The 280330-nt window shown below is 36.7% G+C and overlaps 3 protein-coding genes across 7 annotated transcripts; 2 read left to right on the top strand and 1 right to left on the bottom strand.

The window, feature by feature from the left end:
- The first annotated feature begins 22760 nt into the window (after positions 1-22760).
- Positions 22761-27909, top strand: LOC145670026 (coiled-coil-helix-coiled-coil-helix domain-containing protein 7). Its single transcript, XM_081738371.1, has 2 exons — positions 22761-22888; positions 27680-27909. The coding sequence occupies exons 1-2, from the start codon at positions 22814-22816 to the stop codon at positions 27797-27799; spliced, it is 195 nt and encodes a 64-aa protein (XP_081594497.1). The 5' UTR covers positions 22761-22813; the 3' UTR covers positions 27800-27909.
- A 23796-nt stretch (positions 27910-51705) lies between these two features.
- Positions 51706-183136, bottom strand: LOC145670018 (ethanolaminephosphotransferase 1-like). Of its 2 annotated transcripts, none has more exons than XM_081738363.1 (8): positions 182788-183136; positions 110399-110467; positions 97317-97509; positions 91384-91646; positions 84391-84548; positions 66273-66453; positions 63843-64028; positions 51706-58543 (listed from the first exon to the last, which is right to left on the bottom strand). In XM_081738363.1, exons 1-8 carry the CDS (start codon positions 182839-182841, stop codon positions 58481-58483), a joined length of 1167 nt encoding a protein of 388 aa, XP_081594489.1. In that variant the 5' UTR covers positions 182842-183136; the 3' UTR covers positions 51706-58480. The 2 variants fall into 2 exon arrangements, with proteins under 2 accessions (XP_081594489.1, XP_081594495.1); XM_081738369.1 differs by having other exon boundaries at positions 110399-110462.
- Positions 183137-200539: 17403 nt separating this feature from the next.
- LOC145670000 (sister chromatid cohesion protein DCC1) lies at positions 200540-249396 on the top strand. 4 transcript variants are annotated; one of them, XM_081738351.1, is made up of 8 exons: positions 200540-200688; positions 207157-207330; positions 211059-211224; positions 221764-221983; positions 227258-227458; positions 234655-234780; positions 238313-238490; positions 249147-249396. In XM_081738351.1, exons 1-8 carry the CDS (start codon positions 200678-200680, stop codon positions 249250-249252), a joined length of 1182 nt encoding a protein of 393 aa, XP_081594477.1. In that variant the 5' UTR covers positions 200540-200677; the 3' UTR covers positions 249253-249396. The 4 variants fall into 4 exon arrangements, with proteins under 4 accessions (XP_081594477.1, XP_081594473.1, XP_081594482.1 ...); XM_081738347.1 differs by having other exon boundaries at positions 200687-200809; XM_081738356.1 differs by lacking the exon at positions 200540-200688 and adding an exon at positions 200759-200871.
- Positions 249397-280330: the final 30934 nt, after the last annotated feature.

Here is a 280330-nt window from a genome sequence, read left to right as displayed (position 1 = left end):
TTTGATGAGGTGTTATTACCCTATATAGTTATATGGGCGTATACAGGGGTCCATTACCTTTCATAACATATGGGTATATTAATGCACCCCTTTAAATTTTTGGGAGGGGTACCTTGGCCCACCCCTTAAATTTTGGAAATTGCCCAATTTCAACATTGGGTATTATAGTATAGGACCCTAATATGTATTAGGTTAAATTTGGGCGGTCCACCTCATTCCCTTTTAGGGGTACAAAATTGCCAAAATATAAACGTAAGCAATACGTTATACCACGTGTTTGGTTTTTGGTCGATTTTATCCCCTTTGATGAGGTGTTATTATCCTATATAGTTATATGGTCATGTATAGGGTCCATTACCTTTCATAAGATATGGGTATATTTGTGCACTCCTTTAAAAATTTGGGAGGGGTACTTTGGCCCACCCCTTAAATTTTGGAAATTGCCCAATTTAAACATTTGGTATTATAGTACCGGATCCTAACATGTATTATGATAAATTTGGGTGGTCCACCTCGTTCCCTTCTAGGGGTACAAAATTGTCAAAATATAAACGTAAGCAATACGTTATACCATGTGTTTGGTTTTTGGTCGATTTTATCCCCTTTGATGAGGTGTTATTATCCTATATAGTTATATGGGCGTATACAGGGGTCCATTACCTTTCATAAGACATGGGTATATTAATGCACCCCTTGAAAAATTTGGGAGGGGTACTTTGGCCCACCCCTTAAATTTTGGAAATTGCCCAATTTAAACATTTGGTATTATAGTACCGGATCCTAACATGTATTATGATAAATTTGGGTGGTCCACCTCGTTCCCTTCTAGGGGTACAAAATTGTCAAAATATAAACGTAAGCAATACGTTATACCATGTGTTTGGTTTTTGGTCGATTTTATCCCCTTTGATGAGGTGTTATTATCCTATATAGTTATATGGGCGTATACAGGGGTCCATTACCTTTCATAAGACATGGGTATATTAATGCACCCCTTGAAAAATTTGGGAGGGGTACCTTGGCTCACCCCTTAAATTTTGGAAATTGCCCAATTTAAACATTTGGTATTATAGTACTGGACCCTAACATGTATTATGATAAATTTGGGTGGTCCACCTCGTTCCCTTCTAGGGGTACAAAATTGTCAAAATATAAACGTAAGCATTACGTTATACCACGTGTTTGGTTTTTGGTCGATTTTATCCCCTTTGATGAGGTGTTATTATCCTATATAGTTATATGGGCGTATACAGGGGTCCATTACCTTTCATAAGACATGGGTATATTAATGCACCCCTTGAAAAATTTGGGAGGGGTACCTTGGCCCACCCCTTAAATTTTGGAAATTGCCCAATTTAAACATTTGGTATTATAGTACCGGATCCTAACATGTATTATGATAAATTTGGATGGTCCACCTCGTTTCCTTCTAGGGGTACAAAATTGTCAAAATATAAACGTAAGCATTACGTTGTACCACGTGTTTGGTCTTTTGGCCCAATTTATCCTCTTGGATGAGGGGCTATTACCTTATATGGTTATATGGTTATGTATAGGGGTCTATTCCCTATCATAAGACATAGGTACATTTGTGCACTCCTTTAAAAATTTGGGAGGGGTACTTTGGCCCACCCCTTAAATTTTAGAAATTGCTCATTTTATATATTTGGTATTATAGTACTGGACCCTAACATGTATTATGATAAATTTGGGTGGTCCACCTCGTTCCCTTTTAGGGGTACAAATTGCCAAAATATAAACGTAAGCAATACGTTGTACCACGTGTTTGGTATTTTGGCCCAATTTATTTCCTTGGATGAAGTCCTATTACCTTATATGGTTATGTATAGGGGTCTATTCCCTATCATAAGACAAAGGCACATTTGTGCACCCCTTTAAAAATTTGGGAGGGGTACTTTGGCCCACCCCTTATCTTATGATAGGAAATGAACCTATATACATGACCATATAACGATATAAGGTAATAGAACCTCCTCAAGCATTTGGTATCATAGTACAGGTCTCCAATATGTACCACTATAAATTTGGATGGTCCACATCGTTCCCTTTTCATAGGTAAAGAACTACCAAAAATCAAATTTCGGAGGTTATTGACCTCTATTTAGCATGTTATATGGATATGTACAGAGGTTTATTACCTTTATATGTTTATGTTCCCTTTTAAATTTGGGAATTATCAAATAACAAAATTCGGTAAACGTTTTCTAAGCCCCATTGTAGATGTTGATGTTCCTCTTATGGCCAAATATTCAAAATTTAAATGTTATTGACCGGCTTTATTATTGAATAAGTACAGGATTTATTACTTTTTCATAAGACACAGGTGTATTTGTGTACCAATCTTAAATTTTGGCAAATTTTTCAAGGGGTGCATTAATATTCCCATGTCTTATGAAAGGTAATGGACCCCTGTATACGCCCGGGTATATTGATGCACCCCGGGAGGGGTACTTTGGCCCACCTCTTTATTTTGGAAATTGCCCAATTTAAACATTTGGTATAATAGTATAAGACCCTAATATATATTATGATAAATTTGGGTGGTCCATCTCGTTCTCTTTCATGGGTACGAAATTGCCAAATTTTAGTACAACCACGTGTTTCGTTTTCACCTAATTTATTCCCTTGGATGAGGTCCTATTACCTAATATGATTATATGGTCATGTATAGGGGTCCATTTTCTATCATAAGACATAGGTACATTGATGCACCCCGGGAGGGGTACCATAGCCAATCCCTTAAATTTTGGAATTTTTTTAATTTAAGCATTCGCTATCATAGTACATGACCTCAATATGTATCATGATAAATTTGGGTGGTCCACCTTGTTCCCTTTCATGAGTAAAAAAATGCCAAAATATAAACATAAGCAATATGTTGTATCACGTGTTTGGTTTTTGGCCCAATTTATCCCGTTTGATGCGGTTCTATTACCGTATATGGTCATATGGTCATGTATATAGGTTCATTTCTTATCATAAGACATGAGTACATTGATGCACCCTTTAAAAATTTGGGAGGGGTATCTTGACTCATCCACTCAGTTTTAGAAATTGTTTTAATATAAGCATTTGGTATCTTCGTACAGGTCTTCAATATGTACCACTATAAATTTGGATGGTCCACATCGTTCCCTTTCATGGGTAAAGAACTACCAAAAATCAAATTTCGGAGGTTATTGACCCCTATTTAGCACGTTATATGGTTTATTACCTTTATATGTTTATGTTCTCTTTTAAATTTGGGAACTATAAAATAACATAATTTGGTAAACGTTTTCTAGGACCCATTGGTGTTCCTCTTATGGCCAAATATTCAAAATTTAAAGGTTATTGAACGGCTTTATTATTGAATAACTACAGGATTTATTACTTTTTCATAAGACACAGGTGTATTTGTGTACCAATCTTAAATTTCGGGAGGGGTGCATTTCTTATTGTCATATCAATAATTGGTAATTGTTCTTAAAATTGGATAGTATTTCATTCATTGGGTAAATCATTATGATCACGTGATCAGTTATTGACCTATGATGGGATTAGGAGTCCAGGACATTGGTACATTTAAACTTTGTAGGATAATTTGAGAATGCGTCATTGGTATTGATTATTACAGCCAAATATAAACGTAAGCAATACGATGTACCACGTGATTGACCTTGATGAGGTAGTGTACAGGGATACATAGCTAACCTTATTGAATCTTATGACTCATAGTCTTAAGGGAATACATGCTACAACACTGGCAAAGTTATTGTTGATGTAATTTGATTGGTTGATCACTATCTTTCGTGCAATCTGATTGGCTGATCACTATCTTTCGTGCAATCTGATTGGCTGATCACTATCTTTCGTGCAATCTGATTGGTTGCTGATTTTCAAATCTTTGCTGCATTCAGTTTTAAGTTTTGTTTAACATTTAAAAATCTTGGTTTCGTTCAACATTTTGGACTCACTGATAAATATGATCAAAACCGTTTATTTGTTAATCGAATAGTTAAAAACCGGATAAAGTTTGACGGTTAACCGTGAAACGTAAAATTTTTTTAGTTTGAAATTTTTTGTTTGAATTTTTTTGTTTCAGAATTTTGTTTGAAATTTGTTTCAAAATTTTTTTTTGAAAATTTTTTTGTTTGAAATTTTTTGTTGCAAAATTTTGTTTGAAATTTTTTTGTTTAAAATTTTTTGTTCGAAATTTTTGTTTTGAAATTTTTCGTTTCCAAATTTTTTTGTTTAAAATTTTTTTGTTTCGATTTTTTTTTCGTTTCAAAATTTTGTTTGAATTTTTCGTTTCCAAATTTTTTCGTTTCAAAAATTTTGTTTCAAAGTTTGGTTTGACATTTTTAAAAGTTTGTGCACTCATTAGTAAAGAACCGGAACTGTTTAGAGCAAAAACCTCTGGCAACATTGTGGTGCAATAGTACACGTCAGAACATGATAATGCAACGTCATCAGTTTTGCATCATCGTTCGAGTTAGTATTCATGATAACGTCATCATGGCTACTTGTCTGCAGTTTCTAAACACACGTGATGTGATGAAATCATTTACCAAGATTACTGATTTACAACAGAATGTACCTTATAGAATCTTAGCTAGCCAAATGATCCCTACAAAGTTTGGATTAAGAATCGTAGTGAAGCTTGAAAATGATAAGAATATAATTTTACCAGCAAGATATTTACCCATGGAAGCATCAAAACAAGAAGAACTGCTGCGTTTCTTAAATACTGGATCTGTATCTTTATGTTACAAAGGATTCTTGGGTCGAAGTCATCAATTTGAATTTAGTACACAGCCAGATTCGTCAGCAAAATCATGAATTCAAACGTCAGCACATCAGACATAGTTGTATGAATTTGGTTGGTCAGCATGACGTCAGCAACTGTGATGAAACCATAAATTCAAACGTCAGCACATTCCTTACCAATGACGTCAGCAATAACTATAAACCAGCAAATACAGTGTCATCCCACGAAATCATTTGAGCAAGTGCTTTTCAGGAGGAAAGATGTGTACTTCTAACGATAAAGAGTTCATCTTCGCAAGCTATTATCCAATAAACAAAACATGTGATGATTGGTATCAGTGCTAGAACATTTGAACCTGTGATTCGATTGGGCAAAGCAGAACAATTTGGTGTACAACTGACCTGTGAAGAATGGCACGAATCGACCAAATGAACGATGAGCTAAATGTGACCATAGTCAAATCGTTAGGCTCAAATCATGAAGTGGTGCTGCGTACAGTCCTCGAAGAGAAGATGGTGCTGTTACGTAAAAAGAGTACATTTCATGTCCCTCGCAACATGGTGTATCTAACACAAAAGGAATGGAACAAATTCATCAGCGTATTTCAGTGTGTGAAACATGCAGTGGAAGTGTGCAACAAAACTAGTATATTCCTGAAAAAGTACTATTTATGCATATTGTACAACATGTATCTAGATATTGTGATGGTTGTCAACATCGTTCGTGGGTGCATACCTGTATTGATAAACAGTTTATTTGTGATCAAATGGACATTGAGTTTCCACCAATTGATATCGCATTAGACCTTAAAAGACTTCAATTGGAATTAAAATTATATGCTAAAGACAAACTAGTGCAAGAAGTTCAAAATACATTGTATCGACAATATCCAGATCATATATCTGGTATGGATGTATGTGGAGTGTAATAAAATGATCCATTTCAATGATTTGTGTTTTTTCATTTCAAGTACAACCCCAGGTTCTGACGTGTACTATTGCACCACAATGTTGCCAGAGGTTTTTGCTCTAAACAGTTCCGGTTCTTTACTAATGAGTGCACAAACTTTTAAAAATGTCAAACCAAACTTTGAAACAAAATTTTTGAAACGAAAAAATTTGGAAACGAAAAATTCAAACAAAATTTTGAAACGAAAAAAAATCGAAACAAAAAAATTTTAAACAAAAAAATTTGGAAACGAAAAATTTCAAAACAAAAATTTCGAACAAAAAATTTTAAACAAAAAAATTTCAAACAAAATTTTGCAACAAAAAATTTCAAACAAAAAAATTTTCAAACAAAAAATTTTGAAACAAATTTCAAACAAAATTCTGAAACAAAAAAATTCAAACAAAAAATTTCAAACTAAAAAAATTTTACGTTTCACGGTTAACCGTCAAACTTTATCCGGTTTTTAACTATTCGATTAACAAATAAACGGTTTTGATCATATTTATCAGTGAGTCCAAAATGTTGAACGAAACCAAGATTTTTAAATGTTAAACAAAACTTAAAACTGAATGCAGCAAAGATTTGAAAATCAGCAACCAATCAGATTGCACGAAAGATAGTGATCAGCCAATCAGATTGCACGAAAGATAGTGATCAGCCAATCAGATTGCACGAAAGATAGTGATCAACCAATCAAATTACATCAACAATAACTTTGCCAGTGTTGTAGCATGTATTCCCTTAAGACTATGAGTCATAAGATTCAATAAGGTTAGCTATGTATCCCTGTACACTACCTCATCAAGGTCAATCACGTGGTACATCGTATTGCTTACGTTTATATTTGGCTGTAATAATCAATACCAATGACGCATTCTCAAATTATCCTACAAAGTTTAAATGTACCAATGTCCTGGACTCCTAATCCCATCATAGGTCAATAACTGATCACGTGATCATAATGATTTACCCAATGAATGAAATACTATCCAATTTTAAGAACAATTACCAATTATTGATATGACAATAAGAAATGCACCCCTCCCGAAATTTAAGATTGGTACACAAATACACCTGTGTCTTATGAAAAAGTAATAAATCCTGTAGTTATTCAATAATAAAGCCGTTCAATAACCTTTAAATTTTGAATATTTGGCCATAAGAGGAACACCAATGGGTCCTAGAAAACGTTTACCAAATTATGTTATTTTATAGTTCCCAAATTTAAAAGAGAACATAAACATATAAAGGTAATAAACCATATAACGTGCTAAATAGGGGTCAATAACCTCCGAAATTTGATTTTTGGTAGTTCTTTACCCATGAAAGGGAACGATGTGGACCATCCAAATTTATAGTGGTACATATTGAAGACCTGTACGAAGATACCAAATGCTTATATTAAAACAATTTCTAAAACTGAGTGGATGAGTCAAGATACCCCTCCCAAATTTTTAAAGGGTGCATCAATGTACTCATGTCTTATGATAGGAAATGAACCTATATACATGACCATATGACCATATACGGTAATAGAACCGCATCAAACGGGATAAATTGGGCCAAAAACCAAACACGTGATACAACATATTGCTTATGTTTATATTTTGGCATTTTTTTACTCATGAAAGGGAACAAGGTGGACCACCCAAATTTATCATGATACATATTGAGGTCATGTACTATGATAGCGAATGCTTAAATTAAAAAAATTCCAAAATTTAAGGGATTGGCTATGGTACCCCTCCCGGGGTGCATCAATGTACCTATGTCTTATGATAGAAAATGGACCCCTATACATGACCATATAATCATATTAGGTAATAGGACCTCATCCAAGGGAATAAATTAGGTGAAAACGAAACACGTGGTTGTACTAAAATTTGGCAATTTCGTACCCATGAAAGGGAACGAGATGGACCACCCAAATTTATCATAATATATATTAGGGTCTTATACTATTATACCAAATGTTTAAATTGGGCAATTTCCAAAATAAAGAGGTGGGCCAAAGTACCCCTCCCGGGGTGCATCAATATACCCGGGCGTATACAGGGGTCCATTACCTTTCATAAGACATGGGAATATTAATGCACCCCTTGAAAAATTTGCCAAAATTTAAGATTGGTACACAAATACACCTGTGTCTTATGAAAAAGTAATAAATCCTGTACTTATTCAATAATAAAGCCGGTCAATAACATTTAAATTTTGAATATTTGGCCATAAGAGGAACATCAACATCTACAATGGGGCTTAGAAAACGTTTACCGAATTTTGTTATTTGATAATTCCCAAATTTAAAAGGGAACATAAACATATAAAGGTAATAAACCTCTGTACATATCCATATAACATGCTAAATAGATGTCAATAACCTCCGAAATTTGATTTTTGGTAGTTCTTTACCTATGAAAAGGGAACGATGTGGACCATCCAAATTTATAGTGGTACATATTGGAGACCTGTACTATGATACCAAATGCTTGAGGAGGTTCTATTACCTTATATCGTTATATGGTCATGTATATAGGTTCATTTCCTATCATAAGATAAGGGGTGGGCCAAAGTACCCCTCCCAAATTTTTAAAGGGGTGCACAAATGTGCCTTTGTCTTATGATAGGGAATAGACCCCTATACATAACCATATAAGGTAATAGGACTTCATCCAAGGAAATAAATTGGGCCAAAATACCAAACACGTGGTACAACGTATTGCTTACGTTTATATTTTGGCAATTTGTACCCCTAAAAGGGAACGAGGTGGACCACCCAAATTTATCATAATACATGTTAGGGTCCAGTACTATAATACCAAATATATAAAATGAGCAATTTCTAAAATTTAAGGGGTGGGCCAAAGTACCCCTCCCAAATTTTTAAAGGAGTGCACAAATGTACACCTTGTCTCAAAAAGGTTGAGCGCATTCTTTATTGGTGTTTTGAGGCAAAAATTTTCAAAGTCCAGCTTCGGGTATCTTCGGGAAAAAGTAAGCCAGGTTCGAACCTCCAAGCCAGCCTTTGCAAAAGGGTAAAAGTTTGCAGATGTGTTTTTCTTCTTTTAAATATAATAAGACTTGTTACCAAGTGTTTAAAAAAGCAACATTGATTGAAATACTAAATGATACAATATTTCGAAACGTTTTTATTAATGTGAGCACATGCTTGTTTGTCATTTAGCTCTCTATACGTAATGGAACATTTAAATACGTTAAAGAATCTTTCCATATGTAAAAGAATGCTCAAAATGAAGAAATAGAACATAATTATCGCCTGAGTACTAAAATAAAACTCAAAGTAGAACAGAAACTGCGTTTGTAATGGATATGAATGTCATAATTATCATGAGATCCGTTATACATCGCTAGAAGCTTAGTTCTAGAAGTCCTTGTGTTAGCTCATTGGTAAGCTGTCGGCTTTCAAATCATACGGTTGAGAGTTCGATTCTCGTCTGGGCCAATACTTTTTTTTTAAATTATATTTTCCGCAATGCATGAAAAATTATATAAAATAATTACATTAAAATACATAAGTTGTTTATATATAACATAATAATTGCAGAACATAGTAAGTATTATGTTTAAAATATAACATCTGAGATAATTTTCACAGTAGGTCGGTATTATATATGATAATGTTAAATACAAGTTAGGAAAATCGTTTAATAGCAATAAATAAGTTATGTAGTGTATTTATTTGCAGCTATTTGTCATACAGATTTAACTTCTCAATATTCTCATTACAGTATGTTATTTATATTCGTGAAATACAGTATATTCCTACGGATATAGAAAGTGTATAAACAGAGTATCCAAAGTCGTATCCTGCTTCAAGACACAAGTTTTCCCGATCCCCTTAACGTCACGGGAAGAAACACAAATTCTCTTTAGAACGGAATGTCGTTACTTAGAGTCTCATTCGAATACGTTGAATATGCTTTTGTGTATTCATCTCTCTCTCTCTCTCTCTCTCTCTCTCTCTCTCTCTCTCTCTCTCTCTCTCTCTCTTTCGCTTTGTTTATGTGTGTGTGTGTGTTGCGGAATATCCCAAGTTGAATACAACATTTGCAAAGTATATGAGCATCATTGTCATCGAATACCAGAAATTGAAAGTCGTGTTTCTTCAGGTTGGGTTTGCGTGTTCATGTTAGTTCACTGGTAGAGTACGGACTTGCCACTGAAGAGGTATTGAGTTCAAAGCCTACAGCTAATTATCATTCTTTTGTTAGTAGGATTGCACAGAAATCGGATACAAGGAGTGGTTTACTTCTAGAAATATTTTCAGAAGCGTTTAGGTAGCCTTGAAAAGGGCTTTTTTCGCGAGTTAAGGGGGGGGGCATTAATATTGTGTCCAAGACCCTTCTGAATTTATTACACGCCCCATTCTTCTGGGCATGGAATCTATTACATGGGTGACAAATCTATCTCCTTCCCCTACCTCCAGCCATGCTTCGGAAACAAGATGCCACAGGTCATCCTGAGTTCTTGGTGGATCTGCCTCAGGCCAACTTTCCCTTAGAGTACGCTTCACTTCTGCCCACATATTTTCCATGAGATTGAGGTCTGCTCCACGAGGCGGCCAGTCGATTAAATCAATCTCAGGGTGCCCTGCGAACCATTCATGAACCACATGGGAAGTATGTATTGGCGACTGGTATTGCTGGAACTGAATTACACCATCAGGCTGAAATACTCGTACAGATGGCACCATGATATTACTGATAATGTCTAAGTACTGAGCATTGTCCAGATGTCCTTCAATTCTATGAAGCTGTCCTGCTCCGCGACTGGAAATCCAACCCCAACATAAAATAGATACATGGCCACTGCGATTGCAAGCAGCCACATATCCATGGTCATATCGGGTGCCTCTCGGACGATACACAAAACGGCGTCCCTCCTTTGATGTTGTGAATATGGATTCATCTGAGAAAACTACGTTTTCCCAATTGAGACCCACATTCGCCTGTGCAAACGCGAGACGGTAAATTTTGTGGTCGTCTGAGAGTTTTTCTTTCACGGCAGCAACACGGCCACGTAACCCAGCATGACGAAGCCTTCGCAGAGCTGTATGCTTACTACCAGGAAAGAGAGAAGCTTCCCTTAGCTGTCCAGACGTCCTTAGTGGGTCTAACCGGGCTTCGTTTACTAATCTCGCATCTTGGGCTTCGGTTGACACATGCGGACGACCAGGAGATCGTAAATTACCAGTCTGACCTGTAACACCATATTTCCGAATCCATCGCCTTCCTGTAGAGGCCGGGACACCTACTCGCCTGCTAGCTGCAGTTGCAGAATAACCTTCCAACTCCCATAAAGTAATTACTGCTGTACGTCTATCCATAGTTACTAATGTTCTGAGCTGTGAGAAGGAAGCATAAGGTAAAAGCTAGTACCTGGCGTGTGATTGGTTACTTGCACGACACGCCTATTGTGGGGAACAGCGTTGCCAGATCTAGCATAATGATGCTAGATCTAGCATAATTTGCATGTCTCTAGCATCTAGCATCTTGCTTTTAGCATCCTGCCCAAATCTAGCACAATTTCAGCAAGTTATCAAAAAGCCGTAAAACCTGGAGATGAGAAAGAAGTTGGTCGTGGGAAGAAAAAGAACGGCAGAAATGTATCCTCTTCCATTGATTCATACACTCGGTAAACCATACAGGCAGTCTTATTTTCCGAAGTAAGTTCGGAACGGCTTTGGGCTTTTTTTTTTGTGGCTCCACCCAGGGTTTTCTAATCCTTTAACTCCGAGGCATGGGCGGAGCTATGGGGGCCATTCTCCCCCCAACTTTTCGGCAACTTCACCATCTTTATTTCTGACTTCATGATCATATTTATTCCTGAAATGACAGCTCCGAGACCGACCAAAAATCTGCCCCCCCCCCCCCAGCAGATGATTCCCAACTCCGCTTATGCTGCGAAGTAATTTTCTTTCAAAATATGTAAAGAAAAACTTTGCATTCATTTATACGATATATACGCCATTGAGTCTGACAACGACTGCAGTAATTTAGTTGAGTTAAAATTTTGGTGCGTGAAGTATTGAGTTCTATCCATGCATTCTTGCTCTCTGTGTATTTTAAGTTACGTTATCGTATCTCAACTTCCTTTTTTTAAAACTCCTGAATTAGTAATTATGAGGATCTAGCATAATTTGACCGAATCTAGCATAAGTTCGATCAGGTTTTGGAATAATTCCGAGCTGTGAGTCTGGCAACGCTGGTGGCGAACGACTTGATCAACGACTCGCGAAAGAAATCTGAAAATGGTGCGCCGTAATAATAATATTAAAAACAGTTTTTATAAAGAAATATTAATACATACGAAAAGCTGTTTAAAGAATGAATTGTTATACTGACTTTACACGTATAAAAACATATACCATATACCAAACAGATTGAGCGATATGATGATAGCTGTTTTGAGACGAACACTTTCGAAGTCCAACTTCGGGTATCTTCGGAAAACAGTAAACTAAAGCTGTTGGTTCGAACCTCCAAAGCCAACCTTAGTAATCGGGAAAAGATGTACAGATATGTTTTTCCTTCTGTTAAATATAATAAGACATGTTGAAATGGTATTAAGTGTAGAAAAAAGTAACATTGATTGAAATACTTAATGATACAATATTTCGAGACTATGTATTCACACTCTCGTTTCGTCATTGTGATTTCCATACGGAAAAGAGCATTTACGTATGAGCTCAGTTATATTTCAGAAGCAGATTCCGAAAAGCGGTCATGTTAGCTCAGTGGTACACCACCGAGTGTTTAAATCGTGAGTTCGATACCCGTTCAGGTGAGATTATTTTATGATATTCTACTTTCCTCAATGCATGAAAATTATGTAAAATAGTTACATTACAATTCATCAGTTGTATATATATTTTCATACCATCACTTGTATATATGAGTTGAATATATATATTCATATCATTTCACGACATAAGTAATTCTTATCTTTAAAATATAACATCTGAGGTATTCACAGAACGTCGGTGTGTTATGTGTGAATATTGAATACAAATTTAAAAAATCGTGTAATAGCAATAAATAAGTTATGTAATGTATTTATTTGCAGCTACTTTCATCGCAGATAACTTCTCAATATTCGCATTACAGCATTTAGGTCGAGCATATCGAAAATCGGATCGTGGTTCAAGACAAAAAAAAACTAGCTAGCCCCAAACTGTCACGTAAGAAATTCACGAATCGCAAAAGTAAAGTGAAGAGATTGAGAGCGGTAATTCCTTAATCGCTCTCTCTCAACTCTCTCTTATCTGCATTTATACATATAAAAGTGTATGTATGTATGTTCCATCATAACTCATGTGTGCCTAGAGCAGGGTTTCTCAACCTGGGAGTCGCGGCCCCTAGGGGATCGCGAAGATAGGCGGAAGAGATAAATATAGTTAGAATCTAATACCAGAAATTATTTTTAAATATTATTTTTAATTTTGTTCTGATAGGCATACTTTTATTTTTTATACACACTGTAAAGAACAATAAAAAATAAGTCTACTGAACATTTTCAAAGGGTGTAGAATTCGTGTTACTATTCGGTTCAAAGTATCTTGTCGTCGCGAATTCTGTCGAGAAATTTGAAGCTTAAAATATACAAAACGATAATCATGCCTGTTGTTCTGTATGGTTGCGAAACATGGTCACTTACTCTGAGGGAAGAACATAGACTGAAAGTATTTGAGAACAAGATCCTTAGACGAATATTCGGACCCAAGAGGAACGGGAATGGGGAATGGCGGAAACTTCATAACGAGGAACTACATAATTTATACGGTTACCCAACATTGTTAGGGTCGTCAAGTCTAGGAGGGCAGGTCATGTAGCTAGAATGGAAGAAAGTAGAAACGCTTTCAAAGTCTTGACAGGAAGACCAAACGGAAAACGACCATTAGGAAGACCTAGGCGCAGATGGGAGTAGAATATTAAGATGGATCTCGCTGAGATAAGAATACAAATTAGAAACTGGATCCAATTGGCTAAGGATAGAAGTCAGTGTAGAGCTTTTGTGAACGCGGCATTGAACCTCCGGGTTCCATAGGCCATAGAGTTAGTTAGTTAGTAGAGTTGTTTAAAAATGAATTTAAATCAAAGAGGTATGATATAAAACTAATGAGAACTGTATATAGAAATACTAGAAAAATACACATGAAACAAAACCTGCACATTGAAATACAATTAAAATTAAAACCTAATGAGATACCTAAGCATGGTGTAATTTCACTAGTGCAGCAATGCCCGGTTCAATCTTCATGACGAACATTATCAAGCCATTTTCAACTGATAAGCGATTTCTTATCTTTGTTTTAATGTTTACCATAAAAAAAACACTTTCGCACAAGTACGATATAGCAAATGGAATTATTACTTTTAAAGCAGCAATCACCAGACCAGGATATTCTTCTCTCCTCATCAGGCAGAACTTGTCCAAGTCTTCGTTACAGAAAACCAGTTGCAAAGACTTGTCGCATGATCATTCTATTATTTGGTCAAGAAGTTGTGGGCTTAGATCGGATACGTTAATGGCCTCTTCAATGAAGGAGTTTAACATCCATCTTGAACCATCACCTTCGTCGTTGGGAATATAGATATTACAGTTACTGTATCCACTGTCAGTGCCGGACGCCTAAAAAAGGGGCCACACATTTCGGAGGAAGTGTGTTACTCATGTTAGGAAAGTGCATGTGCACATGTGTAAAATAGAAGGAAAACGTAATAAAATGTGCTCAAAATTAAGGAAAGGTAGGGTTTATTTTGAAAATGTTATTGAGCTTCGTGCCAACCATGGTGGCGCTTCGTAGCTAGTCTGTCGACGTCACTCATATATACGGTGACATCGTACTATACTCTCGCCCCGGGCAATGATTTTCCATGGCACTGTTCACTATAAACCAAAAAAATGGATTCTACTATTATAGAAGTAGGTATGTTAAAAATCCCACACAAGCTTATTATAAAACAAATTATAAAAGGGTCGCTGGCAAGAGCGTGTGATAAAAGGGGATCGTGATAGGAATTAGATTGAGAACCACTGGCCTAGAGTAATTTTAACCACATTTCTTATAGTTTCAAAAAGAGTGCTGTCGGGTTACCTATGGTGAATGGGAGGGGGATACATATAAAAGATTGCTAGAAAATGATCGATATTAGATTCATAGTTTTCGGGGTCGCTTAGATAAATAGTGAGACTTTCAATTTCGCTTAACTCCGATTAAGCTCTCATTAGTAGGGATGGGCACGAACGACTTTTCTTTGAAACTCGACTCGACTCGAAACAGACATCTTTGAGGTCTACTCTTGGACTCGGCGCGAAAAATATCTTCCAACTCGACTCGGATTAGAGTCAAGTCGAACCAAAACGAGCCAAATCCTGTGTGTAGTCCTACCTAGACAATACATAGACAATAATTATTCTATCATCAATTATACTACTGTTACTACAAATAATAATAATAATAATAATAATAATAATAATAATAATAATAATAATAATAATAATAATAATTATTATTATTATTATTATTATTATTATTATTATTATTATTATTATTATGACAACACCGTGTACAAACATGAACGATAGATGGTTAATAAAGGAATACTAAAAGCTAGTTGACTGCCGACGTCGGTAGTCATGAAGTCTACAAGGCAAGGACATCGTTCATTACCCTAAGCTGTAAGCGTCGGTGGAGTACAGATGGTCAACTATTAACCTCTCGCCAGAAATTGGTGGCCCCGCAGCGACGATCCGTGATGGCCCAAGTTCAATTTTGAAAACTTTACTACCAGCGGCAGAGACGCGATGAAACGCCAACGAACCACAAAAATTACTCTCCCAAAATATGTTAAAATGCCTATATGTGTGATTTGTTTATATTTAGGTGAATCAAAAAAACACAAAACAAATACGCCGGGGTGGACGCGAACTATCAATATTACGATTACTAGGCACGTGTTCTTCTGACTTCCCCACGGAAACGATTATAAAAAGCTTGGTTGTTGAAGGATAAATCATTGACGTCTTAATTTAGCCAATCAGACAAACCCCTACATCTCGAGTTCTAGGAGGTGATACCGTGAACCGTTTCAGATTTATTGCTTTCTGGTAAAGTACTATCCATGCGCAAAATTTGAGCATAATAGCCGACATGCATCTTCGGTGCCTCTTATCTTTAGTACAATTTTAACCAGAGATGGTGTGGGTCAATGAAAATTTGATCCACGACCCACCATGACCCACTATCACCCACCACCCAAATGACCCATTGGCCCACTCTGACCCATCAACCATCGTGATCCACTCTGACCCACCACCAACTATGAACCACTCTGAACCATTGCGACCAACTCCGACCCACCAAAACCCATCGACATCAACTCTGACCGATGACCCACGTCCTCCTCTCCATTGACTAAAGAGATTACACTTGTAATAAAACAAGACTGTGAAATTATCACTTATCGGAGTTTGAATTTCTACCGTCATTGGCTCAAGCACCTCTTTGTTACAATACTGGTGGGTCTGACCTTTACGATATATAATGGCAAAGTGTTTCTCATTTTCCGAATTAAAATGAATTTAAATTTATCATATGTAATTATTTCTTTGTTGCCTTACAGACACATTCAGTAGAAAATAGGGTGAAATTTAAAAGTTTCGAATCAAGGAAAAGTAGACCAACGTAAAAAAAAAAAAAAAAAAAATTGAAAATGCCCATGTAATTACGTTTAGAATACAAATTTTATGGCCATTTTCTCTAACTTTATGGCTTGATTGCCTTATGCTCGGAACGCTCCATATATTAAACACCAGCTTCAGCAATTATAAATAGAAAGCAGTGGTTATAAAATTCAAAAAGAACTTTAGTTTGCATTACTCAATTTTTTTCTCAACTAATATCAATCGTTTTCGATTATTTTTACAAATCAACCCACTATTAATTTCCACTATATAGAAAAGGCACCCCCGTCCCCCCGCTCATAAAAGACAATTTTAAAAAATGCCAGGGCATATTCTCTTTATTTTTAATAAAGAGTTGTATGCTGAATTTCAGCTCTCAGTTGAACGGCTTGTGAGATACCAAATTTTTCGCAAAAATTCGGACTTCAACTCCCCCTAAGGATATGTATTATAATGAAAGTGACACGCGTATGATAACTTCCCAGTTGGGATTGGAGCCTGATTATATACCAAACGTCAATTCATTTGACTTTGCAATTTGACCGTGATGATTACGCAGACATAGTTACTTTCAATTTTTTATGATACATATCCTTATTTCATATGTTACAGATGATTCAAAAATATTTTTTCAAGCAGTTAGCTCCTCTAGAATCTCACAGGCTGCATCCCAAAATCCAACTCCTACTATCCTGTGACAATCCAAAAGTGACTGAACTTTTTTTATTAGGAACAAATGACAAAAGAAAAATGGAGATCTTGAAAGTAAAATGTAGAAAAGCTCGGTGCCGCCAATAACTGCATATTTCTCCGCCCCTTCATTCCGAACTTAAAAATAAAACTTAATTCGAATATGGTTAATTACTGAATTTATTACAGTTAAATTCCACTCACTACATGCTATAGCTACAACTATGTAACAAAAATAACAACTGTGAAACATGTTCTGAATTACTATTACATTTCTTACTCAATTATTAAACATATTAGAATAGTAAAAGAGGATTGTTCGTGAAATAGTATATTTGCTCATGATTTTTAACTTTTTCATACGGAAAAAATTAAAATATTATTCAAGTTTTAAAATTTGCACTCTGCAAATATGTTGCCCTCTAGGCAATGGGACTAATGTGGACTAATGGGAAATGCTACACTGTTAGCGGCGCTGAAAACTTACGATTCGATTCTAATATCGGTTGATTTCGATATCTTTATGTCGCTACGTAACCACCCTGGGTGCTAATGGGAGCTTAATTGGACTTGAATTGAAAGTAGAGCTATTCACCTAAGCGACCACGAAACTATGGATTCGATACTAATATCGAACCGTTTCTAGCATTTTTGATATGTATCCCGACAGTACTCTTTTTCCAGACTGTAAGAAATATAGTTAAAATTGCTCTAGATATATTAGAATTATGTTGAAACACACACATAAATCCACTTTTATATTCTGTATAAATAGAGAGTGAGCGAGCGAGCGAGCGAGAGAGAGGCGACTCAAGGCATCACCACTTCCACATTGCAAAAGCATATATCAGGAATTGAATTGGAAATCTATGTAAAGACTTTCTGCTGTGGCATGCTTCATAAGCACAATTCCAGTCTGCTCACGTGACCATTGGGGTTCATGAATTTTTTTTGCGAGCGTTCCGACTTTGGATTCTCTGTTTATACCCTCTGTTTATGCATCGAATAACTTTTCAAGAACATAAATGACATTCTGTATTATGAATGTTGAGAATTACTCTCTATATGACAAATAGCTGCAAATAAATACACTACATGATTTATTTATTGCTATTGAACGAGTTTCTTAACTTGTATTTACATCCTCATATATAATACCGACCTACTGTGAAAATTATCTCAGATGTTATATTTTAAACATAATAATTACTATGTTCTGCAATTATTATGTTATATATAAACAACTTATGTATTTTAATGTAATTATTTTATATAATTTTTCATGCATTGCGGAAAATGCAATTTTAAAAAAAGTATTGGCCCAGACGAGAATCGAACTCTCAACCATATGATTTGAAATCCGACAGCTTACCAATGAGCTAACACAAGGACTTCTAAAACTAAGCTTCTAGCAACGTATAACGGATCTCAAGATGATTATGACATTCATATCCATTACAAACGCAGTTTCTGTTCTACTTTGAGTTTTATTTTAGTACTCAGGCGATAATTATGTTCTATTTCTTAATTTTGAGCATTCTTTTACATATGGAAAGATTCTTTAACGTATTTAAATGTTCCATTACGTATAGAGAGCTAAATGACAAACAAGCATGTGCTCACATTAATAAAAACGTTTCGAAATATTGTATCATTTAGTATTTCAATCAATGTTGCTTTTTTAAACACTTGGTAACAAGTCTTATTATATTTAAAAGAAGAAAAACACATCTGCAAACTTTTACCCTTTTGCAAAGGCTGGCTTGGAGGTTCGAACCTGGCTTACTTTTTCCCGAAGATACCCGAAGCTGGACTTTGAAAATTTTTGCCTCAAAACACCAATAAAGAATGCGCTCAACCTTTTTGAGACAAGGTGTACATATGTTATGAGGAATGAGAAGGAGATTTATGCTCATATACGAATGGTGCGCTGTGTAGAGAGCGCAGGTTCAGCTAGTAGATAAATATATTTTTTATTTCTGGTCTTAACCGGCAACTTGGTAGGAGTAAATCACTATAAAAAAAATGTTACATTTTCTAACTTATGACTGAAAGTTGATTTGTGAAGTTCCCTATCATAGGCGAGTTGGTCTACAAAGTCTCCTTTTTAGTCTGTGAACTCTCCTTTTGTGCTTCATTTGGTCTACCAAGTAGCTATTTTCAATGCCATTAGACGCTCCGATGCCTGTTCTTTCGAAATGAAAGAAATGTTACAATTTTGCTCATTTCTGTTAATATTAGGTTAGGTATTTTCAGTTAACACTTATCTTCATCTAAACTATTGATCCATTCGTTTAAACATAAACCGATTCGAAATATAGTTGAAATTTCGTATATGACTCTATTTCATTTTAGATTGGATTGATGGATATGGTTAACAAAGTTTGGAAAAATTACGCAAATTTACTACCTCATAAAGGAAGACTAAAGTGTAATTCATTGATGCAGATGACGTAACTCTAACTGAAGTAAAAAGATAGAAATAAACACGAAGAGTCAATAACCGCAAATAATGGCTGTTCGTGCAAATTCGCCACGTCTTTTACTCGCCCGCCTTCACTCATTGATTCCTACAGTTTTCGTTAGATCACGAAAGAAATACTTCAGTGCATACACACCTATTAAAGAGACAGAATCACCTACAAAGAAACTATAAAGGCATATGTATAGGGGAGTAGTATAGTCAGTCACTTCTGATTTCAAAATACTTTAATGGCCACGAAAACCCAATCACAAAACTATTAGAGGGAATAAACCTGTACAATAAATTGCCATACCAATATAAGAAATTGACTAATGTTTGTAAATACAGGATCGAGAAAATCTAGGTAAGAATATCAATGTATGCATAATTCAATAATAATTATATAAGAAGTGAAGAGAAAAAAAATGTGTCACACCAAATCCAGTATAGGTGCATGAATGGAATTTAATTTTACGTCTCACGTTATGCCCTTTAGGCAGTGTTGCTATTCTAATTTTTTAACAACCGGTTCTCTCTCAATAGAGAGAGAGACATATTAGATTAGATTAGAGTAGATGGATATAACTCTCTTAGAAAAAATAGGTACAGAAAAACAAATATTTTACCGAATACCACAAGTGACAAGTAGAGGGACCTACACAGCATCCGAATACAAGGTGGTATGTCGAAATTAGGTAGCACTGCAAATATCTTGGAAAGAACTTATTCAAGATAGATGCTTGTCAAAAAGTATTGAAAAGATCTTAATTCAGGAATGGATCAACAATTGTTGGTAATGGTATATATGCGTTTCAAATATAAATAATCGTTACCACTACACTCATGTGACCCCAGTTCTCATTCTTGATATTTGACCGTTGAGAGTAAGAAATAAATGCTTATAACGTATTCTGAGAAACCTTCTTAAAACAATGACACTTACAATAAAATTTAATGATCTTGGATATAACAAGGTAAAATTTACCGTCATGTCTAGGTATAACTAACGGTTCTGCAAACTGGAAATATTTTAACAACCGGTTCTAGGGAACCGGCTGAATAGCACCACTGCCTTTAAGCTAAAGAAGGCGATCAATAAAAGTGAATGTTGTGAAATTATTTCTTTTGTTCTCTTGCCGAGAATCGAACCGGGACCGCGTGCACCAAAAGTGCATACACACTAGCCACTAAGCCAACGGGAAGGGCTTTCACTAGGTTTAAATCCAATCATATAAAGAGGGTGAAAAATGCATGGCTCGGCTTCCGGCTTATCGTGTTTTAAATAACTTTTCAAGTTAAACAGATATCAGAACTCCTCCGTGTCAATGTGATTTTCGTATGCGGCTTCAGCACTGGAGATTCTTGTTCGAATCACGATCAGAGCTTCTCTGGTTCGAATCTCGTATTAAACTGCAGGTCAACTTCTCACATAACCTCGGTGCTGAAAGGGGGACTAAATTCTAATGCAGCGGAAAATCGAACAGGTATCAGTTTTAAAAGTTCCTTCGTGACCCACGGAGAATTAGCGTTGTCAGGTCTTACTATTTTTCCACGAGTGTACGATTTTATGGCACTCTGTACATTATACGGTTTTATTTCTTTCGTAACACTATTTATTCCGTTTTTTTTAATAAATCGAAGAAATGATAATCCTAAACACACTTCTTCTTCTTCTTCTTCTTCTTCTTCTTCTTCTTCTTATTATTATTATTATTATTATTATTATTATTATTATTATTATTATTATTATTATTATTATTATTACCATTGTCCAGATAGATCCAAACATATGCACTTACAGAATTTGTCAAAATGTCGTAGGTGTGAATTTTTAAGTATCTTTGGAGGGCAATATCCAACCCTCTCCAATCTGTTTTTCTTGCCACGGCGGCTGAAAAGAGCATGCTTCAAGCTTTAGAAGCCATATAATTTAATTTTAGAGGTTTGGAAGGTCATCATGAACAAAATGTAAAGCATTACAAGAATGTTCTATAATAGTATAGAATGTACAGCGGTGGACACTTCTAAATGGTACACCTTAGCCGTAAATCTCCATATGGCTGTACCATTTAGAAGTGTCCACCGCTGTACAAGAAGCGTTTTAGAATATGCTAGAGCTAGAACATTCTATAATATTCTAAGACATTCCATAATGTTGTAGAAGGTGCATTCTAGAAGAATGCGTTCCTCTTGTTTATTTTCAGTTTTTTAAGACTAGAATGAAAAATGTTTTACAACATTTTAGAAATATATTAGAGCATAACTATTAAATAGAACAAAAATAGAACATATTAAATACGACAATATTTGTTTTGTTTCTTTTCCTTTATTAAATATAAGATTAAATATTCCATGTAAATTAAAGGCAGTCCACAGTCCCGTTCCATCTTTCTTTGTAGTTTTCTAGAAAGTACAATACTGCTTAATAAACTAACCAATATTTGAAAATTATCTTAATTCTTGCCCAGTTCGTGAAAGTCCTTGACGTCATAATTGATAAGAAGATTATTCTTTAACATTAAGGAATATATCTACAGGGTGGCCCATGATTATGTATATGATGTTTGACTTACTAGTATTTGTAATTTTGGATAAAAAAAATTCAATATGACAACAGTGTGCCAGACAGGATGGTGGGGCTGAACGAAACTTTCCGAACCGCTGGATCGGTTGACGTGGTTCTGTGGAGTGGCCACCTCGATCTCCCGATTTAACCTACCTGAATTTTTTCTTATGGGGTGTTTTAAAGGACGAAGTGTATCAACATCACATACGGAGTTTGGATGAACTACAGGAAGTTATCACAGAAGAGTTCCACAGGATACCAATACGGGTCCGTCAGACTGCTTCTGACAATGTTGCTCTTCGTCTCCAGGCATGTATTGACTTCGATGGTGCATTGGTGGACCATGCCATGGAGAACATATATTAAAATTCTTGTAAGGAAAAGTATGAGAGTAGTGTGTTTATGTTCAAGTTATGTTAGTAGTTTCATTACCACAGTCTTTGAAACGTCATATAATGATGGCACCCTTGTATATTAAAAACTTTTTCACTAAAGAGTTTTCTTGTAAAACTTAAATAATTACGCAGAAAAAAACAAATCAGTATTATTTTTTGACTTCGTAATTTTTTTAAATGTGAACAGATTGATGGTGGGATAGCCTTAATTTTTAAAAGTCTATTAATAAATAAATTTCTTTTTATAGGAGCATAACATTTCTAATAGATGTATGAGTGAGAACAACTATGACGGAGATAAATGCAAAGCAGCGTTTGAGAACTACAATCAATGCAAAGCATTTTGGGTAAGAAAATGATTTCTGATAATAGTACGGTAATGCTAGTAATAATGACAATAGATAAAAGTGCCGAATTGAAAGGTTGTAGGGAATAGCATAGATACACAGAAAATGATTTTAAAAAATATATCTCTCGTTTATTTAAAAAAAAAAAAAAAAAAAAAACCTTTTGATATATGAGAAATCAGAGAAATATTAATTGGTGTAAAATGAAATGAAATCTTTGAGTTTTACGTCCCACGGTTATGCCGGTTAGGCTAAATGAGACGGTGATTATGAGAAATGAATGAAATGGTGGAATGAAGAAAGTGGGAGGAAACGGGAGAACCCATGCACACGGTGTTTGTCCACCACAAAGTTCACTTGGCGGGAGCAGGGTTTGAACCCGGGACCCCATGCACCAGAGGTGAACGCTCTACCACTGAGCCACCGCGGCCCCCAAATATTAAGTGTATACAAGTGACTATATACAAGATGCTTCAAAACAACACCGACAACATTTGGGAGGTGATTCCGGACACCAAGATAAGACAAAAAGTATAGACCAACCTTGGTGCACAAATGCTTCCTTTAGAATTTATAGGCAACTCCACATGAGAAAATTAACTTTAAAGGTCCATAGCTCCAAAACTATGTGATCTAACGTAGTCGGATCCATACTTCACTTAGGAACTAGTATGTGCCCTATCTAAATATCTCATGTTTCAGAATCCTAAGGTACTCCCGCAACAGTTTTTATAGAGGTAGTTGGTCAGTACTTCAAACTACAGTATATGCCCGTAACCAAACTCCCTTTATAAAAATTGTTGCGTGAGTACCTTAAAATTCCGAAACATGTAATTTTGGATAGCGCACATATTAGTTCCTAAGTGAAGTCTTGACCCAACTACGGTAGGTCCCATAGTTTTGGACCTATGGACCTTTAAAGTTTATTTTTTGATGTTTTCGGCAGCCTATAACTCCCAAAGGAAGCATTTGTGCACCCAGGTTGGTCTATACTTTTTGTCTTATTTTGGTGTCAGGAATCACCTTCCAATGGTTGTCGATGTTGTTTTGAAACACTCTATATATAAATCATACATTTACACGTTGGCAGTGTGTAGAACAGTTTTAAAATAATTATTACTAGATTAACGAGAAATCAAACTTGCATTTTTCGCTTGTTGACGAATCCTATAGCAGCTAGCACCGGCGGAGTGTGTGTGGAGAGTGGCACGGTGACTCAGTGGTAGAGCGCTTAGCTGTGGTGCACGGTGTCCTTGGTTCGATCCGCGGCCAAGTAAGCTTTGGGGTACTCCAATTGTCATCCCACCAACTCTTCCATCATCATTGACTTTCCGTAATCATGGTCTCCCTTAGCTTAAAGGGGATGGATAATCGTTGGACGTTATATTGAAAGATTTCATTTCATTTCATTTTTTTTTTCCAGCTAGCACCACTTTCATTTTTCTACTTGTTTTCTCTATAGTTTCAATAAAACTAACTAGTTTCTGGCAAGTAATACACTTTGTAGATGCAGTTCACTGTTTTATGGATAATGTGAGCGAAAAGTTCTATTTTGGTTTAAACGTGCAGTGAAGGTGAACAGAATGTATATTTCAATAAAGGGAATACCCGGTACTTTCTACGCATTCAAATTACTCGTATCCCTAGTTTTAATATTCAGCCAATTCTTCCAAACCAGTTCCTTAATTTCCAGCATTTCTTATCACTGTTTGAACCTCAGGGGTAAAGAGCTGCCGACTGTTTTGCTGGTCCCAGACCCCTACATTTGCACAACTGGGCGAGAATCTTCCTTCCTGCGGAACACTCAGATAAGACAAGGGATAGGTGGGCTTCATTTACTGCCAGCGTGTGGGGACGAGAATAAATGTTGAAAGTAAATGGTAGTAGATGAAGAGTCGTATTTGTTTTCATCCTTTGGTGGACACATCAGAAAATATTGTACGTATACAGATTCTGCATTTAAATCTTGCATACAGTATTTGATACTTAACTTAAATAAGAAAACAGATGACATGTTTTTCAGAACTCTTGATTTAGATGTGTGCATATGTATAAAGTATTCGTTTCTAATAAGAAATAAGCTGTAATCCACTTGAAGACCATTCAAAAGGTAATGGTTATAGGGCCGCGGTGGCTCAGTGGTAGAGCGTTCACCTCTGTTGCTTGTGGTCCCGGGTTCGATCCCAGCCCCCGCCAAGTGAACTTTGTGGTGGACAAACACCGTGTGCGTGGGATTTCTCGGGGTTCTCCCGTTTCCTCCCACTTTCTTCATTCCATCATTTCATTCATTTCTCATAATCAGCGTCTCCTTTAGCCTAACCGGCATAACCGTGGGACGTAAAACTCAAAGATTTCATTTCATTTTTTTAAAAAGGTAATGGGTGTCCCATAAAGAATGCAACTTTAGAAATGCCCACCATTTTTGTTCTAGTAAGTTGGCAGCACTGAACGTTACGCGATTTTCATTTATTGTTTTTGTGGTTAGTAGCCACGGAACGCCAAATAGCATGATCATCAGGGCCCGGATCTTGTTGACAAGTCAACCTTTTTCTGCTACGCGTAGGACAAGGCAAGTTCAAATAAAAACGTTATCCATCAACTATAGGTTCTAAAAATATAGTTTTTTAGGGTCAACTTTTGGTCACTTTTTGCCATTTTGAAATTTCAGGTCATTTTTTAATATTTTAAGGTAACTTTTAGGTCACTTATGGCCTTTTTATTCTTTTTCTTCTACATAAGGAAATCTTTAAATAAATACAGTTTACGAATGTGAAAAAGACGAAGTTGAATAATCTCTTTTCTTGCTTCCTGACTATTGGGGTGGAAAAACTGCATTCTTAACAAGCTAATGAAAACTAAGCTGTAGCTGGTTAACAAAAGGTGGGGGTTGGTAGGTGGCCAAACAGATAGTTTTGGGTTGTTGACCACAAAGGATGTGATCACGTGAATAACTAAAAATGGATTAGAAGGCGTACAAGGATTTTGAACAGGTTTCTATCTATTATTTTCATGTAATCTACACTTGCGAATTTTTATTGTTTAAGAGTGCTTCCTAGTTTCAACTCAGGAGTGAATTGACGCTTTCAGTACGTACAATGCCGTACAATGGAGTGATCAATGGACTGCAACTACGTGAAACAATACTTTTTGAATATGAGTGACAAATGTTAATTAAAAATCCAATGGATATTAAAAAATGTCAATGTTTAACGAAATAAAGGTTTAAGAAAACGCAAGTTTTAAGGTCAATTTTTGTGATTTTTAGGGTCATTTTACAGGAATTTTAGTGTCATTTTATAGGTCACTTTTTAGAAAATTTTAGGTCAACAACATCCGGGCCCTGATGATCATCATCTGTTTCCTGTACTGGTCGAAATGGAGCGGAGGTTTTAATAAACACTTACAGAGACATGGGTTTAGAAGTAAACGAAGAGAAAACTAAATACATGGAAATTCGCCGGGACCGTAATACTGCAAATTATGGATGCGTTAAAATATCAAATAATGCTTTTGATAAAATGGTACTTTCAGATATCTAGGATCAATATTAAGAAATCAAAATCTTATCTATGAAGAAATTAAATATCGACTGAAAACAGGGAATTCGTGTTATTATTCAGTTCAAAATCTTTTGTCTTCGCGAAATCTGTGGAAGAATTTGAAGGACATAAAACGATAATCATACTTGTGCTGTATGGTTGCGAATCATGGTCACTTTCTGTGAGGGAAAAACGCAAATTGAAAGTATTTAAAAATAAAATCTTGAGGCGAATATTCGGACCCAAGAGCAACAGGAATGGGGAATGGCGGAAACTGTATAATGAGGAACTGCATAATTTATTAAACGTTAGGGTCATCAAGTCTAGGAGACTCAGGTGGGCAGGTAATGTAGCCAGAATGGAAGAAAGTAGGAACACTGTCAAAATTTTAACTGGAAATCCAATCTGAAAACTACCATTAAGAAGATCTGGGTGCAGATGGATCTCGTAGAAATAGGAGTACAAAGTAGAAACTGAATTCAGTTGGCTGTGGACAAAAATTAATGGAAAGCTTTTGTGAACACGGGATTGGACCTTCGAGTTCCATAAGCCGTAGAGTTAGTTTGCTAATTTCCTGCGTTTTCTCCTTCTCTATATGATGAAGTATTTAGCGAGAGAGGTCATAATGTATGTTTGTAGTGTTGTGATTGTTTTTGCTACCTTCTGGTAATTCATTGTGTTTCTCGTCAGGCTTTCTTTGTTTGTAAGAGCACTAACAGTAGCCATTGATAAATAACTTTTACTGTTCTAGTGTTTCCACTTCACGTATTTACAACTTGAAGAAATCTTCGTAGAATATGTGAAACATCCTTGATGGGGCTGAGACATAATTTTGGTATACGTTGTTTTAAGCTTTCACGACAAGAATTCAATATTGCTCTCTCTGGTTTTCAGGTGATAAATTTTGTGTATTTTAGGTATTTAACCGACGATCGTTTCGCTGGTCCTACCACCAGCCTCCTCAGGGTCAGTGTGATGACTAACCCTGAGGAATATAGTGATAGAACCAGCGAATCGATCGTCTGTTGAATACTTAAAATACACAACATTTATCACCTGAAAACCAGAGAGAGCAGTTTTGATATAGTCTGTCATATGGCTACCTGCGTGATTGAATTCCTATGACTTTTCGACTGCGTGAAGTGATAATGCAGAACACTCATCTCCACTATCAGTATCATTCTTGATATGATTTTAATTTCTGCTGACATGTTTCTGAAAAATGCATAGAACTTTGTTTCTTTCATTACAGAATAAAATTCGTTCAGACAGAAGAGCAAAAGGTATACGGCCTCATTTACCGTTACCTGAAGACCGGGAAAGCATTAAACAAGAATATCTAGAAAAGCTAAGAAGAGGCGAACGTCTGTGATTAACCACTCTTTAGTTGTATACATCTTGTCATTACGATGAATACCTTAGGTATATGTATTGATATAATGTACATACTAGACATCAAGGTTTAATAAATTATTTCGTGTATGTTTTATTTTATTTTATTTTATTATTTTTTATTTATTTTTTTAACCATGTTCTTATGGCTTCACGTTTTCATTGAAATACAACAGAGTTAGAGAAACAGAGAAAATATTCAAATTAGTACTGTAGAGTTACAAGAGACTGATATATTACTTGTGCGATATTATTTCGAAAAGAATGAAAAAATGTAGTATAATTTTTGATAGCCTGCAGATATCACTTTTCTTTTTGGATCAAAAGATCTAATATATTTCAATCAAAAATTTTCTTGTAGACCTTTTATCTGGAGAACTAATATTGTGTAGCCAAACGCAAACTATCACTTAACTCAGTATGATGTGCTTATTCCATAGAAAACATGGAAATTCTATTTAGAGATTGTTGAAAAATTTTGTGGCGCCTGATCCAAAACCTAATTTGTGGCCAAGATCGCAATCTTTTGATGCATTTTTTGGGATCATTCCTAAAATCCTTGTTCATTAAAGGAAACTGCATTGAAATATTTGAGAAATACAGTGTTTTTATCGGAATTAATCCTGACCTTCCGCTTGCTATTCGAATACTGTGAGGGGCCGCGGTGGCTCAGTGGTAGAGAGTTCACCTCTGGTGCTTGGGGTCCCGGGTTCGATCCCAGCCCTCGCCAAGTGAACTTTGTGGTGGACAAAAACCGTGTGCGTGGGTTTTCTCGGGGTTCTCCCGTTTCCTCCCACTTTCTTCATTCCACCATTTCATTCATTACTCATCATCACCGTCTCCTTTAGCCTAACCGGCATAACTGTGGGACGTAAAACTCAAAGATTTTCGAATACTGTGCCAATTGAACAAGACGCGACCTGACTGCTTTTCTGTTTCTGATACTCTGTTCAAACTCGTGACTAACTTAGCGTTTGCCGGTAATTGAAAGATGGTAGTTAGATTTTCCGTAATTTCATTGCTTTTTCAATATAAGGTGTGTACCAGAAGTATGTGCCGTTTTACAAGTACAGTAGATTCCCGAGTATGCGGCCTTGTTTTCTTTTATCGTAATTAAATGAGGGAAGCAAGATGCATTGGCGTGGCAAGGCGTGTACTGTAAAATCAGTTTGAGTCAATTTTCTTAAGAATTAGGTCTACGATTTATGTTTAATGTTTTGTTTATGTTTCCTGCATTTAAGTTAGGCATTACAAAATTTATGTTAAAATATGAAAAATTTACATATACTGTACTTATTCTTTAACTTACTTTTTCTCTAATAAATTCTTGAAACGTGCAGTGTAGTACATAAACATTTATAAACTATTGTGCTGCCAAAATGTCTTGAGCCGTGGCAAAAATCCGAACTAAAGCTCACACCCTCACACACCCACGCGTTGAACCAATAAGGGTTCAGCTGTTGCTAAGCGAGAGAAAGCGAGTGGAATTCCTTCAGCCAAGGCGATAGCAGCGCTTGCAACAGAAGACTAGGGATCAAGTCAATGTGGTATATTTATACCAGCACAGAGCCAAATAAGAAGTAAGAAAATACGTACTGTATTATAACAGTGAGTTTTGGTATAAAAACTTTGTCTTCTGGTATTGGTGGAGCAAAGAAATGAGTTCATAGAACTCCTGCCTATCCGGGTTTTTGTATCCGTCTTGCCCTTCCGCCACTTAAGGCCAGATACTTGGGAGGGAGTCTATGTAGTTCAAAAACTAATAAGAGTAGTTTTGTTGAAGCGAAGCGTTTCACTCTTCATTCCACTATCACTCTTTTAAGACTTATCCGATTTGGATGAAACTTGGTATGTGCCTTCCTCTCATTTGCAGAAATAACCCTATTGTTTAGGGTTATAATCCGTCCAATATAAGGGGATAAAAAGAGGTAAAAAATCCACCTTGTGTTACAAGTTTACACATGTACACTGTATATGTAAGACAATTTTCTAATATTATAAACCACGTAAAAAATTTCGATTATGACAGATATTTTCTTTATGACTTTGGGAATATCCTCTGAGCTCAGAAGTCCACCAAGAATGAAAGTGTGAAGTCATTCCCCACGAAATGTGTTTTAAAATGTTCGATTTTGACGTAATTTATCACACATTTCCATCGAGGCTTCCAAGTTATCCCCTGCAGGGAGCTAGGAACAGTAATGAGTAATGATGTGTCCCTCTCCCCACCCGTTTTCTTTTAGTTTCACGATAAATTTTCCAAAATTTATTCTTGGTAGAATATGATGTACAAAGTCTTGTTCAAAAAAAAAAAAAAAAAAAAAAAGGTCACCCACGTCTCCTTGAAATGCCATGTACTCTTACCAAGAGCTCAAATTAAATGAAACAAATATGGAAGTTCTCCGGACGTTTAAGATCTTTGTTTAGAGACAAAGTATTAGAATTTCTTATGTACGGTTGTCAGAATATGATCTTTTAAAATAAGGATGGTGGCCAGATCTTTTAAAAGAGACTATTTTTCCGTAATTCCCAGTGTTTGGAATTAAATTACGCGAGAATTCAATTTAAGAATGAGCTATTAATTCAGTCTCCTCATGTGGAATGGATTATTTCCCCCTCCTCCATTAAAAAAAAAAAGTTTTGTAATATTCAGCACGTCGTCATATTGATAAGCATCAACATGTGCTTTTTATTTATAAACAGACCACGTGCCCTTCCGTTAGAAGTTGCCACATGAAGCAGACGACAGGAATCATCGGCATCATTTGGTCATGTGGTGGACCACCACAACTCAGAAGAAGGTATAAAATTCCAAGCATCACCACAACCAACATCAATTTCAACTGGTTTACTCACCTCTCCTAGCTAGCCTGAAATTTTGAGAGATTCTAACGTAACCCAAGCCTCCTAGCTTGCCTGGAGCTATGAGGCCTCCTGCCTACTCTGCTTGCCTGGAACATTGTGGGAACTTAACCGCTCTCCTAGCTTGCGTGTAGCTTTTAGAATTTTTTTAACCACAACTGCTCAGCTTGCGTGGAGCTCCCCGCTCCGTGTAATATGAAGTCACTCAATACGGAGCTGAAATCAGTAAAGAATAGTCTTGGTAATACTCTTTCTTTTCTTTTTTTTTTTTTTTATATATATATTGTAATATTCCATGTGAAGTTGTTTGTAAACAAATACACGCATCAAGTGTTTATAAACACCACCACGTGTTTCATTAAGAGGAACTTCCACCAGGAGGACCTGCAATCACCTGCAGACGACGTTTAGTCCCTCCCACGGAGCAGAAGACGAAATCGAAGCAGAAGCGCCACCGCCACCCAAGGGACGCTATAAATTGGGCAGAAGAATCCAGCTCAGTACCAGTTTTCTGGTGACCCTCCTACTGTCTGCTTCGGGACTTTAGGAGTAACCTATCCCAGGGCCTCTATTCTGCTACGGGACTACGCCTATCCTTTCTCCTGGCTTTGCCTGCTTTGGGGCTCTGACTGGGAATCCAAACCTCAGCCACTTTGCCTGCTTCGGGGCTCTGTTGGAGATCCTGTCTGCGACCTTACGGTCAAAGACTACCTTTTACTTACCCTTTTAAAGTAGAGAACAAATTGTATAGTATTTTGTACAAATACTCTTATAGTGGATTTTTATAATAAAAACTGGTAGTGGGAGTCGATTCCGGACACTCTTTTTATTAACTGCTCTACCTCTTCCTTATATGAGACGAAATTACACAAAGTTTTACAATATATATATATATACCACGATAGCTTATATAAAACTCATTTGATTTTCATGCATTGTTATGTACATTTCGTTTGACTCTCTTTCGTAATCTCCTGTGGTTGCGATTAGAATTAGTCAAAAATAAGTGGTGAATTTAGCCCTATAATGTAATATGGACCACTCCACCTCAGAAAAAATATCATCCGAGATATGTTTCGTAAAAATGTTAGATTTTCATGGAATATGGCGTATATTTTGTGAGCCTTCACATCATTCCTCCCTCCTCCTCCCATCGGTTTTAAAGATACATGTTCTATGATAACATTCGTTAATATTACCTGATTTTAACTTAACCCACAAAAACCCAAACATTGTTCAAGTAAGAATTTTTGAACAAAACTTTCATGGTTCACTAAATGAGGGTCTTAGATAACAGAAATGTCCAAAAAAGTGTTTTTGAATGAATTGGAAACCCAAAGTGACACCTGTGACTCAGCGAGGAACAAACGTAGTTTACAACTTTAATTTAGTACATGAACAATTACTATTTTACCAGAGTAATTATTGACCCTATTAGATACAGGAAAAGTAAATTATTAGGGAGTTAAATATTTACTTATCATAGGAATAAATAAAATATATCCGGAAGCTGAAAGGCGCTCGAGAACTCCATGAGCCACTGACAAGAAAAGTTAAATAAAATTGCTAAAACCTGAAGAAAAGAAACGAAACAAAGCTTGCTACAAAGGTTTATGTGTAGCTTATAAAGTACAATGGGTATTTGTGTAAAACGTTTGAAACTAACTTTATAAGGTCAACAGGAAATCAATGTGACATCTGTGATACACTGGGGATTTGTGGGTTAATATGATGTTTGTATTTATTGAGGTTTTCACATAATCCCCAGTCTTACAGTTGAAGTTAATCAAATATCAAGACTCAAGACTAACTTCTATCCAACCCCATCCCTTTAACCGTACTCCCACTCTTCCGAAGATTTAAATAAACATTCTGTGATAGCTTTCGTAAAATATAAAATTTGGGTTGAAATTAGTAAGAGGGAGGATCGTTCACTTGAAGAATGCACATCATTAGTATAATTACATATTAATTAACTTTAGATTTGAAGGCTTAACTGTGCAAAATGTCTAGCTTCTAATTATGATCGACTTCAGTATACCTATTCATGGGAGAACGAGGTGGCTTCGTGGTAGAGCATTCACCTCTGGTACCTGGGGTCCTTCGTTCGATCCCAACTTGTGCCAAGTGAACTTTGTGGTGGACGAACACCGTCTGCTTCGGTTTTCTCGGGGTTCTCCCTTTTTCTTTATTCCTCCGTTTCATTCATTTCTCATCATCACCGTATCCTTTAGCCTACTCGGCATAAACGTGGGACGTAAAACTTAAGATTTCATTTAATTTTTTTCAATATATTCACTTGTGAAAGAAAACCTTCTTTGATAGTGTTCTGAAGTGACGGATTTTACCGTAGAGGTGCCTAATAAAGATTTTCTCTACGTGTTGTGAAAAAGGTATCGAATTCATCGTCAATTGAAGGATTTTTTATGGGGAGACAACCCTTCTGACTATAATGTGCAGAAAGGGGTGCATGAATTTACGGCTAGAGGGGGAAGACTCAACTGAAGGTCTGCCAAGGTCCTTAAACCCAATTTGTGCAACCAGTTCATTACTTTTGTTGAGGCCCTGGTCATGAAGGATAAAAACTAACCTTTGAGGATATCTGTAACTTTATCAGGATTTTCTCATTGCATCGTGTAAAGAATTATTGATTGACTACTTGAATTTGTCAAGGTCGATTCAAGTGAGGTCCCTCGACCGTTAGATAATCTCCCGGATAAGAACATCGAGTGGGTTCTTATGCATTCTGCTACCAAGAACTACGAGGGACGTTCTGAAAGTAAGTTTCGTCATTTGTTTTTAACGAGAAGACAGTACGCCGGGTGATACAAACAATCGCCATAAGAAACCAAACCTATTGCTTGTTCAACGACGGAAGTTGGAGGTGGCATGACGCATGTGCAGAGCGCTGAAGAAAGAATAGCAGCAGAGCGGTGTGCCCGAGGTTATTCGAGTACAAATCACGATTGTAGACAGACGTGTGCTGACAACGTGGCCACGTGGAAGTGGGTGCTGTTATCCGGTATGAATGGGCACGTGGAACTAGTGTGTCCGTCATCCATGAACACCTGCAGACCATATGGTATGTTGAAGAGGTCGTGTCTCGTCAGATGGTTGGTCACTGGTGTTGCATGTTCAGTGAACGAAGGCAGAATGTAAAGGATGAAGGTCGAAGTGGGCGTCCTTCCACATCCACAAATGAAAACATCATTGCTAGAGTACAGGACATGGTGTTAGCGGATAGGCGCATAACGGTATCAGATGTGGTGTCCATACTGCGTATTGGTCGTGTTCAGGGCCATTAAATACTCCCTGATATGTTAGGTTACCGAAAAGTGTCTGCACGATGGGTACCGAGAAACCTGATCTCGAACTACAAGAGTGCACGAATGGGAATCAGCCCCGATTCTTGAAGTGGTACGCGCGAGAGGGAATTGAGTTTCTGCTCAGAATCATCATAAAAGATGAGACATGGGTGCAACATTTTATCCCAGAAACCAAGGCCACCTCAATGACGTGGAAGCATCCCAGTTCACCGATGAGGAAAAAAATTGAAATATCACCCTCCGCAGGTAAGGTTATGGCCACAGTGTTCTGGGACGCGAAAGGTGTGATTCTCCTTGATTTCCTCCCATAAAAAACCATCAATGTGGCACGCTAATGTGACACGCTCACCAAACTCAGGTCCGCTATTCGAGGAAATAGACCAAGGCTCTTAAGTAAAGATGTTGTGCTCTTGAATGAGAACGCAAAACCCACAGAGCAAGGCTCACACAGATCAGATCATCGCTTCGGATGGGAGATTGGATCACCCTGCCTACAGCTCCAATCTTGCCCCGTCGAACTTTTATCTGTTCCCTGCGTTAAAAGACGCACTCTCTGAACGTCACTTCCAAAACAATGATGAGGTGGAGCAGGCTGTGCGACAATTCCTTGCATCGTAGGGCACCAAGTTTTACCAGAGTGGTATCTTCAAACTGATTGCATACTATGACAAATGTTTCAATGTCGGTGGCGACTATGTCGAAAAATAGTGCGAGATGTATGATTCATGATGCCATGGTGTATTTGTATTTGGCAATAAAATGTCCGTGTGAAAATCGAAGTAGCTCAACTAGTAGAGCGTTGGCTTCGCATTCGGGAGGTCGTGGGTTCGATTCCCTTTGCGACCACCCTGACTGGAACTTTCCAGGGTTTTCTTCAGTACTACCAGCCGGGCCAGTATAAAATGGCCTCTGAGCTGTATCTCGTGGTTGTTAAATAAATAAATAAATGACGAAAGGGCGAATGTCTTTCGTATCTCCCAATGACTTCTGTCCTTCAAAACTGAAGAATTCATTGCGAGGCACATATTTTCTGTCCAGAAGTGACATATTCCAATATCTAAAACACACATCTCAAAATGGCTTCCCAGATGCTTTTGAAAGGTGGATCGACAGACTGGGACGATATGTGCTTCACATACTGGACGCAGATTACATTGAAAAGTGACAGAAAGGTTTCGCCTAAATATTGAACGTGACTGGAGTCATATGCAGACGAAACGTACTTATGGTACGCACTTTGTATTTATGTGCAAACCAGCGTTTTTATATTTTACATTTTGCTTAGCAAACAGCTAATGCAAATTTCAATTGCACAGCATTTTGTAAGTTTTGTACTGGATTTATTTACGGTAGTTATTATTATTGCTATTGTGTGTTGTATTCTTTTACGTGAACATGGAATAATAAAAACGAACCATTTTGTGCATCACAAACAAGCGTGATAATGAAAAGCAAAGTACAGAAAAAGTAGTGACAAATAGTAGTATTTTTAAAAAAGTACTAATTTTGACCATCTACATACAGATTGTCTGAGCTGGTAGTTGATTTTCAATTTGTTCTATGGAGCTTTTTGCTAAATGCAGAATCAGTCGTGTCGTCAAGAAACAGGATTGAAATTACGCAATCCATTAAATGAAACTCATTTTTACAAATTAAAAAAAAAAAAAAAAAAAATAATTTCAGTCATTTCCTAAATCATACAGAAGTTAAGTGCTACTCGGACCGTTTTTTTAAAAATCTTTTCAAACTTAACACTGTTGTTCTCCATTTCAAGTGAAAACAGAAGTAGACTGGGAACTAGCACGAAACTTCCCGTGTCAGAAGTATAAAAAGATTTTCATCTATCCAGCAGAAAGCACACAAACAAAAGAAAAATATCTTATTAGTCAGACGGGAAGCTTTAACCAATCACACGTGACCTTTTACCCCCAATTCTGCAAAAATTTACGTTATAAGGTTTGTAGCATTGGATGCAGAAATTGTTGATCATTACAGTAACGAGTTAAAAAAAAAAAAAGAAAAAAAACGGAGGCATCTATGAATAAGGCACGTCCCTTCTCTTTTCCGTATTTGACAAAATTTTACATCAGATACATGGACCAAATCTACACTGGCATATTAAATGTTTTTGCAGTGATGAAATAATATAAATAAGTGAAAGAAATAGGAAGTTCAAAAATAAAATGAAAGTCGGGTGTTTGTCTTGTGATTCGTTGCAATTGTGATTTAATAACCTCTTCAATAATACGACATATAGAAAATTACTTGCTTAATGTTAGGAGTCATGGTGAGCAACTCAGGCAACAATTAAAAAAAAGTACCAGGAAGACGGTACTACATTCGGAAAGCCGACAAAGCGAGTTAGGATGTCAGCTTTTGCATTTGATGGAGTTAAGAGTTAAATGTACCAGAGCATGTGTTCAAGAAGTGAAACTTACGAATGGAATACTGGTAATTGGATAGACGAGATTCTTAGCCATGATGAAGAAACTAGTTCTTCCTCAAATTTTTAAATTTTCTCTAATTCCAATTCCATTATTATTGTTGCACATAGACGGATCGCTGCATAAAGCTGACAAGTATCAATTACTTCATTTTCTGAAGAAGAAAGTTAGACCTGCAACTTCCAGAACAACAAATGTCGTAATTATCGATGGCATAATTTTTCTTTGCCCCCTACCACAAAATCCTCCACCAACGTGCGGGAAAATTTCAACGGCTATACTTACTCGTCTTTGTACCTTTGGTCAGAAAAAATGATGTAAAGTTTCACACGCATCATCACCCTTCAAACAAACATTGTGAAAGACTTTACCGAAAGGAACAAACAAACAGGACAGGAACATAACTGAAGGCGTGCTTTGAATGGAAGCAAAAATCGTAGGCACCCGTATGAGCTTGAACTTCTTAATATACTGTACGATTTAGATCGGCATTTTTCCCTAAAACAGATTACAAGAATCTTATCTGCTTAAGGCATACGAAAAACGTAGGTAAATTTGCAAGGTAGCTCTCAAAATTGGAACAATTTGACTTTGCAGTAATTCATGCTTCAGGTTTGTCAAATATAGAGGCCACTCTGGAGTTTCTCGTTCACCCCGAGATATTTCTAACGAACAGAAAAACGAAGAGGATCCGCGTGTATTTTCTATTAATACACCCGAATATAACATGTTAGATGACGAACCGACTCTTTAGAAAGCTGATTTCAATCGCTGTTTGATGCTTTTTATCGCTGTTTCCGCAATGTCTTTGCACATTTATAAATCAAATCTTAGCACATAGTTCTTTGGACAAATTATTTACGAAGCAAGACCTTCTGTCAGTTACGAATGCTTTAAAAATTCTACACTACTAAAATTCAAAACTACATTTTCATAAGCAAAGAACTCAAGAACTGATTGTGAAACAGGTTGCAGCATCAACAGCAATAAGGGATTTATGTCTCAATATACACCCTGTTTCAAAACAAATATACGTATTTCGAATGCATGTATTTATTAAACTTTAAGACATACTATTATGAAATTTTACACACATATTTACGAACCTCTCAAGTTCAAATTACAGTTATTCAAAGTTCAAATTACAGATGTTCAATATGTCTTCCATCAGCGACACGAATAATATCACATCGATACTCAAACTCCTCCCATACTCGGGCAAGCATGTCCTGCGTCACTGATGTTATGGCAGTACGGATCCGGTTCTTCAACTCTTCCAGGTTCTGTGGAAGTGGTGGTACATAAACGTTGTCTTTAACGAAACCCCACAGGAAGAAGTCACAGGGTTCCAAGTCCGGTGACCGCGGAGGCCAGCTGAGAATGCTAAGTCGCCAGCTCCTTGACGACCAATCCAACGGTTCGGTAGAGTCTCATTCAGATATTCACGCACTTGGCGACTCCAGTGAGGGGAGGCCCTGTCTTGTTGAAAAATGAAGTTGTCTTCGTGCAGCCTCGGAAACAACCAGTTTTGTACCATAGCGAGATACTGCTGATTGTTAACCGTGTTTCCATTAAAGAAGAATGGGCCGTAAACAGATGATCGGGATATCGCACAAAACACATTGACTTTGAGCGAATCTCGTACATGTTCAATGACTGCATGTGGGTCCTGTAGATCCCAAATTCGAACATTTTGTTTGTTTACCTGACTACTAACACGGAAAGTCGCTTCATCACTGAACACGATGAGTTGTGCAAAAGTGTTATCATTGTCAATAGCATCCAGAATCTCGTTACAAAATGCCACACGTTAGCGTTTGTCATCAGGATGCAGAGCTTGTAACAGCTGTAACTTGTACGGCTTCTCAAAACACGCCAAATTATTGTTGTCGGCACTTGTAACTCCTAACTGGCACTACGAGTTGATTTTGAAGGACTACGAGTTGAGTTTCTGAAGCATTGATTTTGGAAAGCAGTTTGAATTCGTGCAACATTTTCTTCAGGAACACGAGGGCGGCCAGGACTCTTTCCTTTACATACACATCCTGTATCTACAAACTGTCGATACCATCTGCGAATGTTCCACCCATTCGGAGGATTACTTTGGTACCTCAACTTGAAACGTCTTTGAACTGTAATCACGGAATTGCACTTCGCAAACTCGAGAACACAAAATGATTTCTGCTGCGGAGTAGCCATTTTAAACATATGACGGTTACCAAGCAAAACAGAAGACAACTGACATCTAGCGGCTATTAATATAAACTTGACTATGTATTCGTTTCTCCAATAGCCGAGCCGAGGCGCAGCGATCGATAGTTTGGACAAAATAATTCTTCGTAATACGTATATTCTTTTTGAAACAGGGTGTATTACTAGGTGAATACACACTACCCATATCGACGAATAAACAATAAAATGAAGGAACTTGGGGATATGTTTGCAATATTACATATGTAGAGCGTGGTCTATTGTTGTATACTTGACAAGTAACGCACTCGTTACACCTTTGATAGATGTATTGCTTCATGTTAGGAAAATAAACAGATTTTTTAAAAATGTCATGTCTTAGAAAAATCTCCATGATTTGAACCAAGAGCCGATGTATAGGTAGCATCAAAAACTTTATAACATAGTGAAATAGAAACAGCAACTAAGAATTTCATTCCACGAGGTACTTTTTGTTCTATCTTAATAGAAAAATAAAATGCTTGACGTTCAATTTTTGAGTTCCTTTCTTCTTTGTTCTCTAACCAGGCAAAAGTCTCTCTCTGTAAAAAAGATCTTTTAGTTGTTGTTCTCTAAAATGCAATTCTTTACATATAAGAATTGCGAAGTATTTTTTGTAGACAGGTTTCGAACCCATGCCAAAATGAACCGTGGTTCACAGTTCCGTGACGCTCTCCACTATATCAAGAACGCTTGACTGATTCTTCTGCGTTTGTTTCTGCTGTTGTTCTGTTGGCAGTGCCCGCTTAGCCTTGAATCTGGCATCATGAAATATTCCAGTTGTTGACTTTATATCTCTTTTTTAAAAAATCATACTTTATGATTGTTTTCTACATGACATTGTATATTTACTTAGTTTGGCACCAATGCCCAGATGATCTCTTTCTATTAAGGAATATGCATGTTGCTTCATAACAGAATGAAGGGAAAATCTATTTTCCTTGTAAGGAGACTCAAGGCACGTAAGGGTTTAGGTTCAACTTTTTGGACTTAGTCTTTGGAAGACAATCTAGGTTTTTGTGAACAAAAGTGTACTAAGTATTATTCATGAGTATTAATCAGTATTTTATGTAAATGATAAATAATAATTAAAGCAACATTGCTTCTCAGTGCCACTTATTTCACCTGTTTTACTTTACCCCACTAATAACGTAATTGGTCGAAGGAAAGTATTAACGCTATATTAATTTGAATCTCTTCAATATTTCTCAAAAATCAAACTTCGAGATATATATTTTCTTTTTAATCAGTATTTCTTCATATGTACTAGGAACGTAGTTATCTAAGGAAGTATATCTTGAGGTTTCATTTTTGAGGAGTATTGAGGACATTCAAATTAGTGTAGTGAATAAGACAGGTGAGAATGGAAAGCAGTGTTTCTTTAATTCAGCTTTATAAGATACCAGTTAACGCTCATGAAAAAGAATATTAGGTACAAAGAAAATTTTATGAAGGACACCCGGAAGTAAGAAAGGTAACTGTTAGGAAGATGATCAATGGGATGTAGTTCTATAATCAACGTTAGTTTTCCAAGAGAAATCAATGCATATGTCGGGGCTCCTTTACTGATTCACTGAACTACGCACTGTGGCATCATTAGCAACATTCTATAGAACTCTAATAGCGCCCAAGATCGAATATTGCTCTCCCATATGGGCCATGGCCGCAAGTATACAGCTCTCTAGACTTTATTGTAATTTTATTTCTTTATTGTAATAGTACGCTTTCGTGTTCCCGCACTTCGAATATTAGCTAAGGAGGAACTCTAGCGACATCTTAATATCCAGACTCCGCAAGTACGCAGATGTGTAAATCTAACCTGAAATTTCTTCATAAGATAGTTAATGGGAACTTGAGATGGGAAACCCTTCTTCAAGAACTATCCTTACGTGTCCCTTCTAGCAAAACCGGAATACCCACCTATTTCATTTGCCTGCCTAGGTTGCCAATTATACAGAGGTCTTGTCTTCTCATGTCTTCTTCACCGTAACTGGTGTTAATTGAACTGAAGATCTAGATGCACCCATGGAATATTGTGCAACAAATGTGCTTACTGCTTGATGTTATTATTATTTTATTTGGAATGATTGACTTAATTTTTTTTCCTGAACTTTTGTTTTTTTTTTAAAAAAGTTAATTCCTGTATGCTGTTGGAATTGAATCATAGCTTGGATAGCCTTCCAATTGTTAGATCCGAGAATACATTTATATGAGAAAGGGGAGTAACCCAGATGAAGATATAATTGATGCAGTAGAGTTGGTCTTGTATTCTGATAGGATTCACATTCGAATAATATGTGATTTAAGGTACCAATCCCCTTGTCGCACCAACAATGGTATGTCAACTTTTTCCTGATTTGGTATAATTTTGTAGGAATCAAAGCAGTGCTAAATATGAGTCGGTAATAAATTATAACTTCTCTTCTTGACCATAATATTAGGTTTTTTAAATTATCATAATTATTAATCCTACTAATTTCCCAGTAAATTATAATTTTCCAGCTTTTGAGTCAGTATTAGGTAGCCACTTATGAGATTCTTCTGTGATATATTTGGTTATCAGATATTTGAAAGTAATTGAAGCCAACTTAATATTTGAGATCTTTCCTTCTTTACAAGCTCGTTTAGCAGCTCAGTCAATAATATTAAGGTTATTATCTATGTCTTCGTGGGCCTTCCTGAAGATGAATGTTATCTTGAATTTATTTGTGACCATGGTTGAATATAAAAATTTAATGTTTAAAATTGTCCACGATGTACATTTATTCCAGTGGGTGGCTTGTAGAGATTGTAACACACTTCGAGAATCTGTGCATATGGCCGAGTTTTTTATGTTGTTTCTTTTGATGTAAAGTAACGCTTGAGGTATTGCGAATGCTTCTCCTTCGTATATGGATGTGAACGTTGGTAATTTAAATTTTTCCAAGATTTTTTGTTCAGGAATATAGAAAGCCGCTCCAACATGTAAATTCGGATATTTTGATGCGTCCGTGTAAACTAATGGAGTATCCTTATCTATGGAATTCAAAATATTTTTCCAAACATTTTTATATATAGATTTTCTTAAGTCTGGATGATGAACTTTTCAGAAGTTAGGAATTTTGGGTGTTATTATAGTTAAGTTAGTCTGATAATTCCAAACATAACAACTGATAGATGGTACCTTTTGAATGTGACTGCCTATGGTTTTTAAATTACAATATGCTTGAAAAAACCAGGGTGTTTTCTTTTTGTAAGGAATATTCCTTTTACTCAAAAGAATGTCTAGGTCGTGGAGTTTTGCAATTATTGGTGAACATGATTTGCCCATTGCATTTAAAATAAAGTGAAGTGCTTTTTCCATTATAAGTAAATGCAATGGTGTACAACCAATTTCGTTGAGTAAGGCCTGTTTTGGGCAAAATGAAGGTTGCGCAAATATCAACTTTGCCAAAGAGTAAATATTTTGTTCCAATTTGTTCTGAGAATGATTAAACGTCATGAAGATAATGCCATAAAACACCTTTGCTAGAAATCCTTGTTTTAAAATCGTTACCAGAGAAGAAGGGTTTATTCCCCACTTTTTGGATGATAAACATCTAAACAACTTATGATATTTCGTAGCTTCTTCTTGCAGGTGTGTAATATGGTTTACCCAAGTTAGTTTTTTGTCCAATATTACGCCAAGATATTTAAAAGAGTTTACTGAATTAATTCTTGTTTGGTGAATTTGTAAATTATATTGGTTGTAGCTTCTCTTTCTATTGAATATTACAAATTTAGTTTTATTCCAATTGAGATCGAAACCATTTTGGGTCTTCCAAGTATTTATTAATGATAAGTATTGTTCCAGCGTAGATATGCTTTCATTTATATTCTTGGATTGCAGGGTTACTAGTATGTCATCTGCAAAACTTATTATTTGACAGGGTGACCAATCTTTAACCATTAAATCTAAAATGTAAATATTAAATAAAATGGGACTAAGCTTACTACCTTGAAGTAGTCTCAGAGACGTTTCTCGAGGAGGGGAGTAGGTGTTTTTGATTTTAATAAATATTTTCCTGTTGATTAGTGAGTTATGAATAATCCTGATCATTTTTCCGGGAATCTTTATGTGGTGTAACTTCTGTATTAATATATCTAAATTCACATTATCGTATGCACCTTGTATGTCTAGAGAAACTGCTAGGAGATGTTGTCTTGAATAAAAAGATTTGTAGATACCTATGATGAAAAGAGACAGAGCATCAAACATTGAATAATTCTTCCTGAATCCTGTTATGTTGGGCGGAAACATTTTATTGTGTTCTAGATACCATATAAGTCGATTCAGGATTAGATTCTCAAAAATTTTCAAAGAGCACGTTAATAGTGCGATTGGTCGAAAGTTGTTAGATTGTTCCGTAGGGTTGGGTTTCGGAATAGGAATTATTAAAATTTTCTTTCATTGTGAAGGTATGGATCCAGAGTTCCAGATATTGTTATAATAATTCAATAGGATCTGTAAGCCTGAAGTAGGTAGGTGTCTATAATGATTAAAACTTATTCCATCAATTCCTGGTGTTGTGTTTTTCTTTATATTGTTGTGTACTAACTGTAATTCCTGTAAGGAAAAGTCTTTATCTAACATGGAATTAGTATTACCAAATAAATAGTTCGTAAGTTGTAATCTATCATTATTAAGAGTACATGGAGTAAGTTTCATATGAAATTTTTCATACCATAATCTGTCAAAAACTGATAAAGAGTTGTTGGCTTCAGTTTGATTGTACTTAAATTGCTTCCAAAATTTCCAAATTTTGTATGAATTAGTTCTGTCAGTCAGTGAATTACAAAACTCTTGCCAATGCTGGCGTTTGGTGTTGTTTATTATTAATTTGGAATACGCCTTTTGTTCTTGATATTTTCTAAAATTATCTAAGGATTTAGTATTGATGAAATTTTTGAACTACGAAATGCATTTATTAATATTTTTTTGACACTCTACACTCCACCACACAGGTTTCAAATGATGTTGACGGTGATTAGTCTTTTTATTATCTTGAAGTTTACTTTTATTTATATGCTTTTCTACTAGAGTTGCTGATGTTGCAGATTTCTTTATTAACTTGAATATTTTCGAATCCGTCCTGAGGTTCAGACAATTATCCTGAATTGTTTTATTATAGGCAGTCCAATTAATCGCTTGCGATACATGCTGTAATTTGGAGTTAAAAGTTAACGTATTATCTGAAGTGGAAGAAGTACAATACCTAGTTTTATGGGTTCTGAAAATAATCGGAAAATGGTCACTATGACATGGATGATGATACGTGGTCCATTCTGTCTCTATGTAGTGAGTAACTCTTGACAAAGTTAAATCAGGTGCACTGAACGAATTATACTGAACTCTTGTGGGAAAGCCATTGTTTAAGAAAGTAAAAGGAGATTTGTTTAATATATTAAGAAAGAGACGACCAGCCGAATCAGTTCTATTTGCTCCCCAAATTTTATGACATATATTAAAATCTCCGCCAATGTAATCTATTTGAGGGTGGTTGAGGAGTAAGGCTTCCCAGAAAGATACATCTACCTTAACTTTTGGAGAAATATATATATTAACCAATTTTATATCATTGAGTTGTATTCCCATATACTGGATGTGGCTATGATGAGGAGGTAAAATTAAATTAAATGGTTGATAAGACAAGGGATTTTGAATTCCAATAGTGATCCCTCCATGAGAGTCTTGTCTGATATGGTTAAGACTCCTATAGCCTGTAATTTGTAAAGGAATTCGCGGGTTACACCAAGTTTCTTGAAGAAGAATAAGGTCAGGTTGAAATATATTAATCAAAAATTTTAAATGATGGATTTTTCCATAAATACTTTGTGGATTCCACTGTAAGATGGTTAACTGTCTATCATTGGCAATTTTCATGAAGATAATGTTAAGTATTTGAGCGAAAATGATTAGACAATAACTATTTTTTTTTTTTTTTTTTTGAAAAATCATGCGTAATGAAAAACATTTTTTATCTAAGAGAAGAAATTTCTTTCATGAATGTGATGAGTTTTGTGTTGTCGAGTTTAGAATCATACTTATTTGGAGTAATGTCTGGAATATCTTTGGGAACCGTTGCGTGACAGTATTTAGTTGTGCTGAATTAGTTCGTAAAAATTCATTTAAGTCAACGTCTTGTTCAGAAAATTGTGTATCATCTAGAAGAGTAGAACGTTTTGATTTGTTATGTACACTGTTACTAAATGAAGAAAGTTGAGTTGTTTCCTTATTAAAATTAGTAGTGCTAGCCATTTCCTGTTTTTGATTAGACGTACGACTGAATGGTCTTCTTGCTGACAAAAAATCTGGTTCCTTGCTTGTGGATGAAAATAAACTTTCTTTTCTAATAGGACGTGATTTCTGCAACCAAGATTTAGAAAAACATGCTTGTTCTGTAATTGTATTTAATTCAGTATTTGTTGACTGTTTCCTAACTGTGGGTTTTTTTTTTAAAAAATTCCCGATGACTCTGTTTGTATAAGTATTTTCGTTAAAATTTTCCGTGTCTTCTCTGGTGGGCTACTTGTAATGTTCTCCCTGGATTTGTCTGACGATTTCGAAAAGTTCCTAGAGACAACAGTTGAATATGTATAAAAATTGGTACCTGAATCTACTGATGTATTAAGAGACTTATTTGAACGTCCGGGAAGATTTTGGGCCGGCCCTACTTGTGGAAAATTTTGAATGAAAGGTAGTGGTCGTTTAATTATTAAATTGGCTTCATTGAAGGATAGTTTCTCCTTCGCCATTAAAGTCATAATTTGTTATTGTTGTACACTTTCTGGACATTGATTAAAGTCCGCTCTATGATTGTTACCATAGTTAACGCATTTGGTGGGGTTTGTACAAGTGTCTGGAGAATGTAATTGACCACATTTTACACAAGTTAGTTTTTTGGAATGACAATTAGTCCTCCTGTGTCCATACCTATAACATTCCATGATGCATTGTTTGGTGGTGGGTATATAAAGCTGAACATCTCTTTTTAAATAATACAACTTGACTTCGTTAGGATGATGGTAGAAGTAGGTTGTAAGACATCATGATTATCCTTTCTATGGATACGTCTTACTGAAGTTACAGGAATGTCACTTTGTATATCGGTTAGTAAATCATCCGTAGAGATGTCGGTGTCTATACCATAAATTACCCCTGTTGAATATAATACATGATTGGGGATAAATGCCTCCCATTTATTTGTAGTTAGTATGGGATGAGTGAGAAAATTGTTTGCTTCGGCTCCAGATCGGAACTTGACTTTGATCAAGTTGCGTCCTATTTTGTCAATTACTTCTATGCCAGGTATTTCTGCATAGTAATTTGTCGACTTATTGACATTATATGTCGTTTACCCAATTCTTCTAAATTGGAACGAATGAAAACAATATAAGGAGCTAAGTGGTGATCCTTATATTTATTTATTCCTACTTGCATAGCATTAGTGTGAGGATTTGTTATGTGTTTGTCGTTATCGATTGATGATTGGGTTTCTGGCAAAGAATTCATACTAGTTTGTAAAGTTTCTTTCTCCTTAGGATTACAGGTATTTACATTTGTAGATTCAATTTCTATTGTGGAACAATCTGAAGTTTTTGATACATCTAAAGACTCTGTGTTGGAAGTTTCCATCATGGCGCCTTTAAATTCCATATACTAGTACATGCATACAATCAAGATTTATGTCACACATTTTAAACGTTGTTTTTATAGCTACTGAAGATAAAAATTGATAATGAAGAGAGATATTTACTAAGCACCTGAATGAAATAGTATTTCGCACTTTGAAAGAATTAAAATTGATCTCACCTATCTGGTACAGTAATCCTAATTTAATAGTTCAAGAATGTTCTAATAACGTTGATCACTACACTCTGCACTAGACGAATGTATTGTCTGTGATTTACGTTATACTTCACTCCACAGTTTTATGCTTACAATGAATCAATAATTCTTATTACACATAACACACGCTGTAATAATTCTGTTCGAAATTGCTTCAAATGTTACTATGTATTTCCAATCTTCGCTATGCCACTTTCACTACATTCCGCCATTCTCCGACCCCTTAGCGTTTTTTCTACCTACAGAGCTCTCTTTTTCACAGAATATCTATTATAATCATCTAAAGCGTTTTTCACAGTCCTTTGCACCTTTCAAAAACAAACCGCGTAACTTGAGGTTGTATCACTGCGCACACGACTATTTGCTGATTGGTGAAGAGGAAATTGTTTCGTCTGTTTCCCGCAATATTTCTGCTGCAGCACGTGCATGTATTTCTGCTACTGCGATGTGCATTACTCGTCTCAATCTCACACCATTGCCGTGATATAGGGCAAAATACCCAATACTATATAACCCCCCCTCCTTTAAGAGCAACTGAACATTATTTTTCTCCAAACTGTAATTATAGATGAAATTACAATGACCTATGTCAAATTATCAACTGAACGATAAAGATTTGGCGCTGGTATGTAACAGCAAGCATATTTATCATTATGGGAGATTATTTCTGTTTCATCTATTACCTAAATCATTAAGCATATCCATGAAAAACAGATGGTACTTTTCCCCCTTTAGTTCAATTTATTGATGTGCTTTCTTAGCATGCGAATGTACAAATACTAACTTCAGTACTACAAAGTAAGTAAATAAATATTCTATGAGAGCATGAAAATTAGCTATTATAGGTCTTAATTTTCTTCAAGTGAATTGAACAACGTTGATATCGTTTGATAAAGTATTTGCTTTTATTCTGCACTTACGGGTTTGCCTTGTTTATGTTTAGCAGAATAACTCGGAGCAGCAGGTAATCTGCTGGCTTCCTTGGGCGACATCTTTAAATTGTGGCGCGCACTTCTTGTGTTTTGTCATTTGTTGTAACAGTTTTCCCTTACAAATTCAATTTTGGTTCAAGATTTCGATCCCATATAGATACATACTTTGAGTCGAAACCTAAATGTTCTTACTGTGCCTTAACAATACATAAATTACCATAATACATTGTATTTGTTGTGTACTATTTGCTCATGGAAGAATAAACTGTTATTAGTCTCATTTTCAATATTGCTAACTCATAGTTATTTTTCAGTTTTTCACAAAGAATGGTTGTCAAACAGTTGTGTCATTTCATGAAAATGGGCTAAGAAAATGAAAAAGAGAAATCAAGTGAACTCGCTGTTCTTATTGAAGATAATAAGTTCCTTATAGTATTTCAGACCTTTGACCTTTCATTAGAGATGAGTTAATTAAAAAAAAGAGAGAGAGAGAGAGAGAGGATAGAGAGAAGTTAAAAAGGAAAAAAACCTGTTTTAGTGATTCACTACGAAGTAATATGAGGCTATTTTTTTCAGTTATAATTTGTATATCGCCTTTTTAAAATGCGATCAGAATAAATGACCATTTAAAAGATGCAAAAACCGAATATTCGGTGCCAGAAATGAAATAGTGTACAAAGGAATCTTCAACATTTAAGAATTTTTATAATATTGGATAGGAATGTTCATAACTTTTGAGTCTTATTTTTTTTCTGTCTGCAGTGAAATTAAGAGGAGGTACTATGTGCATGTTAAATAATGTGTCCTTATTCCTATGTAGAATTTAAAAAGTTTCTTGGAATTTGTTGAATAAGATGTCGATAGAATCTTCATACTCTCATGACTGATATTAATTTAAGGCGTAACTTTTCTGTTAGATATCAAATGAAGGGATAAGACACAAGGATTCAAAATATACTTTATAGGTATTTTATTACATATAGCAAAGGAAATAAAATAATAAATTCTCTATTCAATAAATAAGTAAACTCAGTAGTTTTGAAGTTCTTGCAGAATGAACAATTGCTTGTTCCAAACACTCGCTCACCTATAATGGAAACGTACAAGGAGCTCAATTTTGAAATGAAATGAAATGAAATTTTTCGAGTTTTACGTCCAACGATTATGCAGGCTAGGCTAAAGGAGACAGTGATGGTGAAAACATGAATGAAATGTCGGAATGAAGAAAGTGGGAGGAAACTGAAGGACCCAGAGGAAACCCACGCACACGGTGTCTGTCTACCACAAGGTTCACTTGGCTCGAACTGGGATCGAACCAGGAACCCCATGTGCCAGAGGTGAACGCTCTACCACTGAGCCACTGCGACCGCCCAAGAGCTCAATTTTGAGTTGAGTTGATTTTGAGTTTAACGTCCCGTTCAGCAGCGAGGCTATATGAGACGTGGACCTACTGATTAACGTGCATTCCGAACCACATGAGCTTCCGCCGGGAATCGAACCCGGGCCTCTCACGCCAAAGACGCGTACGCTAACCGCTTAGCAACGGAGGGGCTCGAGCTCAATTTTGAATAGAAGTCGTGAGTACAACTGCACATGTTTCTAGATCTGATAATTAACTCCTTTGTGGCTATATGATCCGCGTACTCGTCGTCGGGCGGGAGACCCGCGTTCGATTTCCGGAGGAAGTTCATGTAGTTCGGATCACTCGTTCGGCTGTAGGTCCAAATCTTATAGAACCTTGTTGTTGAAGGGGACTATAAACTTTAATCCATCCATCCAACCATAGGTCTGCTAGTAGGAACACTAAGTCATCATGTAATAGTGGCTCTGAATCCTAACATTTTAGGTAGATTCTCAGTTAGAGGGAGAGTTAGAGAGAGGGATTGTATCATAAGGGACGTCCTAGAGGGTATGGTGGCGGGAAAGAGAGGGAGGGGGCGAAAGAGACTACAATTAATGGATGATATTAAAACAGAAAGATCATACGCGAAGACGAAAAGGTTAGCGGAGGATCGTGGAGCATGGAAGCTTCTTAGCTGCTGCAAGTGACCTGCCAATAAAGGCAGAATACCTATGATGATGATCAGTTAGAGGAAACGTTAGGAGTGGAGATAGTAAGTTTTAGTTGTAATTTACACTGGTAGAAGAAATTCAACGTTCTGCCCTTCTTCCTCCTGATGCGTGTATGCGTTTATATAGTAGTTCAAAGATTCAGGAGAGCAGCGCGTACGCCACTGCAAACGAGAGAAAATGGTTCCTGATTCTCTTATCACAAGCCCATGCCATTTTATTTTTAATCTCATTGTTCCCCCCCCCCCTTCAGTTTGTTTATTCATTTCTTAGCACAAAATTGCATATAACATTTTTTGTTTACTTAGTTGGTAACATTTGTGCACTGCAGTGTGCATTGTTTACAAGGAGTGCAAAGCTTCGTGAAAATCAGATTAGCAACTGATGTAGACATTTTTGTTATAATTGTTGGTATATATATATATATATATATATATATATATATACATTGCTTGTTATATATATATATTGCTTGTTAAGATTTCCTTGTGAAAAATGGCAAAATTATGCTGTATTTGGAAATTTGTTCAATAAATAAATAAGACAATTTTCTTTTAACCCGAAACGTTTATTTTGTTTTAATAAAGAAATTATCTTCTCGAGCCAAAACTAAGATATAATTCTACACTGCAACCTTTCTCTGCAGCAGTTTGAATAGCTTAGCTTTCACTACACTAAATTCATTTAAAGTTTCACTGGTATTCAACGAACTTGTCTGACAAGCCGTGTATGTTTTTTGTCCTTCAGAAACAGAGAAACGACCCTCGTATATAACACGACTAATTGTACAGTCAACAATAAAAGTTCTTTCAGTTTGATGAAATTAGTTTCGTAAATAACTTCAGAATGGAAGAACACAATTTGAGTAGTTTTCAGTAGATTAAATGGGGGCGCGGTGGCTCAGTGGTAGAGCGTTCACTTCCGGTGCTTGGGGTCCCTGGTTCGATCCCAGCTCGCGCCGTGCGGACTTTGTGGTGGACACACACCGTGCTAGTGGATTTTCTCGGGGTTCTCCCACTTTCTTCATTCCACAATTTTCATTCATTTCTCATAATCACCGTCTTTAGCCTAACTGGCATAATCGTGGGACGTAAAACTCAAATATTTCATTTCATTTTTCAGTAAATTAAATAGAATGTAATTTTCTGTACGTTCAAGCTAGAGCACCATTATTCCCAAAATAAATTTTACCAAACGAAAAGAACTTTTGTCGCAAACTGTATCCATTGACATCAGCAGCACACAAACTTTAGTGGGGAGGCGCAGACTACCAAGGACACTGGTATATGGAACACCCTCAGGAATGAGGGGATCGGGTCCGCTCCCGAAAAGTGTAGAAAAGAATAGTCTTCATACATTGCATTTTTGACTTAAAAAGCAAACAAAAACTTAAGTTTTTGTTTTATTTTTACCTTTTATACTTTTTTAAAAATGTATTTTTAAAAAATACGTTTTGAGTTCGTTTATTCAAGCAGTAAAATTCTACCTTGTTTTACAATTTTACCTAAATGACACGAAATGTATGTCAAAAATAAAATAATGATAAAGTGGAGTGGTAGTGTGAAGTGGATACTCAGAAACTATAAAGTTTTGAAAAATAAGTTTTAGGCGTACAAGCCCTCAGCTAATGTAAATGAGACTCAACAATATATAGCTAAAAAATTAGTTGAAAATTATTACTATTATTATTATTATTATTACCTAAACTAAACTCTCTCTGCTGCTCGCTATCTAAACAAAAATAGTTCGTTACTTTATAGTTTACTCCACCTTCATCTTCATAGGGCCAAAAATTGACTGCCTTTTTCACAATTGGAAACAAATTAACTGCCTTTTTTCACAACTGGAAACAAACTTTTGCCCTACTTTTTTTTTTTCATATCCATTTTGTCTAACACTGTTTTGTGAACATATCAAACTGCTACATGGTTGCACCTCTTTTCGGTCATAGTTGACCTAAGTTACTTGAAATATGGGTGACGAAAACCGTTTCACAAATATTGGATGGGACACGTCCCCGGTGTGACTGACGCCCATGACTGTAACAGATAAGGTATACTCAATCTGGAATGAATATGCAGGTCTGCCAGTCAACTTTTGGCAAAGCACGCACACAGACACACAAAAAGGAAAGAAAAAAGAAAGAAAAACCGCCATTTGTAATTATTTAAGGTGATTTATTTAACTTAAAGGAACAGAATTTTTCATTGTGGACTCAGAGATGTTGCAACAGTGATTACAAAATGAAAAAAGAAGTGCCATTCGCAGGGTATATAAAAAAAAATCATCCTTAAAAATAAATCACAAAAGGACAAAGGATTTTTACAAACTACCCTTTCTGCAAGCAATATTTTATCTACAATAACAATAAAAAGATCAAAAACAAAATTTACATATAAAGATATAATACATACAAAATTAAAGCATGCATAAATAAACCAATAAAATGTAATGAGCAAGCATTTTATTTTGATAATTATGTCATCCTTAATATTGCAAAAGGTGATTCTGCGCTTCCGTTCGTTTTGGGCTGTAATGAACAGAACCAAATGCTCAATAAAATATTCTGGAAAAATATTCGTAAAGCATTACTAGTAAGTAATAATAATAAATATTCTTTTTCTGAGAAACAAAATATTAAATATACAATCACTGGAACAAAATAAAACTTTACGGGATTATATCACTATTGCATTTATGCTCGTATATTTTACATTCCTTTTCACTGTAAGAAACTTACATTTTTCACTTTTATTCCTTCTGTCACGAAGTTAGGATTTAGTATATCCATAATACATACTTTCACTAAATGCACTATAGAGATTTCTTTTTTAAAAACTAGCACCTACTTGTAAAAATAAAGTAGCTTAAATGAGCGACCTAAGTATCCGTATATATATAAATATTATCTAGAAAGTCTGTTTAACTGGTTAGTTCCACAAACATGTGAAATTCCCATAATTCGAATCTGTTGTTATTAAACTGTTACATTCCGAGATATAGCTTTCTACAGCAATAATGAATAACTGTTTTGGTGGAAGATTTTGAAAACTACAAAGAATGGCTGCAAGCTAGCAATACACCGTGATATTTAGTCGATTTGTTGATATGAGAAAATGTACTTTTATACTGAAACGGAAGAGAGATATTCCAATTTAGCTTCAAGTTTCCTCAACTTCCGTTGCTTTGTGTACAAACGAACTTTTTATTAAACAGTCAAGAGACAAAGCACCATTTAGACAGACGAAATAAAGAAATGCCAGTGTACGCGGATGAAATTAATATAAAAGGTAAGATTTCATGGTAGTTTTAAATAGAAATAAACTCAATAGAGAGATTTAGCTTTCAACCTTTGGACAGTTCATCAACTGAGTCTAAAGAGAAATAGAAGAAAAAAGTTAGGATGTGAGTCAGTGTCTGCAATGTTTCTTTCCATAGTACAGTAGTCTCTCGAAAGCTCGGCCTACAGAAAAAACAGTACTGTACTTGTATGTATTTGGTTGCTTGAGAATACAACAGAGAATAAACTGCTCAATTACCCTTAAACAAAGGAAAAGTACGTACTTTATGAAGGTACAGAGCCTTTACTATAAACGAACATGATAATTAATGAATACACACTGTACAGTAATTACCTGTTAAGACAAGACTTCAGAAAAATACCTGGCAATGACCTTGAACGGGTCTGCGTGTGGGTTTTTTTCGTCCTGCCATGGTGTGGCCAAGTTATCCGGACAGCTGGGTTATCAAGTGCCGGGTTTTATAGACTTTACTGTATTATTTTTTTTTTCTTACACTCTGTTGATGAACTGTTCCAGGTACTGAAGTTGTCTCCACTGCCTTGACTGTTTTATTTATTTATTTATTTATTTCAAAACTTTTTATTCTGATAAAACGATACATTCACTCTTGAGACCCAAATCTCCCTATATATTGTTCCAAATCATAATAAACAAATAATGACATCTTGTGAAATGTGATTGTTAACAAAATGGCGGACTAGATTCAGCCTTTAACTTGTGAAGCAAGACTCCATCTCTATTTTTAGCTAAGAACATGGAGAAAAAGAATCCGTAAAATGAGAATTAAAAAAAAAAAAAAAAAAATACCCACATTTCAATAAGAAATGAACAATTACCCCTACATGCAAATCATCAGGTTAAAGCAAGATGAACACTCGGTCTAAAAAGTGTACAAGCTTTTCAAGACCAGCCGTCATGAATGAGGTTTTCCTCATTTAGACTAGACAAATGCCGGGATGGTACCTAACATATGGGTCCCAGCCCGCTTCGTTCCTTCCTTTTCCTCCGATAGTATGATCGCCGAGGGACGTCGTATCTCATACATGACGGACTAATATGGCCATAGATGCCGAAAGCCCAGAAATTTAATTCCTAAATCTTAAAAGATGGAGAAAAGAAAAGAAATCACGTCTGTGATTTACAATTTTCAAGTGTCATTTCAAATCACTCTCTCTCTCTCTTTAACTCAAACTACAAAAACACAAATCAGGATTTTGAGAACAGCCTGGAACTTCGGAAGTACTACAAATTTTCTTGGATGATTACAGTTGAGAAATAGCTTGATCTTGTTACGATATCAGAACATTATTATTACTATTGTTTTCACATACCGCGTCTATAACTTTACTACTTTCGTATGATACAGCACAACACGGAACCATTATATTTTTCTTATGCTACCACATTTTTCGATTTAATTTTATTATGCATAGCGTTCCACCTTAAAAAGGCAAAATAAGGAACGTAATCTAAGGTTTTCTTTAATGTTTTCTTTCAAGCGCTTCTATCACATACCTGTAAACTATATTTCTAGTAGTCGAGATGTTGCAGTTCGTTTTACCACCCATAAACCAACATAGCCATTTTAGTATTTTATTTCTCCGCATATTTTTTTTTCTCCCGTATAATGACTTCTATCAACCACATTCTTTGACCTAATATTTCACTTATGGTGATTCAGATAGCTTCAAGGCTGCTTGATTGTCTTTGGTTTAAGTCAAACAGTCCAACCAAAACCTGAAAATGTAAGAAATATGATAGAAACTAATCCTATGTGCTCTCTAACCCTCGATGTATCCAAATGTTCAAAAGGATTTGTGTTTCAATATCAAGAAAAAACAGAAAAAAAGGAATGGTGCTGCACATACATCAGGGAATAAGAATACAAAATATGTACTAAAAAATAATATTTAAAAATCACCCGTGGATTACCAAAATAGTTGAGCGACATTGAACAGTAGGACTGACGCTGTTAAACCCCTGTTGCGTTCCAGGTGTCATTTTCCTATTTGCGTGCTGTAATACCGGTTTCATTTACTGTTAAAAGATCGTCACATAGGGCATAGTTAATCTGCACTCATAAGGAGAGCATTCACATTACTGATTGATAAAAAAATTGCACTGTGGAACATTCGGACTGAAAAGGGAAATTCTGATGTTCTGAAGGGATTTTATACTGCTTCAAGTTGGCAACACTGATCGGAGATCGAAGACAAAGTTTTTCCTTTTCCGATCTTGAAGTTGCTAATTGTTTATAGTCAAAACAAACACGTGTGTGTTGTAATTGAATGCTTCCTTAGGCCTGCCATCTACTGACAACACATTTTTTGTCTTTTGTCAGTAAAGTGCTGTCACCTAAGGAGAAATAGTAGAACTAAGTCTTGCCTTGACTTGTATCCACTAACAAATTTCAGCATCTCCAGGATTAATACGACATTTAACAAGGAATACATTTTCATGACATCCACATGGAAGTTACTGGAACGCACGGGGTTAATACTGGAAGTATAGTGCTTGACTTAACACGTTACTGTCCTGTGAAATAAGGATGTAAATACTATAAGCACGACGATCCACCGATTGATAGTGACGGTAGTGAACATCGAAACTTTTCCGAATAGATTAAATATATTAATACACTAAGGTAAGCACTGTATTTACATTACAAATTATAATTTTCTTTCATTATCGTATATAGTTTCGTGTTTTCTTTTTAAATATCTTTCACATCTTTATGTACAACCTTGTTCACGAAACCCGGCCACCCAGCACGCTTTGAAAATACCTTCCCTCTTACCTACAGTTGGAATCAAATCGAAAAAGTCTGGATTTTCTTTGGCCAATAAGATCTCTATTTAGAGTCAATGTATTAGGATTTCCTATGTACAGTTGTCAGAATATAGTTTTGTAAACAAAGTGAGGTGATTTTAACATTCCGTTCAGCAGCGAGGTTATATGAGACGTGGACTACTGATTTAACGTGGAGTCCGAACCACCAGGCCCATATCTACAGGCGGCCAAGCCCCCATAAATTTTTACTGCCCCTTAAAATTTTCGTACAACTGAACTATATGGTTGGATTGCCCCTCCCTAACTTCTACCAGACCCCCTACATTTTGGGGCTGGTTACAGATCTGCAAACTACATGAGCTCTCGCTGGGAATAGAACCTGGATCTCTCTCGCCATTTTGTAAACGGAGGGGGGGGGGGGTTCAACAACACACATATGCTTCCTTCCTTTACTTTTAATGTTTTAGTTGTAACCATTTCTTTTTGACAATGAAACTCAAAACGTTTCGAAAATATGGATCATTTTGAACAGAATGGGGTCGAGAGCATAAAGGCTAATTCATCTTATATATTGGTTGTGATCGGCTTCATTAAGTAAAATTTAATAGGCTATTTAGATCGTAAATAGGCTAATGAGAGGAAAAGAATCTTCCTCGTAATTTTAGAGGAGTTAGAGGGTACTTAACATTTTACATTTTAACATTCTCTTATTAGTACACTTGTAAACAATACTAATTTTACGATTTACTTATATTAATGTAAAAATATTTCTACCTACTTTACATTTTTTAACTAAGTTCATATTTTATCAACTGATTTGGAAAAGGAGAGAAAATATACGTGCACATGTATGACAATATTGTCACTAGGAAACTCGCACAGTATGTACATTGTACAATCAAAAATAAATGGTATACATTTCACTGACTCAATGTAGAAAAAAAAATAATTAATATTTATCTAGTGGCTGTCTTTTCTTTCCAATTCACTGCATTACACTGTATTTTAAATGGTGACAATTTATTTTTTTTTTAAATACAGTTCAAGCCCGTTATTACTTTTTCCATCTTCATGCTGATTTGCAACTCATTCAATTTTTGGTCCCCCTTTACAAATGTTTAGTACTTATTCACGAGTAGCCATCAAATGAAACTGTTCTTGTTAAATTTACATAGCATACAAACTGTCTTTTTTTTTCTCTTTCTATATTTTAATGCATTGTCTCATTTGAGTCTTGGAATTCTTATATTAAAAACCAAAGTCGTACCTTAACTATAAATAATGAACAAAAGTACCTATTTTCATAATTAGGATCATCTTTTACATACACACAAATTTAAGTGACAAACACACATCTACCTATACAAGTAATAATAAAAACAGCACCGTAATAAACATTTACAGGGTTATTATTTATATATATTTCGCACATTTAATTGTCATGTACGGGATCTTACTTTTAAATATTTACAGTAATTGCTAGCTACCTACGATCTCTGTAGTGTGCTATCCACTTATTCAGATCTTTTATTATTATAATAATAACTGGCTTTTCTTTTGTTTTCGAAAAAAAAAAAAAAAAAAAAAAAAGGAATATAACTGTTATAATAACTTATGCTGACGCTTGAACCACTGTACAACAATACAAAGTTTCAACATGATCGTTAAAATTATTTATTTATTTTTACATTCCAACACTCAAAATAATGACTACAAAAATATTCTATACAATAGTCAACACGTAATTTTTTTTTCTATTGTAGTAGAGTACCTACAACGACGTTCACACAACTTCTCATCACCGATAAAGGATGGCTTTTGATTAACATGACTTTTATTTTTTTCCCTTTTTAGTATCTCATGTTTACATATCAAAGAATGGAATTCTCATGCAAAATCCTTACACACTATCTCTGAAACTACCAGTTTTACTCATGGCACTTAAACCAAATACGCTATTTTCATGGCACTTCGCCTGCATTCTGTCCTGCCATCTAGAATTAGTATTTGGAATGACTGAAAAAAATTTGTCAAAATTATGCAACTTCTAATAGAGATTAAAAATAATGAAAAAAAAAAAGTACAAAAAAAGCTACGCATAAATTATATAAAAGTTAAGAGTAACGATTTGTGGAAGATACTAGTCTTACATCAGGGAGAAAATAATTCCTGAGAACAAAATTCTCAGTAAGCACATATGATCGATCCATCGTGTATGCAAAATGGCTAACGCTTTGTTTCCGTCATAGCAAACACCACCCGTGTTAGACGTCCGAGGGACAACACATAATAACCAAGAGAACCAAAATAAGGATGCGTACTGTACAAAACAGGCACCTAAAGAGATATATGGATATAAATACCACCATAGATATCCTTTTCAAACCCATAATAACATGCAGTTAGTATTAACTAGTACTAGCGCTAACAGAATGTACACTGCTCGCGAAAATCTATAATCCCTTACCAAGCAGAAGGCTCCCTCCCTACTCTTTTTTATGCCCTATTTTCCATCTCATGCGGTTTCCCATAGAATACCCTAGATAATAGCATAATGAAGAAAAAAAGAAAAAAAATAGGAAATGAGATTCGTAACTAAAACAACTACAACTATGCTCCGATCTTCTACTGCTCCTACTGAGAGAAACGAAAAGAAAGGTGCTCCATAATACGTCCACATTCTCCATCTTCAAATGTTCTAGGCAGTGTCATCCTGTGAGGTTTCGATATGGTATTGCAAAATGTAGAACTTGATGACCGGTGCAGTCTGTGCTACAGTGTCATCCTACTTTGGCACTTCTCCACGTTCTCTTGATTAGCATGTGTTGTCGGCAAGTAGTCATTCTTGATTCGACTTGATCTGGAAGCAGCTGATTTTGAAGTGCCTGCACATTTGCCTAACCTGAAAAATGGACCAAATATGCACAATTAGCAAATGTTTTATTACCATGCAACAGTATAAATACTAAAAAATAAATAACAAGATTCTTTGATAAAAATTTAATCAGATATGGAGAAAAAAGAACTACGAGGAAAGAAAGAATAAAGAACCAGTGTCACGTGTACAGTGCGGAAGGAGTTTGGTTTATATGACGTAATATTTTCTCAATTACCGTATTTGCGTGAATATAGGTAGCGTGCGAATATAGGCCGCATCTGAACTTTTGACACGAGATGATAGAAAAAAGTAAATCTCGAATATAAAATGTACTTCTAAATGTACAAGAAAGTTCAATTAGACAGTACTTTGAGTTGCACCTCTCTTCCTCCCTTTCTTCAACTCCAGCATAATAAGGGTGACTTAACACCAACAGGACAGGCTTTGTGTATTGGGAGGTCTGGTGACGTGACTAATTTAAGCGACAATGTAAGGAAAGTTGATTTATTCGAGAAAAGTTGATCATTTGGTTTCTGAGTGACGATCGGAAAGGAGCACGCTAGTTACAAAGCAGAATTTAAAATTTCAACTTATCAGCTGTGCAAAGGAACACAGAAAGAGAGAGGCTGGATGCAGATTTGATGTTAATGAAAAGAACGTTCGCCGGCAGTATGCAAGTGAAGAGAAACTCTTAAATAGTTTGAAAAGTTGGTGTTCATTTCGCGGGCAAATTGCAAATATCCAGATGTAGAAAAGGACTTGCTTGATTTTGTAGTTTAAAACAGGAAATGTGGATATGCCATTACGACTGAAATAATTCAAATTGAAGGCTGAAAAACTAATACGTGTACATGTCATTTTGAAACTGACGATTTATGATCTGAGGGAGAAAAATCTCGATTATAGGCCGAACCATGATTTTTCAAGTCAAAATTTAGGGGAAAAAAGTGCGGCCTATATTCGCGCAAATACGGTAATATTGAATTTAGAATTGATAGAAATAAACTATTTCTGGTTTCAGTAGAGATCAAAGTGAAGGCTGCAGGAAACCGCTTCTCGCTATCTGTTACCGTCTCGCTTGGGGGCGCGGTGGCTCAGTGGTAGAGCGTTCACCTCTGGTGCTTGGGGTCCCGGGTTCGATCCCAACCCCCGCCAAGTGAACTTTGTGGTGGACAAACACCGTGCTCGTGGGGTTTTCTCGGGGTTCTCCCGTTTCCTCCCACTTTCTTCATTCCACCATTTCACTCATCTCTCATCATCACCGTCTCCTTTAGCCTAACCGGCATAACCGTGGGACGTAAAACTTCAAGATTTCATTTTCATTTTTTTACTGTCTCGCTTTTACTGTATTAGTCATCAACAGGTCGATTTGTGCCGGAAATGGTCGATTTGTGCCACTTCCGGTATCAAAAAGAGCTCGGTTCCCAACTTTGGATCCTCTCCATCATTATCAAAATTAGTGTTGATCCATCAAGTACTTCTGGACACTTTTTTTTTTGTTTGTTTCCCCGGTTGGACATACGGACAGGTAAATACGAGTCGTGTCCGGAAAGTAAGTAACGTTTTGAAAAAAAAAAAAAAAGTTTTGTTCAAGCCAAATGCATTTTATTTTTCGACGGAGTTTCCACCAATGTTCAAACAGCTGTCAGAGCTGATGACCATCTTGTCCAAACCTTCATCAACGAAACATCCAACCAATGTCCGGCAAGTACGCACCATTTCATTTGAACGCACGGCAGCACTAGTGTTCGCGCTCCGCGCTACTTTCATTGATTTCGTTCATTGTCTCTTCACTGACGCCAGTACGGTTGAGTTGTCACGAGTGTACTGTGTCTTGTGATCGTTTACAATGTTCAAAACCACTGCTGAACCCGCCGAATGGAGATTCGTTCTGTCATCCGGTTTTTCAATGCAAGAAACGTTAATTCGGCCGAAATTCATCATGCGCCATCTGACTACCACTTGTTTCTGCACATGAAGCAGGAGCTCGGCGATAAGCGCCTTGAAAACACAAAAAACGCTGTGGAGTTATGGTTGTTTTCACTGATGGGATGTTTCTTTGAAGAAGGTTTGGACAATTTGTCATCCGCTGTGACAAGTGTTTGACCATTGGTGGAAACATGTAAAACAGTTTAAAGTGTGCTCTTTCATGTACAAATAAATTTGTCTTGAACAAACGTGTTTTAACATTTTTTTTTCAACATGGTACTAACTTTCCGGACACGGCTCGTATATAAAGGAGTTTTGATAAACCAAACTTCTTACAATGGTTGTGAAGAGTTCAGTGGCACCGATATGAAGTTCTGAACAAATAAAATAAAAATGATATAGTTAGATAACACAAAACAAAAAGTATATAAGAAAATTACAGTTTTCTCTCTTTTCCTTCCATTCTCTATCTGATGAAGCGATTAGGAAATTGCTTTTAATGTGTCATTATGTTATGATTGTAAGCTGCTCTTTGATACCACTATCCAAACCACTTGGCGTGACAGCCCTTTCTGGGCCTCAGCCGCTCCAACGCCATCTATTACCGACCGGTTGAACTACGTCCAGTCTAGCGACGAGCTGCGTCGCCCAGTGTACCAGGAGCTTTCTAGATCTAGTAGCCTCACGTCTTTTATTCACGTGACTCCCGAATTTGCCTCACGACACTGGGACGCCGAAAATTGGGAATCGAACCCGGGACCACGTCCAACGCTCTAATCACTAGACCACGGTCTCCCCTGCTTTTAGAAACACAAAATATATTTTATTCACCTGTGCGAACGTTCGATATCCCCGAAACCTTATATTTCAAGTAATATGCGTGTCATAATTAGGAAAATACTAACAAAAGATACAATCTGCTAGTAAACAGTGTATTTGTTGAATACACAGTACATACATACATAATATTTTTCTAGCACAATAAAAACTGTTTATTATTGGGAATGAATGATATATTTTTCAGTGTCATAAACGTTTTTTGTTTGTTTCTCTTCTGTTTTCTCGAAAACTACGCATGAGAATGACCCTCAAAAGCATGTTATTTTGTTCAGCTTGATGTATTATCTTTAAATATTTTAGTGTTACGAGTTTATCTCATTAACCATAGTATGTACTACCGTATACTTGGTGAAATGGTCAGCACATTGACTCTGCTCGTCATTATTTCTCTCTTTCCAGATTGGAGTTCGGCACCTCTTCTAGATGCTCTCTCGCGGCTAAGGATAGCGTACGTGTCTTTGACGCGGGTAACCGGGTTCGATTCACGACGAGAGCTCATCTGATTCGGACTCATATTACGCTGTAGGTCCACGTCTTATATCAAATCAAAAGCACTTCTTGAAGTACCTCATGAGTTATCTCACAATACTAGCTCTACACTGAAAATTTCACACCCAGCAGGAATCGAACCGGAGACAATGTCCATCAAAAGCATCGTGTCACCACGGTTGCCAGACGTCCTGCTTTGCAGGAGTAAAACTGACATCTTTTGTAAGTAAGCCGGATGCATTTTGTCGTTTTATAGATTGAAAATAACTCGTATTAAAAACAACTGAGGATGTTAACATGAATGAATTCTGTGAAGTATATTGTTTGACTAAAGAATCAATGTCATCTGAGAAGCTAAAGCAAGTTACATCAGACGAAGAAATGGGAAGTGTAAACTCATTTTTAAGGAATGAGGTTCTACAAACTTCAAAAAGCACAAACTAATAATCTCCTTAATTTTTTTCATATTCAATTACAATGCTCAATGGGGAAGAGGTATCTTCAAAATTACACTGAATGTTCACTGAATTACGACCACCTACCTAATACTTTGTTGGTCCATTTTTTTTGCTCAGAGGACGGCCTGGACACGGAGTGATATGGATGGTATGTTTTCACGCCATCACCATATATTCCTGATAGCATCTCACAACGAGCCCATAGATGTTGGTGCAAAGAGATCGTTCCGCAATATCCCCCAAATGCTCTATAGGATTAAGATCCGATGACTTAGGGGGCCAATTCATACGCTGTTGCTCCGTGGAATGTTCTTTAAAGCAAGCAAGTAGAGTTCTGTCTTGGTGGCACCGTGCATTGTCGTCCTGGAAAATGCCGTCTTCGTGTGGGTAGAAGTGTTGTGTTGTAAGGTGTACGTGATTCTCTAACACCTGCAGGTATACACCGGATGTCTTGCTGTGGTCCATACACACCAACGGTTCCAGTTCAAGCCAACAGAAGCATCCCCAAACCATAAAGCCGCCTTCACCTGCCTATACAATACGCACCATACACGAGCGATTCATTAGTTTCGCGCTGTGCGCCACATATGCACACGCCCGTCCGAGAGGAGTAACACAAACCGTGATTTATCGGACTAACACACCCTTTTCCAATCATCCAAGGTCTAATTAGCGTGTTCCTGTGCCCAAGCGCGACGCAATAGGCGGTGACGAGTCGAAAGGAGAGGGTGACAAGTGTGTAGTCTGCTGTGAAACTTCATGCGTGCCAGTGTACGCCGTATAGTTGCGTGGGATACGAGTGTTGTGCATGCACTATTGTATTGGTCACGTAACTGCCGGAAACTGATGGTTCGCTTGGCTCTCACGAGCTATTTGACGCGACGTTTGCCCCACGTTTTGAACTTCCGTATGCCTCTGTAGTTCCATCTCTTCTTGTACACCTTCACTACACAGAAAAGGACGCATTCGACAAGTACTACCATCGGGTTGGTCATGTAAACAGCTCGGCTGCTCGCCACACGTTTTGTGTGGAGGGGTGGTCGCAATTTAGTGAGCATTCAGTGTAAAATATCCATAGATAAATGCTAGAAATAGACTCCATGTTGATAAAGTGAAAGTAGAACTTCAAATCTGTACAAATCATTGTGATAATGAAGTATAGTAAGTTATTACGTAACAAGACTCTAATCGAAGCAGCTGAAGTGTTAGGAACTACCACCTAAACCTGTAAAATTTCTCTCTGTATTATTTTTCTTTTTTTTCTTTCTTTTTTTAAAAAAAAAAAAAAGTTGATAATGAAATCACTTTAAAAAAGAAACCATAGGTAATCGCGGAACATTTTAATAATAAACGGAGAAAGTGTCGATTTGATTTCAGAAATCTGGGAACCCTACGTGTAACCATTCTCTGAGTGAGAGCATATCTTAGGTTATGTTCCGTTCCTTAAAGGAACGAAATCTTAAAAATTTGACCTACATTGTTTTTGTTTTGCTTCAGGGAACGTAAGACACCAGACTAATAAGTATTTTACTTCAAATCCATGATACAATATCATCAAATAATGAATACACTTAATTTATAAACAGAAACAAAAATCGCATACTTACAACGCATGTACCATAATGTATGTGAGCAACGGTGGCAACGAATGTCATAATGTACAACATACTCCATTCCACAGTTCCAATGTAATCAATGGAAAGGATGAGAATCACGATCAGAGCCACGGGGGCCATTAACCAATTAACTGCATCACATCGAGTGTTGCTCATCTGGGAGACTATCAGACGGCACTAGAACAGCAACACAGTAACAATTACACAAACAAACTCAAAATATTATATTAGTAAGGATTCAAACACACCCTTACGTAAAGATTTCACACCTAACCGTTTACACATTATTATACAAAAAAATGTGCGCGTGTAGCCATACCTTAAGCTTTAATTTCTTGCAAAATATAAGGCTTATACAAATTAAAATAGCAATTCCAATACAATACTCGCCCGAATGAACGAACGAAAGTTTGCAAAGCTTTAGAATGTAGCCACCCAGATCGCTTTGAATTACACAAGTTTGCACCATGAATATGTTCAATTGTTTTTGGTGTCCGCATAGCCTTTCTCTTTCTTTCTGGATGGCGATTAGAAGCAAATGCTGTTAATTTAAAAAAACTCACCCACTTTGCAATGATACGATCATCTGACTGGGTACATTCCTATGACGTCCTACGTTGAAATATTACCTAGATGTAGCAACTATAGAATAGTTACTCTTGAAATTCTTCCACCAAAATAATGAAAAATCAATGATATATTGACACACAATTCTTTGAAAATATATCTTAACTAATTCTTAACTAAAACAAACGAAAAAAAAAAAAAATCCACTAAATTTTGAATAAAGTGCATATTCCTTCCATAGATAGATAGCTAGTCCCATTTAATACCACTGTGTAATTGATAATTTTAATTTTTCTCTTCTTTCTTCAACTTTAGGAAATAAATGTAGTATGTTACAGCTAAGTCGACCCTTACTTTTGTAATAGATTGTTCTTCCTACTGAACTGAAAATTACAGAGTTTGAAGTGCTTACGATTGTTATCATACGAGTAATTAACTCAATATCAATATTCAATGTTACAGAAAAACATACGAACCAGATAACAGCTACTTATATTTGGTAGCTAGTAATATTAGTAACTTATGAAATAGGCTTCTGTGCTATGTAATCACTAGACAACAATTGAGAAGTTTGATGTAATAAGGACGTAAGCTAGTTTACGCCCTTTTTGCATCAAACGCATTTGTGGCTTTTGCCATGCTTGTTTAGCCTTCTGGTAACATTTCAATTCAATATCGGAATAAAATGCTGCATATTACATTGTTTTAAGTAAGAAAAAATCGCTACTTAGATTTTCAACATTTTTTTTTTTTTTTTTTTTTAACTGCATGTTTCAGACTTACGCCCTTATTGCATTACACTCCTCAATTATTATTATAACAAGCTCTAACTAGCGGGTATCAGTAGATATTGCTTTCCAGTATTCACTATATAATGAAGAATAGTTTTGGTTAATTTTCTAGCTCTGTTTGATTTAATATTTTTCGCGACTTCAAAATAATTATACACGACTATTTAACTTTCTAAAAGTACAATATAGTAAAGGCAAATTCATCTCAAATCTCCGTATTGTCAATTACTATATTCCATAAAACTAAAAGTAAACATTCCTAGCGCAACAGCTATTTGGGGCAACAATCTAACCAATCGGCTTGTGGCACTCATGGCTTTGATGTGATGTGCGGTCAGCACCCCTTGCCGTTAATGCTGGCTTTCTCTTCTTGACCACAGTTTGCTATTTCTTTCATGCAGGTCCCCAACTGCCCTCACGACGTTGGGTAAACTCCACAATGTCAACACCATCTGGTGAGTAGAACCGCAACTCCTTGGGTCAAACCTGCCACTGCTTGTTTTTGCAGATCTCAAAAGAAGCGATATTCCAGTCCGGCTAGCCGTTAGCACTGAATCCTATATTTCAGTTGAGCTCCTTCGTGGCTAAGCTGTTAGCGTACGCGCCTTTGGCGTGGGAGAGACGGGTTCGATTCCCGGCGGGAGCTCATGTGGTTCGGATTCCACGTTAATCAGTAGGTCCACATCTCGTATAGCCTCGCTGCTGAACGGGACGTTAAACTGAAAACCAATTCAACTCAACTCTATATTTCAGTTATAATTGTCAGCCATGTTCACGGAGTGAAGTTTGCAATTAAAAAGTGGATATAAAAATCGAAGCAGAAAATAAGAATTATATTCAATTTACAAAGAATGCCAAAATATAGAGAAGACTGAAGCTATAATTAATAACAATATTTACTTTTTAACCTCAACATTTTATTTGCGATCAAGGCTGGTGATGACTATAGCCGAGGCACAGAATTTCAATTGACAGCACGGAAGATTTCGTCATCTGTTTACCTTTACGATTATGCATCCTAAGTAAGCCTTAAAAAGATATATGAGAGACGCAATGTACTTACACATATATTTGAAAATATTGTTCCCATCATAAAATAAAGACATCGTGGCTCGTAGGTAACTACATCTATTGGAGAATAAATTATCCATACTGTACACAATGTAAAGAAAATAAATACAGGCACTAATGGTCTAACAGCTTCACAAAACGGCCTCATCTTGCCGCTTTTATCTCTATACGATCTGCAACAAAAAACAGAGGATGCTATCATTAGGAAAAAGTTATGCAACATTTGCTCTAAAATATTTGAAGAATTACACACCATGTAAATTTACTATATAAAAGGAATAACAAACTTTCAGCACTTTCTATAAACCATATAACATAAAAACAACAGTGCTACCGCTGCCAAAATACCTATATAATAAAACACAACCAACAAATCTTTACCAGTTTTCTAGTTTCCTCTCTATACCGGTACACTTACAATAAAATCAAAAAGGCATCTACCTTACTCCAGAATCTTAACTTGCAACAAAGCTAACAATTCCTAAACTTTACCTCTTTTTGCTACTTGCAGTAGAGAAGCGAAAAAATCCTAACCACAACCCAGCATAGGCTTGTAGCAAAGCCTTAACAGAAACCTTAACCCCCTCTACTTGTAATAGAGTAAAGTATGTCCTGCAATCCCTCACGTAGCATGCTACTAAAAATTCCTTCCCAAAACCGTCAGGTCAAAAAACACCTATATTTACCCAAAACCTTATATTAAGAAAGTATATATTAATATTTATAAATACTTTGTAATCTATTTAAAACTATTTAAATAAACCAATAATAAAAATAAAACTACAACAAACAGAATTTTATAATATGAAGTAAAATTGTATTATCACCGTACTTCTGTTGTACGAAAAAATTTCAACCCTTAAGTTGCAATGGCTAAATGACAGCTAAAGTTATTACAACCAATGGAAACAACTTGGCGCAATGATACTTAAAAACACAAGTTATTTACGGCAACTTTTTAAATTTGCATGATTTCTAGCCACTAGATCGACCATTATTACTTTATATTTACATATTCATCACACGCAATTCGCTTTAATTTCGTAACTTTTTCGAAGCGTTTTATCATTCTGTAGCAAATTACTGAAATCGAACCCTGAATCTGTACTTTTCAGCAGACAGCGTGCAAGAAACCAAAACAAAATCACAATTTTGGACTTTTTTCTTGTTTTTTTGTAATCCTCATTCCTGTTGAAAAAAACAGCTTCTTCGTAGCTATATCATTAACGTACGCGTGGGAGACTCGGGTTTGATTCCCGGCGGAAGCTCATGTAGTTGGGATCCCACGTTAAGCTGTAGGTCTACGTCTCACACAGCCTCGCTGCTGCAAGAGACACTAAATTCACATCAAATTCAATTCAACGTGTTCAAAAACAATCTAGATCAGTTTGAGTTAGCCAAAAGATAGAAGTAAGTAGGGTGGGGACACTTGGCGCTGTTTTTTTTCCTACTGCGCATGCGCAAACCCTCGACGCTGATTGGCTGGCGCAGGTCACGTGACCCCGCCACGCCCCTTGACGCTGATTGGCTGGCCACGCCCCCTTGACGCTGATTGGTCGGTGCAGGCCACGCCCCTTAACGGCGATTGGTCACGCTCTTTTATGACCGCCATTTTAGGAGTACCGCGCTGATTGGTCGGCGCCGGGCCCCACCCACTGGACTCACGTACCGCGCACATGCCACATTGCGGTAGAGAATACGAACACATAGCATAGCAGATAATACATAAGATTCATTCCCTTTTATGAGCACTTTACGAACACATAACATAGCACATATTACACAGAGACTCGTTCCCTTTTATGAGCACTCCATTTTTGAGACCAATTTTTGACCTACTGCGCATATGCGCAGAAACATAAAATAAGACATAACACCCCCGTTCTCATTTACGAGCACTTTATAGCAACATAATAGAGCAGAGAATAAAAAAATAACAACACACACACACACACACACACACACACACAGCAGACCGCAGACTGTTCCGGTTCAGGGACAAATTACGGCTATGCGCAGAAACATAAAATAAGACATAACACCCCCGTTCTCTTTTACGAGCACTTTATAGCAACATAATAGAGCAGAGAATAAAAAAATAACAACACACACACACTCACTTGATTGCTTATGCGCAGTAAAATTAAATTTCCAATTAATTACACATTGCAGAAAAATTACACTAGACTACAGACTGTTCCAGTTGCAGTGCTGGTTCCGGTTCAATAGAGCAGACTACGTGCAACAAGCAGGTCATAAAAGACTATGACCTATTTTTCATCTCCTAAATAACATAGTATACACACACACTTGGTTGCGTATACCAAATCCGATTTAGTACAAATAACACGCATGCGCAGAAACATTTACATTTCCGGATCGAGCATGCTGGTAAAGAATACCACACTTATTTCTACCAGGGTCTTATAGTTTATGTGGGATACGCCCTTTCTATGACAATTTTAACCGATTTGGATGAAACTCGGTATATGAGGGTTTTCGAACATGCTGATTACGAATATCATACTTATTTTTACCTGGGTCTTATGGTTCATGTGGGATACGCCCTTTCTATGATAATTTTAACCGATTTGGATGAAACTCGGCATATGGGGGTTTTCGACCATGCTGAGTACGAATATCATACTTATTTTTAACTGGGTCCTATAGTTTTTGTGGCATACGCCCTTTCTATGACAATTTTATCCAATTTGGATGAAACTCGGCATATGTGGGTTTTCGGACATGCTGATTACCAATACCACACCTACTTTTACCTGGGTCTTATAGTTTATGAGGGATACGTCGTTTGTATGACACTTAAAACCTAATAACTTAAAAACGGATCCACATATTGAGGTCGGGTTTCCACATTTAGTAACTGGTCATCAACTACTACAAGTTCCAAAATAATGATCATCGAGGTCAAAGGTCAACATACTTAAAACCTAATAACACGAAAACGGAGCCATATATTGAGATGCTGTTTCCAAATCTAGTAATCGGTCATCAGGTACTACAAGTTCCAAAATAATGACCATCGAGGTCAAAGGTCAGCATACTTAAAACCTAATCACTCGAAAACGGCACCACATATTGAGATGGTGTTTCCAAATATAGTAATTGGTCATCAGGTACTACATGCTCCAAAATAATGACCATCGAGGTCAAAGGTCAACATACTTAAAACCTAATCACTCGAAAACGGAACCACATATTGAGGTGGTGTTTCCACATTTAGTAATTGGTCATCAGGTACTACAAGTTCCAAAATAATGACCATTGAGGTCAAAGGTCAACATACTTAAAACCTAATAACACGAAAACGGAGCCATATATTGAGATGCTGTTTCCAAATCTAGTAATCGGTCATCAGGTACTACAAGTTCCAAAATAATGACCATCGAGGTCAAAGGTCAGCATACTTAAAACCTAATCACTCGAAAACGGATCCACATATTGAGGTCGGGTTTCCAAATAAAGTAATTGGTCATCAGGTACTACAAGTTCCAAAATAATGACCATCGAGGTCAAAGGTCAACATACTTAGAACCTAATCACTCGAAAACGGACCCACATATTGAGATGGTGTTTCCAAATCTAGTAACTGGTCATCAGGTACTACAAGTTCCAAAATAATGACCATCGATGTCAAAGGTCAACATACTTAAAACCTAATAACACGAAAACTGAGCCACATATTGAGATGGTGTTTCCAAATCTAGTAATCGGTCATCAGGTACTACAAGTTCCAAAATAATGACCATCGAGGTCAAAGGTCAACATACTTAAAACCTAATCACTCGAAAACGTCACCACATATTGAGATGGTGTTTCCAAATATAGTAATTGGTCATCAGGTACTACAAGTTCCAAAATAATGACCATCGAGGTCAAAGGTCAACATACTTAGAACCTAATCACTCGAAAACAGACCCACATATTTGTATCTAGCAAAATAAGAAAAAGAAGTGAAGAACGAATAAAATTTGGATGGACTATTTTTCTTATGTACCAACAAAAAATAGAGCACCGGCGACAAAAAAGAAACCGAAGGAGGAATAAATTTGGGTGACCTAACCAGTTTTGTACTAAGCAGAAAAAAGCGAAGAAGGTAAAATTTAAATAGCTCAGTATTTATGTACATTTTTGTACTACTAAAATAAACGAAGGAATAAATTTGGGTTGTTCTACAGAAGAAAACGGGGAAGGGCCATTTTATTTAATTTTGTAGTACTCAAAATATACAAAGATATAAATCTGTGTGACCCATCCAGTTTTGTACTAAGCAGAAAATTTGTTGGCTTTTTAGAAAGACCATTTTATCTTTTTGTGCTCTACAAATAAACGGAGGAAAAGCAAAGAGAGACCATTTTATGTGCCTTTTGTAACGAAGAAATAAATTTGAAGGAGGTTCATTTTAACTAATTCTGCTGCGAGTAGATCGCTTAGTACATAGTAAAAAAATAAAACAATATGGTATTATTGCGACTTTCATTTTCGAATACATACGAATTAGGCCACTATGGCAAAAAATTCTACTCTCTCCTTATGCTTATTTGGAGCAGACTTAAGAGGACCAAGCATTAGAAACCCGCTAGTAGGGCGTCGATTCAGTAATCAATATTGGAGTATACCTTTTATAAACAAACAAGCTTCTTACCCCCACTCCAGAAATTAGAAAACAAATTCTTTCTTCTACGCTCTTCGGCACGCATTTTAGACCAAGGGCAGCAAGACACTATATTAAATAACACTTCTGCTGGATAGAAATTCGATTCTCTCGATCTTCTGCTTTACTCGGAAATTATCCACATCTTAGAATTTATCAGGTTACATCTAGTAAAAGAAAACGAATAGATAATTTTGAGACAGTTCCATATGGGTAAATACAGTATTAGTAGAAACGATAGTTTTTAATTAAGTAGAGATAAGGAGAGAGTGAAAAAAAATGGAAAATTAAATTTTAAATCATTATTATTATTATTTTAGAGGTCAAAAGGAAGAATAAATGAATTTGAGTGGCATATGTACGGAATTTAGTTTTGTAAAGGGCAAAAAAATTTGAATGGAATATTTTATTTTGTACCAGCTGGGAATTTAGTGTTGTACCATTGTATCAATTTAAGTATTTTGTACTATTTAGTACCACCGAGAAGGTGTAGAATATTTAGTTTTGTACCAAGCAGAAATTTGTTGGCTTCTTTATTTTGTATTAACGACTAAAACCTTTAACACATACTTGGTTGTGTGCATTACAATGGCCGAAGTTTTTCATTTCCCTGTGGTACAACGTAATGGTCGCCCCGCTTATTCTAGGTCTACAGTTAGATATTTTCGATTGGATAATGGTATAAAGCCACGTTTTGTTGAGCACAATGCCCACTATAACGATGTGGTAGACAATTATTTGATGGATAGATATTTGTTTAATAGTCGCTATAACAAATGGTATATGGTAGAATTTGTTAAGCATTTATCGCAGGTAGATATTAAGATAGACTTTTTGTCGTTGGTTACTCGTTTAACTGCACACAGTTCTCTTTTCCAATCAGCTACCTTTTTTGCCATGAAAACTAAGGGTAATAGTTATACTGTGACAGCTTTCTTTCGCTATGGGGGAACGCAGGACACTTTGGATGAGTTATTAAAGTTTTGGAATCATGTGTGCGAGTTCAGGCCAAGTATCCAGATTGCAGATTTACTTGGTTGCTTTACACGATGTGGTAAAACTGGCCTTTTTGCGGTATATCCTGATACCTATCTGTTGGACCTCGCGGTATTTGGAAACTTGGTGAAAAAGAATAACAAATGGTTTTTCTCACAATAAAGCTATACATACAGAATAATCCATTATGGCAAAAAAATACTACTTTCTCCTTATGCTTAGTTGGAGTAGACTTCGATAACAAGAACGATACATTGTGTAAGAATTTCCAATTAATAGCGGTATTGCACTGTACTTATAATAGTCTGTAATAGTGCAGTTTATTGTAGTCTACCAGCAATAATGATCTCTAAGAGAGTTATTAGGTAAAGATAACAATTACACCGTCATTCGATCGAACACATTTATACGATCCAATTTCTCAGATTTAAACAAAGAAAGACCATATTCTGCTACTCAAACAAACGAAGGAATAAGCTCTGAATTTCTATACCTTTTTGTGCTATTCAAATAAACGAAGAAATAAACCTATTCACTTTTATACCACCTTTTAGTTTTGTACCAACCGCAAAAAAGGGAAGAAGGACCATTATAACAAGCTCACTATTTTTATACCATTTAGTATTACTGTAATAAATTTTGGAGGTCTATTTTGATTTTTGTAACAACCAGAAGAAAAGTGAAGATGATACATTTTATACCTTTGTGACGGGTTAAAAAAAACGAGTGGTTCATTTAGTTGTGGTGCTACATTTTGTATATTTTTGTGGAATCCAGAGAACAATTTAAATTGCCTCTCCCGTCACTATATGGGTATTGACGTGTGTTTAGCGAATTAGGTTTACAAAATACTAACGGCGACGCTAAAGTCCAAAGTTTCCCGGTCACTAACTAAATATTTGAGCATGAGATTTAACAAACCGGAGTTGTGTCATAATTCAATTATAACTTAATCCATAGCAATTAGCGTACTAATGAAGGACGACGAATCATAACAGCATGCATGACCATTTTTGATCAGAGTGGTGATAGAGGAAAAAAGCAGAAGGAATCAGCTCATCAAGGAATACAAAAGTTTCATGTTCCACACCATCTATAAAGAGTGCGAAATTAATCATTCTGTTGCTGCAGATATTTAAGCAGCGTTACGAATGCGTTACCTAACACTTGTATTGCAAAGGTACTACCTATTGCTCAACGATTCAATTATTTTTTAAACTATCTTTCCTCGTCTAAGTCTAAAAAGACAAATATATGTTTTAGCATTTATGTATTTTATTATAATGGAATATAAGATTATGGAGTATATTTGGAAATAATAGAACATACATCATGACGTTATATTAACGAATTATTTTGCATTGCCTTGAAACATATTATTAAACACGGAGAATGCATAGAATGCTTGTATTGTAGATATATAAAATTATTTATTTGATTTGTTTTTTGCTGAAGAGCAGAAAAATGACTAGCATGGAAATTGCTTATGTTTCACCTAGAGAAAAAGAAATTCAGCGTGAAAACGAGAAACCAATACTGTTAATCCAGCCGTCTGACCCCGATTTGCCAGATGAATTATGTGATAAAGTGAGAATCATATATCCAACACAAGAAATAAAAGAAGTGTATTATTTTAGACGCTATAATAGATATAATGATGAAATACTCCCGGAAAGTGATGATGACAGTGTTTCAAATATTACCTGTTTTGAACTGGAAGCTAATGAGTGCGAGTGTACTAGTGAAAGTATTAGTCATACATGTGTTATACAATTATTTAATGAGTATACACCAAATTCAGTATTATTATGTGAAGCATGTTCTAAACATGATGAGAATGAAAAAGATCACAACTGTTTGCTGCAGCATGATTACGAATTATTGCAAAAGGTGTGGACGATCTTAATTAAACGTGAAATGAGAGAAAAAATCTATAAACTTTATATAAAGAAGCATTTTAAAGGTTGTAATATTAAGAACACTTATACTTTGGAGAAAAAATTTAATCTGGTATATGAATACATTACAGAGTGTGATTATTATATCAACAAAATAGTAGAAATGTTTTTAGAAAAAAGATAAACAATTATTTAATTCTGTAAATGAACACTGAGCCCACTGTAGCATATGTATTTGATTGTGTAAGAATAGAACATTTTAGGGCTAAAAGTACAAAGGGTTATTGAGAATTGAACTGTTAAATGGATCAATTTGTACTATTGTAGATAACTAACATTGGACACTGGCAACCGGATTGTCAGTGAAAGTAGTATATTGTTTTCTTTAAAAGAAATAAAGAAACTGATCTGGGTGACACAAAAATATACAAAATGTAGCACCACAACTAAATGAACCACTCGTTTTTTTAACCCGTCACAAAGGTATAAAATGTATCATCTTCACTTTTCTTCTGGTTGTTACAAAAATCAAAATAGACCTCCAAAATTTATTACAGTAATACTAAATGGTATAAAAATAGTGAGCTTGTTATAATGGTCCTTCTTCCCTTTTTTGCGGTTGGTACAAAACTAAAAGGTGGTATAAAAGTGAATAGGTTTATTTCTTCGTTTATTTGAATAGCACAAAAAGGTATAGAAATTCAGAGCTTATTCCTTCGTTTGTTTGAGTAGCAGAATATGGTCTTTCTTTGTTTAAATCTGAGAAATTGGATCGTATAAATGTGTTCGATCGAATGACGGTGTAATTGTTATCTTTACCTAATAACTCTCTTAGAGATCATTATTGCTGGTAGACTACAATAAACTGCACTATTACAGACTATTATAAGTACAGTGCAATACCGCTATTAATTGGAAATTCTTACACAATGTATCGTTCTTGTTATCGAAGTCTACTCCAACTAAGCATAAGGAGAAAGTAGTATTTTTTTGCCATAATGGATTATTCTGTATGTATAGCTTTATTGTGAGAAAAACCATTTGTTATTCTTTTTCACCAAGTTTCCAAATACCGCGAGGTCCAACAGATAGGTATCAGGATATACCGCAAAAAGGCCAGTTTTACCACATCGTGTAAAGCAACCAAGTAAATCTGCAATCTGGATACTTGGCCTGAACTCGCACACATGATTCCAAAACTTTAATAACTCATCCAAAGTGTCCTGCGTTCCCCCATAGCGAAAGAAAGCTGTCACAGTATAACTATTACCCTTAGTTTTCATGGCAAAAAAGGTAGCTGATTGGAAAAGAGAACTGTGTGCAGTTAAACGAGTAACCAACGACAAAAAGTCTATCTTAATATCTACCTGCGATAAATGCTTAACAAATTCTACCATATACCATTTGTTATAGCGACTATTAAACAAATATCTATCCATCAAATAATTGTCTACCACATCGTTATAGTGGGCATTGTGCTCAACAAAACGTGGCTTTATACCATTATCCAATCGAAAATATCTAACTGTAGACCTAGAATAAGCGGGGCGACCATTACGTTGTACCACAGGGAAATGAAAAACTTCGGCCATTGTAATGCACACAACCAAGTATGTGTTAAAGGTTTTAGTCGTTAATACAAAATAAAGAAGCCAACAAATTTCTGCTTGGTACAAAACTAAATATTCTACACCTTCTCGGTGGTACTAAATAGTACAAAATACTTAAATTGATACAATGGTACAACACTAAATTCCCAGCTGGTACAAAATAAAATATTCCATTCAAATTTTTTTGCCCTTTACAAAACTAAATTCCGTACATATGCCACTCAAATTCATTTATTCTTCCTTTTGACCTCTAAAATAATAATAATAATGATTTAAAATTTAATTTTCCATTTTTTTTCACTCTCTCCTTATCTCTACTTAATTAAAAACTATCGTTTCTACTAATACTGTATTTACCCATATGGAACTGTCTCAAAATTATCTATTCGTTTTCTTTTACTAGATGTAACCTGATAAATTCTAAGATGTGGATAATTTCCGAGTAAAGCAGAAGATCGAGAGAATCGAATTTCTATCCAGCAGAAGTGTTATTTAATATAGTGTCTTGCTGCCCTTGGTCTAAAATGCGTGCCGAAGAGCGTAGAAGAAAGAATTTGTTTTCTAATTTCTGGAGTGGGGGTAAGAAGCTTGTTTGTTTATAAAAGGTATACTCCAATATTGATTACTGAATCGACGCCCTACTAGCGGGTTTCTAATGCTTGGTCCTCTTAAGTCTGCTCCAAATAAGCATAAGGAGAGAGTAGAATTTTTTGCCATAGTGGCCTAATTCGTATGTATTCGAAAATGAAAGTCGCAATAATACCATATTGTTTTATTTTTTTACTATGTACTAAGCGATCTACTCGCAGCAGAATTAGTTAAAATGAACCTCCTTCAAATTTATTTCTTCGTTACAAAAGGCACATAAAATGGTCTCTCTTTGCTTTTCCTCCGTTTATTTGTAGAGCACAAAAAGATAAAATGGTCTTTCTAAAAAGCCAACAAATTTTCTGCTTAGTACAAAACTGGATGGGTCACACAGATTTATATCTTTGTATATTTTGAGTACTACAAAATTAAATAAAATGGCCCTTCCCCGTTTTCTTCTGTAGAACACCCAAATTTATTCCTTCGTTTATTTTAGTAGTACAAAAATGTACATAAATACTGAGCTATTTAAATTTTACCTTCTTCGCTTTTTTCTGCTTAGTACAAAACTGGTTAGGTCACCCAAATTTATTCCTCCTTCGGTTTCTTTTTTGTCGCCGGTGCTCTATTTTTTGTTGGTACATAAGAAAAATAGTCCATCCAAATTTTATTCGTTCTTCACTTCTTTTTCTTATTTTGCTAGATACAAATATGTGGGTCTGTTTTCGAGTGATTAGGTTCTAAGTATGTTGACCTTTGACCTCGATGGTCATTATTTTGGAACTTGTAGTACCTGATGACCGATTACTAGATTTGGAAACACCATCTCAATATGTGGCTCAGTTTTCGTGTTATTAGGTTTTAAGTATGTTGACCTTTGACATCGATGGTCATTATTTTGGAACTTGTAGTACCTGATGACCAGTTACTAGATTTGGAAACTCCATCTCAATATGTGGGTCCGTTTTCGAGTGATTAGGTTCTAAGTATGTTGACCTTTGACATCGATGGTCATTATTTTGGAACTTGTAGTACCTGATGACCAGTTACTAGATTTGGAAACACCATCTCAATATGTGGGTCCGTTTTCGAGTGATTAGGTTCTAAGTATGTTGACCTTTGACCTCGATGGTCATTATTTTGGAACTTGTAGTACCTGATGACCAATTACTTTATTTGGAAACCCGACCTCAATATGTGGATCCGTTTTCGAGTGATTAGGTTTTAAGTATGCTGACCTTTGACCTCGATGGTCATTATTTTGGAACTTGTAGTACCTGATGACCGATTACTAGATTTGGAAACACCATCTCAATATGTGGCTCAGTTTTCGTGTTATTAGGTTTTAAGTATGTTGACCTTTGACATCGATGGTCATTATTTTGGAACTTGTAGTACCTGATGACCAGTTACTAGATTTGGAAACTCCATCTCAATATGTGGGTCCGTTTTCGAGTGATTAGGTTCTAAGTATGTTGACCTTTGACATCGATGGTCATTATTTTGGAACTTGTAGTACCTGATGACCAGTTACTAGATTTGGAAACACCATCTCAATATGTGGGTCCGTTTTCGAGTGATTAGGTTCTAAGTATGTTGACCTTTGACCTCGATGGTCATTATTTTGGAACTTGTAGTACCTGATGACCAATTACTTTATTTGGAAACCCGACCTCAATATGTGGATCCGTTTTCGAGTGATTAGGTTTTAAGTATGCTGACCTTTGACCTCGATGGTCATTATTTTGGAACTTGTAGTACCTGATGACCGATTACTAGATTTGGAAACAGCATCTCAATATATGGCTCCGTTTTCGTGTTATTAGGTTTTAAGTATGTTGACCTTTGACCTCAATGGTCATTATTTTGGAACTTGTAGTACCTGATGACCAATTACTAAATGTGGAAACACCACCTCAATATGTGGTTCCGTTTTCGAGTGATTAGGTTTTAAGTATGTTGACCTTTGACCTCGATGGTCATTATTTTGGAACTTGTAGTACCTGATGACCGATTACTAGATTTGGAAACAGCATCTCAATATATGGCTCCGTTTTCGTGTTATTAGGTTTTAAGTATGTTGACCTTTGACCTCGATGATCATTTTGGAACTTGTAGTAGTTGATGACCAGTTACTAAATGTGGAAACCCGACCTCAATATGTGGATCCGTTTTTGAGTTATTAGGTTTTAAGTGTCATACAAACGACGTATCCCTCATAAACTATAAGACCCAGGTAAAAGTAGGTGTGGTATTGGTAATCAGCATGTCCGAAAACCCACATATGCCGAGTTTCATCCAAATTGGATAAAATTGTCATAGAAAGGGCGTATGCCACAAAAACTATAGGACCCAGTTAAAAATAAGTATGATATTCGTAATCAGCATGTTCGAAAACCCTCATATACCGAGTTTCATCCAAATCGGTTAAAATTGTCATAGAAAGGGCGTATCCCACACAAACTATAAGACCCTGGTAGAAATAAGTGTGGTATTCTTTACCAGCATGCTCGATCCGGAAATGTAAATGTTTCTGCGCATGCGTGTTATTTGTACTAAATCGGATTTGGTATACGCAACCAAGTGTGTGTGTATACTATGTTATTTAGGAGATGAAAAATAGGTCATAGTCTTTTATGACCTGCTTGTTGCACGTAGTCTGTTCTATTGAACCGGAACCAGCACTGCAACTGGAACAGTCTGTAGTCTAGTGTAATTTTTCTGCAATGTGTAATTAATTGGAAATTTAATTTTACTGCGCATAAACAATCAAGTGAGTGTGTGTGTGTTGTAATTTTTTTATTCTCTGCTCTATTATGTTGCTATAAAGTGCTCGTAAAAGAGAACGGGGGTGTTATGTCTTATTTTATGTTTCTGCGCATAGCCGTAATTTGTCCCTGAACCGGAACAGTCTGCGGTCTGCTGTGTGTGTGTGTGTGTGTGTGTTGTTAATTTTTTATTCTCTGCTCTATTATGTTGCTATAAAGTGCTCGTAAATGAGAACGGGGGTGTTATGTCTTATTTTATGTTTCTGCGCATATGCGCAGTAGGTCAAAAATTGGTCTCAAAAATGGAGTGCTCATAAAAGGGAACGAGTCTCTGTGTAATATGTGCTATGTTATGTGTTCGTAAAGTGCTCATAAAAGGGAATGAATCTTATGTATTATCTGCTATGCTATGTGTTCGTATTCTCTACCGCAATGTGGCATGTGCGCGGTACGTGAGTCCAGTGGGTGGGGCCCGGCGCCGACCAATCAGCGCGGTACTCCTAAAATGGCGGTCATAAAAGAGCGTGACCAATCGCCGTTAAGGGGCGTGGCCTGCACCGACCAATCAGCGTCAAGGGGGCGTGGCCAGCCAATCAGCGTCAAGGGGCGTGGCCTGCACCGTCCAATCAGCGTCAAGGGGGCGTGGCCAGCCAATCAGCGTCAAGGGGCATGGCGGGGTCACGTGACCTGCGCCAGCCAATCAGCGTCTTGGGTTTGCGCATGCGCAGTAGGAAAAAAAACAGCGCCAAGTGTCCCCACCCTACTGAAGTAATTCTCAAATATTTCACAAATATACAAATCAGGGTGTCTACTGAGTTTCAATTTCAAAATTCCAGTATATTCAGTATAACTATCAGCAAAATTCCATTACCTAATACTTTTTGTTTTTTTGAATAATCACACTCTTGATGATTTCACGTTTGTAATAGTTTTACCATGAAATGAATATTTTATTTTTAATAACTTTAGTTAGCCTTGGTTTCTTTGAAATACAAATGATTAAGCATATGTAGCTGCTCATGAAAGCACTGAAATCAGCAAGCAATGTGCCACATCCATATACCAAGCATTAAAACTGGCCCTCAGTTTCCCATCATTGGGCATACTTTTACTGACTAGTTTGCAACCTGTATACTGTATTTGAAGTATTGCATCTAAAATAATGCATCCATTGTTATTATATGTGAGGTATTGATAAAAGAAAAAAAGGAAGAAAGAAAAAAAAACTGAAAACATTATTAGTAGGAAGGGGGAAGTTAATGACTATCTGCAATCCCAAAAGAGATGGCGTCACCTCTTAACGTCGGATCATTAGGGAAAATCACAATTTATTTCAGTAACTGTACTGTATTACGTAAGTATTGTTGTTCTATAAAATCACTTTTTTTTCATGATCTGAAGCTCAATTTCACCACTTTCTTTTGACCGACAACCTCAATTCATGACTTTCATGGCCTGTAGACACCCTGCTCGGAGGCCTGATACAGTGAGTCCGGAGCATTATTTGTATTATATAAATGTATTATTATTTTATATTATAACTTGTATAAATAATTGTGTATTATTCTATTCTAGTTATAATGCAAGATTGTTATTACGCTGGACTTTTGGAGTTCAAAAATACAGGGTAGATTATAAAGAATATTATTTGTATATTTTCATAATTTTTCCAGTATGTGGATCAAAATTCCAGTATATTTCCAGTATTTCCTGTATCAAGATTAAATTCCAGTATAATTCCAGTATTTCAAGTATTTCCAGTACCAGTAGACACCCTGCAAACTTACCAGTCTTGAGCAGTAAATATTCTGAGGAAGTATACAATGATTTGTCAGTCTCAAAATAGGTTTAAATTAAAGTTTTTATTTTGGAATTTCTCGTTTTCTCAGCACGTGTTAGTGAGCGTTTTCTACTGTAGCCTGCTAGTTGTGATCGTTACAGCTAAACGGATGCGTCACTAAGAGCAAGTCAAATATGGAAACATCGAACAGCATTATACGGCTCTCCAAGTGTTACAAATCTAAACAGGGAACAAAACGGCATGAAACATATGCGAGACATTCGGTAGAGATGTAATAACTCTGTTGGCAGTACAACCGTGATTTAACGAATTGAAAAACGTTGCTGAATCCTTTGAGGACACAATACGTGGGGACGTTCGTAAGTCACCAACAACGACGCACTCAAGACGATATTTAGGGCGAAGACATTGAACCATCGGATTACAATAAGTTCCATTCGTGAAACAACCGTATGGATGACGGTTCGGAACCCTCGACAACGCAACCCACGTACTGCACAATTTCTTTGGTTCACATTTCGCTAAGTGTTACCACCGTAAGATTTAGAGTCCGCCTGAGCGCTGGAAATAGGTTATTGCTGCTCATAGAGAATATTTCTGATTTTGAAGCACGTCTCACTTCATGTTATCGCCTCTCTGCCTGCCTGCCTCTGCCTCTCTCTCTCTCTCTCTCTCTCTCGGGTCAAAATTTGACACAACTTTTTGGGTACCTAATCAATATTGTCTTTCTTTAGTACCAAAATCCGACCGAATCGCCTTTCTCTTTGTGAAGCCAAAATGCAACAAAATATCTAGGGTACATAATCAATATCGCCTTTCTCTTTGTAGGGTCAAAATTCGACAGAACCTTTTGGATACATAAATAATCAATATCGTCTTTCTCTTTGTACGATCAAAATCCGTTAGAATTTTTTGGTACGTAATCAATATCGCCTTTCTCCTTGAAGAGTGATAGCTGACAGAACTTTTTTGATACCTAATCAATATCGCCTTTATTTTTCAAGGATGCAATACCAACAGAACTTTCTGAACACCTAATCATTGAAATATTAAATTCCCTCACACGAAACTCTGAAGAGCTTAAATCGAGCAACCGGTGATCTGAAATTGGACTGTTAATATTGCTTTTCTTAACCGGAATCCGCTACTTTTCTTTAAAGTGAAGTGAAGTGAAGTGAAATGAAATGAAATCTTTCAGTTCAACGTTCCACTATTATGTTCTTTAGGCTGAGGGAGACTATAATTAAGGCAAGTGAATGATGGTGGAAGAATTGGTGAAATGACAAAATGGGAGGAAACGGCAGTACCCCGAGAAAACCACAGACACGATGTTGTCTGCCACGAACTTATCTGGACAGGGATCGAACCACGGACTCCAGGTTCAAGGTCAGAGGTAAGAGTTTTACCACTGAGCCACCGTGCCCCCTCCTCTTTTCTTTAAGGTAGCTCCCCAATTATCCTACACACACTAATAAGTAAGTGAAAGTACAGTAATAAAGTTGTCTGGTCTCCCCCATCGGTTACCCTTCTACGTATGGACAGACCTAGTCCACTGCTTGATTTCGATGATCTCGTCAGAACATTTTACTGACGAAATAAATATCTATACTATGTTGTGTGATAAAATTTCTTTCTTCTGAAAATAAAAGTCAAACTTCAATCGCTAAGGCATGCATTTCTGACAACAGCTGTTGTTATAAGTGTATGCCGGCTGCTGCCTTTATTAGCTGATTGAGGTTTGGAAGGTGCTGCTCTCTACGAACTAACGTTGTGGTGTGCTTTGCTTCCGCTCGTTAGTTGGTTGCGAAAGGTCGGAATGTACTACATATATTTTCTGAATGTAGTTCATCATCATAATAGGGCATATTTTTGGAAAATAGTTATTCAAAATTATGTGTTGAAAAGTGCTGCGATATACTTTGTGAGATTTCAGTGTAACATGTAAAATATAAATAAAGAAAAAAAAATGTATTCTGTACATGGAAAATTTAGTTCAAGTAAATTTGACAAGTTATTTCACTTGAACGAATTGGACACTAATAATTGGTTGTTTGCAGTACTATTGGCATGTATATATTCTTATCTTATTTGCATGAACATTGAAGAATGCTTTGAAATTGGGCAAGTATTTATTTTAATTTAGAACATGCTGTAATAGACTCATATTGCCCGTTAATGAAATATTTGTCAACATTTGTTAATTGATTCAGAGTAATTACGTAGTTGTATTCTGTTATTTGACGCTGAAATTACTTCATTTCAACTTTGTTACTATTGACTACAATTCGGTATTGAATAAATTTTGTTGTTTTCATTTAGTTGAAAGTTACATGTTTAAATGTGAATTTATCCTTTTGAGAAATGGTATATTCAGGTTCGAATCGGTTTCTTTATAACGAATTTGCTCCACCAGAAATAAAGTCTCCTTAAGAGGTAATCCTTACGTCAAGACTGATCAATTTCTTCGTAAGTTACAAAATTTACATTAAAATTCGTTCGGAAATTATTAAAAAGGAATATCTGTCAAGGGAGGAATCAACTGTAATTTTCTTTTATTATACAAATTTAAATGTGGTATTTGTCCATCCATGTATGATTTCACACAATAAATAAGATTATTAAAACTACAGAGTCCACCAGAAAAATGTATACACCCTTTGTCATCCTGCATCAGGATGCTGGCTTTGACAATTGTTCTGAAACTAAAGTATGTTATAATACGGTTTTTCACCAACAGATGTCGGCATTGTCAATTATTTTCAGTTAAAATTGTTGTAGTACGGTTTTTCACCAACAGATGTTGGCATTGTCAATTATTTTCAGTTAAAATTGTTGTAGTACGGTTTTTCACCAACAGATGTCGGCATTGTCAATTATTTTCAGTTAAAATTGTTGTAGTACGGTTTTTCACCAACAGATGTCGGCATTGTCAATTATTTTGTTAAAATTGTTGTAGTACGGTTTTTCGCTCAATAGATGTCGGTACTGTCAGCACGGTTAGTGAGATGAGAAAATGGCAGGAGCATGCTTGGCGTTCGAGCAGCTTAGGTACACTCATGTCCAAAATGATTGTCGCATATCTATAACTGTCTTCTTGTAAGAATATAATTTGATAATGATTTTGCAGGGTACTTTTAATACTGATACTATGTGTATAATCGGGAAATGTATACTTGTGGTAAATTTCATAGGAAAAGAATTATAAATACGAAAATTAGAATGAGTAAAACAAAATGTTGATAAATGGACAGGTTTCATTGTTCTTATTTACTGTTCTTTTAACATGAAATTTGCCACATACATGTCTTTGCAGATTATACACATACTAACATTATAAGAAATACCGGGCGAATTCGTTATCAAATTATATTCCTACAACAACATATTTATAGACATGCGACAATAATTTTGGACATGAGTGTACATTTTGAAGTGTTTGGGAATGCCATCGAAGTGCTGCGTCATTGGAGAGGGGAGTTTGGTACTCAACCACCAACCTGATAAAACACTTCAAAACATACTTACGTTGCTTGAAGGTCAAGCGTGTTCCTGCCATTTTATTATCTCACTAGCCGCTCTGACAGTACCGACATCTGTTGGGTGAAAAACCGTACTACAACCTACTTAAATTTCAGAATAATTGTCAATGCCAGTATCCTGATGCAGGATGACAAACAGTATACATTTTTCTGTATTATAGTGACTATTTGAGGAATAATAATACATTTATATAAACATATTTTTTTCTTATTAACTAATTTTCGCCAACAGACTCACTTGTAAACATTCCACATTGACATTGGTAAATTGGATAAAACAGCACAAACATAGAAGAGCAACTCGAACATCTGCCCTGACGATAAGGATCCAAAGAGGTAAAACTTCCACGCCTCATGTCCCCATATATAAGTGATCGAAAACACTATAGTTGTTGCCTGTGAAAGAAATAGAAACATCTGTACATACACATCAATCCACATTTTAAAAGCAAAAACTTATTAAATTCAATCCAAATGGGATCACTTTGTCTAAAAACTATAAACCTGAGAGGAGGAAGAGTCTAAGTGATCTATCTATTTATTTTAACCAACAAAAGCACCCTTCTTTTCAAAATGAAATGAAATCATTCAGTTTAACGTCCCACAATTATGCCTGTTAGGGTTGGCTAGAAGACCGAAACGTCACGTGTAAATGTGTTTTTATATTAAATAAGTGCAGCCTTGTTTAGCAGTGTGTTTATTTTTCTGATTTTATTCGCAAGACGTTGACTATGATTGTGTGTCACTGAGAATGAGAGGAAACGAGAGTACCCTGAGAAAACCTATCGACACAATCTTGTCCACCACAAACTTACTTGGTCGGAGATCGAAAAATGAAATATTTTTTTACGTCCCACGGTTATTCCGGTTAGGCTAAAGGAGACTGTGATTATGAAAGATGAGTGAAATGAAGAAAGTGGGAGGAAACGGGAGAACCCCGAGAAAACCCATGAGCACGGTGTTTGTCCACCACGAAGTCCACACGGCGCGAGCTGGGATCGAACCAGAGACCCCAAGCAGCGGAGGTGAACGCTCTACCACTGGGCCACCGTGCCCTTTATTGGCGGGGATCGAACCAGGACCCCGTGTACTAGAGGTAGGCACACTACCACTGAGCCACCATGCCCTTGTTTTCGAGTATGATAATCTTTGGTTATCAGTCTCTCGATTGGTTTAACGCAGCTTTCCACATTTTCCTACAACCACAATCGCAATGTTCCTCTGCATATCTTTCCTTCTGTCATTCTCCCCATTGCCAGCAACCCTCTTTTTGAGTACATATAATATAAATTTATCATTATTAGAAAAAATAAATACCGTATTTACGCGAATCTAAGACGCCCTCAAATGTAAGAGCCTTGGCAAATATATATATATATATATATATATATATATATATATATATATATATGCATTCATTGATTTTAAACAATGGAAAAAAAAGACTAATAAACATGGGAAAATAAATAATGTTAGGGAAATTGAAAAATTCAATGGTGTTCATATTTAACGTCAAATAACAATGAAATATATTTAAGTTTTATTCCAAACAATGATTCAACAATGTATAATGGAATCTCAACAATGTTCTCGATTGCCGACATTTGCAGAAATAATAGAATGTATATATTGTCAATTGCGAAAAATCAAAATTAAAATGTATCAATTAAAAAAAAAAAAAACTTAATGCTGGAATTTACGGTATATTCATGTGCATCTGCTGGTACTTGTTTTTTTTTTTTCTAATGTAATTACGGTACAACATTTGCTTGCGTCAGTTGTATAGCAATCCATTATCGGTATCATATTATACCTGTGTATATATATATATACACACACACACACACACACACAAAATAATTATTCAAAGTTGTTTCCTTTCTTCTGTTTTGCGCTCTCACTCGCAAAAACAACACTGACACGTTACTGCTAATCGTCTGTTTAATCATCGGGATCAGTATCTTCCTTCTAACGGAATTAGCAATTTTTGGCAAAATTCCATCTAATTTGGCTTTTGCCAAAAATTGCTCAAATCGAACACTCACCTTGATTTTGGAGGCAAAAAAAAATCTAAAAAAAAAAAAGTCTTAGAATCGCGTAAATGCGGTAGATAAAATAAAAGAAACAGTTATTAACATTTTGCTAGTTATCAAAGAGTAAAAAGGAAAAAAATGTATAACTAGTCCGAAATTCGAACCTGGGTCTCCAGGTTACCGTGCCGATGCTTCAACCACTACGCTACCCAGTCCGCTAAAGAGAAGTTGATGTGACATTAAAATTAGTTCTCTTTCCCTTATATATATATATATATCTATATCTATATATCTATCTATCTATCTATATATATATATATATATATATATATATATATTGGGGGGGGAGGGGTTAGACTACTAGTTCTCAGATCCACAGCGAAAAATTAAGACTACACAACAACAATAAAGTTTTCATAAAGAAAATATCTATTGAAATACACTTTAACAAAAATAATTTTAAGTTAAAATATATATTTAGAAAAAAGTTAACACTTCTCGGGAACATTGAAAGTTAAGGTCTCCAATATAATTATTATACTTCTAAAGCCTATGGCTTAAAAATAAACATGACGATGATACAAAAGCATTCTTTACAACCTATAAACATGACTTACGATCCAGGTTCATATTATTCCCTGGGACTACAACTCTACACACTACGCTCATATTTCATATGCGAGTAATACTAATCGCCCTAATTACTGGAATGACTATTTTCGTTGCGCGTATGTATTACAGGAAATCTACCTTATGCTGTCTCTATTTAGCCTACAGCAATTCCTGATCTCTAAGACTCATATTTCACATTAATACAGTATTAGCAAAATGCTCGTTCTTCGCACGAGAAGATGTCTTTTGGAAAAATACACACTTCCCTACATCTTTTATTACTTGGTCTGTATACCTCAAAGATATACAGTATATACATATCCTGTTTTCAAAGTACTTGTTGATGCAATTTCGATGCCACTGGGGTTGTGTAAACGCTCATCCTTATTCTTAGGGCCACTTTTCGTAAAATTACATTTTATCGTCAATTTGGGGTACATAAGAAATAATAATAATAATAATAATAATAATAATAATAATAATAATAGGACAAATGAAATAAAGTACTGTTTAAGAAAGAAAGACTAAAAATATATAACAAGCACCGAACAGCAAGGCTTTAATCTGCGAAGAAAGATAATTCTTGTAGGCTATCCTATTCAACACAATAAATGAGATATACTAAGAGGCGTTGAGTTCAAGCATAGTGGGGATATACTACACAGAATCTAAATGCTTCCGAAGTATTATCATACAATCTCAAAGACACCGTCCAGTGTACTACACGGAGAACAACATACAAAGAAGCTGTTTTTCAGAGTTTCGGTAACAAAATATTACGGGAAATTTATATGCTAATAAGAGAAAGCAACACAATGGAGAAAAAGTAATAAATTTATTTGCCACAAACATCTTTAACGAGACAGTAGACTCACATTGTTTGGGCACGTAGTATGAATACTCGAAAAGAAAAAAGAAAAGAAAGAAATAGAAAAAGATATATAAACAAGAATTTTAGGAACGATAAAAAAAAATCAATCAAAAGATTGCGATCTTGGCCAATAATTAGTTTTCCGATCAGAGGCCACAAAATTTTTGAACGGCCGCTAAATCGAGTTTTCGTATTTTCTACGGAATAAGCACACCATACTGAGTTAAGAGATAGTTTGGGTTTGGCTACACTATATGTAGTTCTCCAGATATAGGGTCTACAAGAAAATTTTTGATTGACATATATTGCATCTTTTGATCCAAAAATTAAAAAAAATGAAATGAAATCTTAGAGTTTTACGTCCCACGGTTATGCCGGTTAGGCTAAAGGAGACGGTGATGATGAGTAATGAATGAAATGGTGGAATAAAGAAAGTGGGAGAACCCCGAGAAAACCCACGCACACAGTGTTTGCCCACCACAAAGTTCACTTGGCGGGGGCTGAGATCGAACCCGGGACCCCAAGCACCAGAGATGAACGCTTTACCACTGAGCCACCGCGGCCCCTGCTCCAAAAATAAGTAAGACCCAATTCACCTACGAGAAGATAGATAGACAGCGTTTAAAAAAAAAAAAAAAAAAAAAAAAAAAAAAAAAAAAAACGAATTTACGTTTGAGGACTTAAAAGAAGTGGACAGAACAGAGTGGAGAACAATTGTATTCGAAGCAAATGATCTTCAAAGGAATATGAGAAGTATAAAGGATTACAGAAGACATTAAGTAATCCTCTCTTACTGCCAATCTACGTACGGCCTAAATGTCAGAGAACTATAAAAAGATTAAACTAGCTGCAATATGAGATTTTGAATTAATTAGGAAAAGTTCGCACGAACTGTTTTAATTATGAGAAATTTTCTTGCTTATTATGTAACTACTACGTATTTTACCTTTCACGGTATGCAAATACCGAAGGAAATCACACTCGCATATAAAAATAAAATCAAATCATCGTTTTCACCAAGTAAATTATTACTTAAATAATACTCTAGTTTTTCCCATTAATTAAGACAGGATATGTTTTACAAGGTCAAGGAAAATATACACAAATGCATCTCCTTTGAACTTGACTTTTTCATAAAATGATGCGTAAAATAAATTGTGCGGTGGTTGCGAGTGATCCTGGAACACGTGCTCACTCAGTGTGTGACCGGTCTATTTGAATGCATAGACAGCTTTTACCAAGCAGACAGCTAGGAAATCTACTGGAGGCAAAGCTCCTCGAAAGCAGCTTGCCACCAAAGCTGCAAGAAAGAGTGCTCCAGCTACCGGTGGAGTGAAAAATCCCCATCGTTACAGGCCTGGTACTGTGGCTTTCCGAGAAATTCGTCGTTACCAGAAGAGTACTGAATTGTTCAACCGAAAGCTGCCCTTCCAACGACTCGTCCGAGAAATTGAACAAGATTTCAAGACAGATCTTCGCTTCCAAAGCTCAGCTGTTATGGCTTTACAGGAGGCAAGTGAAGCTTATCCTGTAGGGTTTTTCGAAGACACCAACTTGTGTGCTATTCACGCAAAGGAAGTCACAATCATGCCTAAGGACATCCAGCTTGCACGCCGTATAAATGGGGAACGTGCTTAAGTTTGAAGTTCTCGTATTTAGTTAAAAAATGGATTTCCGCCACACCTCAATGGAGTAAAAGTGAGCGCAATATTGCTTTTCATCTGTTTACTCTTTTGGTGTGCGGCCAGCTTTAACCATTTAGTCTTTTAGCAACGGGAGGAGGGAGGTTCTTCGTGTCCACTAACTTAAAATGGCAAATTTATGAGATACACTAACGCTCAATTCGCACCACGTTAGGTATATGCTTTAGTTAAACATGTTGAGCAATAACTTATTTTTTTCACAATTTTAAAGAAACGATTAGAAGATTTACAAAAAACACTGTGGTGGGCACAAAGTACACTCCCGTTGATAGTGAGAGATACATCTTGAATGTTCTCTTGCGTTACAGTGAAGTTTTATTCTTCTTCATGCCGGTTAAGAATTCCACAATAAAGAGTTGATTTTCTTTTTTTCTTTTCTTTTTTGTATGATCATAATTCCTCTGATACCGATAGTACCTACAACAGTGGCGTATGCTGGTTTGAAGACATAGGCTACCACTGATCTTGTATATTATTATTATTATTATTAATAATAATAATAATAATAATAATAATAATAATCATCATCATCATCATCAAAATATGCATAACAATGAACAAAAAGTGGTTGATGTGTTTTGTTTGAACTTTTGCTTTGAGACTATTAATATTTTCCACAGTAAATGAAATACCATCATACATTTGTGCAGTTAACTACTCATGGATTGCATTCGTAAAATGTTAATTTTTATCAATGTCACTTCCTTCAGGAGTCGCCTCTGTTACTGAAGTTGGTTGTCATTCTGCACCAATCTTCGCAAAACTTCTGAGTATAGCAACGTAACGCAAAAATGCAGACAGTTATTATAATTATTATGTCCATTATCGCTACCTAAATCGCAAATTTAGCGTTGTGTTAACGCAAACGATTACGGTATATGCCCGGTTATCCCATACAATATTTTTCGTTCATCAATTTGCATCACGAAATATGTATAGTGATTTTGCTATTTGGTCTTAAGTTCATTAGTGTATTGAGTTTACCCTTACAAAAACGTTCTATAATCAATTTACTTTGTAACAAAAATAAAAATTAATAATTTTCTTCGTAGCATTTCATTTTCCCGCTAGATATTACTCACAATGTTCACCAGAGTAATAGAAGTTAACACATTCTCCAATCTACACCTGTCTACGGATCTCATTTCGTAACGGTTGGCGCAAAATCAGCAAATTGAACTCAATGCAAATAACGCTATAAGTAATTATAACTACAATAACAAGAATCGCAAAGTAAAACACAAATTTTGCATTGCATTGAAGCAAAGCGCTATGAAATGATGCTCCGAAATTCTCAGATATGCCCCAAAATGGCTGCTACGTCACTGTTCTTAACTTCAATTTACTCGCTCCGCCTACAGAAACCGCTCCACGGAGAGATAACCTGCTTCGTTGCCATCCCGTGCCTCGCTAGTATACTGTTACGGGGGAATCTACGTGGGCGCGCAAGCAGTTATAAATTTCTCTTTGCTGTCAGACGACTGCGTTTTCTCAGGAGTCGTCAAACCATCAGTATTTACGAAAGCGAGAGAGATTGCGTTATAAGCGTTAACGGCTGCCTTAGTACGTATTCATGTTTGCGAAAATATAGAGAATCTAGTACCACGAAAAGAAGAAGATAAACTGCAAACGTGTTATTTTTAATTAATTTATACGTGTTATATTAACTATCTTTATTAATGTTGCAGGGCTACCCCCGGTAGCCTCGGTTGCCCATAAAATATGCCCGACCTATAACTATCTTTGCTATTTCTGAGAGTTATGTATGTTACTATTTAATTCTACACAACGAACACTATATATCGTGTTTGCTGTTGAAATTCGCTTACCATCAGCTGACTCATTGATAATAAAATTCTACCTTTGGCCACAACAACCGTATTTTTAGTCTACGGAATTTCTAAATGACTGGCAAATTTTGCTACAATGAAGAATTCACGCCATACAGCGACCAGTACCAAAGTAACTTCTCCTACAGTATAATATATTTACAATGTTATAAATATACTTACAATCATAGAGGCATCGTAACCCCAAGGTAAAAAGAGAATTCCAGTGTTGTATTTCTCCCAATGAGAAATATAAAAGTTTAGAAATACATTCCATAAACAAAAATACATTCTCATGGTTGATATACTAAAGTCTGCTCTTCCGAACGCTGAGTACATGCACATAGGAATCAAAACGGCTGTCCACGAATCCAAGCCATGATCAAATAATTCTCCTAAAGGACCACTTGTCTGCGTTCTTCTAGCTTGCTTGCCATCTATACCATCTGCAGACAATAAGGAAATAGCCATTTAATACGTACAAGGAACTTGTATACACATACTTAAGATATTAGGTAAAGTAACCTATTTAAAGAAATAATTGACTCATTTTATACTATTTCAAACGTGGTACTATGACTCTACCTTGTTTATTTTGCCTTAACAATTTACCTTAACAGTTTCAGTCAGTTATACTGCGATCGCTCTCAGTAAGTGAAGTCACTGTTATGAAGATCGAATCACTTTATGAAAACATCTTATACTTAAGGTTAAAGGGTAAGAACATTTAATAGATCTCTTGATAAAATTGTTTTCAAAGATTTCTTGATGAAGGACTGGAGATTTTATTAATATCTTAAAAACTCGAACTGTGTAATTCTCACTTAAGTAAAATTCCTTCTTGTCTTGAAGAAAATTTTACACATGTACAGAAAATTAAAGAAATAATTAGTATTTTCGCAGAAACTATTTTATACAGTAAAAATCAATCCCGATTTTCTATTTTACATTAACAACTGTGCGTGCACTATTTTGAACTTTCGTAATTGAATAAAACTTCCAGTTAGGTTGTAATGGATAAAATAGTTTGTAATGCTGTTAATTATACTGAATTATTAACTCTTTCTGTAATTTTGTGTAGATGTTGTATGTTATGCATAAAATTACCTCCAAGAAAAGAATAAATATTACTAAGTAAGATTCACACAGAGTTCGTACAATAGGCGGTCCAAATATTCATTCGTAAATTTCAGTTGTACGAATGAACAATTGAAATACAGTATTTTTACAATCTACACAGGTCAAATCACTGATTATAAAGACATACACAATTTAAGAGATGACCGTTGAATCTTCAGTGTTTGTTAAGTCCTACTCTTAAGGCATGTTGTCACGCTACATGAATCTTGTAGGTCATAAAAAAAAAAAAAAAAAAAAAAAAAATCTTTAAACCCTACCATATTTCTCGATGTAAACCTAGTCTTGAAAGGGCCATACAACATTTTTTTTTCCATCTTGCAAGGAGATGAACCATGTGCAACTTTCTGGGTCGTCTTGCTTGCTACCTACTATCGCCCTCCCGCTGACATAAACGAAAAAACAGTTTCGCCACTTCTGAAACAACGAGTTCTTTTGGACAAGGAGGGAAAGTGCGCCAAAATACACGTTTTTAATGAGGTTCACTATTTGTCCACTAGAGTGCAGTGCTGCATAGGTGGAGATATCTTTCTTGCTTTCAAGAAGTTGTAATATGTAAACAGTAAACAAAAAGACAGGGTTGCAAGTTTTTTTTTTTATGACAGCTACAAGATTCATGTAAAATGGAAACATGGTCTTAAATAACTTGCCATAAAGTAAAATTTACTTGCGGCTATCAACTAACAATTGCCGATATTTAGTTCTTATTAATAAAGATATTTATAGTAACGTCTAGGGAGCGGAAGTAAATGAAATGTCATCTTTTTTTCTGGTATCGTGGATACAAGCCCATAAAATATGCGTAATATTAAAGTTCGTTGTGAAACAAAAAAATATAATTTTAGTGTGCTTTATATATATATATATATATATATATATATATATATATATATATATATAGCCAATTTTCAGCTTTGTCTTTTTTTAATTTTAGGTAATTTTTTTCTCAGGTTTCGTTGATTTTTCGTCATATTTAGTGTTTTGGTAATTTTTCATTATTATTATTATTATTATTATTATTATTATTATTATTATTATTATTATATGTAATCCTTGATTACTGGAATACTGTTTGGATTTCTAGAGGAGGTCGGTTGTACTGAGTATTATTTTTATGAACTTATATCCTACTACCACTATTCAGATATATATTTATAGCATTGATTGTAAGTAGCGTTAATAGATCACACATCCTTTCTATATTCAGTGTGGTATCACGAAACCACTACAATTAATATTGAGAGAACCGATATGTGTGTTTTCAAACCAATATACTACTTTCACATTTAGATATCCAGAATGACAATTTTGGCATAAGAAATTATGTTTGTACAGTTAAATATTTTTCTGTATTGATAGGTTTATTTATTTGTGCAATTTACTTAATCTATGAAAATTCAGGATATATAGGAAGAGATATTCATTTCTGATCCTTATGAATCTTGGTAAAAAACAAAAAAAAAAAAAAAATAATAATAATAATAATAATAATAATAATAATAATAATAATAATAATAATAATAAAAATAAGAGTATCAGCAGCACAATCTAATGGAGCTTCTCTCTTTGCACATTAATTTCATAGTAGTTCATAACGATGTTCGCCAACAAGGAATATACCAGATACCCATAGTCAATCCATCTTGTTCACAAATCTTGTCTTCTCTTCAAATTTAACGATCTGCTTTTACACAAATTTCCAAAATTTGTGTAATATAACTTAAAATGAAGTTTCAAGCCGCTTTTTAGTTCAGAAAAATATTAACTGGTTACTTGGATTACTTCGTAGACCAAAACTCTCATTTTGCAGTAAATAAAATTTTCGCCTGATTAAACGTAGTACTAGAGTAGAAGAAAAAAAATGAAATGAAATGAAATCTATGAGTTTTACGTCCAACGGTTATGCCGGTTAGGTTAAAGGAGACGGTGATGATGAGTAATGAATGAAATGGTGGAATGAAGAAAGTGGGAGGAAACGGGAGAACCCCGAGAAAACCCACGCACACGATGTTTTAGAGTAGAAGAATATATAAGTAATCGAAAAGAGTAAAATCTAGTCATATGGTTTGTCAAAACATTCATTTACAAATAATTAAGACATTAATATTTCGCAGAAGTTTACTTTCCTACTGGGAAGAAATGCATTTGCCTCTTTCTACACCCGTACAATAAATCCATAATTCGATGCGGATAATGGTAACTTGGACAATGATGGGACATGGGACAACACTTTAAGTAGATTTGTAAACAATTAAATCTTAATTTTGAATTAAAATGGTAGCCGCAAGCAAATTTTACATTTTTGACAACCATAGGAGTAACGAACACAGAAAACATATGAATACAAAGTACTTAAATATTGCGTTCGTGATCAGCGAAGTATTCTACGAGGGACAACCAAAAACTAAGGTTACAAGACCGATATTTCTGGAGTTTCGTCTATTGTAGAGGGATGAGGAGTGTCCGGTAATTTAAATATATGGAGTAAACAACTGTGCAGATTTTCAGACACCCTACGGCGTTAGTTGTAGGAAAACAAATGACGACTCATTTGGAAAACTGGTTTCGCAAATAAGTCCGCTCAGTTATTCAATTTCTGTAGGTGAAACATTTAACTGCAGCTGAAATTCATCGGCAGCTAGTAGAGGTTTACAGAGAGACTGTAATGTATCGTTAGCATGTCGCAGAATGGTGATATGCTGACGATCACGGAAGATAGGAGGATCACGTTACGACATCTGATGGCAGGATTGGGAATGTCTTTGGAAACGTTCGTCACATCGTGCATGAGGCCGTCGCGTCGCTTCGCTTCAGACGAGGAAGTGAAACACTTCGTGACAACGTGGCTGAACACGCAAACACAGGATATTTACCAGGAGGGAATCTTCAAACTCATCTTACGATGTGACAAGTGCCTCAACGATATTAAGACTGTACGAAAAATAACTTAATGGCTGTATTGCTTGTATGAAATAATATATACTTATTTTACTGCAGGTTTGTAACCTTACTTTCTGATCGTTCCTCGTATGCAAATAGTAAACGTACTGTGTATCAGTTCATTCAAAGAACTGTTGTACTTTACGTAGTTCATTTTGACGGCAGAAAACGATTCGTATGAAGAAACAGTGTTGTGCTGCACATATTCCTACTAAGAGAATTGTTAGTTTTAGTGTAACAAGTATAACTTGTGCAACATTAAAGCTAACTAAGGTTTGCTGTTTTCTTAACTACGAATTAAACAAGCTCTTTTATAATTTTATGTTGGGCTGGCAACATTGTTAAACTGGTTCTATTGCAGTGTGTCAAACAATGTCACCCCGTTCATATTTGCTTGGTACAAAATTTCATAGTTTTGTTTCTTAGTCGAAAAGTTACAAAGAGTGTATCAAGATAAATCGTCCACCCTATAACATCCACGCACATATATATACACTGATCGCAAGTTGAATTAGAGACAACCACTTAATACCGTGTAGCACCACCTTTCGCTCTGATAAAGGCGGCTCTCCGCCGCGGCATGAACTCCACTTGGCGCCTGAAATGATGATGTGGCATCTCAATCCATATCTGCTCCAAAGTCGCCCACAGAGCCCGCAGGTTGGTCGGAAGAGGTCCACAGCCCAACAGGTCGTTCCAGATGTGTTCGATGGGACTGAGGTCCGGTGACCGTAATGGCCAAGGAAGTGTTGCCAGATTAGAAGAGTGCTCATCAAATCAGTCTGCTGCCATGCTAGGCCAGTGGGCCGGCGCATTATCTTGGTGAATGATGAGGCCATCATTCGGATATTGCAGCCAAACAAATGACAGGACATGATCATCCAGAAGATCGCGGTAGCATTCACCTGTGAGAGACCGTGTTACACGTGTTAGGGAACCCATTTCAGTCCACGTAAACATGCTCCAGATGAGAATACCACGACCACCGGCCTGCTCAGTTTCCTGCTGGCACGATTACGTCATGCGGTTGGCGACGTACCCGTATCCATCCATCGGCATGTATCACTGTCAAACGTGACTTATCTGTCCAGATAACCTTTTTCTTTTTTAACATTTCCACGATCTAGTAGTAGTGATCCTTTGCCCATGCTAGACGTTGTTTCCTGTGTTGTGCGGTAAGAAGGCGTACTCGTGTGGGCTGATGGCTTCTGTACCCAATGGTGTGTAGGTGTTTGTGAATTGTGTGGTTGCTAACACGGCATTGTCCTGCATTGAACTTCTCCGCGATTTGACGCACTGTGGCCCGTCTTATCGGCTGTTACGATGCGGGCCAGCCGGCGCCTATCCCTGTCGTTGACACGTCCCTGACTGTGGCAGTTTGCCCGTGCGGGTGCGGTTTTACCGGAGGCTATGTACTCACACCCTTGACACAGAGTGTATCGTGTCCTTTCAAAATCCGCGTGCCGCAGCCACTTTCGAAATCGAGCCACCCAGTCGTCTGGTCCCTACGATTTGACTACAGTCAAATGCACTCAGGTCCTTCGTCTTGGCCATCACACACTGACTAACACGGATACCGAGAGAGGAAGCACACGGCAGCAGTACACGCTCAGTGCGTTTCATTCTTATGAACTGATGGAGCCTCTGCAGGGCGGTTTCTGCAACTGTCCTGCTCTCTCTAATTCAACTGGTGATCAGTGTATAACACTTCCATCAGCTTTGAAGAAGGTACAGATTATATGCCCTTGAGCTACAAAAATCATACTTTTAAAAGTCATTTTAAACAACCTTTATAAATGTGTATAGAAATTTAAATATAGCTTAATTGATAAATTCAAACTTAAGTTAATAAAAGCAACAAAGACATTTATAAGCATGTGAATATAAGTACAGGTATTAGCAGTGCGAAAAAAGGAAACTAGTTTATACTAAACATATGAAAGTTAGTAACAACCACAGTGAACAATTATAGTAAAGCAACATAGCACAAACACAACACTGGTGATTTTCTCAAAACAACAAAAGCAATTAGAACTGACCTAAAGTATACGCTAGAAAGATGTTAATAGCTGCTACCGCCCACACCCATCGTGGAATTGGAGGAAATTCAGGGTAATCATCACTTGAGGCATAAAAATTGTAGTCATAATAGGCGAAAAGAATATAATTTGCCACAGTGAAAAGAAAGCCCGCAAAAGTAAGTACATTCGGTGCCACCCATTTTGGACAATACTGAAAAAGAAGAAAAAAATATTGTTAATAACAAACATATTACCTCCTCCATTAGACAAATACACATGGTACACCCGTCAGCGTTTAATTGTAGATGAGTGAATATGAATAGTTCAATAAATGTTTTCAAAAAAACTCCCAAAAAACTAATATCTGCTATCATCTGAACAGTTCTTTACGAATATCAAATAAATACCTTTATACATTTCTTAGGACGTAACATTAATAATATTCGTCATTAATATTAAGGGTGATTAATAATTCTTTTGACATCTACATAATTACAACACACTAAAAGTACTTCTTTGATATTTCACTTTGAACTTTGAATTTTGAACTTTGATACTCAAGTAGGGTTACGTGCGTTTATTATATATTAATGCTGCATATAGCAAAACGATACAATCATTTTGATACATAGTAAAACAAAATGCAGTATTTGTGTATCTATTCCATAATAACAAAATTACTAGATGAGACGATGGGGCAATGCCCACTCAAAGAACCTTAATGCCGTACTATGACCATGGTATGACGCATTTAGAAAATGAAATGAAATCTCTCGGTTTAACGTCCCACAATTACACCCTTCGGGCTAAGGGAGATGATGATTAAGACAAGTGAATGATAATGGAAGAATTGATGGAATAAGAATGTGCGAGGAAACGCGAGTACCCCAAGAAAACCCACGGACACGATGTTATGACGCATTTCGAATCACTAAAAACAATGCATGGGATTAAAAATCTGATTTTTTAAAAAAGTTTTTATTTTGAAAAACTGCTTATAAAGTATCTCATCTAATGAAAAATATCTTCCAGTTTAACGTATCAACGATTATGCCCTTTAGGTTAAGGGAGGCGGGTGACTAAGGCATTATACCCTTTAGACTAAGGGAGACGGGTGATTAAGGCATTATACCCTTTAGACTAAGGGAGGCGGGTGACTAAGGCATTATACCCTTTAGACTAAGGGAGACGGGTGATTAAGGCATTATACCCTTTAGACTAAGGGAGACGGGTGACTAAGGCATTATACCCTTTAGACTAAGGGAGACGGGTGACTAAGGCATTATACCCTTTAGACTAAGGGAGACGGGTGACTAAGGCATTATACCCTTTAGACTAAGGGAGACGGGTGACTAAGGCATTATACCCTTTAGACTAAGGGAGACGGGTGACTAAGGCATTATACCCTTTAGACTAAGGGAGACGGGTGACTAAGGCATTATACCCTTTAGACTAAGGGAGACGGGTGATTAAGGCATTATACCCTTTAGACTAAGGGAGACGGGTGATTAAGGCATTATACCCTTTAGACTAAGGGAGACGGGTGACTAAGGCATTATACCCTTTAGACTAAGGGAGACGGGTAACGAAGACATTATACTCTTTAGGCTAAGGGAGACGGGTGACTAAGGCATTATACCCTTTAGACTAAGGCAAATGAATGTGGGAGGAAATGAGTATACCCCAAGAAAACCCACGAACACGATAATGTCCACCACAAACTTACTTGGTCAGGGTTCTAATCAGGCACCCCATGCACCAGAGGTAAGCACTTCATCTAACGACTTACATGATTTTCAATAAATTATAAAATCAGAATGGCGTTTACAACATGCAACATTGCTTATTATAATGTAATGGCAAGAGTTTGTTCCAATTACAAATGCCAAAAGCTATTGCTACCTTTTCAATAATGTTATAAGCAAGAGAAAGCAGTAATCATTGTCAACATTCTCACAAATACGTCATTTTAAGCAGTACAGCAAACTCTATTCCTGCTTTTTGTCGTTTCCGGAACGGCATGAAATATCAGGTTGTTGCAAACGGCAAAGGTGTAGCCAGAAATACTCCATTAGAAGGAACGTGTCACAAGTATTATTATTATTATTATTCTGCTTCGTAAAATACATGTTCACTTCTTTCTCTGACACTGTTCCTCTCCATAAGCATGTCTTTCTCACTCCTTTATGTCCAGGTTCTAAGTACAAGATCGCGGTATTCTGTCTCTCCATTATTTATCCATGTTATTGGAGTGCATCAGTTTCATTGTAGCTTTCCTCCTTTACATAAAAAATAACAAAATATTTGGACTTTTAACCTTCCCCTACACATACACTTGGGGCGTAGTGTGTGACAGTACTTCCCTCTGGGGAAACCCTGGAATTCTACTATTACAATCCAAGATCTCACCCCGTCTACCGTGCAACGTAATTATGGTGCGGTGCTTCAAACAATCGTTTATACTTTCTCTTCCAGCTTCATTCGCTTTCCACGAATAGATGAACATTCAGATTGTTAGAAATGGCATACGACTATTTTTTTTTTTTTTAAACAGAAATTCCTCTTGTCTACTTGCCCTCCCTGGATTATACTCTACATCAGTGTTTCCCAATATGTGGTCCCCGGACCCCCAGCAGGTCGTGAGTGATTTAAAGGAATCCACGGAGCATTTTATTTTGATTAAAACTTTATCTAACCATGTTCCTCATACCTGGCATATTTGTAATGTACATTACCTAGATTTCAACTTATTAAGAAGAATATGTCAGTTTACTACACATTTCAAATTTGCATGTTAAATGAGAACGTACAATATATCCAAATTTACGTGGCATATACAGCCGTAATAACGCACGTGAGACAAACACGAGAATGCACAAAGTACATTCGTGTCTAATAATATGATCACGATACGACGGATATGATCGAACAAAGTTACAAGGGATTGAAAATCTTACTGTTTTCAAAAGCCTTTAATTTCGAAAATCTGTTTAGATAAGTACTTCATCCAAATGCATAGATGGTTTTCAATCGATGTGAAGATCACAATGCCGTTTACAGCAATATATTATTTGAAACCGTTCTAGAGATACGGTAAAAGCTGCTAACATTTGCAAAATTGCTAAAAAAAAAAATTATTTGTATTTACATCTACCAAAGAGTACTATTGTATACCCCTAATGCTGTAGAAGTAAAGAAAATAAGAAAAAAAATTTTTTTTTATTTGTTCCCACAAATACGCCCTTTTAAGCTATATATCAAAATGTACCATTTTTTTCATATCTGCTGAATGTTTTGAAGTATCAAGTTGCTGTAAACGGCTTCATGGTCTTTAAGAGGCCTCATCCCGGTGAAATTAAAATACCGCTAATTTTGCAGTAATTATGCGATATATTCCAATAGATAAAAGATAACCGAAATGTGGAACAAGACCGCCCTAGACAATATTATTTTGCGTGAGGTACCGTTATCACAAGTCACCTAGTGGCTTTCCGTTTTCAGCCGTTTAGAAACGCGAAAATAAATGCCGATTTTCAAAATTTCTGGAAATCGAAAGCAGATAAGTGAGTCCTGATAACGGTATCTCATGTAAAATGATATTGTTTAGGGCGCTCTTGTTCCACATTTCGATTATCTTTTATCTATTGGAAGATATCACATAATTACTGTAAAACTAGCGGTATTTTAATTTCGCCGGGATGAGGCCTCTTAAGTCTATTGAAAAGCTTAGATGTAATCGGATATGATACTTATCTAAAAACTTTTTCGACATAATGTCCTTTGAAAAAGGTCAAATTTTCAATTCCTTATAACTTTGTTTCTATTTGTTCGAAATACATTATATGATGACCGTAGTATTACACGCTACGGTACTTTGGTTGTGCGTTACCCCGTCCGTTTCACTTGCGCTTTTGCTGGTGTAGAACCTTCCAAAATGAGCTTTTTCAAAGTTTGTGATACTTAGCGTCCTTAACACTGCATGGCAATTGTGGTATTATTATTAAGTATTCTACCTTTTGGCAGGTTCTGGGACTTTTTGGGGGGGAGGGGGGCTGGAAATATTTATTTAATGTTCCTCGATTTCCTTCCATCCTTCCTTCTATGGTGGTATAAAGAAGACAATTTCTTTTAAAGATGTGTCCCACCCAATTGGCTTTCCTACGAAGGACGCTGGTTAGAAGTGTCCTCTTCTCTCCTATCCGCTTTAAAACATCTTCATTTGTTACTCTTTCTGTCCATTTTACGAGAACATTTACGAGTATCTTCTCCATTTTCCTCCAACGCCACATTTTGAAGCTATAGTCCAATACTCCATATACAGCCCTTGACCAATTTCTTCCTTAATCCAATATTAAGGCTGTAGTTAAGGCTGACCTTTTCTTGTTAAATGCTTCTTTAGTTATGGCAATTCTTCACCTGATCTCTTTGGTACAGTAAGCATCTTATGTCAAAATACTTCCCAGATATTTGAAATGATCGACCTATTCAAGTACTCTTTGTTCTACTCTGATCTGCAAGGGCGCATTTCCATGGTATATTCTCGTGATTTTCGATTTTTCGATATTGATTTCCATTTTATAGTTTCCCAGTGTCAATCATCTCCTATAGTCTTTCTTTGGTTATAGCTATAATAACCGTATCCTCTGGATACCTGATCTTGTTAATGAACTGCCCTCCAATCTTGAAATCTCCGACAATTGTGGTACTATAAGTTTTCGTTTTATATGTAAATTCAAAATATGTAATATCCACACGTAGTATGCCATTTGAAAAGATAAAACTTTTTGCCAGGCTAGCAACACAGGCTATACTACATTAATTATGTGGTATCACAGGATATGTCAAATAATGTCCCCATGCCGATATTTTCATGTTGTAATATTTTAGTGCTTTTTGTCCATTTGTTTAAAAATTATGAGAGTACAGCAAGATAAATGGTCCACCCTGTATATAAGGAAAAACTAAAAATAACGTCTTGAAATATGATTGTACTCTCCTTTCAGTGGTTCCCATACTTGTATATTCAGTTACAATAACTATTTATTTGTCCTGTATCTGGAGGTAGTTCCTGTAGAAAATAATATGCAGTGCGCTCGCAAGGAACTATAGATGTCACGCACTAGAATAACACGCAACATGGACTTATCCTTACAGTAGTTGTTGGGAATGGCGCCCAATATTCAGACATGCATGCATGCAATTTCTTTTTCTCGAAAACTCCAGGTGAAATCACGAGTAGCACTTTGAAGTTTTTGGAGTGTATAGGTGATTTTTTTTCCCGTAAAACTATTACTTACATAACCCCAGAAGTAAAAATACAATGGATTTAAGTTTGGAGAACGAGGTGCCACAAGCTCTTAGAAATGATTCGATCTCCGATAAACGTTTGCAGTAACTTCATGGACTACCTGAATGTGCATGCGCGGTCAGTCATCTTGTTGAAACCAATCATTATTAATTTCGTCCTCGGTAGCTCTCCGATGAGTTGGTAAACGATTCTATAATAATGATATGAATTTATTATTTCCAGGAAGAATATAGAAGGTTGTTCGCATTGGACCAAATTAGAAACACTACTGCCCACCTAGTGAACGACGGCAGAATGATGCGTCTGCTGTCATGAGCAATAATGTGCCTAAAATTGTAGGTAGGTACGTGACGTCAAATCATGCCTAAATTAAACCGTTACTTGGAAGGGTCAAGGCCCTTTTCCATGCTTAATTTTCCTACATCCGCATAGTGAAATAGTGTTCGGATACCTACTGCGAAAGCTATTGTGGCTCATTGCGAGTCAGGAGCGTGCGGCTAAACATCACCCACAAAAAAAGTATCAGGAAGAGGGCTTCCACGAAAAATGAAATGAAATGAAATCTTTTAAGTTTTACGTCCCACGCTTATGCCGGTTAGGCTAAATGAGACGGTGATGATGAGAGATGAGTGAAATGGTGGAATGAAGAAAGTGGGAGGAAACGGGAGAACCCCGAGAAAACCCATGAGCACGATGTTTGTCCACCACAAAGTTCACTTGGCGGGGGCTGGGATCGAACCCGGGACCCCAAGCACCAGAGGTGAACGCTCTACCACTGAGCCACCGCGCCCCCAGGCTTCCACGAAAGTAACCCTCGTAGTATGGCAAGGGATCTACTGACTGGTATGCCAGGAAAATCTACCGACGGGGCCAGTGATTCAATTTGGCACCTTCAACTATGAGCACATCCATTTGTAAGCGACTTCGGCTGAAGTGGCTAGCGTAAGCCTCTCATTCCGCTGCACATTGTAGAGCGAGAAAGCAATTGCAGGAAACTGCACGAAAAGCATCTGATGGGATCCAAATGGCAGACAGTCGTCAATGGTGGGAGCCAGGTTTCTCGCAACACGAATATGCTTGAAAATCCGTTCAAGATAAACAGAATGATCTTCTGTATTGGGCTGAATATTATTTTTCTGGATATAGGAATCCACATTCCAGTCTTCGAGTCATGTAAAGGAATTTCAAGTGTGGCAATGTGGGTTGTTGGAAGACCATAAACGTGAGTTTTGTTGCCTTCAAATAACCTGTTAAATTAAATTCTGCTTCATCGGTTCAGAAAAGTCTGAAATATCAAGGTTGTCCGCTGGAAACTGTTAAAATCTTTCACAGTACTTAAATCGCTTTCCAGTCTGTGACCAATAATTCTCGAACGGCTTTCACTTTATAACAGAATAGACTGAAGCACTTATGTTTTTCTGCTGGAATTAAGTTCCATAACAACTAATACCTTGCAAATTTTCTTCATCGAGCACTGATGGTCTATCATTTCGATTATAGTCCATTACCGATCCAGTCTCCGTAAATTTCTCGATTAGCTTTCTTACACTACATCGATTAAGAACTATACCCTGGCCGGCGAACGATGATTTCTGACAGCTCAGCTCGCGAGGACGACTGAGGAGTGCAGTGTTGCCATGTGCTTCTCGCGCAAGGAAAGAATCGTCTGCTTCCTCGTTGAGGGTGAGAGGGGGTGAGTGAAACTTTGGCAATGTGCGGTGGTTACCATGGAGACGCAACAGTTCTGAGCCTAAGGTTGGTTGACCTGCTGTCTTCTGCTCGCTCGCTGTGGCCTTGTACAAAGCTGTCAGAAATCATCGTTCACCGGCCAGGGTATAATACACTTGGAAATCCAATGTAAAACTTACTTGTCATTGTCTCTGTGTATTCATCGTACTCATGTTAAGAGGTATTTAACGAGAAATATTCACTGTGCTAACCATTCTAAGCGCACTCGGCCTCAATTGTTCAAAGCTGATGAACATACAAAGACCTAGACACACCTTTTCGTCTCAAGATCAGCAGTCTCACTGGCTAGCGGAAGCAACACAACGCAAAATAACTAACCTTTGTAGGAAACATTACTCGCAATGCACGCAATACAATCGCTCAACACGTAATAGTAAAAAAGAAAAAAAAATAGTTTTACGTCCCACGTGAAGCCCATCATGAGCCGTACGATTATGAAATATGGAATGACAACGTGGGAGAACCTCGATAAGACCCATGAACACGATGTTGTTCACCACAATATCACGGCCTGGGACTGAACCAAGATTCATCGCATCAGAAGTGATCGTTCTACCATTACCCACCTCTAAAACAACCATGCTTCCATTATATTGTGTAATTTACTTTATATAGGTAAATAGTTACTTTTCGAAAGCACTGTATGTAACGCAGCTGCAAGCTGCAAAGTACTTGAGTAGCTAACGAAAATCTTTCTCTCTACGGAGTATAGACAAAGTTAATTTTTTTGGATGTAGAAACACTTACACGAGTCATATGTAACGTACTGAAAATTCCACTCAAAATTTAATACCGTGTTCATGGGTTTTCTCGGGGTTCTCCCACTTTCTTCATTCAACCATTTCATTCATTTCTCATCATCACCGTCTCCTTTAGCCTAGCCTGCATAACCGTGGGACGTAAAACTCAAAGGTTTCATTTCATTTCAGTTTCTCCATTCATTTTTTTTGCACTAAAGACACTTTAAATAAACCGTAGAAGATATACTCTATTACTGGTGACTGTACAGTCAGCGACAAAAGTTCTTTCCGTTTAATGAAATTAGTTTCGTAAATAACTTCAGAATGGGAGGACAATTTGAGTACTTTTTTTTTTTTTTTAATTAAAAAGAAAGTAATTTTATGTGCGTTCCAGCCATACCACGTTGTACGTACCAGCTAAGTCACCGTTATTACCAAAATAAATTTTACCAAACGAAAAGAACTTTTGTCGCTGACTGTACATAGGAAGTAATTTATCATATTTCAAGCCCTCTCCTAGTTCCCCCCGGGTAGAAATACTTAACCCTCCAGTACACGGGTTGTGCCTGAGAAGCACACAGTAAGCACTAAGAATATATGTTTTCTGTTTTTTCAATAGATGGCAGATAGATACAATTGTGTCACTCAGTGTACCAGTGTACCTTTCTTTGCGATTACCGAGAGTCAATTACTTATATTTCTATAGGTCGTGCTTTCAGGGCCGTGCCGTGGAACATCAGCGTCCGGGGCGAGAGTATACGACGGCGCCCCTATACTATATTCCAAGTAATTTTTCCTTTCTTTTGCCCCTTTTTCTCCCAATTTTTTCGCCCCCTTACTTCGGCGTCCGCTCGCCTCCCCCCTCCCCCCCGGCACGGCTCTGCTTGAGTTGTCTGTGAGCGAGAAGGTATATTGTTTTTGTTGTGTGTCTGCTAGGCACCAACCGTGTACTTACGTAACATAGAAAGCATTAACTTAAAATTACATCAGGACACTTGTAAGTTGTGTTTTGTAGAAAATGTCAAAGAAATTGACTATAGAAAAGACGAGAAATTTGATCGAAGACGGTGACTTGTTGAAACTGGAGTTTTCGGACGATGATCCCACTCTTCAACTTGCCAGTTCTCGTAACAGTGAAACTGAAAAAGTGCACCCCGGTTTCTTATGCTCCGAACAAAGGGAAACGTGTAGTGTTACTTTCGCCAATGCACCACCATGACATAATTAACAGTGACACCTGTGATAGTAGAAAACCTGAAATTATAACATTTTACAACAGGATAAAGGGAGGGGTGGATGCGTTAGATGCAATGTGAGCATTATATGACGTAGGTAGAAATGTACGCAGATCGCCAATGCGTTTATTCTCTACACTGATGAACATTTCTGGAATAAACGCCTACATTGTGTCTCGATCAATTACTAATTCAGAGAACTCTATATCAAGGTAGTTTCTCAAGAACAAATGAGGAAAGGAGCTCAGCTGTATTATCTATCTCGACGCAAGACTGTCAGGTGTCAGGTTTTATACCAGAACAAAAGGAAGACCCACTGCAAGGAAAAAGACGGAAATGCTGCAAGTGCAAAAACAGTGGAACATGGTTCTTTTGTAAGTCGTGCAAAAAGTGGGTGTGCTTCAAACACTGTGAAATGTTATGCACGTAATGAATTGACAAGAATTTGCATGGGTGAAAATGGCTTGTTTTTGACTTGTACTTCAAACAATACACAACCCACTTGTAAGTCTCAATATGTTTGTTTATGTTAACACACAGTATTCTTAATATTTCGTATGTAAGCAGATGCTATTTCTCAGAAGTTGTAATTTTATTGCCTAATATCTGATTGTATCCATTATTCATATGGTAAAACAAACACGATTACTGAATATCAATATTATATATATATATATATATATATATATATATATATATATATATATATATATATATATATATATATATATATATACAGTGGCGGATCCAGGATATGATCAAGGGAGGGGCTAAACCATAGTTTGCCGTTTTATCCAGTGTAAACCATGATTGAGCGTCAAGGGGGGGTTTAGCCCCTATAGTCCTCCCCTTGGATCCGCCACTATATATATATAAAATGAGTTTCGTGTTTCCAACATTATATATCAATAAGCAATACATGTATCCCTTGAAACATAGAAATATCTTATTTAAAAAGTTTTTTTTGTGTATTTTTAACTTAGATTTTGTGGTGTCTCACAGGCACAACCCGTCCACTCACGTAACAACAATTTTACCTGTGTACTGAAGGGTTAAAATCGAAGTGGTTTTTAGTTCAGTCATCATTAGGACAACCAACTTTATGCTTTATATAGCTGTATATTGTGCTTTATTTTTCCTTACATTATGCTTTTTCCTAAATTATGACTTAATATGCGTTCTTTCAATTATACTTCATTTTTTACCTATTTCTAGTACACATTTGTTTTATTTACTCGTTTTTATTACACAAACATTAAACATGTGCATGAAACTATTCATTTTTCCCACTAAAAATTAGATCAATACGAAGGAGGAAAATGTAGCTGCACAGTAGACTTCTCATATTTAATGAATTCAGAACAAAGAGTACAAAGTAGATTACCGCCTTCTACTTTGAAATGGTTAGTTGGGAATCCTCTTACTCTCTGAGATCGCATATACTCTTGATTTTAGCATCTTGGAATAAGCACACCAGTCTTGCCTGTCTTTTAACACAAAGTGAGGAAACAAAAAATCTTCTGAGCGGAAGGTGCGGAGAGGAGGAATTCGAACTTTCCATTGTTTGCGGCATTGATAAGCCTTTGTTGATCATTTTTTCTTTGGTACAAAATATATTAACATATTTTTCTTTATTGTATACATACATAGGGTTCTGGAATAACAAGCATTAAGCATTATGCTTTATGCTTTATTTCTGTAAATTATGCTTTATTATGCTTATAAAATTAGCAAATTTCAATATGTAAAGTGGTCAAAATCATAGATATGGTACCAACCATAAGTGAAAAATTCCATTATGCTTTTACTGCTTTATGGTTGCCCTAGTCATCATCAAGATTTTTGTTACAGCAGCATTAGTAACAAAGCTTGAATAAGCATTTAAGCGCTGTTTGAACTTTTGTCTCTAATTAACCTTCCTATCTTTTCCTCCTCCACACCTGTTTCCAACGCTCTCTTCCTTCAATTGTTTTTACACTTCAATTCACAATTCAAAGTATGAAGCCAAAACAATTTAATGAAAGAAATAATTGTAATTTCACACAAACCCGTTTCTACATTATCATGTTGATTACACGAATGAATGAGTACTGAATATAATGTGAATGAATACTGAACTATTACATACGACTGTTAACACTCATATGCGTAATTCTTCAAACAGTTACATCATTATAGTTAGAACGCTAAGATAAGACAACATAATTGAATATTTCTGTAACGGAACGAGTACTTTCCAATTTATACAAGTGATTTTATCAGATTTATTAAACTGTAAATCTCAAATTCATTTATTTCTTTTTCTCATCTACGTTCGTAATTGTTTTCTTTTAAACACATGTGAAGTATCTTCCTGATACGAGTCTAGTTCTGTTAAGAGAATCAACTTCTTATTGATTACGTCATAGACAATTCTAAAGCTATTTTACATTGGAAACAGTTTAAATGAAACACCAGAAGCCTTTGAATGAAACCCAACCAGAATTTTATTTAAATATACGAGGGTATTTCCAATCGTTTTTCTTGCTGATAAGTTGCTCATAGTATACAGTGCCATCTATAGAAGAAATACTGTATCAGTTTTAACTGTCTAGCTGTGTCGGTTTTAAAGAGTATGGTAAGAGCTAAAGAGAACAGAGCTATCTAGGATAGGAAAATGGTGATTTTCTAGCTCATACCAAATACTGTCTGTTTGGAACTTGATAGTATCGATATTTTAAGTGTATCACATACGAATGATTAGTTATTATTAGAAAGAAAGATACAGATTCAATGTAATTAAACAAATCTTAGTCTAAAGAAACTACGTACATTTGAGTCCACTGTTAGAATGCATCTTAGAATACAATTTGATAAATAACACACGTCTGGAATTTATAAATTCTACTAGGTGCTTAATATATCCTAAGTATTACCTACAGCAGTTTTTGTCATTTTTTTCCCGTGGTGGCTACTTTCATTAGTTAGGATGTTGTGTAGCCTACCAACTCTTGTCTCCTTCCAAAGCAAATTTATCATTTTCTCTGGCCATACACTACTTCACTAATATGTAGAATGAAATATTATTGACTGAAATTCATTTAATTTTTAGTAGTATTAATAGAAAAAAATGCATATTAGTATTTTATCTTAAGTAATTGAAGGCTATCAAGAATATTCTTATACTAAAGAGGATCATGCAATTCTATGTATAGGATCTCTTGCGGTATTTTGCATTAAGAAAAACTGCATATCCTTTTATTATAGGCAACCAACATTTCTTTGCTACTGTGTAGGTTGCATAGAAGCTAGAGAGTATTATAGGTTTTAAACGGGATATGAATAGCAACTGTTATTAGTGAAGATGCTAATGGATTGACTCTATTAACGAACTCAGCAGAGATAATAGCAGTAAGAAAAGCTTCACATCCTTTTATTATAGGCAACCAAAATTTCATTGCTACTGTGCAGGTTGCATAGAAGCAAGAAAGTGTTATACATTTTAAACGGGATATAGATAGCCACTATTACCCGTGAAGGTGTTATCAGATTGACTCTACTAACAACTCCACGAGGTAATTAAGTAAGAAAAGCTGCATATGGACTGTATTAACGAAGTCGGCAGAGACAATCCCTCTAGCTATCTATTGCAAAAAAAAAAATAAATAAATAAATAAATAAATAAAATAAATAAATAAATAAATAAATAAAATAAAAAAAATCTCTTCCGTTCAAGTTATCGTGTGGAGTAAGACAGACAGAGACTTAACAGTACAATCTTATAAGTTTCACCAGCGTAATCCTATTCAAAACATTTTATTTAAGCTATTACAATTGTATATTCTTTCCCTTAATAAATCTTAAACTCTATTATCTATATAATCTATACCTGTTCAAAATTCTTAGCTAGAGTGTGATTTTTAATTAACTTACATTTTCTGTCTTACATGAACTAATTTTCAGTCTAAGAGGGACTAGAGACACACAGTTTGAGAAACATTGACGTAGATTATATCATTTGATGTATTGAAATTTCTTATTTCTACCTAGTGCAACAGAACATATCATTAGAGTTGGACATGCACGTACCTCTACTACTCTGTTCCAAAATGGGTGCATTACATATATGCTCAAAGGACTGGTATCCAACGAGCTGTACTGAAAAAAGAAATATAAATTAAATCAATAAATATTGCATGAAACAAGGATATATATGCTAAACAATTTCTAAACGTTTTAGTAGTGTTTATTATTATTATTACTATTATTAAATTTTACCTTTAAGTTTTTGGCATTGGTGGCAAACCAGCATAGCACTCAAATAACAATCGTAGGCAATAGTAATAAAATATAAAGAATAAATGTAAACACTTAGCTAGGTAATACGAAGGAATTTGAGGACGAGACAAAATGAGATTAACTGTATGAGATCATGCTGTTAACCTACAGGATGGCCCGTAATTATGTATATGATGGTTAATTGACTGTATTATTTGTAATTCTTGACAAAAAGTTTTGATATGGCAACACTGTGTAGCCTAAGATTGGGGATAACGGCCACTGGATGGAACACCGCCACACTATACCATACCAGTGTGAAAGCGGCTGAACGAAACATTCCCGAACCGCACGAAATTCCTTGACTTTCATGATACACTGAGAAAAATTCGTTCTCCGGAGAGCGGTATATTGTACAAATATACGGAATCCTCTTGCTTATTACAGAAATCTGTACGGAGCATACGTTATCCGTATGCTACATGGGCACTGCCTTTAGGAGTTACATCATGCCACTCCAGGATGTCTGTTACGTATCTAACAGTCTTCCTTATATTACATACATATATGTATGACACCTTTGTCAGCTGTATGTTATATACGTCCATTTGTATAGGAGATCCTGACCGCCTATATTGTTTCATACGGAAAGTACGTACAGATGGATGTTATATAGAAAGTATTATAAAACATGCTTTTTCAGTTATACGTTTGCTGTACGTTAAGTCCAACGCTTACAGGATTTATAAATGTAACATACGACTTTACGCACGCCACATACATTTTTTTCTCAGTGTATGTGTCGAATGACGTTGATATATAAATAAGGAATAAATAACAGTGAATATTCATATATGAGAACATTTATTCTATAGAAACAAATAATAATCAATTGCTCATACGTACATTCCACTTACCTCCCTTACGTCCCATATTGTGATCATTAATGGTTACGTAAGCTGAAATTAGTGTACAATTATTGTTAGAAAAAAATATATTTTATAAAATTACCCTGACTTTCCCTGATTTCCAGTCTTTTTCCCTGACTTCCCTGACCAGTAGGAACCCTGATATATTTTTTTCTCCAGCAATGTGAACAGTGTATACAAATAAATAAATAAATAAATATTTTTTTTTCTGGCAGACACTCTGGTCCAGATTTGTTTCCGAGCAATGACGCCATATTTCAGAATGATAATACACCCATTTATACACCTAAAGTTGTTGCGGCATTTGAGGAACCCTAGGATGAAGCTGAACACTTTCCCTGGCCCACCTAATCCCAGATCTGAATATAACTGTAAATCTGTGGTCCATTTGAAGACATGAATCCGGTTCAATTTCCTTCTCAATCTTCTCATGAAAATGAGTGATACACTGCAGGCGGAATGGAGTAATATTCCATTTGCTGCAATTCACGACCTCTATGATTCCATTCCACGTCACATCAGAGATCCTCTGAGGGCGAAAAGTTGGCCAACGCATATTAATCTGGTTAGGTTGCACTTTTTGAGGTAAATTTTCGACTTTCATTCAAACACCTACTGCTTCCTTGCTATTTCTTTTTTTTTTTCTTTTTTCAGTATAGAGTATCGTTTCCAACGGTACCACTCGCTTGTCAGTATCATACACCTGAATCGGGAAAAACCGTAAATTTTTCTGAATCACCCCCTCCAATAGTTGTGCCCCTCGGGCCCGTGTTCAGGTAAGGATCTCAAAAAAACCCTGAGAAATATCAAAGGTGCACATAATCCGCATGCAAAATGTCAATTTGGTATCTGGAAAACTAAGGGCGTGAAAAAGTTTTGAAATTTGCATTAAGAAAAAAAATTAGTCATGCCCCTCCGCCCCCACTTGGCGCCGACAAGTTGACCATCCGGTCCCAATACACATCTAGAGTGTTCTTTTGGCCATGTTTGACCAATTAAAAAAAAAAAAGGCTTAAATACCTCTTATAAGACCGGTCAAAGGCAACACTACGCCATGGCCACAAAAATTGCCATAAATTCTTAAAGGGTTAAAATTGACACGGATTTGTATATCTCTCAAGTTTCATTGATAGCTATTAAGATACAGTGATAACACGGTAGCTCAAGATTTTTTAGTAAAAAGGTGGGCAGAAAAACAAATTAATTCAGTACATTAAAATACCACTTGATGTCAACAACTGTTGATATAATGATCTTTAAAAGTCTAAGGTAAGACATAGAACATAAATGAAAAGCTGCGAAGATAATTCACGATACTTAAGAAATTTCATGACATTTTCATGTCTTTCGTACAAGCGGTAATATAGGCTTAATGTGTGTATACCATATACGTACGAAGTTTACGAACTAGGAAACTTCAGCAGGGCACAATGAACATTATGACATAAGAGTTTGTTTTTCTAGAAGTGAGATATCGCACCAGTGCAACATTCACAATGAAACATGTGTTATAGCTTGGACTTTTATTTTGTGGAACAGATCGGAGATTGAATCTCTATGAAATTGATTTCTGTTGTTTACTAGCTCCACAAAAAGAACAAGAAAATAGTCTTATTTATGGAAAGTGCAACACACAATGGAATGAATTAATCTGTAAATAAAATTGCCCTATTCCTTAAGTTACAGAAGTTCACAGATATTCAACAGACTGATAAACAAAACTTATTTTTTGAAATACAACATACACTGCTGTATTGTATGTTGTATTCTCCCGTATTGTTTTTGTCTCGTACTGTCGTGGTAAGAAGCACTTTCAGTGTACATTTCTCATCCACACTTTAGTGTTAAAAGCATAATGCACTTATGCACATACGAAGCTACCAGTAGGCCAAGGAAACATTATGCAAAGCACAGAAAAACCTGATACAAAGTTGACGAGAACTCCAATTTCTTTATTTGCCAGATAGCAGACATGTAGTCAAGAGGGATCCGGACCCCCCTTTGAAAACAGAAATGAAAAAAAAATAATGAAGGATGAAACAAAAAGAAACGAGAAAAAGAAGAATCAGCGTTAAAAATAAAAAGCTACAGCAAGATTTGGTTACTCTTTCTTATGAGGAGATTTGTATTACTTGCAATACATGGTGGTGAATGAGCGGGGTTTCCTGGAAAAGTAAGGGAATTTGAAATTTCTAGAAAAGTTACGGTATTCTCAGAATTTCTGCTGCTAGTCAGGAAAATTTCAAGCTTTCGAAAGCATAATGCAGTTCTCTAACAGTGTGGACATCTTTTATAATAATTTTTCGTCATCGCTTATCTGCAGTATCAAACCTGTTATTTCAAAAACAGTTTTCTACTGCTCCTTTAACTTGTCATTTGCAACAGACAGTAGTTGACGGAATAATAAAAACAAAAAGTTATGCGGAAGAAAGTTACGTTAACATTTGATTCAACAAAGAAAGGAGCGCAAATATCATAAAATATTCTACAAGACATTATTGGATATGTACTGTGTATAATAGTTGAGGTCATAATGAAAGAAAAATTATTATATTTGAACGAACAGAGGAAGAAACGTAGATATTGTGAACTCATTTTCAATACTTTTTTTAATATTCTTTTATTTGAAATTTCTTCATAATTTGTTATTAAAATAATAATATATCCTCATTTTATTGTCTTATGTTGCCAGAAAAATAGAATGATCGAGCCCCTAGTGTGATAACCACAGTAATTCATGTCACGAACCCCTCCCCCACCCATTACGAAATCCTGGTTATGTGCCTTTACGGAGATGCTACATCGCTATAATTGATTTTCTACTAAAATATCCCACACAAAAAGAGTGGCATCTCAATGCAAAAAGTTAAATATTAGATAGCCTTTATATTGCTATGTTGGTTTATTAACGTCCCGTAATTAATATCTTCTACTGTCAAATACAAAAGCGCACCGAAAAGTAATTACACTAATAAATGACACTTGTGAACGTAAAACACCTGCCTCACAATTTCAGCTTTGAAAACAGTTAACTTTGGGCAAGAGAAATGAAATCTGATTGAGAGTTTTACATCCCATGGTAAACGATGTAGATTCAAGGAGACGGTGATACTGAATAAAACAGTGGAATAATTAAAGAGGGACGAAACGTGAAAACCCCGAGAAAAAGCATGCATATGGAGTTCGTCCACTAAAAGGCCCACTTGGCGCGAGCTGGAATAGAACCAAGGATCCCACGCACCAGAAGCAAACGCTCTACCTCTGAGCATCGCGGCCCTTAAGGGCAATAGAAAGCAAGGTAGGCGAAGAAGCACTTCGATGTTCCTGTCCTGTAAAAAGCCTATCACAATTCCAGATTGAGCAGACAGCGCATTGTCATATAGCAAAAACGAATTATACAGGTTTTAGCTTATATTGCTGTATTGTCCAGTAACTGTCCGGCCCTGTAGTAGAGGCTGTTAGAATTAATCCCCTTTTGTCCTACAAAATGAAGACGGTATAAAAATAATCATATTCAGGAGGATACATGAAACTTTTTGGGTGAAGGCAGGAAGAGTGTTTCCACAGTTTGAACTGTTTCCAGACTGAAGCATCACAGTTTCCATTAACCCATTTGTGCCCATTGTCGATAACCTCTGACGTCGACATTTGTGGGGTTTCGGAACCTCTGGGGCTGAAATAAAAATCGGGGTAAATGGTACAACTTTTTCTAGTGTCGGTTGGTATCACTGCCTACGATTGGTCAGCGACATCACGCTCCGTGTCACTTGGTGTGTATTTTGTAAGAGATGGAAAATAGAAACAAATATTTCGAAAAAATAATTTGGACAGAAATGGGTTAAGTACACAGTTTCATGTCAAAAGACAATTACAACAGACATGTGGGAGGTCTTCGTCGTGGACAGTGCTAAAGCAAATAGTCATAGAAATCCCAGATTGAACTGCTTGATTCTTGTCAAATACAAGAACTCAATTCTTAGCGAACACCTGTTCCATTTAGTTGGCTATCATAGTTTAGATATAAAAACTAAACTGGTCTTTGTCACAAACAAGTTCTTTATCATCGAATTTTTTTTAACAAGTGTAGACGGAAGACCAAGATATAAAGACAAAAGAACTAGTCGCACTGGAACTGCAAACTGATATACGTTGAGATTGAAACTCGGTACTGAATTCTATAAAAAGGATTATTAACTTTCCTCTGTAGATGTATTTGCTTTATCTTTCACTAACTTAATAGAATATATATATATATATATATATATATATATATATATATATATATATATATATATATATATATATATATATATATATATATATATATATGAGATTGTATTTGTAGTGTTTAAGCCTTTTCTGACTGCGAGTGATATTTCCGTCCCCTTCGTTGTTCATGACGGGGTAGCATACTTAAAATCGATTTGTTCCTTCTGGAGAAATGAGGAACGTAAATGATGCCACTGCATGGGGTGAAAAAATTGTCTAGAGTCGGCCCTGTATCACTGATCAACTGTGCCCCTTTTATAAAATTATGGTTTACATTGACCCTCCCTCAATATCTCCATCTTGCCGTGGTGGTAGGGCTTGTGTGCTCTAGTCATCCCAAGAACTATGCTGGAGATAGCTTCGCTATCAGAGGGCTTCCCATGCCGGACAGGTTTTTATGAGTAGGAGCCAGACGAAGAGAGAGATTATGGTAGTGGGCAGCAGCTCTGCCATTACCACACTGAGGCTGAAGATGATTGGCATCGGCAAGGCTCAGATGCGGGGGAAAAAAAGGCAGAGACAAGAATGTTTCACTACGAGGTGGAACGACTTGAGACATCACCATTTTTTCAGTCCCTAGAAAACAAAATGGAAAGAAAAATAAGTAATGTTAGGGAATACGACACTACAGTTTTACAGAGGGTCATCCTCGGCACTGGGGGGAAACAAAGCAGGTCCCCTTCGGTCGTCATCAAACGAAATCCCTGCAGGATATGAACCTGGAATATGCAATCGCTGTTACAGCGTGGAAAACTGGAAAACCTGAAGAAATGGAACGCATGACGATAGATATCTTTAGGAATCTGCGAAGTTAGGTAGACTGATGGAGGAGACATATGGAGTGGGGACTTCAGAAAGATAGGAGCTATAAACTGTACAGCAAGACTCGGTTTTGTTTTGAATAAGTGAATAGGACAGAAAGTTATAGGCAGCTGGAGAGACAATGAAAGGATAATAATGTTGAAGATAGCATCAGAACCGAAGAATATGACGATAATCCAAGTATATATGTCTACATCAAGTTACACAGATGAGGAAGTAGAAGAAACCTGTGAGCAAATAAAAGAGTATTGATGAAAGTTCAAGACCAGAACAACTTAATCATCATGGGTGACTAGAAAGCAGTAGTGGCGAAGGCAAAGAAGAGAATGTTACTGGGAATTTCAGCCTAGGAGAAAGGAATGCGATAGGTGCACGATTAGTTGACTTCTGCAAAAGCCATAATCTGACTAACAAATACGCTCTTCGAACAACCACTAAGAAGAAGATGCACACGGACAAGACCAGTAGACAAAGAAAGATAACAAATAGACTATATACTGGTCCGACAAGCATTTAGAAATCAAGTGAAAAACAGTAAGTTACTCAGGTGCAGACATTGACTCAGACCATAATTTAGTTTTGATGAAGAGCGAACTCCGACTAAAGAAGAAAAGAGTGGTAACACCAAACAAAAGATAGAACACTATCAAGATAAGAAGAGATGAAAACATGAAAAGGGAATTTGCAATTGCGACAGACAGAGACATCTACGGTAGCTTTAGCAGGTGATGACCAATTCGAAATGGGAAGCCGTGAAAGCAGGAATTATAAAAGCAGGCGACGAGCACACAGGAAGAAAATCGAGAACCCAATATAAATCCTGGATAACAGCAGAAATATTGGAGATGATGGAGAAAAGTAGACAGTTCAAGATAACAAACGAAGAGGAATACAGAAGGTGCAGAAATCACATCAATAGAGAAGGCCAGAGAAAACTGGGTAAACAACTTGTGCAAAGAAATTGAAGAAAATACAGTCAAAGGCAATACAGAAAGATTAGGAAACAGTTCGGTGAGAAAAAGAAACACAGTCATTATCATAGACAAGGAAGGGACAACGCTAATAGAAGAGGAGCAGATAAGAAGATGGAAGGAATACATTGAAGAACTCTACAAAGGAGACAAAGTGAACGGAGAAGAGATAGAGAAGGAAGAAGACGTCGATGAAAATGAATTAGGACCATCAATTTTACAGTGGGAATTTGACAATGCTTCGGCGAAAATGCAACATGGTAAAGCCCCAGGAATAGACCAAATACCAACGGAAGTTATTAAGAATTTCGGAATAGCAACAAAGAAGAAACTATTTAATCTTATTATTGAAATGTACACCTCGGGAAAAATACCAAGAGACTTCCAGAAGCGTATTGATCCCTATCAAGAAAAGGCAAGGCGCACGGAAATACGAAGAACACAGAACGATAAGTTTGCTTTCCCATGCATCAAAAGTACTGAGCAAAATTAACGCACAACGGCAAAATTATCGCACAATTAATAGAAGGGAAAATCGAAGAACGGCTATTGGAGGAACAGTTTGGATTCAGGAGAAAAAGGGGGACAAGGGAAGCAATACTAACTCTTGCGGTTGATGGAAAAGCACATCCGAATAAACAAACCAATTGTGATAGCATTTGTAGATATAGAGAAAGATTTTGACAACGTGGATTCGAATATCACGCTCAGAGCGATGAAGAATCTAAAGGTGGATTACAGAGACGGAAGAATTATATGCCAACTTTAAAGGAACCAGACAGCTGTTATAGGAAGAGATCAGAAGAATAAGTAAAGGCGTGAGGCAAGGATGTGGACTTTCACCTTTTTTGTTCAACATTTATATAGAAGAGGCTATGAAAGAATTCTTTGATAAAAACGAGAAAGGCGTAAAAGTAACTGGCCAGGTTTTTTTTCACAATAACGTTCGCTGATGACATAGTACTGATATCGCAAAGCGAAAAGGACTTACAGGAAGCACTTTCAAACTTGAACGACCAACTGGAAAAAAAAAAAAAAAAACATGCAAAATAAAGATAAATAAGAAGAAAAGCAAAGTGATGAAGTGCACAAGAACAGGACAGGAAGGGGCAAACGTATGGCTAAATGAAGAGAAAACCGAAGACTTTAAAACGTTCCCCTATTTAGGAAGTCTTCGGATGGAAAAAGTAAAGAAGACATAAGCTCCAGAATACCGCAAGCTAAACAAGCATTCAATAGGAAAAGAGGACTACTGACATCAAGAAATGTGTTGTTGGACGTTCGTAAACGATTTATTAAGACCCTGGTATGGAGCGTGGCGCTTTACGGATCAGAGACGTGGACATTGAGAAAAGCTGAAATCCACGCTGGAAGCATTTGAAATGTGGTGTTGGCGCAGAGTGATGCGCATATCATGGACCGAAAGGAAAAGCAATGAAGACGTACTAAAGGAAGCTAATGAAGGACGACAGATCATGAAGATAATATGAAAAAGAAGACATGCTTGGCCAAATTATTCGGCGCTCCGATTGGATCACGGTGTTGATAGAGGAAAAGCCAGGAGGAAAACCAGGAAGAGAAGACCAAGGATAGAATATCTAGATGCAGTTACGAAGAAGAGACCTTATCAAAGTATAAAACAGCTCTCCCAAGGGAGAGAAAAAGTTTTAAAATTTCCATGTTGTCTATTAACCTATGGTTGACGTGATTCAGAAGTTGTTTACCATGAAAGGGAGGAAAATATACGGGAAAGTAAGCAGTTTGTGTTGCACCCGAATGCCTGTCGCTAACATATTACTATACATAATAAAATACACAATGAGTGAATGTCCTACATATAATCTAAACACGCAATATGCGACATAAAATAGCTGATATTAAAACGAAAGAAACTCGAATGTTGGAAACTGTTATCAGCATAACAATGTACTATCCTTTTAGCAGATCAGATGCCTCGCTAATTGATAGGCACTCGAATTGCTTAGGTAAGACGATTGGACATTTGTGTGGTCTGTTAAAAGCTTCATTCGACCCGGAGCACGACTTGACCTCTTTATTATCCCGATATCCAATACGACTGGGCGTTACATCATAACAGATTAAATTATTGCACTGAATCAGCATGTCTCATGGACGCTGTATACTGCCTCCACGTCGCACTTATGAAACAACATTGCATTGCCTTTGTCAAAAGCTAAAGAAAACGAAAAGTATCCTTCTCGAGAGATTTTTTTTAGGGTTGGGGAGTTTAACGTCTGAGGATAATGCACCGAGACTAAGGGAAAACGGTGGTCATCAGATGGATGATGGTTGAATGACGGAAGTGGAAACTGGAAAACCCCAAGAAAACCTATGCGCACGGCGTAGGTCCACCACAAAGCTCACTTGGTGGAAGCTGGGATTGAACCAAAGAACCTCGCACTGGAGATGAGTGCTTTACACTGAGACACCACGGCTCCCTCATCACATTTATTTCTAACATTACACTATCATGAAACAAATATTATTATTGCAATGGATGTATCTACGAATAATCAAACTTCTATTGTCTCACTTACTCCAATACATAATTACGAAAAGGTCAAATTCGATCCCTTATTCTACCACCATATACATCCTACTCTTAAACCTCGAAGGCAAATAGCAGGGCTTGTTAGATGAATTATTTCCCCCCGTAATATGTTGCAGTGACGATGAGCCAATGGAAAGAACACACTTATCTGATATATAGAGTCCAGAGTTTGTTTCCAGGCACTGTGAGCTTTGTACTCGTAGTAATCAAAAACAACATATGTACGGAAAGACTGTCTCGTGGTTAAATGGTTCCTAACCTTGTGTGCGGAGAACCTGGGCTTGATTTCCGGTTCGAACACAACTTGAAAGCTGTAGGTTCATGTATGACGAAGTCTCAGTGCTGAAAAGGAATTTACTGCACTTGTAATTAACAAATCATGATCTAAGGGTTTCGCCAGAGCATCACCTACTACTCCCAGAGCACCACTCCAGCGATTGTTTAATTAAAATTTATTCTTTAGGCCTCCTTTAGCCCAGCGGTTCCCAAGAGGCACAGTCCTTTTTGGTCGCGCGTATGAACCACGTATCACATCCAACATATTTTTATTTCTAGAACACTTTTCGGGAACGAATCTGTTTCTTTTAGTTTTTAAGTATTAGTGAGAAGCTGTATAGGGTGTTCACTCAATTGGAGTGCAATTCGGTAAAGGGCCTTTCCTAGTAAGATAGTGAAATCGGCCCTTGATTCAAATTGGGTCGCTATTGACCCAAACGGTTACCCTTGACCTAAAACTACTTTATTTTTTTTTTACCTCTACCCCCTCCCCTTACAGAATTATCGTATCATACATGCTCAATATTGAATATTTTTAAATTTTGGTGGGGTGGTCGAAAAATTTTGAAAGTTTCACAGATTGTAGATACTATCTAGATGTAAATGTGCAATCTTTTTTCAAAACAATCGATGCGTATTTTCTTTATTTTTTGCGTGTTGAAAATTTCAAAAAACTTGTAGAATTTTTTTTTTTGGGGGGGGGACACGTCGCTGATTTTTTGGTTTTAAAATTTGTTATACCCTTAAGTACAACATATATTTTTTTCGCAGCCTGAAAGTGATGGCAACATTGTCAAAAAGAAAGAAAAAACTGAAAACAAACGTGATGTTATATATATATATAACCAGTGATGTTATTCTAATTTTTTAACAACCGGTTCTGTATATATGCATATATATATATATATATATATATATATATATATATATATATAGAGAGAGAGAGAGAGAGAGAGAGAGAGAGAGAGAGAGAGAGAGAGTAGATGGATAGGTAGATAAATAGATATAACTTTCTTAGGAAACAAACCATACAAGGTACACAAAAGCAAATTTTTTACTGGATACCCCAAGTGACAATGACCTACACAGCATTCTAAAACAAGGTGGTGTGACGAAATTAGGTGCTACTGCAAATATCTAGGAAACAAATTACCGTAAATACGCGCGTAATTTTCGCCCTCGCATAATTTTCGCATCCCAATTTTGAAGGGCATTTTCTGTATATTTTATTTTCCTCGCGTAATTTGCGCACGCGGAAACTTTTTGTGAAACAGTATTTTTCCAGGAATCAATTACGGTAGCTAATGAACAATTGGCAACGCAGCAAAGCCATTGTTGTAAGGTAAGAAACCACACGACTTCTTAATCAATTTTTTAATGTTATTTTTCTACAAATTTAGAATTAGTTGTTTGTTGTCAATTCTTGCTACAAAGAAAATGTGTACCGGTATTTTCGTGTTATTTTGACCGGGGAAAAAATAGATGTTCATTGATGTGGCTAATTTTTCCCCCGCATAATTTACGCACCCTTGTTTCAAAACAACTTTTTACGTCTAAAAAAGTGCGAAAATTACGCGAGTAAATACGGTACTCAACATAGATGTTTGTCAAAAAGTATTGAAAAGACCTTAATATAGCAATGGATCAGAAGTGTTGATAATATGTATGCGTTTCAAATATACGAAAATCACCTCATCATTACACTCATGTGATCCCAGTTTTCTTCTTGATATCTGAGCATTTGAGATTAAGAAATAAACCGCTTATACTTTGTTCTAACCCTTTAGCTTAGAGAATTTTTAAAAAGAAAGAGTTAAACTAACATTTACTGTTCATAGGTATAACTGGGTAAAATTTACTATTATGTCTGGTTAAAAAATGGTTCTGCGAACTCGAAATATTTAACAACCGGTTCTATTGAACCGGTCGGAACCGGCTGAATAGCACCACTGTTTGCAACTGACTTTTTCATTTATTTTATCCCGGTTAAGACTACACTGTGTTTTGTAGAGCACAATGGATCCAAGTCCATTTTCAATAAGGCTCAGTTTTGCTCATCTAATGAATTCTATTTCAAAACGTAATATCTTCGCAACCAAGAGTCCGAAATAAATGAAATTAAATCCACGTGAAAGGGCGTAGGATAGTTTTATATGACTGCCACTACACAGGGGGTGTCAGTGGGGGCAAGAGGGCAGCGTACCATGAATCTCAGATTTTTGGGGACAGTAAGGCAGTTTTAGAAACCTTTTGATAAACAAAGTCCAACAGAACGAGTTTAGGGTCCTTACACCGAATAAATACGGATGAAATATAGATGATCAAAACAGGAAAGTTGCTTAGGCCCAATTTCCAGAATTTTAAGCAGGCCCGAAACTCGAAAGTAGTGAAACCTTTGGAATCCTAGGCCAAAAAATATACAAGAGAGCAATTTAGGCCTATAGTTCCTTACGGTCAATAGATATGGTGATCAAAGTCCGTATTTGTTCGCTATAAGAACTTCAATTTTTTTTTTTCTGGACTTTGCTCAGGAAATCTGCATTACGCTCCCAACATCTGAAATTCAGGGTACGGGAGGATGACCTCTAAACGGACGCCCCTCTCCAGCGGCAATCATATAAAACTCTAGATTGCACCTTGTCACGTAGTTTTTCTTTCTTCATTTCGGATTCTTTCTTTCTCTAAACCTAAAGTATATATGTATGGAAACTGAGAACCAACATGTAATGTGTCAACGAATGCCTGCAATATTTCAGAAGCACAATTTAGCAAAGAACCCTTTTGTTTTCTGAATGCAACACAAAACCTTGTTTCCATGATAATTCTATTTACTTTTTAATATCAATTCTATAAGTTGTCTAACCTTCAACTACGACACTTTCTCGCAAGTTAACTGATAAGCATTAAACAGTACAATAAACGTTAAAAACAAGGGGAAAAAAAGAGGCAAAATAAATTGTAGATCACCACATTGACCTGCTGTAGCCACAAGAAATCAAAACATTCATATGGGAAGAAAATAATCTTTTGAATGAGAAGCACTCATGCCCGTAGCCAGCCTGATTTCTTAGGGGGGGGGGGAGAAGTGAATACTGAGGGGGCAATGATTAAGGCATGACAACACCATAAAATTGCATACTTATTTATTATTTACAGAATCTGTAATAGCAATAGTTTCTTTTATACATAATATCCTGTATTGACAATATTACAGTACACAAATTCATGATTAAGAGCATTGATCATTAACATACAAAGATTGAAATAAAACTGCGATGCAATACAATTGAGGTGCTTGGGGCAATATAGTGCTATGGTAAACGTAGGTGAGGAACGTCATTGTACAGGTACGTCGCATTTACACTAAACAAAAGCTAATTAACTGAATGTTAGAGTGAGCACACGTCCCATTAATCAGGATTGTTCCATTTGCAGAAAACAAAATATTATAAACAGAATATTTTGACAGACTTTTTTGTCACAACAAAACACTTCAATTAACTTTTATTGTATAATGGCATCATTATATGTTCATTAAAATTGATTTGTTTCTATCTAAATTTAAAAAAAAAAAAAAAAACTATTTTCCTTCACATTCTCATTTTGTAGAAGGCCAACTTGTTTGTTTGTTAAAATTTAGCATCTCTTTTTTTTCAGTACCGAAGCTATAAAAAACGCGAAGCTTGCAGTTTAAAGTGGAATACGAACCACCACATTGCTCTCGATTTCAAGAATTCCACGGGTATCAAACCCCGAGATCACATTCAAACACGTGCGCTCTATTCACTAGACCAGCGTAAGGGCTATTTTGTAGTATTGTTTTACAAACTATTAATTTCTCGTAAGCCTTTACTGCAGCTTTTTGTTTGTATTAACTCCTAAGAATGATTAGATAAAAATACTGAGACCAAAGCACTTGCATTTATTAATAGAAAAAATTAAGAGAGATTATTATTATATATGTATAATCGAACGTATTTTTTTGTTTCGTTTTTGTGTGTTTAATACGAGCTCTTTGCGAGGTACTTTGTTTCATATTAATTAAAATTGAAGTATTTTATTTTTTAAACATTAGAACAAAATTATATTACAGCAACTTTAGATTATATCAATATAAAATAGAAGTATATGTTTTATTGAACATCTGCACTCAATTTTCTACCTTCCAAAATAAGAGACTATACAGTTTATTTATATTCACAACTAACGTTGTGGACTATGATACTGCTGTTTGGAAGTGCAACTGGTATTCTTGAATGCTTGTCGTGGTTGCAATAACATGGCATGTTTACAAATTCTTGAAGTGGGTAAAGGCAGTTGAAGATATTTCGTGCATCTAGCAAAGAAACATGTAATTTTACACATAAATGGGTAGAATTCGCAAAGTTGAATTTAATTTGGTAATTATAAAAGCAAGAATTTCACTGGTTTTGTGTCAGTTTGAAAATTCTCTTCAGCGTGTTTTTTTAGAGGGGGATGTTCCCCATCTAGCCCCTCCTTGGCTACGGGCCTGAAAGCATTTTGACCATTTTCTTTCTCTGGCAGATATTTTACAAAAATAAAATAAAATAAAAATAAACATATGTTTAACACGAGTCTTAAAAAATACACGTGTTTAAAACAAAATGTTTAAAATGTATATAAAATTTGTTTTAAACAAAACAACCCTGCTTGTTAAGAGAAGGAAACTATGAAATACTGGTACAGAACCTTCTTGAAAAATTCCGAGGCACAAGGGTGAAACATGTATTTTAAAATTCATTCACTGTCTGCAATTCCATTTCAGTTATTTCTCTGACAAATTAGCTGCTATAAGCAATGAACAGGGTGAGCGTTTTCACCAGAACATTTTGCAGATGGAAAAACTTTATAAAGGGAAATGGGTATAACCACTAGACCAGCAGTGAGAACGTAATTACAGTAGAGCATCGATTATCCGAAGTAATTGGGGGACATGGGTGTTCGGAAAACTGGTTTGTTCGGATAATCGAACTGTACATGTTTATTTGCCATGCGCGGAGCGGCACGCCTCAACTCTAAGCTGGCGCAGCTGTTGCTGTGAACAGCTTTGATACTGCCGCTACTTCTACAGCCAGTGCCAAACCGACAGAAGTGTGCTGATTGTTGAAACACAGCGACTGGCGGCTTGGCCGGTCAGCAGCGCCTTATGAAGGCCCCATTAGAAGCAATGTTCCGCCAGCGGTGGCTCAGTGCGGCTACTACTGTGGGAAACTTGGTTTGGGAGTGAGGGGGATGATGGACGGTAGGGTGGGAGAGTTACAGGTGCGAGCGAGTACACAGTTCGGTTAAGCGGTCGTTCGGTTGACCGACGTTCGGATAATCGACGCTCTACTGTATAGTGTTTCAAAACAACACCGACAACGTTTTGGAGGTGATTCCTCACATCAAAATAAGATAAGAAAAGTATAGACCAACGTGGGTGCACAAATGCTTCCTTTCGGAGTTATAGGCTGCCGAAAACATGAAAAAATTAACTTTAAAGGTCTATAGCTCCAAAACTATGGGTCCTATCGTAGTCGGGTCAATACTTTACTTAGGAACTAATATATGCTCTATCCAAAAATACATGTTTCAGAATCCTAAGATACTCACTCACGCAACAATCTTTGTACCGGCAGTTTGGTTACGGGCATATAATCTGGAGTACTCACAACTACCTCTAAAAAAAATTGTTGCGGAAGTACTCAGTTCTCCGCTATGGACTCTGTATCTCTGTCCGCTTGTTTCTTCTTAAGATAATTTGAACAAAGTTTGCACGTGTGTTTCGGATCATTATCAAACTGAAAAGTGAATCTGCGATCAAACCCAATCCCGAAGGAATAGGATGTCTGCTTAAAATGGAATTATATCTATTTTTGTCCAGATTTCCAGGTATCCTGTAACGCTAACCAACTCCAGAATTTGCGAAACACTCCCAAATCATCACGTAACTTCCTCCCCGTTTAACACTCGGATTACACAGTCAGGATGCATCTTTTCTGTAACAGATTTTCGAACACAAACTCGACGTCGTTGCCCCAAAACTTAAAATTTTGACTCATCCGTTTATAACACTCGTTTCCACTGCTCTATTGTCTAAATTTTGTCCTCCAAGGCCCATTCTTGCCTCTTTTAGTTGTTCCCACTATTCCAGGTTTCTGCGAAGCAACTCTTCTCTAGAATCCAGCTACTCTGAAACGTGTTTCATAGCAATAAATGAAATGTTTGTAGGGTGACTACGATTAAATTCTGATTGGAGTTCCGGTGCAGTAAGCTTCCTATTTCTTTTGCTAAGCATTACGATGATGCGATTTTCCGTACGAGCAGTAATATGAGGCCTTCCAGTTCGATTTTTGCCCACGTTTTTTCGTGTTCGCTGAAAAAGCTTCATGACATCAGCAAGAGTACATGAAGCTAATTTCAATTTGGAAGTTATTTGACGAACAAAGCTCGCACTATGACGCACAATGACTGCAACGCGTTCTCTACACTCAAGATTTTCTCTCTCTCCATAATTTCTAATTACGACCAAAAAGAAAACTCAGAAACGCCCAAAAAAAAAAAAAGTCCACACAAACACTGTTCAAGACGTCACTATACTGTATCTTATACTACTACCTTATAATACTATTCACTAAAAATATAAACTTCTGATATTATTTATGTCTAATAAGGCAAAGGTACCACAATCATATTCCAGGAGTTACTATAAAAAGGAATTAATTGCTAATGTTTAACATATTTCGATTAGGCTATGTTATTTCATGATCTTGATCCTGTTATTTTTATTTAAAATAACCGCCGACTTTCTTTTGATGTAAAGATGTAAATATGTTACAAAAGGGAGATACATCTATTATCCGCCTAAGACATTATACAGGCGTATACAAACATAATATTTTGAATTGGCACCTTTCCCTATAGAAAATACTGTATATTGATTAGTTCATTGAAATGTAAGTTCAAGCGCCCGTTCGGAAACTTTTGACCGGACAGTATATATTCTACAGACCTTGATGCAAGTTAGTTGTAAACCTGGAGCCCCGCAAAATGTTCCGAATCGGGCCCCGCACCATCTAAGGCCGGCCCTGGTTGAAGCCCTAGTTCTTTTGGGACTTGCAGTATTTTCCTCTTACATATGGTTCGGTCGCAAATTTCTCAATCTGAGGAGATTGGAGATTTCTACGAAATGCTATGTAAATGCTAAAGAATTCGGTCATATATCCAGGGCCGTGCCGTGGAAAATCAGCGCCGGGGCGAGAGTTTACGATGGCGCCCCCAAACATATATTCCAAGCAATTTTTCCTATCTTTTTCTTTTTTCTCCTGAATTTTTCGCCCCCTTACTTCGGCGCCCGGGGATGTCACCCCGCTCGCCCCCTCCCCCGGCACGGCCCTGCATATATCACACAATTGCCAGTGTATGCTATTTTCTAATCAGACTTCCTTTAACTCACAACTGCCCTCCATGGATTTTTGAAGTTCGGTTCAGTTCTTCGAAACGCGTGTTAGAACACAGTACACTTGCTTACTCACATTCTACAGTAAATACTAGTACTACAATATCTTTAGTCTATTTAATTAAAAAAAATAAATTAAATAGCATTTTTCAATTTAACGTCCCACGTTATATCCGTTAGGCTAAGTAAGACGACGATAAAGCAAGTGAATGATAGAGGAATTGGTGGAATGAGAATGTGGAAGGAAATGGGAGTAATCCAGAAAACTTAGAGACACGATGTTGTTCACCACAAACCAGGGTTGGCTGGTTTAAACCAGCTGGTTGTTTGAACAACAACAACAACAAAAAAAAAAAAATGGTTTAAGCCAGAAAAAACGAAAAATGTTCGTAAAAGTGTGTGTCTGTAAAATCTTGATGAACACACATTTGTGGGTTACCACGTTTCACTCCCGTACATTATTCATATTATATTCATACCTAAATTCCCCATTCATTACTCAAAGAGATTATACTACAAAAGCAACTTTTTTTAAAATTAATTCATGAATGTTTTTTTTGTGATTTTTTAAAGTTTATTATTATGGTTATGCAATTACAATCAAAGAAAAATTCTAAATATTGTTTCGTTTTAATGATAAAATACTTTGAAATGCCGTACTTTTTGGGAGGGGTCATACAAACCCCACGAGAGACATTTATTGAAATCAGAAGTATCTTTGGTATCTACTTATGTATAAATTGGTCAGAGCCAAAATGTACTCAAATAATTCGTATCTTTATTCACTTTTCTTACTGGTATGCAAATTAAGCCGTATTTCTTTAACTTGGACTAATAAAAGTCGTACTGAACTTACTTGGACTAAATTAGTTCTTCTGTACTCTGCAGTACTTTGAAATTGTTCATATGTAATTTTGTATAATGGTTTCACTTGTGCAACTGTTTACCTTTTTGTCCTTCTGAAATGACTCTTGATAATTACATTAACAAGTATGTAAAGATCAGTACAACACTTTATTTATTTATTTTTTTTAATCACAAGTATTTCGTGAGTTGGCAGACGTATCGCATTTGTGGCTAATTAGTTCCGGTTTCGAGTTCAAATGGAGGACAATTTCTCTCGAATGTACGCCGAGAAGTGATTTCGATTCCACTTCAAGGTTATGTGACCCGTTCGAGCATAACCTGGCTGTTGCATAATAACATCGAGGTGAAACAAACTAATTTTTGTCCATATGTGATATAAATACATAGAACAAATAATTTAAACAAAAAAAAAAAAATTGTCTTTTTTTCAATAAAAACCATGGTTTTCGTCACAAACTAACTTGATCGGGGATCCAGAGACCCCACGTACCAGAGGTAAGCATCTATTACTGAACCACCGTGCCTCTATTTAGTAAAGTGATGCAACGTGAGTCGAGAATTGTTTTCTATGAAGCATAACGTGCATGCGTGCATCAAGGTCTATGGATAATATTCATGGCTAAGCCTGTGTTGGATTCGGTTTCGCTCCCTCCCTTCTGGAAAATATCCGGAAGCACCTCTGACCTTATAAATTTGAGGGTATTGAACTTCTCAGTTTTCCCTTAAAATCCTCAGGAAAGTGTAAGGTTTGTGAAATCATTAAGTATTTATTACCACCTCTGTTGCGATTGAAGTTTCTTAATGACTTACTTCTCAAAAATGTGCATGATAAAGTGCACAATTTACTATTTTTGATATTTTAATGACTGTTACGTTAAGTAAATCGCTCGAATGAGAGTACACACACTTGTTTATTAAAAACTAAATTACAGTGTAAAGGTTTCGATAACTTAACGTTGTCTTCATCAGACACTAACTGAAAGAGATATCTTAGAGCGTAGATATTTATACTAAAAGTGAAGTACTCAAATTCCTTGTGTGCATGGGAAGCCACCTGAGCCATACTTTCCCTGGCGTCATCTTAGTTAGTTAGTTCCAGAGTCGTGATGGATAGAGTTGCATGAGAGTACACGCAAGGTATATACAATTCTAGCTCGGAAACTGATTAGAAAGATATTTGGATGGACGAACAAAAATGGAATAAAAAATCTTTCGCTTAACGTTCCACGTTTCTGTCTCACGCTAAAGTAGACAGATGATAAATCCAAGTGGTTGAATGAGCAAATGCAAGAACCTCGATAAAAATCCACGGATACGAAGTTGTTAACCAGAAACTCATGTCCTGGGTCAAACCAAGAGCGCCTCGTACCAAAAATGAACACTCTACAACTTCACTATAACGTCCCCTGAACAGATAAGAAAGTTAAAAGGTAATAATATGAAGGCGATTCTAAAGGTCATGTACGAGGGGATATCGTAAAATTTTAATTAATCACCAGGAAGTTATTAAAATATGATGATGAAATTTTGTCAGTGTTACGTTTGGTCCTTATGTGCATGATGTTAACGAAATTAGCTCCTAATGATTGTTCATTTGTGGCAAAAGTGACCAAAGTGCAAGATGGATAAGTGTGGTAAAGTTCCTGCATTTGAAGGGTAATAATGCCAGACAAATTCATGACAAGATGAAGGCTGTGTATGGCGATGATTTCCATCTTATGACACCATTGTAGAGAGGAAAAGGAAATTTAAACTTATCATATGTCTCTCACAGACGACCGAAAATCTGGAACACCAACCCTGACGGTCGATGCGGAAACTGTGAAGAACGTGGAGTGTTTAATCCTCAGACAGACGTAACCATGCAAACGATTATGAATGAGACTGGTCTGTTATGGTAGTGTGTGGAAAATTATTCATGACGAACTTCATATGTCTAAAGTATCTGCGCACTGGGTTCTTCGTTTGCTGACACCTTTTCCGAAGCACCAGCTCATTCATTTCAAGTTGCTGTCAACAAAGCAAGGGCGTGTTGCTCCAGGTATTGCAGCATGCGCCTCTCTCTCCCGACTTCGCCCCCAGTGACTTTTTCTTGTTTCCATAAATGAAGAATCCGTTACGTGGTCGCTATTTTAACAACACAGATGACGTCATTCATGAGGTGCAAATGTTTTAAACCACAATGTGCAGACTTCTACAATAACGGTATTCGCAAAGTGAAGGAACACTAGGAGAAATGTGTTAATCCGGATGGTGACTACATAGCGAGGGGTTAATAACTACTAGGGGTGGCTACAAAGTTCCGGTTCTTGGAGATTAGGTTTCCAGAACCGGTTACAGACCTGGATTCGAAAACCAGGTTCCAGAACAGGATCTTAGGAACCAGTTCCAGACCTGGATCCGAAAACCCGGTTCCCGAACCGGTTCCAGACCTGGATCCAAAAGCCCCCCAAAGACCCATAAAGGAGACACGAAGTTCACCTTCAAAACACTGCAAAAAGGACCACGCGCTTGTGCCCCCCAGAAAAAAAAATTGGTCTACCACTGGGTGTTTACCCAAATAAGTCTCTTAGTTACCCAGTTTCTTTAGCCAAATCAGACAAGCAGCCACCGCCTGGACGCCTGCCTTCGCTTCCACCATTTCATCTAGCACACTGGTCACAGCCTGCCAGCAGCTCCAATTTAGACTAGGGATTGACACAAAGCTCCGCGTAGGGATTGCCACAGACTGGATCCAAAAACCCGGTTCTGAAAACCGGATCTTGGGAACCGGTTTCAGACCTGGATCCGAAACCGGATCTTCTAGATCCGGACCTGTTTAGAGCCGAAAACCGGTTCCACCCATCCCTAATAACCACAAATCACAACAATCCCTGTGTCCTGATTTTTTTACTATGACAATAATGGTGATAAACCTCGAATTGTTTAATTTACGAACAAGGCAACCATGAGGAATAGATTATTCTCTCAAGACGACTGAAAGTAATAAAACAATACCATTCTTAAAATTAAACATATAATGTTGCGTGTATTTTAAGTAAAAGCTGTGGGAACAGAAACAATGCAGTTACAAGATTCTCAACATGCCATCGCTTCGGATTGTTGCCTCGTGCAGGAATAAACGCTTTTGCTCAGTGACGGTTGCTTTACTTCCAAGGTCTCTGGATGTAATTCTTGACCTTTCATTGTGAGTCTGTGTCAAGGGCATTAAGAAAATAGAAATTATTTTATCTAATAATCAGAAAGTGTATAATGTAAAAACATTTACAGAAAAAAAAAGCATCATAAGCATTCTACAAATACTCTACTGGTCGTTGAGTTACCATATCATAGACTTAATTTGACAAATCTCTTGATGGTACAGCAGGAAAATATAATTTACTACAGAACTGAACTTCTATAAAACCAGTTACGAAGATATTAAGCTTCTTTCAATTTTTCTAAGTTTTAAATAATCTGATTTGTTTCATTTTCCATATGTCTTCGAAACTACTGGACAAATGCAGCTAAAAGAAATGTGTCATTGTTTGGTGTACAAATCAAACGAAAAGCAGTTCGAAACAGGCCCGTATCCACGGGAAGGCTAGGGGGCCAGGTTCCCCTTAAATTTTTACTGGCCACATTAAATTTTCACGGTAGGCTTGGCAATGAACTACAATATGGTGAACTCAAGTATAGTTGGATCGGGTCCCCCTAACTTCTACCGGCTCCCCCTACATTTTCGGGCTGGATACGGGCCAGGTTCGAAATCAATTGATATTTTACACTTCAAGATCAATTCAGTACAGCTTCACAACTTGCTATATTTAACAACTTTATTCACAAATATTAATACATAAAACGAGTTACTATTTTTTACTTTTGATATACATGGTGTTTCAAAACAACACCGACAACGTTTGTGAAATGATTCCTGACAACAAGACAAAAAGGATAGACCAACCTCGGCGCGCAAATGCTTGCTTTCGGACTTATAGGCTGCCGAAAACATAAAAAAATGAACTTTAAAGGTCCATAGTTCCATAACTATGGAACCTATTCTAGCTGGGTCAAGACTTCACTTAGGAACTATGTGCCCTATTCAAATAGCCATGTCTCACTCCTGTGGTACTTCCGCAACAATTTTTATAGAGGTATTTGGTGAGTACTTCAAATTGAATGCCCGTAGCCAAACTCCCTACATGAAAACTGTTGCGTGAGTACCTTAGGATTATGAAATACGGATTTTTGGACATGGCATATATTAGTTCTTAAGTGAAGTCTTGACCCCACTCAAGGTAGGTTCCATAGTTTTGGAGCTATGGACCTTTAAAGTTCATTATTTCATAACTTCGGCGGCCTATAACTCCAAAAGGAAGCATTTGTGCACCCAGGTTGGTCTATACTTTATCTTACCCTGGTGTCAGGAATCACCTCCTAAACGTTGTCGGTGTTGTCTTGAAACACCCTGTATACTAATACTACTGATGCATTTAGCCAGTAATGAAAATTACATTAAGGATTATTCGCAAAGTATATATAAGACTTAATACTTGAAGCAGATACAGTCGGCCATAAACTTTTAAGGAAGAGATCCTTGAGATAATATTATTACTTTAAGTGCATTATGATCAAACGACACAGCAATGTGTATACTTCACGAGTATACTGTATACGATGGAGTTTAAGAATTATTTTGAAAGAACCAGTCACTACAAACTCATAAAGCTTGGGTTCGAAGCCCTTCAGAAGTAAGCCTCCGCACATCTTTTCTCTAAAGAAATAGTGTCTTGACTAATCTCTCCTCCAAATTATAGCAGCGAGAAAAAATATATCTCTTCAACGTTCCGAAGTTGACACCGTTGGCTACTTTAAAAATGGCATCATGTGATGGTCGTTTGTATTGTCTCAATTTTTCCACACATTGAAAGACTATCAAATACATCGAAAAACTCATCCATAGTGTACAGTGGGCCACAGAAATTCTTAATGTACAAAGTCCGTAACTTAGGCAACCAAACTAACGCCCGCTCCAAGATTAATTACGCCTGGTAGTAGCTAGAAAAGCAGCATGAAGTTGCCCCATCTGTTAAAAGAACAAATCGTAAAGAGTGTTTTTGTGCAGGAGTGAGGAGAAACGGTCGCTGACGAAATGACAAAAAGGAGTCTTTGAATACTTGTACTCACAGTAAACAGCAAAATACCAGAAAAAAATATACGAACATCAGAGGCGCCGATGAGAAGATAACAGTCAGGGGACTTAAATAACCTTATAATTAACTCAAGTGAGGGATTATATAAACAAGTTAACTTACTTCAAATGAATATACATACATGCGTGTCAAATAATATACGGATAGATTATGCGGTATATGTATTAGGTTATTCTTTTAAGTAATCACAAAGCCTTGTGCTGAGTTTTGAAACTATTAACAATAGTCCTACCTGCTATTAACAAATCAATTAAAGTATGAATGTATCATTCAGGGGAAGAACCCAGCCTCTAATGAAAATTTTGGGTGTCTAACAGGGCCTGAACTCCTACGTTCCGGCGCCAATGATTGATACGTAATATTACTTCGAAAGAACTTGTCCGATTTCATTATTCGTTAAATGACTTTTGAAACTGCTAAATATTGGTATGCAGTAATTTATTTGTAAATGTTAAAAATGCAAAATTCGATAACACTCAAACGAGTTGGAGAACCTATCCGTACTAAGCTATTTCCCCTTAGGTTGTAAATATAACTGAATCTTCTTCATTTGAATAATATTTGTGAAAATTTACACATTGAGACACAAGGTGAAAAGAGAAGAATATAGTGTCGATAAACAACAATTTAAAAATGCACGAAATTAACGGTTAATATCAAATATAGAACCACTAACAGAATTAACTCTGTAACCCGTTTTCTCCATTCGTTTTTCTTCCTTTATCTTCCGGATTACATTATCACTGAATTTCTCCACTGGAGATTATCTTTCATTCAGCAGCATCCAACTGGAGCTCATCCTTGTAAATGAAACTTTTTAAAAAGTTGTAAATGGCGAGGGGGAGACTCGAACTCGGATCACCGGTATAGAAAACCATAATGCTAACCACTTACCTAAAGGGTTACTTATTTTGGCGCGATTAAAGAAAGAGCCTTTTCTGTTCGCTGAAAACATTGGCTTGTTAATAGTCAAATTCAAAACACAGGAATATGTAATTGAGAACTCGAAGGGTATTATATCACTGTATTCACTAAATTATTAACATTTCAGAGTTTTTAAAAACAAAATACAAAACGCCTTTATTTTGATTGAAATACGGCGCGTATATTATACTCTTACACAAATTAAAGTCGATTCAATCACTGTGAAGTAATTGTGGTTCAGTGGTCAAGGCGCTTGACCAGTAATCTGAAGGTAATCAACTCTTATCCACGAACGACGAGTGCATTTTTCTTTTACTTTAGAATTTTCGGCGGCGATTGATCAGCGGTGACATGTTCTATTATCTTCAGATATTTGAATACTCGGATGTTTCAATACTTGAACTATCAAATCTTTTAGGAATAATAATAATAATAATAATAATAATTATTATTATTATTATTATTATTATTATTATTATTATCTCATAGAAGATTAAAAGTTAGGAGCTTATTATCACTCAGAGCATAAAATTACAACCAGAAACGTGATATTTGGCAAGAATATTTCGATTTTGTTTAGTGTTGCCTACGAGTAGAGGACTTTTTCATCTCGTTTCAAAACAAAACAAAGAAAATTGGGACGAGAATTAACATTTTATATTCGAGACGGGACAAGGATAACTCAAATTATCGTCTCGCTTTGGAGATGAGAATTGAGACGAGACGAAAAGTATCGTAAACATTTCTCGTTTTCTCTCGATTCTCGAAATAGTGTATTTCCATTCTTTAAGTAACAATTGCTTTCTAGACGGAATCTTATACGCTATTTTGTTACTTTTTATTTCGGAGCTCACAGAATTCTGTGGTATTTTTGTAGCAAAGCTTTTATAATTACTTCTGCATATCCTAAAAGTTCGTTTATTATATGCCTTATTGTTCAGTGATATTCAATTATTTTCCTTAAAATGTACAGTAGAATACTTTCTACATGAAACTATAGTGGAACGCTTTCGTTTAAAATTTTCGTAGTTGCAGAGGTATGTCCTGCAGGTCCGGACAAACCCCCGAAATCCCTACTTATCTGTAAATTTTGTCTAATTTTAAGGCAACTTTAAAAATGATATTATTATTATTATTATTATTATTATTATTACTGAAGATTTAAGACCTCAATATTACGTCCTATTATACAATGTAAATAAGCATACTGAAGTTGATAGGAAAAAGAAAAAGAAAGGATAAGAGGTACTTTCGAATGATTTGTGTCCGAAAGGAAACGAGGGGACAGAAAGAAGGTGTCAGCTCCTGGGCAATATTAATATCGAAACTTCGGATGCTTAAACAGAAACTAAGTAGGATTTGTCTTCATCACGATACATAGTAAACGCTTTTTTGGATAAAAGACTTTGGATTATGAATACGTTATATTGATATTTTAACAAAATATACATACGAATATAAAAAAGAATAGTTCCTATTTACAAATTTTGGTTGAACGCATATACGGAACGTGGTGGAAATGGCGAACGAAAATATTTCTAGCAGTAGGAGTAATAGTGGAAGACGTTCGGAACAATTGCTAGGAAACAATATCGTTTCAGACACGTTTATGACCCATACTAGGCCCTAAGCATGGTCCTTATGTATTCATGAATTGTTTGCTAACCACGTTACGTTCTCCTACAGAACGAATCAAGGTTGTAGACAGACATGTGACGTCATATTGCTAGTACAATATTTCCTCTGCGAGGAAAGCCATTTCCACTCTAACTTGTAAGACCAAAGGAAATTGAGTATTTTTCATTTTGTTACACATCAGAAGTATTAATATTGTACTCGCTTTTTCACATACCTTTGCACCCTTCAAAAGCAAACCGCGTAACTCAATTTGTATCACTCCGCGCACGAGTATTCAGTGATTGGTGCAGGAGAAAATGCTTCGTGTGTTTCCCGCTTCTGCAGGTTCATGTAATCCTTCACTGGTAACCTTCCTACCTGTATGGCCATCATCAAATACAGCGCGCACTCTGCGTATTTGTCAGTGGTTGTAGCTGTTTTCCTATTAAATTGAATATTTTTGTGTAAGATGTCATCCACATATAGAGATGTGCTTTTAATGAAACTAAAATGTTCTTAGTGTGTTTTAAAAATACAATAATATCTACTTAGGTTGAACAAGTGGAATTTCTTGGGAACTATTTTCTTATGGAAAAATAATGGTCATTTGTCTCATTGTAAGTGTTGCTCACTTCTGATTATAGTCTGACTATGATTCTTATATATATATATATATATATATATATATATATATATATATATATATATATATATATATATATATATAAGAATCATAGTCAGACTGTTTAGTCAATTTCAGAGAACTGGACTGCAAATGTTACCCAAAAGAAAAACTGAGCCCTTGTACTAATTTCTATGTAACATATTAAATGCATTATACTTCAGATAATTGGAGAGCCTTTCATTGGATATAAAAAGTTGTAGGCCTATTATTAGAAAAAGATAAAAGCTATTTCACCAATTCAAAGTAGCGTAACGTCTGATGTTAATTCTGTATTTTATAATCAGGGGTAAAAGTGGATCTGAAAAGGTGGGGGGACGGTAGCAAGTGGCATGACGTCACGCCGTCCCCCCGCCTATCCTTGCCCATTTTAATTTTTTAGGAACTGGGGGACGCCATTCATATTTTTCCGAGGTCGGGGATGGCGTTCTCCCGCGTTCCCCCACACTTTTACTCCTGGTTATAATTCGCATATCGATTAAAAGAAACAATCGGGTTTAACTTAACATACCAAGCGGGGTCCTCTAGGAACCCGAGGGTGATATTTGGTGATACTGCTGCAACTATAAGGATCAATTTATTCTCGATTTTTGTGTGTGTCCTGCATCCGTTTGGGATATATTATCTATTACATGATTAGATCAACGACGCGTTCGTTAAAAAATACAAAAAATAAAACACTTTTAAAATGTGAAAGCACCATTGTTAAACTTGTATTTCCGATTTACGAACACAAAAGTATAAAATTGTACGAAAAACTGAACATTGCTCAAGTAAACATAATATTTGATGTCAACAATGCTCATTTAACTTTTAGAGTATGTTTTTAGACATCCAAAAATAATTTTGAGTTGCAATAATGTTGAGAAATTAAAATAACACTTGAGGTCCCCAGAAAACTCCAGCTTGGTAAACAACGTTGGCGAGTTAGGCTTGGTACGTTAAGGGTTAAATGAACATTTAAGAATCGCAAGAATGATTGTGCGTTCTCAGGAGTAACAAAATATCTGAAAAAATCTTCAAGGGATACTAAAATTAAAATCTATTCAATAAAAAAACTCTCTCGCTTTTTTTAAATGAACAATTATTTGATCCACATTGTTAACTTGCTTCTACTTGAGAGTCACGTAGTGATCCGAAACACAGTCTTGAAGTGGACAGGATTAACAAGCCAATGTTTTCAGCGAACAGAAAAGGCTCTTTCTTTAATCGCGCCAAAATAAGTAACGCTATAGGTAAGTGGTTAGCATTATGGTTTTCTATACCGGTGATCCGAGTTCGAGTCTCCCCCTCGCCATTTACAACTTTTTAAAAAGTTTCATTTACAAGGATGAGCTCCAGTTGGATGCTGCTGAATGAAAGATAATCTCCAGTGGAGAAATTCAGTGATAATGTAATCCGGAAGATAAAGGAAGAAAAACGAATGGAGAAAACGGGTTACATAGTTAATTCTGTTAGTGGTTCTATATTTGATATTAACCGTTAATTTCGTGCATTTTTAAATTGTTGTTTATCGACACTATATTCTTCTCTTTTCACCTTGTGTCTCAATGTGTAAATTTTCACAAATATTATTCAAATGAAGAAGATTCAGTTATATTTACAACCTAAGGGGAAATAGCTTAGTACGGATAGGTTCTCCAACTCGTTTGAGTGTTATCGAATTTTGCATTTTTAACATTTACAAATAAATTACTACATACCAATATTTAGCAGTTTTAAAAGTCATTTAACGAATAATGAAATCGGACAAGTTCTTTCGAAGTAATATTACGTATCAATCAGTGGCGCCGGAACCTAGGAGCTCAGGCCCTGTTAGACACCCAAAATTTTCATTAGAGGCTGGGTTCTTCCCTTGAATGATACATTCATACTTTAATTGATTTGTTAATAGCAGGTAGGACTATTGTTAATAGTTTCAAAACTCAGCGCAAGGCTTTGTGATTACTTAAAAGAATAACCTAATACATATACCGCATAATCTATCCGTATATTATTTGACACGCATATATGTATAGACATTTGCAATAAGTTAACGTGTTTATATAATCTCTCACTTGAGTTAATTATAAGGTTATTTAAGTCCCCTGACTGTTATCTTCTCATCGGCGCCTCTGATGTTCGTATATTTTTTCTGGTATTTTGCTGTTTACTGTAAGTACAAGTATTCAAAGACTCCTTTTTGTCATTTCGTCAGCCAGCGTTTCGCTCCACTTCTGCACAAAAATACTTTTTACGATTTGTGCTTTCAGCAGGTGGGGGCAACTTCACACTGCTGTGCTAGCTACTACAGGCGTAATTAATCTTGGAGCGGGCGTTAGTTGGGTTGCCTAAGTTACAGACTTTGTACATCAAGAATTTCTGTGGCCCAATGACCACCTACCACAAAGCTCACAGTGTGTAATCAGAGTAAATATCTGTGAGATTTATTATTTATCAATGCCTGTGCCAAATATAGGTTTTACTTCCTAACATTATAGAATGAGTTCGTAAGGATATGCTGTTATCAAATACTTAAACTATATAGGCAATGACCTCGAGATTAAATAGCAAAGATATGCGGTCACTAACATTCGATTATTGAGATTAAAAAATATTTTTTAAAAAATACGGCGTACACATCCTGAGTTTTACATCTAAAATGAATGGCAGGTTGCTGAATATTTCGCAAAAACTAACTAGTGGTGCAGTGCACTTTATAAATATCTTTTCCTCAGTTCAGTTCAAATATTTCATTACCCTACCGTTTGCCAATTTCAAACTACATTCAATAGAATTCTTAAACCTCATACGAAAAGCAATCATGTACCATGAAAATCAGATTTCCTTTGTCTTTTGTTTTAACAAAATTAGCCACAAACATTTTCTTAAAGTCTAGGTGAAATTTTTGTTCCTAACGTATGTCAATTCCTAGTAATATGTCCCACTGGGATGCTTCAAAGATTAAACACACTAGATCCTTTGTGAAATCATAGTAATTTCTAGAAAAGCTATCGTTAAACATTTTTTTTTCATAACAGACAGACGAATTCACACCCTTTGCTTTTAATTTCAGAAAGGAAGAGGAATAATTAAGCTCGAAGAAAACACTATATTTCATGAACAGCTTACATATTACTGTCGACTCCCAGATTTGATTGCAGGGTTTGCCCAAGTGGGTCCAGCCCGAAAAAGACCCGCTGGGTTTTTTTTTCTGGTTGGACCCACCTGAAAAAAAAAACACCTTAAAACCCATGTGGGTTTTTTTTTATCTTTTTGTTAGTGTATTATATGGAACAACTAAGGTGATTACATTGAAAGTTATTTTTATCAGATTTTGAACTTTCTTTGGGCGAATTAGATGCTTTCACATTAAGATAGACAACAACATCCAACATAAGACCTTTATAAAGTTCTGAATGCACTGAATGAATGAATGAATAAAAGAAACTTACCTTAGCTTAAGAGAACAAATTAATGTATGGATTATGCTTAAGCCTATTTGAAGTAAAATATGCAATTTTATATTTTAGAAAATATGAATAGTGTGCTCCCTGACTCGGCGCTGCCGAGGGACGTTATTTCTCATACATTGACGGGCTTAAGGTCATAGCTGCCGGTACTAACAGTAAATATGTAAATACCTTAGTAAAACTATCAGTATTATTTTTTACCTTTGATGGTAACAAAAAGTATTCAGTAAAATTTGCTTTTCCAACAACAGTAGTTTAGTTCAGTCATTTGTTGCTACTCTTGAAATAAGCATTCTGTAGAATCAACACCAGCAATAGCGTAAAAATTCTGGTCAAAATTAAGAAGCTTAATGCTCGGAGCTCCGAAGACTACGTAACGCTTACTACTTCAAGTGCTGCGTTCAAACTTCAGTATTATTGGAAGTTTCGATGTATAGTACATCAAGCTGCATTTTCAGGGAAAACCCGTCTTGAAAAAAGTGTTCGGGAAATTCCTGCAATTGAACCCACAAAGCATCGGAAGTGAATATTTCAACAATAAAACTATTTATTTTACGCTGGAAAATATTTATTTTCATTTAAGACATTTTGAAATATTTAGTTTATAAAATATGAATTATGTGTGTTGTTTCAAATTACTCGTAATTTTGGTAAAAGAACCGTATTGCAACAAGTGCTCGGGAAATTCTCGTAATTGAACGCACAAAGCATCGAAAGTAACCTTCAACAATAAAACCATTTATTTTACGTTGAAAAACATTTATATAAGACATTTTGATGAATTATGTCTTTGTTTTTGGTATTCAGATTTGGCGAACGTCCTGAAGCTCCTCGGATGACTCGATCTACATTTGTTCGTTAGTCTGCCTGTACCACACAGTGTTCAACTTTCGGTCTTTTAAATTTTCAGGATACAAGCAGGAGACACACTAAATTTTCTGTATAGATTTTGGTAGCATACCAACGTAAAATTACAAAATGGTGCGCTTTTTTTTTTTTAAAAAAAAATAGCTGATATCCACGCTACAAAGCGCAATTTCAGTATTTTAAGTTGAAATTTTCAAAGTAGAAGCACGAGAGACTAGATTAGCTGTATATATTTTGGCGGCATAAAATTTTAAAATGGCGGCCATTTTTCAAAATAGCGGGTATCCATGCTACAGGGTGCAATTTTCGGACTTTTTAAACTGAAATTTTAAGGGTAGAAGCACAAGACATTCTAAATTTGCTGTATGGATTTTTTCGGTGATCCAATATCTATAAAATTTCAAAATGGCGGCTATTTTTTCAAAACATCAGTAAATAGAAAATTGTTAGAAGTTGTGACAATGACAATCTTGATATGTAAATCATATTTTAACATTTTTACACTAAAGAGGTTGATATATTTCAAAAAATCCAAATTTAACCCGAAAAAAAAACAAATAAAACCAGAAAATACCCGAAAAACCCACATGGGTCCATGTGGGTTTTTTTAAACCCTGTTTGACTGTCGGAGTAAAGCCTTACAACTGAACGCATTACGATGGTTCGGACTCCATCATAAACTAATACTAATTAACCACTAGCGGTACAGTCCATTGTGGGCCTGAGCCTCTCCAACGCCATCTGTTAGCGATCGGCTGAACTACGTCCAGACTACCGACGAACAAGTAATCAGCGCACTGCGTCCTCCTGTCAATAACAGGTGTATTAGAAGCTTTCCAGACCTAGTGGCCATCACGTCTTTTATTCAGCGGGACTCCCCAGCCTGCCTGATAACGCTAGCTGGACGTCAAAATTTAGAAAGTACTGGGCGGGAATCGAACACAGGACCACGTGGTCATGAGTCCAATTAACTACTAGGCTACGGAGACCCCAAACTGAATACTAGTATTGTCTTATATAACCTCGGCGCTGAAAAGGGGCGTTCAGCTCCAACAAACAACACAACAGTCATTCTTGTAAAAATTATGGAAACTTGTTTCCTTATTTTATATGTCCGATTGAATTTTCCCGTACTCCCTTCTTTTATTCTTAATCACTTTAACATCAAGTAATCGGAATTATCGCGAAACCTTAAAGAAAATATCGAATAATAAGTTTGTTAAGTCAGCTTTCTTTATTTTTTAAAAAATTTACATTGTGTGTACGTGCGAACTTCCAAGGTAGAAAAAATCCTGTTTTATGTCCCACGGTTATGCCGGCTAGACTAAAGGAGACGGTGTTGATGAGAAATGAATGAAATGGTGAAATGAAGGAAGTGAAAGAAAACGGAAGAACCCCTAGAAAACCCACATACACGATGTTTGTCCACCACAAAGCTCATTTGGTGCGTGCTGGGATCGAACCAAGGACGCCATGCATCAGAGGTGAACGCTCTACCACTGAGCCACCGCGGCCCCAACTTCCAATCTGTAATTACTTCACCATTCTGTTCTTAAATAACAACTACCTTTATCCCATGTAATAAGCTGAGTTTGCAAGCCTCGATGAATCCACAAGCCAAGTTTCATTAAAATTAGATAATGCTACGAAAGTAATCATAGAATACAAATTGGTGTTAAGTTTAATGGTAAAGCTATATGCTTGCAATAATAATAATAAAAAAAAAACTTCCGAACCACTGTAAAACAAAAAAAATGAAATAAAGAAATTAGTTACACATGTACACAAAAATGTGCATTTTATTACATATGTTTACCACTAACTATTGCTTTATTTACTTTGCACTACGCAAGCTTACTTGGGAACCGTCAATTCATACGATAGCCCAGTAGTCATTTAATTCTTCAGACACTACATAATGACTCCATTTTTATTGTGTACTTAAAGACAATTAAAATTGTCCTTAACGTATATTTTAACGTCCCTCAGACAGTTTAACGTCCCTCTATTATGCCCATTAGACTAAGGGAGACGATGATTAAAGCAAGTGAATGATAATGGAAGAATTAGTGGAATGAGAGAGAATTGGTATCCCGAGAAAACCCACGGACACTATGTTAAGGTACAAGTATTAACATTAGTTATAACCGATATGTGCTTACATCGGAAACAGTCAACACAAAACACGGGAACGAAGTCAGGTAGGACTTTATTGGAACTGGAGAAGATCCCTGGAGAAATGATATTAAATATGAACTACCACGAGATCTGATTCTAAAAGATTGCTAAATGCTTATCTATATAGCTAAGTGAACTGTACCAAATAGTCTATACTAGTAATAAACACACTATGATCAAAGGCAATGAACTCTATTGTTGTTAAAAGAAACGTGCTTGAGAGGTGAAGAGGTCAAGATGTGGTAAGATTATTACTGTGTCGTTACTCTCCAGTAAAAAGAAATCTCAACACAATGTGAGGTCAACATCATTGACCTCTGGTCTATTGCATTAAACAAAGAACCTAAAAGAAAAGAAAATGTCTCCCGCCAACTTTGTTATGAATGCAGACACAGCAAAGTTGTTGAAATCTTAGATTTTCAATCTCAAATGTTGGGTGGATTTTTTTTTTTTTTTTTTTAACTTGACCATCAGTTTCGGTTCTATACAAGTATTCGTCCCAGTGGTAACTGAAAAACGAACGTTGTCAGTTATAATGTTACAATAGAAACGTTAATTCACAGAAACATAGCAAAAATTATGTCGTAGAGAAGAAACAAAAATACTACAAATCTTGTTTACTATCATTACCATCGTGGGGGCAGGGGCGGGTAGGACAGGGGAATGAAATTCGTAATAAATTGAAAATTGGTTCTAGTCGTGAAAAACAATGCATCTACTGCTACGTATTACGGCAACTATTATCTCTTCTTGCTACAATTGTATTACTTTAACTAATACTAATATTAAAAAAAAAAAAAACGAAATCTAAGTTTTACATCCGACGGTTATGCCGTCTAGGCTAAAGAAGACGGTGTTGGTCATGAGAAATGAATGAAATGATGGAATGAAGTGGGCGGGAACGAGAGAAACCCGAGAAAACTCACGCACACGGTGTTTATCCACCACAAGTTCAATTGGCGTGAGCTGGGATCGAACCAACAACCACGTGCACAAAGGTGAATGCTCTACCACTGAGCCACCGCGGATAAACATATTGCTTAAATGGGAAAAATTATATATATATATATATATATAGGGGTAGACAAAAAATCTAAAAACACTTCATACAGGACACGTAAATTAGGCCTTCCACTGTACAATACGTGTTGCGGTTGCGGTTGTAGATCGTTTCTTGTTTTCAATGTGTCATGTGGACCTTTCTCTTCCGTCAGCAGTAAGCAGTTCACCTGTGAGTGTCGTGGTGTGAAAGTGGTGCGGTAAAATGGGCGACTTGACAGACTTCCAAAGAGGCATGATCGTTGGTGCCCGTCTGGTTGGAGCTTTAGTGGCAACAGTGGCGAACATTGTGGGGGTATCGAAAGGCACTGTGTCCAATGTCACGAGGGCAAACACAATTCATGGGCAAACGACGTCTGCAAAGCACAACAGTGGTGAAAGACAATCCTGTCAGACAGGGACCGGAGGGCATTAAAACGGATTGTAGCAGCTAAAAAGAAGACCACTGCAATGAAAATTACGTCTTAACTCAATTTCGGCCTACAGAACTCGGTTTCATCGAAAACAGCACGACGGGAACTTTCTAAAATGAAAATTCATGGCAGGGCTGCTATCGCCAAACCCCTGGTCACAGCAGTAAATGCGAAGAGCCGTATCCAGTGGTTCAAGGACCACAAGGCGAGGACTCATGAGCAGTGGAAACACGTAACGTGGTTCGATGAATCGACCTTCATCTTGTTTCCAACAACCGGTCGTGTTTACAACCTTCGCAGACCTATGATACAGACTGTCTACTCCCAACTGAGAAGCATGGGGGTGGTTCTGTTACAGTATGGGCAGTGATATCGTGGTTTTCTGCAGATCCCATCATAGCCCTGCATGGAATGATGAATGCTAAGGCGTTTGAGGCCATTTTGGCGGACCAGGTTCTACCCATGGCCCAAATATTGTTCCCTGATGGTGATGGCATCTACCAAGATGATCTGGCACCCTGTCACGCTGCAAACACGGTGAAATCATGGTTTGAGGAGCATAACCAGGAGCTATCACACCTCCCCTGGGTCCCACAATCACCAGATCTGAACATCATTGAGCCATTGTGGTCTGAGTTAGAAAGGAGTGTTCGGTCTCATTACCCTCCACCAGCATCCCTTAAGGAACTGGAGCATGTTTAGGAGGAACAATGGTACAAAATTGCATACACCACGATTCAGGAGCTGTATACGTCCATTCCACGTCGGATCCAAGCTGTTTTGGAAGCAAAAGGAGGCCCCTTGTGATGATCGCTGCTGACACCGAAAATCGTACATTTTCATCATTGCCGGTTTGAATAGAGGAACAAAGGCAGAGATGGTTCTTGGGACGCTGAATCCATATTTAGAAAACAATTTCTCGAGATATGTATCATACAATTTTTGTTCCTTCGACATCAATATGGAACCGGAAATAGTATTTCTATTACTTCTGGCTTGAGCACAGATGTTAAGTGTGAACACGGAAAAAATAAAATGAAATTTTTAAGTTTTACGTCCCACGAATATGCCCGCTAGGCTAAAGGAGACTATGATGGTGAGAAATAAATGAAATGGAGGAATGAAGAAAGTGGGAAGAAACGGGAGGACCCCAAGAAAACCGATACACATGCTGTTTATACACCCCAAAGCTCACTTGGGGCGAGCTGGGATTGAACTACCAACATTAAAAGTATTGCACAGGTATTACTATCTCGTACTGCAATGCTGCCAAGCAAGAAATAATATACTGACACCCAAACTGCGCATGGATCATATGCGTAATACTGTTCATCTAAGCGTTTGGTTTCCAAGGCTCTGGAATATATAACCACCATCACGGTTTACCCAGTCCTGAAGGTTTCTGAATGTTAAACAAGAATTCAACACGTCATTACGGAATTTTCCAAAACATGATGGATGGAGCACATGTTTTATGAATTAAACATAAAGTACGAAGTATTTGAGGGCAATTTTAGAGGCTATTTAACTTTATTTTAATTTCTGAGTATCGACATTTTTTCTTCTCCAGATCATTTCATTTTTAGTTATCCGTGTTTCATTTTTTAGAGCTTAGTACTCTAGCTTCTAGCACATAATTAAATTTATGCTTTTCAATGTATCCATCAGAGCATACTTCCACATTTCTGTTATACTGTAGCTGTATAATGATGTAGCAATAATCTTCATCATGATTTAACAAAAGAAAAGAAAAAAAGAAAAACTACGAAATACATTTAAGTCAAGCACAACAAACATGAGTGAGTGGTTAGGTTTTCCGCTTCTATTGGGAATTCCGGGGTTCAGTCCCGCATTCGACCATTCCAACAGAAGTTCTTAATTCCATATGTGAATGTAGAGATAGTGCGTGTACTGAGATTCGTGGCTGATTTCATTTCTTATGTTTTAAATTGTTGTCATTACTAATTACCAGCAATGACGGATTTGCGAAAGGGGGTGTCTTTCGGACTGAAGCCTGTTCTCCGAAATTACGGAATTTCTAAAACAAACGAAATTTTAGTTATGTCTTTACTCAAAGACTTCAAGCTCCCCTCAAATGAAAATCAAGGATTTTTAGAAAAAACTGACAATTAATAAGAAAAAACCCTCTCAAAATATTTTTCTAAATCCGTACTGATTATTTGTATAAAATGATATTCAAGGTTGCATCCGGAAGATTATTGCTACATCATTATACAGCTACAGTATAACAGAAATGTGGAAGTATGCTCTGATGGATACATTGAAAAGCATAAATTTAATTATGTGCTAGAAGCTAGAGTACTAACCTCTAAAAAATGAAACACGGATAACTAAAAATGAAATGATCTGGAGAAGAAAAAATGTCGATACTCAGAAATTAAAATAAAGTTAAATAGCCTCTAAAATTGCCCTCAAATACTTCGTACTTTATGTTTAATTCATAAAACATGTGCTCCATCCATCATGATAATGAATTCTAGAGGGAAATATGGCATTTAGGTCATGAAATCTTGTTTAACTATAGAATATGCTATAAGAAAGCTATTTAGATAGAAAAATTATGAAAATAAAAAAGACAAAACTTCCGGTTTTTCCCTAAAATGCCGGCTTTTTATGTAAAAAAAAAAAAATCAAAACAGCCAGCTATTTTGCATCTCTAATCCCAAACAATGTTTCTTAAGAAGTACGGCGACGTTTATCAACATGGTACTTTTTTTCAGAAGTTACTCATATTTGGCAGGTGCATACCTTAAAAAAAAATTTAAAAAAAGCTTGTGGCACGAAATACATATAAAATACGCAAATTTCGCATAAAATTATAAAATCTAAAAAAGTTTTAAGTTTCGCAGAGGGAATTGGGCCCCTTTATAAATACGCCCCTATTATCTGGAAACAAACAGATGCACACACAAAAGAATTTTAGTTTTAAATGTCCATGGTAATTTTCTCGTTGGAATAGTTAACGATTTAAAAACCTTATGTTACGAAGAAAGCAGAATTCCTCCGTTACCCGTTCAAAACGGGATTTTCCCTAATCATTCTCTGCATGAAACACTCGTTTTCATACTGTGCTGTACATACATTTGCATATTATTGTACTATGAGTATCTTCCATAGAGGCTGGATTTTACTTATTTTCACTTTAAATTAATTTATTTCGGAATTTGATTTAAATCAACGATTTTTATTTTTTAAAAATGAAGTGATTTAAATCAGACTGATTTGAATCAATCCATCCTGATTTAATGCACGGAAAGAACTGAAACGGTGCTCGTTCATGCAGCTGGAATGAGTCAACGGGTGGCACTGAGGAGTCAACGGGTGGTTTATTTCCAGCACAATAGAGCACTACCACATTACGGTCGTACAGTACGACAGTGACAAAACAAACACTACCACATTACGGTTGTAAGTATGACAGTGACGAAACAAAGTTCTTCCTGGTCAACTGATCGGTCGCTGGAGTTTTGTGAAATGACCGCTTAGGTCATCTGACCTAACGTCACTAGACCTTTACTTGTGGGTACCTGAAATCTGCTGTGTTTCTCCTTCCACTTCTACAGGCACATACCAGAATTTTTGTTGTTGGAAGAAGGGTAAGGTTTAAAAAAAAAAAAAGTTTATGAATGAAATGCAACACCGAAATAATGCATCGAGCGACATCATTTGGCTTTTGGGGATAAAGCACCATCACATAGGACTGTCTACAATGGGTTTTTCGAATTTCAGAGTGGTCGCACATTTCTCAGGAATGGATTTCATGAAGTTAGTCCATCCCCGTCTGTTGTTGCCAGTAATGTTGATATTGTGGAAAATGATTGAGAGAGATCGGCATGACATACCGTGAAATTCGGGCATTCTTTAACACAGATATCAAAGCAATACATACGATTCCGTACGGTCACCCGAACGTACGAAAACTTTCAAGCCGCTGGATCTCACACAACTTGACCGAAGCTCAAAACCAGACTCGTGCCAACTGACGTAAGGAAATGCTGAAAAAAAGTCATCTAAGGTAAGTCAAATTTGGTGTACTACATCCCTTCGGGTCACAACCTACTGATGGCGCAAGTGCAAACCTGGTTGAAATCGATCACGAAAAATGGGAAGAGAAATTGAAAATGGAACTTAGAACGACTAAGAAATATCAAAGACGATGTGAAAGAAACTAAAGAAAAATTCTGTGCAAAGGGCGAAAGGGTCGACAATATAGAAAATAGTTGGGGAAAAGTTACACAGATTTTACTTGACACACTTCACAATAACATTGGCAGGATGGAAGAGCAGCGAGAAAAACATGGATAACTGAAGCAATATTTAAGAAGATGGAAGAACGCAGAAAGGCGAAAAAAACGGACTTCAAACAATAGAGAAGGCTGAATAACGAATTGAGAAGAAAAACGGAAAAAGCCAACGAAAAGTACATTAAGCAGATGTGTGAAGAAATAACGGAACTTCAACGGCGCGGCAGATATGATCAGATGTACCAGAAAGTACAAGAATTAGGAGGGAAAGCTACCAAAAGTATACGAACGTCTGGCATCGAAGATCAACAAGGTAATGTAATCACTGACCATCAAAGAATCCTTAGAATTTGGGAGGAATACATAAAAGATCTGTATGATCAGAAGAACCACCCCAAAGATATTGCGGTCGAAGAAAAGGAAGAGGTGGATGATGATGAAAAAGGACCTAGTATATTGAAAAGTGAAATAGTACAAGCAATCAAAGACATGCGAAGGAGAAAGGCCACTAGAGAAGACGACATTCCAGTAGATTTGCTCAAGGGATTAGGAGACAATGCAATGAAAGTGCTGACTTTACTTATTAACAAGATCTACCTGAGTGGAGAATGGCCAAAGGATTTTCTTGATGTTACAATGATTACATTGCTCAAGAAAAAGCAAGCAACGAAGTGCAGTGATCACAGAACCATTAGCCTGATTTCTCACACTCGAAAGATTATATTGCACGCATTCTGAACAGGCGGCTGGAAAGTAAGATAGAAGAGGTGTTGGAGGAAGATCAATTTGGAATCCAGAAAGAAAAAGGCACAGTGGTGCTATTGGGTTAATGAGAATTGTATCAGAACGAGTTCTTGACGTAAAGGAAAAGTTATGTTTGTGATTCTTCGACTGGCAAAAAGTTTTCGACCAGGTCAATTGGACCAAACTTATGAAAATACTTAAGGAGATCGGGGTGAACTGGAAAGACCGAAGACTTATTCGCAACCTGTACATATGACAACGAGTGAAACTGCGCTTGAAACAAGGGAAACAAATAGTGTAGAGATTGGAAGAGGAATCATACAAAGATGTAGTATGTCACCCCAATTATTCAACATTTAAAGTTAAGTTTTAATTAGAGAAACATCATTGGTAACTGGAGATTTGAAGAGTGGAGACAAGATCATTAAGATTACACATGCAGATGATACGATTATTATAGTTGGAACCATAAAGGACTATAGGAGATGATGGATAAAATAGCTGACACTGGAAAAATGTATAGAATGTAAATCAACATCGAAAAGTAGAAAGTCGTGAGAATATCCCGTGGAAACACGCCCTTACGGATCAGAGTAGAGCAAAAAGTACTTGAAAAGGTAGACAATTTCAAGCATCTGGGAATATTTTGATGAGAGACGCTTACTGCACTAAAGAGATCAGGTCAAGAACTGTCACAGCTAACAAAGTATTCAACAAGAAAAAAAAATCACTCTCAACTAGCAGACTCAATATTGGACTTAAGAAGAAGTTGGTCAAGTGCTATATCTGGAGCATTGGACTGTATGGTTAGAGACTTGGGACATTACGGAAGCTAGAGAAGAAATATTTGGAGAGCTTCGAAATGTGGTGTTGGAAGAAGATGGAGAAGATAAAATGTACAGAAAGAGTAACAAACGAAGATGTTTTAAAACGGATAGGAGAGAAGAGGACACTTTTAGCCACCATCGTTCGTAGGAAGGCCAATTGGATTGGATACACTTTGTGAGGAAATTGTCTTCTTCACACCGCCCTAGAAGGGAAGCGAGGAATAGGAAGAACACAGCTGATCGGTGATTTGAAAGATAGGAGAAAATATTGGGAGTTAAAAGAGAAAGCTGAAGAAAAACGTGGAAAAGGACCAAATATGAAATCGAAAAAAAAATCCTCATTAGTCCCAGAACCTGCCGAAAGGCAGAATACTTAATATTAATCTCTGCAGGGACAAAACCTGGATCTAATCATACAAACTCGAAACTCAAGAGCAATCTACAGTTTGGGAGTTTTAGAGTGAATCGAAACCACCGAAAGTTGTTCGCTGCGGAGTGCTGCAAAGCAAATGATTACTTGTTTTTTCAGTCAGAGGTCACAATGACTTGCGTAAAACAAACCTAAACCATCGCACCATTCTTCACCACGACAACGTCAGTTCCCACTCAGTACACCAAACTGCTGATTTTTTGACCAGTCAAAATGTTGAATTACTGGCTCATTGCCCGTACTCACCAGATTTATCGCCTAATGCTTTCTTTTTTGTTCCCACACATGAGAAATACAATCTGTGTCGCCTGAAACAGTTGTTGACGCTTTCTGAACAGCAGTTTCTTAGGTACGTAGGAGGTTGTAGAAAAATTAGTTTCAGTGTGTGCAAAATGTACCATCTCGAAGATGAAAACATCGAAAAACAATAAAGCCATTACAGAATTTCACATATTTTCTTTCAAACGGTTTGTAGAAAATTTAAGCAGTCCTCATTTATCTTCTTAAATTTCGCGTAGTAATCATAGTAACGTTTGAGCCATACTACAATATTATTCAAAAATCCAGCAAATATGTAAAATGAAATGGAATCTTTAAGCCTTACTTTATGCCTGCTAGGCTAAAGATGGTAATGATGAGAAACGACCGAAACGGAGGAAGTGGGAGGAAACGGAAGAACCCGAGAAAACACACGCACATGGCGTCTGTCCACCACAAAGCTCACTTGGTGCGAGCTGGGATGAAACCAAGGATACCAAGCACCAGAAGTGAACGCTCTACCACTGAGACTTCGTGATTTATTATTGTAATAGTAGTAACGAACTATTTGTATCTTTCACAACGCTACTGCCTACAGTAAGTAACAAATGCTACCATATAATATCCAGTGATGTAATGCTACAACTTTTGAGGGAATACGCAAGGCGGTTTCCAAAAATATGGCGCACAATCATCCTCGTATACACTCGTTGTTCCGTAAATTTGAGGTGAATATGTTGCACTATAAAAATTCAAGCAGCATATTCACTTCAACATGTTCCATTACATCCCTGATATCACATGGTAGTTTGCTGTCCTTTGAAGTGAACGAAAGCTGACCTTCAAACTCCCATTAGCACATCACGTGACTCGGATGCGTATATTAACAGGAATAACAAGCATGTGGTTATATCTTATTATTTAAATAATTATAGTAAATAAATGTGTACGCTTTACTGTTGTATTATTACTACGAAACTGTTATCATCAGCATGGGAGAATGAAATACTGTACATTCTATGAATGAAGCAACAACGAATACTAATACCGTACATATTTTCAGGAAATGTGATTTGTAATATTAACGATAAGAAAGAAGAAAAAGGAAATGTACCGGTTATCAAAGTTAAAAAAAGGTAACCTTGTCTATTAGCGCTTATCAGCAATTAGCAACCCGTTCTCTCGATGTAAATTCAATGTTATTCACGTTTTTAAAACGATTACTTTATTGACTCCACGTAACGCTTGAGGGGCTCTGCACATACACCGACATAACTGTCGGTCGTTGAATATTACGTTTCATCAGACTCCAGTAAACTAAAATGTGATTTTCATCCCTTGCACTATGGTTGCCAGACAATCTTGTCTTAAACCAGGGGCGGATCCAGGACCGACTTCTGGGGGAGGGGGGGTGTCATACTCCTACTTTTAAGGGCTCCAAACTTTGAGATGGGTTTTATTTATATATATAAAATAAAAAAGTTTCCTCTTCTGGGGGGGCAATCGCCCCCCCCCCTGGATCCGCCCCTGTCTTAAACTATCACGTTTCTCTCTCTCTCTCTCTCTCTCTCTCTCTCTCTTGAGAGAGTGGACAATCTCATTTGAAAGTCATTTTAAGAAAGATGTCATGTGGAGGGCAGAGGAGCAATGCTCCCCCCCCCCCGAGTTTGATAAACACTATTTTTAAAGTGTATATTAACATACTACTAAAAACGTTAAACTCTTTGTCGGTGGACAATCTTGTTTCCAACTGGCAAAATCTAAACGCCCGCAACGGTGGTGTCGTTCTATGTGAATAGTCTCTTAAAGCGTCAACGTATAAGGCCTACAGTTACTGGTCTGATCCTGTGAAGTAGTTGCAATGTAGATTCATCGTTATTAAAACGAAAGTGCAGGGCTCATAGTGGTCTGGTCTCTTGTAAATAGTTGAAAAGTGACCAAAAGCACACGAAAAAGTGACCAAAATCTCATAATGACTATTTTTCCTTTGTCATTTTCTCCATCACCTCTCTCTTTGTTGTTTTATTTCATCTTTTCTTCTTTACTTCTTCTTTTTGAGTATCCTTCTTTTTTAGGTTTTCTAAGTATGCTTTGTAGCTACGGTAAGCAGATTTAGCAGATGTAAGAAGCTTCTGAGTAAGTGGAACCACTTCTGGCCTATTTCCGAATTTCCTCATCCCAGACATTTTATTTAACTTAGCATTGAGAGTTCTCAAAGCCATGAAATATTCAAATTCATCACCTACTCATAAGAAGAACATACAAGAAGAACAACACAAGACGAACATGATGAACCACACAAACACATAACGTTGAGCGGAGCGTTAACTATTACGAGAGAAAACTAAAAAAAACTATTATGATAGAAGAAAGAATAGACACAGAAGGGTTCTCAACCCCACCTTGAGAACTTAAGCATCCACCAACCATCCACTGTGCTTTAGAAAGAATAAAAGCTGAAGTGAGATTAAAGCTGTTTCACATGTGGCAGCAAGTACTGAAGCTTTCAGAAGAGTAATGAGTAACAAGTTTCTGCCTTCTTCCATTTATTTTTATATTTTTCTTAGAAAACTGCCAATACAAAACATAAATCACGAAAAGGTCACTTTACCTCCCAAAAAAGTGTTTAGTGACAAATTTGAAAAAAAGTAACTTTTAGTGACCAACCTGAAAAAAAGTAACTTTTAGTTAGAAAAGTGACTCGCTATGAGCCCTGAAAGTGCCACGTCAGAATTCTATACTGCTCTATTCCAATCACATCGCTGCTACCCATTCTCCAAATATGGATGTACTGTAAATAAACCTACATTTTTGGCCTACCTTGAAGACTATTTAAGGAAATATTTGTTTAACGTCCCACGATTACGCCAGGTAGGAAGGAGACAGTGATGGTGAGAAATGAATTAAATGGTGGAATGAAGAAAGAGGGAGGAAACGGGAGAGCCCCGGGGAAACCAAAACATACAGTATTTGTTCACCGTAAAGCCCACTTAGCACGAACTGGAATTAAACCAGGGACTCCACAAGTCTATTTCCCAGAGACTGACCTTATAGTTAATTAAGTTATCACATGAGGTTCAGATTCGATCCTCAGTTGGAACACAAAACGGCCAGGTGCATATTCAAACATGGAAGGTTCACTCTCATGTAGTTAGAAGTCTGAGTGGATGCAAATTTCCGTTCTAATATAGCTTTCTATCAGGGTTGACAAAAACCATGGTTTTTATTGAAAAAACCTAGCTTTTTTTGTTTGTTTGTTTGTTTAAACCAGGTTTTTATGGTTTAAATAATTTGCTCTAAGTATTTATATCAGATATGGACCAGGGGCGGATCCAGGGGGTGGCGATCGGGGCGATCGCCCCCCCCCCCAGAAGAGAAAACTTTCTTACTTTATATATATAAATAAAATCTATCCCATAGTTTGGAGCCCCATAGTTTGTATGACCCCCCCCGTAAAAAAAAGTACGGCAATTCGATTTCACCAATAGTAAACATACTTAAAAAAAAGGAAACAATATTTAGAATTTTCCTTTGATTGCAATTGCATAACAATAATAAACTATTAAAAAATCACAAAAGAAACATTCATAATCTTATATAAAAAAAAGTTGCTTTTGTAGTATAATCTCTTTGAGTAATGAATAGCGAATTTAGGTCTGAATATAATACGAATAATATACGGGAGTGAAACTGATAACCCATAAATGTGTGTTCATCAAGATTTTAAAAACACTTACATTTTACTAACATTTTTCATTTTTTTTTTAAACCAGCCAACCCTGCTTTCTACGGATATATTTTACTTTATTTTGCAGAATGGCGAGTAAAACTACAGACATTCGTAGCAGATTAACAAGTCGTGTTCACTCTTTAATGGATTACTAATGATTATACTTCCAAACAATGTGATGCATAATTCAGCAAGTCTTATACGACGGCTATGTCCGCCTGTCTGTCTGCCGAAAGATAACAGAACAAAAACGGAAGAGATGTCGAAAAGTTTGTGTGCAATCGATTCAGCATCCCAAGAATAGGTTCCATCCTCGGTTAACTATTTAAACCGGAAGTGGTAGAAATCACCATTTCTGGATTATCGCCATATAACAAAAACAGCAACAGACAGCGACCAATGGTTTTTCGCAATCGATTCAGTGTCTCACGGGAGCATGCCATTACCACTCGCAACATTCTACTGAAACCGGAAATGGTTTAAATTTACCAGTGTTTGTGGTTTCAATACTCATTTCCATATAATAAAAATAATTTTAAAAATATCAAGAAGTGGCTTCTTGCAATCGCTTCAGCGGCCCAAGAATAGGCCTCATTCCTCCACTGACCGTCTAGCAAAACCGGAAGTGGTAGAAATCAACCATACACGGTTTCAACGTTTATAGCCACAGAACGAAACAGTAACAGATAAGTTGTTCTTTTGCAATTGATTCACCGTCCCAAGTTAATAATCACCACCAGCAACACACTACTTAAACCGGAAGTGATTGAACTTTGCTTGTATTTCCGGTCTCAATACTGATTTTCATACGGTAAAGATATTGAGAAACTGCTTTTGCAATCGATTGATCGTCCGAGGAACAGGTTATACCTTTCATCTTATTCCTCTATTGCAATTAACTTGAGTATTGAATTCCTATAGTTTGCAAGTCTACTGTAGTTTCACACTATGAAACGATATTCACTTGTTGTCTTCTTGTATTAAAGTGTGATTACCCATTTGGGACAAACAAGAGCCTCGAGCAAGAAGATCAAACTCGAGTGAGTGCGAGTCTCAGCTCGCCTGAGCCTCACTGAGAGTGAGTGTGAGCCCGTGGGGCTTCCAACTACAAAATGTCCACCTATTACAAACAGTGTAAAAACGTGGACGGGGCTCGAAGTATGGTCCTGCAACCCAGCTCTCTTGGGGTGAAGAATGGCCTATATTGTGACGATTTGTGCACTGTTCGTGGTTTGGAGCCCATGCTAGAGGCAGGTCCCATCCTTCATTCATAACCTCGGTGTTGCATCATCATCATAAGTATCCTACCAGTACTGGTAGGTCACTTGCCGCAACTGAGAAGCTTCCATGCACCACGGTCTTCGACTAACCTCTTCGTTTTCATGTACGATCTTTATATTTTGATATCGTCCCTTAATTGTAGTCTCCTTCGCCCCTTTCTCTCTTTCCTGCCACCCTACCTTCTAGCAGGACCCTCATGATATAGTTCCTTCTTATAAAATGTCTCAACCAGTTTCTCTTCCTCTTTTTAATAATATCTAATTTTTTAACCATTTCTAAGACACTCTCATTCGTTTTCGGCTTGATCCAGCCAATTTTGTCTATTCCTCTCCACACCCACATTTCGAAAGCGTCCAGTTGTTTGTCATTTTTGCGTAATAACCATATTTCTGACCCATACAATACAATATCCCACACGGAGCATTTCAAGAATCTTTTTCTCAGCTCTTCATTCAAAGTTTCAGAAAATATCTTCTTACCAAAGGCTTCTTTCGCTATTTCTATCCTTACTTTATTTCAAGTTCACACTTCATAACATCACTAATAATACTACCTAGAAATCGAAAACTAGTCACCTGTTCTATTTTCTCCCCTCCCACTTTTATATTTAACATTGGCAGCTTCGTTCCAATCACCATAGCTTTCGTCTTTCTAACGTTTATTTTTATCCCGTATTCTTCATAGCCCTTCCAACAAGTTTTCTAACGTCATATTGCCGAACTACGAAGTCATTACTTCATCCTCTTCTGCCTTATCTCTTACCACTTGGATTACTTTGCTGATAAACCTTTTAAGTGCTTATCGAATTCCAATTATTTAATTTAAATTGGTTCTTTCAACTAGTAATCACATTTTTCTCTGAATTTTACTATATTTAACGAACAGCAATATGCGAATTAATTGCAACAACCAACCAGTTATATCCAGTGGTGCTATTCAGCCTGTTCGCTAGAAACGATTGTTAAAATATTTCGAGTTCGCAGAACCGTTTGTTATACGCAAATATAACAATAAATTTTACCCAGCTATAACCAGGAACAGTAAATTTTAAATTAACTATCTTCATTTTCATTTGTTTTTAGAAATTCTCAGAGCTACAGGATTAAACGTGAACATTTATTTCTTACTCTCAAATGTTCAGATATCAAGAATGAGATCTGGTATCACATGCATCTAGTGGTGAGGGTTATTCATATTTGAAACGCATACATACCATTATCCACAACTGTCAACCCATTGCTGGAGTAAGGTTTTTCCAATAGTTTTTGACAACGATCTATCGTGGCTAATTCGTTTCCCAAATTTTCGCAGTGCTACCTAATTTCGTCACACCGCCTTGTATTAGGATACTGTGTAGGTCTCTACTTGTCACTTATGGTATCAAGTAAAGTAAAAAAAAAAAAAAAAAAAAAATGCTTTTTGTCAACCTTGTAAGTTTTGTTTCTTTGTTTTCTAAGACAATTATATCCACCTATCTACCTATCCATCTCTCTCTCCCTATATATATTAGAGGATGGTTCTTTCCCTTTGTCAATAAGACGGGGCTGCATCTCATCTCGGATTATGTGGTCGTGAGTACCTCGATGAGCAATTCCCACAGAGATGAGTAAGTCGGCGAGGACCTGTGGAATGGCCACCGCGTTCCCCAGATATCACTTCATTGATTTTTTTCTATAGGGCTACGTGAAATTCGTTGTGTATGCTTCCAAGATCACGGCATTAACCACCTTCATGCGTGTACCAGCATTCTTGAGGACATGCTGGGTAGGATAATGTATGGCTGGTAGCAGCCGATACATTTAGCGATTGCTCAGGAGAGACAGCACATGGAACAATTGCTGTAACATTGGACAGTGGGCCACACCTTGAATGCAGTGTTATCTCTAGGTAAGTGCAGAAAATCAGTCAAAACTTTGCAACGGTTAGTCGTAGAGCCAAAAATATTTCACCACTGGATCCCTGGAAAAATTCAGTCCTACTTGATGTATCACGCGACAGGGTTCTCATGTAAAAAAAAAAGTTCTAGCCATTTCAAGATGGTGATCGATGGTGCCATGTATCTCAAAGCATTTCTCCCCCGTCTACTATCACTTTTTTTTTTTTTTCAATTCTGAACGGTTTGGATTTTATTTGGGTGTTTCCACACTTTTGGGAGACTCTGTATATATACAGAACTGGTTGTTAAAAAAATAGAATAACACCACTGCTTATGTTTGAAAAAAGCAAGTTCCGTTGGTTGCTTCTCAAAAACGGAGGTCACTTGATGAAAAGAAAAGTATGAAACTAACCCGAGATTTATAGTCTTCACTTATTAACTCTTAACCCCAGAGGGTGATATTTGGGGATACTGCTGCAACTATAAGAACCAATTTATTTCCGATTTTTATATGTGCCTTGCATTGTTTCGGGATATCTGCTACAGAATTAGATCAATGATATGTTCGTTAAAAAGGTGCAAAAAAAAAAAAAAAAAAAAAAAAATAAGTTGAGAAATTAAAATAATACTTGAAGTCCCTAGAAGACCCCAGCTTGGTAAACAACGTTGACGATTTAGGCTTGGTACGTTAAGGGTTAATATTACTGCTTTGCCTCTGTAGCAAGTCTTGTTCGCTGGTCTAGTGAGTATTGGGTTCGATTCCCAGTGGGAGAGAAAAAAATTAATTTTATAATCATTCACTTTCATTAATCACCCTTTTTCTTTGGCCTAAAGGGTATTATTATGTAACATTAAATAATTAAAAAAAAAAAAAAACGCAGCAATGACGTGGACTTCTTGGAATGGGAACAAGACAAGTAAAGCAATTTTTCACGTGCACTAATGAAAGAGCAATTGAGATGGGAGAAGTATTTGACGAACTGATCACGTGTTTTGTGTGAAGAATATTGTTTTTTTCATTGTACAAGCTTTCCTTTTAGTATACGTAAATTAGATCTGTCATAGTGTCAGATGAAGCCAAAGTGCATAGGTGGAGAAACTGTTAATAATTGTTACAATAAACATAGTTTTGCTCAGCGAGTACTTTAAATCTTTTTTTTTTTTTCTCTTTCTTTTCATGTGGCTTTCAGTGATCATTTACGTTTTTATCTTTCAAGTTTCATAACCAGCCCAGACAACATGGCAAGTTCATCAGAAGTGCACTGAAACCCTAAAAGGAGAATGGCTAATAAATATTTTAACACGCCCTTACACTACTTTTCTTCCTAGTTCATCAATATTTACTGTCCACCGGCACAAGAATTTCAAGTTTATTTGTATATATATATATATATAAAGAGAGTTTCTCAATCAGGACGACCAATTGCCCCGCTACCCCACACCTGTCTTGCAATACTAAATAAGGAATTTCACGTGTCAATTTTCTAAACTAAATGTGCAGCTTGATTCTCAGACCGACCCTTCAAATATTTCATGACACTAAATCCTTACCAAAAAAAATACCCACGTTTAAGCACAACAGAAATGAACTGAGATCTTCTATTTCTAATTCTCTGGAGATATAATTATAAAGACATAATTATGAGGCTAGCCCAGGTATCGAACTCAAGTCTCTAGCTTACTGTTCCAATGCGCTACTCTAACTGATATGAGAGCTTATCCGTGGCTAAGCGGTTAGCGTACACGTCTTGGGCGTAGGAGACCCGGGTTTGATTCCCGGCGGGAGCTCATGTGGTTTGGATTCCACGTTAATCAGTAGGTCCACGTCTCATACAGCCTCGCTGCTGAAAGGGACGCTAAATTAAAATCAACAACTCTAACTGATATGATGACTCGTTGGGACAGTTGTCACGAGCATAGACTCAAACTGGAGGGCTGGATTCGATTCTCGTCCCAGTAACGACATTGAGACTGGGATCGAACCAAGTACCCTCTGCATCAGAAGCAAGCTCTCTGAGTCACCATACTTCCTTTTAATTTGAGGTGTAATCTCGCTAATCAACAAAAATGGAATGATTGTTAAAATATATCCAAAGCCCAAGTACATAGGTGGAATTGAATTATGACGTGGACTCATGAACTACAAACTATCATAAGCCGAATTGTTTAAATTTACTTCACGCGATTACTCAGAACGTAACAGGATTTCAGATATCACACCACGCGACGATCAATTTCCTTATCTACGACAGCTCATTGATGTAAGGCATTTATCTTCTATTTTTTTAATTTATCGCTTCAGGAAGCCACTTACACGAAATTACATAAAGTAATGTAAACGTCACTGATATTTTTAATTGGTACCTCTTTTAAAAAAAACTTGGCATGGTAAAAAAAAAAAATGTTGCGAAAGGATTAAATCGAAGACATTGAGAATGAATCTCCAAAACGACTGTTTGTTCGGTAGAACAAGCGAACGAACTTTCAATATACCGAGGTAAGGAATCGCTGTTTGACAATATACTTGCACTCCACCCACTCAAAAACGTTTCTATATCCTGCTTTTAATGAAGAACTTTTAATTTTCTTTTAGCAATTTTAAAACGTCTTGCGCAATCCCAACTTCGTCTTATTTACATTCTGATGATACAAACCTCTAAAGACAGATTAAAGTCTGCATCTCTAAAGTTACAACTGAAAAATGTTTTTCAGTTAGGTTAACTTTGAAGCTAATTTCAAAAGGATGTCCGCCATAACACTGTAAGGAAATTCTGATTAACCACAAAAAAGATCGAAGTTAGTACGGAAGAACGGTTTCAGAGCATTCTAGAGACGACATAGGTCAATGAAAACTTGATCCATGACCCACCATAATCTATTCTCACCTACCACCAGGGTTTGCCCAAGTGGGCCCAGCCCGAAAAAAACCCACCGGGATATCGAGAAGTGGCTTCTTGGAATCGCTTGAGCGTCCCAAGAATATGCCTCATTCCTTCACTGACCGTCTAACAAAACCGGAAGTGGTAGAAATCAACCATACACGGTTTCAACGTTTATAGACACAGAACGAAACAGTAACAGATAAGTTGTTCTTTTGCAATCGATTCACCGTCCCAAGTTAATAAATCACCACCAGCAACACACTACTGAAACCGGGAGTGAAATGAAATTTACTTGTATTTACGGTCTTAATACTGATTTTTATACGGCAAAAACGGTAAATGATATTGAGAAACTTTTTGCAATCGATTGATCGTCCGAGGAACAGGTTTTACCTTTGATCTTATTCCTCTATTGCAATTAACTTGAGTATTGAATTCCTATAGTTTGCAACTCTCCTGTAGTTTCACACTGTGAAACGATATTCACTTGCTGCCGTCTTGTATTAAAGTGTGATTACCCATTTGGAACAAACAAGAGCCTAGGGCAAGAAAACCAAACTCGAGTGAGTGTGAGTCTCAGCTCGCCTGAGCCTCACTGAGAGTGGGTGTGAGCCCGTGGGGCTTCCAACTACAAAATTTCCACCTATTACAAACAGTGCAAAAACGTGGACGGGGCTCGAAGTATGGTCCTGCAACCCAGCTCTCTTGGGGTGAAGAATGGCCTATATTGTGACGATTTGTGCACTGTTAGTGGTTTGGAGCCCATGCTAGAGGCAGGTCCCGTCCTTCATTCATAACCTTGGTGTTGCATCATCATCGTATCCTACCAGTACTGGTAGGTCAGTTGCCGCAACTGAGGGCCTTCCATGCACCACCGTCTTCGGCTAACCTCTTCGTTTTCACGTACGATCTTTATATTTTGATATCGTCCCTTAATTGTAGTGTCCTTCGCCCCTTTCTCTCTTTCCTGCCACTATACCCTCTAGCAGGTCCCTCATGAATTAGTTCTTTCTTATAAAATGTCTCAACCAGTTTCTCTTCCTCTTTTTAATAATATCTAATTTTTTTTAACCATTTGTAAGACACTCTCATTCGTTTTCCGCTTGACTCAGCCACCTTTGCCTATTCTTCTCCACACTCACATTTCGAAAGTTTACAATCGTTTGTGACTTGCGTAATGACCATGTTTCTGACCCATACAATACAATATCCCACACGGAGCTCTCCATTCAAAGTTTCAGAAAATATTTTCTTCTTTCCAAAGGCTTCTTTCGCTATTTCTATCCTTACTTTATTTCAAGTTCACAATTCATAACATCACCAATAATACTACCCAGAAATCGAAAACTAGTCACCTGTTCTATTTTCCCCCCTCCCACTTTCATATTTGACATAAACCGCTTCGTTCCAATCACCATAGCTTTCGTCTTTCTAACATTCAACATGGCTTTTGTCTTTCTAACATTTATTTTTATCCCGTATTCTTCATAGCCCTTCCTCAAGTTTTCTAACGTCATATTACATAAGGCCGCAAAACACTAAAGTCATTAATCCATCCTCTTCTGCCTTATCTCTTACCATTTGCATACTTTGCTGATAAACCTTTTAAGTGCTTATCGAATTCCAATTATTTAATTTAAATTGCCTCTTTGAACTAGTAATCAGATTTTTCTCTGTATTTTACTATATTTAACGAACAGCAATATGCGAATTAATTGCAACAACCAACCACTTGTATCCAGTGGTGCTTATCAGCCTGTTCGCTAGAAACGATTGTTAAAATATTTCGAGTTCGCAGAACTGTTTGTTATACCCAAATATAAAAATAAATTTTACCCAGCTATAAGCGGGAACAGTAAATTTTAGTTTAACTATCTTTATTTTTATTTGTTTTTAGAAATTCTTAGAGCTACAGGATTAAACATATGATCTCGCAGAACAACGTACACTATGTGATCAAAAGTATCCGGACACCTGGCTGAAAATGACTTACAAGTTCGTGGCGCCCTCCATCGGTACTGCAGGAATTCAATATGGTGTTGGCAAACCCTTAGCCTTGATGACAGTTTCCAATCTCGCAGGCATACCTTCAATCAGGTGCTGGAAAGTTTCTTGGGGAATGGCAGCCCATTCTTCACAGAGTGCTGACCTGAGAAGAGGTATCGATGTAGGTCGGTGAGGCCTGTCACGAAGTCAGCGTTTTAAAACATCCCAAAGGTGTTCTATAGGATTCAAGTCAGAACTCTGTGCAGGCCAGTCCATTACAGGGATGTTATGGTCGTGTAACCACTACGCCACAGGCGTGCAGTATGAACAGGTGCTCGATCGTGTTGAAAGATACAATCGCCATCCCCGAATTGCTCTTAAACAGTGGGAAGCAAGATGTTTAAAACATCAATGTAGGTCTGCGCTGTGAGAGTGCCATGCAAAACAACAAGGGATGCAAGCCCCCTCCAAGAAAAACACGACCACACCATAACACTACCACCTCCGAATTTTACTGTCGGCACTACACACGCTGACAGATGACGTTCACCGGGCATTCGCCATACCCACACCCTGCCGTCGGATCGCCACATTGCGTACCATGATTCGTCACCACATATAACGTTTTTCCACTGTTCAATCGTCCAATGTTTACGCTCCTTACACCAAGCGAGGTGTCGTTTGGCATTTACCTCCGTGATGTCTGGCTTATGAGAAGCCGCTCGACCATGAAATCCAAGTTTTCTCACCTCACGCCTAACTGTTATAGTACTTGGAGTGGATCCTGATGCAGTTTGGAATTCCTATGTGATGGTCTGGATAGATGTCTGTCTATTACACTTTACGAACCTCTTCAACTGTCGGCGGGCGGTCTCTATCAGTCAACAGACGAGGTCCGGTTGTACGCTTTTGTGCTGTATGTGCCCCTTCACGTTTCTACTTCATTATCACATCAGACACAGTGGACCTAGGGATGTTTAGGAGTGTGGATATCTCAAGTACAGATTTCTGACAAGTGACACCCAATCACCTGACCACGCTCGAAGTCCGTTCAGTTCCGCGTAGCGCTCCATTCTGCTTTCTCACGATGTCTATGACTACTGAGGTCGCTGATAATGAGTACCTAGTAGCACAATGCACCTAATATGAAAAACGTATGTTTTTTGGGATGTCCGGATACTTTTGATCACATAGTGTATGAACATTTATTTCTTACTCTCAAATGCTCAGATATCAAGAATGAGATCTGGTATCACATGAATCTAGTGGTGAGGGTTATTCATATATGGAAAGCATACATACTATTATCCACAACTGCCCATCCATTGCTGGAGTAAGGTCTTTCCAATAGTTTTTGACAACCATCTATCGTGGCTACCCAAATGTTCGCAGTGCTACCTAATTTCGTCACACCGCCTTGTATTAGGATACTGTGTAGGTCTCTACTTGTCACTTATGGTATCAAGCAAAAAATTGCTTTTTGTCCACCTTGTATGTTTTGTTTCTTTGTTTTCTAAGAGAATTATATCCACCTATCTACTCATCCATCTCTCTCTCTCTCTCTCTCTCCCTATATATATTAGAGGATGGCTCTTTCCCTTTGTTCTATCAATATGACGGGGCACCATCTCATCTCGGATTATGTGGTCGTGAGTACCTCGATGAGCAATTCCCACAGAGATGAGTTAGTCGGCGAGGACCTGTGGAATGGCCACCGCGTTCCCCAGATCTCACTTCATTGATTTTTTTCTATAGGGCTACGTGAAATTCGTTGTGTATGCTTCCAAGATCACGGCATTAACCACCTTCATGCGTGTACCAGCATTCTTGAGGACATGCTGGGCAGGGTAATGTATGGCTGGTAGCAGCCGATACATTTAGCGATTGCTCAGGAGAGACAGCACATGGAACAATTGCTGTAACATTGGACAGTGGGCCACACCTTGAATGCAGTGTTATCTCTAGGTAAGTGCAGAAAATCAGTCAAAACTTTGCAACGGTTAGTCGTAGAGCCAAAAATATTTCACCACTGATCCCTGGAAAAATTCAGTCCTACTTGATGTATCACGCGACAGGGTTCTCATGTAAAAAAAAAAAAAGTTCTAGCCATTTCAAGATGGTGATCGATGGTGCCGTGACTATCACTACTATCACTACCCGTCTACTATCACTTTTTTTTTTTCAATTCTGAACGGTTTGGATTTTATTTGGGTGTTTCCACACTTTTGGGAGACTCTGTATATATACAGAACTGGTTGTTAAAAAAATAGAATAACACCACTGCTTATGTTTGAAAAAAGCAAGTTCCGTTGGTTGCTTCTCAAAAACGGAGGTCACTTGATGAAAAGAAAAGTATGAAACTAACCCGAGATTTATAGTCTTCACTTATTAACTCTTAACCCCAGAGGGTGATATTTGGGGATACTGCTGCAACTATAAGAACCAATTTATTTCCGATTTTTATATGTGCCTTGCATTGTTTCGGGATATCTGCTACAGAATTAGATCAATGATATGTTCGTTAAAAAGGTGCAAAAAAAAAAAAAAAAAAAAAAAAAAAATAAGTTGAGAAATTAAAATAATACTTGAAGTCCCTAGAAGACCCCAGCTTGGTAAACAACGTTGACGATTTAGGCTTGGTACGTTAAGGGTTAATATTACTGCTTTGCCTCTGTAGCAAGTCTTGTTCGCTGGTCTAGTGAGTATTGGGTTCGATTCCCAGTGGGAGAGAAAAAAATTAATTTTATAATCATTCACTTTCATTAATCACCCTTTTTCTTTGGCCTAAAGGGTATTATTATGTAACATTAAATAATTAAAAAAAAAAAAAAACGCAGCAATGACGTGGACTTCTTGGAATGGGAACAAGACAAGTAAAGCAATTTTTCACGTGCACTAATGAAAGAGCAATTGAGATGGGAGAAGTATTTGACGAACTGATCACGTGTTTTGTGTGAAGAATATTGTTTTTTTCATTGTACAAGCTTTCCTTTTAGTATACGTAAATTAGATCTGTCATAGTGTCAGATGAAGCCAAAGTGCATAGGTGGAGAAACTGTTAATAATTGTTACAATAAACATAGTTTTGCTCAGCGAGTACTTTAAATCTTTTTTTTTTTTTCTCTTTCTTTTCATGTGGCTTTCAGTGATCATTTACGTTTTTATCTTTCAAGTTTCATAACCAGCCCAGACAACATGGCAAGTTCATCAGAAGTGCACTGAAACCCTAAAAGGAGAATGGCTAATAAATATTTTAACACGCCCTTACACTACTTTTCTTCCTAGTTCATCAATATTTACTGTCCACCGGCACAAGAATTTCAAGTTTATTTGTATATATATATATATATAAAGAGAGTTTCTCAATCAGGACGACCAATTGCCCCGCTACCCCACACCTGTCTTGCAATACTAAATAAGGAATTTCACGTGTCAATTTTCTAAACTAAATGTGCAGCTTGATTCTCAGACCGACCCTTCAAATATTTCATGACACTAAATCCTTACCAAAAAAAATACCCACGTTTAAGCACAACAGAAATGAACTGAGATCTTCTATTTCTAATTCTCTGGAGATATAATTATAAAGACATAATTATGAGGCTAGCCCAGGTATCGAACTCAAGTCTCTAGCTTACTGTTCCAATGCGCTACTCTAACTGATATGAGAGCTTATCCGTGGCTAAGCGGTTAGCGTACACGTCTTGGGCGTAGGAGACCCGGGTTTGATTCCCGGCGGGAGCTCATGTGGTTTGGATTCCACGTTAATCAGTAGGTCCACGTCTCATACAGCCTCGCTGCTGAAAGGGACGCTAAACTAAAATCAACAACTCTAACTGATATGATGACTCGTTGGGACAGTTGTCACGAGCATAGACTCAAACTGGAGGGCTGGATTCGATTCTCGTCCCAGTAACGACATTGAGACTGGGATCGAACCAAGTACCCTCTGCATCAGAAGCAAGCTCTCTGAGTCACCATACTTCCTTTTAATTTGAGGTGTAATCTCGCTAATCAACAAAAATGGAATGATTGTTAAAATATATCCAAAGCCCAAGTACATAGGTGGAATTGAATTATGACGTGGACTCATGAACTACAAACTATCATAAGCCGAATTGTTTAAATTTACTTCACGCGATTACTCAGAACGTAACAGGATTTCAGATATCACACCACGCGACGATCAATTTCCTTATCTACGACAGCTCATTGATGTAAGGCATTTATCTTCTATTTTTTTAATTTATCGCTTCAGGAAGCCACTTACACGAAATTACATAAAGTAATGTAAACGTCACTGATATTTTTAATTGGTACCTCTTTTAAAAAAAACTTGGCATGGTAAAAAAAAAAAAATGTTGCGAAAGGATTAAATCGAAGACATTGAGAATGAATCTCCAAAACGACTGTTTGTTCGGTAGAACAAGCGAACGAACTTTCAATATACCGAGGTAAGGAATCGCTGTTTGACAATATACTTGCACTCCACCCACTCAAAAACGTTTCTATATCCTGCTTTTAATGAAGAACTTTTAATTTTCTTTTAGCAATTTTAAAACGTCTTGCGCAATCCCAACTTCGTCTTATTTACATTCTGATGATACAAACCTCTAAAGACAGATTAAAGTCTGCATCTCTAAAGTTACAACTGAAAAATGTTTTTCAGTTAGGTTAACTTTGAAGCTAATTTCAAAAGGATGTCCGCCATAACACTGTAAGGAAATTCTGATTAACCACAAAAAAGATCGAAGTTAGTACGGAAGAACGGTTTCAGAGCATTCTAGAGACGACATAGGTCAATGAAAACTTGATCCATGACCCACCATAATCTATTCTCACCTACCACCAGGGTTTGCCCAAGTGGGCCCAGCCCGAAAAAAACCCACCGGGATATCGAGAAGTGGCTTCTTGGAATCGCTTGAGCGTCCCAAGAATATGCCTCATTCCTTCACTGACCGTCTAACAAAACCGGAAGTGGTAGAAATCAACCATACACGGTTTCAACGTTTATAGACACAGAACGAAACAGTAACAGATAAGTTGTTCTTTTGCAATCGATTCACCGTCCCAAGTTAATAAATCACCACCAGCAACACACTACTGAAACCGGGGGTGAAATGAAATTTACTTGTATTTACGGTCTTAATACTGATTTTTATACGGCAAAAACGGTAAATGATATTGAGAAACTTTTTGCAATCGATTGATCGTCCGAGGAACAGGTTTTACCTTTGATCTTATTCCTCTATTGCAATTAACTTGAGTATTGAATTCCTATAGTTTGCAACTCTCCTGTAGTTTCACACTGTGAAACGATATTCACTTGCTGCCGTCTTGTATTAAAGTGTGATTACCCATTTGGAACAAACAAGAGCCTAGGGCAAGAAAACCAAACTCGAGTGAGTGTGAGTCTCAGCTCGCCTGAGCCTCACTGAGAGTGGGTGTGAGCCCGTGGGGCTTCCAACTACAAAATTTCCACCTATTACAAACAGTGCAAAAACGTGGACGGGGCTCGAAGTATGGTCCTGCAACCCAGCTCTCTTGGGGTGAAGAATGGCCTATATTGTGACGATTTGTGCACTGTTAGTGGTTTGGAGCCCATGCTAGAGGCAGGTCCCGTCCTTCATTCATAACCTTGGTGTTGCATCATCATCGTATCCTACCAGTACTGGTAGGTCAGTTGCCGCAACTGAGGGCCTTCCATGCACCACCGTCTTCGGCTAACCTCTTCGTTTTCACGTACGATCTTTATATTTTGATATCGTCCCTTAATTGTAGTGTCCTTCGCCCCTTTCTCTCTTTCCTGCCACTATACCCTCTAGCAGGTCCCTCATGAATTAGTTCTTTCTTATAAAATGTCTCAACCAGTTTCTCTTCCTCTTTTTAATAATATCTAATTTTTTTTAACCATTTGTAAGACACTCTCATTCGTTTTCCGCTTGACTCAGCCACCTTTGCCTATTCTTCTCCACACTCACATTTCGAAAGTTTACAATCGTTTGTGACTTGCGTAATGACCATGTTTCTGACCCATACAATACAATATCCCACGCGGAGCTCTCCATTCAAAGTTTCAGAAAATATTTTCTTCTTTCCAAAGGCTTCTTTCGCTATTTCTATCCTTACTTTATTTCAAGTTCACAATTCATAACATCACCAATAATACTACCCAGAAATCGAAAACTAGTCACCTGTTCTATTTTCCCCCCTCCCACTTTCATATTTGACATAAACCGCTTCGTTCCAATCACCATAGCTTTCGTCTTTCTAACATTCAACATGGCTTTTGTCTTTCTAACATTTATTTTTATCCCGTATTCTTCATAGCCCTTCCTCAAGTTTTCTAACGTCATATTACATAAGGCCGCAAAACACTAAAGTCATTAATCCATCCTCTTCTGCCTTATCTCTTACCATTTGCATACTTTGCTGATAAACCTTTTAAGTGCTTATCGAATTCCAATTATTTAATTTAAATTGCCTCTTTGAACTAGTAATCAGATTTTTCTCTGTATTTTACTATATTTAACGAACAGCAATATGCGAATTAATTGCAACAACCAACCACTTGTATCCAGTGGTGCTTATCAGCCTGTTCGCTAGAAACGATTGTTAAAATATTTCGAGTTCGCAGAACTGTTTGTTATACCCAAATATAAAAATAAATTTTACCCAGCTATAAGCGGGAACAGTAAATTTTAGTTTAACTATCTTTATTTTTATTTGTTTTTAGAAATTCTTAGAGCTACAGGATTAAACATATGATCTCGCAGAACAACGTACACTATGTGATCAAAAGTATCCGGACACCTGGCTGAAAATGACTTACAAGTTCGTGGCGCCCTCCATCGGTACTGCAGGAATTCAATATGGTGTTGGCAAACCCTTAGCCTTGATGACAGTTTCCAATCTCGCAGGCATACTTTCAATCAGGTGCTGGAAAGTTTCTTGGGGCATGGCAGCCCATTCTTCACGGAGTGCTGACCTGAGAAGAGGTATCGATGTAGGTCGGTGAGGCCTTGCACGAAGTCAGCGTTTTAAAACATCCCAAAGGTGTTCTATAGGATTCAAGTCAGAACTCTGTGCAGGCCAGTCCATTACAGGGATGTTATGGTCGTGTAACCACTACGCCACAGGCGTGCAGTATGAACAGGTGCTCGATCGTGTTGAAAGATACAATCGCCATCCCCGAATTGCTCTTAAACAGTGGGAAGCAAGATGTTTAAAACATCAATGTAGGTCTGCGCTGTGAGAGTGCCATGCAAAACAACAAGGGGTGCAAGCCCCCTCCAAGAAAAACACGACCACACCATAACACTACCACCTCCGAATTTTACTGTCGGCACTACACACGCTGACAGATGACGTTCACCGGGCATTCGCCATACCCACACTCTGCCGTCGGATCGCCACATTGCGTACCATGATTCGTCACTCCATATAACGTTTTTCCACTGTTCAATCGTCCAATGTTTACGCTCCTTACACCAAGCGAGGTGTCGTTTGGCATTTACCTCCGTGATGTCTGGCTTATGAGAAGCCGCTCGACCATGAAATCCAAGTTTTCTCACCTCACGCCTAACTGTTATAGTACTTGGAGTGGATCCTGATGCAGTTTGGAATTCCTATGTGATGGACTGGATAGATGTCTGTCTATTACACTTTACGAACCTCTTCAACTGTCGGCGGTCTCTATCAGTCAACAGACGAGGTCCGGTTGTACGCTTTTGTGCTGTATGTGTCCCTTCACGTTTCTACTTCATTATCACATCAGACACAGTGGACCTAGGGATGTTTAGGAGTGTGGATATCTCAAGTACAGATTTCTGACAAGTGACACCCAATCACCTGACCACGTTCGAAGTCCGTTTAGTTCCGCGTAGCGCTCCATTCTGCTTTCTCACGATCTTTATGACTACTGAGGTCGCTGATAATGAGTACCTAGTAGTAGGTGGCAGCACAATGCACCTAATATGAAAAACGTATGTTTTTTGGGATGTCCGGATACTTTTGATCACATAGTGTATGAACATTTATTTCTTACTCTCAAATGCTCAGATATCAAGAATGAGATCTGGTATCACATGAATCTAGTGGTGAGGGTTATTCATATATGGAAAGCATACATACCATTATCCACAACTTCCCATCCATTGCTGGAGTAAAGGCTTTCCAATAGTTTTTGACAACCATCTATCGTGGCTAATTCGTTTCCCAAATGTTCGCAGTGCTACCTAAATTCGTCACACCGCCTTGTATTAGGATACTGTGTAGTTCTCTACTTGTCACTTACGGTATCAAGTAAAAAAATGCTTTTTGTCCACCTTGTATGTTTTGTTTCTTTGTTTTCTAAGAGAATTATATCCACCTATCTACCTATCCATCTCTCTCTCTCTCTCTCTCTCTGTATATATTAGAGGATGGCTCTTTCCCTTTGTTCTATCAATATGAGGGGCACCACCTCATCTCGGATTATGTGCTCGTGAGTACCTCGATGAGCAATTCTCACAGAGATGAATAAGTCGGCGAGGACCTGTGCAATGGCCACCGCGTTCCCCAGATCTCACTTCATTGATTTCTTTCTGTGGGGCTACGTGAAATCCGTTGTGTATGCTTCCAAGATCAGGGCATTAACCACCACCATGCGTGTACCAGCATTCTTTAGGACATGCTGGACAGGGTAATGTATGACTGGTAGCAGCGGATACATTGAACGATTGCTCAGGAGAGACGGCACATTGAACAATTGCTGTAACATTGGACAGTGGGCCACATATTGAATGCAGTGTTGTCTCCAGGTAAGTGGAAAAAATGAGTCAAAACTTTGCAACGGTTGGTCGTAGAGCCAAAAACATTTCACCACTGGATTCCTGGAAAAATCCAGTCCTACTTGATGTATCACGCGACGGGGTTCTCGCCATTTCCAAGATGGTGATCGATTGTGCCATATATCTCAAAGATTTCTCCCTCAACTACTATCACTTTAAAAAAAAAAAAAAAAAAATCTGAACGGTTTGGATTTTATTTGGGTGTTTCCACACTTTTGGGCGACTCTGTATATATACAGAACTGGTTGTTAAAAATTTAAAATAACACCACTGCTTATGTCTGAAAAAAGCAAGTCCTGTTCGTTGCTTCTGAAAAACGGTAGGTCACTTTCTGAAAGGAAAAGTATGGAACTACACCGAGATTTATAGTCTTCACTTATTAACTCTTAACACACCAAGCGGGGTCCCTCCCAGAGGGTGATATTTGGGGATACTGCTGCAACTATAAGAACCAATTTATTCCCGATTTTTATATGTGCCTTGCATTGTTTCGGGATATCTGCTACATAATTAGATCAATGATAGGTTCGTTAAAAAGGCGCAAAAAAAAAAGTTGAGAAATTAAAATAATACTTGAAGTCCCTAGAAGACCCCAGCTTGGTAAACAACGTTGACGATTTAGGCTTGGTACGTTAAGGGTTAATATTACTGCTTTGCCTCTGTAGCAAGCCTTGCTCGCTGGTCTAGTGAGTATTGGGTTCGATTCCCAGTGGGAGAGAAAAAAATTAATTTTATAATCATTCACTTTCATTAATCACCCTTTTTCTTTGGCCTAAAGGGTATTATTATGTAACATTAAATAATTAAAAAAAAAAAAAAACGCAGCAATGACGTGGACTTCTTGGAATGGGAACAAGACAAGTAAAGCAATTTTTCACGTGCACTAATGAAAGAGCAATTGAGATGGGAGAAGTATTTGACGAACTGATCACGTGTTTTGTGTGAAGAATATTGTTTTTTTCATTGTACAAGCTTTCCTTTTAGTATACGTAAATTAGATCTGTCATAGTGTCAGATGAAGCCAAAGTGCATAGGTGGAGAAACTGTTAATAATTGTTACAATAAACATAGTTTTGCTCAGCGAGTACTTTAAATCTTTTTTTTTTTTTCTCTTTCTTTTCATGTGGCTTTCAGTGATCATTTACGTTTTTATCTTTCAAGTTTCATAACCAGCCCAGACAACATGGCAAGTTCATCAGAAGTGCACTGAAACCCTAAAAGGAGAATGGCTAATAAATATTTTAACACGCCCTTACACTACTTTTCTTCCTAGTTCATCAATATTTACTGTCCACCGGCACAAGAATTTCAAGTTTATTTATATATATATATATATATATATATATATATATATATATATATATATATATAAAGAGAGTTTCTCAATCAGGACGACCAATTGCCCCGCTACCCCACATCTGTCTTGCAATACTAAATAAGGAATTTCACGTGTCAATTTTCTAAACTAAATGTGCAGCTTGATTCTCAGACCGACCCTTCAAATATTTCATGACACTAAATCCTTACCAAAAAAAAAATACCCACGTTTAAGCACAACAGAAATGAACTGAGATCTTCTATTTCTAATTCTCTGGAGATATAATTATAAAGACATAATTATGAGGCTAGACATAATTATGAGGCTAGCCCAGGTATCGAACTCAAGTTTCTAGCTTACTGTTCCAATGCGCTACTCTAACTGATATGAGAGCTTCTCCGTGGCTGAGCGGTTAGCGTACACGCCTTTGGCGTAGGAGACCCGGGTTCGATTCCCGGCGGGGGCCGCGGGGGCTCAGTGGTAGAGCGTTCACCTCTGGTGCTTGGGGTCCCGGGTTCGATCCCAGCCCCTGCCAAGTGAACCTTCTGGTGGACAAACACCGTGTGCGTGGGTTTTCTCGGGGTTCTCCCGTTTCCTCCCACTTTCTTCATTCCACCATTTCATTCATTACTCATCATCACCGTCTCCTTTAGCCTAACCGGCATAACCGTGGGACGTAAAACTCAAAGATTTCATTTCATTTCATTCGATTCCCGGCGGAAGCTCATGTGGTTTGGATTCCACGTTAATCAGTAGGTCCACGTCTCATATAGTCTCGCTGCTGAAAGGGACGCTAAACTAAAATCAACTCAACTCTAACTGATATGATGACTCGTTGGGACAGTTGTCACGAGCATAGACACAAACTGGAGGGCTGGATTCGATTCTCGTCCCAGTAGCGACATTGAGACTGGGATCGAACCAAGTACCCTCTGCATCAGAAGTAAGCGCTCTGAGTCACCATACTTCCTTTTAATTTGAGGTGTAATCTCGCTAATCAACAAAAATGGAATGATTGTTAAAATATATCCAAAGCCCAAGTGCATAGGTGGAATTGAATTATGACGTGGACTCATGAACTACAAACTATCATAAGCCGAATTGTTTAAATTTACTTCAAGTGATTACTCAGAATGTAACAGGATTTCAGATATCACACCACGCGACGATCAATTTCCTTATCTACGACAGCTCATTGATGTAAGGCATTTATCTTCTATTTTTTTTTTTTTTTTTTTTTTTTTTTTATTTATCGCTTCAGGAAGCCACTTACACGAAATTATATAAAGTAATGTAAACGTCACTGATATTTTTAATTGGTACCTCTTTTAAAAAAAAACTTGGCATGGTAAAAAAAAATGTTGTGAAAGGATTAAATCGAAGATATTGAGAATGAATCTCCAAAACGAGTGTTTGTTCGGTAGAACAAACGAACGAAATTTCAATATACCGAGGTAAGGAATCGGTTTGACAATATACTTGCACTCCACCCACTCAAAAACGTTTCTATATCCTGATTTAATGAAGAACTTTTAATTTTCTTTCAACAACTTTAAAACGTCTCCCGCAATTCCAACTACGTCTTATTTACATTCTGATTATATAAATTTTTTTACAACTGAAAAATGTTTTGATCATATTCCATTTAGGTTAACTTTGAAGCTAATTTCAAAAGAATGTCCACCATAACACTGTAAGGAAATTCTGATTAACCCTAAAAAAAAAGATCGAAGTTAGTACGGAAGAACGGTTTCTTAGTAACAGAGCATTCTAGAGACGACATAGGTCAATGAAAACTTGACCCATGACCCATAGACCCACTATGACCCACCATAATCTATTCTCACCTACCACTCAGCAAAACCCACCGTCATCAACTCTGACCCATGATCCACGCCCTCTTCTCCACTGACTAAAGAGTTTACACTTGTAATAAAACAAGGTTATGAAATTATCACTCATCGGAGTTTGAATTTCTACGGTCAATCGCTCAAGCACCGCTTTGTTAGATACCGGTGGATCTTACCTTTACGATATAAATTTTTTAAAGTATTTGTTATGGGCCATATTACGATGAATTTCAATTTAATTATCATATATAATTATTTCCGTGTTGAATTACAGATACTTTTCAGTAGAAAATAGGATGAAATTTGAAAGTCTCAAATCAAGGTAAAGTAGACCAACATAAAGTGGAAAAAATAGTGTAAAATTCTACTGTCTCTCGAAATCCAAGTACTACGTCCTATTGCCTTTTTACAATTACAAATATTAATATCCAAAAGTGCCTGAAGTTCTTTTTTAACTTACATATACTCATCTCAGGTAAGTAAATACAAACAAATGAAAAAGAAAGAAAAACGGAGGCCTTGAAAGTAAAACAGGGATAAATTCACCAGTGTTCAGAAGTTGCTGTCTACAATGCACTGAGCAGAGTGGGTCGGTAGGTCGCGTCTTAATGATCTACGACCCACTGACCCATTCCATCTTTGGAAGGAACTGGGAAGAAACAAAAGAACCTCGAGAAAACATATGCGCACGGTGTTTGTTCACCACAGACCTATTTGGCGGAAGCTGGCATCGAACCAGAAACCACACATATACCATGCTCCACGGCGGCCCCAAAACACGAATACTGTAGAAGTGGCTTGAATATTACAGAAACTGGCCCACTGTTCATTTAGAAACGAACTGTCGAAAACACTGACGTGAAGATTTCTTATTTCAATTAAAAGTTTATAAACCAAATTTGATACCTTCAACTGCAGCTAATTCTCGTATCGGATAGTTGGTGAATATAAAATCACAAAACTGAATATTGAAATAATTGCTCCCTTTTTCTCTTTAGGAGAAAAACTCTAAACTCGTATTCTTGTTTTTAAGTGAGTGTATATTTCTGATCAGAGTATTTACTTATTTATTAAAATTAATAGAAGTAGTAAGAGTTTCAATAACTTAACGTTATCTTCATCAGTTGTTAACTGGCAGAAATATCTTCATAACATTACTTTATTACTGTTGTATAATTTTATTTGTTTCATTTTATAACTTTAAATTTTTAATATGTAACAATCTCGTATTGTTATAATTTAACTGTTTAATTTTAAACTTTTAGTATAACTTTTTTATATCATTATTACTTTCACTTTTATCTTTAATTATTATTAACAAATTATTCCAAATATCAGTTAATTTTGAAGTCCCTCTCAATTCAATGTTCTACCATATAGTTTTATTTTCATTGCACTCTTAATAATTTTTCATATCCGTGATTTTTATTCTTTCATTCGTTGTAACAATCTATCCCACAATTCATGTATTTGAAGTCCATTTGTCCAGTCCATTAATCTTTCTCTTCTTTCTCTCTTAATCCTTCGCGCTTCTTTCCATTTTCTTATTATTGTTTTATTCTCTTTTTCTAAATCTTGTACCCTTCCCAATCTATATCATGTTTCTTGTCTTGTCTATGTCTTGTCTTGTTTCTTTGACACGTTTGTATATAGCGTTATTCATTCTTTTAAGTCTTGTTTTATTCCTTCTGTAAAGCTTTTTCCCTGTTTCTCCAATGTATATCATATTAACAATTTCTACACTTCACTTCATACACTACTCTTTCATCTCTCCATCCTTCTTTTCTGTAATATGTTCACACCACCTTTTCTTAAAGTTTTTAAACTGACAAGTTTTGCCGATAGATGTCACTACAATCTTCGGGTAAGTCTTTACTTTGACTCCAACTGTGACTTTAATCGGTTCTTATAGGTTCAGTTACTTCCTGGAACTGTTTGTGCGTGAATCACTTGTTAGAATGTTGTGTGCCTTTGGTGACGTCTTAGTTCATATTTTTCCCACTAGGTGTCTGTGTAGTCATATGGTAGTTGGTTAGTAGTCACATGTTCTGTGTGCATGTATGTGTATGCTGCTGTTTGTGGCATGGGAGAAGCGCGTAATTGAATTGGTTGAATTGAGTTAGAGAAAACCTATCATAGTTGTGGTCTAAAGTGAAGATATTTTCGACGTATTGTAAAAGTGGACGTTTATTGGTTTCTTGTTTGTAATAATAGCAAGTGTGCTCGGTTTAATAAAACGACGTGTGTGCGAAAAGGAACATTTTTCAGTAATGTTGAGTATTGTGCATGTGTTCTTGGTATCTTATTTTTTCGTGTGTGGAATCAGCAGTTATGAGTTCATTATTTATGAGTGTTCTGCTATGGCGAAATGGTGAGTGTTTTCTTTTTTTAATTCATATTATTTTTATTCTTGATTTGTTTTCCATTTGAGTATTAGGCAAAGTATTTGGTTTGCTGCTGCTTGTCCTATTGTCTTGTTGAGATGTAATTTTTTTTTTTTGTCATGCACTGATTTATGATTAGAGACGAGTGTTTTTTTTTTAATTTTTCCCTAATTATCTTAGCTTTATAGCAGTGGTATGATTATTTATTATTATTTTGGATGTTTTTATGGTACTTGAGCGGGGGGTTTGGGGGGCGGTAGCCCCCCATTTAGATCTCAAAATTCATAGTCACCGCTTCACCTGAATTGATGTTTAGTAACATTGTGGCCCTTGTACTTATAGTATAATTCTTAACATCGTATAGTAACATTGTGGCCCTTGTACTTATAGTATAATTCTTAACATCGTACATTACTTTCACTGTGTTAGTAATTGTAATCGATTCATGTGATCCGGTTCCGGGAGCAGTTTAGGAATGATTCATGAATCGGTTGAAGTCACAGTTGGAGTCAAAGTAAAAATTTGCCTTTTCTTAAAGTTTTTAAACTGACAAGTTTTGCCGATAGATGTCACTACAATCTTCGTATATATATATTACCTTTCCCGAAAATTCACGATTTTTCTTACATTTTTTAACCTAGAGATTACAAATTTTTCGAGAAGGAACTTCATAACCTATCGAAGACAACAATCCATGCCGATTTTTTATTTAGAGTTTTCTTCATTGTTGAAAGGGATATCCAAACCTTTAACAATATAACTCTGAATTATGAAGAAGATTCAAAATTAGAAATCGGGACGGATTGTTGCATTCGATAACTTATGAAGTTTCTTCTCCAAAAATTTGAAGTCTCTACGCTGAAATTTGTAAGAGAAATTGTAAATTTTTGTGAAACGTAAAAAAACACATGAGAGAGATACGAAGACTGTAGTGACATCTATTAGGAAAACTTGTCCCTTTACACCAACCTTAATAAGATCACTATCTCTGTCTTTCCTCCAATACTCTATTCCGTACCATTTACTCTTCTCTTCCTTTTCCTATTTTCTCCTTGCTTTTCTTCTTCCCCCTTCTATTCTGCTTTTCTTTATTATCTTCTTGTACCGTATTAATTATTTAAGCAATAGTTCCAGAGTCACGGTGATGAACTTACATGAGAGTTTATATATTAAATGTCATACCGCAAATTTTGAAGCGAATCCTTACTCTCTCCATTTTATAAATTAGAGTATCACAGGAAATGCCCCCTTTATCCGACTTTAAATGCGAAATTTTTCGAAAACTCTGAAGGAATTGTTTATCTATTTTTAATGACAGGTTTATATATCGAGTTTCACCTTTTTAACTTCGGGGATTCGTGAAATACTCTATTCTTGGTAAGGAAGTTGAATCCCATCCGTTAGGATAAGTGCTTTAAAAAAAAAAAAAAAAACTTATACCTTGCCTCCGTGACAACAGAATTTTTTATTTTTCAAATCTCACGTTTCTAGCTATTTCACGTTCTTGATGAAAGACGCTTACTGCAACAAAGAGATTAAGTCAAGAAGCATTTAATAGAAGATCAATCGTAACTAGCAGATTTAATATTAAACTAAGGAAGAAGTTGGTCAAGTGCTATACCTGGAGCATTGGACAGTATGATTCAAAGACTTGGACATTACGGAAGTTAGAGAAGAAATATTTAGAGAATTTCGAAATGTGGTGTTCGGGGAAGATGGAGAAGACAAAACTAACAGGGAGAGAGTAACAAACGAAGATGTTTTAAAACGGATAGGAGAGAACGCTTTTAGTCAGCATCCTTTGTACAATCCGCGGCAAAAAACCTGCAACATCATAATGTAAGTTTATTGTGAAACTACGCCTAACAGCACAGGGAATGAACATAATGTCTAAGTGGAACGAATCACGCCAGGATAAACCTCGGCCTCCTCCTGTGCACACTTATTTTAGAGCAAAAGACTTCGTGATTTCACAATAAACTTATATGCTCATGTTGCAGGTTTTTTGCCGCGGATTGTACAAAGGCCAATTGGATTGGACACATCGTGCGGAGAAACTGTCTTCTTCATACCGTCATAGAAGGAAAGGGAGGGGAGGAAGAACACAACTGATGGAAGATTTGAAAAATAGAAGAAAATATTGGGAGTTAAAAGAGGAAACTGAAGATGGAAGAAATGTCCAGGCTCAAATCTTCTATTTAAAAAAAAAAAAAAAAAAAAAAAAAAAACTAGACCCACGACCTGCCGAAAGACAGAATACTTAATAATAGCTATAGCAGTGTGGTCTGGGTGTTGATAAGTCAAGATCAAAATTGCTTGCTTTGTGCAATATCTTGAACTGAGAAAGTACTGGCAAACCTGAAGAACACTCTTAAGATATACCGTTACACTTCGACAACCTAATTCCAGACAATTTAAAAAAGATCAGCTTTCATCACTATTTCGAATACATTTTCTGAAAAAAAACCTCCCAATTGCTATCATTGCTGATTTTCGATTACTCTTCAAGGCATGTATGGCAGTGAACTGTCTCGTAATCGCTGGTAAACGTGGCAGCCTAAGGGAGCGGCCCAGAAAACGTATTAACGTGAGCAAGTGTTTCCTATGGAGGGAAGTACGATTATATTGAAGTAATTTCTACTTTATTACCTGAGGTCCGCACCCCTGCGGTTAAGAGGTGAGGTACTCTTAACTTTTCTTTTCTCTTTTAATTAAGATGTGATTGAAAATTTCCCATATCTTTGAGGTGAAAATTGAAAATGAAATGAAATCTTTGAGTTTTACGTCCCACGCTTATGCCGGTCAGGCTAAAGGAGACGGTGATTATGAGAAATGAATGAAATGGTGGAATGAAAAAAGTGGGAGGAAACGGGAGAACCCCGAGAAAACGCACGCACGCGGTTTGTCCACCACAAAGTTCACTTGGCGGGGGGAGGTGAAAATTGAGAATAGGTATACCAGTAGATACATTACTTATACCCTGCATTTTTGATAAAATCGACTCGCATTAAACTGAAAAGTCTTCTTTTATGAGCACTATTGCATTTCTTGATACCTTTAGGACTGAATAATATTTGCGTTTTCTGTACAAAATTCGATTCAAACTGCAAACGCTGCTATCCACCTTCACTGGGTTGTACGTGTGGATTCGTTTCGTGATCCAGAGAAAACTGAAGAATCCTGAACGTGTGATATTGAGAAAAAAAAGCTAGTAGCACTGGGTTAAGGCGCTGAAGATTGTAAGGCGAGCACCACGGAAAAATTTAATTAAAACGCGGGCACGTGCAGATTTACTTTCGGCACATCACTCGAAATAATGCTTGAAAACACACAAGTCTTTCACTAATTTCCTTCTTATTGTCTCCTAAATGACTTGTGCTCAGTGACATGAAAATACTTCACTTGGCAGATAAAATTCAGGAGGCCATCAACAGTAATTGACCAAAAGTCACAACTGTTTCAAGATTTTCGTATAAATACGGCGTCGAGATGTATGGCATAAAAACTACAGTGCATAAAACAGGAACTAACCTGTATTAGGTGGCCACTAAAACGTACGAATGCTATGTAAGCGAGTTAGGGCAGGGCGAAGCTGCGGGGGTGGCATGCGGTAACGAAGTGGGTCTCTCCCCCAATCTTGCACATAGAAGATTTTCAGCGTTACTTAATACACAAAATATAGCCGAGCAAGCGGCAGCGAGAGAAGGAAGTTAGAAACCCCACAGAGCTCCTTGTTATCTACCTTTATCACAATTAACCGACAAAAACAAGTACTCGGTTATGGAGCCACGTAACGAGTTGCGGAAGATATTAAATGCCATCCGCAAAGTGATGCTTCTAAACGGAGCAGGCGCATCAGTGACGGTGGGTTAACGCATAACGAGGGTAGTGAAAGCAAGTCGGTTTTGGCAATGATACAAGTTCCAATAGCACTTGCCATGATTTCATACAGGTTACACTCGCAGGAATGCACTGCAGTGGAAAATAGGCAGCTTTCATATGCACTCACTTATTTTACCCGTCATAATGTACTTGTAATGATTTTTATAGTAGTAACTCTACAGGTGTACTACCTTGTATTTCATTCTACACCCTGCAGAATTTGTCCTTTATAAATATATCTTTTCATGTAAAGTAGTGAATTTTACCTGTAAATCCAAAATGTGCTATGCCATACGTAAAACAGTACCTACCGGTACTCTATTTTACCCTACTTTGGGTTTTTCTATATTTGCCTTTCTATCAATAGTAAACTTGACACTTTGAACACTTGAAAAGACTGATAACAGCTGAACATAAAGAAGTAGGACACCTTCATGCTTGACAGCAATTATTTTCTTATGGAAGATGAGATTTTTGGTGTAAACTTTACAATACACCAGCTAAGCATCGATAAGTAGGATCGCTTTGAACAGATATTGTAGATCAGGGCAGGGTTAGCCTAGGGTTATATAAGTTTGGACCCATTATATTAAAATTCTTCTCATCTGAATAAGGATTCAACTGAAATGCGCATTGTAAAGTTCACCTGAATTTTGATTTTTGATATTCTTCGCTACCGGTAATACTTACTGTACATATACGTGGAATGCATAAATTATAAGTTATCCAAGAAACCTGATACATCTTATCTTGATTGTTACCGTCCACTTTACAATAAAAGTGTATCAATTTAAATGTGATTTGACTTTACGAGAATAAATGCGAATAAAAACAGAGAAACAATAATGTTAACACAAACGAAGGTCAAAAATAAACAATCGCCTAGTATGAACGAGTTGTCGAGTTTTTTCACCTCGAATTCTGCCGCGTCAAAAATAAGTGTAAGGGTTACAAATTGCTTTGCACTGCAAATAAATATCGTGTCTGCACAGAAATGACTCACACTCTACTTTCCTGGTAAATCTAACAAACGAAACTGGACCGGATTTCAAACGCAATAAATTTTGTGTAGATATTTCTATTAACTTAGAAATTATAAGAACATACCTTATAATGTTCAAATCCCGCCAGATGTTCCTCTGATAAATAGTTCATATCCATTTTGCGAGATATACTAGAAAATAACTTGTCACAAAAAGCTAGAAGCACGTCCTCTAAAATAATAATACAAGCGGAAGTCCTATTATCTTCATCTTAAGCCATACATTTATAGTTTTAAAACGTTAACATTGCCTCATCCACTCAAAAATTCCTGATTTCTTGATATATAATACTATATACAAAACTAGTACTACACATCACATTACTCCCATCCTTCTTAGTCAACGCTAATCACGAACAGCGGTAGAGAAACCATAAATGATCTGCGCGAGCACACTCCACAGTTATACTGTATGAAAGTAATCTGTGCGCGAGCGCGAGTAAAAGAAGATCGAATACTTCGACCAGTTTCGACTATTTTAGCAGTTAATTACTAACGAATTGCATGTAGTGATGTTAATTTGAAGGAAAATTCCCACGGAATAAGATTATTTATTCAAAAAGTTTCCATCTCACGGAGGCTTTCTTCGTTCTTTCTCTCTCTCTCTCTCTCTCTTACAAAGCTGAACGTACAATTCTATACTTATATGCAGTGGCACACGTAAGAGATGGGTTCAAGTTTTAAACCCTCCCTTGAACAAGATATCGAAAATAAACATTTAAGTCCATATCAGTGACCAGGGTCCGAGGTATCGGGGGTGAAGGCGAATTTGCTCCTCAATCACATTTTGATCCCCCAAACTAACTGGACCATATCTGCCGGCCCGTGCCGGGAATGCTTCCGACCAAACCATAATTAATGATAGAAAGTTTGAGTAGCCTATACTGTCAAACTCCACTGATTCTTGTCCTTTCATGTAATTTTGGTTTGTTAGCTATATTCCGAAATGAAAGTTGTAAGGTAACTCATTCACTTCTGATTACTCCTATTTTTATACTTACAACTATCAGAATATTCACATTCTTTCTCCCTATTTTAACCGACCTCTGGTCTAATTTTACTAAACATATAGTTCTCACTTGTAATAGTATCCTCCAGTGGCGGCTAATGTTAGTGTTGCAGCGTTGCGCAACGACCAAAGTATTTCAAGAAAAAAATATTATTATCAATAGTAGTAAAGAACAGAGAAAATACTTTTTAATACTTGCATATATACACTTTAAATAACATATTTTTTACTTCTGTAACTGTCCGTTCCGTTAATCCATTTTAAAAAGCGAAAAATAATCCGTCACAGAGTCTCTAATTTACATTGTGTTGCAGCGAGCATGCAACGACCAGATTCCTTCAGCGCGGGAATTGGAGCAAATGTTAAGTCTCCTTTCCCCTATCTCAGAAGTTAAAGGGACTGGTCGTTGCAGTGCTTCTGCAACACAGCACGATTTCCAGTGAACGAGAAGGTTTTTCACGTTAAATAAGATTTCTGAATTTTCTTTCACTAGCAATTAACAAATGGAATTTGTTTTTATGCATTCATATTTTTCAATTACGGGACCATACTGAAGCAAATCAATATAATGGCAATTAAAAAAGGTGATTGCAAAATTACAAAATAAGAAAGAAAGTATCTAGTAGAGGAGAAAACAAATGAAAGTAGACCCCAGTGGCGGCTAATGTTAGTGTTGCAGTGTTGCGCAACGACCAAAGTATTTCAAGAAAAAAATATTATCATCAATAGTAGTAAAGAACAGAAAAATACTTTTTAATACTTGCATATATACACTTTAAATAACATATTTTTTACTTCTGTAACTGTCCGTTCCGTTAATCCGTTTTAAAAAGCGAAAAATAATCCGTCACAGAGTCTCTAATTTATATTGTGTTGCAGCGAGCATACAACGACCAGATTCCTTCAGCGCGGCAATTGGAGCAAATGTTAAGTCTCCTTTCCCCTATCTCAGAAGTTAAAGGGACTGGTCGTTGCAGTGCTTCTGCAACACAGCACGATTTCCAGTGAACGAGAATGTTTTTCACGCTAAATAAGATTTCTGAATTTTCTTTCACTAGCAATTAACAAATGGAATTTGTTTTTATGCATTCATATTTTTCAATTACGGGACCATACTGAAGCAAATCAATATAATGACAATTTAAAAAAGTGATTGCAAAATTACAAAATAAGAAAGAAAATATTTAGTAGAGGAGAAAACAAATGAAAGTAGACCCACATTTACAAGTTAATTCTTAGCTTATATTGATAATGAAGGCTTCTTCTACAGTAATTTGTGAATCAAATATTAATAAGTCAGTATGTAGAATCGCCCCCCCCCCCTCTGTGGATAGTATTTTAGTATAAACATATTTCTTTTATAAAATAAGTATATTTTATACTCTTGGTAATTTCCACATAAAACTGTATGATGGGGAATGCCACATTGAATTTAGGACTAGTTAGCAATGCTCAGGGGCGTAGCCACGAGGGGGTCCACCGGATTCTTCGAAACTTGACTAACATTTGTAGACTTTCTTAATAAACTATACTTTTCTTAACACAGAAACGATTGGTGTAGGCTAAATATTTTATTTTACGCCTCATCATGTACTCTTCTTTTCTTATAAAAATAATCGTTCTATCATTTCTTCCAGAAATATAGGTGACAGTAAGTAACAATTACTTATCGTCTTTTCGGGTGTAGTATGAGACAGGTTCCATATTATGTAGACGTACTGAACCTCCCTCAAATACTTTGGACTCCTCCCAGTTAACATTTCTGGGTGTAGAACTGGCAGTGCTGTTTGTTTTGATGTTCTTTGATTTTTTTGGCTTCTGTTACATGCTGATCCTTCATCTGGCGGCTTTCGAGGTTTCCTTTCCAGATAATATTACATTGGTAGGCATTGTTTCGCCTCATGTGGAAGTATATTGTGTTCATTGTACATTGCGTAACAAGCAAGACGGATGATTTGGAATGTAGTTTTTCTTTTACGCACATGTGTGTGTGTTGATGTATGAATATGTGATATTCGGAATTCTTATACCAGTACCTATTTTGTGTCAGCTGTTTTGGTTTTTAATTATTAGGTTTAATTTTATTGTGTGTGCTTTAATTCTGTAAATAACCTACAAATTCTGAATGAATTGTATACCATGGCTTCTGTAAATAACCTACAAAAAACATTTACCAGCTTTCAACTGAGGAAAAATTTGCAATTAAGACTTAGACAAAACAAGCAAAGGGCAATTCAGGAGAGTGTTCGAAAAAAAATCCAGTTTAAATTAGGATATCTTATGCAGTAGTGTTGTTTGCACCAGATACATTTCCTCAATTTATTTTAAATTTTCCTGGATAAACTGTGAATAAAGTGTGATCAATGTACATTTTTTTATAACACTAATCTGTACTACGAACTCTCGTCAGTCAACGCTGAAGAGGAATTCGGATCACTGTCAAAGACTGAGTTTGCTAGAATGAATCGTTCGCAATAATCTAGAAAAAATATTTAGTAAATCTACAAAGCTTTGAAATTAATATTAACAGTACCCTATGGCGTCAGCAAAAGACGAAAAGTTTTTTTCCACATGAGAAAGAATTGACACTTTCAAGGAATTGAATGTCCCAAGAAAGGTTATCACCATTGGTTATGCTTTCCATCGAAAAAGACCTGACAATAAGAATACCAGAGTTCAACCAGCATGTATTAGACAGATTTGCTCCAATCAAAGAGAGGAGAATGAACTTACTAATTAATTAAGGTGATTAATCGGATAAAATGTTCTGCATGTTTTATTTTTTAAAAACAGAATTTTATTTAATTTAACATGTCACATAGCATTTGCATCTAAAGTTATGCTGATTAGTCAATGAGTCAACTTTATATCTTCTGTCTCTTATCGCTCGTACTGCAGCACCCGAAACCACAATCCACCGGCCGCCACTGGTATCCTCATAGCGTTCAGTTCGTCATCGTACATGAATTTGGATGGCAACGTAAATGAATATATGCAAAGTTCTTAATATAAACTTCAAAATTGATTTACGCGCGTAAGCTTTATTAAAGCCTCTTAAAATATTAAGTTTGGCAACAGTGCATTCCAAAGGAGAGGAAACAAGTAATGGTATCCTCATAGCGTTCAGTTCGTCATCGTACATGAATTTGGATGGCAACCTAAATGAATATATGCAAACTTCTTAATTTGAACTTCAAAATTTATTTACGCGCGTGAGCTTTATTAAAGTCTCTTAAAATATTAAGTTTGGCAACAGTGCATTCCAAACGAGAGGAAACAAAGACCCAGTAGCGAATTATTCCCAACAAACCTCGTTATTTGCAATTTAGATATTCAGATTCTATTGTGTTATTTAATGCAATTATACTTTCACATCAAAATATTACTATTATTATTAACCCTACAATCACACCGTGGGGTCACCGGCGACCCCAGTGTATATAAAATGCGTTCTGCGCCAGCGCCGTTGTGAGAGGGAAACACAACACTTCGTCTAGCTTCAGTTCGGAGCATGCTGTTAACACTGCAAGTTGCATTGTTGTGTTGTTGCGGAAAGTTCTGTGTTATTTTGAGTGCTCGGGTCATATATGACCCCACGGTGTGATTAATGAAACATAGTTTGTTTTGAATAGTCATATACAAATCATTTTCTAGTGGGCGATTTTTTTACGAATGGCGGCATCAAGGAAGTTTTCTAACCAGGAAGATATTGTACGCATTTTAGAAGAATCAGATGATCTGTTTGATGCTGATGAACTGTTAAGTGAAAATGAGGATAATGAGGAGCAGGATGATCAATCGGAGGATGAATTTGAAGCTGATGTTGATAACGATGATGTTGTCCACTTGTTACGACGTAAAGTCATTTATGGGAAGATTGGCAGTAAGTGGTACACTAAACCCTTCCACCAAAAATCCACTAGAACGTTGAGAAAAAACATTGTTATTCATCTCCCAGGGCCCAAGAAGGAAGCGAAACAAAGAACCGATGCAAAGGACATTTGGCTACTGTTTTTTCCAGATGACATTTTGAGCACAATTGTAATTTTTAGCAATGAAGAAATAGAAAGACAAAAATGTGTCTTCAAATCAGATCAGAGTTATCTATCCCCATTGACAAAATTGAATTGTGTGTCTTATTTGGTTTGCTTTATCTAGCCGGTGTTCTAAAAAATTCTCACCTGACAGTAAGTGATATGTGGTCTGAAGCGTTTGGTCCACCTGCATTTAGGAGCACTATGTCAAGAAATAGATTTGAATTTCTCATAAACTGCTTGCCCTTTGACGATAAAGCTACAAGGGACCAAAGGAAATCTGTAGACAAATTCGCTGCCATCCGTGAAGTGTGGGATATCTTTGTACGTCACTGCTCTGAATATTATACTCCTTCAGAATATGTCACGATAGATGAACAATTATTGGGTAGATACCCTTTGAAAATGTACATTCCCAGCAAGCCCGATAAATATGGGATAAAAGTTATTATGATGTGTGACGCCAAAACATCGTATATGTGTGCAGCAAAACCATATGTTGGAAAAGAGAGAAGAGATTCACAGCTTACAATTCCATTCTTACTATTGTTATAATGTAGAACTCGTGTATTTTAGACTAATTGGATAATCGGTAAAGAAACGAATTTTGTCAACATATATAAAATGTGATACGTGAAATGTATAAGATTATATAACCTAATAAACCTAACCTAACCTCACCTCATTTAACCTTACTTAACCTAATCTAATACATATAGATATAATCTAACATATATATATATATATATATATATATATATATACACATATATATATATATATACATATATACACATATATACATAACCTACATAAACAAATATAATCTAACAAACCACACATTATCTACCCTAAGTTAACCTAACCTAATATTATCTAATCTAACATAACATAACCGTATCTAGTCTAATAAAACGACTCTCCAGACTGGGGTTTTATATGACCCCACGGTGTGATACATGTCCTAATAAAAGCACGGTGTGGTTGTAGGGTTAAGTATTCTGCCTGTTGACATGTTCAGAGACTTTTTTTTTTTTTAAGGTTTTGAAATTCAAATGTTTATACTACTTTTCTCGATCTTTAGCTTCCTCTTTTAATTCTCATATTTTCTTCTATTTTTCAAATCATAAATGTTCTCCTTCCTACTCCTCGCTTTCCTTCTATCCTTCTATCATGAATCCACATTCATCAACATACATATAAAGAAAAACCACGTCTCTCCATCAGATCACTTCGCTTATCTCTTCTCATTTTTTAATGTCTGCTGCTCAGATTTTGTATTTTTACTAATTTTAGTTAATACTTTAGGAATATATTATGTCTACATTTCTGATTATTAGTAAGAACATAGCATATACTTGACAGTTAGTCTGGCTTTGGTATTTGTCGCATGGATTCAGCAGCACAAATCTGTCTTCAACATTGGAGGAGACGGGTAAGATCGTTCCCCTATTTTTTTAAAGCGATGTTCAAGTTATTTATGAAGTTGAAAAAACAATGCTATGGAGAATCAAGAGAGCAGAGTTGTCTTGAGCTCCTTCGTGGCTAAGCGGTTAGCGCGCGCGCCTTTGGTGTGGGAGACGCTGGTTCGATTCCCAGCAGGAACTCATGTGGTTCGGATTCCACGTTAATCAGTAGGTCCCGTCTCATATAGCCTTGCTGCTAAAAGGGATTTCAGCTCAAAATCAACTGAATTCAACTCAGAGTTTTCTTGGAAGGCGGGCAGATTTGAGGCTTATTCTAGGGGGACATCAATCTCACCTCACTTTCCTTTGTGGTAATCGGACACAAATCATTACATTTCTTCCCAAAAACACATTTCAAATCAGATTATTGGGGGAGACAGTCCCCCCATTTCCACGATTGGGCGGGACATATCCCCCTCAATCCCCCGGGATTTGCACCAGTGCATGGTTTCGTAGGAACAGTCGTATTCTATAACCTTGTTTCGTAAGACGGATGATGCATTGGATTATTCCTGACGTCTTCCATCGCGCTTCACGCTGAGCTGTAGTTATTGCTCCAAGTATAACAGATCTGAATGAAGATTTGGTTCATTCAATTCTAAATATTTTTGAACTATTCGTCAGTCATAACCAAGTGTTCTGGGGATTTAAAGTGCATTCTGCTCTGGCCTTGTGACGCATTACCCACAATTCCAACCCGCTGAGCTAATGTCAAGTTTTGAGTACGGTACCACGCACACATGGCATGACTTTGCTTCTGAGAATGGATGTTTTGCACGATATCCTATAAAAAACTTCAATAGCTTTATTTCACATTGTTTTCGGGCGATAAAATTGAAATGAAATCTTTGAGTTTTACGTCCCACGGTTATGCCAGTTAGGCTAAAGGAGTCGGTGATGATGAGTAGTGAATGAAATGGTGGAATGAAGAAAGTGGGAGGAAACGGGAGAACCCCGAGAAAACCCACGCACACGGTGTTTGTCCACCACAAAGTTCACTTGGTGGGGGCTGGGATCGAATCCAAGACCCCAAGCACCAGAGGGGAACGCTCTACCACTGAGCCGCCGCGGCCCCTTTTCGGGCGATAATTGTGTAGGCTCCCTTACTTTTATGACCTAAATCAGGAATGCGTAGCCTATTTTGTTTTAATGGTCAAATGGACAATTTCCATTTCCCAAGAAGGCCGCATACGATAGTTTTAAACATACCAGTACGTAATTTTTGTAGTTATTTTACGTTACTAGAGTTCATTTGTTATTTACATGAAAATGTTTAATTCTATAAAATATTAAAAATTTAAAGTACTAAAATTTATAATCCATTTAGTTTTTGCAGAAGTTCGAGGATGAATCAAAAAGTAAGTTACACTTCCAAGTTATGGTCATTTATGAAACCACCTACACATTAGCAACATGGCTATGATAACATACACTGTACTTACTTTTTCACATAGTCACCAAGAGACTGTAAACACTTCTCGTAACGGTCAACCAACTTTTCGATTACAGATGCATAGAAATTACTCCAGCACTATATAACCACCTGGAGACAGTTGCTTTCACCTCATCATCGTTTCGGAATCGTCGTCCACCAAGATCTTTTTTCAGCTTAACGAACACATGATAATCACATGGCGCTAAGTCCGGACTGTATGGAGGATGTTGCCATACCTCCCACTTGAATCGTTGCAGCAGTTCAGACGTTTGGCGGGCTGTGTGAGATGTTGCGTTATGGTGCAACAAAATCACACATGCGCTTAAGTTTTCCCGCCGCTTTTCTTTAATTGCCTTACGCAACCGGTGCAACGTTTGACAATACGAAACCGCGCTGATTGTCGTGCCTTACGGCATAAATTCCACGTGCATCATGCCCTCAATCAATGTTTCTTTCAGAAACAATGTTTCGGGCGGCACACTTAGTATTCCGGGGGCACTACTGATACCACTCTATTTATTATATTATAGATGTATTATTTTGGTCTGATCCAGGGGCACTCTCAGAGCTCCGGGGGCAGTGCTCCCCCCAAAAAACAGGTCTAAAAGAAACATTGCCCTCAATGTCAAAGAACACTGTCGCCATGACCTTTCCTGCTGAAAGTCGTGCCTTGACCGTCTTTCGCGGTGGGGATGTGGTGTGCACTCGTTCCATCGATGTTCTCTTTGACTCGGGGGTGAAGTGGTGGACCCACTTTTTATCCCTTGTGATGGTTCGCCGAAGAAACTTGTTGCCCTCCACAAACACAATTGCAAAAATCCCAGTGATAATTGGAAACGTTGTCCCTTGTAAACATCGGTGAGCAGACGTGAGACCAATCCTTGACACAGTTTAGGAAAACGAAGGTGTTCGTGAACAATGGAGAACACATTGCCATACGAAATGTTCAGTAGGCTTGTAATTCCTTGTAGTGTCATGCACTGATTCTCTCTAATAATCCCATCCACGCGGTCATGAATTGCAATGGTACTGGACGTTGTGGGCCTGTCTTCGCGATATTCGTCCGTGAGATCCGTGCGTCCGGCCTCAAATTGCTTACACCATTTTACGATATCTGGGCGATCACCATATATAGCAGTGATATCACGATAGATGTCCGTGTCGTTTAGCCCATAGAAATCTGATCGTTGTACGCACCTCCAATTTGGAGTGAACATCCAGTTGACACGCCATTGAACCTAACCCACTCTGCACACACAGCACGACAGGAGACCACACAAACCTTCCTCTCGGACGGATCTTACTGTTGCTTGTCCCGCATTGGTCACAGTCACGACATACAGCGTGCTCTCGCTGCGAGATTCTGTAACTTACTTTATGATTCGTCATCGTATATTTAATATTCCTTATATAATTTAGCATTTTCACAACATATCCATAAAAGGGTGCTCTTTATGACTGTCAGGTCGTCCAGCGGCCTTAAGACTGCAGGTTCCTCACTCCTGTCTTAAAGAAACGATTTTCTTTTCTTGATCATACAAACTTAATTTTCATCATCAAAATTATATCAACGACAATGTTTTTCTTTCTTACTTTAGAATAAAATATTAACCCGTTTACCCTATGAAGAATAATGAAAACAAAAGATGAAACAATAATTTGAGTGGATTCATGCTATTATCCTTCAGTTTCATAGTCGGCTGTCTTAACATTTTTTATTGTTCAGTACAATGTCCATGGTACACCACTACGTAAGAATCATATATGTTAAGCTAGTAAATAAATATGAATCTGTAATGTATACATGAGAAGTATACATAAAGATTATACTGATTGAGAACATTGTAGTTTTAATCCTACACTATTAAGATAGAGGGAGATCAACACAAAAAGAGTTTATAAGACAAAAGAAAAGTCTTCACTAATCAAATGTTACATGTAATAAGTTTGCGAAATGTTTGTGTTCCTCCACCCGACGTCTAAGATTCTACTGAAAATGTTGCAAATAATCAAAGTATTCGACGGGGGCGCGGTGGCTCAGTGGTAGAGCGTTCACCTCCAGTGCTTGGGGTCCCTGGTTCGATCCCAGCTCGCGCCGTGTGGACTTTGTGGTGGACAAACACCGTGCTCGTGGGTTTTCTCGGGGTTCTCCCGTTTCCTCCCACTTTCTTCATTCCACCATTTCATTCATTTCTCATAATCACCGTCTCCTTTAGCCTAACCGGCATAACCATGCGACGTAAAACTTAAAGATTTCATTTAATTTTTTCAAAGTATTCGATTACTGTGGAATGAGGTCTGATGTAAAGCAAATAGAAGTGACTTATACTAAGAAGCTATGGTCTTACGAGTTGGCGGAAACAACTGAGATTCAGAGAAAAAGAAAAAGTTTTGGAGTAAAATGTTGTTTGGGTTTGCGGCAGGAGAATGCCAACCAATCAGAAAGTGGATGAATGTATCCTGTTCTCCATACATGGTACATGGTTCAGTAGTACTGCTATGAATAAAGTATAATACAGGGGGGATCCAGGACCGACTTTTGGGGGGCGGTGGGTTGTCATAATGCTACTTTTAAGTGCTCCAAACTCTGGGATGGATCTTGTTTATATATATAAAACAAGAAAGTTTCCTCTTATTCTGGCGGGCGATCGCCCCGATCTTCCCCCCTGGATCCGCCCCTGGTATAAACATTCATTAGTGAGGATCATATTATGAATAACAGTATCATATACTTTTCACTTCACTTATGAAGAGAGAATAGTTCAAAATTCGCCCAGATCGCGATCCATTTGTGTTCTGGATGGTGCATGATAATAGTAAGAGTTTCTGATTTGTTGTCCTATTGTCTGAGTATGTCGTACAAAATGCATGTTTTTCTGGCTTGTTCTGGAAACAAGGGAAGCAAATATGCCCAATTTGAAATGAGACCACGAAGATAGGATGGGTGATGTTTCCCATGGAGTAAATTAGGTTGGTTATTACCATGAAGACTTTCCGTGCAGCACACCAATCACTGTGCGGTATGAGTGGTTTGGCGATCGTGCCAGCGACAAAATACAGTTAACAGAACAAAACATATTCGTTGATTTAGTAATTTCTAAGTGTTTTCAAGTAAGTTAGTAATTTTGATAACTTCCGGACACGCTTATTGGGGGTTAATGGGGACGCCGCTGACATCCCCATTAATTCCCAACCAATCAATTGATTTGATTCATGTACTATGTAAACATACAACAGCTGATTCCTATAACAACCGCTGAACGACGTAAAAGTAGTAAAAAGAGCCAAAAGAATAGATTAAACTAGAAGTAAAAATAAAATACCGTAGAATAATGTAAATTAGTTCCTTTGTAAATGTAAGGAAAAGTTCACTTTCGCGATTTTTTTAACTTTAAGAAATCAACTGATCGTGGTCAACATATGCACACAAACTTACTAAATACAAATACACCTTCATTTGTTAAGTCTAATGTTTGATGTTATTAAAGGTTGATAACATGAAATAAATATTAAAATATTTGCAATTTTAGATTTGCTAGAAAAATTAGACGAATTTAGCAGTCACTTGTTTTTACTTAAAGTATCTTAGAATGTATTGGAAATGAGACTATTTTCGCTGAAGCTTGTTAAAGCAAATTCCTTTTAGGAATTACTTGTTTACATTTAGAGATTTGTTTATTAGGATCTTAAAATGAAAATGGCACAATCCACAAGACAGTCAGCGTTCATTGAGCAACTACAGGTTATTTTACAACGACAGTCGGCAAAATTAGACGAAAGATTAGATATATTAGAAGAATCAAATAAATGCTTAGAACAATCCGTAATAGAATTCTCTGAAAGAATAAAAGTGAATGTCAACAAATGTGAACAGAGTTACTGCGAATAAATAGCATCGCTTTATCCAACTTGAACACGTGAGTATAAAAACGACCGTCCAAAGGTAAAAGGAAGTAACTACATATCGCGCCATTTTCATATTTTGTACTATATAAATTATTTTAAGCTTGTTCATGTCCTGGTTATCATTTTTGCCCTATCATGCCTATCAAACGAGATATACGACATGAAAGAGGAAGTATCTACTGTTGTTTCTTAGTAATACAACGGTAAACGGCAGTAAATACAATTTAGAGTAAACCGTACAATGGTATATGGAAGGAAGTGAAATTAGCCAATCAGCTTCCTTTAAAGCTGTAGTTACTTCTCTTTACCTCTGTTGTTAAGGCAAATGTTGTCTGAAGCGGCTGGTATTTAACGCGCATGTTGAGTCGTTCTACAGCTGAGAGAAGACGTATTCGCTTGTAAAGTTAGCTCTAGAAGAAATTAATCAAACCTCAAGTACAGAGGATATAAATGTTTCAGTGTTTGATGACGGAGACCCATCATCTGCTCCAGGTCCATTAGAGTCACATTTCCCCTAGTAGCATAGACAACTTGCAAAGCACTTGCAGTAAACCTGAATTGCAAGTCGGCCCAGCTTGCATCCACCTCGATCAGAAAACGTGCAAGCATGCTGCAAGCTGGATTCCAGTAACGAAGTTACATGGGCAAGCTTGCATTCAGTGTTCCATTTAAGCTTCACGCAAACGTTTTACAAAACAAGTCAATAGCCAACGAATGGCCAGTGATGTTATGATGCTTTGCGAAGGGTATAAAGCATCGCTTGCAAGTACAACAAAAGGCAGATTATATGAAAGCATACGTTTCAAGTGGAAGCGTAGTAAAGACCAGGGCACTCATATGTATTTTTCTAAACTATAAAAACCGTACGCACGAATAAATAAATAAATAAATAATAAAGGTTTACCATATTGGATATAATGTAAAATATCTATACAATTTCTCTTATTATATTTAGCTAACGTAAAAAATCTTAATACATAAAATCAGCAAAATATATTTTATGTTTAATTTTAACAATTAATTTTGCCCACAATATAGTATTAATACCGTTATGGACGTCTTAATTTAACAATCACTCAACTTTATTTTACTCAATGTTTTATGCTAAGGTAAACATTCAACTTCCTGTTAATTTCTTGCAGCACCAACTGGAAGGGGAGTGTTTATGATTAGAAGTTGCCATTGTCGAAAAATACTAAGATGATTAACCAAAAAATTGGTAAATAAGAAGAAGACAAAAAAGTACTTATTTCATATGAAAAAGTTATTTAAATCCTCGCCAAGACAGAGAAATTCCAATATTTGGTGACAACTTCTTCAGAACACTCGTCAACTCTTCAACCGAAAAGATATGCATGAGAAAATTCAAGGCGTCGGAAGAAGCATGAGGTAAAGTAAAATCTCTAAAGCTGTATATAACGGCCAACGTCTCCTGGAGTGTCTCATACATTCGCTGATAATATTGAACAAATTTATTTTGAATGTCATCAAAATCGTGCAGGGTTTGTTCTTTATCGACATAAAGATAGTCTATACATTTCGAGGCATTATGGTGTAGAGTACGCACATAATGATAGAAGTTGTTTTTTCTCCAGTTTTTCACCGAGATATGCACTGCTGTGTTGATATTTGACTTCAATTATTGTTTTACGTTGACGTGTTGTATGAGATAAAATTTTTCGGGCGTGTTTGGTTTAGACCATATTTCATGCAGGATTTTGTAATAATACTCCCAGGTATGAAGAAGAGCGGTCTTTGTTTCATGAGTCTGTCAGCGAAAATTAGCGAATTTTGCTTTTTCCGTAAATTATTCATCGCTGACTAATGCTGCGGTAATACTATTGTCGTGTACATCAATATTGTCACATGAAGAAACAAACTTTTAATATCAGGACGAAATTAAAAATCTAGGTGGTATTTTCCAATATGAGTGTCCAACCATACAGGCTGTGGAAACTTGTGGTTAGCTGAGATGGATGCGTGACCAGAAAAAATTACGATATGCATTTCAGAGTCTTAATTTTGTTCCTAGAAACTTGTGATATATATAGAATCGATCTACGAGTGATTGTACCCTCGCTGAGCGGTACGTTTACTTGCGGTCTGCATGGCATAATAATCAAATATCGCATATGTGAAGCTGTGAGATAAGATTTTGCATAGTCATACATGACATATAGTGTCCAGATGTGCCTAAGGGTGATTCCTCCGCATTCCAACTTTCTACCGTGATAAGTTTACCACGGAAACAGGTAACAATGGTACTATATCTTCATTATAAAATTGTTTCCTGACTCATCAATTTTGAGTCCCCGATGAGGAATATATGTTTATAATAGTGAACCCATCGGAGCGGCAGCAAATAGCTCCACCAGAAGGTAAACAGACTATATTGTGCATTTTTATATCTTTCTTGTACAAAATAACATTCTTTCGTTGGTGTTCATCTTGATTAATAATAATATTAAAGACAATAAAAAGGAAAACTTGTTAAATTCAGTTTCTTTTGATCAGAAGATAATTGGCATCAAAATGCTGCAATAAACATTGCTTAGAGAACTTCGAAATCCCATTCAAATTGAGTATACAAAATGACCGGGCATTAGGAATAGACATATTGCTGGTGGGAAAGTAACACTGGTACAGCAGAGAAAAGTAAACAAAGACAAATCTCCGAGTTGAATAAAATGCAAGGCCGATCAACATATCGGGACACAAAGTGTATAGTGACACTCGTTACGAAGTATATTGTCTGATAGCTAAATTAAACAGACAAGTGTCGTGATTGTATCTCTATCGCACCGATAATACTGTCTGTACTTGTTCAATAAATGCAACGGAGTAAGCATCTAAATCATAACTGAATGCTTTTGTTCCTATTTCACTCGCATCACTAAAGGGAAAGGAAACATTGAAATTCGACTTCCGTTTCTTACCTAGTGGCAGGGGTTTCATGCAGAAGTTACTATTCACTTTGTTTACTCGTTGGGAAGGCGAAGAACACTTCGGTTGTTTCGGTAGATTGTACTGCCGAAGATAATTCTTAGCTGGGACGAGAGATGTCAGGGCACTTTACTCCAGTCGATGACGCAGGAGAACCTGGGGACGTATGGGATGCATCACCATGAGGTTTAAGTATAACCGGAAATGCAACTTCATCATTATGAGGAGACATCACATCTAGTCAGATCACTTGGGCGGGGGGCTTCTCAGAGGCGATGGAGTATAGAAAGAATTCACATCTGCATATCACTTTGTTGAGAAAGTACTTCTTTAAATATTTCCGTCATCTGAAGTTCCTCAGCATATTGAGATCCTGGGTGTTCCACACTTTTTTTCGAACATCCTGATTTACGTGCCTGAGCAAGACACAACTAAGCTATGTTTGATACGCTTGGTATATAGCAGTCGATTTCTAGTTGTCAAAATCACTGTGGAAGAAATGAGCTTTGTCAGTACCATGTAAATAATAAACACTCCATTACAAATTGGACATGGAAGATATGCTATGGCCATTCTTAAGAATGATGTTATGTACAATTCCATTTTTTTTTAAAAAAAGAATAATTTCAATATCATCTCATCCAGCAATTCCACAGGTAAATCCGATACTTACAATCAAGTCAAAGCAGAAGCTATGTCTGTAATTCTCACTTGACATATTAGTCCGTCATTTTGGCAGAAATTCACTGATCCTAGGTTACTCGACATAAATATGTTAAACTTATGTACATACCAGTTTTCAAACATTTTCACACACACACATTCTTTGACGTTGATAGTGTAGTTTCTGCGCCTGGAGGGCGCAATTTACAAACTGCATTATACATTCACTTTCATCACACCGTCTCTAGAGGTTGACTAAAATCACAGACAAAGGATATATCCCTTGTCTGTGACTAAAACCTTGACGAAGATGTTAACATGAGACCGTGGAGCATGGAGGCTTCTCATTTGAGGCAAATGACCTTTCAATAATGAGATAATATCTGTGATGATGATGATTTAGTTTTTGTTTAGGATGTTGTTCCTTACGGGTTTTTGGCGTCAAGACAACACAAAATATGCGTTTATATTCTGCAATATTCAGCATAGCTCTTAACATTACGACTGAAACATTTTGTAAAGAGTGTTACGGAATTAACCCCATGGTGAAACCCCTACTGCTATTACTCTTACTACTACTACACCTACTACTACTTACTCCTACTCCTACTACCACTTATACTATGGATCCGTATAATAAAACTACACGTTGTCAGCTGTCTTGCAGCAGACCTGTTAAAGTGAATCTGCACCGGAGAATGCAAGAGCACACCTCAAAAATGATTGCTGAAGGTACAATAAATGAAATGAGAAAGATTTTTTAAATGAATTTCTGTGTGGATCCGTATAGTGAAACTGCACGCTTTTAACTTTGTACAAACAAGGATGTTCCTCATATTTTTTAATCAACATAATAAGAGTAACCCTGCTCTAACTCATTTTTCTTTACTACAATTGAATTTCCCACACAAAACAAAGAGCATGGATATTTGACAAAATCTTTTGCTTCTTTTTAACACACCACGGCGCTGCAATCGGACCAGAAATGCTAGGGAAAATGCTACGAAATAGAGCAGGTTCTATCGATAAGAAATGCCATAGAATATGCCATGGCATGGGAAATGCTATAGCATTTGCTACTTTACACGGTAGGATATCGATGATACGATTTTTGCTACGAGAAATGCTTCCGTCTAAAACTAGCCTTAGAGGATCGGCGACGCCCAAAAATTGAAAAATGTTGTAATAAAATGTAACTCATAGCTGTTATCCAAGAACTATTTTAAGATTAAAAAATTGCAGCTGTGAGCAGTACCAGTACAAAAAAAAAAAAAAAAAAAAAACTATTCATAATTTCCAGTGCTCAAGGATTTCATTGATTCTTCAGATGAAAAACTCTCTTCCGAAATGCACGAAACACTCATAGAACCCTTGAGACCATTAGCTGCAAGTTTTCGAGAACATTTCCCCATCCCCAATGGCTGGATTTAAAATACTTTCACTAATGTAGAAATCCATGACTTAAAAGGTACCGGTACGAGTATCTTTAACACAGAATAAGAACAGCTATTGAAACTATTCTGCGATACATCACGGAAAAATCATTTTCAAAGAAAATGAAATTTGTAGCTTTTGATTGCGTGTGCATTGTAAGTATAAAGAGTTATCTAAAAAGGCATTGCACCATTTGATGCCTTTCGCTACCACTTACTTATGTGAGTAGATCTTTTCTGCTGTTTGCAGTAAATAACCTTAAAGCGAAATCGTCTTAATGTGGAATCGGATCTAATATTGATGGACAAAACTTATTCCAGATTTCAATGCAATTATAGAAAAACACAAAGAATTCATTTCTCACATTAGTGACCCCACATTTGAAGACATTTTTTAAAAATTAAGAAGTGGTTTTCCTTTAACCTAAAAATAAAAAAAAGAAAAGAAAAAGAAATTGATTTTCAGTCTTGAAAGTTACTCTGGGTCTTATGTGGAGTTGTTCTGACATGTGATTAGTGCCATACTAAAGAGTTCGACTAACATATGTTTCTTTCAGTAGTCAGGCCTTTAGTATGACTTTAATCATACGTCAAAACGACTTTGTATAAGACCCTCCCCGCCATATGCAGAGTCGTTTTGACGTATGATTAGCATCATACTAAAAGCCTGACTACTGAAGGAAACATATGTTAGTAGAACTCATTAGTATATCACTAATCAACCCTCACGATAACTCTGCATAAGGCCCTCTATTTTTAATTGAAATTTCATTCATTAGTAAACAATCATATATCATTAGAATAAATTACTTATTGATTATTTTTCTTGTCAATTTAATTAAAATATTTTTTTCATACCATATGAAATTTCAGATAGCATTGCAAGGATGTCCGCAGATCACTTTCCGAATTAACAGGAGGTCCGCATTATCGCAGAGTTTGAGAACCCCTGCCATAAATTTAAAAGATTGAGCAAGTTTATTTTTACCTGCGATCTCGTGGAATATCCGAAATTGCATTGGCAAAGCTTTTTCCGGAAGCAGAAAACATTTGTTTTTATGAAGATATGGCGGGAAGGTACGTATGTTAGTTGTAATTTAGTAACAGAAAATTCTGTACCTTGAAACTGAAAAGGGCTAATGTCTCATTGTTTGAAAACTGAAATTCGGTTCACACTAATCCTTCCAAAATCTCACACGTAGGTTTTGAACTGTTCTGAATACTGCATAACACAAAAAGTAAATAGCAGCCCTCTTCGATGTACGCAAGAGTTTGTTACAGAAGTTTTATAGCTTTAACTTGCAAGTTTGTGCACAGCACATTTTGCAAAATTAAGAGGTTAAATTAAATAGTCTGTGTGGCAAAATATGTTAATAAGGAATTAATTTCTGCACTCGGGATACTTACACAGTAGCACATCAGTATTTTGTGTTTACGTATTGGGGTTAAATGCTGTAGGCTGTTGCCGGACCAATTTTATGAAACCGGGTGAATTGAAGAATTTATCGTACAGGTTTATTTGTGGCACATCGGTAGAAGGAATTGTTGAAAGATCGCAATTCTTTCACAAATTTTCTTATTCTCCCCTAATACATTTCCTCTGGGCGACATGGAAAAATATCACTTGGCTTAGATGAAATTCAGGGGGGTCGCCAGAAGTAACTGAAAAATTACAATTCTTTTACGATTTGCGTATAAGGAAAACATCTATTCCGAATGTGTAGCTTATACAGTTAAAAAAAAAGCACCAACCTTTGCTAGGTGGACACTAAAAAGCAAAAGTGTTATCTAAGCAAGGTAGAGCAGGGCGGAGCTGTTGGGGGGGGGGGGTGCGTCCTTAGGGAGCAGACGCGTCAGCGATTGTGACTGCACGCAAGTAAGGGAAGTGAAAAGAGGTGTGATGATACGAGTTTTAATAGTACTCTTGTCATGGTTTCATACTAGTAACCCTGTACTTATATACATGAAATACAGCCCCTGTACACGATGCAGAGTCGGTGGAAAATAGCAACTAATAGCTAGATCCATATTTTATATGCATTCACTTATTTTATCCATCGTAAAGCGCTTGTAATAATTTTACAGTAGTAACCCGATACTTGTAAACCTAAAATACAGGTGTATTGCTTTGTATTTAATTCTGTTGCCTGCAGAAATTTGTTCTTTATAAAAAATGTCTTCTCATGCAAAGTATGGAATTTTACCCGTAAATCTCCGAAAATGTGCTCCAAAACTACTACTGCACCAAATTTATTTTCGTTTGTTTTATGAGGGAGAGTGAGTGAAAGTCAAGTTGGGGGAATAGTTAAAGTTAAAAAGTTTTTTGTAGGGTATACTTGATGTAGATGGTACTTTGTGTGGAGGTGTAAGGGAGGTACACTTGTTATGATTTACGGGAAAGGTAGTATAGAGATAGCGCGTGTATTTCAAGGTTGTGACATTTCGTGTTTGAGTTTTATAGAATTATACAAAAATAACGAGTGTGTAACCTAACCGTCTACTACGGCGGTGTATTTCTGCACAGAATACAGAAGCTGTATGTTATGCTTGCAAGTTGAGCGTTAGTAGCATGAAGCCATGACGAGTGCTATTGAAACTCGTGTCATTGCCAAAACCCACCTGTTTTAACTATCCTCGCTTATGCGAGTACTCACCATCGCTGACGCGCCTGCTCCGTATGGACGCACTCCGTCGCTGTCGCGCAGGTTCGCAATTTTAGCTTGCTTTGACTCGGTTAGATGGCATTCGTGCTCTTTAGTGGCCACCTAGGGCATGTTTGTTTTTAGTACTGTAGTTTTTATGCCATATCCCGGAGGCCGGAATTTATTCGCAAATAGTCATTTTCTATCCAAAATGTAAAAGTTTACACGCTTTAGTTTTGAATGTAACTGAGTTGTAACACAACCTAACCCAGTCTAATGTAACGTTACCTAACGTAATGTAATCTATTCTAACCAAATGTATTCAAATGTAGTACATTTTAGTACTTTTCTTTCTCGATTTTCGTATGATCTGCCGATAGAGCACAAATGCCAAGTTAAGTGCCGCATTAAGTTCTGTTAAGTCTCACCACACCAAATCTGTGTACTAAGAAAGTTAATGAAACCGAACCTAGACTAACTTAATCTATTCATAAATCATTATTGTCATATTGAAAAGCTGGCAGGGGCTGAGAGGGTTGAATATCCAGAAGAGTTAAGGAATATGTAACCTAACTGAAAATAAACTAATCCAACCTAACTAAAAATGACTTAACCTAATCTACCCTAGTTGAAACCGTAACATAGTGGGCCTACTTTGCAGCACAAGGTCATGTAAGATCATTATGAGTGCTATACGACTTTTACAATAAGTATGTGCATAGCGTTTTGTTTTCCAAGTGTAGCTGTAGTAGTGCGAAACCATTACAAGTAGTTAGAAACTCGTATCACTGTGAAAACCCATATGTTTTCACTATCCTCCCATACACACGTGTACACCGACGCTGACGCGCCTACTCCATAAGGACATACCACGGGCACTGTTGCCAACTTGCCAGTGTGAAATGTCGCTAGTTTAGTACTCTAAAGTCGCTAGAAGTCGCTAAACACCTTCTGCCAAGTCGCTAGAAAAGTCGCTATACAATTTTACAAAGGGATTAAAATGATTTAAATATTTTTCATATACAATGGAAGACTCGAGTATTTTTTCTTTTTAAAAAATGGCCATCTTGACAAAAATACTGCACTATGCGCTTTGAAGAATACAAAATTAATAAATATAGCATTGAAAGTTTGCAAATACTTAAAATTTTGGATAACTTTTCCCCATTCCCTCTTATTGAGTACGATTATCTTTTGGGGAGGGGATTCGTGTTGCTTTCGTATTCGAACACTTCACCGAACTCACCCCACGAAATTTCTGTATAATTTATATTAAGAACAACCGCAGTTCAGTTAATATATAAATCACACGCACTATACTGAACCAGAAAAACACAATGTTCTCCAACGTCACTTTTACTGTATGCACTGTGCAATGCAAGAGGTTACCAGCTATTACGCAACTAGTTAGATACGGGAAATTCCCGGATTTACGAACCGCAGTGAAGAAGGGCATAATCTTCATAGCAGCGATGAATCCAACGAAGTAGGTCGCTCATAGCAGTAGTGCAACCGAGTGTGTAAAAGTAATTATTAGTATCACGAACTGCAAAATTTTGGATACTTTAATATAAATATAGAACAAAATATTTGAATTCCTAAATGTCGCTAAATTTGTCGCTATGCGCTAAATAAAAATTTTTGTCGTTAGACACTTCCAAAAGTCGTTAGTTCTAGCGACAAAGTCGCTAAATTGGCAACACTGACCACGGGACGACCAGTTTCGCCCAACCCTGACTCAGTAATGTTTGTGCTTTGTTTCTAACCACCTAACACAATTTTTTTTTTTTCAGTGTTTTTATGGGATATATAGGAGCGCTGTATTTATGATCAATTCCTGACAGTTGTAAGTTTTGAATAATTTCGGTGGCCCCCTTGAATTTCATCTAAACTTAGTGGGTATTGTCATGTCTCCCAGCGCAAATCTTAGAGGAAAATAAGAAGAAAATTAGTGAAAGAATTATAAATTTCAACAATTAGCTATTTCTAGTGTTGCGCCTAAACGTAACCTGCATGTATTTTACTAATTCCGAGAGAGAAAGGATTTTTAAGAAAATGTTTGAAGCAGGCTTAGGCCCGTTACACAGTAACGCGGAGCTCCGCGGGCGGAGTCCCGCGTGGCAAGATTGTTCTATTGATTCTTATGGGTGCATACATAGTCACGCGGAGCAGCCTCCGCGTGGCCCTATCCGCGCTCCGCGAGGCAGATAGGGCCATTGAGCAAATGGGTGCTTACACAGTCAAGCGGAACTCCGCGCGCGGAGCAGCCACTTCTCTTTAAAATTTAAAAAGAAACGTGCATGGTAGCAAAAGCAAAATGAAAATTGATCCAGATTTTTTTTCTTATTTTTGATAGTGAGTTGCTAAATAATATTCTATACTGTTCTATAATACTATTTTCATATTTTTTAGTGTTATTTTAAATTTAGCTATATTGTCTTCGTTTAATTGTAATTTTCAATTAATGTCTTTGCTTAATTGGAACTGTACATGTGGTGCCTCTAATATACCACTGTTAACAATACGTGACTATTGTAATTTTTCGACTTTCTTTCAACAAATTTCAGTTTCAATTATCACGGAGGTTAAATTAACACCATGTTAATGGGATCCCTCTTGTGAGGAAGACAAAAAGCGTGACATTCGTGAACAGGCAAGGAATGAGATATGTAAAAGATTATTTTTTTGTAAAAATGAAGGTATGGACAATGAAAAAAGATAAATTAAGGCAAATAATTTATTTCTATTATTAAATAGTTGATTGGATGTGAAGTTCTAACCAAATGTACAAACATTGGTTATTTTCATTTGTTAAAAACAGTACCTGTTAAGTGCTGTATTTTAAGAGCGTGCATATGGATCCTATTTAAACTGCATTTTTATAATTTCGATGGATTTTTTTCAATTAGGTCATCGAACGACTGAATTGACGTACGGAAATTATTGAAGTACTTCTCGTCTTCTCGCAAATGTATATACACAGACACAAAAGCTCCCTTCAGGCTTCTTTGAGAAACTAAGGGATGAATTTTGAGACATTTATTTTTGTGTGTTTTTCGTTTTCTCTTCTTACAGAAGTATTAAGATGATACTATTGTCGTTTCGAACTTTTCATGTTGACTCGCAACACTGACTGAGAAGAATCCTGTATATAATCACGTGACGCGTAACGCGTAGCTACGGATGACTGTGTAAGCACACACGCGTAGTGCGGAGGGTGGAAGACGGAGCGCGGAGCTCCGCTTGACTATGTAGCGGGCCTTAATGCTGGTGCTAGTTTTAGGTAACCATAGATTCGTGAAATTCACAGAAGGATTCAGCTCCGGTGCTATTACTTATATCGTGGTAAACCGAACAGAACCAACGTAACCAGGTTACCACTGATCTTAATAACCAGAAAATGTCCGTTAATTTAGGTTATTCTATAAATGTCAGATAATTTTAGAGATGGCTCAAACTACCTGAATTAAGTGATGGAATATTAAGTATGAATTTTTGCTTCTTACAACCCATTTCTCTTCTTTATATATGCATATGCATTGTAGATAAGGAACCCCTGGTGGAAAATAAATTGTTACTTTTTTTTTTACGTTATATGTAGACCTGGAAATTTGTAAATTATGACCTGGAAGTCCTGAAAAAAAGTCAGGGAATTCATGATCACGAAATAAGTGGAATCCCTGCCTAAGATAAGCTATCTTAAAGTACGTTAAAGCTGTTAATGGAATTTATGTGTTATTTCAAAAGGACAATACGTAAGTAATTAAGATACAGAGAAGGCCTATGTACACGATGTTTCACACCACGAGCTCACTTGCTCTGGAATGGGCCCAGGTGTCCTTTGCACCAGAGGTTGTGTGGCTGTACTTCTGAGAAATCGAGTCCCCAACAGTGAGTACAAGTTGTGAATACTTATAATATGATCATTTAATTCTAACAGACGTTTATTGCTTCATTAAGTAGCAAAGTACATTGTTTCTTTAAGATAAAAGAAAAGCATACCCTTTAATAACTTAATCCACACTCCCGGAGGAAGAACGTCCTTTTACAATTCGAACTTATTGTTTATGGGATCAGTATTAACAGACGAAAACCATATTCACAAAGAAATTAAATGTCGACTAAAAGCAGGGAACTAGTGTTATTATTCACTTCAAAATCTCTTGTCGTCGCGAATTCTGTCGAGGAATTTGAAGCTTAAAATGTATAAAACGATAATCATGCCTGTTGTGCTGTATGGTTGTGAAACATGGCCTGTCACTCTGAGGGAAGAACGTAGCCTGAAAGTATTTGAGAACAAGATCCTGAGACGAATATTCGCACCCAAGAGGAACGGGAATGGGGAATGGCGGAAACTTCATAACGAGGAACTACATAATGTATACGGTTTACCAAACATTGTTAGGGTGATCAAGTCTAGGAAGCTCAGGTGGACAGGTCATATAGCATGGAAGAAAGTAGGAGCGCTTTCAAAGTCTTAACTGGAAGACTAATCGGAAAACGACCATTAGGAAGACCTAGGCGCAGATGGGAGGACAATATTAAGATGGATCTCGCAGAAATAGGAATACAAAGTAAAACTGGATCGAATTGGCTAAGAACAGAAATCAGTGGAGGTAACTTTTGTAAAGATGACATTGAACCTCCGGGTTCCATAGGCCATACAGTTAGTTAGTTATTGTTTACTGATAAGGTATCATCATTATTGGAGCATTTGAGAGGTAAAGATATTTCAATTAAAAGAAAGATATGCTCTTGCATCCTGTTTCTAATTAATTTTAAAAATTAGTATTTTCAACTATTTCAAAGATATTTAGCCCAGTATATCTTTAAAGCAAGTACACTTTTCACAAATATTTGCTAAACTGAGTAACAACTTTTGTATTTCTTTTTTAAATTTTAGGTACATTCGTACTCCGGAAGATGTATCGACTATTATACATCATGCAAAATTGGATGAGAATGACTTGAAGCCATTGACACAAGTGCTTACCTTTGCTGAAGTACAGCCAATTAATGAGTATAAGTTTCTGGAACTTGATTCCAATTTATTGTCAGCGGTACATCAAGGAGAAACGTAAGTTTAATATTCTTCATTATAAGGAGTAACTGTAATTTTCCCTCCCTCTTTAAACTGTTCATAGTAGAGAAGGTAAAACTCGTACCTAGAAGGAATCTGAATGAAAAGTGTCATAAGAACAGTCATTTTTACGAGGGTGATTCAGAAAGTAATGCCTCTAAGTTCACTGCTTAGCCAATAGTATTGAAAACATTCTGAACTGTTTATCATTGATGCATTGATGTTTAGGCGGGTAATATTTATAAGTCCTAAACGGTATAAGACCTAAAAATATAGGCACTAGACCTAAATGATTTTGACGTCTTTATGTCGTTTAGGACTTGTGCCGCGAAACAGGGTGTGTATCGGTCACGAAAGTCACGAAAAAGTCATGAAATCAGAAAACGGTCTTGAAAGTCACGAAATTTAGCTTTTGGGTCACGATTTTTTTTAAACTGTACAAATGTAAGTACAGGTTGGAAAATTTTGTTCTATAAAACGTCAAAATTCACCACCAAAAATGTCTAGTCGGCTTAAGACGCTACCAAATCGCAAGCAAAGTACGTTTCTATCGCATGGGTGAAAATTCGCCCTAATTCGTACCCAAATTCGCTCTTGAAAATGTTAGGAAATTTTATGATTTGGTAAAGAAAAGGTCACGAAAAAGTCACGAAATTTCATTTTGGAATTTTAGTAGACACCCTGCGGAATTATTTTTGTCTTGTGCCTCTTAGGTTTTGTGCATTTTTCATTCACTTGCCTTAGTTCTGAAATTCGTCACCACTACTCGAAATTGCGACGATGCAGTAACTAGTTGTCAATAATGTTACGAACGTAGGTAATTCCAACGGTAACAGCTATATTTGTACTACTAAAATTATTATCATCATTATCTGTTCTGCAGTTATACATGAATTCCTATTTCATTCTAAGAATTATATAATTGGTTAAGAAATCCGTTTCTTTCAAATGGAGATACGAGAAACCCATGACAAATTCCTTTAAAAAAAAATGTTTAAAAAGCTTACTTTACCAGGAAACTAAGCAAGCACTCAAAATTGCAATATATATAGTCTGTGTTTATTTTATTAAAAGAAGGACAAAAGCCCTTTCTAACTTTCCAGAAGTAGGACAAAAGCCCACCAAAATTTACTTAGAACAAAAGACCACTAGAAATTTCACGAGTGAACACTAAATATTCTACCAACTCTACACATTAAGAATGCAGTAAATTTAAAACTGAACAAACAGCATTTATTATGCAATACAGTTATTATATTTCACAATGCGTTTGGTAAGGTTGGTATGTATTTTTTTTAAAAAAAAAAGTAAGAAAAAAACGCTAAATTACTAATGTAGCGTTTGCCGCAGTACCGGTTTGCATCGATGCACGGCAAAATTCGCGGTTTAGTTTGTGGTAATCAGTATAGCAATTATAATAGCTTTTGGCATTTTTGCAGAGTCTGCTCAGTATATGATCCAAGGACATCTTATTATAATAATTTCCACCCCATTTGTCCTTTACTCTTTGAATTAAAAAAAAAATAACTTACATGTTAGTGCCGGCTTACGCCACAAATACTGTGTACTGTTCAGATTTCAAGTTTCTATCTCAAGTGGTTTGGTCTACGTGCGTTGATCAGTCATTCAGTCAGGACGACGACTTTTATATAGAGAGAAATAGGGTAGGCGTTACACTAATGTTTCTTTTTATTTTTAGCTAGGTTAGTTGCTAAGGTTAATAGTTATTACAGTAGTTATAAGCAATGATAATTTCAGAATATTTTATTCGGGTGGGGGTTGAGGGAACTTTCATTTACGAGCAGTGAAAGTAGTGCTGCGAAAATAGCCCAAGTTGAGCATAATTGGAATAGATCCTACTCCTCTGGGAGAGAATTTCTCCCGGGATACAATCTTTAAATAAATAAATAAATAAATAAAAAACGGTTCTACGTTTCAACAACGATTCAATGTAAAATTTCAAAATGGCGGACATTTTTTTCAGAACAGTAGTGAACAGAATATTATTCCAAGTTGCGACAATAACAATCTTGAAATATAAATCAAATTTGAACACTTTTACCCCAAAGACATTGAAATATTTAAAAAAAAAAACAATTAAACCCGAAAAACCCCAATTAAACCCGAAAAAACCCACATGGGCCCAGGTGGGTTAGGCTTTTTCAAAAATACCCGGGTTTTTCAAACCCTGTTTTTCCCCCCCTTTTTTTGGAAGGGGGGACATACTTTCGAGACTACACTCGTACTTCTAGGTAAATCTCAATTTTTAAAGAAAACAAGCAAAATCTAAGACTAATATTTATGATATAAGTACTATGAGTAGAAAGAAGAAAAAAAGCGCCACATGGCGAGTACAGTGTAATTTATGTTCAAATTAAAGTGTGTTGAATGTTTCTGAAGGGTCAGAATGACCTCTCTGGTAGTTCTGTGTTAGCGTACGCACCTTCGATGTGGGAGACCCTGGATCGATTACTACTGGGAGCTCATGTGGTTGGGTTCCCACGTTAAGCTGTAAGTCCATGCCTCATGTAGCCTCTGTGCAGAAAGACACACTAAACTCAAATCTAACAACAACAATTTTCCGAATTGATTGATTTTTGAAAAAAAAAAAAAAAAAAAAATACAAACCGAACACAATTTATTCAAATTAGAATCCTTCCACAATTTACCAATGAATCCTTCCTTGTGAAACCTAAATATTTTTCATACGTTTCGGAATGCCGAGCTGGTTCCGTCTTCAGTGGCAAGGTAACAAAGAGAGAAATGGATAGGAGATAAAAGGTGCAAAACAAGAAATACATTCCACTAAATAAATGTAACGTAAAGAATGGATCCTGAAATGTCACGAGCAGAGCAAAGAGCAAAAAGAGGAACTGAATCGAAGGAAGCACGATGTCTTTGTTACGTCACTATTGCTAGATTCAAAATATGCATCAAAGGTAGGTAACCAAATTCTATCAATGTTGCCAGTATCCAGATTTAAAGCCGGTTTATGTTTATGGATAAAGAATGATTCTTTAATCTCCCGTTGTTTCTTTGTTTTTGCTGAACCTATTACATTAACCTGTTTTATATTGTGTGTATGTTGTTTTAAGTGAAGCACCAATCCCGACATGGCCTCTTCTTCTTCTTCTTCTTTTTTTTTTAAATTATTTATTGTCTAATTCGAGTGTTAATGTTGCGTTTCGTTTGGCCTGTATATGAGGAGTCACATTCGCATTGAACGCGGTACATGCCTAACTTATTTAGTGGATCAAGAAAATTGGATTTAGTGAATCTTTACGTTACAATTATTTAGTGGTATGTATTCCTTGTTTTACACCTTTTATCTCCTATCCGTTTTTATCGTTGTCACTTTGCCACTGAAGACAGAATCAGCTCGGCGTTCCGAAACGTATGAAAAATATTTAGGTTTCCCAAGGGAGGATTCGTTGGTAAGTAGCCAACTTTCTGTTAATTTGAATCATCATCTTATTCGCCCATATAATTTTAATTTTAATTTTACTATTGTATTCACTTCAACTGAACTTCGTTTTTTCGCTTCTATATTCCCAAATGTATTGTTGCCAGGTCTTTATGTTTCATTCTTTCTGCACCAAAATCTCTCGTGCTGAAATAACGAATTGTGCTCATGAAAATATTGTTAAAAAAAAAAAAAAAAATGTTTTGCTATGCTGGTAGATGTTTGTATATTAAAGTTTTCACATGTTCTTTTTCTCTTTTAGTTTAACTATTCGAGGTTTGAAGGATGATAGTGCTGTGTTGTGTACTGATGAGTGTACTTATGATTTGAAAGAGGCAGACACATCTAATTCAATGCTTTTACTGCCAAAGTTATTGTGGCCTGAAGAAATAAGTGAGGAATCCAGTAGAAGATTAGAAGAAAAACAGGTAACACCATTATTTTCTTCTGTTGTCTGTTTCACTCTTGAAATTCCTAGCGTATCAAAAGTGTTAACTTATTTCATGTTCTTTCCCAACAAAATAGAATACAGACTCCCTAATATGACTGTGCCTTCTTAGTGGATGGTGGTTTTACTTCTGGCTTTAGATTTTCCCTTCCACATAATTCTGCTTACCTTTGCAGAGATTGTGCCGAAGTGGTTTCACTTATTTGGCTCTAATACAGAGTAATAAAAGCCGTTGCTACATTAGTAAATATATATATTTTTACGTACCTTGCCCAAATTTGCTACAGGAACTGGAAGCTTCTTCAGGAATCACACCTTATGAAGAATTAAATCGACAAGTGAATCACATATTGACTGTTTGGTCCCTTCCTAATTAATAGTCCGTTGGGTAAACTTTTAAAAAATAGCTCTAAAAATTCTAAAACTTTGTTATTTTATTATAAAATTCACATTTCCAGTTAGTTAGGCGCTGTTTATTTAATGTATGTAGTTATTTTAGTTACAAGAGAACACTATTATTATTATTATTATTATTATTATTATTATTATTATTATTATTATTATTTAGTATTTTGCCTTTTGGCAGGTCCTGTAATGAGTTTTTTTCTTATTCTTCTTAATTTTCAGTTTGGGCGTGAAAATATTTCTTCCATGCTTCTCCTCTTTCAGACTCCTAATATTTTCTTCTATTTTTCAAATCATCGATCACTTATGTTTTTCTTCCTATTTCTCGCTTTCCTTCCATCTTTCCGTCGATGGCAGTATGAAAAAGACAATTTCTTCCCAAAATGTTTCCAATCCAATTGTGCTTTCTTCGAAGGATGGTGGCTAAAAGCATCCCCTTCTCTCCTATCCGTTTTAAAACAGCTTCTTTTGTTGTTCTCTCTATCCATTTTATCTTCTCCATCTTTCTCCAACACCACATTTCGAAGCTCTTTAAATATTTCTTCTTTAACTTCCGTAATGTACAGGTCTCTGTACCATGAATTCAATACTCCATATATAGCACTTGACAAATTTCTTCTTTTGTCCAATGTTAAGGCTGCTAGTTAGGAGTGATCTTTTCTTGTTGAATGCTTCTTTAGCTATAGCAGTTCTCGACCTGATCTCTTTGGTGCAGTACGCGTCTTTCGTCAAAATACTTCCCAGATGTTTGAAATGATCTACCTCTTCAAGAACTCCTTGTTCTACTCTGACCCGTAAGGGCATATTTCCATGGAATATTCTCATAACTCAATTTTTCGATGTTCGAATAAAATTAAACCATTTTTCTTTTCAGTTTTACAAACAAGAAGATAAACAGTATTTATTTTGGGAACAGTTTTTTTCAACTGGGATGCAGTAAATGGGGAAGAACTCCTTTGTGGTTAAATTGAAAACACGCGTAATTCCGAGTTCGATATCCTGAACTAAAAGGATGATACACCACAATCCAAAGAAATCGATGATCAATAGTTACATACGGTACACCTTTGTCGACACATGGGGCATAAGTATCCCTACTGCTTTGTGCATTTTATATCCACCCTTTAATGTAGTAACGGAGTAGCCATGCCCTTGTGAGTACTTAACTCTTCGGGGTCAGTGAAGTTACCCTTGGTACTAACTTTCTTTTAAAGTCCTATGTTGTTTCGATCCGGATTTCGTCTCGGTTCAGACGTGCAGAAAAGTCTGTTGCGGGCCCGCAACAGAAAACTCTGTTGCGGACCCGCGCGAGCCGGAAATACATTGGTTCTTATCATTCATGCCACACGTGCAGACTTTCCCGCACGACTCTGCTGCGGGCCCGCAGCGGGCGAAAATTGAGTTGCGGGGACTGCTGGCTCGCAGCGAGTCCGCACACGTGTTGCGGGTCGGAAAACCATTGCTGGCAATGAGGCAAGCCACACGTGCAGACTTTCCCGCGCCCGCAGAAATGGAAAGCGAAGAAATGAATGAAGAACTATTCATTAACGAAATACAAAAATATCACGAGATATGGAATTTAAAGTGCGAAATGTATATATATATATATATATATATATATATATATATATATATATATAAACGGGATGCATGGAATAAGGTGTGTGAAACCTTACGTGAGAAATTTAATGAAAAAACAGAAGAAAAAAACAGCATTGGTATGTATTATTATTACTTTTCAATGTAAAAATCTAATATTCATGTAGTATTTACACTTGATTTTCGTTTAGCGTCCCTTTCCAGCAGCGAGGCTATGAATACTTTTTTGTGATAACAATAAACAAATACGCTTGGAGAACAAGCCTTTATTGTTAATACAGTTTCTTTGATAAGATTTCTTGCCACTCACTCCGGAATGAACCGACTGTTTATAACGTACGTTGCATTATACTTTAGGTCAAGGTCACGTATTATATAGCCTCTGTGCTCAAAAAGGACGCTGAAGTCCAAAACAACCATCAACATAATAGCAGAACAGAAAAGAAAGAAAAAACATCGTTTTTCGGCTGACAATTGTTGTCTTTATTTGTTAATGTACTATTAAAAAAAATAGAGTTAACACGAAAATTGTTGAACATCAGGGCACTCATGTGGTTAAAAAATAAAAAGCATGCTCGAGATGTAACATAAATATTTGTGTTTCTCGTACAGTTCATAATATGGTGCACGTCGTTGCTATTCTAGAGATAACAACTGAATGTTTTTGTGCATAAAGAACAACTTAAAGTTATCTTGCCATAGAACTCTACCTATGTCGCTTACAAAATGATCAGCCCATCTGTTTCTGCTTCCGTTTGCTGCATTGCCTCCTTGTGGTGTGCTACACGTATTGGGGATTTCCTCAAAACCTTCTATCGTTAAATGTCACAATTATAAAAATGTTTCCTTTTTCTCACCTTAGAAATGGATTATTCGGAAACACTAAATCCATTATTTTTATTTCAGAGTTTACATTAAGAATTTCACATCTCCAATCTAAGCGAGTCCTCATATTGAACGCTTTCTCAATATGTAACGGGAAATGTCACTACTATAGGAATGAAATGAAATCCTTGAGTTTTACGTCGCACACTTATACCGGGTAGGCTAAAGGAAATGATGATGATAAATGAATGAAATGGTGCAATGAATAAAGTGGAAGGAAACGGGAGAACCCCGAGAAAACTCACGCACACGGTGCTTCTCGCACCACAAAGCCCACTTGACGCAAGCTGGGATCGAACCAGAGGTGGACACTCTATCACTGAGCCACCAGATCCCACAATTATAGAAATCCCCCATCTCCTCTTCAAGAGAAAATTTTCAAAGACGCTGAAACCTGTGCTCCATTATTTTTATTATGAGTTTACATGGCGAATTTTATATCTCTAACTGAAGCGAATCCTCACATTCGGTAATTTTTGAATAAATAAACGGAAATTTTACTATTATTGAAACGCCCCCTCTTGAGCGGGATATTCGGGAAGTCTTAAAAAATGTCTATTTTTTTTAATTTAAAGCCACCAACTATGTCAAAAAATCTGAATTAGTCACGCAATTGTTAAACTATGTCAGTGGCCCCTAATAACTTTTGAAAATGTCTATGAATAGGTCTCCGAATGTTTAACTTTCTGTGCTCTTACAAATGATAATTAGTTAACATAATTAACTTACCTTAATGTAACAGCCAGAGCTCCTCCGTGGCTAAGCGGTTAGCGTACACGCCTTTGGCGTGGGAGGCGCGGGTTCAATTCCCGTCGGGACCTCCTATGGTTCGGATTCCACGTTAATCAGTAGGACCACGTCTCATATAGCCTCGCTGCTGAACGGAACGTTAGACTCAAAATCAACTCATTAATGTAACAACCAATATTTCAATTGGTGGTATCGCTAGTCTCATGAAAGTATCTTTTGCTTTAATTTTATTACTTATTTTCGATAAAAGTTTATCAAATGAAGTGATGCTCATGCGAAAATAATTAAAGAACTCTTCTTCGTCATTGCGCAAGTCAATAAACATGGAAGAAAATTCACCTTTAAGGAGTCGTGAGCTTACGTACGGATGAACCCAGTATCGTCTCTGTTTCCTCCTTAGGATTTTACTGGCTAAGTGTACAAAAACAGCACGTTTTCTTCTTTCAATTTTTATCTTCATTTAACTGCAGCTGAAAATAAAAGGAGCTGTTTTCTATGTCTATGTGAAGTGGTTGGGCTGAGACGCCCGCACGAGTCTGCTGCGGGCCCGCAGCAGACTTTTCTGCACGTCTGAACTGGTTGCTCTGTGACGCCCGCACGAGTCTGCTGCGAGTCTGTTGCGGGCCCGCAACAGACTTTTCTGCACGTCTGAACCGAGCCTTCTGCCTCTAATGTAGTGTAATTCTAAACCTTGTCCTCTTGTATAAACGTATATTCTTTCATTCTATAGTTTGTGGTGGACAACATCGTGCTCGTGGATTTTCTCGGGATACTCCCATTTCCTCCCACTTTCTAATTCCAGCACCTCTTCCATCATCATTCATTTGCTTTAATCATCGTCTTCCTTAGTCTAACAGGCATAATCATGGGACGTTAAACTCAAAGATTTCATTTATTTTCGTTTTTCTTTCATTTTGTAGTCGTCAACTGGTCTTGCGTTAGATTCTCGATGGGATGATTCGGATTCCACTTTGAACAGTAGATATAACTTCGCTGCTCAATAGGAGATGCGACACTTTATCTTCGTGCTCATCAAACCAGTCCTGGACGATGTGAGCTGTATGAACAAGGGCCCTGTCATCTTGAAACACGGCATTGCCATCTGGGAACAAAATTTGCACCATGGGATATATCTGGTTACTCAAAATGGTTAGTAGTCCTTGCCAGTGATATGACCATGTAGGATTATGATGGATCCAGCAGGATACCAGGATTTGGCTGCTCAAATCATCACTGAACCACTACCATGCTTTACTCTTGGTAACAGACAATCTGTACCGTACGCTTTTGCTGGCGTTCTCTACATGCAAACTCGGCCAGCAGTTGGAAACAATGTAAAAGAAGACTCATTCGATCAGATGACAGTCTTCCACTGCTCCATTGTCCAGTTTTTATGGACGTTGCACCACTGTTTCAGTATATTAGTAGCATAGTCAACAGTCATGAGTGGTTTGGGAATTGCAGATCTGCCATAAATACCCTGCTTGTGGAGTTCTCTTCTGACTGTTTTGACGCTGAAAGCGTTTGTAACCGCTGTATTCATCTCAGCTGTCACTTGGCGGCGTGGCAATATGCTTGATTACAATCCTACCCAATGTGCGTCTGTGTCTGTTACGCAACACACACTTGCGTCCACGCTGGTGCTTCGCTGATGCGTTTTTTTCCGGAACAGTTCTAGGCAGTCATGATCTTCTAGACTATGCCTCGTGATACACCAAACATTTCCGCTACTTTCGTCACGAAAGCTCCCACCATACACGCACCCACAATTTGCCCTCTTTGAAACTCTGTCAGCTCAGACATGATTCACGATAACCTACACAGACCGATCGCTGAACTGTAACAGGCCCATCTGTTCGATTGGCCAGGTTGTATACCTCAGGATGTGCCGGCGAACACAACGACACCTCCCATCCAAACAGCAAATCGTGTTTGAAATTGCTACCTCTTTTATACAAGGTGTTTCTTGTATCTTGTCCATCCTCTTTACTTTAAATTGATTTAATGTATTCAAAAGTGTTACATTTCCAGAAAGTCAGGGTTCGTTATTAAGGATGACTTAAGATTATTCAACTTTGGATTGCTTTTAAATTCAAGATATACAATTTTAGATTGCTTTTAAATTCAAGGTTCCGCGGTGGCTCAGTGGTAGAGCGTTCACCTCTGGTGCATGAAGTCTCGGGTTCAAACCCTGCTACCGCCAAGTGAACTTTGTGGTGGACAAACACCGTATACGTGGATTTTCTCGGGGTTCTCCCGTTTCCTCCCACTTTCTTCATTCCACCATTTCATTCATTTCTCATAATCACCGTCTCCTTTAGCCTAACCGGCATAACCGTGGGACGTAAAACTCAAAGATTTCATTTCATTTTCATTTAAATTCAAGGTTGTCACAATCCCAGAAAGTCACTGAATCCGAGTTCGTTATCAACAATGGCTTAAGATTACACAATAACTTCACGGGGGGGGGGGGGGGGGACTGTCTCTTCCATATTACCTTCTTATTACCCTATTTTCTAAAGCATGACGGTGATTTATAGAAAATTGATAATATAAAATTGAAATTGTGCTTGTGTATGTAATCTTCAAGAAAATTTGTGTTTTGAAGTTTCTTATATTTTAAATGTAGCAAGTAAAATAAAGAGTATACTTACCGGAATCCCAAAAACTCAGTAGTGCTCTTGAGGAATGCAGTTCAATATCAACTGACTTGAATCTAAAAAGGCTTAAAAAGGTAAAAATACGTGAGAAGGTGAAAAGAATAAAAATTCATTCAAAGTAAATACACTTCATGTCAAAAAATACCCGCATTTTGTGTTTATGATCCCACAATGCTCGTGGAAATACAAAAGTTTGTAAAAGATAGACTCAAACTTCAGATTCGTATAGACTCAAACTTGCAATTTTTACAATTGTGCTCCAGTCAAGGACTGATATTCAATTTTCTCAAATCATTTTACCACATTTAGGGAAAACATTTCCTGCGTTAAGTGATGTATTTACTTTGAATCAATTTTTTATTATTTTCACCTTCTTACATATATTTACCTTTTACTTAAGTAAGCTGGTAATGAGGACCTCGTTCTTCGAAAACGCTACTTAATTTTTCGGATTATGGCAGTGTGTATAAATCTTTATTATTATTATTATTATTATTATTATTATTATTATTATTATTATTATTATTATTATTATTATTATTATTATTTTACTTGCCATAATGACTATTATCACTGCTCGCAATTGTATTTGTATTCCTTATATTTTGTTTATGATGATTACTCTTTTATCTCTATATAAAAATAGTAGTCCTGACTGCTCAACGCCTAGGACAAACTACTTAAGCTAGAAACTTGAAATTTGGACAGTGCAAAGAATTTGTGACGTAATAAGGTACCACTAAGGATTTTTTTTTTTTCGACGAGGAATGGAGGCAATAGAAATGAATGATTATATTAAAATGCCCATCTCTCGAAATTTCTGAGAGTTAGAGACATGAAATTTGGTATTTTGACTTCCCATTTAAATAATAAAACACTTGTTTCAGCTTTTATATATATATATTTGGTCTAGGAATTAATTCGTGCGGGTGGACAAGAGATGGCGCAACGAACGGAGCGTCCCACAGTTCCGTGTATCCACACATGTGTTGCAAACCCCTGTCATCGCGTATCGTTCGTAGTATAGGGCAGTGGATTAAAGCGTCAACAACACCAGTTTGTAGTTAAGTGAACATGGCGCAATTTGTGCCTGATAAAGTGTTTTTGCGGGGTGTCCTGCTGCATTACTTTAACCTGCAGAAAAGTGCGACTGAAAGTCATCGTATTTTGGTGGAAGTGTATGGTGACCATGCTCTAGCTGAGCGAACGTGTCAGAAGTGGTTTGCACGGTTTAGAAGTGGTGATTTCGGCTTGGCAGACCAAGAGCGAGCTGGACAGCCAAAAAGATTTCAAGACGAAGAATTGACAGCATTGCTCGAGCAGGATTCGTGTCAAACGCAGGAACAACTTGCAGCAGCATTAGGCGTTGATCAAACAACAGTCTCCAAACGCTTGAAAGCCATGGGAATGATTCAAAAGATGTCACATTGGGTTCCACATAAATTGAAAGACAGAGACGTTGAAAGACGAAAAACCATTTGCGAATTGCTGCTTCAACGACAGAGCAGAAAGGGGTTTCTGCATCGAATTATTACGGGTGATGAGAAGTGGATCCATTACGAGAACCCTAAACGAAAAAAGGCCTGGGTGAAACCAGGTGAACCAGGTCCATCACAACCAAAACGAGATATTCACTGTGCAAAGGTTATGCTGTGCATATGGTGGGATATGAAAGGTGTGGTGTACTATGAGCTGCTGCAACCGGGTGAAACTATGAATGGAGAACGTTATCGACGACAATTAATGCGTTTGAAGCAAGCTCTGGCCAGAACACGACCAGAATGGGAGAACAGACATGATAAACTTATTGTTCAACATGATAACGCTCGCCCACATGTCTCAAAACCGGTCAAAACCTATTTAGAAAATGTCGGATGGGAAGTTTTACCCCACCCGCCGTATTCACCAGACGTTGCTCCTTCGGACTACTACTTGTTCGATTGCATGAACAACGATTTGATTGGACAGCGGTTTACTTCTTCAGAAGATATCGAAACATGGGTCTCTGACTGGATCGCTTCCAAGGATGAGGACTTCTTTCGCCACGGAATCCGTACATTGCCTGACAGATGGGCGAAAGTGGTGGCTAGCGATGGACAATATTTTTCTTAAGGTATTTATGTATTTTGTGTTTGTACTACAGCTTCAATGTGTGCGTACCAACCGCACGAATTAATTCCTAGACCAAATATATATATATATATATATATATATATATATATATATATATATATATATATATGACCCAGAAGGAAGAAAATAGAGTGGGCGGGAAAAAATGGGTGGGATTCTAGTTATTATCATATCATAATAAGATGGTCATATTTTGGAATCGGTTAACTTAAAGATATAAAATTTGGACATTTTATTTAAAATAATTTAACCAGTGTTTCAGCGCTATTTGATGTTTGTCTTGAAAGAGAAGGAAAAGAATGTGTACCAAAAAAGATGAGGTTGCAATTATTGTAATGTCACAAACGCTTATTAATATTATTGCTAAACTTTTGTCCGTGATTGTACTTAAGTTCATTATTCTTCAAAGGACATTCAACGAACAACAAAAGGAAATGTTGGATATTTCAAAAGTAAATTGTGATTAATGAATTCTTTTATCTGTAAAACTGCTATGTAATTCCGTCTTTGAAATTGTTTCCAAGTACCGAAGTCAGCTGCCTTTCACAAGTCAACGTGTAAGATCATGCATTAACAAATATGATGAGAGAAGTAGATTCATAGGTACTCGTCTTACGATTTCACCACGAATACAGGAAGCTCCATAACTTTAGCTCGAGTCGAGAATCAAACCCACTTGTCTTTTCGAAAGTCGTAGTAGTGGCGATGAAGACTGATCATAAGGAATATCCCTCATAGCAGACATACCGCGATCTGCGATGTGATCTCAAAAAATCTGCCGCGCCTGTGCAGAATAATTGCCATGTAACGCTGTAATAAAAATATGATAGTATCATCTTGATTTTTTAATTTTGAAATTGCTGCAGAAAATTTTTGACTTACAAAAGCTCATCGCAGAAAGGCAAAGAAAGTTCTGCCATCGAGGGAATACCTTATCAGAGCTGATTGTTACTACTAGTATATTATATCAATCATTGATACTCTACATCAAAAATCTGGAAGCATGTACCTGTTTCATATTTGTCAGTACCTAGTCATGAGTCAGTGCTTGGGAAGTTTCAAATAGACACGACTGAAGGAAAACTTACACACATTAAAAAAACATTTCCCCAAAATCCTAATTTTTCATTTCAGTAGAAAAGAGTGTTCATGAAATAGTGGTGTACGAAATTATTGATGTTTAGATTTCTAAGAAAGTTTGTTATTGCTATGATACCTCTTGCGTACGTCCTGTTCTATGTAAATCATAGATAACACGTGGCATAACCGCAATAATAAGTTGTCCATATTTTGGAATGCCTTAAGGTTACAGACATGAAATTTGGTGTTTATACTTTTCATGTAAAATTATTAAACATGTGTCTCTGCGTTTATAGATGTTAAACCTAGAATGGAAGAAAATGGGAAAGGGAGTGCTTCCGTAAGATACACATGCGACACTTCAAGTTCAGATGAATTCTTTGTGGAAGCTGCTGGAGGAAAAACGCAAAATATTTTTCGCAGTAATACGTGAGGGCATTTGCTTAAAAATAGATATAAAATTATTTAAATTATTGTATATGTACTAAGTACCAGGAGACACAAAGCAATAAGGGAGCAAAAGAAATATGAACTGGTACCCCAATCTCAGACTTCTCAAGATATTGCTCTATCAAGGGGGGCGCGGTGGCTCAGTGGTAGAGTGTTCACCTCTGGTGCTTGGGGTCCCGGGTTCGATCCCAGCCCCCGCCAAGTGAACTTTGTGGTGGACAAACACCGTGCTCGTGGGTTTTCTCGGGGTTCTCCCGTTTCCTCCCACTTTCTTCATTCCACCATTTCACTCATCTCTCATTATCACCGTCTCCTTTAGCCTAACCGGCATAACCGTGGGACGTAAAACTTAAAGATTTCATTTTATATTGCTCTATCAAATAAGCTAAAGACACCAAGGCACAAAAAAATTGGTCTAGTTATTGCTAATATTACTAGAACAATCATTCAGCAAACAGGAGGTCTGAGTTCAATAATCTGCCAGTCCATCGGTTAGATTTTTGTTTTGACATTTTATCAGCGTTCTTTATCAAGCTTTAGTCCTTGTTTTATTCCAGATAAGTGGTGTATTTTACACTTATTTCGAAGTTCGGCCATGTAAACCACGCACCAAGAGATTATATACTTTGTTAGATCCAAGCAAATACCGAGGGAAAGAATATGAAGATGAAATCCCAGGACCTTTGTATACAACAGATGATTTGTTGAATGAAGTTCAAGCTAGTAGAAAAGAACTTATGCAGGCATTAAATGAAGTACAAGCATGTGTCATTGATGGTAAGTTCTAAGGTGAGCATCCATCTCGTAGGCGAGGAATCTATTAAGATGTAAAAACAATGTAAAAAAAAGAATCACTTTCATAGTCTTGCCGTATATGCAAAGATCATACAAAAAGTTTTGGGGTTATACACAAACAAATGATATGTGAAAGATTTATGAACAGAAAGTACATATCATGCTTTACTGTCCAATACACATTCACACACTTTTCATACCATTATATTGTTTTTATTTTTTTCATTTTTGTTATACTAGGATGTATTCAACTGTGAAGGAATGATATCGTGGTGTATGAAGAGACGAAATAGTAGTGTGAATAAATAATATGACATTAAAACATTATAATTTGAAATAAAGACAATTACAATATATTTTTTTCTAGATTAGTCTTTTAATTTCACTATTGACAGTTATTTTGAAACATCGGTTTATGACGAACGCTCGAGACATAGAAATATGTATGCGATTTTATTTTTCATGTCTTTAACTTTGTATTCTTTTAAAATAAATGTTACAGGCGTCTTTTCCTTTCGCCCCACCTTCCTATCATCGTATGATGAAGTTCTTTTACTTTTCAGTACAGTAACTTTGCATTTTTACGTCAACTCCCCAATGATCGGTCCTCCGGATGATTGAAATACGGAAGGTGGATATTTTCGTGGAGGAGTGTGAAAGCAATAGTAGAGGATATAAATTAGACGTTACGGTTCTAAATGACTCGTTAATTACTGTCCAAGGTGTTATATTTTTTACATGAGAGATACAAGTATATTTATGACACCTACAAGTCAATCATAAGTAGTGGAAGTTTTTGGAAAAAATGAAGTAAAATATTTTGGTTTTACATCCCACGGTATGCTGGCTAGGTTAAAGGAGACGGTGATGGTGAGAAATGAATGAAATGGTGGAATGAAGAAAGTGGGAGGAAACGGGAGAACCCCGAGAAAACTCATGCACACAGTGTTTGTCCACATGGAAGTTATTGGAGTATGTCATCTGTAGTCAGTTATTACTAATTGCGTTTGGTCTTTATGTATCATCTTTTTATCTTGAACGTGACGAACGTAGTGAATTTTATTGGGGAGCCATTGACTGTCAATCCGGCCAAAACCATAAGTTGTAATTACTGATATTCGCTAGTGTGAAGGAGAGAGAAAAAGCCTAGCGGAGGATCAACGCTTGAAACAATATACTGTACTAAATTTACCTATCCTTAAAGCTATGTCCATTCTTGTGGGTATCTCCTCTTTAGTCCATGTACCTTCATGTCTGTTTTCTATTTGTATTTATTGAATATCTTTTTAAGCAACCTAGGTTCTATCCCAGTACTTCAAATCCTAGGACGGCAATGTTAACCAACGTTCGCATAAATCTTCATTTCGCATTGTGTTCTGAGCTTAATTTTGGTTAACACTAAGCCCTTTTCACATATGTAAATGTGGTCTTCTTTTTGAAAATTGTTTCCTTCTGTTCCAGTCCTCTTTATTTTCTTTCTCCAATAGCTTACCTACTGTATCGTCTATTGTCGTGCTAGATTACTCATTTCAGACTCCAGACAAATCTCTTCTTTATTTTGTCTTTGCTATTGTGCAGAGTGTGGCGTAGTGTGGTCTCTGAACATTCGGTATTTTGTTACTTGTGTTCATTTACGTACTGTGCTGTTCTGGGAACAAAAATCACTTGTGTTTGTGTGTGTTAATATATCAACATGGAAGAAGTTATAGCCAGCACCTCTTTTAAGCGTAAGAGTGGTCAAATGTTGAAGAGCAAAGAAAGGGCTATTGTCATGAACGTGTTTAATTAATTATTAAAAACCAGGGTAAAAGTATAATTTGGGTCGCAAGTGAAACAGCTGAAGCCATGAAAACTTCCAGGACAACTGTTTTCAAAATTCGAAGCGAGTTACCACGTGCACCTTTAGTAACACCGAACAAGAAGCGATTAAGAAAGAAAATTGCAAAGAACAGTCGATTTGTAAAATATAATGAATTTGTTAGGAGTGCGATCAGGCAAAAGGTCCATGAGTTGTTTAGAAATTTGCCACCAACACTCAATTCCGTTCTCAAACGGGTAAATTCACATCCCGATTTGCCGAACTTTAAAAGATCCACGTTCCACGTACTTCTAAAAGAGCTTGAATTTGTTTATGAGAAAAGACAGAGTAAGGCCATGCTTATAGAGAGAGAGGATATTGTGTCGTTGCGCCACAAATATCTACGGCAAACAAGAAAATTTCGAAATCAAAATAGAAACATAGTATACATAGACGAATCGTGGGTAAATATTGGGATAGCCGTAGATAAAGAGTGGAAAGACAAAACAATTAAAACAGCAAGACAAGTTTTTCTGTATGGACTTTCTTGTGGACTTAAACATCCAACAGATCATGGACCGCGATATACCTTGGTTCATGCTGGCAACGAACAAGGCTTCATAGTTGGGTCAAAATTGGTTTTCTTGTGTAAGAAAAATACGGCTGATGCTCATGATGAAATGGATGGAGATTTGTTTGAGGAATACTTCCGGAATCAGTTACTCACAAATCTTCCTCCAGAGTCAGTTATCGTAATGGACAATGCATCTTATCATAGTCGCCGCAAGGAACCACTGCCAACCAAATCTTGGAAGAAAGACGACATGCGGCAGTGGTTAACCTTACATAATATTGAGTATGATGAGGATATGTTAAAGAAAGATTTGATGGATCTAATAAGCATTCATCGTCCTAAATATGAAAAATATAAGACTGACGAATGGGCTAAAGAATTAGGACACTCTGTTCTCCGATTACCCCCTTATCACTGTGAACTCAACCCTGTTGAACTCGTATGGTCTCAAGTAAAACACTACGTTGGGGCAAATAATACAATATTCAAAGTTAAAGACGTTTAAAATTTAATTCATGAAGCGTTTGAGCGTGTAATAACAGAAAATTGGCAGAACTACGTGAGGCATATGATTAACATCGAAAGTGACATGTGGAAAGCAGATGAGATGCAAGATGATGTTGAGCTGTTGATTATTCATTTGGGCGAAGATTCCTCTGAAGAAGAATCGTCTGAAATCTTCGATGATGATGATGATGATGATGATGATGATATGGAAGGAATTGATTCTTTGGAGTGCGATTGATTCAATGTGGTAAGTTGTTTATTATTATTATTATTATTATTATTATTATTATTATTATTATTATTATTATTATTATTAATCAATCGTCGTGGTGTGGATTTCTTTTTTAGTACGTGAGTTGGCAACATCAGTCGGCAGTATAATAGAAGCGCGATGTGTTCTGCATTTGTTTTTTAATGCTCAACTTGGTATCACTGTTCCCATAAGACCAACAGTCCACTCTTAAGTCTGGATAAGCTATAGAATACGATTCAGTATGATTGCGCTTCATGGACTGGTATTTGATTTCACATGTTAACCCCTTACCGCATTCCGTGCCATATATGGCACATCCTCTTTTTTCAGTTTAGCTTTTGTGTGATTTATCAAAGGCGCCGAAAGACTGTTTCGTCTGCCGTGTGAGATATTGACGTGTATGAATAAGAGATTTTGGTGTCATCTGGCATGTTCTTTGTGAGTTGTATTAGGCGATTAAACGTTGATATGTGGTTTTTGTGAAGCAGTGGATTTTTGTCAGTGAAAATAATTTTTTGGAGCGAAACATTGTGCGCACTTTTCCCAAAGAACTGAGAGTATAGTATAGATATAGTAGCCTTATAGTATGGTATAGATATTACTGCATGAAGTGATATATATGGCAAGATCCATTTCCTGCACACTTCTAGGAAAGTTTACCTTACTGAATAGTATGTCATATATGACACGTACTTATTTCTCGTCGGAATTAAGTGAAAAATCTAAAATTCAAGTTTTAATTCATTTTTCAAGTTCCCACATGAGGATTTCCAATACTGATTATTTTTTTTTCGCTAAAAGAAAAAAAATCATGCAGAAAGGGGTTAAGTAGGCAACCCATGTCTCATCACCTATCGCAGTCTCGTCAAGATATTTGTCATCATTTCGGTGAAAGCATGTAAGATGATATAATGATAATGATCTTTCTCCTCTTTTATTTTTACAGGGTGTTAATGAACTCTGTGCAATAAATTTAAAAGGTGATTTCTTATATCAGATACAAGAAAAAAAAGGTTTTAATAAACATAGGTTAGGAAAACGCCTCTTTCAGAGTTATGAACCGCCGAAAACACGTAACAACACGTCCTGGTTTGAAAGTTATGGGACTTTTCACAAGTGGTTCAAGGAATTACACAGGGACTAATATGCACTCTGTTTAAATATCCATGTTTCACAAGCCTCTGGTACCCAGGCAAAGAGTACTCAATTAGTACTTAAAAATGCGTCCACGTACCCCAACTTACTTTGTAATGCCCCGCTTAGCGTTGTCGCTAACGCTCTCGCCTTCTGTGCGAGCGGTCCCAGGTTCGATTCCCGGTGGGGGCACTCGGTCGAAAAGGTGGGAAAAACTTTTTCAGGCCAGCCATCCTGAGTGAGGTTTTCCTGGGTTTACCTCATTTACACCAGGCAAATGTCGGGGTGGTACCAAACCAAGGTCCCAAGCCGCTTCCTTACTTCCCTTTTGCCGGATAATGTGCCCGCCGAGGGTCGTCATCATGCAATTCATTACGCCAGTACTGGGGGATTATGAAACATGGTCATTTAGATGGAGCGCAAATTGGTTCTTTTGTAATTCCTCGAATCGCTTGCGAGAAGCTCCATAATTTTCAAGTCAAGGTGATTGTTTTTGCATTTTATAGCTCTGAAAGGCAGGTTTTTTTTTTTTTTTTTTTTTTTTTTTTTTTTTTTTTTTGCCGATCTAAGTTTATTAGAACTTCCATTTGATATAACGCATTATCTACTAAATTTATGGCACGGAGTTCATTAACACCCTGTATATCTGCCTCAGACAATGGTCAATCCAATCATCGATACAAATATGATTCCAACTACGTTTAGGTTATTTTGGCGAAATCATATGTTTCATAAGCTCTTTTCTATTTGCAAATTAATTTCACAAAGAAAGTTGATTCTTTGTAATCTTTGAGTTGTTTATCACGCTTTCTGTCAATAATATCATCCTTCTAGATCTCGAAAATCGCAGCAAGCGGCACTATAACAAAAATCTAACTGTGTAAAATACAATATTTATATAGCATTTTTCGTTAAATATATTATATCCTTGTCTGTCAACAGTTACAGTAAAAACGATAAGAAAGCTTATAACTTCATTTTTAATTTCAGGTTTCTGGCGAGTTTTGGAATTTGATTACCATTTCAGAGTATTGTCGTACATATTAAATTTGGTAGACGAAAATTCCTGGCCGATACACAAAGTATCAAAGAAGGAAACTTTGAAATCCTTAGAGGAGCTTGTGCCTTTGAATATTTTGGAGCAAGTTTTCGATTGGTACAGTCTGCCTACTGGAGAACAAGACGAGGAAGGTTGGTGATTCTTAATACATCAAAATTTTGTTATAATATACAGCAAAACCTTTGTAGTGTCCTATTCACCTTTTTCATTTGGTTGATGATGATGTATATTATATATCAGTTGATGTAGATAAAGTAGTGGTACATATCACTGCTGAGCGGAATTAATACAGATTGATGTGACCTAAATGCGGCAGAACACGAAGTTCAGTTTAAAATATTAAAGAATACTTTTTTTTTTTTTTTTTTTAATGAAACAAGTCAATGGACATCTATTTTATCTCACTTTCCTTTGTGGCAGTCGGACATAAATCATCACATTTCTTCCCAAGAAACACATTTCAAATCAGATTATTGGGGAGGACAGTCTCCTCCAGATTCAAGATTAAGGCACATATCCCCCTCATTCCCCTGGGATTTGCGCCAGTGTGTAGAACCAAAAACATACAAAAATGTGTAAATGTTTATTTTTCTGCAAATTGGCCCTTGGAGTAAGTTGGGTCATTCTCTATGGAATCATTGGTGGCAAGTTTCGAGAGGTTTCGCTGTATTTAATTGATGTACGCACTGCCACAGAATGTGATACTGGAGAAGATAAACTTGTAAGTACACTATAAGCCCTTTCGTTAATCTTTCATGACAAAGGAAGTAGAAGAGGTGGGGAGAGAGAAAGAGAGAGAGAGAATAGCTGTGATGCGTTCAGCTGAGCGCTGTGTTTAAATTCAGGGTTACATGATCGTGTGGTAGTGGTACCAGACTGAAAGTAGATTGCAGTTTATCCGAGGACGATTAGACTACTGGGGCTGATGAGTTGTAAAGAGTGCAGGAGACAGAAGAAATAATAAATGAACAGAACATTTGTATATAGGAAAAAAGATCTGAAAATTGAATAAGTAAAGTAATAAATAACATAAATAACAATCTTGCACAATACTCTAGAAAATACAAAATTCCTAAATTTCATCGTCTTCCTAAAAGTCCACAAACTCGGTAACCCAAAAATGCCATTGTTTTCAATATTGGGAGGTCCACCAAACGCATTTCTGCCTTCCTTGATTATCATTTCTTATGCATCAGTCGTTCTAGCTTCAATAGATGTAAGTGCAATATACACCAATATCCCACATAGCCACGGTCTTAACACCCGTGCAGAATTCATAAACACCCGAATCTGAAAATCCTAGCATATAGTTAATAATCCAACTTGCCTGGTTTAACCTATGAACAATTTCATATTTAAAAATAAGCACCAGGGTATCTATCGGTCACGAAAGTCACGAAATCAGAAAACGGTCATGAAAGTCATGAAAAAGTCACGAAATTTAGCTTTTGGGTCACGATTTTTTTATTTGTACAAATATAAGCAGAGACTGGAAAATTTTGTTCTATAAAACGTCAAAATTCACCATCAAAATGTCTATGGTCGGCTTTAGATGCTATCAAATCGCAAGCAAAGCACGCTTCTATCGCATGCATGAAAATTCGGCCTAACTCGCACCCAAATTCGCTCTTGAGACTGTCCTTCAACTGGCATCATTGAGCAGTGGCGATGTAAATTTCATCGCATCGCCGAAACCATCTATGCTTCTAACCAGTTTATTTAACTGTGAGAAGATACCAAGTTTTTATCGCTCCAGGGAACAGCCTTTGAAAGTAGAGAAAGATAAAGATAAGTGCTAAAGAATATAGGTACTGTTATTAGTTTTTAATTGTTATGAAATTTTATGGTTTGGTAAAGAAAAGGTCAAGGAATTTCATTTTGGAATTTTAGTAGACACCCTGAGCACTCATCAAATCAAGGTCGCTTGCACAATATATTCACACGCCAACCTATGGAGTGCCTGAACATCCTCTGGCCACGATTCATAGACTAGGTATGTTTTCCGTAATATGAACCCATGGCCAACCACCACTAAAGCTACTCAGGCAAGTTTCTAAACAAATGTCCAGTTAAATTCACCTGGTCCTTGTCCCATCATACATTTACCTTCGTTAATGTGGATTCTCGTGACTGACAAACGTAAGAAACCTATCACCAATGTACAATACTCTACTTCAAGAATTTCCACCCTCACCATTTAATTTCCTCTATCCTACGCCTTGGCCATATCTGTTCCACCACGTTATCCCTCAACCTTATCAGCAAATGATTTAATCGTTCAAAAATCTTCACCCAAAACAAAGAAGTCCCTTACTGTAAAATCCTCTATTCCGAACTTGCTTACTCAACACTATTCCTTACTTTTTCCGACCGGCCGTAAAAAGCTTTACAGGCATCCGATCGTCACACCGTCATTACGAGAATAATTCACTCATGACTGTATAGTTAGAAAGCCCGGGTTCGATTTCTACTGAAGCTCATGTGGTCGGGATCTCACATTAAACTGTAGGTTCATGTCCATATACAGGTGGTCGTTTCAGGTAACGGATTTGATAACTCTACCAGCTTAAAAAAATACCGCGACGCCACCAGCGATTGTGCTTGATGGGCAAGTCTTGTCTGTTAGGTATCGCCGTGCATCTTTCTAGTGAAGGAGACTGAGCACAGTTTGAACAAGTATTTTTCATTCCTCTTAACAAAGTTTCCGTTGAGTGTGCGCGGCTGTCGACAGCCCAATGCTAGTTTCAACAACGAAAACCCACAAAACTCCATGGAGGGACACGTAAGAGAATTTTACAAAAATGACTGTAAAGGGGACTGTATTAATTCCTATTTCATTTAATGTATGTCACATTGATTTCGCTGTATGTCTGGACGCTTTGTCCTGATGAATGATTACTCGAGATGGGTCACTGTCAATAGGGATGGAATATCATGGCCATGGGCGGCGATTAGGGGGGGAAGGGAGGTAGTTGCCCTCTACTTTTTTGAAGTAACAAATTAGTGTATATAGTTTAATTTGGAAATGTAAAGTTTTTGTATGTATTACTGGTTCATAGAAAAAATGGTGCCATATAATATTTGCCGTTGCGTGAGTGCGTGGAGTTAAGATAGCTACAGGAAACTAATTGGGAGAACATTTCGCGCAAAAAAATTACAAGAAATTCTTTAATTGTACAAAAATTGACAGTTCGTAAAATATATTTTCTTCTTTCTATAAAGGTAACGAAGAAAGTTGAGTCTCCTTTTATGGAGGTCTGTGTTCAATTGGTCCTTACACCGTGAGTTAAATGCTAATGGAGATAAGGCGAAGGTCAGTTGCTGGTGTGGATATATCCAACATATTACCTGGTAGTGGCAGTTCAGTTATACTGTGAACATGCGTAAGGACAAAGTGAACATGGGACCTTCACAGAGCGTCATAAGGGAGTATATGCTGTATGAGTTCAAATTGGGGTCAAAAGCCGCTGCAGCGGGGCGGAAGATATGCCAGGCTTTTGGTGAGGGTGTCGTGACTACGTGGACAATGCAGCGATAGTTTAAGAAGTTTAAGGACGGTGATGAAACGCACCGCACTTGAAGACGCACTACGTGCCGGAAGACCAACACAAGTACAAAATGAAAATCTTCAGGCAGCAATTGAAGCGAACAGTGACCAGACATGTGATAAACTGGGATTACAACTCAGTGTGAGTGGAGAAACCATTCGGTAGGACCTCCATCAACTTGGGAAGCACTTCAAGTTGGGTCGATGGGTCTCACATGATTTGACTCCGGGCCAGAAGGCAACGCAAGCAAACACTTGTGTTTCTTTGCTGTCTCGTCTGAGGGAGGAGCCATTTCTGGACAGGGTGTTGACATGTGATGAAAAGTGAGTCCTGTACGAAGCTCGACGTGCCATCATCATTGGTTAGCATCGAATGGGCCGGTTCCAAAACAGCCGAAATCAGCACTGTACCTGAAGAAGGTCCTGTGTGTTTGGTGGACTGCTCGTGGCATCGTGCATCGGGAACTGTACCAGCTGGTAAAAGCATCAATGCAACTGTGTACTGTAAGCAGTTAAGCCGTGTTCAAGAAAAACTCAAAACTCTGGATCCAGCACTTGTGAATCGCAAAGTTGTCCTGTTAAAGGATAATGCTAAGCTCTGGATGAGCCGCGACACTATTCTACACCTTGGATGGGAAATACTATTGTTTCCACCATACTTTCCGGACATTGCACCGTCCGATTATCAGCTGTTCCATTCCTTGGATAATTACCTTAGAGGACGTCACTTCAAATGCCTATTAGAAGTGCAAAATGCATTTGATACCTTCTTTGCTTCACGATCCACCAAATTCTACGGCGATGGAATCCATGACCTTCCAGAACATTGGCAGAAGGTCGTCGATGCTCATGGGAACTATTTTTCTTCCAGGTACGTCTTAGGTGACATATATGTTCGAAGGTGGTGGGTGAAGAAGTGACAGAACTTTCTTGATTACATTTATAATAGTAAGGAATATTGATTAAAAAGATAGTAATAAAAACAACTTCTTTTCCATTGTTTTGCAGTGTAATGTACGAGTGAAGTGGCGTGTTTAGGGGTGTACAAGTGTGTATACAATTAAATTTAGCGAATTCAACATAATTCTAGGTGTTAGGATCATTTTGTATAACTGGAGTGTGGAGTGATTCTAAGTATTGTGTTTTGATGTGTTCGAAAAAAGTGAAAACAACAGCTAATGACAATGAACATGTTTCGGGAAGCTGCAAAAGCAAGTATTTCTTTAAATGTTGTAACAAATGCTTGTATTTACTATCTTTCATTTTCTAAGAGTAATAACATACCTTTAATAGCATGTGTGGAATTAAAAATATAAGCTGTTCATTAATCCCCAGTTTCAATATAACTTCTACAAAACAAGCCTCATTGTTCATTACTATGGTTAATATCCCTTCTATTTATTTGTTTTGCAAATTTGTTATTAAATACTGTGGTCACACAATTTTCCAGACAGAATTTTAAGATGTTTATGAGCAAGGAATCAAATCTCTACTTCCATTGTTTAAGAGTGCAAAGGGCTAATACCTACTTACGCTGCTCTTGTCAATTTTCTTAATAAAATATGAAATACGATATACGGTATTTTAACTGAAAAAGATAGTATCCTATTAGTTATACAACATTTCGTCAAAGTGTTAGAAACAACCAGGGAAACTAAGATTGATTTACAAATATTCAGATCATGTCTTGTCCCCCCTCACTTTTAACGGCCAATCGCCGCCACTGATCAGGGCAGTATAGTGGCCCCAAAATATTTGTCTGGTAATAAGCTGCATTGATTTTAGCTTTCTTGTCCACTCTGCATAGCTTAAGTTTGGCATTATAGTAGGACCTCGGCAACCATAAAGTCATGTGAAAAAGCTTTTCTCACCTTCATGTACCCAGTTGAAATGACATGTGGAATAACGGGGAAGATAGAAAATGGCACTCTTTTTATCACATTTCGACAGATGCACTCATTGCTCGTCAAGAATTTTACAAACCTGAAGAATCATGTGTCCCCTGCAAGATGGCTCTCGTGTAGCTTTCGACTGTTCTTCTTTCTTGCTATAAGAAGTGAGGAATGGAGCGTATGAACTCAAGCCTTATGCTTCATTACCAGATACTAATTTTGAGCAATTATGGTATTTGCTGTTATGACGGAACGGTGTATTCTGTCGTTTTGTCACGGTTTGTTCTCACCTCATACAAAGAAACGCACTTTCCCATCATATTGGGGGTTCGCCTTGTCCTCCGATATTACGATGCTTAATATCGGAGAGCCAGCGATTCAGCACAGCGTTGATCCCTGTCGTTAACACAAGAACTATTTTGTCGTACACTATTTGCACATAACTATAACCATTGTTGGAAAGCGTTCAAATGTAGCAATCTCGAAAGGTCTTAATTTTCAGACCCACATGATCAATCACACACACATTTTTCTTCCCTGGAAGTCGACATACAGCCGCAAACTACCTGAAACTACTCGGGCGTATTCACGCGCACAGATACCTACTGATCGAATTCATTACCCTAAACCTGGAGTGGCCGTTTATAACGTCGATGCAGAAAGGAACGATAAACTTCAGTCTATCGATTTTATCTACTTACACCCTAGCAACACTATTACATTCCAACACGATATGCAGTTTTATTTATTTATTTATTTTAATGGATATAAAAGATAAACGCCTCTTCTGTATGGTTGCGAAACGTGGTTGCGTACTCTGAGGAAAGAACGTAGACTGAAAGTATTTGAGAATGAAATGCCCAATGAGGAAACAGACGATTAGTCAATTAAGGTATCTGAAACAGTTCACAGATACCCTCTAAATGAATACTGCATCATTACTCATATTCCATGTATTTTTTGTGAGACATGACAGGCATACCATCTGTAGTCAGGCCTACATAATTCTCTCACCAAAATAAATAAAGTCACACAAAACCTTAAAAACATATACTCTGCTGTACAGTTGACAAGTTCATTTGGAAACAAGAAATAATCCATAATTTTGTTTTCCCATATATAGGGAATGAAAACTAACAAGATAGCATACAAAGAGTGAAAGTGACTGGCTGAATCGGGATCTCCGGCATTCTGTGCCGATGCGTTAACCACTACGCCACCATTCTCTCACTCTCAGGTCGGTGCTCTCCACTCAGACCACGTGGGTTGTACCACAGACCACTGCTGTGCTTCGACAGTCCCTGTGTCCATATACCGTTCACCTATGACGGTTGTGATTTTGTGTATCAATGAAAGAGGATAGAGTCAATTTTTTAACACACCAAATTCTCAGTAGATGTGAATTCTATAACATACAATGAATGAAAAAGTGACTGACTGGACCGGAACTCAAACCCGGGACTTCCTGCCTTCCGTGCCGATGTGTTAAGCACTACGCCACCCAGTCCGCTTCCCAGAATAACCACTCACGCTCAAGGTCGGTGCTTTGTGATGTATTATCATAATCTTGGGGGGAAAAAATGCAAGTCTATCCTTAAAATGAAACTGTTTCATATCAGCAGACATATCGAAGATTCTTCGTTTCACTGTGCTCTTTTATGAGAGGTACTTTAGCTGATTTCGTTAAAACTGACTTGCCAAAAATATGTCACGAGAATAGAAGTAGATGCAGTGATGCTAGGACAAGCACTGACTCCGAATCAGCAAAAGCAGACGCCTTTTACCTCCTACGGATCACCTTGTCTTTTTAACCATAGTCTCTAACCATTCTGCTAGCAAGATATTGATTCCATACACAGATTAATACTAATAAATTTTATTTTTCTAGGTGAAACACTATATGCATTGAAAGAGAAAGAAGTATGCAGGTTTCTAGCCGAAGTACTGCTTCGTCCAGCAGAAAAATTCAATCTGAGAGAATTCCTTGATTCTTGGCAGCAGAGTGTTCCCGAAGGTAATGTCTAAATCTTGGCTTTAAATATTTTAAAGAAATTATATAAATTTTCGTTTCTGTATATTAATTGTTACAGTTAATATGCTCGTATGGTTAATAAAAATTAAATATGTAGTATATAATTCACAAGGAATTTTATCTAAAATTTAAGAAAATGAACTTGTTAAGTTCTCATCTAGATTTGCAACGTTTAGCTTAATAGAGTCTTAAATAATGGACTGGGATTTAATCTCATCAGAGTCTTATAGAGGTCTTAGCAAAGTTCTTGTAAGTTTCTAAATGTCGAGTTCAATAAAGATCCTCGGGACACGAAAGTGGTCTTGAAATAAAGGTTCAATTGTATTTAGTTCGTAGACAGATATCGAGGATAACTCCTTGGCTCACAGCAGCTTCAGGAGATGGGTTTAAAGGAATTCTCCATAGCCCATGGCAGCCCCAGCCGAAGGTATTAATGGGTGAGTGATCAGCGATAAATTGATTGTTTCCTCTTCTTGAAGTCTTCTTTTATAGGCGTCTTCTTGAAGGGAGGACCCATGAGGGAAAGTTGGCCATCTTCGTGTTTTTTTTTTTTTTTTTTTTCGAATCTTCTTCGTGTCTTCCTGGTGATCTCTTTTCGTCGTCTGTCCTTGTTTGTATTATGAATGTAAAACCATGTGTTTGTAATAAAAATATGTGGTCGCTGTGCGTGAGGGTACGGAACCTTACAATGTTTATGTTTATACTAGCAAATGGCCCCACATGTTACTGCGGGAATATCTGGTGTTTTTCTATTTGCACCTTTCATATAGAATTCGTCTGAATGAAATTCGAACGCCTCGCATTGGTATCTTAACGAACCATGCCATCCCTCTTTCTTCAATTCAAGGTCAAATTTCTGAAAACACCGAAACATGTGTTTAATGAAAAATCCAAATACCAAAGAAATAACGATCATGCCACTAATAAAAACTTCCCATGCTTGGATAAATTTCTAATTGCGCTTTTTCTACTAGTTTGAGGGTAGTGGTGAATCCAATGATACTATTTTTAAACACATCTGTCCATGGGGTAGCGAGAAAAATGACTCGTAAGTTGGGGACTTTGAGATACCCCTTATGCCAATGGTAAAAGTGCCCACGCTTTAATACTTTTCTAATTGCTCTTTTCATGCTAATTTCAGGCAGATGGATCTAAATTGAACTTTTTAAAACATATTCGCCTATGAGGTCACGAGAAAAATAACCTCAAAAATTGGTATATTTATATTTATTTATTTATATCTCGGAATTGAAGTTACTTTTGCAGAAACCTCATAGACGCATTGGTTTAAAAATAGTTCGATTTGATTAATCATTCTCAGATTAGTATAAAAAGAAAAATTAGAAATGTACATCATACCAGACGTCAAAGTGAACATTTCATTCGCACAAGCTTAATTCTCTAGGGTGTCTATCAGTCACGAAATCAGAAAACGGTTATGAAAGGCAAGAAAAAGTCACTAAATTTATCTTTTGGGTCATGATTTTTTACTGTACAAATATAAGTAGAGATCAGAAAATTTTGTTCTAAAATATAAACGTCAAAATTCAAAGCCAAAAATGTCTATGGTCAACTTTAGACGCTACCAAATCGCAAGCAAAGCACATTTCTATCGCGTGCATGAAAATTCAGCCTAAATCCAGGGTTCCCACATTCTGGAAAATCAGGGAATTTCAGGGAAATCATGCATTTTGCGTAAAATGTCATGGAAAGTCAGGAAACATAAATGTGCAAATCTATCATTTTTTTTTTTTTTTTAATCCCCTCTGTTGAATCCCTGTTTTCAATTCTCCCTAACATTGTTTCCTCTCTATCAGTTGTACAGATTGACATGTGAAGAGGACTACAATGATGCAGCATTCCCATGATGACAGTGATGCAGTGTTGCTACTTCCTACTGAGGGAGTGAGGTACTATGTTAATGTATTTGTGTATGAGACAGAGAGAGGGATAATTGATCATGTAAAAGCAGAAATCGAAGTATGACTTGTCATTTTCTTGGACATGGATTTTAAGAAAGAAGAACTACTAAAAGAACTAAAAGCATCAGATAAAGACAAACTAGCTCTCAGACGACTGTCGAAACTTTCTGCTGGGCACAGTCAAGAAGATTGTGCAAAGGAGCCCTCTGAAGTACAAACTAGTAAGTGCTCTGTCAGCTTTGGACCCCAGGCTACAAAAGAACAATCCAGAACTTGTTCAGACTAGGATGAAACGCACCCTACAAACTCTGCATGAGCATAGCAGAATATCTGATTCTGTAGCTGAGAAAGCAAAGTGTCAATTTATGTCTTTGTGTACTGAAATTCAGGAGTCTCATGACTTTAGAGAATACGAAAAGAAGATGGGCAGGCAGCATCAGGTTAGATAACTTCTTTGCAAAGGTAATGTACAAGAAACAAGAATATTCTGATTTGTGGAATGTTGTGAAAATGTTTTAATTTCTTCCCACTGCAATGTCTCAGTGGAGGACAGGTTCTTAGTCAATACCATACTCATTGTAGAAAAAGAAATCGAAGATTCTCTGATAGTACAGAGGTAGGTGCATGATGCATTTACGTGCTACGGAGGTGTAGAATCTGTTCTTGTTGGTCGAAGAACGCTTCTCTCAGTTCGTTCAGCTCGGAGACGCTGTAATGAGTACCTTAAACATAAACGAATCAGAAGTGGAGAGGAAAGTAAAATGATAGCTGAGACGGCATAACCACGGAACGTAAAACATAAAGATTTCATTTCAATTTAGGACTGATAGTAATAAGTCTCAGAGAGAGTTGGCAATATATTCTGGATTGTATGTTATATTGCTTTTTATTGTTTTTCCAAGCAAAACAAAAGTCTAATTTGTAATGCCAAGGTATGTGGTATTGTATCATACATATATTATTATATACTTACATGATAAATTTTATATAAATAAGAATTACTCATTGAACATAACAAATATGTAAATGGTAATGGAAAGAGTATGTTGGACGGATATGGGAATGGAAGAGGCCGTTAAAAAAGTGAATGATAGAACTTGCCCCATATCTTCCAATATATATATAAGAATATGTTTGTCATGGAAAACAAGAATTTGTGTCAGGGAAATCGATCTTCACTTTTTTTGTGGGAACCCTGAAAATCGCATCTAAATTCGCTCTTGAGATTGCCTTCAGCTGGTATCATTGAGCAGTGGTGATGCAAATCGCATCGCCGAAATCCCCTACGCATCTAACCAGTTTATTCAACTGTGAGAAGACACCAAGTTTTTATCGCTCCTGGAAACAGCCTGGATAAATGCTAAAGAATATAGGGATTGTTATTAGTTTTAAAATGTTTCGAACTTTTATGTTTTGGTAAAGGAAAGGTCACGAAAAAGTCACGAAATTTCGTTTTGGAATTTTAGTAGACATCTGTACTCTTGTTTCTTTATTCGTTAAAACATTGAAATAAAGTACTGTTTCTGTAATTATTAGACCTTGTTATTGCTACATCTAATTCTTTTTTGATTGTGTCTAAATTTTCGGTACAGGAATGAAAACAGATTTAAAATATTTAGAAGGAATATCGCTAGTGGATAGAACATCTAAACCAGAAGTTATTTGGTATTTTGCTGAATCAGATCTTCCGGAAGATATTCAAGAAAGGTTTAATGTTCTTTTTGAGACAAGAGAGAAATGGACGCTGGATGAAATACGACCATTTGTTGAGTAAGTACAGTTTTTTATCTTTTTTTTTTTTTTGTGTGTGTGTGTGACTATTTTGTTACTATCATTATTTAACCATTAGCAATCAGATTCTAGAAGCGTTTTATCCAGCATATTCTACGTTCCAAAACTCTCGACGACGAACAGAAATTCATGCTGAAATGAAAGAATATATCCAGCTTACCAGACACAGTGATGCTCCAGTACTAGATTTTTCAAAATATGTTTTAAATACTCGGAACACGCTATTAATAAAGCATAGGTCATTAAAAAGCCGCCTTCATTTATCGAGAGACCTTTATAGTCGTATAAATTAATCAAATCTAAATTAAACTCCGATATATGGACTGTGGACAGAAGGTGAAATAACATGTTGGAAGACAAGGAATGCATAAACAGTATTTAAAAAGGTAACAGCCCAATTTGTCAGCCTAAGTCTGCTCCAGCGCCATCCACCAGCGATTGGCTGATCTACATGTTGCCTAGTAGCTAACACGTGGCAACGCGCCGCGTCGCCCTATCGCTAAACATCGTATCAGGAGCTTTCTAGACCTAGTAGCCGTCACGTCTTTTATTCACGTGACTCCCCAGTTTGCCTCACGACACCGAGAATAGGGAAGCACCGACCGGGAATCGAACCCGGGACCAACATTCTAACCACTAGACAACGGTGTTCCTAGTATTAGTATTAGATCGCAGAAAATATTTTAAAGGTACAAAGCAGGATGCTGATTTTGGCTCAGGACATTTCGCAGGACAGTTTTAAAATAAAGGACATTTCTCGATTTTCTATACGTCTTCGCAATATGCAGGAGAGCTCTTTGAAAAACAGTACTGTACTGCTAAAATCAGTACGTCTGGTCACCCTAGTATCATGTTGTCTTGGAATCCTGTGAACTACTTTTTAAATAATAGTTGTATTTAGTTTGTAATAAACAAAATAGTTTTAACATATGGTTATTAAAATTAAATAATAATGTTATTTAAAAAGCTGTTCGCATGATACCAAAACAAGATGATACATAGTCAAATGCAGTTGAGTTCGTTCCTCTAATCGCTGCCTTAACGTGGATTTTTAGGGAATTGTTATTCTGGCAACACCGTAATTTCTATGGATAGCAACTGAAAATTCTTCAGGTTCATATTGTATTGTAGAATAACTTTATCTATATTGTAAATTGCATTTCATTATCTCCTTTCACTTACGGAAAAAAAAAACGAAAGTAAAATAGTAAATTTTGTATTATTTTTAGTATGTCAGGCTTGTAAGTTAAACATGAATGCAATTATGGATTTTAATTTAATATTAGTCTACCTCAGAAAAGTAAAGGAACGAGAAGTAGACGTGCAAAGTTATTTTCTTTTTTTCTTTTTTTTTTTTTTTTTTCATCGGCGCAAGTGGCATCGTTATTAAGTGCGAAATGATGTAAATGTACAAAAATATAAGCTACTGAACTTCTAAGGAATACTGTAATAAGAATCCTAATTACTTTCAGCTGTCGGATATTATTAATTTAAAATGCGTAAGGGTTATTTTAACATAATGAAATATCAATCTTATTCTTTCATTTTAAATATTCCAATTTCTCTTCCTAGTTTCGCTTCCCCCCCTTTTTTGTTGGTATGATTTAGGGGCGAGAAAACTAGTTATTTCTAATGCCAATGAGAGTGAGCGATTTTCATTCACACCCTATTGTGAGTAATAATTCCAATTAGCGTAACACCATTTGGTTTGCTGCAGGGGCGGATCCAGGGGGGTGATCGCCCCCCCCCCAGAAGAGGAAACTTCCTTATTTTATATATATAAATAAAACCCATCCCAAAGTTTGGAGCCCTTAAAAGTAGCAGTATGACAACGCACCGCCCCCAGAAGTCGGTCCTGGATCCGCCTCTGGTTTGCTATGTAGTGTACAAATGAAAAACATGAATACAATTGGTTGAATGAGTTAAATGTGATTTTAATTCTTTAGGAATATTTGAGTATATATGTGTTTTCAAGTGTGTTAGTAGAATACACGATTTGCCATGAAACGCAATATCACATACGAACAAGACTAATTTTTCTATTCCAACTAATACTGAAACACCTCATACTTTTTTTTCCCTGGAGAAATGGACCTGGTGACCTTTGTTGATTTGCGGTGATGATCCTGACGGCGGTTGTGTTTTTTATCTTTTCTTCTGCATGGTGTCTCGATCCAATTAAGAGCTGTCTGTTGGTTTTTGATTATAATTGTGACATTTTGTCTTTGTTTCTGAATCAACTTCCAAGACAATAAAAGTGAGTTTTGTACTGTCTGAGTGGCGACCAACAGCTTAAAGACTAATAATTAGAATGTTTATGATGAAAGACCATGGGCGAAGAACATCGACAAAAAGACCGTGAATTCTCCTAATCATAATGTTTTATATGAATTCACACTTTCTTGTTTTCATTGTTAATCTTATTCTTGAATTGGGTTCTTTCTTTAATATTTTAACATCAGATGTTTGTCACCTCATGGCTTGCTCAATATGTGTACGTAAGAAGAAATTTTGACAACTCGTGATTTTACCAAGCATTCCTTGAAAACACAGGAAATTACAATGTCAGTGTTTTCTAGCAGTTTTGCGTTACTACATAGCACGTCCAGAAAGTAAGTTCCGTTTCAATTTATCTCCGCTGCAGCGCTGCGATCGCAGTTCCGCACATGCGCGGTAGACGCTCTGTATCAAGGAGAAGAAACGTGCGCCATTTGGAGATCGCTGTCAGTCACGTACGCTTTGTTGTGCTTGTTTACAATGTCGGTGTTGATTGAAAATCCCGCCGTTTGTGAAATCAGAGCGGTGATTCTGAATGCGAGGAAAGTGAAACCAAGTGAAATTTATCGGCAAATTTGCGATGTTTACTCGCTCTCGGTATGGAATATGGTATGCTTGGCGGTCAACATTTCAACAATGACGACGAGCTGAAAGAAACTGTTTCGAACTGGTTGAAGACACAGGCGGCAAACTTCTATGAACCTTGTGCCACGCTATGACAAATGCCTGCAAAATTTCGGCAGTTATGTGGAAAAGTAGTTTAAGAGTTGTAGAATTTTGTGCAATAAATAATTTTTCTGTATCTGTACACAATTTAATTTTATTACCAAATGAAACTTACTTTCTGGACGTGCCTCGTATATTTGCGTGTTTGCATTTCTGTTCTTCTAGAGCATAATGCCTTTGTATTGTTTTATTTTTTTAAATGTTTTCCTTGTTCCTGCTACATTGGTCTAATTGATATTTGAGCATTGAACTTTACATTTTAGAATATTTTTACAAATATTGAAAAATCAAAGTGATGCTAAAGGTAGAATTGTAATGAAATTTAGCTTAAATTGTTTTTTTTTTTTTTTTTTTTTTTGGTATAATTTAAAAATATAACATTTTTCTTTAGTTTAATGTCCCATTTTTATGCACTGAGACTAAAGGAGATTGTGATAATAAGATAGTAGATAATGATAGAATGAAGAAAGTGGGAGGAAACGAGAGAACTTCGAGAACTCTGACCCTCATGATGTTTGTTCTCAACAAAGTCCAGCGACATCATGCAAAAGAGATACAAGTAACAAACAAATCATTGTATGTTTTGTAAAGATTTGTAATTTTAAACATTCTTCTCATCGTGTTTGTATGTTTGTTTTGAATACCAATTACAGAGTTACTTGCTCAAGGACTTTACACAAAATAAATTACAGAAGTCTTTATCTGTTTCCATGGCAAAAATATCGTTCTAAGAACCCGATTTATTTATTTATTAAAAAAATACTTATACTGGCAAACTTTATTTAGGTTTTGGTGTATTTTCTCCTAGGTTGTAATACTGACATTGCAAGTAAATATGATTTTACTTTCTTACCTGAAATATAGTTCCCTCTATCTTCTATGCAAAAGTCGAGTCGGATAAATCACATGTTATACCAGAAAACAGCAAAATGTTTTCAGATATTACTGGCTTTTACATTCTGACTTCAATGGGTTTTTCATGAATTACTTAGTTTTGTCTCCAAGGAAGGTGAGTTACTGAACAAAGGTGTGTTATGTTTTGGGGACGCTCGAATTGTCAGTGAAACAATTAGCAAATCACGTGAAGCATATGGTTAATCATTGTAATGTGTTTGAGTTACGATATTTTCCCTCCTTCCATCACTTACTTAATTGTTCTAGAGTAAAAATATAAATAATGTATTATATTTGCGACTCAAAATTATCATAATTTTCTGTATTGTAACTATTTTGTTTGTCTATAACGAAATTATCATATGCATACTGCAATATTATTGTTCAATCTCCATCCCTGACTGTGGAGAAAATACATTGAATTCGTAAGGATCAACAGTCATTCTTTTTCGGACTTAGTCTTTGAAAGGCTGTCCCACCTTTTGCGACTAGAACTGTACAATATTCTTACACAATTTGGAATACCGAAAAAACTAGTAAGATTAATTAAGATGTGTTTAAATGAATCCCAAAGTAAAGTCCGAGTAGGAAAATATTTGTTCACGAGCTTTCACGTCATTCAACTTTGTTCTGGGCTATAAGGAAAATCAAAGCTAGCAACCAGGGCCTAGATTTGAATGGTGTTCACCAGGTTATGGCGTATGCTAGTGATGTAAATTTAATAGGGGATGATAGGAGAACAATACAAAGAAGTGTAGAGGTTTTATTAAACGCTTCCAGAATATGAGTGTAGAAGTAAATGCGGAGAAAACTAAACATGGAATTTCGTGGGGATTGTAATACTGCAAATTATGGATGTCAAAATATCAAATACTTTCTACAAAATGGATACTTTCAAATATTTAGAATCAATATTAACAAACAAGAACCATATCCACAAAGAAATTAAATGTCGACTGAAAACAGGGAATTCGTGTTGTTATTCAGTTTAAAATCTTCGAGAAATTCTAGCTCACGAATTCTATCGAGAAATTTGAAGCTTAAAATATAAAATGGCTGTTGTTCTGTATGGTTGCGAAACATGGTCGCTTACTCTGAGGGAAGAACATAGACTGAAAGTATTTGAGAACAGGATCCTGAGACGAATATTCGGACCCAAGAGGAACGGGAATGGGGAATTGCGAAAACTTGTTAATAAAAAACTACATAATTTATAGAGTTTACCAAACACTATTAGGATCATCAAGTCTAGGATGCTCAGGTGGGCAGGTCAAGTAGCCAGAAGGAAAGAAAGTAAGAACGCTTTCAATGTCTTTAACTGGAAGACCAATCAAAAAACGACCATTATGAAGACCTAGGCGCAGATGGAAGGACAATATTAAGATGGATCTCGCAGAAATAGGAATACAAAGTAGAAACTGGAACTGGATCTCAGTTGGCTAAGGACAGAAGTCAATGGAGAGCTTTTGTGAACTTGGCATTGAACCTTCAGGTTTCATTGACCTAGGATTTAGTTTATTTCATTAAAGTAAATAAGGAAAAATGCATAAAAATGTATAAAGGTATCAAGACTTGACTTGACAATGAAACGCAAGTGCCAATACATTCCGTTATTGCGGCACACTGTTTAAATACGTAAAAAGTAAGTTTAATATCAAGAAAATGGTATGAAAAGCAACTCCACATAATGTATATTTTATGAACTGAGTCCCGGTGGTCGATATGTCGACCTCTTAATTTTACTGTCTCATACCTCGCTTATACATTAAGTTACCAACCGTTATGCCGTTAAGTTATCAAGACAGGTGTTTGAAAAATATCTGTCACTCTCTTGTATTTAGGCTTTACATTACTTGCAATATCTTTTTTCAAAGTTTCAGCATACTACAAATACTTTTTAAAACGATTCGAAAAGTATTATGTACTTACCGAACCTGATGTTCCCGGCATTCTGAACAGGGGCTTAGCAACTAATCACAACCGAGGTGCAAAAGTATAATACCCAGTAGCGGCTCGTAGTCTGTACAAGCACCGGTTGCAATGTTGCAATATCAAAGGTATGTAGGTACGCGCAAGTGTTCCCCTCCCCCAGCATTCTTGAGTCTTATCCAAAAAATATTCAGGAAATATGAAGAGGAAAGTCTTTTAAGCTCTATTTGTATGTTATTGCTTAAATTATTTCTCTAGTATTGATTTAATATTAACTAACTAACTAACTAACTCTATGGCCTATGGAACCCGGAGGTTCAGTGCCGCGTTCACAAAAGCTCTCCACTGACTTCTATCCTTAGCTAATTGCATCCAGTTTCTACTTTGTATTCCTATCTCTGCGAGATCCATCTTAATATTGTCCTCCCATCTGCGCCTAGGTCTTCCTAATGGTCGTTTTCCTATGGGTCTTCCAGTGGAGACTTTGAAAGCGTTTCTACTTTCTTCCATTCTAGCTACATGACCTGCCCACCTAAGCCTCCTAGACTTGACGACCCTAACAATGTTGGGTAAACCGTATAAACTATGTAGTTCCTCGTTATGAAGCTTCCGCCATTCCCCATTCTCGTTCCTCTTGGGTCCGAATATTCTTCTCAGGATCCTGTTCTCAAATACTTTCAGTCCATGTTCTTCCCTCAGAGTAAGCGACCATGTTTCACAACCATACAGAACAACAGGCATGATTATCGTTTTATATATTTTAAGCTTCAAATTCCTCGACAGAATTCGCGACGACAAGAGATTTTGAACCGAATAGTAACACGAATTCCCTGCTTTTAGTCGACATTTAATTTCTTCGTGAATATGATTTTCGTCTGTTAATATTGATCCTAAATATTTGAAAGTATCCACTTTATCAAAAGTATTATTTAATATTTTAACGCCTCCACAATTTGCCGTATTACGGTCCCGACGCACTTCCATGTATTTAGTTTTCTCTGCATTTACTTCTAAACCCATGTCCCTGCAAGCGTTTAATAAGATCTCTGCATTTATTTCTACTGTTCTCCTATCATCCCCTATTAAATTTACATCATCAGCATATGCCATAACCTGGTGAATGCCGTTCAACTCTAGGCCCTGGTTGTTATCTTTGATTTTCCTTATGGCGTATTCCAGCACAAAGTTAAATAATAATGGCGACAACGCATCTCCTTGTTTCAGGCCATTTTCGACGTGGAAGCTCGTGGACAAAAATTTTCCTACCCGGACTTTACTTTGGGATTCACTTAAACATATCTTAATTAATCTAATTAGCTTTCTCGGTATTCCAAGTTCTGTAAGAACGTTGTATAATGTTTCTCTTCTAACGCCTTTCTAAAATCAATAAATAGTTGATGTACCGGGGTATTGTATTCCCACTTCTTTTCGAGTATTTGGCGAATGGTAAATATTTGGTCGATAGTTGATCGATTTCGTCTAAATCCGCACTGATAATCTCCAATAATTTCATCTGCGTATGGAGTCAATCTTGCTAACAGAATATTTGAAAGGATTTTATAGGATGTTGACAGAAGAGAAATGCCTCGATAATTATTACAGTCAGTTTTGTCGCCTTTCTTGTGAATTGGAACAATGATTGATTCTTTCCACTCTTGTGGCAATTCTTCCTTGTTCCAGATAAGGAGAATGAGTTTGTGTATCTTGTTCCACAATTTTTCGCCTCCAGCTAAAATTAACTCAGCCGGAATTTCATCTACACCCGGAGATTTGTGTTTCTTCAATTTCTTTATAGCGGCTTATATTGATTTAATATATAAGCTATTTCCTTTTTTTCAAACAACCACTATCAATGTACGTTTATACACTATTTATATACAAAACCTCTACACTCATGTTATTGAACAAGAGATAAATCGAATATATAGTATGTGCTGTAAGCCATGAATGATGGCGTTAATCCGAAAAGAAGAAAAAAAAAGCAAGAAAATTGCATGCACGCAGTTAAACAAAATTATTTAATTATATATAAACTATGCATTATTTTAGAATGAAAGGTCTTTCTTCCATCTTTTGGGCTTCAAATTTTTCTATGACTTTATTGAAATCTGAAATGCTGCTCGCCAAGTTTCTCTGAATAGAAAGCATCGCTACCGCAAATATTTTCCGCTTTATTTTCTTTAGGGTCCAGAAACACCTCTCTCCTCCGACAATATGCATTTTGTTAGTTTTTCTTTGTATAAATATACGGTACAAAAAGTCCATTTTCAGAAACCATGTATTTTTGTCTGTAAAGAACCATGAAATCTAAGATGTTTTCCTTCGAAAATGAAAAAAAAAAAAAAATAGTTTAACATTAGAGCAAAGGCTAAAGAAGACAGATGAGTATTGGAAGTGAATGATTTGATATGAATTTGTGCTCTCCGCCGGAAATCGAACACGGAATCATGTGCACGAAATACACAGAGCTAGGAATTAGACCAGTAGTAAGACATTTTCTTCTTCCAGACTCGATCGACCCACCCAGAATAGGATTTTTTTAAAAATAAATCTTATCCCAAGAATTTTCACCTTTGTATTATAAATGTTAAATAAAATCTATTGACTTCGAACGACCGCTTCCCAAACTTTCAGCCTGGATCCGTCCCTGCTACCACCAGACTTATATTTGTTCTTTGCGAGTTTATGTTTTGTGAATAACTTCTTTCTTCCAAGTGTCTGTATCTCCCTCACCCTATCAATTGAGTCAAGCGCTGCTAAGCGGAGGAATTCGTAACTATTACAGAAGCTGACCAGTTGCGGAAGAAAGGCAACCGCAAGAGAGCAATACGGGAAGATAGGAGCGATGCAAGAATAAATCCACTTCCCCATGTTAAGAGATAGGAGCTCGCTGCCATATGCTCAATGTTACTGCTTCCAGTGGCAACGTTCGCTGCCACTGGAAATGTAAATCTCTCTCTTTCTTTCCGTTTTTTAATTGACTTTTTTCAGAAATGAATCAATACTGTTTTGCGCTCAAGAACAGAGGCTTATTTTTTTACTGATACACTACTTTAATACTCAAAAATAGTTTTAGTACTAAAAAAAATATCCGGTTGCAAAACCATGCAACATACAGTACCAGCCGCCGCTGATAATACCACTGCAAAGATATATCAGTGGGGATGCAGTACCTCTCTTATTTGTATTCTAATGCACCACGTGCTTGTGTTTATAAACAACCACGTGTACCTTACTATAGAGTATTACAGCTTACGTTGAAGTACTGTAAGTTGCAGACAACGGAGACATCTGCGACACCTAGTCACATAACGATGAGGGAACAGCAGCAGCACCGCTTCCCGAAGCACCTATATTACGGAGAGGATTCCATAGACGGTCACAATCTGCTCTCGGTCAGCCTCCTCCTTTAGCTTGCCTGGAGCTCTAGGAGATACCCAACCCAAAACCTCTAATTTACTTCAGAACTCTAGGCTTTTCCTTTCATCTCGCTTAGCTTGCTTTGGTGCTTTGTCCGGATTCCTAACCTCTGGCACTTAACTTAATTCGGAGTTCTGTAAATTTAAAACTCCCTCTCTTCTGGCTTCAAAGCATTGGGAATACCGAATCCACTCCACATAGCTTGCTGCGGAGCTTTGTAAAAATCCTGCCCCTGGCTGCTTAGGTCTTGGGTCACCTTTCTCTACCTTGTATTTAAAAAAAATGCATTATTATACTATTCTTGTAGAATTCTGTTTATAGTACATTTTATAAATAAACCGGTAGTGAAAAATTCCAAACATACAATTTACTGTACCAAGTTCTACCTACCCCTTCACAGACAGAATTTAACGCTGTTTGTTATATCTAGACTACGCGGGAAAAACAGTGTAAGTAAAAAAAAAAAAAAAAAAAAAAAAAAAAAAAGTTTTCAGGATGCGATGTTTTAGTATACCAAGCATAAGTAGGAATCACGTATGCTAACAGTACAAATATGCGTTTAGATTTGATTTATGCTAAGTTAACAGAAGGTGGAGCATGTTACATACATGAATTTTGACTTATCTCATTTTGGCCAAGTTTTGACTTATACTGTTTTTCCCGCGCAATCTAGATATATCTCAGTTGTTTCAAACGGGAAATTGTAGTGCCCGATATATCGACCATCGGATGTTGGTAGAAAAGCAATTTTAGTATAAAATTAAATAAATAAATAATATTACAAATAGAACTGATTCACCAAATGTCTTAGAAAATATGGATTAAAAAAAAATTCTATTTCATTTATATAAAAGAGGTCATCCATAAAAAAGTCTGTTTTGATGTGAAACAGACAACAAACGATGTAATAGAATTATGGTTTAAAAAGTATCGTACATATCTTAAGCTACTTCCAAACATATGCGCTGTACATATTCAAGTATTTATCATTTACATAAAATTATTTTTCTATCCTATTATTACACTGTGTTAATGTATTCAAGGCATTCGGGAAGTGCTTTAGGAGCTTTAAAGTCTTTCAACTTTCCGAACAAATGGAAATCATAAACAACATTGGATTCTGACAGTAACAAACTATAATATAGAAAAATTGGTATCAAGCTATGATAAAAGATTGGGTGGCTAATATGTTGAAAAATAGTTCAGGTTTATAATTTTTCAACCATAAATCGTTTGCACATTTGTCGTTAGTGTTCCACAGCAAAACGGGCGTTTTTCTGTGGATGACCTCTCATATTACGTTTCTTCTTTTTCATTTGATTTTCACTTATGTTGTGTATCCTTTTATTGTAACTATATTTTCATTATTTACTTCTTATTTATTTTTAGGCGTCTAGCGACTTCTAAAATGAACGTGAATGCCCTTCTGACGAAATATGCCCGATCTTCAACTGTGAATGGGGTTAAATGTTTTAGTGCTAAGCATTCGAAATAAATGTAAATATGTATATACTGAAATGATATGACATTTGTAGTTTATAAGAGTATTATTAAGTTCATATTTATATGTCTATATTGTGTATCTTTTTTATTTCTGTATAAAGAACACTAAGTAAATAAAAAGATCGAAGATAAGAAACGTAAATCCATAATTATTTTCAATATCTAAATCCTGAGTGATTGGTAACGAACATTGTGTGATCACACAAGAGGATTCGTCAAGATGAGTCATTTTCAAATAGGGTTAGGTCAGTGGTAAAGAAACGAAAAATGTTTTGAATTCCGTAACCTAATGAAACGTTCTAATTGAGCGTGATTCGGGAAAGGATTCGAACACATTTCAACATACTGGTTTTGTTCACAAAATCGAATGCCATAATTCGGGTGTTACCAGAAGAGTACCGAAACAGATTTTGATATCATGTACTAATATCGTTATTTTAAGCTCGTTACAAGCTGTAAACGATGTTGTGAACAACTGTGAAATGATAACTCAAAGGAACCATTTACAGCGGTTCCTATTTCTCTTTTCTCTGTAATTTCGTTTTCACTTCAATATTGATTTCGGTTCCAGAACCAGAACAGAATTTATGTGAAAATCGGTTTCGGTACCGAGTCGGAAACTATTTTTATTAGAATTTTTTTATGTTCCGTGCCTGGAATCATTTCTTCAGGAAAATATGTTCCGGTTTCGGAACCGAGATCCAGTAGAATCCATTTACACCTGCTGGTTCCTATATCAACCTGTTTCCAAATTTCCGATGTAATACATCGGAGCAAGTACGCCTTTCACTTGGAGCATTGACTGAGAGAAACAGGTATATCAAATGAAGGTAAGGAGCGAAGCACGAGAAAGGTGTACAGAAGTGTTGCCAGTGTATGGGTAGTTATGAATCCAGGAATAGTGTATCTAGAAACCACAGGACTCCACCATCAACATTCTTGTTTGTGTGTTATCATTATCGTTTTCAGCGCTAGATTTCTGGTCTGTCTAGTTTACTGGGAAAGGGAGCCGCAAACTTACGTCACAATGCCCATTTATGACTGTCTAGTAGAATTGGCTGATGTTGATTGTATTTTAAAAAATATTCCAGTATTACACAAACTTGTAATCTTCAGGTGAATAAGAAAAAAATTCCATTTGAAAAGTACTGAACATATCAATGAAAGCCTAGTAGTAGTACCAAAAAAGGTTTATTATTGAAATATTGCCATAACTAAAATTATGCTATGTATAAAATTGAAGTCTTATAGGACGGTTAGTATGGCCATCCGTTTGTCGATAGGTATCAGAACAAGAGAGACATAGTCTTCTGATATGAATTCAACATACCAAGTGAACTCTGTGGTGGACAAACATAATGTGCGTGGGTTTTCTCGGGGTTCTCCCGTTTCCTCACTTTCTTCATTTCATTCATTTCTCATCATCACCGTCTCCTTTAGTCTAGCCGGCATAATCGTGGGAGGTAAAACTTAAAGATTTCATTTCATTTCACTTTTTGGCTTTGGTTATGTACGGTGTACTTCTACGATAATTAAGAGGAAATCCCGTATTGCTTGGACAATCCTACTGGAAGGAGAATGTCAGTTTACTTTCTGCAGGGGACTGAATGGTGACTGGGAAAAAGTGCCTATCTAAGGTATCTGGGTAACGGTTTCTGATCTCAGTAGAAGAGAGGAAGAAGCCTTGCAGGATTAGGGCTCGAATCAAACTCAAATAGTGCCTTAACACGTGTAATTTGTTTCTTCAATCGAAGTGCAGCTCATATATAAAGAATGCTGCCTTCTACATTTGGTGGCTCCTACCATACATAAGTCATCGTCCGAACATACAGAAAGAGAACTTTCTTGAAAAAAAAAACCGGGATAACTAAATAGCCAACCAGAACCTTCATTTTAAACAATTGACAGTCACTTGTCAACTCCACGTGGAGTCTTAGTTGCCACAGTTCCAAAAGTTGTCTTTTAACTTAGAATATTGTTATTTAACCCATTTCTGCCCAAATTATTTTTTCGAAATATTTGTGAGTCAAATTCCGCTTCGTTTTCGAGTTACAGAGTTTCCAACTCGGGAGCCAAAATCGGTTCGAGACAATAGAAAATAAAATATATATATATTTCGCGTTAAATCAGAAACTGTGTGTTAAAGCTTTGATAAAGTTCAGAAAGTTGATTTGTATCAACATGATGATTTTTACGTGCGTTGCAATTCGGTTGGCAGTGTTGCCAACTTGGTAGAACTTTTATTTGTTTCCAAATGACACTACGTGGTTTTTTATTTGATATTTGGTATTCATTAATGATTGCAAACATCACATGAAGCACAATTTTCCCTACATCACCACAGTTTTCGAAAACACATGTATTTCATTAAAAGGTTTTATCTTGTGCGTTATTGATTGTGTGATTCGGTGTCGTGAACATCGTCCTAGTGTTCTCTGGAACCATGAAAATTGTTTACACTGGTAGCATGACATTGTAGTGCACTAGTTAAGTGTTTTTGTGAATAACAATGTGGAACTCCTATTACAGTAAGGACCGTATTAAATGTGTTGATGATTCTAAAAGGCATAAGATAATGTGTTGACTATGCTACAAGCCGTAAGAGGATTGTGCACAGAAAGAATTTTAGCCAAAAAAATTATCTTGCGGTAAAATATATGGATTGCGTACAGCGTGTCAGCCCAAACGTAATAGTAGGGGAGGATGATTATTTGTGACCTGTACACAAGGCGATTTGAAAGGCAATATGAAAAATTTTGAGAGGTGAATCGTTCACCGTAGTCTAGGTTTCACCGATAACGGCCGTTTTAATGGGGACTCATTCATGTTTAGCATGTTAACTGTATGGTTAATGGTTTCCAAATCTACATTCAGAGGAACAAATTCTTCATCTTGTTGGTGCATAATTTCATATTTACACTTTCTTGCATGGTCACCAATATCTCACACACATTCACCTTGTTCACGGTAAATATTCAAAGTACCCTTTACACAAATAATCATCCTCTCCTAATACTACGTTTTGGCAGACTCGCTGTACGCAATACACATATTTTACCGCAAGTTAAAATGTTTGTTAAGAATTCTTCTGTACACAATTATCTTATGTCTTTTAGAATCATCAACACATTTAATACAGGCCTTACTGTAATACGACTTCCCCATTGTTATTCACACAAACATTGTAACTAGTGCACTACAATGTCATGTTACCAGTGAAAACAATTTTCATGGTTCCAGAGAACACTAGGACGAGGTTCACGACACCGAACCTCGTAAGAAACTGTTTCGTGGTTGCAGCAGAACTTCTTGAACAAGTTTGAACTTGATTCGTGGAGTTATGAGAGGTTTTGCAATAATAAAAAATATTTTTCTTCTTCTTCTTCTTTTATTATTATTATTATTATTACAATTTACACAGACGTAGTTTTTATTCGACGTTTTGGTTTTACTAATGATGGCAAACATCAAGTGAAATTCACACTTAATGTTGCAAACTATCAATAACACACGAGATAAACCTTTTAATGAAATACATGTAAGTTTTCGAAAACTGTGGTGTCATGGGGAAAATTGTGCTTCATGTGATGTTTACAATCATTAATGAATACCAAATATCAAATAAAAACCACGTAGTGTCATTTGGAAACAAATAAAAGTTCTAGCAAGTTGGCAACACTGCCAACCGAATTGCAACGCACGTAAAAATCATCATGTTGATACAAATCAACTTTCTGAACTTTATCAAAGCTTTAACACACAGTTTCTGATTTAACGCGAAATATATATTTTATTTTCTATTGTCTCGAACCGATTTTGGCTCCCGAGTTGGAAACTCTGTAACTCGAAAACGAAGCGGAATTTGACTCATGTTTATAGGAACTTTTCTACTGGATTTAATGTCAGGATTCATCTCTCAAAATTTTCATTCTCCCCTTTCAAATCGCCTTGTGTATAGGACCAAAGTGCCCATATTAAATATTTACATTTCAAGTACAAAAATAAAAATTTCAATAATTAATTGCGAATGTTAGGGGCTGCAGCCGCATGAACGGTTAACGGATATTAAATACTTAGGTACTTCTCCAATACATGTAAAAAATTTAGATTTTTAAAAGGTGGGGTTTTTGAGAAAATGGCGTCCAAATATGGCGTCTTAATGAAATGTTCAACTTTTCATCATGCTGTAACGTGGGATGTAATAATCAGAAACGTAAGTCCTTTACATCTTCAAGAGATCTTATGGAATAGATTTCGATGCTAGAAGCAGATGGTTGATATTGCTCGTGAGGAGAGAAAAAAAATGTTTGAACTTAGCAAAAATGTCACCAAAGTTGGCAATTGGCAACATTGCGAGTGAATTGCGCGATTCCTATTGGAGCAATAGACGAATTTTGGCTCTCCAACGAAACATACAACTTTATACTCTTCCTGCTATTGCGATTATGTTACTAAGTACATTCGTTTCTCTACAACAGAACTTTTAATTTGACATGTTTTTCAGTTTTTCGAGCAATCCGAGAGGAGGGCGGCCATTTTGGAAGACTGTATATCGAAGGAAAAATTTTTTTCAGCAGAAAGAAAAAAATATGGTTCTAATAATATTGCATGTAGATCCCATATATATATATATTTAAAAAAAATGAAATCTACTACTATGATGGGGACCAATTGTGGCTTGCCTGGACGATTTGAAATGGAATCGGTCTATATATAGTTTTCGTAGATAAATCTGTTATACTCGATTCTCTGTTCCCAAAACCAGCTTGCTTCTTCTTACATTGCCTGACATCTGTTTCATATTAGCCATAGTATTGAGAAGTATTGAGAAGAAAGCAGAGACACAGTGGGTGTTAAGACGTTCCAACCCTGCAAATGCGGTTAAAAAGAGGGAGGAAGGGATGTTGTAAAAATCAGCATAGGAACTTAAAAAAGAAATTTGCCGAATTGCACTCCTGTTGAATGAACGCACTATACCATTGGATCCAGAATGCGATACAGGAGTATCTCGACGTGTATGGTGTATCTCTGCGCGAAAGGCGATGGCCAGTGAACGTATAGAGGTAGGCAGGGCCGCAAATGAACAATCCCCCTCGGACATGCCGGATTGGGTTTGAAATCTGCCAGGCTGTGGTTATATTTGAAATTCGGTAGCTCGTGTGAGCTTATCCCAGGATTCTGGATAACGACGAGCATGTGCAGGAGGTGGGCAGGGCAGCATGGGCAATACTGCCTTAACTCTCGGACATTATGCCTGCAGATTATGAGAGGACCTGACTCGCTAGCAGGACCGCCTCAACTAACTGGTAGGCACTCAGGACTTCGGTTTGGTTGCTAGTTGTATCCCACTTCCTTAGAGAATAGGGGCTGCATCGCGATTTACGAATGAAGGTAAAGACACACACCTTGACGGTGGACTCGTGCACAAGGACAGAATGTCTACATTTAAAGACTACGGACCGAATGCATCTATCGGAGCCGGTTCACAACTTAAATATATATATATTAAAATTGAGGTTTATGTAGGAATTTGCGAGATACGTTAAAATTTTCATCGTAATTTACAATTTAAGTACTAACTTTGTGATTTTATGGACTACCTAAGATAGTACAGTAGTTGGCTTCGACTATATCCACGTGAAGCTTTCTATTAAATGCTAAATCTGTAATGTCCGAAAAAAAAAAAAACCGGAAAATTGACATTATATACTGTCGTATATCATTGAGGGTGAATATTATTTGTGGCCACGATCGAAAAACAATCTGTCCGCAAAGGAGAAAAATCTAGGCAGTACGATATTACATCGCGACTTGTTGAATAGATAAAGTCAGAATCTTAGTAAATTAGTAGTTTTAAGATCATTAATTTCTGTAGATATAATATAATAATCTGAAAGAAGAAAATCGCACTCTGTAAAACAAATTCATTCAATCACTCACAAGACATTTACATTGCACAGTTTTGACCTTAAAATTATTGGAATATCAAACACAAGGAATTTCAGGCCAATCTTTTATTAGAACAATCTTGGAAAATATTAACAACAATAATAATTAACAGCTTGCATGAGTGAAGGTAACTTGAAATATTAGCAACTTTAATCTCAATGAAAATAAAAAAAATAAATAAATAAATAAACAGAATATTCTAGTCTAATTTGAATATCATACAATCATTGTCAATTTTATTCCAGTTTAGAATTTTAGACAAAATTCAGTTCTTATTTTCTTACTGCAAAATTACGATATACAAACTTAATTTATAATTAATCCAACCTAATTAAATCAAAGTTCTTGATAATTATTTCAGTCTGATAGTGTCCAGTGTACTCTTCAAAACAAAAACTATTTTGACCAGTCTTGGGAAGTAACGTAACGCAAGTAACGCGTTACTTGTAATGCGTTACTTTTTAAGTAACGTTTCCTAGTAACGCGTTACATTTTTTCCAAAGTAACTAACGGTAACGCGTTACAAATTTTTAAGTAACGTACCTAGTTCGCGTTACATTTCGGATGAGTAACTATAATATATGTATATTTTTTTTTCGGAAACAAATATTTCTTTCCTGTAAGTGAATTTCTCAGAATGGAACAATGGAGCATGAACGATGTCAGTGACCGACAATTCCTGCACTGTTCGCCTTTTCCCGTTTCGCCTTATGACCTCTAGCAATGAAATTTGCATGTAAAACCTGTTATCACTTTTCATCTTAATGTAAGGCGAAACGGGAAATCTCGATGTGCATTATCCCGTTTCGCCTTACGAACTTTATGTTGGTAGGCTTGCAAATACATTCATAGACACAATTTGATTTGTTTATTTACATAACAAAATATAGTGCCATTTGCTGTTTTTGGAAGATGAGGACAGCCTCAGGGGAATCACGTATACTGATTGCAAGCACCTGGAAAATTTTGTCTTAGATTTTGACAGCTCCAAATCAATACATTCAGTGAGTGAACTACGAGAGCAATGGTACTGGTAGTCTATTTTACTTTGATTGGTGTTGTTTTTATAAAGATGGAGAACGAAAATATTTTATCGTTCGAACATTTGAAAGAATACTTTTTCTAAAAAGCTGATGATGATGGTGAACAGAATTTAAAAGTAAAGTGGTGCCCCGGCGGGAAATATTTATGAACAACTAGGGTGCCATAATTAACGACATTCAGTAAGGGATTAATATGAATAAACTGTGTTCTCATTACTTTATTGATGTAATGTTGATGGTATGTAATATTCGAGTTATTTTAGATCAGTTTGCATATTCTAAAGTCCCGTTGATTATAGAGTTTGGAACAACTAGCTTTAAAAAGCATGTATCGATTTTAGAGTTATTGGCAAATTTTGATTCACCTCCAGTTTATGTGTTCTCATTTTGTCAGTTGTGGTGTAATGTTTCTCTATATTCTGTACTTTTAATTTTACATAGCAACACTGTTATTATTATATAATTAGTTTAGCAGAATAATAATAAGCAACCATTATTTCTAACGCATAGGGATGGGGACGAGTCAAGCTAAAACTCGACTCGAATCCAAGTCGAGTTTCGAGTCGAGTCAAAAGTAATATTCTCAAGTCGAGTTCCGAGCCGATTCACTGTTTTTGGCGTCGAGTTTCGAGTCTAGTCGAGTTTGATAAATGGCTCGCTCGTTTTAACTCCTTTTGAAATCATGGCCTGATTACACTGGAAAGCGAAAGCCATGAGAAATGTAAGCTAAGCAGTAATATGGAATACTTTTAGTGTTGCTCACGAGAAGGGACACTGCTCGCACCTCGTCTCGTCTCGATAGCGAGACCACAAGAGATTTTTTATAACAAGCTTAGCACGGCTCGCCTTAACTGAACAGATGGCTCGAGCCGGCTTGCTTGGGGTGAACCATCGGCTCGAGCTGGCTTGGTTGGGATGAGCCATCTGCTCGGTTCGACTCAATTGAGCGAAGGGCTCTAGCCGACTCCGTTGGGTGAGCTGTTGGCTCAGCTCACTTCTCGGTTTGGGTCGATAGTGAATGAGCTGTGAGCCGATCTGCTCGAGTCGTTGACAATTCTAAACCCGGGCCGAGCAGTTTTGAAGATATTTGGCCAGTGTCCTATAACTTTTAACAATGTTCGGCTCGAGCCCGAATACTCAACCTAGACTCTCAACCCAAATTCAGAAGCTCGTGAACAATGTCCTTGACTCCTAGACTTCACGACAACTACCGAGGTTGATAATCAACTACTTTTTTAGTATTCATATATAAACCGACTCTATCTTTCATGTTTATACACAGTGTTGTTATAATAATAATAATAATAATAATAATAATAATAATAATAAGTTGTAGTAGTAGTAGTAGTACAATTGATAATAAATATATTGTCTATGTAAGATACTTGAAGAGAGTACTCGGAACTATACACCAGATTTGGCTCGACTCGACTCGAAACTCGACCCGAATTCGAGTCGAATTGGAGGAAATTTTTCAAGCCGAGTTCTCGGGTCGAGCTCAAAGATGTCTGTTTCTAGTCGAATCGAGTTTCAAAGAAAACTTGCTTGAATTAACTCGTGTCCATCCATACGAGTAACGCAGTATGGCATTTTAGTCAGTGTTACATTACATTAAAATGTTCATATAATTGTCAAGTAAAAATTTGTCCTTGCATTTACATAAATCGATTCAGAACGTGCAATAGACCTATTATTATTATTATTATTATTATTATTATTATTATTATTATTATTATTATTATTATTATTATTATTATTATTATTATTATTATTATTAATAATAATAATAATAATAATAATAATAATAATAATAATAATAATAATAGCGGTAGTAATAGTAGTGCGGAAAACTGAAGTAATAAGATTTTTTTTACATATTCAGTTTCAGACCTAAAAGTAACGCGTTACTTTCGAAGTAAAGTAACAGTTACTTTTTTGAGGCATGTAATGCGTTACTAACGCGTTACATTTTAAGAGAAAGTAAAGTAACTTGTAACGCGTTACATTTTTAGAAGTAACTTACTCAGCACTGTTTACGACTACTAACTATAAAACTATACTTACCAAATTTAAATTAGAAACTTAATAACATCATATTGATAATCCATCCAATTGAATATAGATTTGTACTAATGACTGTGCCTTTATTAATTCAAAATATACTTCATACATCCTTTATTTAGTAGACATTTAACGCTTTTGTTTAAATGACGTAGATTCAATTCCGTCAACGTTAGAAAGACCTTTTGCTTTTTGTGATTTTAGTTCTAAAGTATAAAGTTATCAAAAAAAAAAAATGCCTTTATCTGTATACTTTTCGCTTTCGTACACAAGCAGCTTAAATAACATTAATTTAAATGGAAAAGAAATGGAAAAAATTTTACTTCCTTTTGATAAGACCGCGCACTCACAATGACAACGAGAGAACAGCAGCTCCATCGCCTAACAAGGAACGTCTATATAACCGAGAGGATTTCGTGCACAACTATAAGTCTCTGCTGGTCAATCCCTCCTTTAGCTTGCCCGGAGCTTTAGGAGATACCCAACACAATGCCTCTAGTTTGCTTCGGAACTCTAGGCTTCCTCTCCTCCCACTTAGCTTGCTCGGAGCTCTGTGGCTCTTAACCCCCCTCTGCTTGCTTCGGAGCATTGGGAATTCCTAATCCACTCCACCTAGCTTGCTTCGGAGCTCTGTGGACGTTCTGCCGTAGGCTGTTCGAGCTTGTGAGTCACCTTTCTAGGGTTCCTACGGGTCAGGGAAGTCAGAGAAAGTCAGGGAAAAAGACTGGAAATCAGGGAAAGTGAGGGAAATTTTATAAAATATATTAATTGTAGACCAATTTCAGCTTAGCCAACCATTAATGATCCAGTATGGAACGTTGCTCAGATTTTATGGTTGGTAAGTGGCATATACGTATAAGCAATTGATTATTATTTGTTTCTACAGAATAAATATTCTCATATATAAATATTTACCGTTGTTTATTCCTTATTTATATGTCATCCGACATCTGTCATGGAAGTCAGGGAATTTCCTGCCAAAGATCAGAGAGAAGTCAGGAAAGTAGACTTCTTCAGATCAGCAGGAACCCTTCTTTCTCTATCTTATATTATAGAAATTAAATCATTGTTGTATTTATGTAAAATACTGTTATAGGGGATTTTTTATATTAAAAAAAAGTGGTATTTTGAGACGATCCCAGACTATAATTTACTTTATCGAGCTCTACCTACTCTATAGGGAGAACTTTACAAAATGGAGATAATATGGAGTGACGTTTTAAGAATCTCCCACAATTTTTAATTAAATAAGGCGGGATGAGATCAGGACCATGGGGCTTTTTTGGTTTTACCTTCTTAATGGCCTTTTCAGCCTCTTCCATACTCACAGTAGAAAGAACAAACGTGTCCAATATATCATACTTAAATGAAAGATGTACGACCGTCTCAAGATTATACAGGTATTTAGCCCGAGTTTGTAAGTTGATTGAAAATGAGATGCGAGATGATTGGCAACTTCTTCATTACCGTGATCCTCCCTCCCATTGTGTTGAATTGATTGAGTAGAAAGATGTTTCGTTTTACTTTTAATAAAATTCCAGAAAGTACCAGGGTTTAACATTATGTCGCTCTCAGCTATCCTCACAAAACCACCATAAGCAGTTGCTATGTCTTTTTTAACTTCCTTACGAAGTCTAATAAACTCAGATATTCTTTTATATTACTGAAATTTTTTAATTTTTAAAAGTGTAATATCTAAATGTTGTTTTGTGTCATGATGCTACGAACTGTTATTTCCTCAATAAAACGTTGAAAATGAAGTATGCAGTATAAAGTAGAATATAATTGCAGAATGATAGCTTTCCGACATAATTAGTTATTTTTTTAAAAATATTTCCGTTCCATTCTCGTTGAAATGTTTTATAATTGTTAAGATTGTATTGTTCCTACATAATTTCTACATTGTTTTAGAATCAAACAATAGTTCATTCTTTAAAAAATCGTTACCATGTATATCGTCGTATGATTTATTTCTACATTGATAATGAGTGTTATGATGTCGTTCTATTAAGGTCTTCCAAAATATACCAATTATGATTCTAAAGTTAAGACTGGTTTCACATTGGATCCATTGGAGTCCGTGCTCCGTGAAACCAACATTTGGGTGAGTTATTTTTTCTCAATTAAGACAAAAATGCGTATATAATTGTATTTCTGAAAATAGCAACTCTCACTCCATTTCACTCAATGGCATAATTTATGGTGCGACAATTTCTGGTTGTAACGAAGATAATTCAAGCTGTTTCTAAATTCACATTTTTATTTATTTATTTATTTATTTATTTATTTATTTATTTATTATTATTATTATTATTATTATTATTATTATTATTATTATTATTATTATTATTATTATTATTATTGCTACTTTTCTTAAAAAAAAATATGCATACCCACCATGAATACGTGATTGGCTGCGAAGGCAAGCGTCAAAATTAAAGGAATGGGAGAAATTAGTGTGTGCTGCCATCTATCATTCCATTACCTTTTTAACTCATATAATACATTCTTGTTCTAGTCTTCAAATCCATTTAGGCTTGTGTATAGCCCGCTACCCCCAGTTCTTTGTCATCGGAACTGGAAGAGTCACTACTACTGTCACTGCTGCTGCTACTACTACTACTACTACTACTACTACTTCTATCGAGAACAGAACCCAACCAACCCCTGCGGGGCTTCTAACCCGTTCCTACTACTACTACTACTACTATTGCTACTAACTACCACTACTACTACTATTGATACTAACTACTACTACTGCTACTGCTACTACTACTATCGCTACTACTACTACTATTACTTATACTAAAGCTTCCTTACCGCAAGATTTACATCTTAAATCTTTATAACATGCGATTCCGATTCATTATGAACTAGTATGAATCGTTAGAATCACTATGATTCGTTAAAAATCCCTGGGGGAGCGGGCTATACTCAATCCTCCATTTAAATTAAAGTAAAAGAGTGCTGTAGTACGTATTGCTAAAAAAAAAAAAAAAGTTATTATTATTTGCAACAACAGCAACAGTAGTAGTAGTAGTTGTTGCAGCAGTAGCAGTAGAGGTAGTAATAGTAGTAGTAGTAGTTGTTGTTGTTGTAGCAGTAGTAGTAGTAGTAGTAATAGTTTTTCTTTTTTCCTCCTTCCGTACAATTATCCAAATTAATTTTCAACGGCAAATTGAAGGGTAGGAAGCAACGGTCCAATGTTTCCACCCTGATGGCTCCTTTTGTGATAGGTAAATCGCTGGATTCAAACATGCATATTACTTCAAATTAAATGAAGTCCACATATAATTCATATACAGAGGTTGATTCATTTATATTGAGCCGAAGTCAATGTGCAACTGTACCGTGAATGCGCAACCAATATTCGTGAGATTGCCACGAAACAAATAATCTCTCATTAGTCACGCAGTAGAACAATGTAGTCGAGCGTAGTCTGATGCCACCGAAACTGAACAGATTCTGGGAGGGGGTTAATTGTGTCCTTTTCCGATGCTAAGTTCAGGGCGTCGCACATCGTAGTAATGTATAAAGTGTGTAATTTTCATGTAGGTTGTGCCATTATAAATCGTATTAGACGGAAATGTTAGGCACGCAGTCCTGGGCCCACCATACTGACGTGAGCAGCTACTCCCGTGAAGAGAACCTCGCCACTATTGCGTGTAGTTCGTCGTATGTCGACCTCCGAAAATACTCCCAGAAATGCCGCACATCATAGGCGACAATCAACTGTGTCATTCACGGCTCACATTCGTTCGCAAGAGCAGTGTGCACGCCCTGAAACCGTGTACTGTGTGTAATATGACTGAGCGAAAAACGAACTGCAGGAGGCTGTATGAATGGCATCTCGCGGCTAATCGGTGGAAGTTTGTCGTTACCTTTAATGTGGCGTGGATTTACGTCACGGACTGTGGTAAAGTTCGTACCATTGCATATAAAGCCGGAAGTGATGGAAATTTACTACTACTACTACAGGTTTCAGCATTGATATCTAAATAGTAAAGACGGAAGAGATATTAAGAAGTAGTTTTCTGGAATCGATTCAGCGTCTCAGGGAAAGATATCATTTCTATCTGTAACACTCTACTTAAGTTGAAAGTGGTTGAATATTGATCTTCATACAGTAAAAGCAGTAAGAGATATTGCGTAGCAGTTTTTTTTTTTTTTTTTTTGATCGATTCAGGGTCCTAAGGATAGGTTCCATGTCTTCCATTAACCCTTTAGTCAAGACGGGAGTAAAAGAAATAATTCATTCCCGGTTTCAACCTTTATCGCCATATAACAAATAACGAGAATTCAACGTCTTCAGGAAGGATTTCATCTTATTATGTACACCCATGTCCAAAATGATTGTCGCATATCTATAACTGTCTTCTTGTACGAATATAATTTAATAATATTTTTGCAGGGTACTTTTAATATTGACCCTATGTGTATAATCGGGAAATGTATATTTGTGCTAAATTTCATAGGAAAAGAACTATAAATACGAAAATTAGAATGAATAAAACAAAATGTTGCTAAATGGATAAGGAAGTTTTATTTTCGTTTTATTCTTTCTAATTACTACTCTTTTGACATAAAATTTGCCACATTCATGTCTTTACCGATTATACACATGCTAACATTATAAGAAATATCGGACGAATTCGTTATCAAATTATATTTATACAACAATATATTTAAAGACATGCGACAATAATTTTGGACATGAGTATACCTCTCTACTAATGCCGGAAGTCGTAACGTATTAAATATTTATCTCCATAGAGTAAAAGCATCAAAAGATATTGAGTAGTGGACTTCTGGATCGATTCAGGGTCCCAAGGATAGGTTCCACGTCTTCCATTAACCCTTTAGTCAAACTGGAAACTACTTAGAAAAACTTTCACTTCGACATTTGTTTCTGTATGTCAACCGGAAGTAGTGGAAATCTACGATTATCAATCACAATAGCACAAAACAGTAATATATAGAGGAAAGCGGTTTTCTAATGTGGAGTTAATATCGTATGAATGGGTTCCATATTCGACTTCGTCCTTTTTTCGCAGCCTGTTTCAATATTGCCTTCTGATATGATACGGTTAAACGGAGCAAAAATGGTTAAATATAGTGAGTAATTGCCTTCTGATCAGCGTTGCCAGACTCACAGCTCGGAATTATTCCAAAACCTGATGGAAATTATGCTAGATTCGGTCAAATTATGCTAGATCATCATAATTACTAATTAAAGGGTTTTAAAAGAAAAAAAAACCGAAGCTGAGATACGATAACGTAACTTAAAATACGCAGAGCGCAAGAATGCGTGAATAGAACTCAATACTTCACGCACCAAAGCTTTAACTCAACTAAACTAGTGCAGTCGTTGCCAGACTCAATGGCGTATATATCGTATAAATAAATGGAAAGTATTTGTTTACATATTTTGAAAGAAAATTACCTCGCAGCATAAGCGGAGTTGGGAATTGTTTGTTGGGGGTAAATTTTTGGTCGGTCTCGGACCTTTCATTTCAGGAATAAAGATGGTCATGAAGTCAGGAATAAAGATAGTGAAGTTGTCAAAAATTTGGGGGGAGAATGGCCCCCATAGCTCCGCCCATCCTCGCAGTTAAAGGATTAGAAAACCCTGGGTGGAGCACAAAAAAAAAAAAAAAAGCCCAAAGCTGTTTCTAACCTACTTCGAAAAATAGGACTGCCTGTATGGTTTACCGACTGTATGAATCAATGGGAGAGGATACATTTCTACCGTTCTTTTTCTTCCCGTGAGCAACTTCTTTCTCATCTCCAGGTTTTACGGCTTTTGGATAAACTTGCTGAAATTATGCTAGATTTGGGTAGGATGCTAAAAGCAAGATGCTAGATGCTAAAGACATGCAAATTATGCTAGATCTAGCATCATTATGCTAGATCTGGCAACGCTGCTTCTGATATGAATTCACCGTTCCAAGAATAAGATTCATCCTCACTCTTGTCCCTCTATTGAAACCGAAAGTTGTGTGAGAAGTAGATGTTTGATCTAAATTCAATACCACAGAAATAGCTTCCACTTTACTCCTTTGTTGAAACGAGAAACGGTAAGAAATCTGTTGTTGATTATGGTCAGTGCCGTGCCGGGGAAAATCAGCGCCCGGGGCGGGAGTATACGACAGCGCTCTAGTACATATTAGTGAGGTCGACAGACCAGCCACGAAGCGCTACCATAGCATAAGAAAATTTTCAAAAATAAACCCTGCTTTTCCTTGATTTTGAGCACTTTTTATTACTTTTTCCCTTCCATTTTATATATGTGCACATGCATTTTCCAACATTATAGGACCACTTCCTAAAGCAATTTAAGTACATATTAGGACTATTTCAAGTATTTTTTTCCGATTTTTTCTTTCCTTCTTTTCTTTTTTTCCTCCCGAACTTTGCTGCTCCTTACTTCGATGCCCGGGGCCTTTACTCCACTCGCCTCCACAGCATGGCACTGATAACAATCTTAATATTGTTTTCTGTGGATCGAAAACGTTAAGAGGCAACCGTTTATGGATTCAGTATCCGAAGAATAGTTTCATCTCAGCTTCTTCTATCGAAGCTGGAAACAGTAATAAACATTAGAATGTCGGTTGTAATGTTAACTTCTATATACTAACAATATTGTGACAGATAGGAAGAAACTGTTTTAGGGTAGAATTTATTAACATGTAAATGATTACAAAACAGTTACTTAACAATCTTTATAAACGATTCAGGGAGAGGCGGCCGAGTGGTTCTTCCTGTATATTCAAGTAAATGTTCCGTTTTTATTATTCTTATTACTACATGCAAAATTCATGTTTATATTAACATACAAGAACGTGTGGATTTTTTTTTGTTTTGTTTCCGACAGGTTTGAGACGCATATGTGAGCGCATATAAATGCATATTTTGAGTGAATTTCGATGTGCATTCATATTTCAAAATTTTGCACGATACTGCAAATTTCCGAATTTTATTGGTGCACACTAGCATATTTCAAAGTATATCACAAGAAAGTAGATTATATTTAAAGTGAACTGAATCACTTTGTAAATGCAGGTGTAGATTTTTTTTTTTTTAATAGAGTTGAGTTTGTTGCTTACAATTCTAGCTAAATTCAGTTATTTCTGCTGATTTAGATAGGAACTTTTCGAATTACAAAATGTTTCTCACTGATAAACGTAGAGGGTTTACAGAAGAAAACCTAAGGAAGACGTTTATAGTTCATTGCAACAGAGGTTATAAAGGTATTGAAAGAAATTGAAAATTTATTTTCTTAGCATGTATTTCAGAGCACATGTTAAAATTATAATGCATGTTTTATTGCATACTTTTCGTTCATATTTGCATGCATATTTCGGGGTTGGTTTGTGCATGGAAATCCGGGCTCTACTTATTACCTTCTTCTGAGATATGGATTGGTCGCCAGATGAACAGGTTCCATCTCTCACACTATCATTTCATTTATTTGCCTGCTTCATTAGCTTACAAAGCATGAAAAATTCTCATGTAAGCATTACAGTTGTCAGAAAAAAACAAAAAACATACTATATTGTCAAGTACCAGAGGTATACATCATGCATCTTTCTAAAATACAAAACCACATAATAGGATATATTAAGTATAAAAACATGACAATTTACAACGTAATTAGGTAACTGTTTGTACCACACCAGGCATGTACTCACGAGTATCCCTCTATTGTAACCGAAAGTTATAGATCTGTTTCAGTAGTGAATTTACACGGTTTTGAAGTCAACTTTAATTGGAACGAAACTCCCTTGTTTCCTTTCTTTCTTATTTATTGTTGAAGACTCGATGTCTCGGAAATGAGAAACCCTTGTTTAGATTTTTATCATTGTATCAAATCATCTTTAAAATACTATTAAAAGTAAGTACTTGAACCGTTGGGTACATACCATGGCGAAAAAATAAATCTTTTTTTCAAGTCTCCCAAATTGCTTGTTCTACCGAAATAAAACTTCTATCACTGGGTAGCACTCAGGTAGCTCTGCTAATGAAGCGAGTAACTCAGGTGGTTCCTCCTCCCCATTTTATCCTCCATGTATAAATCAGACGGTCTACTTCTTGCTTTAGGTATTAGAATTCACTTTTGAGGTGACAACGATCGAATTTTGAGGTTTTCAATCGATAAGTCACCCTATATTAGGCAACCTATATATTTTTAAGAATTCTTACGTCATTGTCTGAGAGGAAGAACCAGATAATTTTTCTTTACACATTTTAAACCGATAGTATTATCAAAAGGATATTTCATCGTGGAATAGTATTCAAGATACTGTCGGAGCGCGGCCTCAGATTTGTTTCTAAAAAAATTCACTTTTTTACTATCTTTGATTGAGTCCATTTTTAGATGATTCAATTCATAGCCTACTGCAACTTTTTTTATACTCTCAATTTTTATTTTTTGTTTCAATATATTAGAAGGCATTCAATAGGAGAGTTCCCTCATATCTTCCGAACACTTTGTTCATTGGAGTTGATCCTTCATTGCTGGGCAGTCAGTCTCCTACTACAGACATCAACGCTCACTAAATCTACTTCCCCTACCACTTATCATGTCGGGGGCTCTGTTGTAAACTCTTCTATTTTATATGTTCGTTTCCACAATGATAAACTCAAAAACACCAGACAGTACCTCTAATTGCAAATTTGTTGTTACTGGTAACTTTCTCTGACGATCTTTAATGATAAAGTGTTCTTGACAATCTTTGTTTATCAAAATCTCTCGTTTTCAACAGGATATGGAGTCTTTGTCTACCACTGGAAATTGATATTTTTGTGCTGCGGTTGGAATGAAATAATCAAGATGTTAAATCGACCAACTGCTGACTGAAGATGAAGTATATGCAGTCACACATAGCATTGTGTGAACAGAGAATGGAATTTCCAGGAGCAAAGTGACTGAAATTTCAACAAGGATTGTAGAATACTTTCCTCAGAGGATCTTTATGAGCGATTCACACTTTCTCAATGATTTTATATTGTCATCTACACGGAAGCTCCTGGACATAGACTCTTCTATTGTGGAATTCTGCAGAAGGAAAAAGTGCAGCAAGTGTTCTTCATTTGAAGTGATAATTCCTTTTGGTAAACCAGGAACTATCAATCTGATTTGGTTCTTTTCATATAATCTGAACCAATTATGTTCAGTTATGAAAATGTAAAATGAAGAAACTGTTGAGTGAAATCGGTTCGCAGATGTCGCTATATGCAAGTGATTTGAAATTCCAAAGGCCACGTATGAACTCGCCAACTACACTAAATATTATACAAAGTGGTCTTCTCTGGTGTTTTTGAGAACGAAATAAAATTACAAAAGAATCAATAGCTAAGAAAAAGCATTTAAGTATGCTTTTTTTAAAGTAAGAAGTATTTTATGATTCTCACTTAATTGCTGGCGACAGTACTCTTGATGAATTTGATCAACTAACTTTAGCTGTGAAAATTGGAAAGAGAGTTGGCAGAAGATTAAGCCACCAGTGCAATGTCTCTCCCATGTCATTTGGCTAAAAAATTGTGTTAGCTGAGTATTCTGAGAATGCAAATGCCACTACACCAACTGTTTGGTTCTCTTAAAGAAGCTGAGTTGATGGACGCTGTGTATTATTTCAAATTGGTAGATTCAGGAGTGTTCATGAATGATTTCGCCGCTGGATTGGATTTAGTCAGACAAGAAGACAACAAAGCAGCAGTAAATTATTGTAATGGTTAATTTATTAAAATGTAACGTTTGTCAGAAAAAAGGAAAAAAATTAAACAAAAATCCTCCTTAAAACATTTAGCTTGGGGCTTTAGGGGTGGGTGCTTGATTAAGTGGGGTGGCTGGATCAATAGATGGGTGGGGTATGTCTACCACCAATCTTCCTAGGATCTCGAGGAAGATTGGTGGTGGCTGGATGGGCAGGCACGGGAGTAGACTGGCGGACAGGACGGGTGTTTGGGCCGCTGGGCAGACGGTCCGGTAAGGGGGAGACGGGCTGACGGATGGGTTGAGGGGGCCTTGGAAGAGGGGAGGATGGGGGTGTGGGCGTTTGATTAGGTGGGTGGATATACACAACATATACACGTACGCACATCCAAACACCTACATTCGTCATCACCACAGACACAGATGCAGCGAGGGACCACGCGCTTCGATCCGGATGGGTAAGTATTGTAGCATTTACAGACTTTTACACAACGACTTGTCTTCTTCGGATAATTCTTCTGCTTTCAGGTTCGTCTTTAAATAATTCTTCTGCTCTCTTCAATATGTGTTGAATATGTCTTCGTCCTTCTCTTTCCGTATCCAATAGTTTTTACTTCTTTATAATCTCTCTCTGTCTTTCGATGGTTAACAATCATTGATTCCTCAATCTACATTTGTTCCAATACTATTTCTTCCTCTTTTAAAAGTTTCATTAGGCTGTCTCTCCATCAGAATATAGAAGAGTGAAGAAATCAAGAAAGAAGTGTTACTATTGGACATAATGAATATTCTGCTAGAATGTTGTGATGGAAGAATGTGCTATCAGGTCAAAGCCTGACTAGTATCGAGAGATGAGAAAAACTTAAACAGGAGACACGTTCCACACAAAATCATTCGGAAGAAGCCAATGGATTCAACAGCTGTAATCTAAAATATTGGAGAACGAGAAAGATAAATAGGAAGAAGGGGTGGTGAAAGGATGGAGACAGTGTGGTGGACCAAATTAATAAAAAATATATAAATTAAATTAAATAAATATAAATAGACAAGTTATAGTAGGTTAGATATATAAATAATAAATAAATAAATAAGTAAATAAATAACTTAATTAATTAATCATAACTCCTCTCCCATCATCATCATCATCATCATTATAACTCCATTCACTGACCACACTGTCTAGTTTCCTTCCACCCGAATCTTTTCTCTTTCTGCAGTATTTCATATTACAATCGTTGTATCTACCTGCTTCTCTAGTGATTTTCTGAGTGTTGTGCCTCCATCTGTAATGCTTTATCTTCTCTTAATACCTACTGAAGACTTTGACATCACTACACAGCCTTCAATGCTAACGTTCCAGCACAAGATTCAATATGATGATAGTGACACTCGACTGGACTTTTGTCTAGTGTTCTTCCTTTTCTTCGGTCTTGGATACATCCTGATGACGAGACTCTCAATCTTAAAAGCTGAATCCTTTATTCTTTCAGTGTTCTTTTGTTCATAAGCTTCCATTAAGTCTACAGATAGCACACAAACATTCACACATAGAGGTGGCTCGTGAGGGAAGTCACACTGCTGAAAGTTAAAGTTTTATCGCTTCAAACTGAAAGAATAAAAGTTATCTAATGTATACATTGTTGTATACAACAGTTAGTACATAAAGAAACTTATCTCCCTTTACTTTGAAGCGAAAAACTTTATTTTTACCGGTGCGACTTACCTCATGAACGCCTCTGTTCGCACATCCACAAACAGTTAGTGTTTCTTTTTCAGTTCTTTCAACGAAGAAGAAAGAAGAAGAAGCCTTACCACGACATATTATCTGTCTGTCTGGTTGGACGTTTGTGCTTCTGTCTGACCTGACGCTGGGGTTCTTGATATCTGTCCTGACGCCTGAATCCTAAATGTTGATCCCGACCTGATGCCCTATGTGCCCTTATACCCGCCCCGAAGCCAGCCTTCTCCTGTGCCTGCTTTCCCCCTATCTATCTATTCTTTCAGCCACCCTATAAAACCGGTGGGTATTAGGGGTGGAAAGCTGGTAGGGATAGGGAGGGAGGGAACTGGTAGGTGGGACTGGTGAGGTGGGTGGAGGGAAATAGCTCTCCCTGAAAAAGGAGGTAAAGAAAAAAAAACATGCGTGTTTTCATTTCCTCGTGTTTTGTAGTTAACGAATTGCCATTACTAATATTAATTAATAAAATATAAAGTAGGTAGAGTAACTGAGTACTACACAGAATCCGTCAAAGAATGTATACACAATTTCATTGCTTGTATTGCTTTCGGAGTTATTTATCTTACAATTTGTAGTATGGTGTTTCTTAGCAGATGACTGTAACATGTAACGTATAACACAAAAACAAAATAGCGGTGTACGCTTGATATTTCGGAACCTGAAGCCCGTTTTAAACTGGGATTTCAAGTTACAAAATTTCGCTAAGTTTGGGACCTGAGTTTTAACTTTTGGGGACAATGAACGATCTTGTATATCGTAGAGAACCGGCTATGAAGGCGCTCTTCGTGAAGACATTACAGCGGCACGTGCAACAATCCTCGGGAACGCATTGATCGACGTTGTTCAAGCAACCGGTCAAGTACATGGCTCAAGTAGCACTTTTGTTGGCCAAATTGAATGTTGACGTAGAAAAGTTTCAAGTTCATCTTGCTCTTGTGTTATTATTGTTGTTCCTTTGCTTTTCTATGCGTGTCTGTGTGAGAGAGGTAATTCTTGATCCAAATACAGCCCCGCAACTTGGGGAACGGGAGGGAAGATGACAGATATCAAAGAACGCTTCAGTAATAGTAAAAACTGTCTGACCAACGGAACGTATAAAGGTAACCAAGAAAGTTCTGTCGCTTTTTCTGGAGGTCTGTGTTCCATTGGCCCTCATACCGTGAGTTGAATGCAAATGGAGATAAGGCGAAGGCCAGTTGTTGGTATGGGTATATCCAACATACTACCTGGTTGTGGCAGTTCAGTTACTTGCGTAAGGACAGAGTGAACATGGGACCTCCACAGAGTGTTATACGAGCGTGTATGCTGCACGAGTTCAAACTGGGGTCAAACACCGCTGCAGCAGGGCGGAAGATATGCCAGGCCTTTGGTAAGGGTGTCGTGACTACGCGGACAAGGCAGCGGTGGTTTAACAAGTTTAAGGACGGTAACGAAACACTCGAAGACGTACCACGTGTCGAAAGGCCAGAGGAGAATAGAGGCTAGACATGTAAGGAACTAGGACTATAATTCAGTGTGAGTGTAGAAACCATTCGGCAGCACCTTCATCAACTTGGGAAGCACTACAAGTTGGGTCTATGGGTCAACATGATTTGTCTCCGGGCCAGAAGGCAACGCGAGCAGACACCTGTGTTTCTTTGCTGTCTTGTCTGAGGAAGGAGCCACATCTAAACAGGGTGTTGATATGTGATGAGAAGTGGGTCCGGTACGAAGCTTAACGGCGCCATCATCATTTGTTAGCATCCCGTGAACCGGTTCCAAAACAGCCGAAACCAGCACTGCTCCAGAAGAAGGTCCTCGTGTGTATTTGGTAAACTGCTCGCGGCATCGTGCATCGGGACCTGCTACCAGCTGATCAGAGCACCAATGCAGCTGTGTACTGTCAGCAGTTCACCAAATGTGTACGTGTCCAAGTAAAACTCAAAACTGGATCCAGCACTTGTGAATCGCAAAGGGGTTCTCCTGTTCCAGGACAACGCTAAGCCCGACGTGGCTAGGATGACCCGGGGACACCATTCTACGCCTTAGATGGGAAACGTTGCAAGCCGCCATACTCCCTGGATATTGCACCGTCCGATTATCACCTGTTCGATTCCTTGGACAGTCACCGTAGAGGACGCAAGCTCAAATTCCTAGTAGAATTGCCAAATGCATTTGATACCTTCTTTGCTTGACGGCCCATCAAGTTCTGCGGCGATGGAATCCCTGGCCTTCCACAACGTTGGCAGAAGGTCGTCGATGCTCATGGGGACTATTTTTGATCTTCCAGGTACGTCTTAGGTGACATATGGATGTTCAAAGATGGCGGATGAAAAAGCGACAGAACACTTTTTGTTACCTTGATACTTTCAACCATGAGAACAATCATATTAGAAATGAATAAACAAGTACAGTAAATTTTCAGGTATGCACATTTCTAGCTTCGCTAACGTGCCTGTTCCCCACGGAGGATCTCCGTCCGGCACTCGCTTCGCAGTGACCTGTTGCGGATTTCATGGAATACAAGCTTTGTAGGCCTCTCCGATGATCTACTAAGTAGTTAGCGCGTGCACCTTTGAAGCACTTAGTCCCGGGTTTGATTATAGATGGAAGAGCACTGAAAATTAACTTTTATAATCATTGACTTTCATTAACCATCCACCTCATTTAGCCTAAATGAAATAACTTCGCATATTAAACTGAACATTTCATTTTTATTGTTTATTTTTCACAAGCTTGTAGTGACCAGCTAGCACAAATTCATGCATGTTTTTGCACTTATCAATAGAAGTGCAACAATCATGCCTTACCAGTAAAACTAGAATAACGATGTCTGTCACAAAATATTTCTAACCACCTGTACTTTTCGATGTACACTCATGTCCAAAATGATTGTCGCATATCTACAACTGTCCTCTAAGAATATAATTTGATAATGATTTTGCAGGGTACTTTTAATACTGATACTATGTGTATAATCGGGAAATGTATATTGTTGGTAAATTTCATAGGAAAAGAATTATAAATACGAAAATTAGTATGAGTAAAACAAAATGTTGCTAAATGGACAAGAAAGATTTATTTTCGTTTTATTGTTCTTATTTAGTGCTCTTTTGACATGAAATTTCTCACATACATGTCTTTGTCGATTATACACATACTAACACTATAAGAAATACCGGGCGAATTCGTTATCAAATTATATTCCTACATCATATTTATAGACATGCGACAATAATTTTGGACATGAGTGTACATGCGAACGGAGAGCAACTTTTACTTATGAACTTACCGTATGGTACACTCAGAAAATGAAATCTTTCAGTTTAACGTCCCACGTTTACGCCCTTTAGGTATAGGGAGACAATGATTAAGGCAACTGAATGATGATGGAAGAATTGGTGGAATGAGAGTGTGGGACGAAATGGGAGTATTCTGAGAAAACCCACGGACACAGTTTCCACCACAAACTTTCTTGTGCAGGTTTCGAACCAGGGACTCCACGCATCAGAAGTAAGCGATCTACCAATTAGCCACTGTGCCGCTCAAGGTTACAGGCAGGTTTTGCAACGCATATTACGACCAACTGATTTTTTTGGAGGGGGAGGGAGGGAGGGACAATTTTTCATTGAAAATGGCACTAATCTAATTTTATTATTAGAAAAATTTGCGAAATTGGATAAATATAACAAGTTATATTAAATTAGGCAGCAATGATTTGGTGAAAGTTCGGTGCTCCCGAATATTGAATCATTTATCCCGTTCCTTGTCGCTACGATACAAGTTAATTTATTACAAAAGTGTACAAGGATTTTCTGTTAACCTTCAAAACTATGGGCGCCCGAATGGGGCAGGATAGGGGCCGGGCCCCCTTGTTCACGTAATATAGCAACCATGGAGTTGGCCCCTCTAGAAAATTTTCTTCGGGCGCTCCTGTTCAGAACTATAATTCTAGTATTTGTTGTAGTAGCTGGTTTTCAATTCTCGTTGGTTCTTTGAAGATGTATATTTCCCAAATTTTACCTTCAAAAGGATATTCTCGAAAGTGTGGTTTTATTTTGCTTTTGATTGATTTAATAGAAATTATACATATTAGAAAATCATGCTTTCGTTCGAATATATTTTAGTATATTGACTGCATAAAACTGTCAAGTCTGAAGTCACATTACTCGTACCGTATTTTAGACAAACTGATTACTCATACTAGATAGCATGAAACAAATAATTATTCCATTACTCCATAAAACAAATAATAATAATAACAACAAACAGTGGCGTATTTACGATTTTGTTTCGGGTGGGGTGACTTTGCTAACATTCTTCCTAGAAATGTAAAAATTCTGCAAGATGTTCATTTACTTTAACATAGTAAGTACAAATTCGGGGGGGGGCTAAGCCCCCTAAATATGCCACTGACAACAAACGTATACAAAATTAGATGAATACATAAAATATTGAGCAAACCATATGTTATGCTGCATTTCACTTCAGTGAATCATTACAAAATTTATAATACAGCACCAACTTCCAGGTAAATATATGGAACAAAGAGCACATTATTATTATTATTATTATTATTATTATTATTATTATTATTATTATTATTATTATTATTATTATTATTATTATTATTATTATTATTATTATATAAAATGTAATACAACAAAATACGTAGTTTTATGGTTACTATTTGTACGGTAAAGGAGCCGGATGATTAATGAAAGTGGATAATTATGAAATAATTTGGTGGAATTAGAATGTGAAGGGAAACGGGAAAAGCTCGAGAAAACCCACGGACAGGTTGCTGCCCACCAAGAACTGTCGCATGGGATTGAACTTTGGATGTCTCGCATCAGAGGTGAATGCGAGTCACTATGCTATATTATTGTTTATTGGTAGGAAAAAGCAATGTTTCAAATAAGTGCAAAACATTTTTTTTCTATATCTGTTCCTGTAAAGGTTAAGCTTCAGAGAAATGAGCTCTACTACAAAGGCGCACAAAAGTAAACACCAAACAAAAATCAAACTTATCTTGAGAATGAAAAGTGAAATCTTTGAGCTTTACGTCCCACGGTTATGCAGGTTAGGCTAAAGGAGACGGTGATTATGAGAAATGAATGAAATGGTGGAATAAAGAAAGTGGGAGGAAATGGGAGAACATCGAGAAAAACCACGAGCACGGTGTTTGTCCACCGCTAAGTCTACTTGGCGCGAGCTGGGATCGAACCAGGGACCTCACACATCAGAGGTGAACGTCATAACCACTGAGTCAGCGTGCCCCCTTGAAATTTACCTTGTATTTGTAAATTGGAAGGGGGAATACTCCTCAGGCCCACCCGTAAAATTTGGAAATATGTTTGGGAGATAGCTAAACAACCTTTTGCGTCTCCTTGTGTTATTTAGACAGGGAAGTTACAAACAAAAAATTGTTAAAATCGTAGGACGTAAAACTTAAAGATTTCATTTCATTTTTTTAAAAAAATGTTAAAAACTAATTACTTGTACATACTTGTAAAGAGCAAAGATTCATTTTCGTCTGTAACGATGATACCATTTCTAAGAAAACAATTTTTTCCCTTTCTAATTCGAACAATGCACCCTTAATTAGTTTATGCTGGCACGTGTTTCCATAATATTGACTTAACACAATACCATGGCTGCAAAAACAAGTTGAAGTAATTATTCACTAACTTAATTAGACGTTGGCAACTGCTGCTGTGCCCTCTGCTAGACTAATTATGAGATACGCTAATTTCCTTTTTATTTTTCCTCTTATTATGTTAGTGCACGGAAGCTAATTCTTATTGTTCTGTTTTTTTTTTGATTCACAAAACCCTGAAATAGACACGAAAAGAAATCATTCTTTTGTTTCTAAAGTAGCATATTTTAGGACGGTAGAACATGGTTGTTGACCGAACAAGACGTGGGAGGGAGTCATGAAAATTTTTAACAATTTTCAGTGGTAGTTAAGAAAGAAAAAAAAATCAAGTTTCAGTTGTAGAGACTTTGTCATGAACAATTTCCAGGGAAAAAAATGTATAATCTAAAATATTATTGGTATTTAACAAAAAATGTCCAAAATTGCAGTGGCGTCCGGAAGAAGGCGTTCGGGGTTGAAGATTCCATTGAGCAAGATGATATGCAAAAATAAACATTTATGGTATTAAAATACATATGGAAATAAACTAATTAACTAACTGTATGGCCTATGGAAACCGGAAGTTCAATCCCTCGGTCACAAAAGCTCTCCATTGACTTCTGTCCTTAGCCAACTAGATGCACTTTCTACTTTGTATTCCTATTTCTGAGAGATCCATCCTAATATTACCCCCCACCCAGCTACGCCTAGGTCTTCCTAATGGTCGTTTTTCAATTGGATTTCCAATTAAAATTTTGAAAGCGTTCCTACTTTCTTCTATTCTCGCTACTTGACCTGCCCACCTGAGCTTCCTAGACAGGGGCGTCATTTCAGTCTTCGCTTTAGGGGGGCAAGAGCACCATGGACGTAAGACTTCCACGTTTTGTACTAGTATATTAATAGACAATCGATTAAAATATATGTATTCCTCAAACTTGGGGGAGGCAATTGCCCCTCCTGTACCCCAGGGGTGTAGCCACGGGGGCCCATCGGGGCCAGCCCCCCAAAAGAGTTCTTGGCCTCCCCCAAATAACCAGCTTATAAAACATCATCGTAAGATTACCTCGCTTCGGTCATTTAAAAATAACAAAGTTTACATATAATTAATAATTTACGGTAAAATAGTATGGAAAATATTTATTTTACCATACCGATCGAAAAATAGTGTAATATCCAGGGGCGTCGTTAAAAAGGGTAAAGGTAGAGCTTTCTCCCAAAGTTCTCAATTTCTTAACAAGTTGGCAATTAAAATTCCTAGTTGGCAATTTGAAGAATGCCGCTTTGTTGGTGCTGCAAATCATTATCCTTTCTTTTATAGACTTGGCATAAGTTTCGTGTAGTTTCCTATCTTGAAATAAATTGATATATTCGTTGAAAGTTTCTTTACTTATTGCAAGTGATCAGTGCCGGATTTACTTATAAGCTAAACAAGCTAGCTATAGCTTAGGGCCCCACTGTCTTGGGGGCCCCGAAAACCTGAAGAAAACTGGGTATCCATTTCCAATGTATAAGAAAATCAATCAATATAATAAAATGTACATATACGTAGGACGTAGCAACAGTGCTTCCTGTTGTGTAGGCTACTATGATGTAAGTAATGGTGCCCCTTCTGCTAGCCTGCTTCCTAAAATAACATTAGTTTATCCATTTCTGTATATAGGGTGCCTACGTTCACCTGGACACGTAAAGGGCCCCATTATCTTCAACACTTTAGGGCCTCACTAAATCTAAATCCGATTCTGCAATTGATCACATTTCAGTTTTGTTTATTTGATATTCCTAAACATTTTGAAGAATCTTTAATGAAAAGTTGGGAAATTGTACCACTGACAAAAGCTGAATAGAGGTGGCGTGCAAAATTAAAACAAAGACAGACAGAAGAAGCGTTTCGGTTGCAGATAGAGAGCGTTGGACGCAAAAGCATTTGATGCAAGAGCGTATACAAGACAACACGCAGATTGTGGAGATTAATAAGGGAATAATAAGAATTAATAGGCCTATTAATAAAATAAGAACAAGGCAGTGACTGGTTAGTATAAACTTATATACCTGCTGTACCCCCTAAATGACGCACCTGTTCCTAGACTTAATGACCCTAACAATGTTTGACAAATGATATAAACTATGCAGTTCTTCGTTATTAAGTTTCCGCCATTCCCCATTCCCGTTCCTGTTGGGCCCGAATATTCGTCTCAGGATCTTATTCTCAAATACTTTCAATCTGTGTTCTTCGCTGAGAGTACGCGACCATGTTTCCCAACCATACAACACAACAGGCATAATTATCGTTTTATATATTTTTCAAATTGCTTGACAGAATTCGCGAAGTCAAAATATTTTGAACTCTGAATAATGACACGAATTCTCTGCTTTTAGTTGACATTTAATTTGTTCGTGGATGTGATTTTGGTCTGTTAATACTGATTCTAGATATCTGAAAGTATCCGCTCTGGCGTAAGTATTATTTGATGAAAAACGTACAAACTCATGAATTTAAATGAACTTAGGATCTTGGACCTTCCCGGACAATCTTTTATGTACGCCACTGGAAAGGTGAGTCATATAGCAATGGATAGAACTTATTAAGGGAAAGAGAATTATGCTGTACTAGAACCATGCCACTTATTGCGGTGAAATTGATTTTGGAATATACCGCTGCCTTCGTTAAGCTGTTCATTGGCAAGCTAAGCAACGCGTGATCCTTACTGCATTAGGACTCAGGCGCGACTGATGTCCAGTGCGTTGCTTAGCTTAGACCCCCCCACTACAAATTCCTTCCTCACGGCGTCTCATTGCTTCCTGGGCAGACCTTGTATATCAATAACATCAAGCTGAAAAAAAAAAATGAAATCTAAGAATTAATTATCATTTTGACCTATATCTCATAAACCAAATTAAGTTGTCTTCCTTGTCTCACCATGAAAAGTTTGATGGGGAAAGGGCATATTCCAATATTAGTTTTATCTTAATAAATACCCACATAGCAGATGATGTCCCTAGGACGTCTCATTTTGATCCCAATTATCCTATATAGTTCCTGAGATTATCGGGACAATGAGTAGACATGCCATGCTTTCAAGACTTTTTAAGCACTCTAGTCTCATCTGCAGTATCTAGTATTTAGTAATTCTTTCCAATCTCATTTTCATTTTCAAAAACTTCTTCTGGTCTCGTTTCGTGGACAACAGTAATTTTCTTATACTTGTAAACACAGAAGTTCAGATAATGTGAAAAGAATAATGTTGAATTTAGAAAAAGAGTCCTGTCAATGCTAGGGACGGACCCAGGCAATAGAACATTTTAGGCAGGCGGTACGATAGTTAGAATATTTTGAGCGAGGTGGAATTGTTAGCACAAATGTTGAAAAAAATCAAGAACACAAATATCTGCCATTGAATAGAGTGATAAGGAACTGTTATTTACTTTCGAAGAAGGAGCAATAAAATATTTGATAGTACAAACATACTTATTGACTCAATGCTAACGTCGTACTTTCTTCTATGTGTAAAATTTGAATTTTTTCCACCCGCAAATTACAATTGAAATCAGTTATTTTTACCGGTAATACCATACTGGCCAGTTTTCTAACTTTCGGATGCATAGCCGGCTCATACCGTGTTACTTTAAGTACTGCCTTTAGGTTTACAAATTAATTGTTTTTCGAAAGCTATACATGAGCTTTTGCACTTGCGCATTTCATCTCGGGGGACACGGTTTCTAAGCGATAGAGCGCTTATCTTTTGTGCATGGGATCAGTGGTTCGATTCTTGGTCGAGTAAGTTTGTGGTGGAGAACATAGTTTCCGTGAGTTTCTATTTCCTTGCACATTATCATTCCATCAATTCTTCCATCATCATTCGTCTCCCTTCACCTAAAAGGAATAATAGTGTGACGTTAAACTGAAAGATTTCATTTCATTATGTTAAGTCCAATAAGATATCTCTCATCTTCGGCCATTTTTTCCTGTTAAATGCTGATATCATAGAATTTATCATCAGTAACGAAAATTCTGCGAACTAATATTTAGGAGACAAAACAGATATGATTTTATACTTAAATAAGTATAAATCATGCACGCCGACTACGTGGGGGCTCCGGCACTCACACAAATAATCTTATGGGTACGGCGCACCCACAAGATTTTTAGTTTGGACCCGGGTTTGAACCCGTTTTTCTTGAGTTTAAATCAGCCGTGTTAAACATATAACAACTTCCGACATTAATATTCACCCTTGGAAAGTCGGCGCCGTTGGTGTAAATCTATTAAAATTATAACGACTCTATAGAAAAGCGTCGTCAACCTGGTCCGTCTGGTAAAATATAAGTTACGAAACGATAATAACTTTTCTTTATGCAAAAAATCAACTCCGATATTCAAAGATTATTAGTCTCACCTTTATTGCTTGATATGTCTTAAATATTCCTTTTAAGACCGTAAAATACATAAATTTACTTGACTAGGTCAACACATAACATGTACATAGCCACAACTATCCCATAATAATCTCTTACATATATTAAAAACATTCTTCTTTTCTGTTAATTAAAAATGAACATTCTACTAAGTATATTACATATTTATGAGCACTTTTTGCCCACGGTACAGGTAAATATTATACAAACTAAAGTATTTCGTTATAGAAAATGTCGCCCGACAGAGGGACTGAATATAAAAGTCATGAGTAGGCTTGGCTTTTATATTCAAGAACCACTGGTCTGATTAGATTAATGTTCGTACATTACATATGTTCTTTATATTTTGATCACACCTCGTATATATCTTCATTATTTTTTTGTTAACCCTCATATATATATATAAAATATTAGTTATTATCATTCACATAAATACATTTACAATAAATCTTTGATTTCATTAATATTTCTCTTTTATTACATTATTATTTATTCTTTATCATTAAAAACATCGTCGCTTAGAAATATAATTAA

The sequence above is a fragment of the Thermobia domestica genome, chromosome 2 (assembly GCF_964235325.1).
Source record: "Thermobia domestica chromosome 2, izTheDome1.hap1.1, whole genome shotgun sequence".
Lineage (NCBI taxonomy): Eukaryota > Metazoa > Arthropoda > Insecta > Zygentoma > Lepismatidae > Thermobia > Thermobia domestica.
The sequence above is the reverse complement of the archived record's forward strand: the minus strand, read 5'-3'. Positions and strand labels throughout refer to the sequence as shown.

Coding starts and splice junctions, on each gene's coding strand:
- LOC145670026 (XM_081738371.1), top strand. CDS start 22,814: ATGAGTGAGAACAACTATGACGGAGATAAATGCAAAGCAGCGTTTGAG. Junction 22,889..27,679: donor ATCAATGCAAAGCATTTTGG/GTAAGAAAATGA, acceptor CTTTCATTACAG/AATAAAATTCGTTCAGACAG.
- LOC145670018 (XM_081738363.1), bottom strand. CDS start 182,841: ATGGATATGAACTATTTATCAGAGGAACATCTGGCGGGATTTGAACAT. Junction 110,468..182,787: donor CGGGATTTGAACATTATAAG/GTATGTTCTTAT, acceptor TTCTTTTTTCAG/TACAGCTCGTTGGATACCAG. Junction 64,029..66,272: donor CAATATTTTCAAATATATGT/GTAAGTACATTG, acceptor TTGCTGTTCTAG/TGCCGTCTGATAGTCTCCCA.
- LOC145670000 (XM_081738342.1), top strand. CDS start 200,870: ATGTACGCAAGAGTTTGTTACAGAAGTTTTATAGCTTTAACTTGCAAG. Junction 221,984..227,257: donor ACAAGCATGTGTCATTGATG/GTAAGTTCTAAG, acceptor TTTTAATTTCAG/GTTTCTGGCGAGTTTTGGAA. Junction 234,781..238,312: donor GCAGCAGAGTGTTCCCGAAG/GTAATGTCTAAA, acceptor TTTTCGGTACAG/GAATGAAAACAGATTTAAAA.